The sequence below is a fragment of the Pinus tabuliformis genome, chromosome J, assembly GCF_031772625.1.
Source record: "Pinus tabuliformis cultivar Carrire ecotype Pingquan chromosome J, CPIR1, whole genome shotgun sequence".
Taxonomy (NCBI): domain Eukaryota; kingdom Viridiplantae; phylum Streptophyta; class Pinopsida; order Pinales; family Pinaceae; genus Pinus; species Pinus tabuliformis.
In genome coordinates, this window is record NC_142295.1 from 1060240791 (window position 1) to 1060529148 (window position 288358).

At 34.2% G+C, this 288358-nt stretch overlaps 1 pseudogene; it reads right to left on the reverse strand.

The window, feature by feature from the left end:
• Window positions 1-70567: 70567 nt before the first annotated feature.
• Window positions 70568-71381, reverse strand: LOC149230618 (adenosylhomocysteinase pseudogene; annotated as a pseudogene).
• Window positions 71382-288358: the final 216977 nt, after the last annotated feature.

The window sequence follows — 288358 nt, forward strand, 5'->3', positions numbered from 1 at the left end:
AAAAAGCACCGTGATGTTGAAATAATACTCCAATTATCTTAAAATTAAACTATTACCTCTTGTTCATGAATAGATTCTAAAACAAAAAATCCCTGCTTTTTATAATTGAGAAGTGGTGAGGGGAGGTAGGAGTGGAAGGTGTAGTGGTATGCTCCAATTAAATAGAGAGTTTTCAATATTCTTAGGGCATAGGACAGGAAACCAATAATCAAGTTGAATAGCTCGCATTATGGTTAAGCCTCAAATTTCTCAGAAATCATTGCAAGATGAAAGTAATTGTGGTAGGGGACTCCTTGGTAACAAGTAGAATAATACGCAAGATAAAAAAGAGGAACAATTGAAATTATCCAAATATTTGTGTGAGGCTAGAAAGTAGACAGTTTGATTCAATAGCAAGTCATGATGTGTACAAAATACTTAACTTTTTGGTTGTCAAGCTATCCAATGAGGGAATCAAGTATAATTTTGGAAACTTAAGAATAGGGGAGGAAATTTTTTTTCACTCCCCCATGATGAATCCCATTGAAGAGATTAGGGGGTCGTGCCACCTCCATATCCCCTCTAGCACAACAATGCTAGGAATCCTAAATTCAAGGCATAAAAGGAAATTACTGAGAAATTTGGCAAATTTAAGTAGGTGGATAATTGGGAAAGTGGATAGACGCACATTCAAGATGTTGTTAACATTGTAAATGAGAAGGTATATAATAAAATCTTTCAATGGGAATTTGATTGAAATGTGGAGTAGGATAAGGGTATTAGGATATGACTGGAATGTGAATATTGAAGGGATGAGATAAAATTTTGCTAGCAAAGGACAAGAACAAAATTTCTATAGGTTGCATGATATCAAGAGAGTGATGATTGATCTCACAAGGGTGCATATTATTAATGATGAAATCATAGTTCTGGGTAGTATTTGGGATATATAAGTCATTATATTGACTATAAAACCTATGGTGAATCTTTCCGATGGGATTTTGACGGAATCATGGAGTAGGAATAAGGAAATATGATCTGGTGGGTGTGTGAACTTTAAATGGAAGTGATGGCATTATAATATATAAGGGCGGAAAAAATATTTATACATTATATGGAATCAAGAGATCATGGAGTGATTTTAGTAGATGATCATTTTTTGAGGCTGCAATTATGATGCCGCGTGATGCCAACATGGCATGTTGCCCAGTTACCATTTCATTATTGAGCTAACCTTAGTGGTAAAATTCTTTGTAAATTATTATAGTATATTCACCATATATCTCCATCTCAACTAGGTAAAGGAAGAAGAGGTTAATACTTGATCAGAACACATATCTATATTCCTAAATATAGAGGATTAGGGTCTTAGATTGTTTTCAATTTTTTGAACACTAGGGAAATGGTTGAAGTAACCCTTATGCGTAATACCACTATTTCCTTAGCGATTACTTCATTGACCAATAGAGCTATAGCCTAAGAAACTGAAGAAATTGTGATAGGAATAAAAATGAAATCCTAGATGTGTACACTTAAACAAAAGATGTCAGAATTGAGGACAAGGGTAGGACCTCTACAAGGTATTCTTGACTCAGTCCAGTAGTTGATTGAGAAGAATATATAAATCTAAAATGAGATTCAAGTAATTTGTAGAAGGATTTGTATTACTATGCACAATGCTTCGAAGGGAAAAAAATTCAAGGTTGACTACTTCACCTGAAAGTCTCAATAGTTTATGCACTGATTGAGCTTGCCAAAAAGATACCGAATTGTCAAAAAAATCCTTAAACCAAAAAAATTTATTCCTTAATAATCATGCCAAATTTAGCTTGAGCTTGTTATGATTTAGATTTATGTTAGCCTTCAGTGAAAGTACACAGATTTTCAAAGAGTCAAATGAGAAATTTAGATACAAGCGAAAAGACAAAGGAAGATATTTGACTCTTGCAAATCAAGAGGGACAATAATATATTCCTATTGAATAGTTGGAGTCATCAAGCTACGAGGCATAGAAAATTATCATTCAGCGTAACCTTCAGAAAGGTGATGAAGCTAACAAGATGACATAAAATATTCTAAGCATACACTAATACTCACCATGACTTAATAACACTCGGGGCTCTCATATTCAACTACTTTTAAAAGTAGAAGAATGCATGCAAAAATAATTGACATGAGCTTATCATTCCCAACTATTTATAATGGTTTCCCTCTATAAGGAAAGAGGATTGAAACACATTCCTTTGATTAAAAATTAGTAATCCACAAAAATAATAGAGTCCATTTTTGCTCTCGGTGATAGGGTCCATAATAGTTGGAATCATGGCATGAACTACAATAATTTTATCGTCTGCAAAATGGTCATTAGTAAAAAGAGTGTCTATTGAAAAGGATAAACCTTTCAAGTCAATGCAGACTCCCCAAGCCACAAAGAGAACATAGGTGCCTAATAAGTATGGCAATGCTTTCGATCCCTGAGCTTCACCGACTGAAGTCAAAATTTTGTATGGCAATGTTTTAACATCTAACTGTTCTAACTCAAGGTTAAGTAATGTAGTTAGTGCCAACACAGTATGAATAGTAACAAGCTTTACAACTGGTGAAAAATCTCATGAAAGTCGATACCTTCAACCTGAGAATACCCTTTTGCTACCAGTCTCGCCTTATACCTTTCGATATTTCCATCAACGTTTTGTCTCAGTTTGAAGACCCATTTTCATACAGCAACACTTCTCCCTTCAGGAATTTCTACAAGATGCCAGGTATTGTTCTTGGCTAAGGAATCCATTTCTTCTTCCATAGCCATTTTACATTTTTCGCTATCCGTATCATCTACTACTTCCTAACAACAAGAAGGTTCCTCATCTTCAGTAATCAAAGAAAAAGATGAAGCAAAATCTTCATACCTTTTGGGAGTTTTTCTTTCCCTTGTAGACCTTCTTAGAGTGATTGGTTGTTGAACTAGTTCATAAACTTCAATAGTTTCCTTTGTATCTTCAACACTCTTTTCTCTAGAAGTCTCTTCTTCCTTTTGACTGTCACTGAAAGGTCTAGCCTCCAACTAAATTTGTTGATTTGGTAATACCTGTTCATGTTCAATTCTTTCAACATTTGATTTTAATAAAGAAGATTCAAAAAATGTTACGTCCCTACTAATGACTATCTTCCGCGATGTAGGATCCCACAACCTGTATCCTTTCACCGCATATTCATACCCAACAAAGACATAACATTTTGATTTTGGATCTAATTTTGAACGCTGATTTTTATGAATAAGAGCATAAGCATCACAGTTAAATATCCTTAAATTTGAATAATCACAAGACTGACCTAACCAAAATTCTTCAGGAATTTTACATTTAATTGCTACTGAAGGTGATCTATTAACTAAATAAAAAGTAGTGGATACTTCTTCTACCCACAACTCCTTTTGGAAATTAGCATTGTTGATCATGCTTCTGGCTCTTTCCATAAGAGTTCGATTCATACGTTCAACAACACCATTATTTTGAGTACTATAAACAACAGTTTTGTGTCTAACAATTCCTTCATCCTTATAGTATTGTTCAAATTCTATTGAAGTGAATTCACCACCATTTTCAGTTCTTAAACATTCAATTGATTTTCCTGTTCTCTTCTCTGCCATTGTTTTAAATTGTTTAAAGATATTGAATACATCAGCTTTCTTTCTCAGCTTAAAGACCCAAACTTTACGGGAGAAATGAACAATAAATGTTAAAAAATATAGAGCACCTCCATATGATACAACAGGAGATGGTCCCCATAGGTCAGAATGAATATAGTCTAAAATACCTTTAATATTATGATTTCCAATTTTAAATATTTGTTTACAGTGTTTTCCATACACACAATGTTTATAGAAATACAACTTCAAAGATTTCATATCAAGAAGAGATTTATGTTTCATCAGTATCTGAATACCTTTCTCACTCATGTGACCTAATCATTGATGCCATAGGTGAGTACCTTCTTCTTCTTTTTCTGACGCAATCGCTGATGCCATAGGTGAGTACCTTCCTCTTCTTTTTCTGACACAATTGTTGCTTCACTGACCTGAGTACGTCCTTTGAGTCTCTAAAGATTTTCGACCTTTTCTGCTTTCATAACAACTAGGGTGCCTTTAGAGACTTTCAGCACTCCCTTCTGACTTGTACACCTATAACCATCCGAATCCAACACTCCCAAAGAAATCAATTTTTTCTTCAATTCAGGTACATTTCTAACACTAGTTAATGTTACAACTGTGTTAGCGTACATTTTAATCCTGATATTTCCCATCCCAATAGTCTGACATGATACATTGTTACCCATAAACACATAACTACCATTTACATCTTCATATAAAGTAAACCAATTTCTGTGTGGACACATGTGATGAGAAGCACCAGAGCCTAGCAAGCAACTTTCAAAACCCTGAGAGACATTACATACAGGTGAAGTCTCATCTATCATAAATAATTCTTTAGTAGATAAAACTTCATCTATCACACCTGAATCAACCTGATTTTCTTCCTTCTTTGGGTTATCAGACTCTTTTCGTTTCCAACAATCTTTCTTCAGGTGTCCAATTTTATTGCAATGCCAACATTTTGCCTTATATGTCTTTCCCTTTGATTTAGATCTGGAAGACCCCATTGTTTTTTCTTCTTTTTCCTTTGGCCATCCTCTAGCTATCATGGCTTTTGATGCAGCTGTTTCAATACTGGATTCCCTTCATACTTCTTCAGACAAGAGAGCTCCCACGACTGATTCAAATTTCAAAGAATCAATAGTGCTCAAACTGATTGAAGTTACGAAGTGGTCCCATGACTCGGGAAGAGAACACAAAAAGGCTATAGCTTTGTCTTCTTCCTGAATTTTAACTTCCTTATCCAATAATTGGCATATAAGTGTATTAAAAACATTTAAATTCTCTACAATTTTTGAACCCTCCTTCATTCGAAGACTATACAATTGTCTTTTCAAATAAATTCTATTGGTTAACGACTTTGTGATATATATTTTTTCTAGTTTTTACCATAAGCTTGAAGTTGTACTCTCTTCAACAATATTGAAGAGAGCTTCATCCGCTAAGCATAACCTGATGGTACTGAGAGCTCAGGCACTAATTCCTCCCAGTCTGAATCTTTCATGCTTGCAAGTTTCTTATTTGCCTTCTCTAATGCTTTGTGCAACCCTTGTTGCACCAGCAAATCCCTAACTTTTAGTTTCCATAGAGCAAAGTTTCTCTTGCCAATGAATTTCTCCACCTCGAACTTTGCATTCAACATCTTGGCCATTTTCTTTCTTACAAATCCTTCTTTTAACTAAGTTTCTTAAAAAAAAAAACAAGGAGTTAGGGTTTCTCCAAATTATGGTTTCCTCTTCAGAAGTCTGAGTTTTTTTTTAAATAAAGAAACTCTTTTCTACAATTTTGAGTTTTTTTATTTTTTTTAAACAAAAAAATCCCTATTCATATTTTTCTTGTAACTCTTCCAGAAAGAACACTTGCCTTTTTTTTTATATAAACCAAAAACCCCTTCAACAGATTTGCAAAAAAAATGACACCTGTTGTTCTAGTTTGTTCAATTTTCAGATTGCTTTCAGCTTCAACGAACTTCCCCAACTCGACACATCATTGCCCAACTCAGCATAGGCTCAAACTGCACTTACATTTCCAGATAAGGCTCCTTGTTCTGGTTCTAGACAGGGGCACACAGAGGTGACCAACAATCAGAGGGCCAACAATAGCTCTTCCTCGACAGATTAGATAGGACTAGTCATCCACGTTGGTTACCAATAGCTCCTCGATGTTTTGCAATAGACAGAAAATGGAAATGGGCTTGGGCCAACATGCAAAAGCTCCTCGCAGTAGTGGTATTTTCATGGAGGCTTGCAGCTTTGTCGACAAATGGCAACAGGGATGGCAGGAGCTTCCTCGACCATGCAGAGGCACACACAGTCAACCTCTTATAGCAACGACATAGGCTTGACAGCTTTGGTCCATGTAAAGAATGGGTCACACAGGGCTTCCTCACTCTGGTTCTGCTCGACAAGCAATGGGTCTCCACGGATCAGCCTCTTTTAGCAACAACGTAGGCTTGAAGGTTGTGGTCCATGCAGAGAACAGGCCACACAAGGATTCCTCACTCTAGTTCTGCTCGATAAGCAACGGGCCTTCACGATTTTAAGCTCTGGTCCACACACACAGATTGCCTTACAAAAAAAAATATAATTTTCAAACACCTTCAAGACCTCCAACTCAACTCAACTCATTTTCTCTGATACCAATTGTTGTTATAAAATAGGTTACTAATCAAGAAAGAAGGTTAATTTAACCAAGAAAGGGAATGCAACTGAAGACAACCACACATGTAAAACTCAAGATTTACATGGTGTAAACCCTGACAATGTGTCAAGGAAACATCCATGGGGTAAGGGATTTGAATCTCTATTCAATCAATAAATGATTCTCCTTACAATAATTCGGGCATTCATCAGTTTTATTATATGAGCCTCCTCAGTTACATAACTACTGATTCGGTATGAAACTAACTTGTCAATAACTAATACAATTTACCCAAATTTACATTAATTAGTTGTCAATTACCAACATCATGCAATATAAAGATGATATAAAATTAAGGTAAAAATTGAAGTATTTTATTTATGATCCGCATTAACTTTTTTTTATTACTATTTTTCAATATGTATATTACTTTATTATTTTTTAATATAATGTTTTGCGAGAACATCTCCCTTATACTAAGTTATAGAGCACACATAATAAAATTTTATTAACTAGGAATAATATTACGTTAAACACAATTTCTCAATTTCAATGGGGTATAAGCTAGCTACGATCAAGAGGATAGGATAGGGGATATTTCCATTAATCTCAAGGTTGTATATTATAAATTTCTTTTAAATCATCTCGATATTCCTCCATGAATCAATGGATATACTGCAACCCTACACCTCACATACATATAAAATAACAGTGGTGACAAGAATCTCAAAGAGGAGCTTTTTTTACTCCAAATCCAGATATAATAAGCTTTTCGTCCTCCAATAATCCTTTTCTCAATTATGCGCTAATGATGGGTGTAAAATTATGTTATTTTATATGGACACTAAAAAGTTTTATTTATAGTTAACACACACACACACACCACATATCAAACTAAACATAGAATGAATTACACATCATGCAATATAAAGATGATATGAAATTAAGGTAAAAATTGAAGTATTTTATTTATGATCCACATTAACTTTTTTTTTATTTCATTACTATTTTTCAATTTGTTAATATATTTATTACTTTATTATTTTTGAATATAATGTTTTGTGACAACATCTCCCATATACTAAATTATAGAGCACACTTAATAAAAATTTGTTAACTAGGAATAATATTATGTTAAACACATTTTATCAATTTCAATGGGGTAAAAACTAGCTTCGATCAAGAGGATAGGATAGAGAATGTTTCTTTTAATCATGAGGTTGTAGATTATAAATTTCTTTTAAATCATCTCGATATTCCTCCATGAATCTATGGATATACTGCAACCCTACACCTCACATACATAAACAATAACACCTCACATACATATAAAATAACAATGGTGACGAGAGTCTCAAAGAGGAACTTTTTTTATTCCAAATCTAGAGAGAATAAGCTTTCCATCCTCCAATAATCCTTTTGTCAATTATGAGCTGATGATGAGTGTAAAATTATGTTATTTAATATGGACATTGAAATATTTTTTTTATAGTTCACACACACAACATACATATCAAACTAAACATAGAATGAATTACACATCATGCAATATAAGGATGATATAAAATTAAGGTAAAAATTGAAGTATTTTATTTATGATCGTCATTAACTCTTTTTTTATTACCATTTTTCAATTTGTAATTACATTTATTACATCATTATTTTTTAATATAATTTTTTTGTGACAACATATCCCTTATATTAAATTATAGAGCACACTTAATACAATTTTTTTTTGCTAAAGCAAAAATCAAAACTTCTATTCACTTGTAGCTAACAAATAGGTTACAAAAAATACAACAAACCTAGAGTCAAGTGCTTGAGCTCTTGGCCACAGGCGCACAACACGAAACAACCTCCTAAATCATTCGAACTCTATAATAGATGAGGATCTAAATCTGAATGAAAACAAGAAAACTCAAGAAGTATTTACATGGACTCGATGAGGAAATAGAGATTGCGGTGAAAATATTTCAAGTCCACTAGGGTGATAACCCTCGAGCAAGTGTTCCACCCTAAATTCACTGATCCCGACTCTGAGGAGAAACATGTAAGGAAGATAACTTACTCCCATCAACTTGCACAACAAACCTTAGCCGTAGATCTGTTAATCCTAGATCCAATGGCTGTAAAGGATATCAGGCTGGAAAGAAGAGCGAGGAATACCCGCCCGATGAAGGCGGTATTCTCTCTCCTCCTTGAGCCACATGTTGAACGATAAGTGGCATTGGGAGATTTTCTATTAAACCACTTATGGGCTTGAGGGCACCCGGAAACCACTTTAACTGTAGAAAACTACCATGTACTATATAAAAACTCTTGGTTCCGTGGTTTAGCTTCACGCTTTCCCCCCACTGCCATCCATCCAATTGCGAGACCCAAATGTGTCAATTCTTTGGTCCTCTATTTGTCGAACCCTTTTCATACATCTGCGTGATTTTCAACTGGTGACTTCTCCTTCATACACTGATAATTCTCCCTATCTATGCAAGCCAAAGTGTGGTAGTCCTCACGCAGTTTCCCTGCGGGTACCGACTCCCACTGCCAAATATTGTTGTATCTTGTACAGATAACCCCTTCGTTAGCCAGTCGGTCCGCCATTCTATTGGCATTTCTGTGCACATGAACAAATCTAAGTGTTCTTAGTGTTCTTAGGTGAGATTGAATTTGGTGATAGACCTACAAAAGTCTCCAGTGGTTCGAAACTTTGTCTGGTGCAGTGCCAGTGCCTATCTTTTTGACTGAATTAATTGTTAATTTCGAGTCAGCTTTAATGATTGTATTGTGTAAATTGTATTCAATTAAAATTTCTAAGCATTGCTCGATGGCCATGAGTTCCGCCATATTGTTAGTGGCATTTCCCAAATGACTGTGCAAGATGTTTTTTATATTGCCCTCTTCATCTCTTATGACTCCTTCGTAACCAACATCCCCAGGGTTTCCTTTTGAGGCTCCATCTATATTGAATTTTAAAAAGCCATGGGGAGGGGGTTGCTAGAAAGCCTTTCCTTTTGCTATGTGCCTTGCAATCTTGTTTATGCCCTGAGGGACAGGCAGCTGGAACCCTAATAGTCATAGAATGTGAGCATCCTAGTGACAAGGGGGTTTCTCAGGGGGATGCTTCAGAAGGGAATTAACCGTTTCTTTGAGCTATTTTAAGGTCTGAGCTATGATGCTTTGGGTTGAGCCAGATTTGTCCTTGAAAATCCTGTTGTTGCGTTCTTTCCAAACATCCCAAATCAAAAACCCTGGAATCAGAGTCCAGGCTATGTTGACTATCTCATCATATAAGTAGTCTTTCCTCCAATTCTTTAAGTTTCAATGATGTCATTTTTGTTCCTATCTATTTGATTGAAGATTGAGGCCACCCAGTTCCATAAGGTGGATGTGAATGAGTAGAGGTTGAGAAGGTGATCCATAGTTTCTTCCTGTAGACCACATAACTCGCATCTTGATGGACCGGAAAAACCTTTGTTTCTAAGATTTTCCCAAGTCAGAATCTTTTTATGCTGTACCAGCCACATGAACAGTTTGATCTTCATCCAGTGTGGGTTGTGCCATAGGTCCTTCCATATCTTATCAGGGCTTGGATAGTTAAGTCCAGTGGCTATTCTTTTGGCTTCTTTAAGGTTGAAGATGCCCTCATTGCTTCTCCCCCATCTTAGTTGGTCATTCGAGGTTAAAGTTAGAATTTTTCTCTTTTCCAAAATCGCTTCAAGAACTTCAGCTTCACCCTTCAAAGGGGTCTCTTCATTGTAAACTAGTACCTTCCATCTTCTCCATTTACCATTGTCCCCTGTCTGATTCTAAAAGTCACTTACCCTTTTCATTCCTTTATTTATGCTATCATTTTTGATAATATCCAGTTCTTCTCTGCATAAGTTAGGTTCCTGCTACCATTATCCTCCTAAAACCATGCAAGATTCCCATTTCTTATCTCCAAGAAACTATGTTTCTGAACTAAGGCTCTGTTCTCCCAAGCATTGTTCCAAATATGGGAACCCTTGATGTGTCTTGTCATTCGAATGTGGTCCCTTTCTTGCCATTCCATTGCATATTTCTCTTTCTAGAGCATAGCCCAAGTGTTTCTCATTTCCTTTAGCCATCTCCACCAGGGTTTTGCCCCAAAAATTTGCTTAGAGTGTCTGGGTCATGGAGACCCAAACCACCATGGGTTTTGGGTTTGCATAGCTTGTCCCAAGCTACTAGAGCCCATTTCTTTTTCTCTTCCCCTTTACCCCAAAGAAAATCTCTTTGGATATTCCTGATTTGTTGTGAAACTCCCATTGGGACAGGAAGAGCTGAAAACATGAAACTTGGAATGGTTTGTAAGACAACCTTTGTAAGAACTAGCCTGCCTGCTATTTTCAAAGATTTGCTTGTCCAATTACTGAATTTGTCCTTTAGTTTATTAGTTACTGGGTCCCAAACTTCTTTTCTAAGAGGTTTGTAAATGAGAGGCATTCCCCAATATTTAGAGGGAAGATGATCTCTTTGAAAGCCACGAATTCTGGAGAGATTTCTTTGAATGGTAATATCAGTATTGAAAATGAAAACTTTTGATTTTGTGAGGCTTACCTCTATTCCAGTCGCCATCGAGGAATCAAGTAGGATTTGTTTGAAAGCTTTGGCTTACTTGACTATGGGTGTGCCCTCCAACATAGTGTCATCCGCAAATTGCTGATGAGTCAATGCATCCCCATTCTGAGTAAGTTTGAGTCCCTAGATTATTCCTTCCACCTTGGCTTAAGTGATCGCTTTGCCTAGTCCTTCCATCATGGGAATGAAGAGGATGGGGAAGTGCGGATCTCCTTGCCTGAGACCTCTCGATGGCCTGAAGGTTCTAGATGGAGATCCATTAAGAAGGATTGAACAACTGGCTGTGGTAACCAGGGCCATGACCCATCTTATCCAGTTGTGGTCAAAGCCATATGCTTTAAGAACTTCCCTGATGTATAACCAGCTTAGCTTATCATAAGCTTTCACTATGTCAAGCTATATTATCATACCTACTTGCTTATTAGTCTTGAGGGAATGAACCACTTCGTGAGCTTGAACGATATTATTGAGAATTTTTCTACCTTCCACATATCCAGTCTGTGACTTTGACATGTGCGTTAGGAGAAGGGGTTTGAGTCTGTTAGCAATAACTTTTGAAATGATTTTATACACCACATTGCATAAAGCTATGGGTCCAAGTCTCTTTGGTGTCATGGTTTTTTCCTGTTTAGGGATTAACGCTATGAAGGAAGCATTAAGTGCTTTTAGAACTGTTCTTTATTTTCTTGAATCCTCAACCACATCAAGAATATCATGTTTGACTATTTCCCAGCATGTTTTAAAGAAGCCTACATCGAAACCATCTGGGTCTGGAGCCTTCCTATTGTGCATCTCTTTGATTACTTCTTCGACCTCTTCTTCCATCACTAGCCTATTGAGATTATAATTATCTTCCCTGGTTACTAGTTTTGGAATATGCTGAGTGAAGCTTTTAATAATTGGAGATCTGTCTGCAATGGTCTCCTCTGCTATGCTTTTAAAATTTTGTACCAGAATAGATTCCATTTCCTTGTGAGTATTTAGCTCTTTCCCTTGAAGATCTCTGAGTTTTTTGATCCGATTATGTACCCGGTGTTCCATGGTAGACTTGTGAAAGAACCTGGTATTTCTTTCCCTTTCTTTAATCCATTGCACTCTTGATTTCTATCTCCAGAGGATTTCCTCCTGCTGGCATTTGTTGTCCAATTCTTGTTGAAGAGAGTCTGCTTGCATTTTCCTTTCCTCTATGAAGCCTTCTATGATGAGAATTTGGTTAATTTCATGTAATTTTTTTTCCACTTCTCTTTTGGCTTTAAAAATATTTCCAAACTCATTTTTGTTCCATTCTTTAAGCCTTAGCTTGATGTGTTTGAGTCTCTGTTGCAGCAGGAATATTTTTGTGCCTTGAGTGGGCATGTCTTCCACCCACCATTTTCCAATATTAGTGATGAATTCAGGGTGAGTGAGCTAGACATTTTCAAACCTAAAAGGTCTTCTCCTTGGAGTGCCAATGAATGATGCTTCTACCTGAATGGGCCAGTGGCCTGACCCTCCCAACGGGAGGATCAAAATTATCATGATACGGCCAGTGAGAAGAAGGTCCTCTGAGATTATGAATCTGTATAGTTTCAAGGAAACTTGAGAAGCTCCTCCTCTTTTGTTATTCCATGTGAAGGTACCATTTATTATTTCCATATCGACCAGTCTCATGTTGTTTAGGAAGTTCTGGAATGCGATTGAGTCTCTTCCAAGTGTTCTGGTCCCTCGTTTTTTCTTTGTGAGAGATCTGATCATGTTGAAGTCCCCTCCTAGAATCCAGGGCATTACTGGGTGTCTCTCTCTCAGTTCCTACATTGAGATTAGGAGCTTGAGATTGTCTTGAAGATGTTGGGGACCATAGACATTTGTGATCATGTAACATTCCTTGTCCCCCAAATGTTAGATAACCATTAAAAGGTGGTTTCTGGATGCCTTAGCATCCAGGATTCCAAATTTCTGAGGGTTCCAAAGAGTGAGAATTCCTGCCACTATATTATTTGCTTTGACTTCTAGGTACTCATATTTTATAAGCCATTTGCTGTGTATTTCTCTGATTTTGTCTACTGAGCATTTCGTTTCTTGTATGAACACCATATCTAGTTTTTCTTCTTTTAATCTGTTGCTAAGATTTCTTTGTTTTCTTTTACTTCCCAGACCTCTAATTTTCGAGGTTGTAAGCTTCATAATGATGGGTTTATAAAAGAGTAACTGGTGAGATATTTCATCTTACCTCAATTAATCATGAGTTTCCCACACTCTGCCAGTAATTCATTCTATCTTTTCCTTCCTCTTTTCTTGCCTGGTTTTTTGGTGGAGTGTCCTAGTTTTATCTCCATTGATTTAACCCCTCTATTCTCATGGCTGTCATGGTTCCTTTTGACTCCTGCAGCCTTTGTTTGAGACCTTAATAGGAATATTTGTTGTACTCTATTGAATTCCTCTTATGGTAGAGAGTTAATCCTTTTGTTGGTTCCCTGCTCTAAAAACTTTTCTAGATCAAGATTCTCCCTCTCAAGAATCTCTTGTAGGTCGTGGTCCTTTGTACCGCCTTCACCTGGGGTCATCTCATGGTCCCTGCCAAGTTCCACAATGGTTGGTAGGTCCTCATTTTGTTCATTGTTTTTTTCGTATATGATTACCATGCTATCCTCCTTTTCCTTCTCTACATGACTGTCCTCTGGTTCTTTGTTCATTCCATTCTTTCCCCCTTCTTCTAAAATCTCGAAACTGTTATGACTTGGTAGCTTGTTCTCGCTAGGTTTCTTTTGGTACTTTTCCCCCTCCTTTCCCTCTGCCTCCCACTTTGGTGAAACCTTCATGGTCTTTTCCTATGTTGGTTTTCAAGTTGTCCTCCTTTTTGTTAAGTGGGCAATCTCTAAAGAGGTGCCCATGTTCATGAAATTTATGGCATCTAAATGGGATGTGTTCATAGTCGACTACCTATACCCATTCCTCATCATATACTTCCAGGATGACTTCATCCAGGAGTGCTCCCAATAAGTCCATTTCTACACATATGCAGGCGAAGGTGGTATATTTACCTCACAGAGTCACCTCTGATATCTTTATAAAATGGCCTAATTTATTACCTAGAGCTTTTAATGATTTAGGAAGCCAATAATCTAAAGGTAAGGAGTATAATCTAATCCATACCGGGACCGATGTGAACGTTTCTCACTCCGAGACAAAGTTCATCACCCAAGGTCGCATGTAAAGGCCTACGACAACATAGAAGTAGGGTCCTCCTTTAAATACTCTATCTTTGTCCTCTAGGTTAGTGAACACCACTGTGAAAAAAACCCTTGGACCCAAGATTTAGATTTATTTCTCCCTTCAGTTTCCTGTTGTTTCTTATCCATGTGTACAACACTTTCTCTATGGGCCATATACCCATAAACTTACATATGACCACGTAAGTCGCCATGTGATCTCTGTGCACCTGTAGTGCAGGATCATCTAAGACCACCCAGGGGTTTAATATTTGTCTTAGGCTTGTAGGGACCTATTGTAGATATGTTTTCGGTTCTATGATTGTTGTCTCCTGATTTCGTTTCCCTCCTAACTTCCTCGTGGATCCCTTCCTTTTCAAGGGATTTGCTGCTTTCAGGCTTTTGAGTGCCAATTGTCTTTATCTCTACCTCCGTTGGTTTTCGGAAATTGTTCAGACTCATCTCCTTCTTTCTGTTTGAAACCACATTACTGTAGGAGGGAGTGGAGCTCGCCCCTCCATGCTCCTCCATAGTTACTAGCTCTCTTGTGTCGCCCCCTGTTCAAAACCCTAGTCCTTTTTCAAGCTCTCTCTCCAATTCACACTTAATACAATTTTATTAACTAGGAATAATATTAATTTAAACATATTTTCTCAATTCCAATGGGGTATTCAGAAATTTCACCTATATAACAAACTGATATATGCAATGTCCTAAAGCATAATACTTGTTCTACTTCTAAAAAACATTAAGCAGAAGCATAATCAAATTCATGAGCAACATCAAGTAGAAACATGTATAACTAATCAAGAGAAATAATCACACATAAAACAAGATATATCCAAGGGAAAGCACCAGCATAAAACCGCAACCATGTATTATCAATCAAGTGGAAATCCTCTTCACAATACAAAAAAAATTAGCTCTCAAGCCATTCAGTTCTCAATGAACTACGAAGATATGAAGATATGTCTCATGAACCAACCAAGCCCTGTTTATATAGGCTTTACCTATGGTCCTTGCATAGTTTTCTTAGGAAATAATAGCAAAAGAATATGCTATTAATTCCAACATACCAAAATTAACCAATGGTCCAACTATGCAATCCTTGAGGACACTAGTTCCTCAGCCATGCAAAAACTACTTACTAGAGATAGTCAAGCATCTGATAGTACACTTTTCTACATCTAATCTCAACTAGGTCTCTAACAGAACTAACATGCAACAGTTATCCATGAGTGAATCCTCAGTTATCTAATATAATATTTGTCACATGCATGCAAGCATTAACAAACTATATTTTATTATTTTAACAACTTGTTAAAATAATATAACTAGACTTGACTAGTTAGAACTAAGTCAATTGATTCTCTCATTATAGAACTCATACTTATTCCCTCAATCAGTTAAGGAAATTAAGGATAAATTCCTCAATCAGTGGGACAACTCATGTGCATGCTCACAAAGACATCAAATTCAAATTTCCTTAACTAATTAACTCAACTGAATTAATTAATTAATATTTCCAACTGTTGTTAAGACCAAAATTAACTTTGTTTCCTATAGATAGACTAGGGACTGTTATAAATAGGAAGGGACCCAGAAATGCTATTTTTAGAACTTTCTATTTTTAGCAGTTTCACCTCTCACCTAATGTGGCCAATGACCTCATTGGCCAAACTGTTATTTTTATACATGCTACTTTTAGCATGTCTATTTTTAGAACATTCTAAATTTAACATTTCTTGTTGCACAATTTTAAACATGGTAAAAGCTAGCTTCGATCAAGAGCATAGGATAGGGGATATTTCCTTTTAATCTTGAGGTTGTTGATTATAAATTTCTTTTAAATCATCTTGATATTCCTCCATGAATCTATGCATATACATATGCAATAACACCTCACATACATATAAAATAATAGTGGTGACGAGAGTCTCACAGAGGAGCTTTTTTTTACTCCAAATCTAGAGATAATAAACTTTCCATCCTCCAATAATCCTTTTCTTAGTTATGAGCTGATGATGATTGTAAGATTATGTTATTTAATATGGACATTGAAACACTTTATTTATAGTTCACACACACAAAAAAAGCATATCAAACTAAACCTATAATGAATTACACATCATCCAATATAAAGATGATCTAAAATTAAGGTAGAAATTGAAGTATTTTATTTAATATGGCAATCAATTTTTTTTTTTTTATTACTATTTTCAATTTGTTAATATATTTATTACTCTATTATTTTCTAATATAATTTTTTGTGATAACATCCCCTTATACTAAATTATAGAGCACACTTAACACAATTTTATTAACTAGGAATAATATTATGTTAAACACATTTTCGCAATTTCAATGGGGTAAAAGCTAGCTCCAATCATGAGGATAGGATAGGGAATATTTCCTTTAATCTTGAGGTTGTAGACTAAAAATTTCTTTTAAATCATCTCAATATTCCTCCATGAATCTATGGATATATTGAAACCCTACACCTCAAATTCATATACAATAACACTTCACATACATATAAAATAACAGTGGTGATGAGAATCTCAAAGATGAGATTGTTTTTACTCCAAATCCAGAGATAATGAGCTTTCCATCATCCAATAATCCTTTTCTCAATTATGAGCTAATGATGAGTGTAAAATTATGTTATTAATATGGAAATTGAAACATTTTATTTATAGTTCACACACACAACGCACATATCAAACTAAACATAGAATGAATTACACATCATGCAATATAAAGACGATATAAAATTAATGTACAAATTGAAGTATTTTATTTATGATCCGCATCAACTTTTTTTTATTACTATTTTTCAATTTGTTAATATATTTATTAATTTATTATTTCTTTTATATAATTTTTTGTGACAACATCTCCCTTATACTAAATTATAGAGCAAACTTAACACAATTTTATTAACTAGGAATAATATTAAGTTAAACACATTTTCTCATGTTCAATGGGGTAAAATCTAGCTTCGATGAAGAGGATAGGATAGGGAATATTTACTTTAATCTTGAGGTTGTAGATTATAAATTTATTTTAAATCATGTCGATATTCCTCCATGAATCTATGGATATACTGCGACCCTACACCTCACATGCATATACAATAACACCTCACATACATATAAAATAGCGGTGGTGAAGGGAGTCCCAATGAGGAGCCTCTTTTACTCCAAATCCAGAGATAATAAGCTTTCCATCCTCCAATAATATTTTTCTCAATTATGAGTTGATGATGAGTGTAAAATTATGTTATTTAATATGGACATTGAAATATTTTTTTTTATAGTTCACACACACAACACACATATCAAACTAAACATAGAATGAATTACACATCATGCAATATAAAGATGATATAAAATTAAGGTAGAAATTGAAGCATTTTATCAAACTAAACATGGAATGAATTACACATCATGCAATATAAAGATGATATAAAATTAAGGTAGAAACTGAAGCATTTTATTTAGGATCAGCATCAATTTGTTTTTCATTACTATTTTTCAATTTGCTAAAATATTTACTACTTTATTAGTTTTTAATATAATGTTTTGCGATAACATCTCCCTTATAGTAAATTATAGAGCACAATTAATACAATTTTGATTAACTAGAAATAATATTACATGAAACACATTTTCTCAATTTCTTTAATTTTAATATTTTAATACAAATTTTCTTTAATTTTAATTTTTAATCATACAAATTTTAGCCATTCTTAATGTCTCTTTTCTTTTAACTTTTAATCTCTCTTGGTGATGGTGGAGCGTAATAAATTTCATACATTATGCACAATATTTAAAAAAAAAGGATTAACACAATCTTCATACATTATACCATATTTAAAAAAAAAAAAATTAACAACAACATAATCTTCTACTGTGAATATCTGAATACTCATATTTATTTTTAATTAAATTATTTTATAAGATCAATATATAGATATAAAATTCAAAATATAATAGACAATTTATAATCAAATCATTACTTTATGCAAATATTAAAGTGAATAATAATTTACGATAATATGCAAATATTAAAGTGAATAATAATTTACGATAATAAGAAAAATTATTTCAAAATTTTATTTTTAACAAATCACTTAAAATTTATGTTTAATAACATGTAATCATTGGTTAAAAAACCCTTAATAATTTGTTTAAAAAACTATTGCTAAAAGTAAAATATATTTTATAAATTTAAAATCATATTTAAAATTTATCTTTACAATAATTCAAAACCCATTACCATAAATACTAAAATTTGATTTACCATATTTAAATCGAAATTTGTATTTAACATTAATAAAATCATTTACGCATCATCACCCAATAATTCAAAACCTATTAAAATAATACTAAAATTTGAATTACTATATTTAAATGAAAACCTTTATTTATCTTTAATAAATTGAAATCATTTACTCAAAAGAAATATTATTCCTAAAAGGTAAAATATATCTTTACAAGTTTGGAAACATATTAAACATTATAATTACCCAATAATTCAACACCTATTAATAGAATACTAAAAATATTAGTTACCATATTTAAAAAAGTATTATTACCTTGTCATGATGTTTAATCATGAACCAAAAACCCATTTAAAATATTGAATTACTTATTTAATGACGTAGGAGGTTGACGAAATGGGGTGGTAGTCTTGAATTTGACTAGTGCTTAGATTTAGAGCCAATCAACTGTGGACTAACAGATTCTATACATGGATTTTCCCCTTGAGGGTCTCACTTATCTGACTAATCACTGTTGGTCCCTCATTGACTTCTCCTTTTATCAAGCACTTGAATCTGCGCTGTTGATCTCACTTCTCCAGATCCAATGGATATCGCATCGTCCTTTCACCAACTAACCTGGACGATCTCCACCATCGGTGTGGCCCGTCCAATCGAAAATCTATCATGCAATCTAGCACCAATTCTTGCACGACTGAAATTTAATCAAGAGCATGCGAGAAAAGTAGTTTTCTCATGCTACGTGTCACCCACTTAGGCTAATCGCGTGAAATTTAGGAATACGGCTAACCACCTTAGGGCGCGCAAGATACCACTTCCCACTTATCGAATACTATCACGTGCTTAATTCACAATTTTAATAAGGACACTTAAGGAAAGTTTAACGCTTAAGCTCAATATTAATCATTAATATTAATCGACTGTGATATTCAATAAAATGTATGAATAGAGAAAAATACATTATTAAGATCCAGAATGCCGATACACGGTCATAAGAGAATTTTCGCACCAGAACAATGCATCACACCACACTTCAATCAATTATTCAACAAAATTGAAGTTACAGAGTGTTGGCCCTCTCAGTTCGATTACAATAGTTTGTCTGACCTCTGTTTCAATATCAAACCCTATCTCTCACTCAAACTCTCACTTACTCACTCTATTCTCGATCATCTCATCTCTCTCTCATTATATCTTTCATCTTTTATGGATCAAATCCTATCTTAACAACATTAACAACTCAATCTCTATTTTTATCAATTTCAACCATTAAATCCCTATTCTCAAGCTTTGATACAAATGTATACTAACAACTTGTCTCTTGTTCTAAAAATAATTCTAATTATTATAATAATTGCAGTAAATATAATTTCGAGAGATCTAACCCTCTCCACTAAAACAGATTCTGACCACTCATGTCAATGAAATTCATCTCTTGTTAGCTACAACATGTGAACATACAATCACATTGTTGGCTAAGTCTAGATGCTCCTACATCAGAATCCCAGGTAAGAAAAGAATCCTTCATCAAACTTTCAGGGTTTACTCCATACTTCTGTAATTTTGTTGTTGTAATCCAACTAGCATCCTCCACTAGGTGTCCATTCCATTTGACTAGATACTAAAAATAAACATGTCCTCTGGTTCTTTTAGATACTCTTTTCTCCAAAACAGCTTCCACCTCTTTCTTGACTGTCTTTGGCATTTGTTCTTCCGAATTTAAAGTTTTAACTTCATCTCCTACAGGTTCCTTCTGTAGCTCTAACATTGTCTCTTTGTATGGATACAAATCTACAACATCGAAGATAGGTGATATTTCAATCCCTTCTGGCAATTCAATTCCATAAGCATTAGTTGAAAACTTCCTCACAATTTTGCATGGCCCTATATTTTTCATCTTTAGTTTATTGTAAGTCCAACACAAAATCTTTCTTTTCTCAAGTATACCATCACTAGATATCCCACTTGGAATTCTTTTTCTCTCCTCCTCATGTCAACTCTCTTTTTGTATTTGCCACTACTTTCCTGCAATCTATCTTTGACATCTTCTTGTAGTCTCTGCATCTTCTCTGCAAACTCTTCAGCTTTTGCACTTCTTGTCTCCTGTTTACCCAAATTTTTGAGTTCATACACACCTCTTGGATTCATTCAAAAAACAATCTAAAATGGACTCATCCCATTACATCGGTTTGTTGCATCATTAGGAGAAAACTCAGCTTGAGCAATTTCTAAATCCCACTGCTTAGGATTGTTATACACTAAACTTCTCAATATGTTTCCCAATATTTTGTTTACCACTTCGATCCGTCCATCTTTTTGGGGATGGTATGCCGAACTGAAACTGAGATTGGCACATAGATTCTTCCAAAGAGTTCTCCATAAATTCTAAACAAACTTTATCCCTATCAGACACAATACTTACAGGCAATCCATGTAAACTTACAACCTCTAAAATAAAAAAATTAGCAATATGTGTTGCATCACTAGTCTTTTTACATGCAATGAAATGCGCCATTTTTAAAAATATATCTACCACAACATAAATGGAATCATTCCCTCTTTGAGTTCTAGGTAACCCTAGAATAAAGTCCATACTAATTGCATCCCATGGTTGGTCTGGTATTAGCAATGGTTGGTACAATCCTGTATTTTGGGTTCTCCCTTTAGCATGCTAACATATTATGCATTTCTCAACAAATTTCTTAACATCAGTTTGCATCTTTGGCCAATAGTAAAAAACATTTACATGAGAAAAGGTTTTTTCTTATCCAAAGTGACTAGATAATCCTCCAATGTGTTTCTCCTCGATTATGATTTCCCTCATAGAACATTTGGGAATGCCTAATTTGTTACCTTTAAAAAGTAAACCTCCTTGGATAAGATAATCTAACCACTGACTTCTCTTATGAACTATTGGATCTTGTGCAACTGCATAAATATCTTTGAATTCTGCATCATCTTTACACATATCATCCATTTCTTCAAATCCTACAACACCAATTCTTAATTCTTGTACAATGAAATTTACCCTGCTTAAAGCATCAACAATTTTGTTCACCTTACCACCTATGTGTTTTATCATAAAAGTAAAACTATGTAAGAACTCTACCCACTTGGCATGTTTCTGGTTGAATTTTGGCTGGTAGTTTATGAACTGTAATGCATGATTGTCAAAATATAATAAAAACTCCTTTGTTAGCAAATATTGTCTCCATTTTTTTAAAGCTTGCACAATAGCATAAAATTCTTTATCATAAGAAGGATACTTCTTCTTAGCTTGATTTAGTTTCTCACTAAAGTAGGCTATTGGTCTCTGTTCATGACTCAAAACTTTTCAAATTGCAATTCCACTAGCATCAGTTTCAACTTGGAAAACTTTCCCAAAATCAGGTAAAGCTAAAACTAGTTTCTCTGTAATTTTCTTCTTCAGAAACTTAAAATTTCAGTCTGCTGCTTCTGTACACTTGAATGGCAGATTAGTTTCTCTGATTGTTTCAATAATTGGTGCACAAATCTGACTAAAACTTCTGAAAAATTTTCTATAAAAACTTGCAAGCTCATGAAAGCTTCTTACCTCAAATATGTTTCTTGGAGTAGGCTAGTTCCAATTTGCTTCGACTTTCCTCTCAATACATTTTCAAACCTTCTTTAGAAACTACAAATCCCAAATAGATTAATTCTTCTTTAATGAAACTACATTTCTTCAGATTTATCAGTAGTTTCTCTTTCTACAGAGTTCTTAAAACCAACTTAATATGCTCCAGATGTTCTTCTTTGCTTCTACTAAAAACTAGAATATCATCAAGATAAACAATGACAAAATTGCCTACATATTCCTTCAAGACTTCATTGATTAATCTCATGAATGTTCTAGGTGCATTAGTGAGTCCAAAATGCATCACTAACCATTCATACAAACCACTATTTGTTTTAAATGCAGTCTTCCATTCATATCCTTCTCTAATCCTTATTTAATTATATCCACTCTGCATATCCATTTTAGAAAAATACTTTGACCCACTTAAACAATCCATCAAATCATCCATGCGTGGTAAAGGGAATCTATACCTGGTAGTAATCTTGTTTATGGCTCTGGAATCTGTACACATACGCCATTCACAACCTTTCTTTGGACTGAGTACTCTTGGTACAACACATGGACTAAGACTCTCTCTGATTAATCCCTTAGCCATTAGTTCTTGTACTTGTCCTCCAACTTCTGCATTTTCTTGGGGAGTTAACCTGTATGCTGCTTTGTTGGGAAAACTTGCTCTTGATGACTAATACTCCTGATGACTAATACTCATGATGACTAATACTCCTGATGGGTAGTAATGCATTTGGCAACTTGTCCACAATAATATCAACAAAATCATTCAATAGAGTTTTGATTTCTTCAGATAAATCGTCTAAGTTTGTGGAAGCTAAAATTACCTTAGATCTCCTTATGATAGAAAAATGCATCTGTTCATCCTTCTTGACTTCTTGCAGCAATTCTTTCTCACTCATCAGCATAACACTGTTTCCAGGCACTTCTTTGCATGCTTCATCCTTCAATGGTAGCAAAGTGTATTAATTTCCATCCTTCTCCAGAGTGTAAGTATTTCTTCTTCCATCATAAATATCTTTCCGATCAAACTGCCAAGGTCTTCCTAGCAACACATGGCATACATCCATTGGAATTACATCACACAATATCACATCTTTATGAGCACCAATCTGTATCTCTACCTTGCATTGTTATGTCACAATGAGCTGATGTCCTTTTTGCATCCATAATATTTTGTAAGGAGTAGGGTGTACTATTTTCACTAGTCCTAACTTGTCAACCGTTTCTATAGAAACAATGTTATTAGTGCTTCCACTATCAATTATCACTTTACAACATTTTCCTTTGGACTTATATGTAGTTCTGAATAAACTCTTTCTCTGAGCTAGTTCTCCTATCTCTTTCTCCGCCTTAAGAAATACCCTTTTCAACAACAAGGATTCTCCTACTTCAGGTGATTCTTCCTTGTTTTCAATTTGAGGTTTCTCTTCCCTTGCCTCAACCACATTCACATTCCTCTAATTTGTTACTTTATTATGAGGAAAGTCCCATTATCCATGTCCCCATTCTCCACATGTGTAACGCCGAATTTATCTTCCTCGGCTTCTTCCTTTGGATGCAAATCTTCCTCTACTAAATTCTCATCTATGTGGTGGTCTACTATTTGAACCTCCTGCTTCACCCTGAGGGTGCTGAAATCTTGATATGGTAGTTTTTCTACCTCTTGCTGAACTTTTTCCTCTATTCCTCTCATTTTTCTTCCTCAACATCTTCTCTTCTGCTTTCAAAGCTGCTTGATAGGCATATTCAATTGTTTTCAAACTTAGCAAGCTGATTTCATCTTGTATGTCATATCTCAACCCATTTATGTATCTGTCTACCTTTTCTACGTCATCCTTTACATGTCATGCTCTAATATTTAGCTTACAAAACTATTATGTGTATTCTTTGATAGTCATTCTTTTTTGCCTCAAATTTTGTAATTGTTTGAAAAGATTTAACTGATACTATTTTGGCATAAATTTGGCTTTCAATCTACTTACCATTTTATCCCATTGTTTGATCTTGGAGTTCCCTTTTCTTGCTCTAGATGTTTGTAGTTCATCCCACTAGATAGCTGCATGACCCTTCAATCTGGTAACTTCAAATTTCACCTTCTTTTTGTCATCAACCTCCTCATAGTCAGAATACTTGTCTAATGAACTAATCTAGTCCATCAGCTATTCTACATTGATATTCCTACCATACAAAGGTATTTCCACCTTTGGTATTCCACTTGCTTTGGCCAATATCTTGAGAACTTTGGCAGCTTCACCTTCATCTCTTCTTCTTCCTTAGAAGATTCTTCTGCAACACTTGCATCTCCTTCATCAGGTGCTCTCATCTAAGCAGTCTCCATTGTCTCCATCCTTGTACACAGATTTCAAATCTCATCTAGCAAAATTGCATTCGCTATAGGTCTCCCCCGACCTATGCCTCCTTCTGTCCTTGGTGGCATGTTTACTGTAGCAAAACTTAATCTTTGTGCTCTGATACTAAAAATAACGTAGGAGGTTGACAAAATGGGGTGGTAGTCTGGAATTCGACTACTGGTTACTTTAGAGCCAATCATCCGCATGCTAATAGATTCTATACGTGGACTTTCCCCCTGAGGGTCTCGCTTATTTGACCAATCATTGTCGGTCCTTTGTTGACTTCTCCTTTTATCAAGCACTTCAATTCGTGTCATTTATCTCACTTCTCCAGATCCAACAGATATCGCACCGTCCACTCACCAACTAACCCAGGTGATCTCCATTGTCAATGTGACCCATCCAATTGAATGGCTATCATGCAATCTCGTGCATATTCTTGCACAACCAATATCAAGTCGAGAGCATGTGAGAAAAGTATTTTTCTTGTGCTACGTGTCACCCACTTAGGCTAATCACGTGAAATTTAGGAATACCGCTTACCACCTTTAAGGTGCGCGAGGTACCACTTCCCACTTATCGAATACTACCACGTGCTTAATTCACAATTTTAATAAAGAGGCTTAAGGAAATTTTAATGCTTAAGATCAATATTAATCATTAATATTAATAAACTATGATATTCAATAATATATATGAATAAAGAAACATACCTGATTAGGGTCTAGAATGCTGATACACAGTCATAAGAGAATTTTTGCACCAGAACAATGCGTCACACCACACTTCAACCAATTATTCAACAAAATGGAAATTACAGAGCCTGGGCCCTCTCAGCTCGATTACAATAGTTTGTGTGACCTCTATTTCAATCTCGAACCCTATCTCTCCCTCAAGATCTCACTTAATCACTCTGTTCTCGATCATCTCATCTCTCTATCATTACATTATTTCCTCTTTTATGAATCAAATCCTATCCTAACTGCATTGACAACTCAGTCTCTATTTTTATCAATTTCAATCATTAAATCCCTATTCTCAAACTCTGATACACACCTATACTAACAAATTATCTCTTATTCTAAAAATAATACAATATTCTAATTATTACAATAATTTGAGTAAAGATAATTTCAAGAGATCCAACCCTCTCCACTAAAACTGATTTTGACCACTCAAGTCAATGAAATTCATCTCTTTTTAACTACAACATATGAACATACAATCACATGCTGGCTAAGTCTAGATGCTCCTCTATCTTTTATGTTAAGCCCCTATACTACTAGTGTAACCCCTTATTGTTATTAGTATAACCCACTTATTATATTGATGTACCCATGTAGTGTCCATATTGTTACTATTGTGCCCCATAGAAGCCCACTATTGTTATTATTGTGCCCTTACATTATTATTGTTATGTCGGATCTGATTATGTTATAACCCGTTAGACTCCTATATATAGAAAGGAGGTCTTTTCATTTGTATCATCCAGGAATTGTTCATTTATGTAATGTAAAGGAGGTTGCCCCCTCGAAGAGGCTAAATTCTAAGGCGTTGATCTATCTTTTCTATCTTTTCTTGAGCTGGTTTCATAACATTTGGTATCAGAGCTTTGGATTCTAGGGTTTCGCTTCTCCAAATAGGTCATCGTGGCATTTTCGCTATAACTTTTGTTTTTTGATGTTTCAGAAGTCGAAAAAAAACTCAGTTGAGAAGAAATCACACTGAACCTTGGGTCCGAATTTTAGAGCTTTTTGCGCGATATTTGTGGAGATATGATCTGAGGAAGTTGATCTTTTTGCAGACTCCTGAATTACATTCAAAATAGGCGACCTGGGGAAAATCGTCATAACTTTCTCTCTAGGGATCGGATTGAAATTTTGTAAGAAGGTACCGAAAGAGGACTGACTGTAGTTTCTTGTATGCATTTTTCAGATCCAAAGGTTGAAACAGTGACACGTGGCACTTCATACAATTTCGCTCTTCTAGAAAGTTCTATAATAAGGTCATCTTGGGAGATTGTGCATAACTCTTTCTTAGAGAATCCAATTTGGATCAGACTGGTGGCATTGGAAAGAGGACACAGAGGGCTACTATAGTTCACAATTTCAGAAATTAAAGATCTAAAATTATAGAGTTACAGTTGTTTCAAGATTGAGCTCCGAAAATCAAGAAAAAGCAAGATGAGGAAGTTTGATGGCAAGGATCCGGTAAATTGGATACTTCAGATGGAGCAATATTTTGATCTACATGGTGTACAACTGTTACAAAATGTATGTATTTCATCTTCATATTTAGAACCAGATCAATTTTTATAGTATGAGAGGCTTTGTTCTCGTAAAAAACTTATTACGTGGTCAATTTTCACGGAGGAAATGATAGCACATTATGAGGATACAAAGAGAAACACCTTCTTTAGAGCAACACCACAACAATTGGAAAGAGTAAAAGGGCTTTGTGACATAATGGAAAGCAAAATTATGGAAACCAGGAAGCATACCCCTCACAACTATAAAGATGGAAGTGTTGTTTCTCCCAGCCTTCCACAACCTACAAGGGTTTCACCACAACAATTGGAAGAAAAAAGATAAAAAGGGATTTGTTACAATTGTGATAGCAAATGCACTAAAGGTCATAGGTGTGCTGAGAAGAAATTATTTTACAGAGAATATGAAGAGGAGGAAGAAAAGGATCAAGAAACATCAAAAAAAGAGGATATATGCCAGGACACCACCACAGAGAAAGAAGAAATGAATCAGACCATATCTTGTAAAGCATTGGCAAGAATTACCACTCCTCAAACTCTCAAGATAGAAAGACATATCAAGAAGAAAAAGGTGCAAGAAGTGAAAGATCACATCGAGAAAGAAGAAATGAATCCAACCATATCTTGTAATTCAATGGACGAAATTACCACTTCTCAAACTATCAAGATAGAAGGACACATCAAGAAGAAAATGTTCAAGAAGTGAAAGATCACATCGAGCATCAAGAAATGAATCGGACCATATCTTGTAAAGGACTGGAAGAAATTACCACTCCTCAAAAGATAGAAGGACATATCAAGAAGAAAAAGGTTCAAGAAGAGAAAGATCACATCGAGCATCAACAGCAAGTTCTCCAAATTTTAAAGGATAACGCCACTTCGGTGCAAAATCAAACGAAACAACAGGTAGATCAACATCGTAGTGAAATTTTTTTTGATGTAGGTGATTGGGTATTTTTATTGCTACATCTCAAGCAAGCTATTTATGAGAAGGAAATGCTGGCAATAGTACATACTCTTAAAAAATGGCGACCTTACCGAATGGGAAGACTCTTCAAGGATGAGAATGTGGAAGCATTGTTTTGTGCTATTTATATTATCCAACCAGATTGGATAAACGAAGCAAGGGATGAATGGAAGAAGGACGAAGAAGTATGGCCACTTATTCAAAAGTTGCAAAAGATCCCAATTCAAGCAATATTGCCAGAAATTGAAGAGGAAAGAAAAATCATATTGGAACCTGGAGCAGTCACAGAAACAAGAACACGACAGCTACGAAATCGATCAATTTCATAGTATCTCATCAAGTGGAAGAACTTACCCGTTGAATATTCCACATGGGAGGACAAGAATTTTATACAGAAGCATCAAGAACTACTTAAGCATTGAGGACAACGTTTTTTGAAGGAGAGGGGCATGTTAAGCCCCTATACTACTAGCGTAACCCCTTATTGTTATTAGTATAACCCACTTATTATATTGATGTACCCATGTAGTGCCCATATTGTTACTATTGTGCCCCATAGAAGCCCACTATTGTTATTATTGTGCCCTTACATTATTATTGTTATGTCAGCTCTGATTATGTTATAACCCCTTAGATTCCTATATATAGAAAGGTCTTTTCATTTGTATCATCCAAGAATTGTTCATTTATGTAATGTAAAGGAGGTTGCCCCCTCGAAGAGGCTGAATTCTAAGGCGTTGATCTATCTTTTCTAACTTTTCTTGAGCTGGTTTCATAACATTTTAACAATTATAAAACAATTGCATCAAACTCAATGTATAGTTCATAGTTCATAGTCAATTGCATTAAACCATGAAAATATGATGGTTTTAAATATTCTCCTGTTACTTAAAAGGCCACAATCAAATTAGTTAGAGTGGAAGATCATGAATAAAAATAAATTAAGAAAAACTAATGGACCCATTAGTCATCAAACCTTTGTATCATTCATTAATAGTATAAACTAAAATTAGTTATTTCAAACATAAAAAATTATGTAAATAGAAAGACATGCATTCCATGGCCTCTGATTTCTGCAAAAGGTGACGGTGTACTACACAGGCTTAGAAGGATTGAACCCCTCACATTTACCAACACATGATAGCTGCGCGGAGCCATTAGTGGGCAATGCAACCTCGTTTCTACCCTCTCTCATCACCTGTAAGAGCTGTTTTTATCATTCAATTGTACACGAATATCTTCAATCCAATCCAATACACATTTACATAATAGATTGTGTAAATGTTAATATCAAAGACTAAAGAAAAACATTGATTTAGAAACGAAATATTACAAAGAAAGCAGGGCCACCACGTTCCGACGAAGACGTGGTTTGTTTATAACTAATTTCTCTCCCAGCAATCTCTGCATTATCAAAAGGGTTACTGTATCATATTACTGTTTTTGCAAGCATGTGAGAAAATATTTTGTGCAAGAAAAATTGAATACCCAATCAATAACTTATGTAAATTATGCACCCCTCAAGCTCAATAATATTAAATAGAAACGAGGATATTCATTCTGGCACAACCTGAAAATCCAGCTTCCATAACCGCGTGTTTCTCTATATCTCAGCAGAAACCTCTTTGAACAACGTCTCCCCCGAGCAGAAATCTCTTTGAATAACGTAATCTCCCCCAGTAGAAATCTCTTTGAGTAACGTACTCTGCCCAGCAGAATCTCTTTGTATAAAGTATTCTGCCTTCTTGTAAGCATAAAAACAAAAATAACGTATAAAGCTTATAGCCAAGTCATATTGAACCTTTAGAGCTACGACCCAAATGGAAAGAAAAATAAAGCAAAATGTAAATAAAAGAAAAAAGAAAAACAACATAGAAACCGTTTCTATAACCCAAATCAGTATGGATAATTTCTATTATTTTGGGAAAAAAGGTTATTAATATTTTTACGATAATTTATTATTATTTTTGAAAAAACGTTATTAATATTTCTAGTTTTTTTTAATCTCTTTTTTAAAGAATAAAAAGAAAATTAAGAACTATTTTTCCAATAGAAAAAAATAAAATAAAACATAAAGCAAATTAAAAAAATAATAATACATAAACATATAACCCAAATTAGTAATGAACATTTACTAAAAAACAAGTTATCAAATGACATTTCTTTCTTCAAAGAACTCTTATGAATGCTTTTAAACACTTTCAATTCATCCCCATAGTATCCCCATTTTGGATACTAAGAGAATATTGACATTTATTAGATTATCACCCATGGAATACATACAATAGCTAAAACTAGCTCAAATTAGAGTACTCATAGATATACATTTTAAGCCTCTTTCACTCATAAAAGACCCTCCCCAAATTCAACAACTGATCTAGTTGATCATGCTCAAGTTACAAATTTTTACTTTTCCTTTTGGGTCAAGTGAAGGACAAAGTTTAGTTTCACCTCTTACTTTTGGAATTTTTACATCTACCACCTATGATATTAGTTCTATCCTATCTTCTTCAATCCTATCTTCATATTTAGGTTGAAAACTATGCTCATATAGAATAACAATAAGTTATACTATTTATTTGAGAATATATTCTTGATGTTGATGTGCATAATATTTCTCCCTCTCAAAGATCAACTCTTATCCATAGGTATGTCAATGCTCAAACAAAACCATATATGCCATCAATCCCTTTGACTAACAAATTGATATGAACTTTATTGATTTAATGTCCAGCTTTGTACCATTCACCTCAAGAACATACATGTATCCTTCACACCTAGAAACCCTATAATGTGCAACAAAGGAATGCTTTACACTTTATTCCTCCTCTTTATTCTTTTCACACTTGAAATCCATGGCCTATTAATAAAATAATTGGTTGTAAGAACTATGTTATCCTTAAGCTAGAATATGTTCTTACACTACATGATTTCTTTATGAAAGTTTGACCCATCCTCATAGTAAGGTTAGGAGCTAATTAAACAAGTGATAAATCTAATATGAATAAGTATATAAAAAATACAAAATAGTACCTGAAAACTCACTCAAATACAATAATAAATTATTACCTTTGATTCTCAAGGGTGAGAAAAAATATGCACCTTAAGTGAGATGAATTTCCTTCGATTCCCACTTGAATTTTTAGTCTAATTTTCTATAATATTTCCACTTGTATCACACTTCCATATTTGTAAAATAACAAAAAAACATAGATTTGGAGTGCCTTACAAGCAACGTGGAAGTATTGAAACGCACTAGGATGAAAGATCCTTCGGGGTGTTTGCTTGGGTACTAAATTATGAGTGAAATTATAGCCCACCAATAAAAAAATATGCAATAGAAAAAAATATACAACAATATAATCTAAACATGCATAGAAAATAGGGATACATTCCTAGGGTAAAAAATAAAAAAATCCCCTAGTTAAGATAAAAAAAAAATTCAATATTTTGGGAATCCTAAATCACTTCAAAATATTAATTATATGCATTTGAAACAATTAAAAAATTAAGCTAGGGTTTGAGGGGGCTAGAGGCAACCTTTATTTACGATCCCATAGACTTAGGGTCTTACCAATCCTTACACCGATATTACTATCAAAAAATTCCAGAATCGAGTAGACAACTTAAAAGCATCAAAATAATGTTATATCAGCCTTGAAAGCATAAATAAGATGTCCCTTTTACATCTTGTCTTTTAGATCAATAATTTAGCTACAAATCCTAACAAAAATGGTTAGATTAAAAGAACAACCATGAAATTTGTTCTAGATGATAAATAAATCATTTCTAATGGTTTTTTTCTTCTTCTGTTCTTTAGGGTGTTTTTTGTCAAATTTTTTTCTATGATATTTGTATTTCTGGATTTATATAAAGTAAAATATGATAATTTAATTTTTGAAAGAATCTTTTGGTTATTAGGACTAGGGCTTAAGTAATTTACTTACACTAGTAAAATTTGGTTCAAGATGAATTCTCCTCTTAACTTTTGTTATCTAACGCTCATGGATTAGGGAAGGAGGCTAGAACATTAGAATTTAAATCAACCTCTTGTCTAATCATAGCAAGTTATGAAATCAAAGTCCTATAATAAGGGATCCCTCGAAAGGGAAAATCCTTCAACCATAAGATCAATTATGAAATCAAATATAACTAGCCTATATCCAACTTAACCCTAGATATATCGAGCACTAAGGCCGATCAAATATCTCAAGGTGTAGATCTTTTTTTTGAGTGCAAAAATTGATGAGAACTTCAAGAGATTTGATCCCTTTCAACAATGATAGATCTTGGATTAACATTGATCTAGGCTAGCTTCATTCATGTGTAGTCAAACAAACTTTTTTGAATATCTAATTAATGTCATCATTTTAAATATGCTAAATATCTCTAAGATTAATCTAGTCATTTTAATTTTAAATTTTCTCAGTTAATTTAGTTTGTTGGGATACTATTAATAAATTGAGTGATGAAAAATGATGAAATAAAAATTTTGATTTCAAAGTGACAATGTCACAGTGTTGAATGATAAATGTGAATAGTAAGAATGTAGTCAGTTACAAATGGTCTTCATTGTAATCAATCTAAAACTATTTTCTTCTATTTTTCTTATTGTCACACATGTTAGTATTGCCATATTTTCATATCAATCATACAAAAATATGAAAAGGTAGGCTGAAATTGTAGACCATTCAAATATTTAGCTCGATCTATTTTAGTAAACATTATACCTTGTCTCTCTTGCTCTCCAATATTAATTGTAGCTTTATCCAAAGTCAATGATTGTGACTTATGGAGTGTTAAATCCCAAGTAAGTTTTAGTGCTCTTTGGTTTCTATTACCTCATTCAAATGCAAAGTGACTAGCAATGTTGAATGATGGAAAATGGGAATAATAAGAATACAAATAGATTACAGTTCGACAAGAAAACATTTCAGGTAAGTGAACATTTTATTTAAGATGAAATTCAAGTATTTTATTTATGGATGAATTATTGTTATTATAGATTCATAGATATCACATTCCATTTATTGACTATGTTCTTTAACGACCATAAAATATATGGAATATGATAGAGGAAAAAGTTGTATATAACATATTTTCATATATTGTAGTGAACATCATACCTTGTCTCTCTTTCTCTCCAATATTAATATTAGCTTTCTCCAAAGTCTATCATTATGACTTTTGGATTGTTAAACCCCAAGAAAATTTCAATGGTAGTTTTTCTTCTATTACCGCATTTGCATGTAAAGTGACTAACAATGTTGAATGATGGAATATGGGAACAATAAAGTGTATTCTATTACAAATAGTTTACAATTTCATCAAGCAAACATTTCAAGTAAGTGAACATTTTATATTCAGGGTATATACCATTTTTTTCCCTTTCCATATTCTAAATCTTTTACTGTTAAATTATAATGGACCAATGCAAACTATTAATCTAATTTCTCTCCACTAATATTTGTACTAGCATCCAAATAAAAGGGGTACTGCATCCTATTAATGATTTTGCACCCATGTGAGAAAAAATTATGTGCAAAATGAATTGAATACCGAATGAATTTCTTATGCAAATCACACACCCCTAAAGCTCAATAAGATTAAAAAACAAATGAGGATCTTCATCCTTGCCTAATGCAAAAACTCATCTTCCATAATCACATGTTTTTCTATATCACAACAAAACCTCTTTGAATAACATACTCCCCCCTGTAGAAATATCTTTGAATAATGTATTATCACCAACAAAATATCTTTGAGTAATGTATTATCTCTTGTCGTGTCTCCAAATATTATATATATTGAATCTGAAGAGCTATGATGCTAATAAAAGTAAAAATAAATAAATAAAAACAAAAAGGAAAATAATGTATAAAGTATATAACCAACTCATAGTGAACCTTTAGAGCTAGGATGCAAATATAAAGAAAAACATAGCATAAAATAAATAAAAGGAAAAAAAAATGAAAAAAAATCTATAAACATATCATCCAAATTAGTAATAACTATTTACTACCATTTTGGAAAAAAAAATATTAATATTTCTTTGTTTTTCTTGTCTTTTCCTTTTTTAGGATTAAGGAAAATTAAGATTTGTTTATGGAAGCAAACCAAATTTTTCTTATAGAGTATAAGGTTATTATAATGAATTATTAAAAATTAATAGTTCTTTTTAATTGGATCCACACCTCATCCTTACATTAAAGAAATTACCAATTACTCTTGAGTTAAAACAATTGCATCATTTTCCAATGCCTTAAACTTGCTTCACAAAACTCCACTAGTCTAAAATGGGATTTGATTTTTTTGTAAAGAAATTGCATGTCATATATGCATGCGTCTCTCGAGATCAAATATCTATGTACACTTGCTACAACAAAACCAATTCATTGGATGGTTTAACATTGCAATATATTCTATTTCAATACTTTGATTTAAAAATTATTTGTTACCTTTTACCTCCCAAACTCATGACAATATTTTCACATATATGAATAAATAGGTACTAATAAAGATCCCATTTTTCACATTATCTAACAAGTCAACAAAAAAAAAAAAATCTAGAGAGACACACACAAATATAAATCTTTTTTCTTCCATCTTACTCACAGAAAAGATTATAGTAGTTGATGTATTGCATGTTTTGTCTCCTATGAACCATTGCATAAAAGAGGCCATCTCCTTTTCATTTTGGTTTCACAAACAATTTTCCAATTGAGTTAATGTAGTTGAAACTAGATTACACTTCCTCCATATTAACGTAAATCAAGTATGTTTTTAACATATTATGGTGAACAATATTCTACTTTAGTAATCTCCCTTTACCTCAATTCATAAGAAATAATGCAACTCACTTAAATCCCTCCTTTGAAACTCATGTGGAAATTAAGACTTGGTCTCCTTAATTAGTTGTTTATTGTCACTAATCAAAACAATGTTAAAAATATAGAAGACAAAAATAATGAAGTGGTCACCTTCTTTCTTGATTTAAATTCAATGCTCCACATGACTTCTTATGGACACACTCTCACAACATCTTTATCAAGTCACTACAATCATTGTTGTAGGGAATATTTCAATCCATGAAATGATCTCTTTAGCCAATGTACCATGTCATCTCTCCATTTTACTATAAACCCTTATTCTTGGTTTATGATGATTTCTTCATTGACCTCACCATAAATACATGCCATCTTCACATTTATCTTATTAAATTCCAAATCATAAGCCACCATTTGTGTCAACATTAGCCTAATAAAGGTCATTTTGGTTGTTGAAGCGATAGTATTTTAATAAACAATATCCCAATCCACTTTAGAGTATCACTTTGGAACAAAATGAGCTTTGTATTTCTCAATGTAACCTTTTTCATTATGCTTCTTTTCTTAGAGCCATTTCGATCAATTGATATTCCTTCCTTCAAGAAACCTCTATAAATGCTTTCAAAAGGCTTAAATTCATCCCCTATAATATCCTCATTTTGGATAATAAGGGAATATTGACATTTCTTAGATTATTACTCTTAAGAAATATCCTCCCCAAATTTAATCTTTGATCTATTTTATCATGCTCAAGTTACATAATCACTTTTCCTTTGGGTAAAATGGAGGAAGAAGTTTGTTTTCACCTTCTACCTTTCAAAATTTTCATCCAACACCTATGATAATGGTTTTCTCCTATATTCATCTTTAGGTTGAAATATATTCTCATAGAATAATGATACATTGTAATATTTATTTTGGAATAGATTCTGTTAGCACTCCTCAGTGTCCCAATGCTAAGAAAGGAGATCGATAGAGGTAAACTCAAACCAATATTTAAATTTGGTAGCTAGCCCTATCAAACAAGAGAGGGCTCTCTCAATAATCTCACAGCCAATAAAATGAATGGCAAGGAAAATAGATCTTAGGCTTAATATTCAAAGCTCAGTAGGTCTGAATTTAGGATTTGCTGCAGCAGGGTCAATAGGTCTAGGAAACTAGGCCAGGGTTTCAAAAGACCAGTTGGAGACATATAATGGGTCAAGGTAGGTATATTCAATGAAATTTTTGAGTTTTCATGGTGGTGTAGGGTTGAAAAAGTGAAGGATGAAAATGACCATATGAGCTATGAATTCATTTGTGAGAGGAAATTAAACATAAATATGGAAATATCATCAAAATGGAGCATAAACATATGAATTTTGCTTGAAGACTACTTAGATGATCACATGAAAGCATTAAGATGGAAATAAGGAGACATAAAATTCATACTGCTGATAAAAAAAAGAAGAAACACTGTCACAAAATCATACCAAAGGAATCCCAAGATAATAGCTGCAAACTGCCTCTATTACTCCTACAAAAGTGATGGTGTACACTAGCTTCAAAGCCTTTGACTCCCAAGAATTCAAGCCTCTCAGATCAGGATACATATACACCAAAAAACACATTCCCCCCTCTGAGGGGTTGAATCCATGATGACATGAGTTGTTTACATCAATCTCTCTAACCTAACCTTAAACTAGGGAGGTTAGAAACCAACTCCCTGTTTAGACTTAATTGACTTTGTTGACTTTCAAAGCATTAATGACAATGTATTTGACATGAAATGACTCTCACCATCACTATGACACTTAATTAAATCATTTAAACTCATTAAAAAATAAATTACATTGACAAAAGTTGACATTGAACAAGAAAAACGTGAAAATTGGCTTTCTTCCATAGAGGCACACTGTGCATTGGAGAATCGTAGCGAAAAAATAGGGTTCAAAGATGAATTAATATCATCTTAACCATAACACATTTTACAAAACTTGGAGACTTTTCTTTATATAAGATTCTTGTGAAGAAAAAATTCTCTTAGTTTTGTGAAATTAATTCCCATATTCTTGGAATCTGTGCCACAAAAAAATGACTAAAACATGCAATTAAATTGGAGAATTTGATTTTCTAAAATAGACCTCCAAGAAATTTTGAATATCTCGCAAGGCATGAAACCTATGTACAAACTAAAGGAGGCTATTGTGATTGGTTCTATCATTAACAAAAAAATCCTTTGGTTTCTCAAAATTAATCCTCATTTGGTCAAAAACCACTTTTTAAAATGATGACTAAAAGTAGAGTCAAAAGCACAACGTGAGGGATAGAAGCGCAACGTGAAGCTTTGAGGGCACTTTTGAGGGTTTTTCCTTAATCATTTTTCTGAATTGAGGGTTGTTGAAGATAGCTTAGGATGTCTACTTTCCCTCTGAACCTTCAAACCTGCAAAAATCCTTCTCCAAGGCACGTAAAAATCAATTTTCCCAAGGTTAATCTAGAAACAAAATGAGGGGTCCAAAAAGGTGGTAGAAACATGTATTTTAGGTGATTTTTGAGCTTTTCCTTGCAGTTGTGAAGTGACATGCAAAACCAAGTCCATATCTCAGATGTACTACTCACTATCTATCCATCCATGGAAAAATTTCATTATTTGGTGGCTCTGATAAATGTACGTTAGAAAACTCTTTGAACACTTTTTCCCTAATTACTACTCCCATGATGATGATTATGGTGATGGCACGACTCCTATATGACTCATTGATGATATGACCTAATGATGACACCTAATGGATATCCATGACCATGATTAAAGATCTTTGAAACATTGCAATATGCATTACAATAATATGATGACCTTTAATGATGACCAAGATACTCTCTTGGTGACCTAGCACAGTGAGTAATCACAAGAACATGACATCATTTTATGACCATGAGCATGGAGGGGAGTAATAATGACCTAGAACTGACTAATGATCAAATTTTATTGGAAATTTTATTTGAAAATATAACAATTTGACCTAATGACCCTATCAACCACATGGAAAGAGTACATTTGATCACTGGTGACTCATTGACACTAACATCAACTCCAATTGGGGATGGAAGCTCCTTTAGAAGGTGCCAAGAACACTGTAGACTAGGTAGCCTCATCCATTGGGTGATGGAGTCAAAATAGAATAATTGACACTCAAAACACTAACTAACTAAACTTAAGAAAAATTGAAATTGACTTGACTTGACTTGATTGAAAAACTTAACTACTAACTGAATTTACTTACACATGGCAGCAGACTTTATGGATATACTGCAACCCTACACCTCACGTGCATATAAAATAACATGGGTGACTAGAGACTCAAAGAGGAACCTTTTGTTACTCCAAATGCAAAGATAATAAACTTTCCATCCTCCAAAAATAATTTTCTCAATGCTATAATTAGAGTTGAGCCGATGATGAGTATAAAATTATGTTATTTTAAATGGACATTGAAACGTTTTATTTATAGTTCTCTCACACACACAAACATATAGAACTAAGCATAGAATGAATTACACATCATGCAATATAAACATGATATAAAATTAAGATTGAAGTTGAAGTATTCTATCTATGATTGGCATTAACTTTTTTTGTTATTACTATTTTTAGATTTGTTAATTTAATTATTATTGTATTATTTTTAAATATAATGTTATGTGACAATATCTTCATTATACTAAATTATAATATATAATAAATACATTTTTATTAAGTAAAAATAATATTACATTAAACATTTTTTTCTGCTTTTCTTCAATTTTAATTCTTAATAATGCAAAATTTCTTTTCTTTTAATCTGTCTTGATGATGCACAGAATCTAGAAAATTTCATACATTATACCTAGTATTTAAAAAAAATTAACAACAACGTAATCTTCCTACATTTTATATGGTATTAAAAAAAAATTAACGATGTAATCTTCTACTATGAATATTTGAATACACATAGTTTTTTTAATTATATTATTTTATAAGATAAATATAGATATAAATTTCAAAGTATAATAGGCCATTTATAATAGGAGTGACGGCCCACTGCATAGGCTTATAAGGGTCACACCCGTCGCATTTAGCAACGCATGATGGCGGCGCAGAGCCAATATGCACCCCTCGCAATGCAACCTCGCTTCTAACCTCTCCCATCACCTGTTACATCCATTTTTATCATTCAATTGTACACCAATATCTTCAATCCAATCCAATACACATTTACATAATAGATTGCGTATTTAATATTGAAGACTATAGAGAAAACATGGATTTCAGAAACAAAACATTACAGGGAAAGCAGCGCCATGGCGTTCCAACGAAGACGTGGTTTGTTACGAAGAAGATGTGGTTTGTTACGAGGAAGACGCTACATAATTCCTCTCCCAGCAATCTCTGCATTATCGAAAGCGTTATTGTATCATATTGAAAACCCAGCGATCTCTGCAGGCATGCGAGAAAACATTCTGTGCAAAATAAATTGAAAACCCAATGAATATTTTATGTATTTTGAATAAATTGAAAACTCCAAATTGAGATATAATAAGCTTTCCATATTCCAATAATCTTTTTCTCAATTATGAGTTGATGATGAGTGTAAAATTTTGTTATTTAATATGGACATTGAAATATTTTATTTATAGTTCACACATACACAAAACACACATATCAAACTAAACATAGAATTAATTACACATCATGCAATATATGTTAAATAATCCTTCGGGATCTTTATTGTATATTATATAATATGTAATTAATTTTACATTCCATTTTTACGGTTAATAAGTTAACAAGACACAACTATCTCTTACCTAGATTGCATATGTATAAATAGGTAATTTTATCAATAATATGACATTGTGTTATTTCATTATTAAGTTTATTTGGGCTTGTACAATGGTATCAGAGGCCTGGTTGTGTTGTTTCTAAACTCCATGTATTTGAAGTCTACGGTGTAAAGGAGATGGGAGCGTGAAGATTGTGAAGATAGAATGTAGCATAAAGTTAATTTAGTTGAGTAATGATGTCCAAACTATTGACTCTCTATAAGTTTCATATCTTTTAGTCATAATGAGATACGATTGGAGAAATTGAGTGAAATAAGTTTTTTTAGTAATTACATTTACTGCAGTAAACATGGGTTTAATCACAGTATTTGCATTTACCATGGTAAAAATGAGTTTAATGATAGTAAAATTTATGAAGGATAACAAGATACATTTACTAAAAATGGGAGATGTTTGAAGGATACAAAGTTTAAATGATACAAGTTTTTTACAGAAACAATTTTGAAGAATACAAAATTTTTTAGTAAAATTTTTTTATTGAAGTATTTTTGTGAAGGATACTTAAAATGAAGTATATATATTTTGGTGGCTTGAAAAAAACTTTTAATTGAAGAGTGGTCAATTTTTTTGGCGAAGATATATATTTTTTGGTGGCTGAAATTTTAATTAAAGAGTGGTCAATTTTCTGGTGATTTGAAATACATATTTTTTGGTGGCTGCAATTTTAATTAAAATGTGGTCAATTTTTTGGTGATTTGAAATAAATATTTTTTTAAGAGGCCATTGGTAAAATAAAATTTATTTTTGGAGGCTAATAAGATTTGAACCTAGCTCTTTGCTAGGCTATTTTTGGAACTTACCACTAAACCACAAAGCCAACTTTGCTAAAACAAGAGGAGAAACAAATTTATATCTTTTCAGAAGTATTGCATATATTTTGAATTTGAAAGGATTTGAAGAATATTTGGCTACATAACAATTATGACTTCAATAGTTTCCATAGTTGGAGTTTTTCTTAATGGAATGGAAAATTATCAAGAGTGGTTTTGGAAAGCTTAAAAGTGCCCATTGTTTTTAACAATTTGTAGTAAGCTTTTCAAGGCAAGAAGGATAGTGATGGAAAAGAAATTGCACCAGAGCCGCCTGACAATGAGAAGTAGCATGCAATTTGGGAGACAAAAGACAACAAGGTATATGCATTAATAATTGCATGGGTGACAGAAGAGGTAAGAAGATATATCATTTCTTGTGGTACTGCATTCGAAGCACTAAAGAAGTTGAAAGAATTGTATTATTCACACTCAGAAATCGAAATTATTCAGTTATTGTTAAAGTTGTTTAATTTGGAGATGAAGCATAATGATCCTTTAAAGAGTTTCTCTTAAATAAAAGCCATTTTTCATGATATAGAAGCGACTAGAATTAAAGTAGATTTACAATTTACAACTTTTATAAAATTCCTTCACCCTATCTACTCAAACAATTTGGAATCTCTCAAAGCTAGTGGGTAGCTAAACTAGTAAGCAAAATAACTGAGAGAGAGAAATCCTTTGGGAAGAAAGTGGCTCCACCTAACTCTAATGTGGAAACTTTGTGCCTTGTACAGAAGGGTCAGAAGTCTCATGCTAAAACTTCTAGAGGTGATAAAAGTAGTAGAGGTCATGGTAGGAGAAATTATAGAGGCAGGGGGGGCAAAAATAATTAGGGAGATAGACAACAAAATGATAGACAACAAAGGAATTTTAATGATAGACCAGCTATCAAATGTTTTAGATGTGGTAAAATTGGTCATACTTCTACTAACTGTAAAATCCCTTGGGAGAAAGTCGGTGAAAGGAGAAAACAGTTGAATGAAAAGAAGGATCAACCACCACTAGATAAGGGAAAATCGTCAGAGTCTACACATTACATTGTTGCTCACTATAATTTTAAAATGAATGATGTTTTCAACACTGCATTTTCTTCATGGCGAGATACTTGGATTTTGGATTCAGGAGCCACTTGTCACATGACATTTAGGCAAGATTTTTTTGAAACTTTTAGTGACGATAATGATGGTGTTATTTACTTTGCTGACAAGTCTCAAATTAAAGCATATGGAATTGGGTCTATTCATTTGAAGATACCAAACTTTTCAGATTATGTTCTATAGGATGTACTTTATATTCCATAGTTTTAGCGAAATTTGATGTCTCTTATCCATATTTGGCAATAGGGTCATTCTATTCATTTGTTTGATGGCATCATCAAGATAAGGAGAGCATCTGATCATGCAATTGTTATGATTGGTGTGGAAGAAGGTACGATTTTAAAATTAAATGGTACTCATCCACTAAATCTCGTGAATGTTTTGTTCTTTTGGCATAGCAAAGTGATATCCTATCTCCCAACTTGTTATGTCATGCTCGATTTAGTCACATCAATTATGGTAGCATCAAAAATATGAAAAAGCAAGGTATTAAAGATCTTCTGATAGTTCCAAGAAATATTACACCTTGTGATGCTTGTATTATAGGAAAGCATTGTAAACAACCTTTTCATAGTTCTTCTTTCAAATCTTCACGAAAATTAAGTCTCATCCATTTAGATTTATGTGGACCTATGCCTGTTGCAACTACAAACAGAAATAAATATGTGTTGACATTTATTGATGATTACTCGAGAATGTGTTGGGTGTATTTGTTGAAGAATAAGTCACAAGTGTTGGATGTTTTTAAAATTTTCATTTGATGATTAAAAATTAAACTCAACATAATATAGGCATTCTCGGAACTGATAATGGTGGCGAGTACACTTCTCATGCTTTTGAACAATACTTGAAGGACAATGGAATCAAAAATCAGACTACCATACCTTACAATCCACAACAGAATGGCGTCACAGAACACATGAATAGAACTTTGCTTAATATGGTTATATCTATGATGTTATTTAAGAATGTTAAGTTGATGTTTTGGGGAGAAGCAGTGCTTTGTGTAGCTTATATTCGCAATCATTATCCTTCTTCTGTGATCAATAATAAATCTCCTTATGAAATGTGGTATAATCATCTTCCCGCTGTTCAAAATTTTAGAGTCTTTGGTTCTCTATGTTTTGCATTAATTCCTAAACATCAACTCAACAAGTTGGGTGCTAGGAGTCGTAAATGTATTTTCTTGGGATATTCTGCTACTTCCAAAGCTTATAGATTGTATGATGAGGAGAACAAGAAGTTCATTCCTTCCAGAGATGTAATTTTCCTTGAATTGGATAAAAGTAATTCTACTGTTGATAAGCAACTGGCTCATTTGGAGAAATTTGCATCAAAGAAGTTCTATTTTGAATCTGATAATGTTGTTCCACACACTGAAGGAGGGGTTCCCATTCTGGATCAGTGCATGGTTCTCCCATTTTTGACACATGAGAATGTTATTGTTGAAGAAAATTTGGATGATAGTGATGTTTCTGCGGGACCAGAAATTGCTCTTGAAGAGCCTATTCTTGAACCTATTTTTCAAGATGAGCAACCACTTCAACAACCTTTACGAAGATCTACACGTGATAAAAAATTTCCAAGAAATTATGACAATTTTGAAAGAAGAATGTATTCTAAAGGTTATTCGGGTAATGTTTCTCATGACTGTGAATTCAATCATTTTAAAATTAGTGAACCTAATTGTTTTCAATAATCTGTTAATTGTGATGAACAAAAGGATGCTATGAAAAAGGAATATGATGCACTTATTAAGAATGGAACTTGGATGTTAGTGGATCCTCCTTCAGATGTCAAGCCTATCGGTTGTCAATGGGTGTATAAGGTCGAATACAAAGCAGGTGGTTGGCTTGATAAATACAAGGCAAGACTTGTAGCAAAAGGCTACACTCAGAAGGAAGGTGTTGACTACACAGAGACATTTTATCCTACAACAAAATGGGGCACAATTAGAACTCTGTTTTCTCTTATAGCTCAGAATAGCTGGAAGATACACCATATGGATGTTAAAAAAAAAAATTGAAAGGTGATTTGAAAGAGGATGTTTATATGTTTCAACCTGATGCTTTTGTTGTTAAAGGGAAAGAGAAAAAGGTATCCAAATTGGTTAAGTCTTTGTATGGACTGAAACAAGCATCTCGTGCATGGTATGAAAAGTTAACTGAACACCTTCTCAAGTTGAATTATAAGTTATTTGGTCCAGATGATACGACTCTTTTTTTAAGAAAATTGGAAAGTTAGTTGTATATTTGGTTGTGTATGTAGAGGGCTTGATGATCACAGGAAACAATGATGACTATATAGCATCTATTAAAAGAGAATTATTGAAAGTTTTTGGCATGACAGATTTTGGTTTATTACATTATTATTTAAGGATTGAATTTGATCAGAAACCAAAATATATTTTCATTTCTATGAAAAAAAGTATATTGGACAACTATTGGATAGATTTGGGATGCAGGATTGTAATCCTGTCACTACTCCTGTGGTGCAGAATTTGAAGCTTACTTCCAATGAAGGAAGTATATTTGAAGATCCAACAACGTACATGCAACTTGTTCAAAGTATGAATTTTCAAACTACTACTCGACCTCACATAGCTTTTGTTGTAGGGATACATTCCAAGTTCATGCATAAGCCATGTGAAACTCATTGGAATGCAGTAAAGCGAGTGCTCAAGTATTTGAAAGGCACCGGAACATATGGCATCAAATATTCTAAAGTTGTAGATTTCCAGCTCATCGGCTATTCAGATTCTGATTTTGATGGAGACAAGGAGAATGGAGTCTCTAGTTCTATTTATTTGATGAGTCTTGGATCAACAACCATCAATTGGAGATCATGCACGCAATCTGTTCCTCCTGATTCTACCACTGAAGTTGAATATGTTGCAGTAGCTCAAGCTGCAAAAGAAATCATTTGGCTTCGCAAAATACTTGAAGACTCACATGAGAAACAAAAGGCTTCAACTCCACCACTCGTCGACAACTCTTTTGCAATTCAGTTGGCCAATAATCTCAAGTTTCATGATCGAAGAAAGCATATTAACACAAAATATCACTTGATTGGAAATTATGTAGAGGCTAAATTTATTCATTTGACACATTTTCATACTTCAGAGAAGATCGCAGACATATTTACAAAGCCACTAGGATGTGAAAAGTTTGAAAAGTTTAGAATGTTACTCACCATGTGAGATGTCCCTTCGGATTAAGAGGGAATGTTAATTAATCCTTCGAGATTTTTATTGTATATTGTATAATATGTAATTATTTTTACATTCCTTTTTTATGGTTAATGAGTTATCGAGACACAACTGTCTCGTACCTAAATTGTATATGTATAAATAAGTAATTTTATCAATAATATGATGCTCTTTGCTTGTGCTCTTTCATTGTGCTATTTCATTGTGGAGTTTATTTCGGCTTGTACATTGGTATCAGAGGCTTGGTTGAGTTGTTTCTAAACTCCATGTATTTGAAGTCTATGTTGTAAAGCAGACGTGGATCGTGATGACTGTGAAGATAGAGTGTATTATTTTATTTGTCACGGAACTATGTTCACTAGCATTTTTTGGCATTGTTATTATTTTATCACAAAAAAAGTATTTGTGATCATATCTTTTACATATAGAAGTTAACTTTCTATAATAATTACATTCAAAGACTCCCAACATTAATAATCTTACTAAGTTTCAATTCAATTCCTTTTATTCTAGCATCAAACCTAATCTCATGTCCATATTTACAATACTTAGATTTCTTCAAGCATCATGACATCCTTATGTAGAATAAGGGGTTATTCTGAAACACATCCTATGACGACGTAATTAACCATCCTAGTTGTGGCTTTGGTCCTAAGTTAACATGGTGATCATATTTAATTATAGATTCAATACAGAGGGTCGTTACACCTTTACCTTTGGTAACAATGCAATTTCTCCATGATAATACCCGTGGTCCCTCTCCTGAAAACTCTAGAGGCTACCAGCTGGAATACATGGTGGTAGTCATGTCATCAAGTTTCGCACTACTAAGGTGTCATTAGATCAATGATTTGCAGGACTAAGGGAAGGAATCGATGGTAGCTAGCATCACCAGGGAGTTATGGAGAGCTACCCCTCCCTGTTGTGTCGTATCACCCTCATTCTCACTTCCCCACCTTCCAAGCGAGATTTGCAACCTTATCCACTACAACCCTGCATCATTCTTTGTTTGATAACTAAATTATATGCCACAACAGAGGAATAATGATTCTCCACACTCGTTCATTTTATTTCCCAGGCTGTGGCTAGTGAATTCTACCACAGGTTCCCTTCATTCTTTACACAGCCAATATTTTATAAGAAATTCTTTTAACCTTTTCAGTTTTGGTCACTTTCATTTTAATCCTATTCTCTTTGAACTTTGGCACCTAGGTAAGCTCGACCAGGGTTTAGACGAGTCAATATCCCATGGTAGTTCTCCTCGGCTTCAGCTGGAGCACCTTCAATTTTCTGCCAGCAAACTAGGTAACACACTATTTATATTCATTAGTTTCTATAGAATAATAATTTTTCTCTTCGTTATTTTTATTCACTATTCTAGTTATAGGGACAAAGTTTGAACCTAGTATTTTGTTGACTAGGTGAGTCTTCTCTTCCCACAAAATCTTAATATATACATTTTTTTACTTCGCTAACTAATGAACATTCCTTGGCTGCTGCCAGATAGCTTTTCCTACATTTGGGCTAGGGTTTTCTATTTCCAGCTTGGAGTGGATACACACTCCAGATTCTTGCTGAAATTTTAGTTGTTCTAATTGCAGGGTTGGACCGCAAGGCCTCAACCCGACTTACAGTTTCTCACATTAGGGTTATAAGTCTTTTACCAGGTTCTTGCCAAGATCAAATTTCCAATGTACACATCACTAAACCAATGTTGTGGACTTAAGAGATTATTTTTCCGAGACTGGACTTCAAAATTCCTCTTTAGTATTGTAAATGGTTAACGAACAGTCATTGATGAGGATGATTGCCGAAATTTCTTTTAGGCCTATCATCTCCTCAAGAGTTATATATGTGTTGTTTTATTAAAATTTGTTAACGTGCATGTAAATATGTACTCTGGTGTCATTGAGTTCATTTCCTGCAAAGGTTTTCCTCTTCCGAGATTTTGATTACATTTTTGTTTGTATCACATTGTTTATGTGACCCTATTAAGAAATAGTATTTCTTTGAGTCTATCAGGTGAATATATATCTTTACGTACTTTTGTACCATTTTCCTCTTTTAAAAAAACAAAGACTGGTAAAGTTCGATTCTCAAATATTTCTTGAACCCAACATTCGTGCATTTTTTTCTGTTATTAATGAATTTATATTTCCCTTTTTTTACTTCCAATAACTATATAATGATTTAGACTTCCCATAACTATCAAATGACTTAGTGATGGGTCTCGGTTGTTGAGTATGTCAGCTGGACCCAAAATCTAACCCAATCTCAAGAAAAGTCCTCCCTAACTTCTCTGTTACTATTTCCTTTTTTTATTTAAGGACCTGAGATTAACAAACAATAATCTAAATTCAGTAAATATATGTAATTCATTTCTTCTAGTTTGTACAACAGATTTTATCTCTGAAGACTTATCTAGCACCACACAATTTGTACAGTTTCTTGGAATCTTTCATAATTACAAACAGCTGATCAACATAGGTAAATTAAACTTCTACAATACTTACTGATTTCCCTTTTTTTTTACATTCTCAAGTCAGCCACAAGTCATAAACTCTTCTACATGACAAACATGTCCTCCGTATGTTGTTCACCTTATTAAAAAGTAGGTTTCATTTTAGTTAATAGCAGTTTATTTTAATATGTTTTACCTATTAGTTCCAGTGGGATTGTTAATGACCACAATTTTGTCCCATTAGAAGAATTGTCATGTATACCACACTGCAATAATTATATCTTTTATCATTATCCACTTCTCTACTTCCTCAGAAGATTTCCTTGTTTTCCCCATTTTAGCTTACCACCAATGATTCGTCCTTTAAGAAACATAAAAATCCATAATATAAATAATGTTGCATCCCAACATTACCAAGGTTCGAAGACAATTACTACTATCATTGTCCTTACTCGAGTGGACCAAGAGGTCCACATCACTCGTCTATTAGTTGTTTAACACAAAGATCTTGGATCACGATTTTATAGTTCATTTGGTTCCCTTGTTTTATTCTTCTCCTTACCTTTCTTAGTAGACCATTCAAGTCAAACACATAAGGCAATATTGAAAGAAACCATTACAACAATCCTAAGCACAACTTGAAATAGTACGACATGCTTAAACTAATAAAAGAATCAAGAAAATTGTCACCAAGTCTTGTAACCATGCTTTCCAACACACCTCACTTATGAGTTTCTCATAGTTCTCTTCTTAAGATTGCGTCCCATTCTATTTTGCAAATTATCGATTAACATGTCTGAGGATTACATGTGTCCCTTCTTTTGTATTAGATACATTAGCTATGGGGTTCCTTTCCCTTTACATTTTCGTACTTGTTAGCTTCCTCATCACATCTCGTTAGTGTGGTTATCTTGACATAGTGATTTGTAAAAATATGCTAATTTTGTGACTTCACTTATGCCTATAGAAGTCATGTTAAGTTCCTTAAGGTACTCGTCTGGTGACATGCTGCATCATTCATGTTAGAACATCACCTAACAAGTATAGGTAGCACTTGTGTCAGTACAATAACAATAGTTTCTTTATCACAATTTTTTTTTTCGTAAAATTGTGTGCCACATTTTCTTTGGTTACCTTATTTGGCCACCTACTAATTTCCTAGCACCTTCTATCTGTATCCATATCCATTCTTCAAGCCATGTTAAAGAAATGGCTCTAAGAAGTATACACGTTCATTGTTGAGTGTATTTAACTCATATATATATATATATATATATATGTATATATATATATATATATATATATATATATATATATATATATATATATATATATATATATATATATATATATATATATATATATATATATATATATATATATAGATATATATATATATATATATATATATATATATATATATATATATATTCTTTTATGTTATTCTTTTCAGATTACATTGTTGGCCAAAATCTTTAAAGAAAATTATTAGATCAAAGGATCTGGTTAAGAGTTTCCTTGTAGTAGTTTTCAACTGTATCATTTAGTTTATTAGGCTCGTGGTTGATAACCTAATAGTGGTCCCTTAGATCCACCTCGTGTTAAGTTGTGGTCCCTCAGATCCACCTCATGTTAAGTAGTGGTCACTCAGAGCCCTCCTCGTGTTAAGTAGTGGTCCATCCCTCAGATCCTCCTTGTGTTAAGTAGTGGTCCCTCATATCCCTCCTCGTGTTAAGTAGTGGTCCCATATAGTGGTGGAGTATTTTCTGACACCATAACAAAACAATGACGTGTCATTACCATCTCAATTGGAGGGAAAGTAAATTTGAGATTTTTCTACAGTGGCTTCACATATTCATTCTTTGCCTAAAACGTGTTCTGTTAGATGTTAGATTAAAAGTGCTTTGTTAGATGTTTTATTCTGCAAATTTATTTATTTTTTAAAAGGTATTTTCATGATTTTTTTAGTGAATAATTTATTTTAATTTTTTTAAGATAATTTTAAGAATATTTGTTAGAATCATATTTTATTTGGAATTCATTAAAATTGTGATTGAGTGCTTTAAATATTTCCATGCCAGGGGAATCACAACGCCCATGACAGGGGAATCACAAATAAAAGATGATTCTTCAACGTAGTAAATAAAAATTATATGGTCGATCGTTTAGAGGAGAAATAACCGTTTAGGCTTCGTGACATGAGTTTTACTACGATCACAAAAGCTAGCTAGGCATTTTATCTCCCATATAGTTTGTTTATCAATAGTAAATGCGAGATGTTGTGTATTTAAGGGACCATGAGAGGAGATAGATAAAAAGAGTTTTGTATTCACACAATAAATAGTCAAGTGAAACGAAATACTTAAGAGTACTTCTCCTAAGATGTCATCAATTCCTATATATTTGTGAGACACCATATTTAATTTTTTCACTTAAAACCAATCTTGACACAATAACCTTTCTAATTTTCAGAGTGGAGTGCGCGACGACAGATGAAAAAAACGTAGATGGCATCCTGTGAAGTTAATACGAAAAAAATCAATTGACAATATGCTCCAATGAGCAATGAGCATAGCACGGTTTATTTTATGTTTTTAGGTTTTCGTGTTACTATAATTTGAAAAGATATGGTGTATATTTATTCAAGATCAAAATCAATATATTTATGGTAAAATGTCCTAGGTAATACTAGGTCAACCAACTAGTATCCTTACTCTAAATTTTACACAACAATATTTATAGGTAATCAACCTCACAACCATATTTATCAAGGCATTATAGTTGTTATAAATGGAAGAAAACAAACATATATTCAAGAAACTGTTCAGCTCACAGGAACACTCTACACTTCATCATTAATAATCAACGAGATATATACTTTGCATGCAAGTAGGAGAGTTAGAGAAACCACCTAGAATGTAAGAACTAATTCCTAAACTAAGTCTCACACACAACTAATGAAGAAACTCTCTCTAATAATACATTCTCCATTAATTTCAACACTCCCCTTTAATGGAGAAAGGGTTCACTAGTACTCCTAAAATCTCCCTAAATAACTCAAATTTAATTCTTCCAATGGGCTTAGTAAAAATGTCTGCAGCATTATCACAAGTATTGATGTAGGAGCATCCAATTAGGGAGACGACAGCTGGACAAGCTGTTAAAATTAAATTCACTTTTAGTTTAATTTTATTTTATGTTTAAAAGAAGGTTGTCACAGTCAATGTTTTCCTTTAATTTGAACAATAGTTAGATTAGAAATTAGTTTCAAATAAGTTAGGGAACAAATTTCCAGAAACTGGAATGTAACTACATTGTAACTGTAGGTAGTTCCTCAAGAGAATGAGGCTACCAGCAACTTAAATAGGCAACCCAAAGACAAAGGTGGGGTTTCTACCATCCAGAAGAAAAGATACCAAAGAGCGTAGCTCTGAAATATATTTTTAAAAAGTAAATTGAAGCTTATAGGTATCTATTATTGTTTTCCATAAAGGACAAGAATTATGTAATATGCATAGAAATTAATGACAAAATTGAATGATTTTTAATCAAATTGCGCATCAAACTTAAGGAGCCAAACACAGCAGAAGAAACCATCCAGGTATTTCACAAAAGCATGCTATTGATTTAACAGTGAAAATTTAAAATGTATACATATGTGTATAAACATTTGTCAAAGTCCATGGTAGCACAAAAAGATAGCATTCTGTAACCCCACGCAAGTCCGAGGCATAGAGCCTTAGAAAACCATCCATAATATTCTTGATACAATCATCACAGGCCAAGGAGGGTTCCACACAACCCGGAACAAACCAAACTGAGCAGAGACCGAAGCATTATCAACAGCCAAAGACGAGATACATAGACGTTTTCCCAAATTCATAAACAAAAGTTACAGCAGAGGACACGGTGCACAGGAGGCCACCTATCGACAGACCAACTAAGACCAAGAATAGACAAAGGCATAGCCTAACTGCTACCAACAAATATATATATAATCACATAGCATAAACAAGAAGGACCCTACCTAGTTTGCATAAAGTCGGACCAGAAGGATGAAGACCCCAGCATTTTCCCCAAAGACCAAACCCTTGAAACCACTATGACGAGGGCCGAGTACCTGCACAAAAAAAAAAAGAGAAATGTTGAGGCAACATAACCATAAACCCATGATAAAGAATAGAGAGAGGGAAGGATGAATACCCATAGCAGATACCTGAAGAGGAGATCAAGCTCCATAACTGAGCCACAAAATTGAGACCAACAGAGCATAGCCAATGGCACTAGAGCCAAGGAAAGCTGAGACACAACAGAGCGCAACCAATGGCCAAAGGGCCAGCAAATACTGAGGCCCAACAGAGCATAAACCACAGCCATAAGACCACCGTCTACTCACCAGGAGCAAAGTTGTTAGCGAAAGTGAAAGGAAACGGAGAATTGAAACTGGAGCAAAGGAATTACCTCGAGTAGAAGCCGTCAAGCCATCACCGGGAGAGTCTGGCAGCGGGCCTGGTAAAACAATGCAACCACTAAAATAGTTAAAAATAGTGTCATCAACCTGGTAAAATCAAATATCTGTGAACAAATATAGAGAAGCCAAGCCATACCTAGGGCGACCATAGGGCCCAAAACCTCCTCGAAAAACCATGCAAGAAACAACCACTAGGTCCAACGAAACACCATCACACAGTTAACAAATGGGAGAGGACTAGAGCCAAAGGAGGACCCAGAAGACTGCAGAAGGAAAATCGCCATCCTTTCCTCACAGAACAAACCAGGTAAGAATGCAAGGGAGCAGAACCAAAACTGGTAGAAACATAACCAATTCAACCACAACAGACCGAGCCATAGAGCCATGTCACACATATTGAGGCCACCTCGAGATGGAAGAGAATTAATTTCCCATTAAAAAATTACCTAAAACCCCAAGCAAATACGAGCACGGGAAAAGTTGAACGCAGGCCAATCGCCACATAGGCTTGCCACCTCGGCGTCTTGGGGATTGTCACCAAATTTTGGTAGCAGAGAAAGTTCTTTCCTTAAGGAAGAAAAAGTATGGAAGTAGGAAGAAGAGGTCGAGGTAGAGCTATTTGGAGAGTAGCCAATGAAGTTTGCGTGAGGAAATCAGGATCCTAAGTGGCAGATTGGTAGCAGTAGAAGCAGGGAGGTGTAGGGATCCAGAAGGTGGTGATGACAATGAAGAGGAAGTTGCAGCTACGATGGATGGATCCAACGAGGAAGGGCCAGAGATAAAACTATTGAGGTGTGTTTTGTTAGCAAGAAACAAACTAGAGCCAGAGATTTCGAACTATGATGGCAGTTTATCTACAGAAGTATTGTTGGACTGGATTAGCGAGTTGGATAAATAATTCGAATGTGAAGAAATCAATGAGGATAAGAAGGTTAGTTTGTAGCCACCAAAACGAAGGGACATGCAGCACTGTGGTGGGACAGTGTGCAGGTAGAAAGGAGAAGGTCAAATAAGCCACTAATTAAAAAATGGAACAGGATGGTTGATAAGTGAAAACTAAGTTTGTAGCCAAAGACTATCACATTGCTCTATATAGATAGGTACAGAACCTGAAACAAAGGGAAATGACCATGAAGTAATACACAAAAGAATTCTAAAGAGTGAATCTGTGAGTGGGTTATGTTGAAGATACCCTAGAAAAGATAGCAAGGTTTGTGAATAGATTACGAATGGAGATATTGGATGAGATTAGTATTTTCTCCCCCAAGTCCATAGAGGAAGCCTATCAAAGTGCTTTAACAGCAGAAGAGAAGATTACTTGGAAGCAGAATGTTGGAAGAGGACGTGGATTTGGCCAAAGAAGAGGACAGTATTTTGGTAGAGGTAGAACTGCTAACAGCAATGAAGAAGGCAGCAGCTGAAAAACGGCAGGACCAAATGATAAAGAAGGTAACACTAGAGGAGGAAGGCCTTACCAGCGAGGAAGAGGTAATGACGGAGGCAGAGGAAATTCCTATCAGTGTTACAAGTGTCACAAGTGGGGACACCAGTCTTTTGAATGTCTTCAAAGTGATTAAGTAGGACAAAGAGGAAAATATGTTGATCAACCGGAGGAAGCTGAGGCACCACCTCAAGAAGTGGAGAACATGCCTAAGACAGGAGAGGCCTTGGTGTTGAACAAGGTATTATTGAAACCAACTAAAGAATTAGCTGAGCAGACACAATGGAAAGCACTGTTCCGAACTATGTGTAAATCACATGGGAAATGCTGTAAATTGATTATTGATAGCAAAAGCATTGACAACCTGGTAGCCACTAAAATGGTATAGAAACTGGGTTTAAAAATATTGAAGCATGCAACCCCATACTGGGTGTCTTGTTTACAAAAATGACATCAACTGCTAGTTGATGAGCAATGCGAAGTGGAGTGTCATATTCGTAGGTATAAGGATAAGGTAACTTGTGATATTATGCAGATGGATGTTTGCCATATACTACTAGGTAGACCATGGCAGTATGACAGGAAAGTACTCCACGATGGGAAGACAAACTATTATAAGTTTGCGAAAGATGGGATCAAGCATACGCTAGTACCCATGAAAGAGGAGGATACAACAGAAAAAAGTGGAACAAAAGCATTATTGTTAGGAGGAAAAGAGCTCCTATAGCAGATTGGAGATGATGAAATAAAGTTTGCAATTGTGCAAAGGCCAAGAGCAATGTTAATCCACACTGAGATTGCTGATTTTCCTAAGAAGATACAAGATATGCTAGAAGAGTTTAGCAACATTGTAATGGATGATTTACTAGATAAATTACCACCAAGGAGTATCAATCGCGATATTGATTTCATTCCAGGAGCTAGTTTACCAAACAAAGCTACTTACCGAATGAGTCCAAAGGAAAATGAGGAGATCAGGAAGCAGGTACAGGATTTGTTGGACAAATTGTTGATTCAAGAGAGTTTAAGTCATTGTGCGGTTCCAACAGTCTTAGCTCCCAAGAAAGGAGGAGAGTGGCGGATGTGTACTAATTCTCAAGTGATAAATAAGATTACCATCAGGTACAGGTTTCCCTTACCACAGGTGGTTGATATAATGGATTTTTTGAGTGGAGCAACGTATTTTTCGAAGATTGATTTAAAAAGTGGATATCATCAGATTCGAATTTGAGAAGGAGGCGAGTGGAAGACCACTTTCAGGACCAGTGAAGGCCTGTATGAATGGCTGGTCATGCCATTTGGATTGAGCAACGCACCCAACACATTCATGCACTTGATGAACAAGATGCTAAAGGAATATATTGGAAAGTTCGTGATCGTGTATTTAGATGATATCCTTATTTTTAGTAAGACAAGGGAAGAACATTTCCGACACGTCAGGTGTGCCTTGGAAAAATTGCAGCAGAATAAGTTGCTATTAAATTTGAAAAAGTGCACATTTTTTAAGGAGTTAATTTATTTGGGGTTCGTTATTTCAGAAAAAGAATTAAAGATAGATCTGCAAAAGGTTGCAGTCATAGTTAGCTAGCCATCCCATGGTGGATACCATTAAAAAAGAAAATCAACCTTTTCATTGGATTGATTCGGCTGAAAAGAGTTTTCAACTGTTGTAAAAGAAGATCATCGAAGGACCCATTTTGAGGTTACAAGATTTCAAATAACTTTTTCAAGTTTGTTGTGATGCCAGTGGGACAACCATTGGAGCAGTACTCAGTGAAGAGGACAAACTAGTGGCCTATTTTAGTGAGAAGTTGAATGAGAGTAGACAGAAATATACGTCCTACGACAAGGAGTTTTATGCAGTGTTACAAGCGCTGAAACATTGGAGACATTACTTAATGGGAAATGAATTTGTTCTATTTTCGAACAATTCCACTTTGCAATATGTCACGCAACAACATAAGTTGAACCATAAACATGCAAAGTGGGTGGAATAGCTCCATAGTTTTACATTTGTGATGAAACACATCAGTGGACAAGCCAACAAAGTGGTAGATGTGTTAAGCAAGATGAGTTTGATTTACAAGAAAGCAGAGTGCAAGTGTTAGGCTTTTAGCATCTCAAGGATCTGCATGAAACACATGCAGACATTAAGGAAGCATAGGAAGCCTGCATGAATCCGTTGTTTAGGGGAAATAGTTCATGGATAGACTATAATATACAGGAAGGATTGTTGTTCAGGGGAGGATAGTTGTGTATCCCAGAATGTTCAATGAGGGAAAACTTAATTCAGGAGAAACATAGTGGGGGTCTAGCTAGACATTTTAGAATAGACAAGACTTTGGACCAAGTAAGTCACTTCTATTATTAGCCAAAGATGTGGTAAGACGTACAGAGATATGTGGCTAGATGTAAGATGTGTCAACTGGAAAAGGGACAAAGTCAAAATACGTGATTGCATATGCCCCTACCTATTTCGGATAGACCATGGAACTCAGTCAATTTATACTTTGTCTTAGGCTTTCCAAAGACACGGAAGGGGTACGATTCAATCATGGTAGTAGTGGATCACTTTACTAAGATGGCGCATTTCATTCCCTCTAAAAAGACTAGTGATGCCATGCATGTAGCCCACTTGTTCTTCACAGAAATTGTCAGACTACATGGCTTACCAAAGTCTATTATTTTAGATAGGGACGTGAAGTTCACGTGTGATTTTTGGCAGACTTTGTGAAAGAAGTTAGATACTAAATTAAATTTCAGCTCAACTTATCATCCACAGACTGATGGGCAGATCGAGGTAGTGAACCGAAGTCTAGGGAATCTATTACATAGTCTAGTTTGTCAAAATTCATGATAGTGGGATCGCGTACTTGCACAAGCAGAGTTCGCTTATTGTGATTCACCCAGCAATAGTATGGGCAGAAGTCTTTTCTAGATCCTATATAGAATGCACCCCCGTGGTGTGCACTAGTTGCGAGATTTAGGTCGATTGGAACGAGGAAGTGCTGATGGTGAAGATTTTGCAAAGGTGATCAATGAACTTCATGAACAGGTGAAAACCAAATCGCAGGATAGCAGCCAAAGATATAAACAGAAGGTAGACTTAAAATGATGGGAAGTGCGATTCAATGTAAGAGACCTGGTATTGGCACGTCTACAAAAAGAGAGGTTTCCTAAAGGGGAATATAACAAGCTCAAACTGAAAAATAAGGGCCTCTCCGGATATTGCGAAAGTTCTTTGCCAATGCATATGAACTGCAACTACCCCCAGGTTTGGGATCTCGCCCATTTTCAATGTGGCAGACCTATACCCTTACATTACTGCTAATTTGGAGGACAGTTCAACACAATACACATGGGACACCTAGGGAGAAGGAGAGATAAAAACATGGGTTAGACAGATGCCCCCAGCCAAGCCTCCAGAGATCAAACAAATATTGGATACTCAGGTAGCTACGCGGACACGACGGAAGGAGTACTTATATTACCTAGTTAAATGGAAGAACCATCCAATTGAGGACAGTTCCTGGTTGGATGTCAGATAGATTAAAAGCACTGGGTATTCGATTGAAGAGTTCATGGACAGGAGCCATGAGATTCATTCACCCCGTGAGCCTGATGCAGGAGCATCCAATTAGGGAGGCAATAGCTGGACAAGTTGTTAAAATTAAATTCACCTTTATTTTAATTTTATTTTATGTTTAAAGGAATGTTGTCACAGCCAATGTTTTCCTTTAATTTGAACAACAGTTATATTATAAATTAGTTTTAAATAAGTTACGAAACAAAATGCCAGCAACTAGAATGTAACTACATTGTAACTGTAGGTAGTTCCTCAACAGAATGAAGCTACCAACAACTTAAATAGGCAACCCAAAGACAAAGGTGGGGTTACTGCCATCCAAAAGAAAAGAGACCAGAGAGCGTAGCTCTGAAATATATTTTTAAAAAGGAAATTGAAGGTTACGAGGATCCATTATTGTTTTCCATAAATGACAAGAATTATGTACTGTGCATAGAAGTTAATGACAGAATTGAATGATTGTTAATCAAATTGCACATCAAACTGAAGGAGCCAAACATAGCTGAAGAAACTATCCAGGTATTACACAAAAGCATGTTATTGATTTAACAGTGAAAATTTACAATATATATATATATATATATATATATATAATACATTTTTCAAAGTCCACGGTAGCACACAAAAATAGCATTCTATAACCCCACGCAGGTTCGAGGCACAGAGCCTTAAAAAAGCATCCATAACTGTCCTCATACAATCGACACAGGCCAATGAGGGTTCCACACAACCCAAAACAAACCAAACTGAGCAGAGACTGAATTACCAACAACCAAAGATGGGATACGTAAACATTTTCCCTAATTCATAAATAAAAGTTACAACAGAGGACACGGTGCATAGGAGGCCACCTATCGACATACCAACTAAGATCGAGAACAGATAAAGGCATAGCCTAACTACTACCAACAAAATATATATGACTGCATAGCGTAAACAGGAAGGACCCTACCTAGTTTGCGTAAAGGCAGACCAGAAGGACGAAGACCCCAACATTTTCCTGAAAGACCAAACCATTGCAACCACCGTGACGAGGGCCGAGTACCTGCACAGACAAACAGAGAATTAGTGTGGCAGCATAACCATAAACCCATGATAAAGAACAGAGAGAGGGAAGGATGAATACCCACAGTGGATACCTGAAGAGAATGCTAGGCTCCATAGCCAAGCCATAAACCTGTGACCAACAGAGCATAGCCAACGGAAACAGAACCAAGTAAAGTTGAGACACAACAGAGCACAACCAATGGTTAGAGGGCCAGCAAAGACCAAGACCCAACAGAGCATAAATCACGGCCACAACAAGACCATCATCTGCTCACCAGGAGAAAAGCTGTCAGTGAAAGTAAAAGGAAATAGATAATTGAAACTAGAGCAGAGGAATTACCACGAGTAGAAGCCATCAAGCCATCGCCGGGAGAGTCGAGCATAGGGCCTGGTAAAATAATGCAACCACTGAAATAGTTAAAAACAATGTCGTCAGCCTAGTAAAATCAAATATCCATGAACAAACATAGAGAAACCAAGGCATACCTAGGGCAACCATAGAGCTGAAAACCTCCTCAAAAAACCATGCAAGAAACAACCACAAGGTCCAACGAAACACGATCACATAGTTAACAAATGACAGAGGACCAGAGCCATGTCACACGGACTGAGACCACCTTGGGATAGAGGAGAATTAATTGCCCATTAAAACCTTACTTAAAACCCCAAGCAAATACGAGCACGAGAAAAGTTGAATGCAAGCCAACTGCCACGTAGGCTTGCCACCTCGGCATCTCGGGGATTGTCACCAAGTATTACAATATTCAATATAAAACTATTTTCACTGATCCTTCTCTCTAACAAAGTGAAACTGCATATCAATATGTTTTGTGTTTTTATGAAACACCGGATTGTTTGCAAGTTTGATTGAGCTTTGTTTGTCACATATGATAATTGTTTCATCTTTTTGTTCTTCTCTGGCATCATGGAGAAGTACCCTAAACCAAACTAATTCAAAGGTAGCTGCAGACATTGCATGATAATCGACTTCCGCTAAAGACAAGGATACAATGTTCTGATTCTTATTGCTCCATGCAATGACCTTAGAGCCAATGTTGAATACATAACCTTTTGTGGATCATTGGTCATCTAGATTTCTGGCCCAGTATGAATCTGAAAAACATGCCAATTTAGCATCAAATGAATCATTATATCTAATACCAAAGTCTAAGGTTCATTGAAGATACCTTAAGACACCTTTTGTTGCAACCGAATGACTCTCAAGAGGCTTTGACATGAATTGACTCAAGACACTAACTGCAAAACCCAAATCTTACCTAGTTGTAATTAATTAAATTAGACTCCCATCCAACTATCTATACAGTGTTGCATCTACCTCCTTAGAACCATCATCCTTTTGAATTTTTACATTCTACTCTAAAGGCATTGAAGCATATTTGCACTGATCCATTATGAACTTTTTCAATAATCTCCTGAAATACTTTCCTTGAGACATAAAAGTCTAGCTAGAATCCCTCCACACTTCAAGACACAAACAATAGTGTAACTCTCCAAAGTCCTTAATCTCAAAAACCTGTGACATCCTCTCTTTGATTTCTTTAATGAGTTCACAAACATTTCCTATAATAATAAGATCATCTACATATAAAGAAATCAAAATAATTTGACCCTTTTTGTCAAACATGGTATACAGATTAGGGTCATTCTTTCTCCTTTTATAACTATGACATAAGAAAAATGAATCAATTTTATCATAGCATGATTTGGGTGCCTATTTTAATCCATACGTTTCTTTTTTTAATCTACAAACTAAATGCTCCTCCCCCTGTTTAACAAACCCTTCAGGTTGCATTAAATACACTTATTTTTTTAATTTATCATTTCGGAATGTGTATTTCCCATCTAGCTTGTGTATCATCCAATGATGTTTAGTAGCTAAAGCAACTAACATTCTAATGGTGTTTAATTTAGCTACAAGGGCGAATGTTTCTTCATAATGTATGCCTTCTTTCTCCGAGTACCCCTTTTCCACCAGCCTAGCTTTATATTTGTCTATAGTACCATCTACTTTAAATTTAGGCTTGCATAACCGTTTCCAACCTATGGGTTGTTTTCCTTTAGGTAGTTCAAATATATCACAAGTTACATTCTTATGCAATATGAGCTTCAGTAGATGCAATTCACTCCATAATGCATAATGCATAGCATAGATAACCTGAACCTTAGGCTATATAGTTTCAAGAATTAGAACATACATACATACATACATACATACATACATACATACAAACATACATACATACATACATACATACATACATACATATATATATCATGCATATTTATTCACCATCTTGAAAACCAAGATAGCACATAAGTTTAAAGATGTGGCAACATAAAAATTATTGCACAAAAGCCCACATATTATGTTCCTTCACTGAATTTAACTTGGATTACATTTATGTGCCATAATTATCACTTGCATCCATATATAATCATCTCATAAATTCCATTAACATAGGAAAAACTACTCATGCATAGTGGTCACACTACTACACCAAGGGCACTTTTAAGACATTTTTTTATGACAAAAGAAATATTTTGTCTCAAAAAATTACTTTTTTATTTCAGTTATTTTAAATTAAAATATAATATCAATTGAATTGTCTTAAATACAAACTTTAAGACAAAAACAGTTTGAGACAAAAATATTTTAAGACAAATCTTTATATTTAAGACAAAAATAGTTTAAGAGAAAAATATTTTAAGACAAAAGTAGTTTTAGACAAAACTATTTTAAGACAAAACTTTATGTTTAAGAAAAAAATAATCTAAGATGAAAATATTTTGAGACAAAACTTTATATTTAAGAAAAAAGTAGTTTGAGATAAACATTTAAAGACAAAACATTATATTTAAGACAATGGCCACTTTAGATGAAACCTATTTAATACAATTAACAATTATCTAACAACTATGAAATTGACTCTCACAGTGCACCCTAAGTCCGCCAGCCTACAGGAAACTATTGTCTTGTGCCTATACCGAGGTTATTCTTTTACTTACCATTCACGTTATCTTATATAAAGAAAATGATTTTTTGGGCTCTTTTTTTTCTGGGGGTAGTCGACTAAGAAGAAGGTGACAACTTTTTTTGACAAGATTTCTCAAACGCCAATTCCTCTTTTGTCCCTTTCGTATCTGTTGATACGGTCAGAGACAAATTTTCTATCATTGCATTGGACACTGCTACACAGAGGGGGATTTTAAGACAATTTTTAAGATAAAATAAATCTTTTGTCTTCAAATTTTCAATATGAGGCATTAGTAAAAAGGGTAAAGGTAAAGGATTAGGGGTCCTTCTACTAGCATTCAAAAAGGGGTTGGTTTAACATGGTTGTGAAGTGATATTCAACGAAGGAAAAGCATTCTTGAGACACATAGCCACGGGATAGGTGAAGAAGATCAGGGTTTGTGTGAAGAACCTGTATAAGCTAGATTTGGAACACTGTGCTGCGTTAAGCACTAAGGTGGAGAAAGTGCAGGTCACGATGTTGATGAATTTTGGCACAAAATACTTGGTCATTTGCAACATGGTACCTCAAATATTATACAACAAATAACCACTGGCCTCCCTAAAGGAAAGCTTAAGAAGTAGGATGTATGCAAAGGATGTACATTGTGGAAGTACATAAAATCTACAAATTTACATGATCGGGACAACAAATCACATGCAGTCCTAGAAAGGATCCACCATGATGTTTATGGACATTTCTCAACAACCTACACTATCGGACACAAATATTTTGTCGTTTTTTTATTGATTACTTCTCACAGAAGTGTTGGATCTTCTTCATGTGGAAGAAAGATGGGACATTCTCCAAGTTCGTAGAATTCAAGACACTAGTTGAAAAAAAAGCTAGAAAGAAGGTGAAGGCTCTGTTGTATTCGCTGCAACACCCTCCAAAATTTTGGCCTGAACTTAGATTTAGGAGCCTACTATGGATATTGTGAGCGATCGTTCCTTAATCACTTATTGGTATGTTGATGATATCATGCTCCCCTTTTCGATCTTAAGATTCATTCATGCTTTTATCTTTACGTAGAATGTGTCATCTTTAGGCATGGGGGTTATCCATTGTCATACAAAGGGAGGTTTGTTTTGCTTCAAGGGGAAATATTTATGAGAATGGGTTGTCCTCGACACATAGATATGTTTCACACTCATTTCACACACTCTTACACAAATGTCTCCTTTATCCTCCCAATGTCTATCATTAGAACAACACCTGTCGTAAGTTGCCACAAAGGTTGTTGCATTAAGAGAAGTATGTGTTATATCTTATACATGGTCTATGTTGTATTGATAAGTTTTCAAGTGTGTGATCATAGTCAATTTTTATCACTGTTCACATCAGTTCCACTGATCCCATACATATCCAAATTTGAGAGTTTCCTTATCAACCTAGCCTCATCCATTCCTGAACTGCACACTTCACATATGTAACCCTCAATATTTTCCTTTGCATATTGGAACTATGCAATGCACAAAAATCCCAACCTCCCTTAGCATTCAAAAATGTGCAGTGGTTTCCTCCAATGTGCTTCACTCAGCTGAAACCCACTATCTCCAGAAACTGTGTAGTTTTGTCCCTTAACTACCGTGTCTGCCTTGCATCGTAAAAATGTGTAAATGTGTATTCCCAGGGCCTCATCCCACAACAGTCACTGCCCACTGAAACTACATAATTATCTCTCTTTGGGGCCACAAAGAAAGATGACATGATAGATGACTCTCAAGGAGTTGAGGAGAAAAATAGGAAGACCAAGGAACCCAAGGTATGATAGAATATCGGTACCGCATGAAGACTCCATCTGATGCATAACTCTTTGGAGGCTAGAATTGGAAAACAAAGCACATATTTTGGAATACACTTCTTATTGTAGCTTAAAAGTTTGCTTATCGTTGTCATATCATTCTATCTTTAATGGAATGCATGGTTGCAAGAACTAAAAGTCATTCCATGTGTTTCCTCTACATGTCTTTCTCCTTTTCACTTGTTTATTGCATAGCTTAGAAGATGAAGAGTATTACCACTTGTTTATTTAAGCTACGGAGGTTGTGACCAACATGATCTTATGACTAACCAAGCACGATGCAAGGCATCCTAAGTGGTATGAAAGATGTTTGATGATATGTATATAGTCAATACACTCATTTTCGTTACTCCTTTGCATTAATCGTTGCTTTGTATCTTGCATGTACCCTCATTACTTGTTAGATTTGGCTACCTGCTGCCAGTAGTCTCTTAGCTCTTTCCTCACAAAGCAAGGGAAGGAATTTCCTTAAACTTGATTTCTTCAAGGATCTTCATAGAAAGTATATAACTAAGAGAAGGAGATGTGGAATCTCATTATCAAACTCTTGAAAGTACTTTGGATGTTTGAATATATCCAAACAATTAAGCTTCCACTCAACAACATTGTCAATCTTGGAAGACTCAATAAAGATCACATCTCTAGATATTATAAAATTCTTATTCACTTCATCATAGAGATGGTATGATTTGGAGGTATGAGTACCCAAAGAAGATACATTTGTGACTCCTTGCACTGAGTTTTTTTAACTTCTCCTTAAGTATGAAGGCATAACAGGAGGAACCAAAAACCCTGAGATGCCTCACCGAAGGAATGTGGCCATACCACATTTCATAGGGAGTCCTGCTTCTAATAGCAAGAGATGGACACGTGTTATTTATATACACAACACATAGAACCACATCAACCCAAAGTCTTATGAGCTTAACATGTGAACTATGCCAAGTTCATAGCGAAAGTAATATATTTCAGTGAACTATGTGTTGAAAAATGTAGCAAGAAATTCTCAATTTGATTTTTCCTTGGTTAGATTGAAAAAAATTGAAATTCCATATTAACAAACAACTTCGGTGATCTTAAATTGTGTGACATGGCTTGTGTCATCTATTTTACTCAATAAATTTTATTCGGAGGAGTTAGAGTTCAGTTATGCATATGCGATTGCTAATATGTAGCAATAGAGGTCAATTATCTCAGGTTGTTGTCAATTAAACTAGTTGTAACTTTTGGACGAGCTAGTGGAAGGTCATTTAAGAAGTGGGACTTCAGTCAAACTCAGTGATCATCTAGCTAACTAATCAAACAACCCAAAATAGTTGGGGCATGTAGAGAAGTCAAGTTCTATAAGATTGGTGGAGAGTCGAAGGAAGTTTTAGTTTCTTGTAGCTCACACAATTGCAAGAACTTACTATAACCATAGTGGAGGAGGTAGATTTAGTTGGAGCTTCCTATGAAATTGGAGGGGGAATGATTGTTAGTAGCGTTAATAGCTTACCAAAAATTTGTTTTGCACCACACTTCAATGTTTTGGGTAGGGTTTTTGAGGGTGGATAATTTTTTCTGATGCTTTTTTGTGATGCACATCCTCACTGAATATATTGGGAGGTATGTAATAGTTCCTTGCATGCACATCTTCACTAAATATGTTTTGGATATTTGTACTAGTTCCTTGCAAACTTCTATTTGTCAAGGCTTAACTACTTATGATCTTAGGTGCTTACAACAGTTTGATAGTTTATGGCACTCTCCAAATCACCGTTCCTAAAAGGATCCAACAAAACGACTTCAGAGGAAGATGATAAGGGCACACTCTTATTGGAAATAGCCTAGAACTAGTGGAATTGGTTGTTGTGAATGGATTTAGAGTTGTACTACTCTAGTTTGATGGTTCATATTGGCTAAGGTTGGTCTTGTATTGAACTGGCCTTAAAACACCAAAGTGATTAGTTCTCTACTAAATTGACCAATTTTGAAGAATGCAGTGCAAACAAAGCTAATGGTGACAAAATATTAATTTTTTAATAAAAAATACCTAAAAGGAAAAAAAAAATATTAACCCTAGGCCCCTACAAAACCTAACCCTAGTGATTAATAGTAATATTCAATTTTTAAAGTTAAAAAGTTGGCATTCTCCTTGCCTTTCCTTTTTGAGGAGGAAAGATAAGGTAATGTCAAACTTTACTTAAATTTTTAATATTAACATTAATTGTTTTGGTTTGTTTCAGAGTGGTTCCAACTTCATTCAATTTTGTGAAAGTCAGAGTTTAGATCCCATTCAAAACTTAGTGGTGACTGTTTGAACCGCTTCTTTGTAATGAGTCCTAGACATTGACTTCCAATTTTTCAAGTGCATTTATTGCATAATCATATTCCTCGTGAGACTTTGTAGTAGAATTTGATATTTAAACCATTTCAATCACTTGACCTAGCATAGGGAACCATCAACTACCCCTCCCAAGCTGCTCGTCAACATTGAAATTTTCTTTGGAAGCAAGCATTCATTTTATCCATTAGATCATGTTTCCACTATGACAGTCCAAAAACACCCCACCAGCATATGCTTGAAAATCCATCTCATCTTTATTGCTACCTTATAAACACTCTTAAATCTTGTGTCTCCAATATAAAAGAGGAAGAAGCAAAAAGGGCCTTCTTGGACCTCTTCTCATTCCACAATATGTTTAGCTTCTCTCTTGTGCTTACACTCTAGTCTTCTCGTAGCTTCAGAATGGAAAATCTTAAACACAGTCTCATGATTTGCATTTAGGGAGGTATAATTCACCCTTTCTTTGCATAAAATTACCCCCCTAGCATTCCCTTTACCTTTACATGCAAGCATATATTTTCCTTGTGGAGGACTATTAAGCTTCCCATCCCTATTGCACCTCCCTCTCCTACCCTCATGAACCTGATAAGATGAATTTAACCAATCTCATTGTATCTGAGATAAACAACCCATCCAACTGGGTAGATTGAGTTGAGACCCTTTTAGAAACTAAATCCATCCCTCCACAATGATATGTCCCTCTCCAAAAACATCAACATGTTGTCTTTGAGATCTATCATTCGCATGATCACCATAAATTTCCCATTCCTTCACTTACATCTTTGGTAACATCATCATTCAGATCACTTATACTTTGTTGTACTGTTTCTCTTGTTATGATTTAATTTAATGGAAATATCTCCCTAGTAGGCAGGAGTAACCAAATTCAATTTCTTATTGAACTCTTGTGTTAACATAGTTAATTTTCATTTTGACCTATTCGATTTCAAATTATAGTGTGCTTGGTTTACTGGTTGACTACTAGCATTCACCAAGTGGTCATAGATGATCATAGTTAGTTTAGAGTGAATGTTGGACTTTGCCTTGAAAACCAAGCCCCAAGAATATACAATCATCATGGAACATTTTAGAGCTCATACTTTTCTACAAAGGAGTACACTATTTTCATTCGTCAAGAAAAGTTATATGAGGAAGAGCCAAGTGGTTATGCTTTTAAGCATTTTCACCTACATTTCCTATCTATCATTTTCTTATTGAATGGGAAAGTTGGGTTTTTTGTATTTTCAAATTAAAGTTCTATGTTGGTGGTGTTCATCTCGTATTTTGGTCTCCTTCTAAAATCTTGTTTGGTATGTGAAAAACGAGCATTGTTGTAGGTATTAGTAGTGCAATTTTTAATTATATGAAAATTCTATATTGATTTAAGACATGCAATGTTCAATATATACATGATACCTTTTCTTGACATTCCATTCATAAATTTGAAATTTGTAAAAAATATAAATTTTACTAATTAATTATTATATTGATTATTACAAAATTGAAGACAAAGTAAGAATAATATATAATGTAGGTTTATGTGAATGGAAAATGTTAAGACAAAGGAATAATTATATAATGATAGGTGGACCATAGGGGTTGGGTTCCTTACCATCGATGTATTCTATATAAGGAGGTAGAAAAAGGAGAAGATGGCTTCACTTCTGCTTATGTAATTGAGGACAAGGCTAAAGAGAGACAACATAGTAATGGATTGATTGTTCATGCGTGACTTGTTTTTGAAATATATGGAGCAATAAAGTCTATGGCTAGGTGAAGAGTGGAACTCCAAATATTTTTTTCTAATCAATCTTCAGTGAATAGAATGTCATATCTATATAGACCTTTGCGAGAGTACTCTATTCTAGGTGACAATAGAGTACATCATTTCCTTACTGGAGATAATTTAACTTTTATCATGGTAGAATTTAATTATAAATATTTAAAATACTAGATGTTTACAATAAATTTTATAAAGGGTTATGGGCTTCTTAACTTTTTTGCTTGAATTTTAAATATTGATATAGAAATTTGTAACGAGAATATAATGACCTCAATTCCTTGTGAATGCTATAAGTATATACTATGCATATTTTTTTCAAATCGAATAGAAATATGATCAACTTTTTTTTTTGTTAACGAAAAAACACACAAATATATTCTATTAAATAAGATTTTTTGGTATTGTTAACAAAATTATTATCAACCATGGTTTATTTAGAAAATAACATATATTAAATTGTATAATGAATTATTAAATTGATAACTATTTAATATGGGTTGAGTTTTAGTGATGTTTCTATGGATCATGTAATGATGTTGTGGACTATTTAGAGGTCATGTCACTAGTAAGTCAAGTTTTCATGTCTCCTCATGTTTATACAAAATAAAGTAGAGAATGGATGGGAATATTTAATTCATGATTCTAAAAATGGGATAACAAATTATCTTATGTTTACACACAATATATTGACAACGTATCCATGTGAGAAGTACTAGAGTAGAGGGATTTGATAAACCAAGCCTTTTCAATATATGAAAATATTAGGCTTCAAGAGTTCATGTGTTGTAGTGATGGATGCATTAAAGGACAATAAAATTAACTCAAACTACTAGAATGGGATATTGATGGGTGGAGGTTAAGTTGTACCTATTATGGGAGCCTCATCTTTAGTATCTCCTTCGTCTATATGTTCTCCTTATGTGATGAAAAATTTTCACAAAACTATTTTGAGCATTAACATTTGTTGATTACATAGTCATCTTGTTTCATTAGTAGAATTATATTTCTTGATAAAACAAGTAGAAAATGTCCTATTGGTGTGTTAAGATTCAAAGTAATTTTTTCTTCCCCTAATATTATTTTTTAACTTGATGAGGTGGAGGATTTTGAAGATGGCATATTATGTTCTTCTAAGCAATGTGAGCAGGCCTCGACAAAATTTAGGGCCTCAATAGAGAAACCTAGTGAATGAGATAGTTGTTCCGTAAAATTTGTTGATATTGTTGTCAAGATCTCAAATGGCACCTCGTACCTAACCTAGTCACACCTATCCTAGTCACAGTAAAACAAATCAAACTTTGAAGTTCCACTTTAATTCTTCTCGCTAAGTTTTTACCACAATATTAAGGGACCTTGGTAAATAAGTCCACTGATGATTAGTCGTGTCATTCTGGTGGAATAATAATTGTACATACCATAGAGTACATAACTCCGTATCAATAACTAACCTTTTATATCTATGTGGATGATATTTTTCTTATGGATCACATAGTATCTTGGTGGAAAGATGTTTGGGTCCATATGACCATGGTGATAATATTTAACAAAATCCTCATGTATATTCATCAATTTCATGTGTGATTAGTCAAGACCGAACATGCACATTGTACCTAGGATATAAGATTATGTAATCCTTTCTTGGATGACTTCATTGTCAACATTGAAGGAAACATTTATACTTGATAGTTGGGTTTTTGGATGAATTTCTTGGATGACTTCATTCTCAATGTAGAGTGTAGTACTTGTACATGGGACATTGGTTTATGGATGATCCCTTTACGGACACACTTCTTGGACTACTTCACTCTTAGGGTTGGGGGAAATGCCCATAAACAGGAAGTTGGATTATGGAGATACATCATAGATAAAAAATTTGAGAGTAATGCGTTTCAAAGGGGATGAAATGGTGGGACCCCCATAGTGATGTAATGGGTCAATAATGGTTAATAATATTATAAGTATGGTGGTCATTTAATGTAATGTATACAAAGTCTATTATGTTAGTTATTATTAAACAATTCATACTAGGTAGTTTTCATGCGATAAATGTAATATGGCCTATTCATTAGCATAGGCACCAATAGTGGTTAAAAGTTAGATTTTATAAATGAATAATATTTGAGTCCTCCTTATTGGATTTGTTAAGTATAGTGATTGTATTTGAGCATTAGTTCATTGGGATGTTTCCCTTGAAGAGGAAAATGAACAAGAGTTTATCTTTCCATAAAATGATTACCACAGTTCACTTACCTTACCTTGATGGTTTTGGATTTAATGAAGTAAAATGATTTTTATCATATTCTTAGAGACATTACCACGTAATGAATTCATGCACTAAGAACTTATGGATACCTTTTATAATCCTTACACGTGTCTTTATCTTGGGATTTTGATCTCAACAACGGTCCAAGACACAAGTGCCCATCCTACGGTGAAGGTTTTCTTGAGCTTGGTCATGGTAACTACCCGTTGATCCATGCTGGCTGAGGTTCATTTGCGTTGTTTTCTGTAGGGTTTCCAAACAGCTTCTTCCCTCACAGGTTCCAGAGGTTTGGCAAGGTAACCTATGCGCCCTTCCCTACGAAATTTTACAATTGGTTTCCATAATGACGATGTAAGGTTTTCTAACGAACCTAATACAGTTTCTATGCTAAGTTTCCAGCTTTCATTTTTTTTACTTGGGGTTTTGATACTAATATGAAACCAAAAAAAATGGCTTGGTTCCAGTTGACGTGGTTGATGGCTCCAGTATAAAGAGGTAGAAATCAGGTATTCATTATTAACCCTCACTGGGTTACCCAAGACTCCGTTATGGCTTAGTATTATCTACGAAATTGATGGAATGGTTACGATATGTTACCTATAGTAACAACTTTCCTTAGCGCATGTGTTCTACGTCTCATTTTTCTTATGGCCGACGAATTTCCAGTATTCATGCTCAAGATTATATTACTTTGTGGTTTGCAAGTATTTCATAGACTTATGGTGACATGAAGAGTCAGGGTTTGTCTGTCTTGTTTCATTAAAAGTGTAAATGGTGGTAATGGCCACCTGAACCTGAGAGGCTATTCCAGTTTGTGGTCTCCATTGATTCATATATTAGACTTGGTTATTAATTTTGGGTCTGTAATGTAATTTCCTTAACTTTCACTCCTTCTCAACTAGTTAGGGTTTTAGAAGAAAAATTAACTCAGGTCAAAACCTTTTTTCTAACATAGTTATGCCAGACTCTGGCGTTATGGTTTCAACACAATTAGAGTGACTCTATATGGTTAATAGTACTACAATCCTAATTGCTTAATGATTATAGTAGTTTCTATATTTTCAATGGTGCTACCACGTCAATCGTTAGAGGAGTTGAAACTGAGAATTCGATTGACTTTCTTTTTCTAAGATTATGAATGTGGTTCTCATTACTATTTGTTACTTCCTGCAATTGTCTCATTATTTACAATATTGCAAAATTTTTCCTCTTGAATTTCTGGGCCATATCACCTCTCCAATCGCGAAGACTCTTCAGCCATATTTCTAGTTCATTTTGGTTCCCATTTGTCATCTAATTTCCTTTTTATCTCTAATAACATGGGCAACTCCAACATTTCTCTTTTATGTAGTGGGAATGACCTACATCTTAATGTGAACATAACCTTTCATTTTACCCAAATAGATGGCATGAAACTCCATATTCTGAAGATAAAGTATACTATGATATGCTGAGAGCAGACTCCATTTACACTCTATATTTGTCGTTTAAGACAACCATTAGAGAACGTGGTCATGTTAATTGTGTTCAAAATTGGTTACATCTATTTGTAGCTTTGCAAGCACAAAATGATGCTCATATGAAGGGAAAGGAATCCATCTCGCTTTTGTCATAAGCTATATGGACTTGTTTTAGAGATGCCATGGCACTCCCATGTTGTATGGAAACTGGATATTATAGATATTATAATTAAGCCATAGGTGTGGTTTATAGGACGGTGAGGAATTTTGATTTTTTAATAATTGAATGGATAAAACTTGATTCCACAACAAAATCTAATCAATATTCCACACCTCGAACACCCTAAGAAGATCTAAACAACAACAAACCCACTAGAAAAGTGTGAGTTCAAAAGAAATGAGAACAGATTTCAAATCCAAACCATAACACCTAGACAAGATCCTACTTCAAAGCACCCTGACCAAATCTCAAAATTCATGTATCTACCTGAAAACATCTATTAAAAAACAACAAGCGAAAAATAAATGAGGTAAGAATACAAATCCAAATCACAACATATAAGCAAGATCCCATTTCAAAAACTCTAGAGGAGATCTCAACATCCCCACCACGCCCACCTGAAAACATCTATTAAAAACAACAAAATGTTTATGAAAAAGCACAAAGAGCATGGCTATGACATTAATTATTGAAATTGGACACTACTATGACATGCATGACCCACTTGACCATATGTTGCATGAGTTTTAATGTAACGGGGCCAGGTACAAGGAATGGGGATTTCTAGAAAATAGAAATGGATCATACACAACAATATAATCAAGGGATTGGTATGCTGAGAAGTCTAGTATCTACAAGCAATGGTTGTAGGGCATTAGAAATATTTACTTGGTTTATAAAGGAGAAAGACATGACAAAACTTGGGTGGCCAGTTTCACAACCCAAGTTCATCAGACATCCCTCTACATGAACAATGATGTTACTGTTGGTGTCAGGGAATACTCGCATCTCAGTCTGAGGTTTGATGGTAATCTTCTTAACATTGGGGAAAGTTTCAAGGCCTTGCATATCAATCTCGTTGTCAAAGTGACCAATGTTACAAACAATGGTATCATTCTTCATTTTCCTCATGTGATCTACCATGATGATGTCCTTGTTACCAGTGGTTGCCACAAAGATATTCGCAGTGCTAACTACATCCTCAAGGGTGAGAACAGGAAGGCCTTCCATAAGCACTTGTAGGTCACATATAGGATCAATCTCTATAACAATGACTATAGCTCCAACGAATTTCAAGGCTGTAAAACAACCCTTGCCAACATCTCCAAACCCACAAACAACAGCAACCTTACTAGCAATCATGGCATGTGTGGCTATCATAAGACCATCTCAGAGAGAGTGCCTACATCCATACAAGTTTCCAAACTAAAAAAGAAGAAAGAGAATCAGAATCAACAAAAACTACATCTCAAATAGAAAAAATTTGAAAAAAAAAAAGATCTGAGAAATCTAGCCCTGGATCTATAATTCACAATAATTAGAAACTCCGATACAAGTCCAATCAGCTTTCAAAACCTTAGCTAATAGTAACCCATCATAAACAGATAATTGAATATATATAAAGGTCCTTGATTAAATATGAAGATGCTTCTACACCCACCATGAACTCACATTGATTCAACACCCTGAAAATTGAATTTTTTTTTTAATGTAGTGGAGACTAGTGAATCCTAAAATGTAATGAAATGCAAGCTAACTATACCAAAAGCAACATGATGTGATCTCAATGACACCAAATAATCAAGGCATCTAACAAGAGCAGTGAATCTCATAACATCATGAATGAGACCAAAATTCCCCCAAGGCCATATCAGATCTAACATCAGGATGCTGGTATTACACGATTAAGATTAGGATTAATATTAAGATACTTTCTCATGCTCTAAACATATATAAGATAATATTGTAGAAACTAATAAATAGCGTCTAGAATTTACCATACTATACTATAAATCTGTATAATAGTTTGATGATGATATCCTAACTACTTTAAAACAACCACAAAACTCATTCTTAGAACCAAAAACACAACAACTAATCAAGATTCCACATCTCAAACACCCTTACAAGATCTAAACAACAACAAATCCACCAGAAATGTGTGAGTTCAAAAGAAATGAGAACAAATTTCAAATCCAAGCCAAAACACCTAGACAAGATCCTACTTCAAAGCACCCTGACTAGATCTCAAAAAACACACGTCTACCTAAAAAAATCTATTAAAAAACAACAAGCGACAAAGAAATGAGGCAAGAATCTAAATCCAGATCACAACATATAAGCAAGATCCAATTTTAAAAACTCTAGACAAGATCTCAACCTCCCCACCATGCCCACCTGAAACATCTATTAAAAAATAGCAGAATGTTTATGAAAAAGCATAGAGAGCATGGCTATGATATTAATTGGTGAAATTGCACACTGCTATGACATTCATGGCCCACTCTACCATATGTTGCATCAGTTTTAATGTAACGGGGCTAGGTACAGGGAATGGGGATTTCTCACAACTAGTAATGGATCATACACAACAATATAATCAAGGGATTGGTATGCCTAAGAAATCTAGTATGTACAAGAAATGGTTGAGCATTAGAAATATTTACCTGGTTTGTAAAGGAGCAAGTCATGACAAAACTTGGGTGGCCAGTTGCACAACCCAAGTTCATCAGACGTCCCTCTACAAGAACAATGTGTCACTGTTGGTGTCAGGGAACGCCCACCTATCAGTCTGAGGCTTGTTATTAAGAATAAATAATAATTTTAAGGAAAAATAATGTTAGCTCAAAAATAAATAAATTTCTAAAATGTAAATAAAACCCACATTTGTTTAGGGGCTGAACAAATAAAGGAGGTTGCATCAATAGAGTGGTGACCGACCACCTAAGTGAGTTGAGCATGAAGATGTGTGCAATTGAACATGGCTTGATGGGAGCCACGTGTAACCTAAAAAGAACTTTCTTTTGTCAAGAATTTACTGATATTATAAGTATTACGATAACTCATAGCGATGTCTCTTACCATTTCACATAAATATACATATATCACTTACCATTTAACATAAATATACAAATATCACACAATATTTTGTTTTAAAGTCATGGTTCAAAATATTATTTGCATCATGACAAAGTTCATAATATTGTTGCCTTATGATCTAACCCTCACCTAGCCAACCTTGGGTTTCTGTAACCTAGGCTCCGTGAATGTACGAGGCTCCCCGAGTGCTATCCACGTGGCTTGCTCTCCTCCGAAGGATTAACAACAAACCAATGCCATCTGATCACCTTGGAATTACCCTCCAATCAACGATTGCAATGTTTTGGGTCTCCATCATTGGCTAAGGAGGTTTGTAGGTCGGTAGAGAGTAAATATCCTCGATGAGTGTGTGAACCAAACGTTCATTCTACCAATTCACATCTTGCTCCACCCTCCTCTGCAACTCTGAGGGGGTTTGTGGGTTAGTAGAGAGTAATCACCCTCAACGGCTGTACGAACCAAACCCTCATTCTACGAATTCGCATCTTGCTCCACCCCGCTCTACAACTCTGGTTAGTTTGTTGTTTGTCTGATGGTTTGATAGGTAGAGTGTATCATTGCTACCTTCTAGCATCCACAACATGCTAGGCAATGCCCAGATTCACACTCCCCATCCAGAAATGCCTTGGTACAACCTTGTTCTTTGAATTATTAGTTAGCGTAACAACCTTTAGGCTTATTTTAATTACTATACATATTTTATTAACTTATTTTGTGTACATATGCAAGTTAATTCCATTGTGGAGGTATTTGCTAAAAACCCTCGGACTCAGGGTACCCATTTTCCCCTTTCAGAAATCAATCAATGGCATGGCTTGCAATCTTTCTCTCCCTATTTCAAGATAACTATCATGATTTTTTTTCTTTCCTGCATCACTGCTAATTCCCTATTTTTGTTTATTACCCATTTCTCTCTCATGCTCCAGGGAACCCGTTGCGCATTTCAACCCTTCATGGGAGCCATTTGAGGTTCCTTCGAATGTGCTTTGCTCTAGTTTCCAAGTTTCGGTTCTATTAAAAAATTAAACTCCACAAGGGTAATGTTAAACCTCTATTAGCATGGGGAGGAGGTATTGCTGCAAGTTGAGGGTTTCTCCTCCAAGTTGAATCCCTTGAAGTTTTGTATAGTTTATGGGCAAAAAAAACTTTTACTTATATCGCTATGGGAGGGTACATGTTAAGTTATGGTTTGAAGCTATTTGTTTTTCCAGAATTGTGTTTACTGATGCGAGTGTGGTTTTAACCCTCCTCCTTGATTTTACTGTTAAAGGCTTGAGATGTGAGAATTTTGGTGTTCCGCTGTGATGATGGCTTAACTTATTTTCTTTCTATTGAAATTTTTCAACCTATGGGGTGTATCTTGTACAATGATTTAGTGAAGTACACAATTTGTGTTGATTTCTGTAGGTTTTGATGATGATACTCTAATACTAATGAAATGAAAATTCCTTGCTTTTTTGTCAACGGTTATGTTTCTAGTGTTTTCTTTTAGTTCTCTTGACTGTTCTTTTTATTAAAGAAACTACCGATGGAATTCCTGGGTTATATATGGCTAGAGTCTTTTTTTATAGGATGAACTTGAGACTGTTCGTGGAGTATTTAAACTTCAGGTAAATCAACGTAACTCTTAACTATGATGGACAAAATAGTTTAACATGTACAAGGGTAGCAATTCAGGGCTTCTTTAATGAGTTGAACTAATCATCTTATCATTTCTGTTTTTTCTTAATCCCATCAAGAAAAGTTAATTTCTATGCAAGGTTACATGACTTGTGGGTGTGTTAGCCCCGTCTTGAATTTAGGAATCAGGGTAATTTTGGAAATTTGGTAAAAAATTAAGGAAACTGAGAATTGTACATTTTTGCTAGATATGTTTAAATGATGTCACATTCTAAAAGAAATAAAATTTTAGTTATTGGAAGTTAGAAACTATTCAAGTAATATATATATATATATATATATATATATATATATATATATATATATATATATGTTGGAGTATTCTTCATGTTAACAACTTCAAAATGACTTTCTTTTGCTCTAAATATATTTTTCTTTTGATCATCTCTATTAGCAACAATTAATATTTTCTTGTGGTTTCATTACGAAGAGGTTTTATTGCTTTCATGTTTGAGAAGGTATGTATTAAAAATAATTTACAAGTACCATTTCCAATGTATTCTATTTTATTTTTTTTGCTTAGAACATGGCATCCATCTCTGACAATGACAATGACATCTGTATATATCAAAAATAATTTCCAAGTATTTTTCTTTTGATCATTTCTATTAGCATCAATTAATTATTTTGTTGTGGTTTCATTACCAAGAGGCTTTATAGTTTTCCTGTTTGAGAAGGTATGTATCAAAAATAGTTTACAAGTAACATTTCCAATATATTCTATTTTCTTTTATTCTTTTGCATAGAACATGGCATCCATCTCTGACAATGGTAGAACATCTGTATGTATGAAAAATAATTTCCAAGTACCATTTTTGGTGTATGTGTTATTTTGGTTAGAAGTGATTCTCTCAAATATATTACCTTAAGGCAAATTTGTGTTCTCAACATGCATATAAGCTTTGGCAATGTGATTCTATGTCTGTTTTTATGCCTATAAATTCGTTGAGGGCATTCATTAGTTGGCCTAGGGAACTAACTCAGCTTTCCTGTATTAGTATACAAATTAGAATTTGTTAATTAAATAGGAAATTCCTATGCCAGTTTCACAACTAGTTCCTCTTTCTAAATGGGTCTAAATTCTGTTCAATTTGTTCTGTAGAGAATATATTATTATAGAGACATTTTGAGTATATACTTTTCCAGTTTGTAATCCTGGGTTGCAATATTGTTTCCTTGTGAATGCACAGATTATAATGCTACTTATATTGATGTAGTGTAGAGTCTTCTATATGGAATGGGCAGAATTGAAAAGAAAGATAAGGTATGTGTGTTTGTTTAATTATTTTTACATTTAGATCTTAAATATTCAAGAGCCTTCTATATGGAATGGGTAGAATTGGAAAGAAAGATATAGTATGTATGCTTGTTTAATTATTTTTACATTTAGATGTTAAATATCCATGTTTAGTAAAACTTATTACATTTAGATCTTAAATATTCAAGTTTAGTACAATTTGTTTTAGAAATGAAGCCAATGAATTTTTGTCATATTCTTTTCATAATTTTAGTCATAATATTTTTATAATTTTAATGTTTGCATTGGAGCTACCTTGTCAAAATAACACGTTTTTAGAAAATCTCTATAGGAGAAGCTTAATTTTCCAAACCATGTAAAAGTAGTTTAAATCAACCATTCTGTCAATACTTATGTTGTGAATACTTATGTTGTGTTATACTCTACGAAAAAATTAAAATTCTCTCCATATGCATCTTCAAAGTTCTGAAATTGTATTTACACCAAAAAGAAAAAGGTAATGTAATTTTCATTTCTAAACTGTAAGATTGTCATATATGAACATGACATTTATTAATCAACCATTCTGTGAATAGTTATGGTGTTTTATCCTCTATAGAAAAATTTAAACTCCTTGTGTCATCATCTTCAGAGTTATGAATTGTATTTACCAAAAAAGAAAAAGACAAAGAAAATAATGTAATTGTCATTTCAAAACTGACTGTAATATACCAGCATGGCATGTGGTCATATACTCCCATTACATGTTTCATATCTCATTGATGTCACCCATGAATTTGTAAGTTTGATATATCTAGAAACCCCCTTCTTGTCTGTTGACATAATATGCGGGTTGGCCATATCCAAACCCCCTTCGTGTCTGTTGACGTAATCTATGGGTTTGTAAGTTGGCTATATCAAGAAAGCCCCTTCCTCTTTGTTGACATAATCTACGGGTTGGCCATATCCAAAAAGTCATTTCCTCTTTGTTGACATAATATGGGGTTTACAACAATGTTGGGACTACCTGCAAATCCAAAACAAGCACTTTGTTGATTTTGGGGGGTTTAGAGAATTTATAGAAGCATTTTGTTGATTTTGAAACTGGTAAATCGATTCAAGCACCAAAACTTAGAGACATTTAGTTGATTTTAGGGTTTAGAACATTTAGTTGATTTTCCTAGGCTGAGTAAATTTGTTAGACACAGTTGTCCAATTTTCACCACCAAGTTGCAGCCATCTACTATCCCCAATACTCTTCGTAGACTCAGTCGAATCCATTAAACCGCCCTGCAAGACTTTTAAGGGTCATGAATTTCTACTGATATTATGCCATTTTTCACCTTCTATGGCTGGGATTTAACCTTCTCCACTTTTTTTTTATTTTTGGGGATTTAACCTTAACCACCTTTTTTTATGGTTGGCATTTAACTTTAACCAATTATTCTATTCGGTTCTTTTTTGTGCTTTTTCAATTAAATAATATTAGTTTCTCTTCCTTGGATCATGTGTGCTTCTTCATGTGTTTATTTTTAAGTACATTCTAATATATATATATATATATATATATATATATATATATATGGGGTTTAATTATAAAAAAATGGAGATTAAATTATATAAAAAAGATGTTAAATTAACTGAATACCTTTTTATGGTTGGGATTTAACTTAAACCAAATATTTTCTCTTTTTATTTTTCTTTAATTTTTCATTTTTCATGTTTTTAATTTTTAAATTTTCACTTTTTCATTTTTTACCATAAAAATTTTACCTTTTTATGGTGGCTTGTGTTGAAAAGATTCTGCCAATTTCCTTCCATAATAAGAAGATATGGAATGATCCAAGAAGTGCCCCACAAGTTATGAAGATATGGAATGATCCAAGAACTGCTGCACAAGTAGATCTCCTTCCTTGGTTAGTATCATTCCACCTTGCAAGATTTTTGACAATCGTGAATTTCTACTGATATTATGCCATTTTTCACCTTTTAAGGTTGGTATTTAACCTTATCCACTTTTTTTTTATTCTTCGGGATTTAACCTTAACCACTTTTTTCTTTTATTGTTAGGATTTACTTCAACCGAATATTTTATTTGGTTAATTTGTTGTGCTTTTTCAATTAAATAATATTAGTTTCTTATGCTCTTCCTGGGAGCACTTCCTTGGAGCATGTGTGCTTCTTCATGTGTTTATTTTTAAGCATATATATATATATATATATATATATATATATATATATATATATATATAGATTAAATTATATAAAAAAAATGTTAAATTAACCGAATACCTTTTTATGGTGGCTTGCGTTGAAAAGATTCTGCCAATTTCCTTCCATAATTAGAAGATATGGAATGATCAGAGAACTGAACTGTTGCTACACAAGTTGATCTCCTTCCTTGCTTCCATTCCACCATAGAAAGAGGGAGGTCAAGTAGATCTCCTTCCTTGCTTACTGCCATTCCACTAGATAAAGAGGGAGGTGAGGAATTTAACTTCAACTATATATATATATATATATATATATATATATATATATATATATATATATATATATATATATATATATATATATATATCTCTTATTTTTCTTATTTTTATTTTTCAATTAAATTAGTTTCTTATTCTCTTCCTGAAAAAACATGTGTGCTTCTTCTCACAATGTTGTATGTTTTTTATTTTTCAATTAAATTAGTCTCTTATGCTCTACGTGAAAATTAGTCTCTTATTCTCTTCCTGAAAAAACATGTGTGCTTCTTCTCACAACATGTATGCTTTTTTTACTAGCCCCATTTTCTATTCTTTTTTTTACTAGCCACATTTTCTATTCCCTAACCACATTTTTTTTAGTAGCTCCATTTTCATGATTGTTGGTAATGTAATGTTGTTATTGTTTGTGGGTTTGGAGATGTTGGCAAGGATTGTGCTGCAGCCTTGAAAGTCATTGGAGCTAGGGTCATTGATACAAAAATTGATCTGATATGTGTCCTACAAGTGCTTATGGAAGGCGTTCCTGTTCTCACCCTTGAGGATGTAGTTAGCACTACTAATATCTTTGTGACAACCAGTGGCAACAAGAGAATCATCATGGTAGATCACATGAGGAAAATGAAAAATGCCATTGTTTGTAACGTCAGTCACTTTAACAACGCTATTGATATGCAGGGCTGGCCTTGAAAATTTGCCAGGTGTTAAGAAGATTACCATTCAAGACTCAGACTGATAGGTGGGTATTGATTACTATCAAGCCTCAGATTGATAGGTGGGTGTTCCTTGACACCAACAATGGCATCATTGTTCTTGCAGAGGGGCGTTTGATGAACTTGGGTTGTGCAACTAAGCACTCAAGTTTTTTCATGTCTTTCTCCTTTACAAACCAGATAAATATTTCTAATTTCTTACAACCATTCCTTGTACATAGTAGATTTCTAAGGCATACCAATCCCTTGATTATATTGTTGTGTATGATCCATTTCTACATAGGTGGATGTTCCATAGATGGTGCATAATCTCTACTTTTTGTTGCAGTCATTACCTAGTTAGAGTTCTGGAATGAGAAGAAATCAGGGAAGTATGAGAAGAAGGTCTATGTGCTGCCTAAGAATCTAGATGAGAAGGTGGCTTCTCTTCACTTTCCCAAGTTGGGTGCCAAGCTAACAAAGCTTTCTCCCGATCAGGCCAAGTATATCAATGTGCTTGTTGAGGGACCTTACAAGCCAACTCACTACTGATACTGAAAAGATTTGACATTTGGGATGGCTTGTTGTACGAGTAGCAAATGTCCTCTTTTTTTGCAAATAAAATAAACTCTAGCATTTATTTTTGGTAGCTCCCTATTTTTAAGGGATGTTACAAGCCTCTTGACTACATACTGAAGAGACATTTTGGGTGAGACCTAGTCTATGAGTATCAAGTAGCAATGCTCCTCGACATATAAAGATCTGGCACATCTTTGTTGGCATTTCCATTATTCGGGTATAATTATAATAAAATTTTGTCATAACTCTTCATTTAATACTTTAAATTGTGCTAACTCAATGGAAGAGCACCCACCTTACAAGCAGGAGGTTGGTGGTTCGATTCCACTATGCGCTAACATGAATTAATCAACTATTTTTGTAGTTTATTTTTAATTAAATGTTTTTTATATTGATTTATTTCAATGGTGAGAATTAATCAACTATTTTTGTAGTTTATTTTTAATTAAATATTTTTTAGATTGATTTATTTCAATGGTGAGATATTTCTGTATTCATTGTTTTATATTGTCTCTAGAGAGACAAAAGTGATCTTTAAATAAAAAATTTAGTGTCTCTAGAGAGACAATATCTAATATTAAATACATATTCTCTCTAATCAGACTGTTGTCTCAAGAGAGACAAAAATGAAATTGTCTCCTAAGAGACAATAATGCTTGTTTTATATATTGTCTTTATAGAGACAATTCTTTGAGAAAAACAATCTTTAGTACAATAACTTTTGAGACACTCGCTTAAAGAAAATATTTAAGACAATACACAAGTTTTTTTCTTGTCTCAAGTTAAGACAATTTACCCTAAAATTGTCTCAAATACTGTCTTAAAACCCCCCTTCATGTAGTAGTGTCACATGAAATTCATGCAATCATCTCATACCAAGGAGAACTGAAGAAAATTCTCTCATATGCTAAATGAATTTACAACATAGAGGGTAAGGAACCAACAAAAAACAGCCCATGCAAACCACACTATCTAAAAGAATGTCACTTGGAAAACCGAGCACCACTGCCAAACCTAGAACTGACTTTGTCTAGTTCAGCCCAAAGCTGAGACTTCTTCGATGGATCAACTACCTCTTGTTGATCTCTTCAATGGGTATTAAATACCCTCTTTCATGATATGGTTTCCATTAGCGTCGTCCCTCTTTTATGGATCTTTTTATCAATTTTCCTAGGATTTTCTTAAAAAATCTCACCTTTCTCTTCCATGAGGTGTTTCCTCATAAAATATTGCCTTTCTCTCCTACAAGGTTTTTATGTTTTTCTTAAACTTAGCATCTTTCTCCAGCTAAGTAACTTAATGGATATTTATTTCCAAATCCAATAAGCTTATCTAGAATTGGATCTAGAAGTGTTATCATGAAAGAATTATCCATTCCCATTCACCAATGGGATTTTATTTGGCAAGAACCTCATCTATTGGTGTCCTGTTTTCCAAGCATTTTGTATTATCTTTATTTATTTAAACATAAAGTATTTACTTTCATTATTTCACATTGGACCTAGCTTTTCTTAGCTTAGGTTATCATAGTTTTACATACAATGGATGGGTGTTATATACTCTCGCCCTTAAATTTACACCATCCTCGGTGTATTACTGCATCTTACAATATTATTTCCCTCGTTCACACGTAGCTGTTTTTGAATTTATAGGTTCCCATGGACTTTCCATTTGACAAATGTCTTTCAATATATATCAGTTACAAAGGAGTTCTACCCACACATCTCCTTCAATCACTACCTATAACATTTGTTTCAATGAATTTTGCGAGATATTTTAGACATAGAAACTCAACTTTATTTACCACAGTTAATATCATAACTTGATATACAATACTACTATTTGAGAAACTATGGGTTATGTTTCCCACCATTTAAAAAAATATTCCTCATGTTCATTGTGTTTGAAGAAATTCATGTTGTTTCCTTGCATTCTTCTAATGCCTTTGTGTGCCTGTTGAAAACTTGCTTCCTGCAGTTCCCCTGCATTAGTGACAAGAAGTCAAACTAGCACATTTGATTAATCAACATGTATAGCATATCATATCATATTATCTCAAACTAAGTCTCACACACAACTAATGAATGAACTCTCTCAAATAATACATTCTCCATTAATTTCAACACTCCATTAATTTAATTCTTCCAATGGGCTTAGTAAAAATGTTCGCAGCATTATCACAAGTATTACAATATTCAATATAAAACTCATTTGACTCACCCTTCTCTCTAAAAAAGTGAAACTGCATATCAATATGCCTTTTTTTTTTATGGAACACTAGATTGTTTTCAAGTTTGATTGAGCTCTGGTTGTCACATATGATAATTGTTGCATCTTTTTGTTCTTCTCTGGCATCATGGAGAAGTCTCCTCAACTAAACTACTTCACAGGTAGTTGCACACATTGCATGATACTCGACTTCCGCTGAAGACAAGGATACAATGTTCTGCTTCTTGCTACTCCATGCAATGACCCCAGACCCAATGTTGAATACATAACCTGTTGTGGATCGTCGGTCATCCAGATTTTTTGCCCAATATGAATCTAAAAAAACATGTCAATCTAACATCAAATGAATCAGTATATTTAATACCAAAGTCTAACGTTCATTGAAGATACATTAAGACACCTTTCGCTGCAACCAAATCACTCTCAAGAGGCTTTGACATGAATTTACTCAAGACATTGATTGCAAAACCCAAATTTGACCTACTTGTAGTCAATTAAATTAGACTCCCGACCAACTGTCTATACAGCGTTGCATCTGCCTCCTTAGAACCATTGTCATTTTAATGTTTTACAGTCTGCTCTAAAGGCACTGAAGCATATTTTCACTGATCCATTTTGAACTTTTTCAATAATCTCCTGACATACTTTCCTTGAGATAGAAAAGTCTAGCCAGAATCCCTCCACACTTCAAGACACAAAAAAATAGTGTAACTCTCCAAGCTCTTTAATCTCAAAAACCTGTGACATCCTCTCTTTGATTTCTTTAATGAGTTCACCAATATTTACTGTAATAATAAGATCGTATACATATAATGAAATAAAAAAAATTTGCACCTTTTTATCAAACATGGTATACAAATTACGATCATTCTTTCTCCTTTTATAACTATGATATAAGAAAAATGAATCAATTTTATCATACCATGATCTGGGTGCCTGTTTTAATTCATATATTATTTTTCTCAATCTGCAAACAAAACTTTCCTCCCCTTGTTTAACAAATCCTTCAGGTTGCATTAAATACACTTCTTCTTTTAATTTATCATTTAAGAATGTGTATCTCCCATGTAAATCGTGTATCATCCAATGATGTTTAGTAGCTAAAGAAACTAACATTCTAATGGTGTTTAATTTAGTTACAAGGGCGAAGGTTTCCCCATAACCTATGCCTTCTTTCTCTAAGTACCCCTTTGCCACCAACCTAGCTTTATATTTGTCTATAGTACCATCTTCTTTAAATTTAGGCTTGTATAACCATTTCTAACCTATGGGTTGTTTTCCTCTAGGTAGTTCAACTAGATCACAAGTTACATTCTTATGCAATATGAGCCTCAGTAGATGCAATTCACTCCATAATGCATAATGCACAACATAGATAATGTGAACCCTAGGCTATACAATTTCAAGCGTTAGAACACACACACACACACGTGTTTATATATATATAGGTAAAATATCTCATGCATATTTATTCACCATCTTGAAAACCAAGATAGCACATAAATTTAAAGATGTGGCAACATAACAATTGTTGCATAAAAACCCACATATATGTTCCTTCACTGAATTTAACTTGGATTACATTTATGTGCCATAATTATCACATGCATCCATATATAATCATCTCATAAATTTCATTAACATAGGCAAAACTACTCATGCATAGTGGTCACATGAAATTCACTCAATCATCTCATAGCAGGGAAAACTAAAGAAAATTCTCTCATATGCTAAATGAATTTACAACATAGAGGGTAAGGAACCAACACAAAAAATCCTATGCAAACCAGACTATCTAAAAGAATGTCACTTGGAAAACCGAGCACCGCCAGCAAACCTAAAACTGGCAGTGTCTAGTTCACCCCAAGCTGAGACTTCTTCCCATGGATCAACTACCTCTTGTTGATCCCTTCAATTGGTATTCAATACCCTCTTTCATGATATGGTTTCCATTAGCATCATCCATCTTTTATCGGTATTTTTATCCATTTTCCTAGGATTTTCTTAGAAAGTTTGATCTTTCTCTTCCGAGAGGCATTTCCTCATAAAATCTTTCCTTTCTCTCCCACAAGGATTTTATATTTTTCTTAAACTTAGCATCTTTCTCCAGCTAAGTAACTTAATGGATATTTATCTCCAAATCTAATAATCTTATCTAGAATTGGATCTAGAAGTGTTATCATGAAAGAATTATCCATTCCCATTCGCCAATGGGATTTTATTTGGCAAGAATCTCATCTATTGGTGTCTTGTTTTCCAAACGTTTTATATTATCTTTATTTATTTAATCATAAAGTATTTACTTTCATTGTTTCACCTTGAACCTAGCTTTTCTTAGCTTAGGTTATAATAGCTTTACATACAATGGATGGCTGTTATATACTCCCGCCCTTAAATTTACACCATCCTCAGTGTATTATTGCATCTTACAATATTATTTCCCTTGTTCAAACATAGTTGTTTATGAATTTATAGGTTCCCATGGAATTTCCATCTGATGAAGATATTTTGATATTTATCAGTTACAAAGGAGTTCTACGCACACAGCTCCTTCTATCGCTACCTGTAACATTTGTTTCAATGACTTTTTGCGAGAGATTTTAGACATAAATACTCAAATTTGTTTACCACAATTAATATCATAACTTGATATACAATATTACTATTTCAGAAACTACGGGTTATGTTTCCCACCATTTAAATATGATTCCTCGTGTTCACTGTGATTTAAGAAATTCATTTTCTTTCCCTGCATTCTTCTAATGCCTTTGTGTGCTTGTCGAACACTTGCTTCTTGCAGTTCCCCTAAATTAGTCACAACAAGTCAAACTAGCACATTTGACTAATCAACATGTATAACATATCATATCAGATTAGCTCAAACATAACCATCAAAATCTTATGTACCGATCAATTATAGATAACTTGTAATCCAAATAGATCATAATCATAATCACATGCATACACAACTGAAATAAAACACTGATACTTATCCTTGAATCACTTCTTAGCTTCTTTCTTCTGTATGCACTCTGGGTGGATTTCCATACCAGACAATCACACGGTGGCTTTTCGTCTATCATGTGCACCTACACATAGTGTGCATTGCACACACAAAACTGTACATGTAATATATCATCATGCAATACGTTCATCCATACCAGTATCATATGTACCATTTGTACAGATTACCACATGTACATGAGTACCTAATATCAATTTCCATAGCATGACATATCCTTCATCCACATGTTTTCAACCATGTTAGTATGATGCCAAATATTTCTTCAATTTTTCAGATTACCTTTAGGCAAGTTTGACCAAACCATGTTCGGTTTGTCGATTGGAAATTAAGGAATTTCATGGTCATGGTCAATTTATAAAATCCAAGCATATGTAAATAATTTTTTTATGTCAAAGTATTCAGGTTCTTTTATTTATCTAATCATTTTCATTTGTTTTGTGGTTGCAGAATAATTTCAGCAAACTCATTCATACTACAACTTTATCATACCAATAACTTTGAGTTTTGAAATTTACTCGGTCACTAAACTGGGTCTTAATGACCTGTGCCCAATCATAAAGTAATATTTTAATCTGGTACAACTTTTAGTATTATACTTGAGGTTTAATAGCAAGCTTTAGCCTTCTCTTTAGGAAAATAATTATTTGCTACTCAAAAGTACTCTACACATAAACTAATCATGTCATATGATTTACTGTTGTTCTTTTTACACTTCTTCCAACACCTTGTTGGCCATGAATAATTCAGTGTTTGTTCAAAACCAATTGAACAATAAGTATGAAAATACATACATCTCCCATACATGAGCTATAAATGAAGGTTACCATACTCTCAATTCCACACCCTTCAAGTTTTCTAGGTACTATGTCTACCAAGGTGTGAACGTAAGTTATTCACATGTTTACACTTCTTCTTAAACATTAAATCACTTATAGAAACAAAATAATATAACTCATTTATCAATTATCAAATGAATTCCTGGATAGTTTAGGCATTACTTGTTATGTTGTCCTATTTAGAACCAACAACACTATTAAGGCAATCTGACCGGTAGACTTTCTCAATATTTTTTGATAGTGGTACAAAACATATATTTCATATTATACGGTTTCCCAATATGTTTGAGTATAACCATCCTGATTACATTCCAACCTAACCATCCAATATGGTCAAAGCATCCTATTGATTGAACAACGAGTTGTTGCATGGTCTATCATTCTTCCTTATAAAACCTTTTTAGTATGTCACTCCTTTGGTGCATGTATTATTTTATTAGCATAAGATCCTTAGATCCTCATGATTGTTTTAATGTGAAACATTTTGGGTTTATCAATAATTTGTTAATTAATTATAATTGTCATGCTCTGAATCTAGTGTACTCCTTACTAGTCATGAGACTACAATTGAATTTCTCTATTTTTAATTCAAGTGCATAAGCTCCACCATATCCAATCTATTTTTCATATAAAGTTTATATATACATACAAATTATTTTAATCTTATCACTTCCCATATGAAGTACCTTTGCAAGATCTAGAATCGTTTTCTTGTTGTAGCTTCAAAATTTTTCTATTGTAAGGTATCAATGGAACTCCATCCATATCTCAATGGGTATGAAAATAAAGATTGTGAAGTTTTTGGTTGCATTCTTTGAGATGACACATTGGATTTTGAGTAGACTCAATAATGTGACCTTGAAATCATATTTAATATTGTCTTACTAATATTAATCGTGAGCCTTAGGAGCTTCTTTTACACTTCCATTGCATATTATTACTTTTGGGTGACACTCCCATTGACCTACTTATGAAGGTCATACCATTATTAATGTATGATATCTTCATGCATACAATAAGTTGTATTGCATGTGTGCATTCTCTTCACAACTCTGACCCTAGTTTCATCTAGATTTGAACATATAATTTGTGCTTCTTATTTATATTAGTTACAATTATTTAGATATTGTTTTACTAAAAGACACTTGTAGGTCCAAACTATGCATGTCCAACGAAATATGCATATGTTACTGAATATAATAACCTGGTAAAGTTAAGTTCCCTTCAATAGAATTTTCCCCAACAGGAAAAATTACATTCCAAAATGGATTGAATCATTACATGTAGACTCACCAATCAAGTATTAAGTTGAAAGACATTTTTCTTGCAAATACATAGTCTGATACAATGACCTGTCCTTCATGAGCTTAACAGTTTTTCATGGGAACCTTTATGAATAGATATCCTTAAAAAATGACTTTAGAATTTATTCTAGGATGGAACCCACTTAATTAACCATCAACTTCTGTTAATGTTGATAGTATGTCATGGACTTCTTACCTAATGATTTATGTAGTTTCCATTTATATAATTTTATTTCTCCTAAGCTAGTTAGATGCTTTACTCCTCTTATGTGGAGGCATTTAGTATTTGAACCTCCTCACTCCTAAATGATATATATATTCTTCTTAGAATTGTACTACCTAATATCAAATTGAATATATCATTACTACTATGAGTATAACATCCCACTTTCAATGCAATAACCATACTTTACAAATATTACAAAATTGTTTATTCCTCCTACTCTAAATTTATGGTTTCAAGTAGTTGTGCCCTCATAAGAGAATTCAAACATAACTTATGTTTTGGGGAATTTCCATAATATAACATAGAAATTTAATCTTCACATCACTCGATAAGTAGGCACCATAAAAAGTAACCAATTGATGGTTTTTCATTTCTACTTATTAAAAATAAACAATTGATTATTCAAGAAACAACTAGCATAATGATTATTTATTTGCATTAATTTTTTACTCCAATGAATGGAAGAGTTGTTGCCCTCCTCCTAGGGCCCAAAACCACCAAGGAAGACAAATATAACACCCCATAAAGGGTTCAATGAATCATAATCAGCTAGATCTTGGTGAGCCCAACAAAAAGTGTGCTATATTAACACACATCCAAAACACCCATGTGTAGAACCTTGGTGCTGGCAGATAAAACCCAGCCAACATAGTAAATACAAAGGAGACTAGGTAAATAGATTAACTCGGCCTTCCTCCATGTTGAAAAGGAAAAAAGAAATTAATAATGTCACTCCCCCATACCTCGTATACCTATGAGAGGGTATGTTGCCTGCAAACCCCAAGCACTTAATACGTTTTCCATTTTCGCACACCTAAAAACCCTAGACTAGAGCCCTCGATCATAAAGGAAATAGATAAAATATTTCATTAATGTGTTTCTTAAAAAGATAAATTTGTGTAATTCCTTCAATTCTTACAATGGAGTTGACACATATTCATGCAAGTATACAACATTTTGGTCCCTTTCCTAGTTCTAAAATGTCTAAAAGATACAAGAGATATAAAGAACCTATCCTCTATCCCTAAAATTATAAAGTGAGGTATAGCCAACATAGGATGGCCACAAAGGATTCTTTATCGTAGATATTATTTTCATTTTCTACATCACTTAAGCTAAAATGAAATGTTAAAAAAGGATTTCAAATGTTTGTAGTAGTAAGCAAGTATATTGCGGTATATAAAGTGTAGCCTAGAACCATAATAAAAGGATAAAAGTAGATATAAAGGGAGAGGGATGATATCTAAATGTTTCAACAATATATCCCTACACCCTTGCATTTGTACCCAAGGAAAAGGTGGGTTAATGTTTTTTACTTTGGTTATTTTTCCAAATTCGTATTTTTCTCATTAAATGGTTTTTATAGTGCTTATTTTTTTCTTTCTTAAATAAACAAATTATCATATATATATATATATACAATGTCTTTAGTTATTTATTTTTAATTTTTTTCCACTAAATTATACTTAAAAGAATATATATTTTTTCCCTTAAATCTAAAAAAGAAAAAAAAAATTATAGGTTTATTTTGTTAAAAAAAATAATTAATATTAAAGAATTAAAAAGTGACATCTTACATTGTATTTAAAACATATCTCATCCTAAATTAATTAATAATATGCAATTATAATTTTAGAACTTTGAAATTTGTAAACTATATAAAACAATTTTAGTAATATTAAAGATGTTGTATTTCAATTTTTGCATTTTTTTAATGAAAATTGGTAAAAGGAAATAAAAATTATTTTTACAAGGTATAGGAAATTGAAAGAAAATTGTGGAAAGGACATATGAAAAAAATATCAAAACTTTATATCTAACAAAATTCAAAATGTCAAAAAATTACCTTAGAAAAAATAATTGGTTTGAAGGACCTCCATTTCAAATCAGATTAAAAACCATCGAGAAAAGAAAAATTTAATAGGGCCATTATTAAATAGATAATTGTGCTAAATACTAAAATGATAATTGACATTACTATTGGTCTCTCAATCAAGAAAATACTCTTAAGATGAGAATATTTTCATTACTTGGGAATTTGAAGGGAAAATTAGGGAGATAATAGTTAAAAGCCACAATGGTCAAGGACAAAGGATTCTAGACTTTGAAGTTTGTTGCCATAGTGAACACCTCTTCATGAACATGGATGTGATAAATACACACCTAAAACCTTGTAGACAATTTTGTAACATGTAGTATAACAAAAAAAAATTAATGGGAAATTCCCTTGTTTGAATCAAAATATGTCTTCCCAAATTATTTTTCCTTTAAATTTATGTCTTTCACTTTAAATATCATAATCGTCTCACATGGAAACTACACCAAATGGTTGTGTCCTAGTTGGATGCAAGCTAATAATGGTCTCTCATTGTGCATTAGTAGAAATAAAAACTTGGAAAAACAGCAATATAATGACTTGCAAAAGCCACCTCCTCTTCCTCTATCCCCACTTTTTCTTCCTTCCATTCAAAAAAAAAAACTTTTTTCCATTTTCTTTAGGTAGAACCTCTTCCTTATTCGGTGGATTGATGATTTATGTCTCCACTTGATATGGATACGACCTCTTAGGTAATTTATTCTTTTTCTTCTTTTAAGCTTGTTTTAATGATCATTTCGCATGATTATTTTGAGAAAATGGAGTTGGGATAGAAGGAAGCTAAGAACAATGTAAACTTTGAAATGGGAACTATAAACTCGAAATGGAAACTCTTGCCAAAAAACACCAAAAAAACTTCAAAAATAGTGCTAAAAACGAAAAGTGTGTATATTGGAACGATGGTTTTTTTTTTAGGGACAATTTTGAACATGTTTTAAAAATGGCACTGAAAACAAAATTTTTGTGCAAAATATAGCTTGAAAATGAAAAGGTGATTAAACTGGAACGATGATTTTTTTCTAGGGCCAATCTTCAAAATTTTCAAAAATGTTAGTAAAATGATCCAACAGCATAAAAATGACTCATAACTTCTCATTTAAAACCATATGGAAATCAGAAATTTTATTTCAAGATACGATGCATACATCAATTAGATAAACTGTCTTAAACAATTATTCAAAATCACTCATATTTTCTTTTACACCATCAAAATTCACATCTTCAGATGAGTGACTAGATGCTGACGAAGATGTTCCATATTCTTCTCTTTCATCAACTAGTGTCCCATCTTAGTCCACAAGCATGCCCATAATTTCAGGTTTCAAAATTCTTCTAGATCTACAACTAGTTTCAGCAGACTCCGATCTCAACATTGTTCCTTCTGGTAACAACCTTTTCAGAATATCTATCGTCTTGAAGTGAAGAGTTCCTCTCTTTGTTAAATTGAAGTCATAAACAAGTATGTCAACATCCTCCAATTTCAATCTGTCTGTGCAGCGACGATTTATATTCATACCATTTCTTTTTCTCTTTCCACAATTTTTTTTGTCAACTACCATCTCTGGCTTATACACACCATTGAATGGGTGCGTATTTGTGGCATATCAATGTACTTCAACACTTGTAACATCCTCATTTTTTGTAAAGACCTTTATAACTTTAGAAACCCAGAATGGATAGCGATTGGGATCTCCATTTGCTAGCACTGCGATCATGCAACCCTCCTTAATATCATGTACTGAACCCCTGTAAAGTTCTTCCATGGCTTCACATTGTGCACGAGATCTTTTGGAACCAATATACATCTCTCTTTCCTTTGCCTGTGGAGAATTAATAATACCTTGAGATTGTTGTTGTTTAACAATTTTTATTTCCTCATCTACATTCAACACATTTTGTGGCCAAATAAATAGATTTTTCAAATGTATATCTTCATTTGTTGTTGTTGAAATGATATCACTTTGATTATTGAAAAATGACACCCACCAAACTGAATCAGCAATGTCAAGGTACTCATATGTATATCTAATACATTTTTTAATTTCTTCTAGGCAATCAGAATAATTTATATCTCTATTATGTTTGTGTGAATTATGAACTTCACCAAATGATTGTAATAACAATATTTTTGATTCAAATATTGGATGATCTGGAATGAACTTCAAAAATTGCAAACCTGATGACGATGCCCATTCTGCAGTAGTTGAATATTTCTTGCCCCGTATTAGTGTTTTCCCATCAATTTTTTTGATATGAAATTGATGTCCAAAGCTAATGCCATTAAGTTGTTCAATGCATTTCCCCTCACCATATGATCCCATAATAAACCTTCGCATGTCAATAGTTTCTTCCAACACATAAACTGTAGGCTCTGGCATGTATGATTTCTTAATACATTCAATTAATGATTGCAAGATCCCAACTTCCTTCCTCCTCAATGTGACTGAAAAACGACTAAACATCTGATCAATATGGTCATGAGTGTGCCCAACAAGAAGGAAACCAACCTTTACCTTTTGGAAAATTCTCAATTCAATAAGCATGTTTAGATATCAAAAAACAACCTGATTTTTGTTTTGACGGCAAGTATTGTCCAATTGTAGATACAAAACTTCAGCAAGATTACCAAACCAATAAGAAAGCACATCATGAATTATGGTTATGATTAGATTTGCATCATTATGAATATTTGGCGATGTGAAGTACACCTTTGGCAACATTTTCCCATTGAATACCATACAACCGACAAAGTGATATTGAAAAAAGATTTCCTCCTATAAATTTTTGGGTGTGTGAACAAAATGTGGTAAAAGTGTCTTCTTCTGGTCCATACCATCAATTATCAAACCCAAATCTTTATTTGGATTATCATAACACTTTCTATGATTGTACAATGTTTTCCTTTCATTTGTTTGTTGTTCGCGATGCTCCTGAAGTTCTTTGATAATTGAATCTACACAACATAAAAAAAGCCATTAAGAAATATTTTTTCATACTAGATGAATATACAATTTTAAAAGTTAAAGTTATGAATGCCTATCTCTTTCTGACCCTTCACATTTGTCCCTTTTTTATTTAAGAGAAGCACATGTATTGCAAATCCCCATCCTTGTCATCTTAGGAATATGGACATTGTTGAATTCTTTCTTCCATACCTTCACAAAATATTGATATGTAATAAACTGGCCATGTCCCTCAGCACCTTCTGCATGTTCTTTGTATAAGTTGTAGATTTCGCGTCTTGAAAGATTATCCGGAATATGTATTGTCTCTCTATTTGGCATACACTCTCCATGCTTTGAAAATAAATCTTTCATCCATGACATTGTAGTATTTGATAATGGCCCAAACTATCTTTTATGATGTACTTCAGAATAAAATGTGAGATCCTTTTCCAAATTTTCTTGAATTCTCGAGAGACGAAAATTCCCAATCAAATGAAATATTTTGAAAGCTTTTCTACAGATAAATAAATTCCTAATATGATAATCATAACCTGACAATTTAGATTGCATGCACCAAACTAAATATGAATTTTGCATTCTTCTATTCATTGACAAATATCTCTTCCTGCTCTCTAATGCAAATTTGAAATCCATATGTTTCAAGTAATATTTTTGGCAACATTCACTTGAAATGAGTGCGCTGATAGAACTTCTTCTCATCATATATTCTGCTCTACCCCTTGTATAACTAGAACATCTTGCACTGATACGAAAAGGTCTACTCCTACTCCATGATGGTAACATCTCCATCATTGGATCATCATTTGTATAAGGATTTTCATCATCATTAAGAGGAATGTTATCCACACTGTGATCAACTGTGCTTTTCAAATACTGACTTGGAGGATATTCTTCATCTTTCCCTTCTTCAGTGCTACTGTCATAGTCCTTAGAATTTGGACTCAATGGAAAATTTGACTCGATGTTTATTGGATATTCTTCCTCATGTGCATTTTAAGTGTTTCTCTCACAATCCATAGAATTAGGACTAAGTGCATCATCCTATCCTTCATCACTGCTACTCTCATATTCCTTAGAATTAGGACTAAGAGGACATTGCAACACTCCATTCTTTTGAAATTCATCATCCCGCTCTTCATCAAAGCTGCCCTCATAGTCCTTAGAATGAAGACTAACTGGACACCTTGACACTCCATACTTTTGAAATTCATCATCATGCACTTCATCGCTGGTGCTCTCATAGTCCTTAGAATTAGGACTAAGTGGACACTTTGACACTCCATTCTTTTCAAATTCGTTATCACGCTCTTCATCACTACTGGTCTCATAATCCTTAGAATTAGGACTAAGTGGACACCGTGGCAATCCATTCTTTTGAAATTCGTCATCATGCTTTTCAACACTTTCTCTCATAGTCCTTAGAATTAGGACTAAGTGGACACCGTGACACCCCATTCTTTTGAACTTCACCATCATGCTTTTCAACACTGTTGCTCTCATAGTCCTGAGAATTAGGACTAAGTGGACACTGTGACACTCCAATTCTTTTAAACTTCACCATCATGCTCTTCATCACTGCTACTTTCATAGTCCTTAGAAATATGACTCAGTGCACAATGTGAGACTCCATTCTTTTGAAATTTGTCATCAAGCTCATCATCGCTACTGCTTTCATAGTCCTTCGAATGCGGACTAAGTGGAATCTGTGACTCTTTATTTATTTGAAATTCTCCATCCCCTCTTTCATCAGTGCTACTCTCATAGTCGTTAGGATCAGGACTAAGTGGAAGAATTGACTTTCTATTCATAGTGGAAGAATTTGTGCTATATTCATCCATATGAATAGAGTTGTTATGCGACGAAGATGTTGATGATGTATAAATCGAAACTTCACTATCAGGACAATCCCTCCCTTTCAAATAGAAGATGTTGAATGATACAAGTGGAGAGTCTCCTAAAGATGTTATATAGCTTAGAGAATGAAATTTTCCCTCCAAAACATTCCCCCCAAAAAATTTCACGAAAATATTTCCCTCTAGAAAGTTTCCTCCCAAAAAATTTCACGAAAATATTTCCCTTCTAAAAGTTTGTGAGATTTATTTCTCTTCATTATTTTATTCTACAATTTACTGAAAAATATAAACTAATTTTTTTTACGAAATAAATCATTAAAGTTAAAATTGTAAACTAAAACTTCTACCTAAATGATTTTAATAGTCAATGTATATAATATTTACTAAACAACTGAATGTTTTTTTTAATTTTTATAATATATTCCGAAACAAATTAATCCCACATTCACCACGTTGTAAAACAATTCCATAATATTTGCTTTATCATATTTTCCTTCATCGCCATAAAAAAATTAACATGTTAAAATTTATTAAAACTGATTAATCCTGCATTCACTGTACGGTAAAACATCTCCGTAATTTCACCTATATATTCCATTATCACTATTACTCACATTACATCAAGGTTTTCTGAGGTTCGTTGAAATACTTGGAGCAAATTTGTGGAGCAGCTACATTGGTATCAACAACATTTTCAATGAAGTATTCTCGCAATTGAAAGGTCAGTTAAATTTTTCCTTGAAAATTCTCATATTAAATTAGTTTAACAAAGTAGTTTTTTTTTTTTTAACTTAATATTTTTTGTCACCCAAATTAACCAATGTTTCTGTCGTGAGAATGGTGGGCCCAGGGCACCCCCATCCTGTGATCGGCTGGCCACCCACTCCCTCGGCACACCCTTCCAGCCCCCTCCCCAAACCAAGGAAAATTTTAAGGATGGAAAATTTTCTTGAAGTTTAAAACATTGGCGAATCTCACTAATCCCTAATATGCAAATTATAAATGTTTATTGATATATTTGTAAAATTAATCAAATTTATAATTATTTTATATATAGTCTCTATATAATGTTGGCGATTTTTAAGGTAAAATAATTTTATATTCTAAAATTTGGGCGAATCGTCTTTTATAAAATTGGAAATTGGCGAATCTTTTTTGTGGAAAAATCATGGAAAATTAGCCCACTGGGCGAACATTAGCCCCTAAAATTTTCCATGCCCCAAACTCATCCACCCCTTCCCCACTACCCCCTGCCCCCCACGTCCTACCCCTTACCCCCCTTTCCCCCCACAGCCACCCTCCAACCTGATGCCTACCCCCCTCCCCACCTTTTTCCCCTCTACCCCCCTCACCCTCCACGGCCCAACCCCTACCCTCCACGACCTCCCCTCCCCCCTCACCCATCAACCCAAATCCCACTCCACCCTCTCTATTTACCCCCCCTCTCCCCTACCCCCTCAATCGCCCTGCCCGTAAACCTCCCCCTAGGGGGTGGGCGAGATGTAAGGGGGTGCGGTGGGGGTGGGCGAGGTGTAAGGGGGTGCGATGGGGGGCTGGGTAGGGGTGCCCAGGGGGGGTAAGGGGAAGGATGGGGGCTTAGTAGGGGGGTTGGGTGGGGGTGCCCAAGGAGGGGGAAGGTATGGGGCGAGTGGGGGTCGGGTAGGGTGAAGTGTGGGGGAGCCGAGGAGGGAGGGGGAATAGGGGGGTAGGGAGGGGGAGTCGAAGGGGGAGGGGGTCGGGTGGGGGTGTCGAGGGGGGTAAAGGGGGCCGGGTAGGGGGGTGGAGTGGAGGGTCGACTAAGGGGTAGGGGGGGTGCCGAGGGGGGTAAGGGGGTGGGTTGGGGGACCGCGTAGGTGGGTAAGGGGGGGTGCAGAGGGGGTAAGGGGGTCAGGTGGGTGGCCCATGTAGGAAGGTAAGGGGGCAGGTGGGGACTGAGGATGGGGGTCTGGTGGGGGTACCGAGGGGCTTAAGGGGGCCCAGGTAGGGGGGTCGAGTGAGGGTGCCGAGGGGGTAAGCATGTGGGGTGGAGGATCGGCTATGGGGGTAGGGTGAGGGTGCTTAGGGGGATAAACGGGTAGAGTGGTGGGGCCGAGTAGGGGGCTAGGGGTGGTGTCGAGGGAGGTAAGGGGACGGGGTGGGGGGGCCGCGTAGGGGGGTAGAGGGGGTGTCGAGGGGGGTAAGGGGGTCAGGTGGGTGGGCCGGGTAGAGGGGTGAGGGGTGAGGGGTGGAGAGGGTAGGATAGGGGTGACGAGGGGTAGGGGTTTGGGTGGGGGGGGTTAGGGGTTTGGGTGGGGGGAGGTTTAGGGGGGTAGGGAAGGGAGGTAGGAGGGAGGACCGACGGAGAGGGGGAGAGGGGGTGGGTTAGCGGGGTAGGGGGTAGGGAGTGGAAGGGAACAACAGGGGAGAAGGGAGGGATAAGAGGTGGTTAAAGGGTGTAGGAGGGAGGGTCGAGGGAGAGGGGTTAGGGGCAGGGCAATTGAGGCGGTAGGGGAGAGGGGGGGTAGGAGGCGGGTAGGAGAGAGCGCTGTGGGGCGTTGGGGGAAGGGGGGGGTAATGGTAAGGGTAAGGGTGGGGTTGGGTGGGCATCCGATTGCGGGGAGGGGTGGGTCGGTTGGGGGGGATGGCGAGGGGGGTAGGGGGAATGGGTGTAAGGGGGCTAAGGGTGGGCTAGGGTAGCCGTCCGATTACGGGGTAGGGTGGCTCAGTTGGGGGGGGGGGGGAGGAGGGTAGGCTATAGGGGGTTAGGGGATGCGAGGGAAGTGGGTGGAGTGGCGTGGGGGTTGGGGGGTGCAGGGTAGTGGGTGGAGGGGGTTGTGGGGGGGGAGTGGTTGGGGGGTGGGGTGGCGTGGGGGTAGGGCGGAGGGGTGGAAGGGGGTAAGGGTGGGATTGGATGGTCGTCTGATTAAGGGTTGGGTGGCTTGGCATGGTGTGAGTCAGTTGGGGGGGAAGAGGGGTAGGGGGAGCATGGGGTGTAGGGGTGGGGAAATCGTCCGCCACTCCATGGAGTGATGGGGTGGTGTCAGTGGGCTTCTGCCATTTCTTAGTGTTAATATTTTTTAATTTCAATTATCTGATTATACAAATTAAAGATTTATGATATATTTTCGTTGTGGATTTAAGTTAATATAATTTCACTATTTACTGATTTATGTGTTTCTACATTTCAGAAAAATTTCATCAAGGAAGATTTTTGTGAATATGTCTAAACCGAAGACTCTTAAAGGTGCATCTTCAAAAAACATTAGTGAACGAACTCCGCCTAAGCTCATGGCTACAAGTCTTCCAAGCGCCTCAAATGATAAGAAGATATTTTCAAACTGGAAAAATTCAAAAGAGTTGAAATTTCCATCTAGAATTTGGTATGTGAAAGAAAGAAAAAGCCAAAATGTGAACATATATCTATATATTGATCTACCAAATGAAAATGGAATTTTTGAGCTGGTGGAAGAGTCATAGATATGTGTTTGGTATCGGACACTGAAGTTGTTTACATACTTATGAAAGCTCCCAAGTCACATGAAAGGATTAAATATCGACTAACATATTCATTTTATGACATGAGAGAGGTATCTACAAAGTTGTGTAAACAAATTGTAAATGAGATGAAACAAAACATCATAAGTATTGTTATTTATATTTGTATTTTGCTTTCTTGAAAGTGTCTCGCTATATTTTTTTAATTTTGTTTTTATTGACATATGATATTTTGTTTGGCAGAATTTTGTTGAAAGTTGTTCAATTAGGTTGGGAGGCATTCATTTCATAGAGCATGATATCATGAAAGTTTTCAGGAGTTTTTACTCAACGTTAGAAGAAGATATGGAAAGCAATCAAAACGTAGTAGTTGATGATGCTACAAAACTACATCGAAAGGATCAGAAAAAAAGGCCTCTAGTGGATAAATCTAGCAAGGGTAGACAAGTTACTTTTGAGGACGATGAAGTTGAAACTGACAGTAAAGCATATGTTGTCATTACGGAAGATGACATTGGAATTGAGAAGAGCCTTAAAAGACCAAAAGTAACAATGCCCAAGAATAAATCTGTTGAGAATGTTATGACGAAGAAAAGTAAAGTTGAAGATTTTGAAGTAGTTAATACCAGTAGTCAAGAACCTAGTGAAACTTCAAAAGAAAGCAAAGAAATTATTACACCAGGAGCTGATTTAGAGGATGGAATTATCAAAACAAAACAAAATGCCATTCGATAGAATTTGACAAAGAAAACTTAATTGATGGTGGTCGTACATTTCATCTTAATGTCAGACAAACCTATAAGGCAAGTGAAGGAGAATGTCAATATCAAGTCAAAAAGCCACACCAACTGCATATTCACAACTTGAAGACATTGATGAGGTACAATCCATATGCTCATGTGGTTAATTATGTGCTTCTTGTTGATCCAGTTCAAGCTCCCAACAAAGAAGCATTTGATAAGTCAAAATGTTTTGAATACAATTATTATGTGCTTGGGGGGAACCATTCTGTAGAAGCTCAAAGACAACTCATGGAGGAATATCTCAATAACCCATGTTTTGAAACAATGAAATGTATCATTTATTCTGGTTTATCGGATATAGAAGCAAAGTTAGTGGCATGGGATCATAATTCAAATAATGAATATAGGATGTCTATGACTTTTATCCAAAGGATTAGATTTATTCATTGTGAATTTCAAGAAAAATGTGGTGGGGATAGGATAAATGTTACTGTAGATTTCCGAAGAGAATGTTGCATGGAAATAGGCTATCAAATTGAAGATAAACCCAATTCAAAAAGTGGAAAATGCAACCTTCCTAATGATATATTCAAAGGTGTTGATAACATTTTCCAATTGGCATTTAGAACTGGAGATGTTTGGAAGTTGATTGATGAGACTTTTAGCATGTGGGAAAACATTGGCATTAAAAACGAGAAGGTCAAAAAGTATAAGCCATTGATATGTGGCGGTATTAAATTATGTCTTGAATTGAAGCAGCTTCCAAAAGATATGACTATCGCACCTTGGAGAGCAATGCAAGTAGTGCAAGATGAAAAAATTGTCAAAACAATAATATCTCATGTGAAGTCAGGGGAATTATCATTGGAGGAAATGTTTGAGGAATTTCAAAAGTAAATTTGTTGAATTATTTTTATTTATTTCTAGATTATAATTTTCTTTTAAATAAAACATGTTGTTCTTGGTAGTATTTGCTATACATATCACTATATTGACTTTTTGTTACTTTATCTATGCAGTCACAAAGTTTACATGAAAATTCAACGACAAATGGTTAGATTGTTGAATGAAGATAGTTGGGATGATGTTGTACACAACTATCTAGATTCAATTTCTACATCAACATTAAAATATTTTTATCTTGCATTTAAAAAGGTATCTTGATTTACACATTCATTTTTATTCATCTGTGTACTATTTTTAATTTATAACTTACACATATATTTGTTTATTTTATAAAAGATGAAGAAGAATGATAGTGGAGTGCCAACTAGCTTCAGAACCTTTATTGAAAAGAATAAAGACCGAAAGACTGAGGAAGAAACGTGTTAAGAATGTTGAACTTGATCCAACTCTTACTCATTTCATTTGGAATGAGCTAGACACTGTTCAATATCAAGTAATACAAGGCGACTGTGAAAACATTGCTAAACTGATACCTAAAAGGGAGTATGCCCTAGTTATTGCAGATATTCCCCACGGTTTCAATATTCCAAACATTGACTATGATAGTGACCCTTATACTTATTAAGCTCTTAGTAAAGTGGTTGCGGGATTTGTAGAAGTCACGTCATCACCATTATGGAGATTTGTGATATTTCATTCAGACACACAATTGACGATGATATTGTCAAGCTTCAAAGGGAAAACAAATGCAAGGATTCAGCTTACAGGGTTAGACGTTTAAAATGTATATTTAATTAATGTTGAAAAATTCATTTATGTATAAGTTGATTGAACTTTTACTATTTCATGTTACAGGCAAAAGTCAAATCTTCTTAACTATGATGATCAAGTATTTATAAATGATTGTGAGTTCATTCATATTGATAGTTGGACAAAAGATGACAACTATATGTCTATGATTTTTAATCGGGTGGACGGAAAGGGTCATAGCCAAATACTGACTTATGATGTTGTTGTGAGAAAACTAACATATGAAGACAAAGAAGCAAAAGGAGAGATAGTTAACATTTATCAAAAACCATAATTATTGATTAACTATCTTATAGACATATGTTCAAATGAAGGAGATTGGGTTCTAGATTTATTTTCTGGCTCAGGTAAGTTTTATTATATAGAATTGAATTTCAATATGTTGTTTTTGTACTTAATATTTCATTGTACTAATTTACTTCATTATTTCTTTTGTGCTTGATAATTAGGTACAACACTAGCATGTTGCCTTCAAAAAGGAAAAAATTGCCTTGCAATTGAAAAAGATCCATTACAGTGCAATTTCATTCAACAAAGAATTAATGTTCTTCAATTTCTTCCAAAAGTAATGCAAGAAATTGGGTTGAAGAGAGGGGACTTTAGTGAATCATGTGTGGCAAAAAAGGCAAAGAAACCTCAACCACCATTACATGGGATGTTTGGAAATACATACATTGGGAGATTCGCAGACATCAAAGATCCATTAGAAGACAAAAATGAACAAAAGGAAGCAGAAAATATTGTGGAAGAAGACAATGATGAAACTCTAGAGGATGAAGAGTTTGGGTTACATGACATTGTTGATTAAATTTAAGTTATGCTTGGAAATCAAGCTCATTTTTTGTAACTTAAGTAGTTATACTTGCAATGTTTTGACTTTGACATTTTATGAGAAGAATATATACTCAATTAAGGTTGTTATGCGTTCAATATTTGTAATATGTGATTTTTGCATTAATTTATAAGTTAATCATTATTTTTTGAAAAAAAAGGTGATTATTATTTTTTTTTTACATGAAATTCATAAAAAAAGAAATATTATTTAACTATTTTTACTTAAAATTTTCATATAAAAATTGTGATTTTCGCATGTCAATTGTAGCAAAAAATTATCAAAACATGTAGTTTTTTAATTATATTTATGTTAAAAATGGCTATTTTTATGTCAACTATTAAGAAATATTGTTTTTTAGAAACAATTATTTCATGTGGATTGAAAAATTAATTAACGATGTATAAATATGTAGAATATCGAAAATTCAAAATATCGACCTTCTTCTTTAAATATGCAAAACAAATTATCACGTTTTTAAATCAGCATAAAAAACATTACCATTATAAAACACAATGTACATAAAAAAAATTTATAGTGCCAAAAACTAAGCTCTAAAAAACACTTGTGTTCTCCATCACCCCTTTTCAAAATCGGGCCATTTTTTTGCTATCTCTACAAAACGGGTAACAATATGGGTTCCCATTGCAAAGTTTACATTGCTTAAGATGCTAGAATGTTGGGACAAATTTTTTCAAAGTTCCCATAGTCTTGGAAAAAATTGCATTTAAAATGAAATTCCCCATAAGCGAAGTCCTAAATATGGCTACAACCCTCTAAGTGAAGGTGAATTACCTGAGGGAGTCCTTTTGCAAAGCCTATTTAAACACAAGTTTTTTGTGTTGAAATGGGATACACAAAAAACTCAAAACCCACTAAGGTTGTGTGCTTTCTGTGTATCCCATTTTGCTTTTTAATTTGTGTGTTTTGGATTTTATCTGAATGATAAAGGTGTGGAAAACAAAGAAAATATAAAGCATACTGGTGGCCATTAAATTGATGGATGAAATTGGAAATTGGAGTTACAATGGTAACAAAGCAATAAAACATTTATTAGTATTAGATTATTGTTTGTGTATTTTTAGTGTACCCATTTTGGTTTTACACCTCTGTTTTCGGTTCCATGTTAATGATGAACATATGGAAAGAAAATAAATACTTCTATCTCTATTTTGTATTCCATGTTAATGATCCACGTGCGACTAGAAAAACAAAATGTAAGGAATATTTCAGAGCATTATATTCATGCACAAAATAATTGGGGATCGGTAATAGACACAATAAAAATGTTTACTGATTTCATCTTATTATTTATGAGAGTATTCTCACCTCTATTTTCTTTGTATTTTAGGTTAATGTTCAATGTGTGACTTGAAAATATGATCTAAAGCATCTTGAAAGGAATTAGGCAGATTCAGGAACTTAAACCAAGTATAAACTGGCAATCAAAGTCGTAAATGGTTTACAAGTTTCAGTGACACATATATGCTAGAAATTAATTTCTTATATTAGTTTTATAGGTTCCAATATTGAACCATATCATGAGTACAATATTTTATAATTAAATTATTGAACCATATCATAAGTACAATATTTTATAATTAATTAGAATTTAGTTTAATTGGGTATTCTTGAATTTTTAACATTTATTTCATACTTTTAAAATATTCTTTGCGTTTTTTATTTATTAATTTGTTTATTAATTTGAAGGGCGATCATGTCAATTCCTTTATACAACAAAATTACTTTGGTGCTCCTGACTTTAAAAAGAGTAAATAAAAAAATCCTACAGCTGTTCTTTGAAACCACCCACCTATTTTCTAACATAAAACCCAATGGCCAATCTGTTCAAAGAATAAAAGTTCGTCTCTTTAATTTGTAATGAGATAATAGAGTTTGTTTTTGTCCCTTCATTTATTTTTTAAATGATGCATGCTTTACAATAGACATAGCTTGTTTTAATGACGTGAAATTATATATTATAATAATATTTTGTAAACATCAAATTTTAAATATAGATTTATTATTTATTTTAGACTGGTGTGCATAGACGACGTTTGTGTGACATAGTTTTTTTTGCACAATGTGATGGGAAGAATATAAAGAAACAAAAGTATTTTTTATTTTGATATATTTTCTTCCTCTTTCACGTCCATGTAGATATGAAATAATAATATAATCATTAAAATTTGATTACATATTTCGAAGGCTACAAGGCTATTTAATTTTTTTACTATCTGATGATTATAATAAGAAATTGGAAATTTTCACTATATTTCTGGTTCAAAAATAGCATATAAATAGTGAAAATGTCTTAGATAATGATTATTGAAGGAAATGCACTATTGAATTATGTCTATCTCTTTTCTATGGCCTCAACACATATCAATCTTTGTCCCTTTTGATCTTGTCTTACGTGGTGATTGGTTCCATTTTGTTTTATTTTTTGTAATAGAAAAACAATTGAATATGGCATTTCATGTGATCATTATAATCTCAAGCTAGATAAAAATAAAAGGAATGAATGCAAACATATATTTTATGCACATTGTTACTGGGATGGTTTGAGCTATGATGTACTTAGGGTCATTTAATTCACCATCTCATTTACATTTTTCTTAATTTATTGCTATTAACATGTTTTGAATAACACTTCACATGCTTTTTGGAATTTTCACAAATTTTCTAAAAAATAAAAAAATAATAAAAGAATTAATTAATATCAATATGACAATAAGTATATTAAAAGAATAAATTTTGTAATATTTTAAACAAGTAGATACTCTAGCCCTTTACTTTTAATGTGACTTCATGAAGTGTAGATAAATGTTTTCATGGATACATCTAACATATTTAGTGAAAAATATTCCATGTTTATTTTCGAAACAAGATAATTTTGTGATAATCCCAAATCCTTGAAATTTTCGAAACAAGATAATTTTGTGATAATCCCAAATCCTCAATAAATCTTCAAGGATTGATAAGTAAATTCAAATTTCTACATTAGTGGTAAAAATTTGCAATGTTGAAATATCTAATATAATTGTAGTTGTCATGAAATCCAACCATATTTCAAATATAACCTAAAATAGGTTGTTTTTTAATATTTACTACAAAAATAGGTTAGAATACTAAAATAAATGCTTTGGAAAATATTGATTGTAATTCCACATATAAACATAAGTAAAACAAACTGATGGAAAAGTGGAAAATGATAAATGTATAGGAAAATATTATTATAATATAATAAAAAATATGTAAAAGAATGGTCATTTTCATTACTCAATATTCACCATATTAAAGATTTGCATGTCGTCATCAGAGATTGCATGTGATCCTTCTAGCTTGTGATGGATCCTTTCTTTTAAAAGTATTTTGGTGGAGAATGAATTTCTTGATTGGTCCCTCAACATGCCTCATCAATATGCACATGTTCACAAAGGAGAAATTTACTACTATGAATGGGCTTCTAGGAGGAAGTTGTGTATGCACCACCACCTTGAGGAAAATACTTCAAACTTTTGTGAGCTCACCCACATGAAGAGAGAATAGTCCACCTACAAGCATCATCTCTTCAACAGATAGGTTCCCCCAGAGCTCTTAGATTGGTTAATGGATATTGGGAACATGCATGGTAAATTTGATCAATAAATTTACATTACTCACTTATATTACCACTTCAAATTCCTCCTCAAAATAATTGTGATGCACTTCATTGAGTAACCAACATACCTCCTACACATTATAGATCACTTGCATTGTAATATGAAGAAAGTGGACCAGTGAATGGAATATAGAGAGAATTTCCTTGATATCCCACCCCCACCAACAAATAAGACCCCATCAAGATCATAGTTATGGATTATGATCCCTTTGCTTAGCTTTACATATTATCCTTAGGTCTTTATTTTTTTTTGGGTATTACAATACATTTCCATGGTTAACCAGGTCTGCATTTCAGTAAATGTATAATATTATTTGTTTTTTTGAACACTATGTTATCCTATGCCTCTATACAAAGACTCAAATTTTCGTTATGGTCTAGTCTCTTGAGTAAAATGGAAATAATCTAGAGTATCCATGCGCGCTATTTTTAAGAAGATAATAAAATATTTATCTCGCAAAAAGAGATATTATAATATTATATATAATATAAAAAAGTTCTTAAAATATTATAAATAAACTAAAACTAAAAGCCCTATTTGTGTGTAAAAATCCCAGAGAGATCAAAGGGGATCTTAGGTGTTAGGAGGATAAGGAATTTTCCATATTGATCAAATAACCCGCGACTTGGATGGTGGTGGAAATAGAGAGCTAGTTGGTGACCCCATATTCAATATTTCTATCCTTCCATTCAAATCCAACATACTTCCTTTATCTTCTCCATCTTGTGGATACAATTAACCCATGACTAACGTCGATCTACCAACACAAATAAATTCCTTAAAATGGAAGTGGAGGTCTACTTTATGGACATAATTATTCTAGAATCCATGTGAATTTCCCACTTTTGCTACACTTGGAGCTACTCTTACCATGAAATATAAATCCAAGCCTTCTTTCTTTCAATGGAAAATTTCCTCCAACATATGAATCTCTTCCTAGATATCGAGAGTGGTGTTCTCATAAAAACCATACATTGAGGACTCATCCTAAAACCTCACCCAATAGACACCCTTTATTTCCCTTACTATCCCTGCCTTGTAATATTATGCACAATGATTCTTCACAGTAACTGGAGGCAACAAAAAAAAATTCTCAACTCTTATAAGTTAGAGAGTTGTAGGAGGACTTGATAGAGGAAGTTGAGTAGGAAATAATTCTATCAAGGTAGAATATTTTTTGATATATGGTATAGTGCATAATCTTATGAAAAAAATTCAAAATGAATATGGAAAACCAAAGGATAAGGAGAAGCACCCTAAGCCTTAGACATTATGTTGTAGAAAAATTTCATGGTCGGTGATGGAAGGAGCATGAGGTCTAGATGAAAGAATAGGATCATATTAAAAAAATATTCGACAAGGAAGAGTGTCATGTAGGTTTGTATCGACCTCAAATTATTTCCATTTATATCTTTCTTGAGTCTCTTCTAGCCTCATTGGAAGGCATGGCCCCATTAAACCTAAAAATAATTTCCAATCAACGGCTTGGAGAACAAGATTCACATTCTTTTGTCCTTTCCCTATACAAGTTCAATGTGTAGCGTGTTTCCTTAATATTTTTTCCTCATGTCTGTAAGGAAAATTCTCATTTAGATGTTAGATTCTTTTAGTAGTTCTTTCACGGGTTCTAGTTTGAATAACACCCCATGTGTAGTCTTTGTTTCCTCATTCAAGTTACCTACGAGTATTTCCTTCCATAATATTCTCGAATGAAACTCTCCTTGCTACACTTAAATCTATTTAGAGCTTAAGCACCCTACCTATAGCTTCTTCCCTGTCATATCATCATTCATTTTCTTGTATTTTTAGTTGGCCTAGTGTCTCTGTCCTTGCTCCATCCTGAGTTCGTACATGCATTTCCTTGACTAATTTTGTACCCTTCCTTACTAGATCCTCGCCTCCTTTACTGCTCCACCACTGTGATATGATCCTTATACATGTGGTTCTTATCTTCTTCGCTATTGCTTGCACCCCATTTATGAAATTTTTTTGTTCTATCATTATTAGGTCCTTCACCATGCCCCACCAGTGTGCATGTGTTTGTAGAGGAGAAACTTACTACCAGGAATGGGCTTCTTTAGGGAATTCACTTATCCATCGACTTGTAGGGGAAAATACTACCTACTTTTGTTAGCTCATCCTGAGCCCCATCCAAGATGATCTCATCAATATGGAAATACAAGGAACTTTTCATATGCATCACCTCTAAGAAATAAAGGTTATTGTAAAGTTGGTAGATTGGTTTCCAAATATTGGGCACACATGTAGATGTTTCAAGCAATACATGTACACTATTGACATACATTAACACTTGATATTTTTCCTTGGTAGATTCTTTATGGACTAGTTCAAAAATTGAGCATACCTCCTACACGCTATGAAGCTCTTCCATCACCATATAAATGATTTGGACAAACAACTAAACTACATAGAGAAACACCACAATCTCCCACCATTCCAAATAATAAGAGCCCCATCTAGTGAAAAACAATGGATTTTGATACCTCTCCTTAGTGTTATGTTATTATTAATCTTGTATTGCAATCTAGCATTACTATATATTCTCATGCCCAACCTAACCTGATTTTTAGTTTATGTATATTTTTGTTTTTTGTTTTTGAAAACTATGTTATGTTATGCCTCTCTATGGATACTAAACTTTTGGTTATGGTATGGTCGTCATAATGAAAGACTTATGTATAAAGCATCTATCACATCTATGTAGACTCTTTCTTAAAATGTAATACGATATTTAATTGACAAAAAGAAAGATTACAATATTATATATATAAATATAATTAATAACAAACTATAAATTATTTAAAAATGTTTTTAATATCCTTTTTTGTAACTTGATCCTTTCATTATAATTTTAATTTTTTTACAGCATCTCTACTTGACTCCCTATCTTTAGCTTGACATTGGGGAAACTAGACCACAAGATAGGTATGGAGTCTAAAATAACAAAATTCAACTAAACATAGAAATATATGTTTAGAGGGCTAACTAAAACTTCATTGCGCAGGATCTAAGATAGAAATATAAAATAGTAAAATTAAAAGCTATGATGGGGTGTAGACACCCTAGATAAATAAAATAGAAACCCAAAAACTAAATAGTGTCATCAAGGGGGAACCTAGGTCATACGAGGTGAAGAAAGGGTCCATATTAAAAATATTCCCCTTGATCTTGAATGCCAGTAGAATTCAGGATCGAGGTCATGAGACCAAATCTAACATTGTTAGCCTTCCTTCAATATCCAATATAGTGTCCTTTAGGTTATATAATGTATGGATAATATTAACATATGACCAATATTGATCTACCATAACCATTCTTAGCAATTTCTTGACATGCTAAAAGAGGTCCACTTTATGGCAGTAATTCTTATAGCAACCACATTAATTATTTGTGTCTACTACCCATGAAACTACTCCTACCATTACATATGAATCGAAGGCTTATTTCTTTGGTTGAAAAATTTTCTCCTCCACTACTACCATTTCAAAATAATTTTTTAAATTTTAGTTAGATAAAAATGCATCAATAATATTATGCATATTTTCATATATTTAAATTGTAAGATGAATTTTTTCAAAATTCATCTTAAAAAAATGTGTGATTCCATAATAATTTTTAATATTTTTATTCTTTCAATTTTAAATATTTTTTTCATTTCTTTATATATTAGGTAAGGATGTGCCTTAATTTTTGCATGTTTCCATATTAATTTAACTTTTATTCTTATATGATTTGAGGCAGAAACCTATCACAAGAGGGATTTGAATCTTGATGGAAATGGTTTCTACTTCTCAACTTAACCACTCAATTTAGATTGAATTCACATTAAATAAAACAAATATGTAGATTTTAATTAATTTTAGCTACTTTTCATATTTTTTCTTTATTTGGAACATGACCAAATGATCTAATGTCTAATTAGATCATTTAAAATTAGTTAGACACAAACATAAAGAATCTCATTGCATAAAGTGTCAGCACATCAGACATGGGATTTGGAACTAAATGGAGAGAGTTGGTTTCTATTCTCCACCACCCAAACTGGAACTAATTGATAGAAAATTTATTTAAAAACATTATGTCCCACTCATAATTTAAAACTAACTATATACACTCGAGCAACATCTCATCACACAAATAATAAACACATCATAAGTGGGAATTGAACCTAAATGGGGCAGGTCATTTTCCCTTCTAGTAACATTGAACAAGAACTGATTGACATGAAAATGATTTGAAAACATCTTGTCCCACCCTTGAGCACTTAAATGCCAGTGATATGGTTTTTTCCTTACCAACCCTAGTTAAATGGGAAAGGAAATAATGTCATAAGTTTGATATCAACCTAGATCAAGAGGATAATGACTTATCCTCTTAATGATGCAAGCTAAACTAGACTCATCACACCATATTCTTCCACCCTCAAGCACCTATGCAGATGTAAGGTTATCGATATTTTTATAAAATTAAGTGATCAACTAGGGGAAAACATGTCGTGTGAGATATTTGATACTTAATAAAAAAGATACCAACTTATATTCACCATAAAAACAAGATATAATAATCTGAATAAAAGAAATTATGTAGAGTTTAATTAAATTTAGCCATATTTTCATATTGTTACATTTATTACAAAAATTCTTATTGCGGTGATATATGAAGGTAAAAAAAAATTACTTATAATGAACCATAAATTGTGTTATCTGGAGGAATAAGTAGTTCATAACTTGTACCATGAAGTGAAAAATGTAGTGTGGCCTAAACATTGCCTCATATACATAAGTTGAAACATTGCACTTAAATATCATACATTTAAACTATTATGTCCAATCATGTTATATATATATATATATATATATATATATATATATATAATAAATAAATAAAATATATTTTAATTAAAATGTAGTTATCGCTTTATTTCTATGTAAATTGTGATGAATATGTGTGTTCTCTCACACTTCCCTCTTTTTCATGGAAATAATGTGCAATTGCGTAGAATACATTATGTTTTGCATCGTAGAATAGTTTTTGCAGTTTTAATATTTTCTATCTTCTTACATGTTATCCCACATATAATGTTTAATCTTTGTGTGATATTTATCATGAACTATTTGGTCTAGTCCACATGACTCCAAATCTAGCAAGCCTACTACAAATCTTCACTAGGAAAATTAAAAGATCAAAACAAGAGATTTCCTAGAGATTTCACCTTAGTAGTCACTCTCCACCTACTTAGTTGTAATTAAACTATAAAGGAGGTTACCCACATACAAATTGACATAAGGATATTCAACAAGAACAATTCAAGGTGATGAAGAAGTCTTTAAACTATAAATGAGGTTTACCCATATACAAATCACCTTAAGGATATTCAACAAGAAAAATTCAAGGTGATGAATAATTCTAATGACAGTGATAGGGTACTTGTAGATCTAGCATGGATAGGATATTAATTACCAAAGTTAAAGCACTCATCATTAGGCCAATTAAGTAAATTATAAAGGTTTAATAAGATAGTTTTTGGTAGATTTTCATTAGTGTGGAATTCAATACCATATAACAATTGGAACAAATAACATTATAATGATAAATAAGGAAATATTGGGACTCTCAATTAGATATGCAAAAAATAAGATTTGAAATTATGTTTTTATGGACATAAACACACACACAAAAAGGGTGTTGACATTTTCCCTACAATTAGGGTTATATAACGAAATAAATGTTAGTTTTGATTTTTATTCACTATTTTATGCAATATATAATAAAAATAAACTAACACATTAATAAAAGTTTCTTTTTAGAAACATTTCAAAGAACCCTAACCCTAACTATCAATAATTTTGGAGAGAAGAGAGAGAAAACATTTATACAAGAGAGATTGATGACCACCATCTATAAAAGTTCCTGATATAAATGATGAATGCAGATTGTCATCCCAAAGAGAGGTAGCCATGCCACCTCACTCAACTAGCAATTATGTTACTTGATATAAAACCAGGAGATAGATACCCATCACCATAATTTTTAGAAAATGACATGATAAAGAAATGTTTAAATTTTGTGAGCACAACACTGAGTTTATTCATTCAAAAAAGGCCCACTACACTTCAATTTTTTTAGAAAAATCAAGCCTTTATTGGTAACCAGTTAATTTATTCTGATAACATCACTTTTCAAGGGAAAATTCTTGAACATAACATTTATTGATGGAAAGTATAAGGACCCAAAACGTAAAAAAAAAAATGTATGATGGGTGAAAAAAATCCAAATTCCAACCGTGTTCGTCATATAGAATAGGGTAAGTTTTTAATTTTTTTAAAATATGTGGAATCTCTATAGTCCAGTTTTTCCAAATCAAAATGCCATATATTTTAAACCTTGGTTTCTTGGGATTGAACCCAATTTTAAAATTGATTTAAATGTTCAAAAAATAAGCTAGGATTATAATAAAAAGAGATTTTTTAATTTGTTTTTAAATGAGTGAAATCTTTGTACTTTCAGGACCAAAATTCCAATAAGTGGAATCTTCTTACTTTGGGATTTTCGGTATCAAAATTCTTTGTATTTAAATTTTATTTTTTGAGATTTTAATTTATGTTTAAAAAATAGGCTACGATTACAGTAAAAAGAGTTTTTTTTAATTTGGTTAAATAAGTGAAATCTCTGTATTTTCAAGACCAAAATTCCAATAAGTGGAATCTTCTTACTGTAACACACATCTATATAAATCAATAAAATCAACTCCTAATTTATTTTTTAACTCTAACCTAGCTATATATCTATTTGCATTAATATATAAATCTCACATCCTACCTTGTTGGTAATTTCATAGTTATTATTTACATGCGGCATCTGATATAAAATTAAGTCACATCTGACTAACGGTTTCAGGGTACTAAAACCACAATGGTTTTTACCAACCCTCGTGATCCATGCGATCCTTCACATGGTGTTTAGGTTATAGCTTACCTTCAAATTTATGGCTGGTTATATGCGACCTCCTATCGACTGTTTCGAGGCATTAATTCGATTGGCCGTCACTCCACTTATCGCTTTTGCTATGGCAGGTGTTAGCCATCTTGTCTGTCGATTTAGATTGCACAGTCGGAGGGTGGTGTTCACTTTAGGATTATCCACTTACCAACACTTGGGTTCCCGCCAGTGTTCCTGCTCATTTTCTCTTCGAGGTGGAGAGTCCTAGTGTTCTGCATCTCGCTTGTTAGTAATTTTGATGTGGTTTTTATCATCCGGTCTCCATGTTTTGTGGCAAGGTGCAAAGAGATAATATTGAGTCACCTTTACCCATAAAAATGGTGTGTGATGGGAGCTACTCTCTGTTTGAGCCATGGGTTGTCTCGATGCATGATATTATGCCTTTCCATGATAGACAGGTGGGGCATTCGACTCTTTAACCACTGGACTATGGAGCCATTATTATCCTCGGCATGAACCGAGTATTGTTTTATTTAAGTTACTGCATATAGACTGTTGATTCATTCATTTTTCATAGGTTGACTCTAGGTATCTCTAACCCCAGGGTCTTATCTTGTACAGGTGTGAGATCCATGTGCACAACTTGTAAAACTCAGGTAAGGGTTATACCTCTGAATTTCTCTCACTATTGTTCCTGAGGTTGATTTATTAGCCAGGTCATAACACTTGTTTATGGTGGTTGTAGGTATGGCGCATTTCCAAATTGAAAGGGCTAGCCATTCTATAAAATGGACTAATGACAAAGCTTACTCACAACTCTAAAACTAGTACAGGTTGGAGCTTACTCTCATGGACTTTGCTGGTTGATTGATTGATGCGGTCTTAGGACATTTCTTGTGGATTTCTTATAATTTAGGATTTAATTAGAAAATAGTTGAAGTCTTATGTAGCGATGCCAATAGGACTCGCAGACAGTGAAGTTGGTTCCTTATGTAATTAAATCTTTCCTATTTGGAATGTTTTGTAGAGACCAAGAAGGGTCTACTCCTAAATTATTTGTTGGGTTTACTGTATTGACTTACTTCACTATTATCCGGAATTGAACCATCACAGAACTGGGTTGTAATTTTTTTGGAAATACTTCTATGTTTGAACTGAGCTCGTCAGATTGTAATTATGTTGAAACTTTTCATTAATTTATATGGCATTTGTATATGTAAATGCATTGCAGTACGAGAAGCTGTTGAGCTTGGGTGTTTTGACTGAGTATCGAGGGTATATATGGAGTGCATGATTTTTTTCCTTTAGATATTATATCCGTTATGTCACTATGTTTCTCTTGCTTAAATTGATGTCAGTATATATATTCATGTTTAGTGTAATGAGAGTCCATGGATTAATTTTAAAAGCTAGGGTACAAGCGTGTGGAGGATTTCTTTGCGAACTCATCCGCGGCTACAAACCCTAGGTTTATGAAGACTTCGTACAGATAAATTATATACTCCATCAAGACTATATAGAGTAGTTTACTAAGTTATTTTCTTTCTTTGGTTACAAGAATTCTTGCGTATGACAAAGGTCTAGTATTTAGACCTATGTGTTGTTGCATTACATGTTTATCTCATATCATTTACCTGTTTATTTTTAGTAGAAAGCTTATAAGTATTTATCTATTAGGAAAACATGCATTGTGTGCTTGCTCTACCGTTCTACTCAGAAACTAGTAGGTTGTAAATCATAATTTAAACTAATTCATCTCCAAACTACCTACTTATAGTAAGAAGATTATTCACTAGAACTATATTGTTTCAGTTTGTTTCCAAACTACCTACTTACAATAAACATATCATTCACTATAACAATGTTATTTCAATTCACAATAAACAATCAATTGTTCTACTGATAATAATTATCATGATGTTAATAATCATAATATCCCACCACCCAGCCTCAGAACTGGGAATTATGTCCAAGCTCCCCCTTCAAGCCCTTCCATTTCTCCCAGTAAGGAACAACTAGGTACCTTAGGCATCAGGACTCTGTGGAGCCTCAAGTCCTATACCCCACAGTGTGCTCCTCAACTTTACTTCCCACTCGTTATATATGTTAGCTCAAGGAAGAGTGTAGCATAGTTCTATGCCTTTTCCCAAACCCCTCGAGGCTTCTATCCTCCTTTTCCTTTAAGGAAAATAAAACCAAATGAAGGAGCAGTTGTAATTGTACTCATAATTTGGTTAAATTGATTCTTTTGTTTCTTTTAACAATCTAGTCCAAAGTCTTTTAAATAATACTTAAAAATATTTGTTATGGCTATTTTAAGCTCAATAGCTTTAGTACTTAAATAACATAAATGAAATTAAACTTGGTAAAAAAAGAACAACTCATGAAATCTCGCTCTATGTTACAGCTCCCTCCCCTCAAGAGGAACACCATCCCTAGTGTTCTTTCTCTATGCAAATAATGCAAGATAAGATTTTTTCATGGCCTCCTCTTCTTCCTAGGTAGCCTCATCTGGGCCAAAGTGCTTCTAATGCACTTTAACTTGGATGATGGCTCGCCTCCGCAAGGTTTTTTCTCTCCCGTCAAGGATACGAAGAGGCTCTATTAGAAATTCTCCCTCGAGTTCTGCTTGTACATTCATATTATGTTGTCATAATTTTTTTTCAAAACATTAATCTTTTAATCTTGTTTTTTCCTCTTTGTACTCGGATGTGGCCCAATCTGTTCCAAAATTTGGAAAGGCCCACAATACCATGGTGCCAATTTTGCACAACCTTTCCACTGCAAGGTTCTCTTCCGAAGTTTCACCTTTGGGTACACGTGGTCACCTAGCTCGAATTATTTATGGGTCCTCTTCCTATCTGCATAAACTTTTTTCCTATCTTATGTCGCCTTTAATTTCTAGAAAACTTTCTTAATGGTAGCTTCCATTTCTGCTAGCATGTCGGGACCTAAGGGTAATTTATTTTCTAGACTATTCTAATCTATGGGGACCCAACACTTCCTCCCGTAAAGTACCTCAAAGGAACTCATCCCCAAAGATTCGTGATGCCCATTGTTGTAGGGGAATTCCACCAAGTGGAGGTAATCCTCCCATTTCTGTGGTTGTTGCATTACAAATGTGCGAAGCATATCCTCCAGAACTTAATTTACTCGTTTTGTCTGGTCATTTGTCTGTGGATGATAAGCAGTACTAAAATGGATTTGGGTTCCCAATCCTGTGAAGAGAGTTTTCAAGAAGGCAGATGTAAATTTTACATCCCTATCAGAGATCACTACTGGGGGTATCTCGTGTAGGTGGAAGATTTCTCTCATAAATATGCTCGCGATCTCCACTCTTTTTTAAGTGGATTTTACAGGGATGAAATGAGAAGTCTTACTCAGATTGTCTACAACCACCATGATTGGGTGATGCTTCTTTCTAGTATGAGGTAATCCTGTAATAAAGACTAGAGTTATGGTCTCCTTTCTACTCCAAAATGGGTAGTGGTTGCAGCAGACCCGCAGGATGCTGATGTTCTGCTTTCACCAATTGACACTCTAAACACTTAGATAAATATTCAACCACATCCTTTCATAAACCAGGCCAAAAATAAATTTTCTTAATGGAAGAATACAATTTCTAGTATCTTGGATGGGCAGCATAAGGTTTCCTATGAAACTCATCTAGTAACAATTGCTTAAGAGAAATCTGTTTAGGAATGTAGATTCGATTTCTGAATGTTAACATGTGATCAGAATTGATTGCATACTCACATTTTTTTCCTCCTACTTGGGCTTCTGAAGCTTTCTGCCATAAGAATGTATATTCTGGATCCTTAAGGGAAGCTTCTCGGATAACTCCTGGTAGGTTAGATTGTGCATGACTGAAATGGACCTCATAGATGCAATGCAATTTTCTACTTAAAGTGTCAGCTACCCATTTCTCCTTTCCTTTGATGTGTTTCAAGTCAAAATCAAATTCACTTAAGAATTTTTTCCATCTGGTCTGGTGTGCATTTAAATTAGATTGATTAAAGAAATTTGTCAAACTGCTATGGTCAGTTAACAACAAAGATTTCTTTCCCAGAAGGTAGTTCCGCCACATCTTTAGTGCTTGCACTACCGTGGTCAGTTCCAAATCATAGGCTGAGTAATGTTGTAGATAATCCTTTAGCTTTCATGACTCATAAGCAATGACTTTTCCTTCCTGAATTAGTACTCCACGGGTGCACTCTTTACTTGCATCAATACATACTAGAAAGGATTTTTCCGGATCTACTACCCTCAGCACCAGGGCGATTGTGAGAAATTGTTTTAACTGCTCAAAGCTTTGTTGGCATTCTGTTGTCCAATGGAAGGCTCGTCCTTTTTTTTGAAGTAAGTTAATTGGGAAGACAATCTTCGAAAAGTCCTTTATAAATAGGAGGTAATACCCTGCCAAGCCTAAGAATGATCTTACGTCGGCCACGTTTTTCGGTGTAGCCCATTCCATGATAGTTTTGATTTTCTTTATCTTTAAAACTATCCCTTCTATTGATATAACATGGCCTAGGTATTGAGTTTGATCTTTGTAAAAATCGCATTTGCTAAACTTTACATACAACTAGTTTTCTCATTAAATTTTCATTACCATCCTCAAGTGTTGTTCGTGTTCTACTTGATTTTTAGAGTATATTACTATATCATCGATGAAAATCAATACAAACTTATCTAGAAATGGCTGCAAAATACCGTGCATTAGGCTCATGAACATCATTGGTGCATTAGTAAGGACGAAAGGTAGTACCACAAACTCATAACATCTGTAACGAGTTCAGAATGTGAATTTACAGATGTCTTCATCCCTTATTCTGATTTGATGGTACTCGGATCTTAAGTCAATTTTTGAGAACACGCTAGCTCCCTATACTTTGTCAAATAAGCCATCGATGTGAGGTAGTGGGTATTTTTTCTTTACGGTCAACTTTTTCAGTTGACGATAATCGATGCATAATCGTAGGGTCCCATCCTTTTTACGTGTAAATAGTATTGGGGCTCCTCAAGGAGACACACTTGGGAGTATGTATCCTTTATCTAATAGCTCTTGTAGCTACATCTTAAGTTCAATCAATTCTGAAACACTCATACGATAAGGGGTTTTTGAAACAGGGGCTACTCCAGGGATTAATTCAATTGTAAAATCAATGTCTCACCTTGGTGGAAATCCTGGAATAGATTCAGGAAATACATCTAAGAAATCTTGGATTATAGAAATATTCTTGAGAGAGGTCAATTTATTTTTATCATCATTGTACCCTACCTAAACAGCATAAATCTGGTACCCTTTTCTTATAAACTTTTCGAGTTGGTTGGCTGTGATAGGGCGCAACTTGATATTCTTCTTAATTCCTTGAATTTCCTTCTATTGTCCTGACTCGGTAAGATAACTTATGAACTTCTTTTTGCAATCTACTAGGGACCAATGACCTTCTAACCAGTCCATCCCTATTAATACATCATATTAGCCTAGGGAAAGAATATTCAGATTGACTTGAATAAGCTATCCTGAAATTATTATAGGACAATTTTCTGTTTGGCCGACACCTTCCTTTTGGTACCAGTAGCTAGTTGAACCAGCCACAATTGTTTGTATTTAGTTCTTTGCAGTTGAAATATTTATACCACCTTAGGACTAATATAACTCAGGCTAGCACCTGGATCAAATAAAACAGAAACATATTGGCCATCAATCGTACCTTCTCATTCGATCATAGTAGGCTGATACTCCACCTGATGATCGTCAAAAGTCGCATTACTCTTGAGCATGCTCCTTGTGATATCCCCTATCGTAGAGGCTTCATTTTAAAAAGTTTCTCACTCCGATATTTCTGCGGGCAACTTTTCTAATAATGTGCCTCCCCGCATCCCGAGCATTGTAGTGGGGGTTTTGCTGGTTTTTTAGAAACAATTCTATTAATTCCTTCAGGTTGTCTTTTCTCAATGAAGGTCTGAGTTCTGGGTGGGTTCCTTACAAACTTTCCAAATGTTTTTTGTGGATTATTCCTGCCATGCATGTTTTTCTGATGTCTGTTTGGTGGCAAATTCCTCATTTTCTTGGCAACAACTCCTTTAGATCCTTCATTTTTCTGCTTCATCTACTTATAACAGATGTGAGCCTTCCATACCACATCATCCATGTTTTTAGGGTAGTCTAATTCTATTATCTCCTTCATAAAGTTAGGAAAAATACTAATAAACCATTGGATCTTAGCTTTTTCTTCTTGCATATAGGGGACGTAATGCAATAGAGAAGTAAAGTGTGCTACATACTCATCATGGTTAAGGTCCTCAATCTTAATTCATGGAACTCTTTTTCTTTTTTGTCATAATAACATTCTATTAAGTATTTGTCTTTAAAGTGTTTTTGGAATTCTTGCCATGTTACTTGTTCTTCATCAATCTTCCTTACGGTTTTAATTTCTTCCAACTAGAAGGTGGCTTTTCCTCGTAATTGGTAAACTACCAGTCTTGCTTTAGGTTTTTTGGTGTATTCATAGACATGGAAGTATTTACCCATGTCTATTAGCCAAGATTCTACCACTTCTTCTGAATCCCCTTCGAATAGTGAGGATCTGATTTCTTTTGGGCTCACCTTGTAATTCTATTTTTGTTCTTTTTGGTTTTCTTTGGTCGAAAACATTATTTGAACACCCTTCATCTTCTTCTTTGTGGCCCTCTATGGATTCTACATGATCTTCCTCATTATGATCTGTTGGGGTCTTTTCCCTATTTTCTGTATTGAGATCTAGTCCTCTCTGATTTTTCTGATCTGACAAAATTATAAGAATCTTTCCCGACTCCTGTCTCAATTGCTCATTGTCTGTTTTGAGGTTCATCATTTATGCTCGAAGTTGTTGTACTGTCTCGAGTAAGGCAGCGTTATTCTGTCTTGATTCTTCTCCAAACTGCACCCATAATTCTGTGTTGGCCTCTACATAAGGCACCTCTGGCTAGCTCAACGATTTGAGGCTACTATGCATTGTACCCTTGATGCTAATTCACCTTCTCTATGTTCACAAGTAGTCACAACTCAGTTTATTTGCTTCATACATATATAGGATCATCAGAAATTTATTAAATGTTAGAACAACCCAGAGGTATCAGTACGTGAGCCTGGGCTCTGATACCATTTGTAACACACATCTATATAAATCAATAAAATCAATGCATAATTTTTTTAACTCTAACCTACCTATATATCTATTTGCATTAATGTATAAATCTCACATCCTACCTTGCTGGTAATTTCATAGTTGTTATTTAGATGTCGCATCTGATATAAAATTAAGTCACATCTAACTGACGGTTTCGAGGTACTAAAACCACAGTGGAATTTACCAGCCCCCGCGATCTGTACGATCCTTCACATGGTGTTTGGGTTACAACTTACCTTGGAATCTATTGCTGGTTGTGTGGTACCTCCTATCTACTATTTTCGGGCCTTAATTTGATTGGTCGTTACTCCACTTATCACTTTGGCTACGACAGGTGTTATCCATCTTGTACGTCGATTTAGATTGCACAATCCGACAATGGTGTTCACTTTGGGATTATCCACTTACCAACACTTGGGTTCCCCCCAATGTTCCTGCTCATTTTCTCTTCGAGGTGGAGAGTCGTGGTGCTCTTCTTCTCGCTTGTTACTAATTTTGCTGTGGTTTTTATCATCTAATCTCCATGCTTTGTGGCAAGTTCCAGAGAGATAATCTCGAGTGTCCTTTACCCACAGAAATGGTGTGTGATGGGAGCTATTCTCTATTTGAGCCGAGGGATATCTCGATGCATGACATTTTTCCTTTCCACGATCGACGGGTGGGACATTTAGCTCTTCGACCATTGGACTATGGAGCCATTATTATCCTCGGCACGAACCATGTATTGTTTTATTTAAGTTACTGCATATACATTGTTCATTCATTTTTCATGGGCTTACTCTAAGTATCTATAACCCTATGGTCTTATCTCATGTAGGTGTGAGATCCATGTGCATGGCTTGCAAAACTCAGGTAAGGGTTATACCTTTGAATTTCTCTCACTATTGTTCCTGAGGTTGATTTATTAGCCAGTTCATAACACTTGCTTATGGTGGTTGCAGGTATGGCACATTTCTAAATTGAAAGGGCTAGTCGTTCTATAAAATGGCCTAATGACGAAGCTTACTCACAAATCTGCAACTGGTATAGGTTGGAGCTTACTCTCATGCACTTTGATAGTTGCTTGATTGATTTGTTCTTAGGAGATTTCCTGTGGATTTCTTATAATTTAGGATTTAATTAAAAAATAGTTGAAATTTTATGCAGCGATGTTGATAGGACTCACAGACGGTGAAGTTGGTTCCTTATGTAATTAAATCCTTCCTATTTGGACAGTTTGGAAGATACTGAGAAGGGTCTACTCCTAAATCATTACTCTGCATAAGATTTGGCTTATCTAATGGATCACTAAAGTCAGTTACCAAAAAAAGAATTCAAGCAAGAAGACATATCAAGGCCTTCTGTAAGCATAGGCATCTTCAATGGAGTATCCATGTTAGAAGGTTCCTGGTTGCTGGCCACTGTGTCTACTTTCACAAGTTGTATATTTTCTCCAACTTTGAATTCTTGTGTCTCTTCAGCTCCATTCTGTACAGATTGTTCTTCCTGGTCATCCTTACTACCATACTTGAAACAAGTCATTCATACTACTGAAATGGAGCAACCCTGCTGCTAGATAAAGCTCAAACTTGATGAAGATCTTCTTACTGTTATTCAAAACTTTTTGCAGGGTTATGATTTGAAACCCTGCTTCGACTGAAACCCCAAGTGTAGAAGATAGTTTTGATTTTGAAATGCTAATAGTATAGACAGTGGATGTCAACAATATCACTGACTGCCAGAACAATCTGCCCATGCATATGCTCTTCCTTGCTTATGATATTGAAGATAGGCAAAGGAAATTATACCAATGAGATAGATCAATGCTTCAGAGAATGAAGATCGGTGGATACCCCTAGACTTATTATGGAGATTGAAGACACAGCAAAAGTTTGACATTCCTTAGAAGTGAAGTCAGATGATCTTTGGTATCATAGAGATTTGTTCCTTTCACTTCTTCATAGGCACCTTACTAGCTAGTGCCAGTGAGAAGTATCAGTGAGTTCTGAGGGAGCAACATATCTTTTCTTACTATGCCAACTATATGCCCTAGACTTGAATCTAAACAGCGAATTGTCAACAATGTTGTCTTGTCACTTACAAAAAAAAAAAACTCAACAGTGTCTTGTGGATCTTAAATTCAACAAGTTTATTTATGCTGGTCTCTGTAAGATTACAGTCTTCATTAGGAGTTCTTTCCATGGTCATATAAGATGATGTCATTTGATGGTATTGGTTAGATTACATATAAACATCGAATTCTCAACAATGGTGTCTTGTCACTTAAAAAATACTCAACAGTGCCTTATGGATCTTAAATTCAACATGTTTATTTATGCTGGTCTCTGTAAGATTACAGTCTTCATTAGGAGTTACTTCCATGGTCATATAAGATGATGCCATTTGATGCTATTGGTTGGATTATATATATATGGAGTATCGATAACATATTAACTATGCATCAGTGCCAAAATATGTCGCAGAGAAGCAATGTAGGTTGATGCCATTCATTCAAACTGACTTTGTTGTAGAGGAACGTGTCAGTCATCCTGTGTGTTAATGTTATACATAATGCAGAGGAACAAAGTCTTATACATCGTGAGCCATATGAATTGTGTAGATCCAAGAGCCATCGGTAATAGAATTGGCAGTAACAACATACCAAGAAGCTCTGCTATTGCTGTTCAATGAAGCTACGAAGCTGAGCTGTGTAGAAATTAAATCTCAACTAAATTTGGAAGGTGAAGATCTTATTCAACTTCTGTATTTAGTTTCATGTGGCAAGAACAAGATTCTTCTAAAGGAACCTAGCACTAAAACAATATCTACAAGTGATAATTTTGAATTCAATCCTCCCTTTTCGCACAAGTTGAAAAAGATTAAGATTCCACTTACGGATATGAATGCAAATGAGGGGAATAGAGTGATTGAAAATGTAAAAGAAGACAGACATTTCTAAATACATTCAACAATAGTTCTCATCACGAAGGTTAGAAAAATCTTACCTCAGCAACAACTATTGAGTGAGTGTGTTGAACAGCTCCAAAGCACATTCAAGCCTGAACTTAAAGCAATAAAATCCAGAATTCAGGACTTGATCTCAAAGGAGTACCTGGAACGTGACAATGAAAACAATAATTTATTGAGATATATAGCCTAATATCGTTGTTTGAGATGCAAGTCGAAAACAAATCTGTAATGCAACTTATGGTTAATTTTGTTTTATTTTAGAGAAATAAAACATATCACAGATTGGATTTTCCATGTGAGTTCGATTGACTAACATAGAAATACTCTGTTTTGTGATAGAGGATGAAGAAGATTTCTAGGTCACTTGCAAATCACTCACCCAGTTCTACCTTCAAGAGGAGGGACTTTAGATAATGCATGGTTTTTGTGCCACAACTCATCACAGGAGAGAACACGGCTCAACTCATGCTACTGTTCCTTAAATTTTGTTTTATGTTTCAGACAGGGAGTTCCATCCCTTCGTCTACAAGGAAATAACATAAAGTGGCGATGGAATGATATAGAAGTTGAAACTATTAGGATCTAAAGGAGTGGTGGTTTTATCCACTACTCTAGCTAGTGCCTAAAAAATATAAAATTTGGGTTTGGTGGTCGTGAATTCCATTGTCACTGAAGGTAGGTATAGCCTAATTTTGTGTCCACCAGAAACCTATCAATTATTTTCGCTATACCCTCCTTACCCTTCCTTTCATTACACCGATCTTACAAATAGCATGCACTTTCAGAACCTAGTCAAAGAGCCCCCAACTCCAATGGTTTTTCAGACTGGTTATGATTTGAAACCCTGCTTCGTCTGAAACCCCAAGTGTAGAAGATAGTTTTGATTTTGAAATGCTAATAGTATTGACAGTGGATGTCAACAATATCGTTGACTGCTAGAACAATCTGCCCATGCATATGCTCTTCCTTGATTATGATATCGAAGATAGGCAAAGGAAATTATACCAATGAGATAGATCAATGCTTCAGAGAATGAAGATTGGTGGATACTCCTAGACTTATTATGGAGATTGAAGACACAGCAAAAGTCTGACATTCCTTAGAAGTGAAGTGAGATGATCTTTGGTATCATAGAGATTTGTTCCTTTCACTTCTTCATAGTCACCTTACTAGCTAGTGCCAGTGAGAAGTATGAGTGAGTTCTGAGGGAGCAACATATCTTTTCTTTCTATGCCAACTATATGCCCTAGACTTGAATCTAAACAGCGAATTGTCAACAATGGTGTCTCGTCACTTAAAAAAAAAACTCAACAGTGCCTTGTGGATCTTAAATTCAACAAGTTTATTTATGCTGGTCTCTGTAAGATTACAGTCTTCATTAGGAGTTCTTTCCATGGTCATATAAGATGATTCCATTTGATGCTATTGGTTAGATTACATATAAACATCGAATTCTCAACAATGGTGTCTTGTCACCTAAAAAATACTCAACGATGTCTTATGGATCTTAAATTCAACATGTTTATTTATGTTGGTCTCTGTAAGATTATAGTCTTCATTAGGAGTTATTTCAATGGTCATATAAGATGATGCCATTTTGACACTATTGGTTAGATTACATATATATGGAGTATCAATTCCATATTAACTATGCATCAGTGCCAAAATATGTCGCAGAGAAGCAATGCAGATTGATGCCCTTCATTCAAACTGACTTTGTTGTAGAGGAACGTGTCAGTTGACCTGTGTGTTAATGTTATACATAATGCAGAGGAACAAAGTCTTATACATTGTGAGTCATATGAACTGTGTAGAGCCAAGAGCCATCGATAATAGAAGTGGCAGTAACAACCAACCAAGAAGCTCTGCTATTGCTGTTCAATGAAGCTACGAAGATGAGCTGTGTAGAAATTAAATCTCAACTAAATTTGGAAGATGAAGATCTTATTTGACTTCTGTATTTAGTTTCATGTGGCAAGAATAAGATTCTTCTAAAGGAACCTAGCACTGCAACAATATCTAGAAGTGATAATTTTGAATTCAATCCTCCCTTTTCGAACAAGTTGAAAAAAAATTAAGATTCCACTTACAAATATGAATGCAAATGAGATGAATAGAGTGATTGAAAATGTAAAAGAAGACAGACATTTCTAAATAGATTCAACAATAGTTCTCATCATGAAGGCTAGAAAAATCGTACCTCAACAACAACTACTGAGTGAGTGTGTTGAACAGCTCCAAAGCACATTCAAGCCCGAACTTAAAGCAATAAAATCCAGAATTCAGGACTTGATCACAAAGGAGTACCTGGAACGTGACAATGAAAACATTAATTTATTGAGATATATAGCCTAATATCGCTGATTGAGATGCAAGTCAAAAACAAATCTGTAATGCAACTTATGATTAATTTTGTTTTATTTTAGAGAAATAAAACATATCAAAGATTGGATTTTCCATGTGAGTTCGACTAACTAGCATAGAAATACTCTGTTTTGCGATAGAGGATGAAGAAGATTTCCAGGTCACTTGCAAATCACTCACCCAGTTCTACCTTCAAGAGGAGGGACTTTAGATAATGCATGGTTTCTGTGCCACAACTCATCACAGGAGAGAACACTGCTCCACTCATGCTACTATTCCTTAAATTTTGTTTTATGTTTCAGACAGGGAGTTCCATCCCTTCGTCTACAAGGAAATAACATAAAGTGGTGATGGATCAATATAGAAGTTGAAACTATTAGGATCTAAAGGAGTGGTGGTTTTATCCACTACTCTAGCTAGTGCCTAAAAAATATAAAATTTGAGTTTGGTGGTTGTGAATTCCATTGTCGCTGAAGGTAGGTATAGCCTAATTTTGTGTCCACCAGAAACCTATCAATTATTTTGGCTATACTCTCCTTACCCTTCCTTTCATTACACCAATCTTACAAATAGCATGCACTTTCAGAACCTAACCACATTTTTCCATTGTAAGTGAACACCTAGGATCAATTTCTCAATCCCTTCTTTAGCTTTAATGGGCTTCTTCCCCTTACCTTTGTTGGTAGCAATGTTTTTGATGTCGACCAATCAAACTGTAGTCAAAGAGCCCCCAACTCCAATGGTTTTTCAGACTGGTTATGATTTGAAACCCTGCTTCGACTGAAACCCCAATTGTAGAAGATAGTTTTGATTTTGAAATGCTAATAGTATAGACAGTGGATGTCAACAATATCACTGACTGCCAGAACAATCTGCCCATGCATATGCTCTTCCTTGATTATGATATTGAAGATAGGCAAAGGAAATTATACCAATGAGATAGATCAATGCTTCAGAGAATGAAGATCAGTGGATACTCCTGGACTTATTATGGAGATTGAAGACACAGCAAAAGTATGACATTCCTTAGAAGTGAAGTCAGATGATCTTTGGTATCATAGAGATTTGTTCCTTTCACTTTTTCATAGTCACCTTACTAGCTAGTGCCAGTGAGAAGTATTAGTTAGTTTTGAGGGAGCAACATATCTTTTCTTACTATGCCAACTATATGCCCTAGACTTGAATCTAAACGGCGAATTGTCAACAATGGTGTCTTGTCACTTAAAAAAAACTCAACAGTGCCTTGTGGATCTTAAATTCAACGAGTTTATTTATGCTGGTCTCTGTAAGATTACAGTCTTCATTAGGAGTTCTTTCCATGGTCATATAAGATGATGCCATTTGATGCTATTGGTTAGATTACATATAAACATCGAATTCTCAACAATGGTGTCTTGTCACTTAAAAAATACTCAACAGTGCCTTATGGATCTTAAATTCAACATGTTTATTTATGCTGGTCTCTGTAAGATTACAGTCTTCATTAGGAGTTATTTCCATGGTCATATAAGATGATGCCATTTGATGCTATTGGTTAGATTACATATATATGGAGTATCGATTCCATATTAACTATGCATCAGTGCCAACATATGTCGCAGAGAAGCAATGTAGATTCATTCAAACTGACTTTGTTATAGAGGAACGTGTTAGTCAACCTGTGTGTTAATTTTATACATAATGCAGAGGAACAAAGTCTTATACATCGTGAGCCATATGAACTGTGTAGAGCCAAAGACACATCTATATATATACAGAGGACAGTGAGACACATATGTCCAGTGAAGCCTACTATGTCGGAGAGGAACAATGTCTCTATGTCAATGTGATCATTGATGAATGGATGAACAGTGTACAATGTAGCATACAAGAGATGGGAGATTGTAACGGAGAGCAATAACAAGGTCCCTTAAGAACAATAAAGATTTAGAGTGAGAGACTTCCTGTGGCAAGAGTCATGTAAAAAAACCTACAAACTTTGTAACCAGTCATTACATCAGAGGGAACAACACATCAATACTATCATTACTGAGACAATCCATCTTTTATCTGGAACAAAATCATACATATCTTGATGAGAGAACACATTCTTATGGTCTACAAAATCGATTGAAATGTCTGCTTCTGTTTCAAGAATAGAATTAGTTATACCTGAACAAGGGAACATATCATTATTATCTGGAAGCTTTGCTCATTTAATTTGTTCTAGAATTATTGCAGCAAATCATTAGTAGCTGGGTTGTGTCTCTTCAACTCCGTACTATATAGATTGTTCTTCCTCGTCATCCTCTTTTCCCTCAATTTTGTCAGGGGCAATGAATCCCTCATGTTTTCCATGGTTGTCCATATCAAACAATTCTTTTTTAATTGGACTTGCATTAGTTATGCCATCAACAATACTAATTCTTTCTTGATATGCTTCATCTTCAACTTCATTCTTTTCCAGAGCTACATTGTAAGATCCACGTTCTACTTTATCACCATCTGTTAAGGGAATTTGAACATTCTTGGTGATCTGCTCAATTATATCTTCCTCCTTTTGAGGAGTTGAACCATACAACTCATTGAGGTTATAAAACTCATTTCCATTGTCTGAAAAGTTGTCTTGATGCACTTCATCCTCTGAAGCTTGAATGTTCTCATATGTTCCTTGAAGTTCGTTGGACATATCTACCTATTCAGGATTTCTCACTTTCATGCAAACTGCATCAGGAGAGCCATCATTTTGCTTGTGAAATATAGTTTCTTCAACATCCTGAGTTTCAGCCATTGAAGCAAGTTCATAATGATCCTTTCTTTGATATACAGAGTCATGAAATCCTTCGCTAGTTTTGGGATCACTCAATTCATCTTCTTGAGCTTCACCATTAACCAGTGAGATGTGATTTTGCTGAACATCATTTAGAACTAAGCTTCTCTTCACTGCATTCCCCAGGTGCTTGACCTTCACTATATGATGCCAGCTGTGACAGATTTTCTAGAGACAAAGCCTAAAGAACCAACCAGTAACTATGTCTAATGGGAGGCAAAAGGTTCCAAGGTATTTTCCAATGTTAAAGGATACAATAACTGTCTCAGATAATCACAAATTTCTTCTGTTAGAAGTGGCTAGCTAATAGAATGTCCACAATTCCTCTGCCCTAGGATAAAATAATGTTAATCTAGCAATAGAGAGTTAGGGCTTATAATAATCAATTCATTAACAATACTGAAAAATAACTCTAAGCACAGAAAGTTTAGGGGATTCCATCAGTTGTTCACATAATGTGTATAAACAGCGTGGACAATGTCAAAGTTGCTGAGGGTAAGTTCAAATGGATCAACTAACCTTTGTGCTGCGTCTTTATAAGCCACACAGATTTGTCCCACTGCCTCCCTGACCCGTGCACTTTCCTTCTCTCCTACCACCAATAGCTTCAATAGCTTCAATCTACCGATGATCTGGTATTGCTGGCCCTTTTTCATTCCCACCACGTATTTTTCTATTTTTGGTAATCCTCCCAAGTCCCCTCCTTCCACCTTTTTTCCTATTCCAAATCGGGGTTTTCCCAGAGCGAATGTTCTATGGTCAGCATATTGAAGATGGAGGAGATCCATAGGTTCCAGCGCTAGCCCTTTTTCGTTCCCACCGCGTTTTTTCTGGTTATCCTCCCAATTCCCCTCCTTCCACCTTTTTTCCTATTAGAAATCGAGGTTTTCTGGAGCGAATCGGGGTTTCCTGGTGCGAATAATCTACGAGGTTTTCTGGAGTGAATCGGGGTTTTCTGGTGCAAATGATCTATGATCAGCACATCAAACATGGGAGTGAGATCCATAGGTTCCAGCACTGGCCTTTTTTTCGTTCCCACCGCCTCTTTTTCAGGTTATCCTCCCAATTCCCCTCCTTCCGCCTTCTTTCCTATTCTAAATCGGGGTTTTGTGGAGTGAACGGTCTATGGTCAGCCCATTGAACATGGAAATGAGGGCCATAGGTTCAGGTTCCAGTTTAGTTAGGGCAAGCCAAAAAACAATAATCTATTTATTGGCCATTTATATTTATTTTTTGAAATTACAATAATATGTCATAAATACATGAATAAATATATATACATATTCATCGTCTCCAATTAACAACTACACATGAAATAAATAAATTAAATAATTAAATAAATAAATAAATATATATATATATATATATATATATATATATATATATATATATATATATATATATATATATATATATATATATATATCATCATCTCTAATTTTTTTAAAGAACTATTAACTTAACAACTAATTTTAAAATTCTTTTATATTTATTTTTTTAAAGAACTATTAACTTAACAACCAATTTTAAAATTCTTTTTATATTTATATATATACATATAATTTATATATATATATATATTTATAATTAGTTAGTTATACTTCTATAACTAGTTAATTATACGATTTTTCTAATATTTATATTTTCTATGTATTTATTAAATAGTTAATACTTTTAACTATCTATTAACTCAACAACCAATTAAATTAAAATTACTTTATACATATAATTTATATATTTATTTAAAGGTAAGGTCCATTATTAAAACTAACTTCCATTTAATTTATTAAATAATTTTTTTTTATTTTTTTTTATCTTGGTCCCAAGTCAAATTTAACTGTTGGTCTAGTTAGCTGTTGGAGGCTCTGCTCAAACTATTTAACATGCAAAGTTGGATCTGATTCTTCAACTTGTCCTGACGATGAACCACACTGGTTGGTTCGAAACGCCTAAACAAATGATATATCTTGTGATTTACGCTGGAAAATTTTCTCGTAAACTACACATTAAGAAAGTTCGTGCACCCCTATATGGATAAGCATGCTTATTATCTTTCATGAGTTTCATCAAATATTTAACATATTATTCATCAACTTTAGATATTCATCATCTCCAATTAACAAATATACATTAAGCAAGTTCATGCACTCTTATATCGATAACATGCTTATTATTTTTCATGAGTTTCATTAAAGATTTAACATATTATTCATCAACTTTGGATTTGGCGAGGATGAATTCTAGTATATTACCAAGTGTGTTTTTTTCTCAATTGTAGTTTTTACTTTCATGATTAATTTGGTTGTAATTTTTACTTCCACAATTAATTTAGTCTAAGTTCTCTAGGTAGTCATTAATGATCTATTCAATGCTATGTGGGGGTTTTACTTTTCAACAAATCTGAAGTATCTATGTTACATTGGGATCTAGTGACCTTGTTGAAAAACCCTAGCAAACATCTTTGAAACCATTTACTAGCACTAGTTGAACTTGAGATTTCTCAAAAACTAAAAGGAACAAATAAGGGTTGCTTTGCCAATCCACTCATAACCTAATCCACTTTGGTGATGAAGGGAAACCAACTATAAGATATCAAACACCTTCCCTCATGCACAGTGCATAGAGGCTCTACCCCTATAAAGGTTTGAACGTGTGTTGTTTACATTGTAGTGCCCATAGTTGTACCATTTATACTTTACTCCTGTCTCTTTGGGAGGAATAGATCACTTAGGCATCATTTTAGGATTTATTTATTTATGCAATAATTCTTTTAGTCATTATTGACTTAGGTTGGAAATGCCATAGTGTTTTTTTTCCAATAAGAAAAAAATATCATTTGTGTATTAATATTAATGCAAAGGTGTAATTTAGATCATCTAACATATATTAAATATGCTTCACATGTATGACATGGTAGTATAATATGTTCAACATCTAATGTTCGATAAATATTAAAATCTCCATAGGATTCAAACAACGCTATGTTCCTAATGTACATTCAAACTAGATAAGCAACTTGATATCCATGTTAAAAACTAGTATCCAAAATTCAATAGATATGACCCTAATAATCAGAAGTGTAGATCTGCATGAAAAGTTAAGACTTCAACTCGGGTTCAATCATTATCATAAGAGTGTCACAACAATGGTGGAGAATTTCATAATTGAAAATGCAAATAGCTAACATGAAAAATAGAATGGTTAAAACAATGGAATAAGAAATAAGACTATAACAATTCCATAGATGACTTTAATAAAAATTGTTATCATTGTTGTGTATTGCAGGTGCTAGGAGAGGCCATGGAAACAAATGAATTTATTTCCAATGAAGACACACAACATGATTTAGGGCATCAGGTACTTGAATATTGCATTAATTTATGAAATATAATAAAATGAAATTTAGTTCCTGATCCTTGTTTTCCTAAACCTAGTAATTTATATAGTTTATTATTCAAACTTAAAAAAAAATAATGCATGTCGTTGATTCTTTTAGGTGGAAAATGTGTTTTCAACAAATACAAAGTTGAACCCTTTTACTGTAAAGCAACCAAAATATGTACACAAGGGTGGACACCATACTGTTAAAGCACATCGCATGAGAAAGTGGGTGGAAGAAGATATGACAATTGAGTCTACAAATACAATAGAAATTGGTGGCAATGAACAAGAGGTTAGTCATGATGATAATACATGGAATGAATACTTTGATACAATTGTTATACTTTGTGGGTGTTATAAATAAGTTCAGTTATAAATTAATGGACAATATAAGTACATCATATAGTCTAATCTCTAACCTTGGAAAAAATAATGCATGTATCAATTATTTTAGGTTGGCAATGGAATCAGAACAAATGAGAAGTTTAATCATTTTGATAGACCAATACAAATACCTGCATATGGACGTGGCCTACGCCGTACAATTAAATCACGCAAAAAGAAATGGGTGGAAGAGGATATGACAATGGAGTTTGTAAATGAAATAGAAAATCAACACAATGAACAAGAGGTTGGTCATGATGATACTACATGCATGGATGAATAATTTGAGACAATTGTTGTTTTTGGATGCTCCTAAGGTAGAAAATCTAAGAATATGAAATTAATGTGGCTTGTTTTTAAAATAATGTGTTCAAAAATAATGTTTTTAATTTATTGTATATATGTATAATGTTGTTTTGTTGAGTAATTTATTGCGTATATCTTTGAAATGGATTCATGTTCTATACAGTAATTGCTATCTAACATTAAATAATGTTTGCATTTAATTATAGGTAAACGATGTTGATGATACACCTATTAATGATCAAGATCCAAATAGACCATTAAGAATTCAACGATATGATCCAATTCATCCTTTAAACCATACTAGGAGAAGAAGAGAAGCATTGAAGAGAGCACTACCACGTGAAAAATTTGAGGAATTGATGAAATTAGCATACACTGATGACATGCCATCCACTACTCAGGGTAGAGATGTCGATGGAAATGTAATGCATGAAGAAGGATTGAACGAAATGCTCACAAGTTTCTTTGGGGATGGAAACAATGATGAGGGTGATGATCCTATGCATAATAATGATGATGCTGATATAGAGGGAAACCACCGCCAACATAATTATGATGATATCAACATCAATGCATCAATTAAGCAAGCAACAAAGACAGTGGTGTTAAAATCGGGTGCAAGTAGAACATCCAAGCTTTCATGCACATTAATATTATTGGAAATCAAGTCATTATTTGGTTGGTCAAACAAGAGCTTCACTACCTTACTAAAGTAATTATTTGAATTATTTTTCTAGTTTTGCACTGTCAATTTGTGTCCTCAATTAGAATATAAGTACTAACTTCATTTAATTTAATTTGAGGTGGATTTTACATTGTGGTATATAAACAACGTTATAAATGACATTTCTAACGTGTAGGTTTGAAAAAAAAACTTGCAGGGCTCTAAAGGATAAAATATTCCCTGAAGATAATGTGTTGCCATCAACTTGTAAAGAAGCGCGTCAATTGTTAGTCAAGTTGGGGGTTGAATATAAGAAAATTCATGCATGTAAAAATGATTGCATCTTATATAGAGATGAATATAAAGACAATGAAGAATGCCCTGTTTGCAAAGAGAAAAGATATCGTACGGATGTACAAGGTTCTACAGTTCCAAATAAGGTTTTACAACACATGCCAATTATTCCTAGACTACAACGGATGTTTCGTTGTAAATCTCTTGCACAATTGATGGATTGGCATGCAAAGAATAGGAGTAAAGATGGATTCATGCGAATTCCTATGGACTCCAAAGCAATGAAACATATAGAGGAAAAATGGCCAAGAAAATTCAAGGATGAACCTCGCAGTATTAGGTTAGGACATGCAATGGATGGAGTGTGCCCTCTCTCTTTCCTAAGCTCAAATTATAGTGTTTGGCCAGTTGGACTGATAGTATACAATATTCCCCCATGGATGAGTGTTAGAATGGAACACCTTATGCTAACTCTCATCGTTCCAGGAAAACATCAAGTGAAAAAAATGGATGTTTACATTGCACCTTTTATTGATGAGATGCAATTGTTATGGAAAGGCATAAGAATGTATGACATATCACGTCCTCCATCAAATAGGTCTTTCATGTTTTATGGCATACTATGTTGCACAATTCATGATTTCCCAGGACTTGGTGTTTGTTCTGGTAAGAGATCAAATAATTTGCATATTCGTAGTACATCATAATTTATTTTCAATTCAAGTTGTATATAAGTATTACATTATTATTGTTTTCTTATGTAAGCTAGTTATTGATTATAGGGCTACAAAAAAAAGGGATTTTTGCATGTCCAAGATGTGCAGAACAATTTGAGGGGCGATATTCTAAAGATCTACACAAAGTTATATATGCAAACAACAGGGTTTTTCTACCACCTGACCATAAGTTCAGAAGCCGCCTAAAGAATCAATTTGATGGAAAAATTGAAAATAAACCTCCTCCCAAGGTTATGGGTCCAGCCGATTGGCTTAAAATGTATGGAGATGCTGAATCAAAAGCTTGGAACCATTTTTTTCGTCATGATCATTCAATTGAGGAACCAGAACAAGTTATGGTTGAAATGCCAAAAGGAATGAAAAGGAAATCCATATTTTATGATCTCCCTTACTGGAAGGATCTATTAATATCTCATTTACTAGATCCTATGCATGTTTTCAAAAATGTCCCTGATTCTATTTTTCGACATATATCTAGCAAAGATAAAGACACTTTATCATCAAGGAGGGATATTGCTCTTTCACGTACCAAATTTGATAGAAGACATTTGTGGCCAAGTAAGGAAAATGAATCATATGCAGAAGCTCCATGGATACTAAAAAGGAAAGAGTTAGATCAACTAAAAAATGTGATTCGTTCAATAAGAACACCCACTGGATATGGATCATCATTGAATAAAGCTTTTACAGTAGAGGGACATATCACAAGATTCAAAACACATGATTATCACAATTTTATGAAGGTATTAACATCAATTAATTGTTATTCTTATCATTTACTTACTAAAACTTATTTTGATATATTATGATAAATCAATACTAATGAACTATAATAATTTGGTTTGATAGCATATCATGCCACTAGCAATAAGAGGGGATTCATGCCTTACAACTGACTTAAGGAATGCCATATGTCGATTGTCAGCCTTTACGAGGTATGTGGTCGCTTGATATTTACAAGGTTTTACATGGTATGAAATGTTCCTCTATATGATACAATGATATATTATATCTCATTCTAAATGTCACTAAAAATTCATACTAACTTAATGACAATATCTAATTAGGTGGGTGACCTCTAAAGAGATCCATGAGTCTGAAGTGCCAAGATGGAAGAAAGAAATCACAGAAAGTGTATGTGTATTTGAAACGGAGCTCCCTACAAGTTTCGTGGACCTACAAGTCCATTTACTTATACATCTAGTTGATGACATTGAAATGGCAGGTATCATTTCAAAAAGATGGATGTTTTTCTTTGAGAGATACATGAAAACCCTAAAAAGATATGTCCGATAGAAGGCACATCCAGAGGGTTGCATGGCTGAAGGGTATGTACTAAATGAAGCATTTTTCTTCCTATGTGAATTCCTTGGTAAATATTTTGAAGATGGTGCACAATTTTGGGATCAAGAACGTGCATCTGATATTATAGATGGAGAAAAGCCTCAAACTAATGGTGTTCAAGAAGTAATTGGTATGTAAAATATTCATTATTATAGTTATTTTACAATCATTTACTATATCATTTTGGGCTTCCTGAATTGAAAGAATAATATTTTTAGTTTGAATTATACATGTTGATTTTTAATAGGTGTTGATGAAAGTGTTGTGCTCAACAAATTTGTCCTCTACCAAATGGAATTCATGAATAAATGGATTGATATGTATGATATAAAAAGGAAAGAAGTGTTAGAAGCAAGGAAACAATTTAAGATATCAAACCCAAGGAATACCCCACTTCCCACTAATATTTTCGGTCAATGGGGAAAAGAATGCACAATAGAATGGGTTTCTAAACAAATTCAAAACCAAATATATGAGGAAGGAATAGATGCAAACATAATAGAAGATGAGATCAACATGTGCAGAGGATGTGAAAAAAAGGTAAACTTTCAATTATTACAAAATGTTGCTTGAATACATTAATCACATTGTTAACTATTTAACTATGCACAATCATATTTAATTTCACTCAAGTAAATGGCTTGTCACAGGTGAGGAAGTATCCTGCAATGTGGGCATACGGTCATCATTATCGTGTAGAAAGAGTAGATGCAAAAAGACGATCCTTCGATTGTGGGGTCATGGTTGATTTCAAGCAATCAAGTCGAGCAAGTTCAAAAGATAAAAATGTTATTGAAGGGAATCTTCAATACGTTGGAAAAATACAATAAATTATTGAGTTAGATTACCACTCTTTCAAATGTAGTATTTTTAAATGTAAATGGTATGAAGCATTTAACAGGACACGGAGACATGATATCCATAGTGGATTTTTTTCTATAGATTCATCAAAATACCTACCATCGGATAAGGAGCCCTATGTTCTACCAATTCATTGTGAGCAGGTATTTTTTCACTAAAACAATATAAGAAATATAAGAAATAATGGTCTTATGTAATTTTCTAATTCATTTTTTATTGTGGATATATACATTCTCATTGATAATAAAATTTGATACCACTGGAGATCTAATATATTTATCTTCTTCACATGTAGGTTTTTTTCTATGAAGATATTTTGGATCCAAAATGGATATTTGTCATTCATTATGATCCAAGATTAAGGCATATATTCGAAGATGCCTCAATCAATACAGAGAAAAGTAATGATGACCAACCAAATATAGTTCAAGAATCGGGGAACATAGAACAAATTGGCATCAATGATGATGTTCAAGATGATGATGTTCAACCAGAGGACTGTGAACTAGATGATGGTGACAACATTCCTTTAGCAGTATGGAGAAGCGGGGCTAGAGGTGTATTTTCACAAAATGATAAATTAGATGAGGCAATTCACCATGACAACCAACAATTTCCAAAGGCAAATGATCTTATAGAAGAAGGCAATATTGATGATATATAATATGAAGATCAAATTAATAGATCTGGTAACATTGATATTTTTTATCTAGAAACAACTTTTATTGATACAGAATATGACGAAGGTGAAGATGAGGATGATCACAATATGACTTTAGTAGAATGGTTTAGGAAGAGTAATATTAATTTCTTGCAAGAACATATGAACATTGACAAGGAAGCATTGGAAGACATAGATGCAGATGATAACATAAATGAAGACTTCTAGATAATTTACAGGGTATGTAATTCATGTTTAAATAAGGACAATTATTTTGTCCCATTTTGAAATGATTCATTGTTATTTGGTTGTAATAGTCATTTAATTACCATTTTTAGAACTCATAATCTAAATTGGTGTTTTGAATATTCTTATAGGTATACTCATTACTTGATGCAATTAATGTCATTAAAATGTATGTTAGTTAATATGGTTTGTTGGTTGGAAATAACAAGCTCAGTTAGTTAGATAAGAGTTACTATGGTTAGTTTCATCTATTAGTTGAAAATGGTTAGAAATGATATGAATTTATGACTGAGACAAAATGAAAATAATTTATGTGTGTATAAATTGTCACATATTGTGCATATAGAAAAATATAGCTTAACACACAAATATAACTTGTTAAGTTGAATTTATGGAATTAATTAACACAAATATATTAAACTACACTACAATAAAAATTCGAATTATTAAGGATATTTGGATGGGTAATGAAGGTGATTCAAACTGTCTACTGAGTTTATTCATTTTTGTGATCAATAATAACTTTCCCACACGCAGGTAATATTTTCCCCATATAGGGAATCCCTAATGGCATAGGGTCCCTATCATTGTATTGTTGTCATCGTTATCATCATTTAATCATCATCCTCATTGCCATTGTCATCGTCATCATATTCACCATCGCCACCACTATCATAGGTCATTTTTTGATGAGGATTATCATCATATCTTCCTTGGTTTCTAATATATATATGTATATGATGATGATGAGAAAAAAAAATAAAATCATTGGTCATAAAAGGTTACCATACTAGACTATCTTTAAAGGTAGATCAAATTATTTTTTTGCACACTTCCAAAACATATGGTTTCTATTCCAAGGTAGACCTTGAACACATTGATGAAGGCAACTTTGTCTTGGATGTATCATCCAAGCATTCTGTATATTTACAAGTTCACTTGTCATTTTCATTGTTTTTTAAAATGTTAAATATTTTCATGCATGATATACTGAATAGTTAATGGACACTACAAATAGTTTCCACGGTTGATATTATTCTACTTATATGCTCTTTGTAACTGAACAAAATTATTAATTTTGTCTTGAGAATTAGACTTGTAGCACAAAGAAAATGGTTGGGAATTATTTAATGGCTATATCAATTCACAACTACTAACAATTGTTTTTGCTTTCTCCTTAAGTTTTGCAACCCAATTTGACTTAAACTTGCTTAACAGTGAAAAACCATTTGTCAATACTTCAGGTTTTACAAAATTCCTATAAACAACTATATCTACTTGGTAATCTAAAAAATATCAACAAATTCACAATATCATATATTGGTCAGAAGAGGCCATCGTCAAAGTGAATCGAATACCAAGAATGATCTACGTCTGCTAAAACCTATAATCACATTGTTTCCCTAATAGCAACTAAAAACTTCTATACCCAGTTGTTGAACTTTTGCAACCAATTATAAACCTTCAACAAGAAGTAGTTTTCTAACGAGAATTATTGCCATATCTTCCTTGGTTTTATGAGGAAAAAGAAATAAAATTTCATTTGTTATCAAAGGTAAACCAAATTCATTATTTGCATACTTCCAAACCTAGGGTTTCGTATCCAAAGTAGATCCTAACCACATCAATGAAACAACTTTGTTTTTATGTATCATCCAAACATTATGTACAATTACAGACTCACCTCTAATCCATTGTTTATAAAAATGTTGAATATTTTCATACATGATATCCTGAACAGTTGGACAATGCAAATAGTTGTCATCGCTATTCTTCCATTTATATAATTTTTGCAACTTATTTGAAAGAGCAATTTTGTCCCAACAATTAGACTTGTAGCATAAAGAACATGGTTAATACATATGATTCGACCAAAAACTAGTTACTACCAAAATTCAACCAAAAAAAATATTACTGCATAAAAATAGAATTAAAAACAAAAAAAATAAAAACAAAAATTTCCCAAATTAAAAATAAATAAATGATAAACGTTTTTTTACCAAAATTTAGTGATTTTTTTAGTGCTAATACTAACATCACCATTACAACAAGATATCTTTCTAGTGCTAATATTGCCATTACAACAAGATATAAGAGGGATATAATGCAAAAAATTTAATAATAATATGTATGTAGAAGATGGTCTTCAGACTGGTGAATTCATGATAATCAATGGGACTACAGTCAAAATAATTGGATGTTATTTACTTTTTTACATACATTGTCAAAATAATTGCATAAATCGATTTTTTTTAACCAAAATTTAACAAAAACTTTGCTAGTGCTAACATTAGAACCACCATTACAACAAGATATCTTTCTAGTGTTGACAACACCATTATAGTAAGATACCTCAAGAGAGACAGAAAATTTAAAAAGTATGATAGTAATACATATCCAGAAGATGGTATTGAAACTAGTAATTGTTCACGAATCCATAAGATTGTAAGGTCATTCTCATTATCATAATCATTGTCATCATCATCACCATCATCCTTGTCATCGTTATTGCCATCATTACATTATCATCATAATCACCATTCATGCCATCATCATCAGCTCCATCATCATCATCATTATGGACATTGTTTGCAATTGTTCATAATTATAGATGTTGTAAGAAATATCATCAACCCAAAAAATGTGATCAGTGCTAGAAAAGGGTTGTTTAGGACACATTGATATACGTAAGAGAAATAACAACTCTATTTTTGAGAGATGATCGATGATGATCATCATCACCACCATTATCATCGTCATTGTCATTTTTATCATCCCCATCATCATCATTAATGTAATTTCTATCAACATTGTTGTAATCATCATCATCATTCATGCCATTATTGTTTTTGATGATGACCTAGATGAAAATGATGATGATGACACCAAAGATAATGCTTATGATTATGACAATGACAACATCTAAAATTGGGAAGATTCGCCAAGGTCATTAGCATCGTCATCATCATAATCATTGCCATCATCATCATTGTCATTGTAACCACTATCGTCTTTATCATCATAATCACAATTCATGTCATCGCCATCATCTTCATTTTCATCATTGTCAATATTATTGATGCCATAAGGAATATCATCAATGCAGAAAATATGATGAGTGTTGGAAAAGGGATGCAAAAGCGAACATAGAAATCGGGGCAACAATAGAAGTAAAATTGGATGAAAAGTGGATACAACATAAGTAGATGCACAACAACATGAAAAACCTGACACAAAAGTGGATGCAAAAGTAGATGCAGTTGTCAATGAAAACTTGGATGCAAACATGAAGGCAAAAGTGGAAGCAAACATGGGTCCAATGGTAGGTGTAAAACTTGGCACAAATTGTGGTGAAACAAATGTGGATGCAACAACGGACACAAAAGTAGATGCAAAAATGGATGAAACAAAAGTGGATGCAATAGGGGATGCAAAAACATACACAATATCCGATGCAAACTTGAACACAAAAGAGGATGCAAATGTGGATGCAAACGTGGAAGCAAATGTGGTTGCAATGGTAGGCGCAAGATATGGTGCAACAAAAGTGGATGTAACAATAGACAAAAAATATGAAAAATAAGATGCAAAAATGGATGTAAAAGTGGAAGCAAACATTGATGCAACAGGTAAAACAAAATTGGATGCAAAAAAAGGATACAATGGAAGTAGATGCAAAAGTAGATACAAAACGAGATGCAAAACCCAATGCATAAACCTGACACAAAAGTGGATGCAAAAATAGATGCAATATTTGATGCAAAGAGGATGTGAACATGGATGCAAAATTGGAAGCAAACGTGGATACAATAGTGAGTGCAAAACATGGTGCAAATTGTGGCATAACAAAAGTGGATGTAATGATAGATGCAAAAAAAGAATCAAAGTATAATGCAAATGAAGATGTAAAAGGGGATGCAAAAAGTGAAATTTAAAATGGGTGCAACAGTGGATGCGAAATTGTGTGCAAAAGTGGATGCAATAGAATTTGATGCAAAAGTAGATGCAAAACGAGACACAAAACCCGATGCAAATCCTGGTCCAAAATTGGATAGAAAAAGGGATGCAAAAATAGATGTAGTAGTTGATGAAAACCTAGACGCAAATGAGGATGCAAACGTGGATGCAAAATTATAATCAAAAGTGGGTGCAAAAGGAGGTGCCAAACTAGGCGCCAATTGTGGCACAAAAATATTAGATGCAATAGTGGGTACAATAATAGATGCAAAAGAGGATGTAAATATGGATGCCAAACAAGATGGAAAAGTGGATGCAACAAAAGTAGATGCAAAATTATATGCAAAACTAGACACAACACTCGATGTAAAACTTGGCGCAAAAGGGATGCACAAATGGATGAAAAAATGGATGCAAAAAATGATTTAAAAAGGGATGCAAAAAAGGATGCAAAAGTCGATGCAAAAGTTGATGCAAGTGTAGGTGCAAAAAGTGGATGCAAATGAGGATGCAAAAGTATGTCAAACAAAATTAGGTGCCAAACTTGATGCAAAACCTGGAACAAAACCTGGTGCAAAGGATGACACAAAACATGGCATAAAATTTGGTGCAAAACGTGGTGCAAAACCTATTGCAATACCTGGTGCTAAACTTGGTGTAAGATTTGGTGCAAAACTTGATGCAAATTTTGTGTCAAGTTTTGCACCATATTTGATAAATGGATGCAAATAGCACCAAAAATGGGCTCTAGATGCAAAAAGAGAAGTAAAAAGGGACGCTAATCGCTGGTTTTGTTGTAGTGATATTTACAAGATTGTGTGTATGATGATCAATATTTGATATGCAATGTTTGTAGTATTTATAAATTTATGTGTGTAATAAGAAGATTTTGATGGGATGTTTGTATTCTTGTGTATTTGAAATGATTTTGACCTTTGAATGTTTGTGTAATTGTAATGCTTCTTATGTTTGTGTTATTTTTGTAGATACGATCTTGTTTGTAATGATTAAAACTTGAATTCTACTCTTGATTGTGTGTTTCCACTGTAAATTGTATGTGTATTTGTACTCTTGATTGTATGCATTTTCCAGGATGTATTTGTATACTTGATTGTATATATTTTTTATTGTGTGTTTGTATTATTGATCACATTTGTTTGTGTATTTACAATCTGTGCGTAATAAATTCTAGATCAATGTTTATATGTTTCTGTATTTACAATGCTTTTGAATGTAATGGTGATTAAAACTTGAATTGTACTCTTGATTGTGGGTTTGTACTATTAATTCTATGTGTATTTGTACTCTTGATTGTATGCATTTTTCAATATGTGTTTGTATACTTGATTGTATGCATTTCTCGTTGTGTGTTTTTATTCTTGATCACATTTGTTTGTGTATTTACAATATTGTGTGTAATAAATTCTAAAGGAATGTTTATATGTTTCTGTATTCACAATGTTTTTGAATGTAATGGTGATTAAAACTTGAACTGTACTCTTCATTGTCTGTTTGTACTATTAATTGTATGTGTATTTGTACTCTTGATTGTATGCATTTTTCAGTATGTGTTTGTATGCATTTCTGATTCTGTGTTTGTATCCTTGATCAAATTTGTTTGTGTATTTACAATCTTGTGTGTAATAAATTCTAAAGGAATGTTTATATGTTTCTCTATTTACAATGTTTTTGAATGTAATGGTGAAAATCCGATATGGTGTTTGAGTAATTGCGTATCGATATATTTTTTAATGGAATGATGAAAATTAATGTGATGCTTGTATATCTATAATATTTTTTAATGTAATCATGGTTGTTGTTTGATTGGGTTGTTTGTTTATTTGTAATTTTTTCATTGTGATTGTGTATATGCTTGGAATGTGAAAATTTGTGTGAGAATGAGAAAAATTTGAGATGACATATTTTTGTATTTGCAATAATATTTATGTAATGATCAAAATTTGATGTCTATTTTCAATTTAAATTTATTGCACAAGAAATTAAATCGGGGGATTGGAAGTGTTGAGTGAAATAGTAATATTATATAAACTCTGAGTGAGGGGGTAGTAGAAATGAATTTTAATCTATTATATAGGAAAATGACATAGGAGGTGGGGTTGGGGGAGTGATGAGTGAAATAGTAGTATAATCATAAATTAGGAGAGGCCAAATGAACTTCCACCTTCACGTGGTTGGCCTTGTTAGTAGAGAATTTATATCACTTTATATCACAAAATTCTCAAAGCGAAGTGAAGTTCCTTTTAAATATAAGTAAAATATTATTTTTGAATTTTTATTTATCAAATTAATTTTTATATATATAAACTTAATGAATATTAAAAATATATCTAATTTTTTTCATAACTTTAATTCACACACATCAAATATTTATATATATATATATATATATATATATATATATATATATAGATGATTATGGTTAAATAATAATAATAATTTTATTATTATTAAATAAGATTGTAAATTATTATTCTAAAAACTATTTAATTAATATCATTATAAATATTCATTTATATATTATAAAAAATATTTAACATATATATATTTATATTAATTAATTCATATGATGCAGTTTAATACCTAATTCAAATTTAAGTTTTAAAATAAATTCTCATATTTTATTAAAATACTCTATTAACATTTAATATATTAGAATTTATTTATAATTCTTATTATATGTAAAATAATTTATGTTTATGATGATGATGATGATGATGGTTAATGTCCGCTGAGACCAAAAAATGGTCTATCGGACCTAAAGAAACAAATTATTTATCTCGATTTAAGATTTTATTCCTATGCTCAAAAAGCTTGGAGAGAATCCTCTCGAGCTCACTATAATTTTGACATTGTAAAAGGCTAGGAAGGTCAGTATTGTAACAAAGATTGTGAAACTGAGATCTAATGTGGTTGTATGTGGGGCACTCTAAGAGGAAGTGGTTTTCATCCTCGATGTTCCTATTCTCACATATATGGCAGATCCTTTCCATCCATGGCGTTTTAGGAACTGCCCAACAACCTGTTTCACTATGCAGCTCATGAGAATTCATTCTAATGTTTGCTATATTAATTTTCTTCTTTGAGCTAGTTAAAATAGAGAGATACTTTTGATCTTCTAGTGTGGGGTTGATGACCTTATTATAATAACTTAATTTTCTTTTAGTCACCAAATCTTTCTCACACCACATTTTTTCTTTGAACTTAGAAGTAACAATATCTTTAATGTTATTTATGTTTTGCAATGCATCATTTTCATTGATCTCCCAATAGTTTGACCAGGCCCTTGTGTCTTTATGCCACCCTCGATTGAGCCTTAGGTGGTTTTGGCTGGAATTTAAAGCTAGCTTAGGAAGTCTATGATCGTCTATGTTATTAAGTTTGTGCTTGTACAACAGAAACCTAAGCATAGCTAGGCTCTCAATAGGGGAAAGACCTGCTTCTATAAGGAGAATAGGATAGGGTGTATTACTTTTAATTTTTAGGTTATAAGTTATAAAACGCTTCTAGATTTTCTCAATCTTTCTCCATGATTCTCTAGAGATGCTGCAACTCCAAACCTCACAGCCATATAAGATAACAGGAGTGACTAAAGTTTCAAAGAGGAACTTCTTTTCATCCCACATTACGAGGTTTGCTATTTTACAATTATTTTCAAGACCAAAATAAGGTTTCCAACCCCCATTAATCCTTTTATAAATGCTATGGTTCCAGTTGAGCTTGTGATGAATATCAATTCCTAGATACTTGTAAGAATAAACTTCCTCCAAGTTATTATTATCATACATAAAATTAGCGTAAGTGTCCTTCTTGGATTTGATAATCATATATATATTTCGTTTTAAAAAATTCAAAAAATCTTTAATTAATTTAAATTTCAGTAATTTGAATTTAATCTTTATTTAATATGAATAATAAAATTATAAATATTTATTTACGAATATTAATATTATTATTTATTTAATCAAAATAAAAAAATAATATATATATATATATATATATATATATATATATATATATATATATATATATAAATAATTAATATTGTTATTTAATAAATTAGAAATTTTTAATTTCATGATTTAGAAAATAATAAGATGCATCATACGTTTAGAATTTTATTTATATTATTTACTATGTATATTAATTATTTTTATTTTAATGTTATGTTATGTTTAATATTAAATTTAATTTTAAATTTTTTAAATAAATTTATGTATTTTATTAATACTTTATTTAAATTTAAATTTAATTTTTTTCAATAAATTTATGTATTTTTATGAATATATTATATTAAAATTTAAATTAATTAATAATAAAAAAAATATTTCATATAATTTTTTTATTAATTATTTTTAATTAGTTCTATAATGTATTAAAATATATAGTCGTAATTATTCTTTTACATCTAATTTAAATTTAATTTTTATATTTCCATATTAATATGTTTGTTATATATATACATATATATATATATATATATATATATATATATATATCATTTAATTTTAATTTTATAATTTATTAACTATTAAAAAATTATTCATTTTACTAATATATAATAATCTTAATTTTTGTTTTGATGGTTAATTTAGTTTGTCAAGTCTCTATGATTAAAATAAATCTACTGTAGTGGGTTTGATTCTCTAGACACTTTTGGGGTCAAGTTCCATCGTTGAGTCAATAGGAAGTTATCCTTTTAGGTAGATCAACTTGATAGAAAATTTTGTGAATGTAGCAGTGAGTCATTTCCGGGGGCATGAACCACATAGGGGAAATAATTTAATAATCTCAATTGGGGTCGTGAACCACGTAGGGAAAAAAATATGTATTTTGAAATGTGTGAGTATTTTCTTTATTAATGCATGGTGACTATATTATGTTTGTGCATTCAACACCTTTTTTGTGTGTGATGATCAAAATTTGATATGTAGTACTCAATGTATCTTTGTATATTTACAATTCTTTTTGTGATGTTAATTATTTGATGTATATTTCTGATTTTGTATGAGAATGGTTGTTGTTTGGGCTTTATTTACATAGTTGTGCATTTAAAATGAATGTGGATGACATGTTTGATATGTTCTTTGAAATGTGTGTGGATTTTCTTTAGCATATGGCTTGATTTAGTATGTACATTAATTTTGTGTATTTGGATATTTACAATCTTGTGTGTATGATGATCAAAATTTGATATGAAATTTTTGAAGTATTTATAATTTTGTGTGTGTAATAAGGACATTCGATGGGATGTTTATATTGCTTGTGTATTTGCAATGCTTTTGATGTTTTAATGTTTGTGTATTTATTGTGCATTTGTATTGTTTCTATACTTACAATCTTGTTTGTAATGATTGAAACTTGAGTTGTGCTCTTGATTATTTGTTTGTACTCCTGATTTTATGCATTTTTCATTGTGTGTTTGTACTCTTCATTGTATGCATTTTTTTATTATGCATTTACGTACTTGATTGTATGCGTTTTTTAGCATGCATTTACATACTTGATTGTATGCATTTATGATTGTGTTTGTATTTTTTATCACATTTGTTTGTGTATTTAAAATTTTTTTTGTAATAAAATCCGAAGGAATATTTATATGCTTGTGTCTTTACAATGTTTTTGAATGTAATGATAAAAACTTGATATGATATTTGAGTACTTGTGTATTTATATGGTTTTTAATGGAAAGATGAAAATTTAGTGTGATGCTTGTATATCTATAATATTTTTTAATTTAATTATGGTTGTTGTTTGATAGGGTTGTTTGTTTATTTGTCATTTTTTCATTGTGACTGTGTATGTGCTTGGAGTGTGAGAGTTTGTGTGAGAATGAGAAAAATTTGATATGACATCTTTTTGTATTTGTAATAATATTTATGTAATGATCGATTTTGATGTCTATTTTGAATTTAAATTTATTGCACAAGAATTAAATGGGGAGATTGTGAGTGTTAGTGAAATAGTAATATTATATAAACTATAAGTGAGGGGGTAGCTCAAATGAACTTTAATGTATTGCATAGGGAGATCACACAAGAGGTGAGGTTCTGGGAGTGATGAGTAAAATGGTAGTACTATAACCATAAATTATGAGTGAGGGCGAGGGGCAAAATAAGCTTCCACCTTTACATGGTTGACCTAGTTAATATAGTATTTGTAACACAAAACTTCTCGAAGCCAAGTGAAGTTGTTAAGTATAAATAAGATATTAATTTTATATTTTTTATCGAGTTTTAAATAATAATAAATCACCAATTTTAAATAATCAATATAAATTTCCCTTACATCTATAATTAACTTTGTCATTTATTTAAAAATAACTGAATTATTTATAGTTTCTTAGCATATCAATATATAAAATATTTTTATAATATAATAAAATTATATGTATATAAAGATAATAAATATTAAAAATATATCTTTTTTTTTCATAACTTTATATATATATATATATCTATATATCTATATATATATATATATATATATATATAGATATAGATATATATATATATATAGATATAGATATATATATATATATATATACATATATATATATAATTGATACAGATAAAATATTAATATGAATATTCATTTATATTTATATATATATATATATATATAGACGACGAATACTTTGTATTCAAAATCTGGATTTCAAAGTGAGAACCATTTTACATCACGGTAAAAAAGCTTGCTTCAAACTTAGCATATGCTTCCATGTCTTAGTATACCCTTGAAGCAAATTTTTTTCTCCTAGTAGCTTTATATACATTTAAGAAACACTAAAATCGACCATAGATCCTAAATTACAATCCTAATAACAAAATACATCTACAAAGCATCAAGAAACATTATCGAAGATTGAGTTGCCCCTCGTCCTCACCAACAGAATTGCCTCGGTTGCGCAGTCCTGCACTTGAGTTGCCAACACCTCCATCGCTCTGAAGTTTTGCTACAAACACCTTCAACAACCCTAAAATTATCTCTTTGACCTCGATGAACACTATCACTAACTAGCTCTGAATTGGCAATGAGGAGGTATGTCTCCATATTTACAATTTTTCACTCCAAGGTCACCTCCATAGCCTCAAACTTTGCATTGATTCTCTTGGTGTTAGCAATTCATTCATTTTTCAACAACTCCACTTGCTGAGTGATGAGGTTGAGGCTCCCCATGATTAGCTTGAATAGGAATTTGGTAGTCTACTTCCAGCGCGCGAGCTCCTCCTTAGAAGGGTCCCCACTGTGATCTCCCGGTACACTCATTTTGACACTCAACCAACTCTCACTATAATCACCATCGCACACCAAATCATTAACTACGGGCAACAGTACTGGGGGTGTTGGTGACTTATATAATCCTCGTTCTCCTGTCACTCCAAACGTTGTTGCTTGTGTGATTAACCATTGGAGGTCCTCAAGCTGAAGTCCCATTAAATATACATTTTTCCTCAGAGATATGGAAAATCATGTCTGCAAGCAATTTGCAACATAATTCCTCCTCCCCATTAATTCTCTCCTATTGTGAAAAATCCTGCAAATTCACTAAAATGATGGGATCCTTGCATCCTCCCCACTCCATGTTAACACCCTCTTGAAACAATACCCTATGTTTCCCTAGGGATCTAGGAAATAGCCATGCATCTTTCCCATGTTCCACATGTCCATTCATCTGTAGCCTCGCCTCCACATTGCTCCACCAACATCTGGAGTCCTGCTTTGAGTTATTGACAGTCTTTCTTGCATTAAATCAAGAGATAGGGAAGTAGCCGTCGGTTCTCCCATCTAACCTATATCTCCCAACTCCCAATATAAGGCCTCAATTTTCCATTTTATCAACAACTGAATTCAATCGACAGAGAACATGAAAAATGGAATGTTTCTCCAATGTTTCTAATTAGAGGTTTACTCGTTTAACGATGGGTGAGTTGTTGTCCATAGAATGTCCATTTGAGAACATTTGTATGACCAACGTTGAGTCTCCCACTATGTTTATTGTCTTTATTCCTAGGGCTATAGTGAGATCCACACCTTTCCACAAGATGAAGAACTTCACCTTATTATTGGTGGCCACTCCCAATCCCCACACATATTTCATCTCCAAATGTTCTTGAGAACTTGTAATATCCCCAGGATTTTGTAAATATTTTATTTACTACGGTTAAAAGGAAAAGAAACAAATTGATGGATGATGGTACCTTATGGTGTTTAAATTGACATTTTATTATTAATGAATAAAAAGAAATGAGTTCCTGGTTATGAGGAATATCACGTAAACTTCTGAGGAAGGAAGTTATGTTGTTTCTTTTAAAAAATATATAAAAAAAATGCAATAGTTGACAACCCTAACTACCTCCCTCTCCACCGTGGGTGACTTCCGACGAAAGGAAGGAAAGGGGGACTACTGTGTGGTAGAGGACCGACAGAGGGTAGGAGAAATGAAGCTTGCCAAGTCTGGTGATGAGCAGATGGTAAGGGTGCAAAGAGCAGAGAATTATCAAGGATTGTTTGTCCTTGAGTAAGCCAGGGGGGATATTGGTCGCGAAAGACAATCTCGTGGTCAGGTGGTTGGCTAACTGCAGAAAGCAGTGGTGATTTATTCTTGAATGACTGATTGGATAGAAAACTAGGTACGAAGTGTTAACCTGAATCTCATTAGTATCTGCAATGAACAGAAGAATTTCTTTCTGCAAACTAGTCTTATTAGGAGACTTCAATCAATAGTTGAATTTTACAATATGTGCAGCGAATCTGAAGGATTTTCTTTTTGTAAATCAGTCTTATTATTTTACTAGAGGACTTCGAGTAATGGTTGTATTAAACTGGAAGTTAAAATTCTACGAATTAGTCTCATCAGAGGTCATTAATTAGAATTAGCGTGAACCCAAGCATTTAAACCTTGGGGGGTCATTAGATGATAGTGGGATGGTAATGGGTACAGAGTTTTATTTAGCACAGAATTGTAATAATCGTCCTCTGTCTCTTGTCTAACTTAAAGGTGGTACACGGGTTTGAATTAGCTAGGCTGCAACTCTGTGGTAAAGAATGTACACCGAAATCTAGAACAGTGCCATGCAACAGGAATCAATTAAGAAAAGAGAAATTGTCCACATTAACAATTACGCTTAAAAGAATAGCAAGAAACTGTGCATGACATAAAAGATTAGAGAGGTTGGTAAGCATTTCATTCTAACTAATTTAAATGTAACTTTGAAACATAATTGACGTCTTTCAGAACCAAAAACAATTCTTAAATGATAAAACAAAGACCTTCTGTGAGATAGAGCCACGAGGCACTGTAGCCAGGGTTGAGTTACAGAGCCGTGAAGCAGCCACTCAAGAGCGGCATCTGAGCTTGAGTAGGCCAGACAACATTCTCAAGCATGGCCAGAATTAAACCCTATTATACCAAAACCTTTGAGTAGGGTACTTCAATCAGCAAAAACTTAATGAGCCAAAAAGGAACCTAGCAGAGTGTTTTTAAGTCAGTGGCTGAAGCAGTTTTGAAACCGAAAATCAAACATAAGATGCATTCGCGAAACTATGCTTAGTATCCAAATAATAAATAGAAGATATCAGCCAACAATTGGTCGAACCAGGTTATCCATAAAAAAAGAAGCCTCATATTTCATTTAACGCAAATACACCCTTAGAACATGTACTATAGAGATAGTAAAAGGCAAAGGTCAACATTTGAGTTCAATACCAGCATAGTAACTTACAGTACAATAACAAGAGAGAAGCATGCCGTAGCATGAATATGTACAAACATGCCATATTCCAAGGGCCTCGTGAGGAACTAGAGACCATGGCCAAATGCCAAAACCCTTATATCAAAGAAGTAAAACTATACACGTGAAACCGAGCTTGCTCTCAGGAGCTTTCATACAATGTGGCAGAGACATAGTCACAGAATACCTTACCTAACTTTCCATCGATTAATAAATGGAAACTTTCCATTCGAGGGCAGCCGAAGGAGATGAGCATACATGGAACCCTGAACCTGACTCAAGGAGGGATTCTTTAAAGTAGAGTAGGCATCCAACCTGTATCCAACAACCAAGGCATGGAAGAAATAAAAGACTGTGTTAGCTTGATGAATTAGGACAGAAATTCTGACAGTCTAGAAGTAGGAACACAGCAGCCATGAGTTTGGAGTTTACCTGAGTTGGATGGAGCCATCATGAGCCCGACCACCCCTCAGAGTTGCAACGGACGTCACATTCGGGACCCAAACTCTGCAACCAAAAGAGTGCAGGATGAGGTCACGAATATCACAAAACCAAGGTGTAGCTAACGAGGGGAAATCTCATTAAAACAACTTCACTGTGAGTTTGCTTACCTGAAGGAAGTAGGGGGTCTGCAATCACTAGCAGTGGAACCAAAACTGAGAAGTTGGCAACCCCAGCAACATGGGTTCAGTCTACCAGAGATGGTTCTGCGGGGAGCAACCTTCCAAATGAACTCCATCTCTCTGAACCGAGGCATAGGGTGAAACCGCGAGTTGGCGATAGCCGTTTGATAACAAGGTGTATTCACCACCATCGATGATGGAGGGACTACCCACGGTGTTGACTCAAACTTCCAGCCTCGTACAAGATGAACCGCCTGAGTTAATGGCACCTTACCTCAGCCATGTGAAGGCGGGTGACCTACCAGACATCCTGATGCCACGTGGACAGTGATCACATGTCATCCAAGCAGCAAGTAATGAGTCATAAAGTCCATTCATTGGGACTAGGGAAAAACCCATGAATGCATACAAACATGTGCCAATAATTAAACATTAGGAATTTAACTTAAGGTGAAAGATATGTCAACAAGTCATGTGGGCTAGTGAGATTAATTCTTACCATAAACAATTTTATTTATTTATTTATTTATTTATTTATCGGGTAGGAATCATTACAATTGGTATCAGAGCCTAGTTTCAAAAACTGTGGCCTTTGGGAAGCATATCTTCATATTAGAATAAACAGGGATAGATAACACTAATAACATTTGTTCCAGTTTAATTTTACAAGTTACGATGTTTAAAAAAAATAGTTAAAGCATTAATCATCCTTTTGTCACTTTCCTTAGGTTGAGTACAGAGAAACAACAGACTACCAAGATGAGAAGAACAGACCATGTCTCCCACAGGTTGCCGATGGGTCAGGGGCCTGTAACAGGTCCTGAAAATAACCCAGAATTATGGGTACAACTTGGCGAAGAGGCCCGCAGTACGAACCGTGCCATACTTGAGACTGTGCAGGAGTTGAAAAATGAAATGGCTCGTCTGCGTGAAGATAACGCAAGGTTAACTTTAGAACAGGAAAGGATTATAAAAAGCCTATCTGACAGACAGAACCAGCAACCACTGAATCCAAGTGCTGAGCAGCAAAGGGGGTTTGAGGAGCGGGGTCACCATACAGGACCCGAAGGGACAGAAGGAAGGGAAGAGGAACAAGAGGAATGGTCTGATAATGTTTCCGAGCAGCACACCTCCAAAAGGCAGTGGATAGAGTTGCAAGGGGAATTCCGCAAGATTAAACCGCCGCATTTTGATGGAGAATTGGAGGAAGCTGCGGAAGCATGGTTGATTAATATGAATAAATATTTCCAGTTATATGAGTATGACCACAACCTCAAGGCACGGTTGGCTATTTTTCAATTGTAGGGCAAAGCCACTCTGTGGTGGGAAGAAGTGAAAATTGTAAAAGGAGTAAGCAAGTAGGATATTACCTGGGAAAAATTTCAGAGGTACTTTAAAGAAAGATACTTCACTGAGTGTTCCTATGACGAGAAAGCTAGGTAATTCCATGACTTGCGATTGGGATGGCAAACCACGGATGAATTTATTACTCGCTTTACTTCCTTACTGCGTTATGTGCCTTATATTCGGGAGGAAAAGGCAAAAGTGCAGAGGTTTGTCAGTAGTTTACCCCTGAGCATGAGAGAAAGAATCGAGTTTGACAATCCGAAGACCATGGATGAAGTAATACGTAAAGCCAGGATCTGTTACCAGCAGAGTAAACAGAAGGGGGAGATTCCAGGTAAGAAATGGAATGATAAGAGAAACAGCAAAATGATTGTAAGCAGTAAAGGGAGTCGTGGTAGTAGTAACAGGAGTTTCGGCAAGGGACAGAACAACAGGAATTTACAGAAGAATTTGCTCAGATCCAAACCTGCTAATGAGTCCAGAATCAGCGAACAGCCAGGGAAGATGGATAGTGATGGGACAGCAAGGCCTCCGGTGCAATGTTGGGGCTGCGGTGGGCCTCACTACGTTAAAAACTGCCCACAGCGAAAGGGGACCGAACAGGTTTCTCAAATCCATGAAGCATCTACAGTTGGTGATGTAGGACACAGCCTACCAAGAATTAATGCGGCTCTGGAAGATCGTCAGGTGGAGTACCAGCCGACTATGGTGGAATTCGAAGGTAAAATCTCAGACCTTACTGTAACTGTTTTAATTGACCCCGGAGCCACATTAAGTTACATTAGTCCTAAGATTGTGGAGTATTGTAAATTGCAAACTGTTAAATTTAGGAACCTATGGTTAGTACAGCTTGCAACAGGGGCCAAGTGAAGAGTACTAGTTAAGGTCAATAACTTCCCCTTATAGATAGCAGGACAGTCAATAAAGGCAGAATTGAATGTACTTCCCCTTGGTTCTTATGATGTCCTTATTGGCATGGATTGGCTGGAAAAACACTGGTCCCTAGTCAACTGCAAAACAAAAACTATCTATTACAGGAATGAACTTGGTGAGAAACAGGAGCTACAGGATATTAAGCGATCAGTGCAGATAAGGCCAATAACTGCCTCTCAATTGGCAAAATGCATTAGAAAAGGGTTTCAGATGTATGCCATCCAAGTAGGCTACGCTAACACGAAAGATAAAACAACCACTTTGGATAACATCCCTGTGATACAAGAATTTTTTGATGTGTTTCTAGAGGAGATTCCCGAACTACCACCTAAGAGGGATATAGATTTTACTATCGAACTAGTACCAGGGGCAGCACCGGTATCCCGAGCACCCTACAGAATGAGTACACCTGAGTTGACTGAGTTAAAAATGCAGTTACAGGAAATGCTAGACAAAAATTACATTCGCCCCAGTGTATCTCCTTGGGGGGCTCTGGTGTTGTTTGTTAGGAAAAAGGACGGGACCCTTCACATGTGCATAGATTACCGTCAGTTGAATAAATTGACCATCAAAAACAAGTATCCCTTACCCCGGATCGATGAACTCTTTGATCAAGTGAAAGGAGCAACAATATTTTCCAAGATCGATTTGCGATCGGGTTATCATCAAATCCGGATTAAGGAGGAAGACATTGCTAAGATTGCCTTTAGAACAAGGTACGGGCATTACGAGTTTGTGGTTCTACCCTTTGGGTTAACCAATGCCCCAGCAACTTTTATGTGTTTAATGAATAGCATTTTTCATCAATACTTGGACAGGTTTGTGCTAATATTTATTGACGATATACTAATATATTCCCATACCATGGAAGAACACAGGGAGCACCTCAGATTAGTGCTGCAAACCCTCCGGGAACATCAGTTATACGCCACAGCAAGTGCGACTTTTTCAAGGAAGAAATACAGTACTTCGGCCATATAATCACAAAGGAAGGGATCACAGTAGATCCTGAAAAGATAAGGACTATAATGGAATGGCTAGTACCAAAGGACGTGGTAGACATCAGATCCTTCATGGGATTAGCTAGTTATTACAGACAATTTGTGGAGGGATTATCAAGAGTAGCGTATCCTATCACCTCCTTACAGAAAAAAGGGAGAACCTTCAAATGGACACCGGAATATCAAAGAAGCTTTGAGCAGTTGAAGCACCTGCTCACCACTGCTCCCATATTAAGCATAGCTGACCCTAACAAAGAGTATGTGGTGTGCACTGACGCAAGAAAAGAAGGTGTAGGAGGTGTGTTGCTGCAGGAAGGGAAGGTAATTGCCTACAAATCTAGGAAGCTGAAAGAACATGAGCAGAAATATTCTGCATATGATTTAGAATTGGTAGCAGTTATTCACACCCTGAAGATGTGGTGACATTATTTCATGGGCAGAAAATTCTTATTATTAACAGACCACCATAGTCTAACCAATTACTTCATTCAACCCACCCTAAATGCTAGGCAAGCATGGTGGGTGTATTTCCTGGGCGGGTTTGATTTCGAGATCAAACATTTGAAGGGAAAACAAAACTGGGTGGCAGATGCCTTGAGTCAGAAATTACACAGCTTATATGAAATTTCATCCAGCAAGTGGACAAGCCCCTTTGCAGAGATGATTCAAAGGGCAGTAGAGCAGGATATGGTGTATCAGCAAATAAGACAGCAAGTACAACATTCTACTAGCAAAGAAAAATAGCATGAATACACTGTGGATGCTGCTAGAATGTTGTATTACAAGGAAAGGCTATATGTGCCTAATCAAAACAGCATTCAGAATTTAATTTTGGATGAATTTCATAGAAGTCATTACGTCGGGCACCTGGGATATCAGAAAATGATCACAGCACTGCGGAAGGAATACTACTAGCCAGGTATGAAGAGGAATGTGGTTGAGTATTTGGCACGATGTTTGGAGTGCCAACAAATTAAGCCAGAACATCAACACCCGACAGGGTTATTGCAACCATTACCCATTTCGGAATGGAAGTGGGAAACCATTTCCATGGACTTTATAACAGGGCTGCCTAAGACAAGGAAGAATAACGATTCTATTATGGTGGTGGTAGACAAATTGAGTAAAGCAATGCATTTTATACCTGTGCAGTCCACCTACAAGGCGGTACAGATTGCCCATATTTTCATGCAAAACATATTTAGATTGCATGGGCTACCAAAGACAATAATATCAGACCGTGATGTGAAATTCACATCAGTTTTCTGGAAAACATTGTTTACGGAATTAGGAACATAGTTGAATTTCAGTACAGCATACCACCCCCAGACCGATGGAAAAACGGAGCGGGTAAACCAGGTGTTGGAAGACATGTTAAGGGCATATGTGATGCAACAACCCACTAAGTGGGAGGAGTATTTGCACCTGGTTGAATTTGCATACAATAACGGCTATCATGCCTCACTACAAATGAGCCCCTTTGAGGTTCTATACAGGCGGAAGTGTCGCACGCCCTCAAGTTGGGGTGGACCAGAAGAAAAAGTAATGCTAGGGCTAGAAATGCTCAAGGAAATGGAGGTTATGGTCAAAATGGTATAGTCTAATTTGGAAGCTACTCAGGATAGGCAAAAGAACTTTGCTGACCGAAAGAGAAGATTTAAAGAATACCAAGTCGGCGATCATGTGTATGTGAGGATTCAGGCAAAAAAGAGTACATTGCAATGGAGCAGGAATGCCAAGTTGGCACACCGATATTGTGGGCCATTCCAGGTCTTACCAAGAATTGGGCCGATGGATTACCAGCTCACCTTGCCAAGTCACATACCAGTCCACAATGTCTTCCATGTCTCCGTATTGAAAAAATATGTGTATGATCCTAAACATGTAATCAAGTGGCAGGATATACATGTGAGAATTATTTTTGATAGACCAGCCTAAAGATTTTCTTTTAAAAGAAACTAATTAGGATGGTGCATGTTGCAGGTCGAACCGGAAGGAGAAATCCTGGTTGAGCCATTGAACATTCTCGACCGGAGAGAAGTGCTGCTGCGGAAGCGAGCTATTACCCAAGTTAAAGTGCAGTGGCAACACTTTGGGCCTGATGAGGCCACTTGGGAGGATGAAGAATTCATGAAGTAGGCTTACCCCGAGCTGTTTATAACTGAAGGACATCGGGATGATGTCCAACTTCAGGGGGGGGATATGTAATATCCCCAGGATTTTGTAAGTATTTTATTTACTACAGTTAAAAGGAAAAGAAACAAACTGATGGATGATGGTACCTTATGCTATTTAAATTGACATTTTATTATTAATGAATAAAAAGAAATGAGTTCCTAGTTACGAGGAATATCACGTAACTTCTAAGGAAGGAAGTTATGTTCTTTTTCTTATAAGATATATAAAAAAAAAAAGAAACAGTTGACAACCCTAACTGCCTCCCTCTCCACCGTGGGTGACTTCCGAGGAAAGGAAGGAAAGGGGGACTACTGTGTGGTAGAGGACCGACAGAGGGCAGGAGAAAGGAAGCTTGCCAAGTCTGGTGATGACCAGATGGTAAGGGCACAAAGCGCAGACAAATGTCAAGGACTGTTTGTCCTTGAGTAAGCCAGGGGGGAGATTGGTCGCGAAAGACAATCTCGCAGTCGGGTGGTTGGCTAACTGCAGAAAGCAGTGGTGATTTATTCTTGAATGACTGATTGGATAGAAAAACAAGTATGAAGTGTTAACCTTAATCTCATTAATATCTACAATGAATAGAAGAATTTATTTCTGTAAACTAGTCTTATTAGGAGACTTCAATTAATAGTTGAATTTAACAATATGTGCAGAGAATCTGAAGGATTTTCTTTCTATAAATCAATCTTATTGTTTTACTAGAGGACTTCGAGTAATGGTTGTATTAAACTGAAAGTTAAAATTCTGCGAATTAGCCTCATCAGAGGTCATTAATTAGAATTAGCGTGAACCCGAGGGTTTAAACCTTGGGGGTCATGAGATGATAGTGGGATGGTAATGGGTACAGAGTTTTATTTAGCACAGAATCGTAATAACCGTCCTCTGTTTCTTGTCTAACTTAAAGGTGGTACACAGGTTTGAATTAGCTAGGCTAGAACTCTATGGTAAAGAATGTACACCGAAATCTAGAACAGTGCCATGCAACAGGAATCAATTAAGAAAAGAGAAACTGTCCACATTAACAATTACGCTTAAAAGTATAGCAAGAAACTGTGCATGACATAGAAGATTAGAGAGGTTGGTAAGCATTTCATTCTAACTAATTTACATGTAACGTTGAAACATAATTGACGTCTTTCAGAACCAAAAACAATTCTTAAATGATAAAACAAAGGTCCCTTATGTGAGACAGAGCCACGAGGCGCTGTAGCCAGGGTTGAGTTACAGAGCCGTGAAGCAGCCACTCAAGAGCGGCATCTGAACCTGAGTAGGCCAGACAACATTCTCAAGCATGGCCAGAATTAAACCCTGGTATACCAAAACCCTTGAGTAGGGTACTTCAATCAGAAAAACCTTAATGAGCCAAAAAGGAACCTAGCAGAGTGTTATTAAGTCAATGGCTGAAGTGGGTTTGAAATCGAAAATCAAACACAAGATGCATTCACGAAACTGTGCATAGTAGCCAAATAATAAATAGCAGATATCAGCCAATAGTTGGTCGAACTAGGTTATCCATAAAAAAAGAAGCCTCATATTTCATTTAACACAAATACACCCTTAGAACATGCAGTATAGAGACAGTAAAAGGTAAAGGTCAACATTTGAGTTCAATACCAGCATAGTAACTTACAGTACAATAACAAGAGAGAATGACTATGTACAAACGTGCCATAGTCCAAGGGCCTGGTCAAGAACTAGAGCCCATGGCCAAATGCAAATCCCTTATAGCAAAGAAGTAAAAATATACACGTGAAACCGAGCTTGCTCTCAGGAGCTTTCATACAACGCGGCAGAGACACAGTCGCAGAATACCTTAGCTAACTTTCCATCGATTAATAAATGGAAACATTCCATTTGAGGGTAGCCGAAGCAGATGAGCATACCTGGAACCCTGAACCTGACTCAAGGAGGGACTCTTTAAAGTAGAGTAGGCGTCCAACTTGTATCCAACAACCAAGGCATGGAAAAAATAAAAGACGGTGTTAGCTTGATGAATTAGGATAGAAATTCTGACAGTCTATAAGAAGGAACACAGCGGCCATGAGTTGGGAGTTTAACTGAGTCGAATGGAGCCATCATGAGCCTGACCAGCCCTTAGAGTTGCAACGGACATCACATTCGAGACCCAAACACTGCAACCAAAAGAGTGCAGGACGAGGTCACGAATATCACAAAACCGAGGTGTAGCTAACAAGGGGAAATCTCATTAAAACAACTTCACTGCGATTTTTCTTACCTGAAGGAAGCAGGGGGTCTGGAATCACCAGCGGTGGAACCATAACTAAGAAGTTGGCAACCCAGGCAGCACGGGTTCAGTCTACCAGAGCTGGTTCTGCGGGGAGCAACCTTCCAAATGAACTCCATCTCCCTGAACCGAGGCATAGGGTGAAACCGCGAGTTGGTGACAGCCATTGGATAGCAAGGTGTATTCACCACCGTCGATGATGGCGGGACTACCCACGGTGCTGACTCAAACTTCCAGCCTCATACAGGATGAACCGCCCGAGTTAATGGCACCTTACCTCAGCCATGTGAAGGCGGGTGACCTACCAAACATCCTGATGCCGTGTGGACAGCGATCACATGTCATCCAAGCAGCAATTAATGAGTCATAAAGTCCATTCAATGGGACTGGGGAAAAACCCATGAATGAATACAAACATATGCCAACAGTTAAACATAAGGAATTTAACTTAAGGTGAATGATATGTCAATGAGTCATGTGGGCTGGTGAGAGTAATTCTTACCATAAACAATTTTATTTATTTATTTATCATGTAGGAGTCATTACAGGACTATATAGGACCCTTCTAGCTCCCTTTATTATTAAGTAAATTAATTTATTATTGTTAAAAAAAATTATGAATTATTATTATTATTATTATTAAATAAAATCGTAAAATATTATTATAAAAATCTATTTATTTATTACTATTATAAATATTTTTTTAAATATAATTATTATTATTATTTTCTCCATTTTAATACCTAATTTGAATTTATCATTTGTTTTAAAAAAATCAAATCACACTTAATTATTTTAATAAAATTTAGTAATTTTAATTTAATCTATTAATTATTATGGTTATCTATTTAATTAATATTAAAAATAATGTTTGCTTTACTATTATTATTATTTAACAAAATTTTTAACTTTTAATTTTATAATTTAGAAAATAATAATCACATTAGATTTTATAATTTTATATATATTATTTATTATGTGTATTCATTATTTTTATTTTAACGATGATATCTTTTGATATCTAATTAAAATATTTTAAATAAATTTTGTGTTTTGTTAATATATTATACTAAGTTTTGATATATTAAAATTGAAAATAGTTAATTTTAATTTTGTGAGAATTTTTTTCGGCGTAAATCACATGATCTTACATTTTTTGACGCGTTTCGAACCAACTAGTGTGGTTCATCGTCAGGACAAGTTGAAGAATTAGATCTAGGCTGCAAGTTAAATAGTTAGAGTAGGACCTTCGACTACTATATTTGACCGAGCACTGGCTAAATTGACCTACTAACGGCTATTCTTGACTTGGAAATGGCTAGCAGGATAGGAACACCTTAATTAAAATTTAAACTTTAAAAATTAAGCATTTTACTAATATGTAATAATCTTAATTTTTTGTCTTTATGACTAGTCCAGTTGGTCGAGTCCCTCTCATTAAAACAACTCTACTATTGAAAGGTTGTGGGTTTGATTCTCTAGACACTTCTAGGGTCAAGCCAATATGAAGGGATCCTTTCATGCATATCTACCTAGTATAATATTATGTAAATGTAGTAGTCATTATCTCTAGAGGACATAAACCACATAGGGAAAAAAATCTATTAATCTCAATTTAATATGTATTTCACATTTAACTGATAACTATGAATCAAAAACAAAATAAAAGGTCTATTAATTTTAATTTAATAATTATTTGACATAAATGATAATATATATATCTCTCTATATATGTATATATAATTTAAATTTAATTTGAAACTACAAATTTTTAATTTCATAATACAATATTTGTTTATTTTTTATTTATTATGAAATTAATTTGGGAAATTGAAAAAATGTAAGTGGTGACAAGAGACGAGGGATGCTCTATGGCCTTGAGGGAGTTAAAGTTGTAGAGTATTCATGGGGCTTAGGATGTATGACAAACAACCAAGATTAAGCTTATGCCTTTTATGAGGGTATTCAATTAGATGAAGAAAATCAAATAGCTTCTCTCATTGTTTTGAGACACTCCTCGCAAATTTAACATTTGGTGGAGGGCTCCTCTCTAAGGGAAAAAACATTATAGAGTCTTATGAAAAGAATTAGGAAGGGTTCTCTTCTATAGCATATTTCCATGTTCTTTGTTATCTCAATAAAGATGCAGGCTTACATGAAAATTAAGAGTGTAAATTAAAATTGAGATATTTAAAAATCAATGGTCGAATCAAACCCTCTCATATTCCTTAAAGATAAATGAATTAGCATTACACAATTGGGAAGGATTGTATTATCAATTAGTTATAGTATGACCCGAATTTTTTTTTATGGGTTAGTTTTGTAAGGTATATATATCTAAAAAACCCCATTTTTTGTTGTCTAATTTGGAGTCCATTTCGAAAAAATTATACTTATGTTTTATAAGATGTCTCAAAAAAAGTTTTAAAGATATAGCTATGTACTATCTAGTGTATTTCTTGCTATTTAAGCGCATAATTGCATATAAATTTTTCCTTTAAAAAATATATATATTTTATAATAATATTGATGATGATGACGATGATGTAATTTTTGTATGAGATCCCTCTGTTTGTGAGACAATGGACTTGACCCATTCTATGGAGGCATATATCTTCTACCCCTTTTGATGTGACCTTATAATATTTTCTAAAGAGACAACTTGAACAGTGGATATCCCACAATGGAATGCTTTTACAACCAATATAAGAACCCTACGCAAGTTACAAACTCGGTTTACCTATCTAGTGAGGCTTATGGGTAGTTGTGTCGGGCTCAGAAGTATAGTGACAGTCCAACTAACTCAATCCCAACCCTCTCAAGTTAATTTATAACTAAATAAAAATATTTTTCCAAAAACACATAAACTATTATTATATTATTTTTATTTTTTTAAGTACCATAAAATTATCAAAATTAACATTTTAAATTACTCAATATTATATTATATAGATATCAGTCTTTTAGATTAATCACATCATTAAGGTTGGGTCGACATTTCGAACCAACTAATGTGGTTCATCCTCAGGACAAGGTGAGAAATCAATCGATCTAAAAGAATAAATAACATGGATGCATCATTGCCTAGAGTTAGTCGTTGGTTAATTTGTTACTGAGGAAACATTGCTTAATATCAAGTTAAAAACTAGTTGTTATGTGATAATTAAATATTTTATTTCGATATTATAAATAGATTATTTAATAATATCAAGTTTCATAATAATAATTTTATCTAAAAGAAATTAATTTTAATAATATAATTTGTTAGGGTTTGACTTATTCAAGATAAATTTGATAATATTTCAAGTTAAAATATTATTAATTTCTATAATAAGAATATTATCTATTAAATTGTTTAATATTTAGTTAGGAAGTCGTTGTTATCTAATAATGAATAAATATTTTATTTCAATATTATAAATTGATTATTTAATAATATTAATTTTTATAATCATGTTATCTAAAAATAATTAATTTATATAATGTAATCTATTAGGGTTTGATTAATCCAAGATAAATTAGGTTTAGGAATAATTCAAATTAAAGTATTTAGATTTCATTAAAAGTTAATATTATTAAGAATATTATTAATATGACCATAATTTGTTAGAGGAAAACTTATCTTGTTTATATAGGAGGATGGCTGAGATAATTTTGAAGGTTTACAAGATGAATATTAAAAATTTAGGATAAGTTAGGTCAACCATTTAGATTAGAAATTTACTCCTCATGTTAATCAAATGAAGCAAAAGAAAATTAATACAGAAACAAGGGGGGATAAAGCCTGAAGACGAAAAGGGAGAATCAGAAAAAAGAACAAGAGAAAGGAGAGGGAGGGAAGGAACAAGAGAGAGGAGAGAGATGGAATCCAACTTTTACTTAATTTCCAGCCATCATCCCTATTAAGGTTTCTGGCATGCCTGTCAATTTCAATCGCTTCCCTGAGTTTCCTGTGGTGGAAATGATCAACCCTAGCAATGACTTTGGATTCTTCAATGCAGACATGGTGTTTCGATTTCTCTGCATGTTTGACAAGGGCTGATGTGCGGGATCGATTGTGTCTAATGTCAGCAACATGCTCGATGATTCTCTGCTTAATAGACCTTCCTGTTTCCCCAATGTAGGGGATACCATAGGAGCATGGAACAAGGTAGACTCATTTCGTGTCTTTAGGGTCAATAGGGTCCTTTACGGATCTAAGGGAATTTTTAATGGTTTTGAGAGGTTTGAAAGAGGATGTCATGCATCCACATATTAAAGTAAACTATGTAAAAAATAAATTCTTTTACTATCTATTACTGTTTAGATATGCAAGGTACTTATATATATATATATATATATATATATATATATATATATATATATATATATATATATATATATATATATATATATATATATATATATATATTTAAACTATAATAATTAAACCTTTTCATTCTGCTAATACATAAATGAACTACAACGTAGCCTTAGCCTTTATTATAATATCATTACCCTTTAAATGATTATTGTGTTGGATTTGATGGTTCTCAATATTCATCAGGATTTATAAGCACTAAGGTTATACTGCCACATTGATGCCGCTTTAGTACTGTCCTATCCTATTCGACTAAGTCTGGAATATACATGTTATTTTTTAGTTTATAATGCAAAGTTATATTACTGTGTTGTCACTCCACTTGGCCTCCATTAATGCTGAGTTATTTTTGGCTGTTGTGGTGGCCTAGGTATTAGGGCTGGCCCTTTGGAAACTTCAATGCAGAGTGGTGCCATTGTCATGCTTGGGATTCTGGTCCCCATCTATGGTCTCCAACCTATGGAACTGATCCGACGGTGGGTAAAATCTTTGGGTTATTTTGCCTTAGATGGCATAGCATTCTTTGCTCATTGTTTCTCTCCTCCAAAGGAGGTCTTCGGTCTTCTCTACAAGAGGGTTTCCCTGTACAATCATCTTCAATCTTCAGCCTGTGGTTGGTGTCGCTGGGTGACCAAGGCTACCTCTCCATACCATGATAGACCTTGCTATTGTCTTATGGTTGTTCTGACGGTCAAACATGTTTCTATGCTTCAGCAGTTTGACAAGGTTGGGAAATTTCAATTTATACATGTATTATGAAATTTGATTTCCATTGCGAGATGCAAACTCCCGGTTTATACTTATATATTGTTTTAAAATGAAAACTTCTAATTGTTTACTTCTCCCAGTTCAGTGGAGGTTTCTGTAGACGACGCAGACTCTTGGATGAAGAGTTGAAGGAACCATTGCTCAATTCGTCAAGTATCGTGCTGTAATTTTAGCCCCTTTATCGAGTACGTGAATTAGTCTAGGGTTTTTCTATCATGGTTTTATTTGCAGTCTTAATTCCTTATTTGAATGTAAAGTTTGCCAACTCATAATGGTGGTATGTATTTGAGTTAGGAAAGACATTGTGAGGTTGAGGCCTGCTCGTCTTTGTCGTTTTTAATGGACTCAGAGTGATCTCTCTCAGCCTTCGCGGATATGCTCTAGAGGCCAGTCTTTAGGCTTCAATATTGACTCTTAGCCACTATTTGAAATATTCAGATGTTTTAACCATAATTATTTTTTTTATAACCCCATCGAGGATTTCTAAATGAGAAAATAGTGTTTTTCGTTTTATATTGCAACTGTAACTCTCTGTTCATTCTTAGGATTGTAATATTATTCGTTTCCGACCTTGTGGAAATGCCTACTTAGACTTCTGATATTAGTGTTTGCCATTGTAGTTGTTCCGGTATTCAGAATTTGTTTAGAGCATTTTTATTCAATAGTTTCCTAGTTTGTTCCTTCCCATTACCCAGAATGATTAAACAAAAGGAATTTCTGAAGATTGTTTGTCTTGTTTTGTTTCCCCTAAACTCAGGGTTTCATTTAGGAAATACTTGTTTCACACACACTGACACATTCAGGAATAAACCTCTGTATATATATATAAACAAATGATTACATCCGAGACTCTATGTCTCGCACAGGCCTGAACTTCAATTATCAGTGGCCTCCTCTTGCACTCTGCCCGTAGGCTTACATTTATACCAGAAAGGTTCATTGAACTAATCCTAGTTCGACTCCTAACTCTACTGAACTATCTCCTAAATCCTCTATCCTCTACGTACACTCCTAATCTTCATTTAATTCCTAAGAGCTCTCCTTAGTTCCTCGAATCATGGAACTGCTTAAAGAGTTCTAATTGACTTTAGACTCTTTTGTCATTATTTCCCACTCATGTTCTCATTTATTTGAGAGCATTTACAAACATCTCACATTATCTAATTAAATAACTTACAAGCCTAAATATTACATTAACTTGAGACTTAGGAAACTAATTTCCCTAAAACACATTAACCCCCTATGTCTACTTAATTAGAATGATTTTCTCTTGGGTTGAATGCTCCTGCATAATTTTCATCCTCCTTGGTAGTGAGATTATAGAATTCCATTCCATTGCATATCTGCGCAGCCAAATAAGGCAACATAACCATTTTTTGGTTTTAGGGGGCTTGACCCAGGTACAAAGTGTGTTGTGCACCGAAAAAACCCTCAACCACTAGCTCTTTTAGAAACGACCTGCAAGCAGATCGCAGTGTCACCCAAAGCAGTTGTGGGAGGCTATAGAACCAGGTCTCCGCAACCAGAGGGATATGCATGCTGTTGCATCCGTGTATTTACTTATGTTTTCTATCTTCCTATAACTTCGTGTACATGAATAAATCTGCATTTATTATTAACTTTACAAAATTACTCTTGTCGCATCAAATAACAAAAAACAATATAACTTATATTCTTTTACACAATTCAGTAAAAAGCATGCATAACAATAATAACAACATAGAAACATACACAATATTTCACCAAACTTATTCTATATTATTATAGATATTCAATACATATACTTCTTCGACCAGTGCACCCAGCTGCAGGTGGTCTGTGCACTTAGCTATGGACTCTTCCAGGCCTCCATGCACTCATCTGTGGAGCCTTCCCAAAATATAGAGTCAAGAAACAGAATATAATTCACTTCTGATCTTCTATCACTACATGATTGATACTCTTTACAAAGTATTACATCTTCTTTAAATAGGCTTCCTTACTACAAGACCATGGTCCACATACCATGGATCCAACAAAACAATGACTAAAACCCAATACCCGTTACAAAATAAGGGGCTTTGACCCGCCGTAAAGCCCCTAAAACATCGCACAATGACTATAACTTCGTCGAATCCACATCTCAAAATGCGGAGTCTTTGACCCAAAACTTGAACCAAGTTGGGTTGTGCCCAAAAATTATCCTAAGACGAGAATTTATGTTTTCAATTTTTACAACACTAAAAGTTAATTGAGAATTCCATTAGAAATATGGTGTACCTAGACATTTAAAACATGACTAGATTTCTCAACAAATCCATGATATAATGCCATGAAGGATGGCATCCTTATTGTCCACATCCTCTACGTACTTCATCAAGATGCTCTTTGTTTTTTGGAACATTTGCGAGAGCTTCAAATCATAGGCAACAAGAGAAGCCAATCTAGTTAAATCTCCTATTCAGCAGACCATATTCATTGGTTGCATTTACTCAAAGGACCTTTTTGTACCATAGCTCTTTTCCATAAGATGCTTAATGGTATTATAAATTCAAACCAAGTTTTTCTACCTTCCTTGATCCCAATTAATTTCTCTTCACCTAATCTAATCCAAAGATAAGCGTAGGTGCTCTAATTCCTCTCAAGGGAAAAGGAATCCCCACAAATGGGGGCAACCATATAAAAAATTATAGCAGCTCTAGGATATGTTTTGTATGAAGTGTCCATTAGTTTATTGAATTCTACCAAACATCTCTATCATATAAAGTGTTTATTGTGCCAAATTTGTTTACTTGTAAGTGAATAGGGTAAATTAACTCATAGTACCATACATGTTCTCCCCATTATGTACCTAAGCACCAACAATGTAAACGTTGTCCATCATGAAAATAGTTCTAGGCTTCAAATTATACCAAATGAGTGAAATCATGCATAAACATACTTACTAAAGCCATTATATATTAATAGTTTGAGTAAATATCAATTTGTATTGGGCATAATAATGTCTAGACAACACATAGGATTAAGTGGTCTTTGCAATATGTTCACTTATTCAAGTTAGCTTTGTGTCAATGTGAGAAAGAAAACCTAAAATATACTTTATGCAAAAGCGCTTGCTTTTGATGTTTGGTTGTAAAAGGTGGCTACATCCTCCATTGGTCAGGGCATCTTTCAGCATACTGCAATCCCAACCCTCTCCTCTGAATTGGTAATCTATGATAGCAACATCTAAGAGATAACTCATAGTCCTTATCAAAGGAGAAAACTAACATAGAATAACTCATAGTGCATATCAAAGGAGAAAACTGACATAGTATGAGGGCTCTCTGATTTTTTTTTAATTCGGTCCAATTATTTAATTCCTAAGATAACATATGAAAATATCGTCATGATGACATGAAAAGGGGCTTTATCCCTTCTTCTATATCTGCATGCTTCTATTTAAAAAAAATAACCAACACTATAGTGGATTCTATTTTTTCTTCAATGACATGGATTGTGCTTTGGTTGTCTAGTCGTAGCTTTTGTTGTCTATCTATAAACATTGGAGCATCATTCCACATTGTGCAATCCAAGCCCTCCTTTTCAAACATAACTGGCATCAACATCTAAGAGATGAAGAGAACTAGCGCAGTCATCCCAACCCTCCGCGATTAATAAAATTGGCAGTTTGTGATAGAAAAGTGCGAGAGATAATTGACACTACTTATCAAATAGGTTATTTCAATAGTCAAGGATCTTGATTGCTTTAATTCGATTCAATTTTTGACTTCATATTGGCATTAGCAATAGCATTGCAGTGCCTATCCTCCTCCTCCTCTTAGAGTTTCCTACGTTGTGTTTCTTTATTAATTCATCAACATATAGGTGTTGAGATATCAAAGATTACATTTGGGAATATGGGCTTTTGGCATTAAGAAACTAGTAAACGACATTTTGAGAAAATGTGGCAAAGGAAAGAACCAATTATAGAAGCCCACAAAAAACATTAAAAGTGGAGTAGGAAGATGATCATTGTTATTGCGAACTAATTTCGTAGCAAAAGTAGTAGATATCTTTGTGAAAAAAAGATAGGAACATGAGAAGAAAATTTTGGTAGCTGAGCAAAGGGGTAAAGGAAACAATTTGTTCTTTTGAGACATGGTGTGTAGGTATTCGTCCACCGGTGTTAACACAAGCTGATCTGAACATGCTTCAAATTGTTACGAACTAACTAGTTGTTTCGTAGATTATAAAAATGTGAGCAGTTTAACAAATAGTAGGTTACGAATTGACCATTAGCAGCACTGGAAGGTGGGAAACATTAGTTCCCAACTAATCCTATGTTAAGGAAGACAAGTACACAATGGTGTTCACAGTAAGTGTTGAGATCTTACAACTTATAGTTGTGGAAGGTTTAAAGCCATAATATGGATGCAATGTAGAGCACATGCAAAATCCTTGGTAGACCTTATGTGCAAGATAACAAAGCCATCTATAATAGATACTACATCACTCACAAACTTCAAAAGATGGAAGGGTTTGTCAATTTGGATTTTCCTTCTACATTTTCCTCTATTTCCATTTGATATGAGTATAGTTACGCTACATTGTACATATTTACAGAAGAAAGAAGAATGAAATTACCAAAAGGAGAACATCAAATCATACATGGTGTACACTATTGTTTTATGTGGTTATATTTGTGAAAAAATGGTGGGGAGTGATCATACTTGACCAGGTCTCCAAGGGTTACAATATCTGATACAAAGTTAGGTGAGTGAGCATGTTTGACTGAGTCACCAATGAAATATTCACAAGGTAGATAAACTAAAAGACATAAAGTACAAAATAAATAACACACAAATATATCCCATTTTGGACTAAATCCAATAGGAACTATGGACAAAGTATGATGCGTTTTGGCATGATGAAAATAAATTGTCCCTAATTATTATTGATTGTACACTCTTACTAGTGAAAGACATCATCATTTGTAGGAATAGCGCTGACATGAATAACCTTATTGGATACTAGAAGAATGGATGTTGAAATGAGAGTGGATGGAATAGTTGTAGGGGCATGATGTTCAGTTATATAATTTCCTCCTAATAAGATGAATCTAATCATTTGTTGCGGAAACACTTGTGCAAAAAATATGACCTTCATATCGATAGCAGGAGGTGAACCCTGAAGAAGATGCTAATTACGGCATGGTATGAAGTAATTTGAGGATTGGAGTTGGACTGCTCAGAAAGACATCTCCATGCAAAAGTGTGAGCACTATAAAGCAAGTAGATGAAGGCTCACAGTGATAAGCATTGGAACATGTCAAACATTTTGAACTTGTGAGTATTGCTTCAATTTATTTTAAAAATTAGATTCTATTTTTGATTAGATAATTTTATTACTAATTTTATTTGAATGACATAAATTGTGCTTTTATTACTATTTTTACTTAGATGAAATGGATTGTGCTTTTATTACTATTTTTGCTTCAATGACATGGATTGTGCTTTTGTTATGCAGCTGTGAAAAAAGCTGCAGCATCTTTCCACATCTAACGGGTAATCTGAGCGGTCTGTTGCAAACAAAATTGACATCAACATGTAATAGATAATCCGAGCGTCTGTTGCAAACAGAATTGGCATCAACATGTAAGAAATAACCAACCCCAGCCCTCCGCTATGCTAAAATTGGTGATAGCAAAGTGCGAGAGATAAGTGGCCCTACTTATCGAACAAGTTATCGCAACGGTCAAGGATGTTGATTACTTTAATTCCACTCAATTTTTGGAATTCATCTTGGCATTGGCATTGGCATTGCAGACCCTCTCCTCCTCCTGCTCTCAGAGTTTCCTGCATTGTGTGGTCTAGTCTTGTGCGTCTCGTGCGTTTGTAGCTCCATAGGTTGTGTGTGCATGAATGTGGTCTGGTCTCTATTGTTATATCTGTTTTTGTCATTTGTTTGGTGTGTCTCTCTGTCTGGGTGGTGTGGCATTCTCTGAGAGGTGGTGTGGCATTCTCTGAGAGGTGGAGGCAGAGGCATGTTTGTGTTCCCTCCTCCACATGCATGCTTGTGTTCCCTGAGAGGCAGAGGTAACACATCAATTATTATTGAATCAAGACAATTCTGCCAAGGGATCACAGTTAAATGTGGCATCCGACTCCATGACAGGTAAAAGAGGCATTCCTGTAAATTTATTTTCAAACTCTCTGTATGGATCGATCACTCTGATTATGGGTTGTGGGTTGCAAAAAAGATTAGTTAAATGAGAGCGGAATCAATTTGATTTTAGAAATTTCATTGGCATAGATCGATTCCTGTAAATAAACTGAGATGTTCAGTGTTATTTGGTTTTTTAAATTAGATCTTCAGCATCCTTGGCGAGAGGCGGCAATATAGATCCCTATTTTGCGCCTAAATGGAGAGAAACAGAGCATGCCCATATCATGGTTGGATCTGGGCGGTGGCCATCGTCGAATGATGGCCACTGGTAGCGTTTTATTATGCAGATCCTGCAGTTTCTTGGTTTTTTAAATTAAATCCTCTGCATCCATGGTGAGGCAGTTTCTTAGTTTTTTAAATTAAATCCTCTGCATCAATGGTGAGGCAGTTTCTTGGTTTTTTAAATTAAATCCTCTGCATCCATGTTTCTTGGTTTTTAAAATTAAATTCTGTGCAGCCATGGTGAGGCGGTTTCTTGGTTTTTTAAATTAGATCATCTTAATCCATGTTACTTGGTTGTTTAACCACAGAAAGCCAGAGAAACCGGGCATGCCTTTTGAATATGGCTGGCGTCGAAGCATTTTTCTGGAGGAGAATTTCCCTTACCCTGTGAAGCTGTTAAAAGATGGAGGACCCTTCCCTTAGCGAGGGCGTAATTAAACCTTCGTATACGGTGCACAGGCTAGGTTTCTATGTTGCGGTATCGAGGGGTGGACTAACGCTAGGTTTCTCGGCCACATCATTCATTTTAAGCATCGTCTCCCAATGCAGCGGCCATTCTCCTAGACATTGAATCTAAGGGCCGTAACCATTGCAAATATCATGACTATCAATGTGAATTCATCCTTCGGAGGTAAGTACATCATTTTCTTGACCGACTCTGTTTTAAAGTCATTGTCGATTGCATTAGCTATCTGTTTTGTAAACAATACAAGGGATTATTTCTGCATTAGCTATCTCAGGTTTTGCACCGAATTACTGATACAATTTGCATTAGCTATTCTAAGTTAAGCATATTACATCCAAGGGCCCCAGCAACGCTCTGCAAGTGATTCATTATTTTATCATTAGATGAAGCCTGAAACCTACCTGTTATCCAAAAATCCATATCGGTTATTTCGTTACCATTTTCGTTCCCTGTTCAGGAGGTGGGGTTGGATTCGGGAGGGTATTCCTTCCAGATGTTCGGGAATCGATTACTCAAACTTCACCGGGCCTGCTGCCTATCCTCTGGCTCTCTAACTATAGCTTAGATCCCTCTGCTTGCAGGTCTCCAGGTGCCCTTCCATATTTTCTCTATACCATATATACTCAGATTGAATTTCCGGGTTTATATTTGGATTCAATATATTTGGTTTATATTGAATTTCTTGGTTATGTTGGATTGGAGATGTAATTTAATTGCTCAAATTTTCTCTACATTCACATGTGGACTTGTAACTTAATGGCTCAAATTTTCTCTAGAGTCACATCCAGTGGACAAAATATTATGTAGGATTTTTTAACAATAGATTTGTTAAGGCCATCAAAATATGAGCCCAGAGAGATTCGACCCCTAGAGGCATGGTGGAAGGTAAGACTGATACGCGCGCGATACATGGAGCGTGGGGTTGAGTCTGCTGGAGTATTTAATTTTATTGGGCATTTCCCATTTCTGGCGGCCGGGCAGAAAACATACTGATAGTGCGCAATTTGTTACGGGGACCCATCAGCTCCTCCTCCAACGACGTTTGCTGCTTCAGGGTCACCCCTCCCCCGAGACACCCTCCATACTGATGCAGAGGCTGCTCAGCTGTTGGGTCACCCCTTCATCCTCTTCAGCTCCCTCCAGAGACCTTCCATACTGATGCAGAGGCTGCTCAGCTGTTGGGTCACCCCTTCATCCTCTTCAGCTCCCTCCAGAGACCTTCCATACTGATGCAGAGGCTCAGTATATAATCCAATCTCACCCACCCCCAAATTAGCCTGTACATAAAGCCCCATAACTATTTTTTTGATTCATAATTTGGTAAATTTTCTCAAATACTCGGCTCTCTCTGTATTTAATCATTCTTAAATTTTTATTTTATGATATATTTTGCTGGCATTAAAATTTGTTAAGGTCATCAAAATATGTACATAAAATTTGTTAATGATCATAAATTGTTCACATCCTTTCGCTTTTCAAACAGTAAAAATAGTTGTTCACATGATTTGGGACTGTATGCTTGGCTTTCCGTGTTATTGTTGCAAGGACGTGGGCCATTTTGAAATGTTTCACTGCTTCCTGTGAACCTGCCAATAATACTCACAAATTTCATTGTCACGACTCACAACTACTCAGATTGATTTTCTAGGTTTATATTTGGATTCTTCTCTCCAATCACTTTCGACTTCTCGTAACTTTTTATTTCGTCTCCCTCACTTTCGACTTCTTGTTACTTTTTATTTCATCTCCCTCACTTTGACTTGGTTAATCATTTGTGAAGGAAAGACTTGTTTAATCATTTGGGAAGGAAATGAATAGGAACGTAGGGATCCCAGAGGCTTTGAGTGGTCACTCTCACTCTCATTCAGTGTTTGTCATTATTATTATGATATTCATATAAATTTCTATTTCTCCCCCTCATTATTGATGGGTATTTTTCCGGTAAAGAAAATGGTGGATATATCTGTGATTTCATAATAATTACATGTGTGGTGGAGAACTTGCACACCGTTTATACCTTTACATGTGTGGTGGAGACACAGCATAAATACATATATATGCATGCAAACTTAATTTATTATATTATATTACACAGCATAAATACAGAGTAGTGTGCTTACGGTTGGTTGGTTGCCTGGTCTTATAGTGAGAGTTGCGATGATTTCGATAGGATTGCTGTGATAATTATTATTATAATAAATAGAATTATAGTGATAGTTGCGATGAATTTGATAATAAATCTATTTATGGTTGTATTTTCATTTCTTTTTTATCAGTGAGAAAAAATAATTTTGATAATAAATTTCTGTGTTTTTATTTCTTTTTATTGGTGAGGAAAATAATTATTTTTTTATTCTCAGTTTCTAAAACAGTCAAATTCAATGTTGCAATTTCCATTTAATTGATTGTATCTTTTAATTTGATGAATATGTGGAAATGGGTTGTAAGCTATATGGGAGTATGATGTCTTGTGTTCCATGGGCATATCATGGTTGCAGAAAAAGAGCTTAGAGTAAATGGTGCAAAGGTAAATTCAAAGCCTAATATGAGCTTTCAATGTATTCATTCCCTTTCAATTATCAAATTAGGTCTGTCACTTTGCCTAAAATATTGAATTTGATTCATAAAGCTTTTGCTACTTTAAAGATAAGGCATAGATGACCACTAAATTTTGATAATTGTTGGTTTTTTTGGCAGATGATAAAAAATACATGAAGAATATACAAGCATGTTAGGATAGATGAAATATCTACATGTCATTATGAATTCATGACATGAATTCATTATGTTATCATGACCCAAAATAAACTAGCATTCATTTATTTTTCATCTTTATTATGTAATTACTCTAAAAACACCATAATAATAAAAAGTATTATTTTGTTTGAAAGGGCTAAAAGCCCTTTCTCATTGTTCTTGAGGATGGACCATGGCTATCCCCAAAGGTTTGTGTCCCTCTCTCTACCTTACTTTTTCATTTACATTTATTTCTTTATTTTAGAACTAGATAGTTTTAGTTTAATAGATTGTAAATTAAAAGTATCAAATAATGCATCAATATAGATAATTATAACATCTTAATTGAAAATTTAAAATCTTAAATCAACAGTTATGTATATGCATTTGATTTAATCAATATAGTATTTTTCCAACCATGGGTTTTGTGATAATTGCACAATTTTTGGATGCTTCTTTAGTGGTTGGATTTGTGTATGATCAAGTTGTATGTACACTGATTGGATGGTCTGTGGTAGTTGCAAGAAAAATTGTATGCCTATTGAGTGATTGAATTTTTGTATGATCAAGTTGTATGTTTTTATTGTATACATTGATTGATGTGTTTTGCTATTACTTTGTGATGATGAATTTACACACATAATTTCATGTATTAATGATTGTTGTTTGAGTTTCATTTATATGATTGTGTTTTACAATGAATGTGTGACATGTGAATATGTATTTTGAAATGTATGAGAATTTTCTTTATTGATGCTTGGTCCTTGGTTTCTATATTATGTTTCTGCATTCAAAACCTTTTTTGTGTGTGATGATCGAAATTTGATATGTAATGTTCGATGTATCTTTTTGCAATGCTTTTTGTGATGTTCATTAATTGATGTATATTTGTGATTGTGTATGAGAATGGTTGTTGTTTGGGAATTATTTACATAGTTGTGCATTTATAATGAATGTGGATGACATGTTTGATATGTACTTTGAAATGTGTGTGGATTTTATTTAGCACATGGCTTGATTTAATGTCTACAATAATTTTGTATGTTTGGATATTTACAAGCTTGTGTGTATGATGATCAATATTTGATATGCAATGTTTGTAGTATTTATAAATTTGTGTGTAATAAGAAGATTTTGATGATGTTTGTATGCTTGTGTATTTGCAATGCTTTTGACGTTTGAATGTTTGTGTATTTGTAATGCTTCTTATGTTTGTGTTATTTTTGTACCTGAAGCCGAGGCAAAAAGATTCTGAATCCTTTTGTAGTTAGAAGCTTCTTGGACTGTCGGTAGTCCCTGAAGCATGGTATCATCTACAAATTGTTGGTGTGTCAGAGCTTGCCCATTATCAGTAAGCTTCAGGGCTTTAATCTTACCTGAAGATTGTGCCTACTTAATAGCTCTCCCCAGCCCTTCCATCAAGATAATAAAAAGAAAGTGGCATAGTGGGTCTCCCTGTCTGAGGCCTCTAGAAGGACTAAAAATCTCTAAGGGGGAGCCATTGACCAAAATAGAAAAGCTGGAGGAGGTTACCAGAGCCATTACCCATCTAACCCAGATATGATCAAATCCAAAAGAGATCAACATTTTCTTAAGGTAGACCCAGTTTACCTTGTCATAAGCCTTGGCAATATCTAATTGCATGATCATACCCACCTGCTTCTTGCTAGTTAAAGAGTGCACCACTTCTTGTGCTTGAATGATGTTATCCAGAATTTATCTGTCTTCCACATAACCTGATTGCTCCCCAGAAACTAGGACTGGAAGCAAAGGTTTGAGTCTATTAGCCACAATCTTTGATATAATCTTGTAGATTACGTTGCATAGGGCTATGGGTCTGTATTTATCTGGAGTAAGAGCAATCTCCTGTTTAGGGATCAGGGCTATGAAGGAAGTGTTGAGGGCTTTCAGAATGGTTTTATTTGACCTCGAATCCTCCACCACATTCAATATGTCCTGCTTAACAATGTTCCAACAAGCTTTGAAAAGGTCCACATTGAAATCGTCCAGGCCCAGTGCTTTTCCATTCTGCATGTCTTTGATTACATCTTTTAACTCCCCTTCCGTTACTGATCTATTGAGGTTGAAGTTGTCCTCCCTGGAAACCAGTTTCGGTATGTTTCTAGTAATCTCCCTAATAGCATGCTCTCTGTCTGAAATATTTTCCTATTTTATACTTTGGATGTGGTGGATTAACACAGCTTCTATAGCTTTATGGGATATCTGAAGTTCCCCTGCTTCATTCTTGATTGAAGAGATATTATTGTGAACTCTATTGGCCATGATGGTTTTATGAAAGAACTTATTGTTGCGCTCTCCTTCTTTTAACCATTGAACTCTGGATTTTTGTCTCCAAAATAATTCCTCTTGTTTACATAGATCCTCCCATTTTTGATAATGTTTATCCGCTTGTTCACTGATGTTTTTATCAAAGCCTTCCTTGATTAGAGTCTGGTTAAGAGCCTGCATTTTGTTTTCCACTACTCTCTTTTCTTCAAAAATATTACCAAAATCCTTCCTATTCCATTCCTTAAGTCGACATTTTATATGCTTTAGTCTCTTGTGGAGAAGATACATTCTGGTTCCCTGAACCTACAAGTCCTCTGACCACCATTTCTCAATGTTGTTGTGAAGTCTGGGTGTGACAGCCAGATGTTTTCAAATCTGAAGGGTTTATTTCTAGGAGTACCTATACCCTTGATTTCCAATTGGATGGACCAATGATCTGAGCCTCCAAAGGGAAGAACTCATGTTGTTACCTCTTTCCCATCTAGCATAAGATTTTCAGAGATGAAGAATTTGTCTAGCTTTGAGGCGACTAGGGCATCTCCTCCTCTCCTGTTATTCCAAGTAAATAGGCCAGTATTCCAATTAGTATCAACAAGTTTTATGTTGTCAGAAAAAGTTTAGAAGGCCATGGAGTCTTTACTTAGAGATCTTGTTCCTCCTTTTTTCTCTAAAAGGGACTTAATCATGTTAAAATCCCCTCCCATGATCTAGGGTATATCTGCATGTCTACTCCTGAGATCCACCAGGGTATCCAGAAACTTAAGTTTCTCATCTATTCTCTGAGGACCATAAACATTTGTGACCAGAAAGGTATCCCTTTCTCCTACTGGTTGAATGACAATCGACAAGTAATTTCTAGATGTCTCAGCATCCAAAATGCCAATTTTGTGGGGATTCCAAAGGGTAAGTAAACCCCCTGCTGTATTCTCTACTTTTACTTCAAGAAACTCATAGCTGCTAAGCCATTTACTGTGGATATGTCTTACCTTTTGAATGGAACATTTCGTTTCTTTGATAAAAATTATATCCAATGTTTCTTCTTTCATTCTATTGCTGAGCATTCTCTACTTTCTCTTACTCCCTAGACCTCTAATATTCCAAGATGTCAACTTCATTATAAAAGATTTTTAAAGGAGTAGCTGGCTAGATATTTCATCTTACCTGAATCAATCATCAGCTTTCCACACTCCATCAAGAGTTCATTCTGCTTTTTCCTTCCTCTTTTCTTGCCTAGGTTTCTATTAACTGGTCCCAGTATAGTTTTCATCATTTTCACGCCTCTGTTGTCCTGCTTGTCTATGTTGTTACATCTCTCTGACTTCCTAGTCTACGATCTCCATAGAAACAATTGTTGTATTCTGCTGAGTTCCTCTTGAGGTAGCAAATCCACTCCCCTCGTAGTACCCTGCCTCAAGAAGCCTTCTAGGTCTAGGTTTACTTTGTCAAGAATTTCTAGTAGTTCATGGTCCCCTGGGTCCATATCATTCTGGGTCATTTCCTGATCTATTTCCTGTTCCACATCGCTCATAGTGGCTTCTTTCTGGTTCCCATCATTTTGTGTTTGTTCTAGGTTTTTCCTTTCCTCATTTTCTGTAGAACTCCCTTCCATAGCTTGATCTTCTTTAGTAATCTCTTCCTCTTCTTGAAGCACCTAAAAATTGTTCTTCCTAAATTGCTTTCCTTTGCGCTGCTGATTTTTCGGCCCTCTTTTACTTCCTTTACTTCGGTTAACCACTTTCTGAAAGCCATCTGATTCTTTCATTGTATTACTTCTGCTTTTATTTATTTCTTTGTTGAGTGAACAGTCTCTGAAGAGATGTCCATGTTCATGGCATTTGCGACATCTAAATGGAATGTGCTCATAATCTACTGTTTACACCCATTCTTCATCAAAAACTTCCAGGATTATCTCCTCTGGCAAAGCTCCTGATAGATCCATTTCCACACATATTCTAGCAAAGTAAGTATATTTTCCTCTTCTAGTGGCTTTATAGGCTTTAACGTAGCGACCTAAATTATTCCCTATGGTAGCTAACAATTCATTTTGCCAGTAATCAAGAGGTAGAGAGTAGAGCCTTACCCAGACTGGAACTGAGGTGAAAGTCTCCTTTTCTGTGACAAAGTTCATTATCCATGGTCTCATGTAGAGCCCTGCAGTAGTAAAGAAGTAGGGCCCTCCTTCAAATATTTTGTCCTTCTCTTCAATATTTGTGAACACCACCGTGAAGAAACCCTTGGACCCAAGATGAAGCTATATGCCTCCTTTAGGTTTCCAGTGGTATTTGATCCACGACTGTAGGGCTTTTTCAATGGGCCATAGTCCCATGAACTTACAGATGATGGCTTATGTCCCCATGTGTTCCTTGTATGCCTGCAGCTCTGGATTATTTAAAATCACCCTGGGAGTTATATCTGTTTTGGGTTTGTAGGGTCCCTTGTGTTTTTTGTCTTTAGTCTCTTGTTCTTTGTCTTCTACCTCCTTGTCTTTTGTGCCATATTGTTCCTTTTCTATGGGTTCTGCTGTTCCCTCTTCCATGATTTTTTTCCTTACACCCTTGTTTCCTTAACATTTTCTAGAGGCTTCTTTCCCCTGCTGGCCAAGGCCTCCTCATAGGAGGGAGTGGAGCCCCCTCCTCTGCCACCCTTCATAGGGTTCTTTGCCTGCCCCTGCATGAGCAATAAATACTGAAATTAAATAAATTTTGATTCATACAATTTCTAAGAGATAATTAGTCTCCATGAATCTAGATATAATTGATCCCCAAGGACCAAAAACTATTAAACAACTCAACTACCCTTCTCTTGTCTCAATTCCACTCCAACCTCCTCCTCTAGATGTGACTGACTATAACTTGACCAAAACACAATCTCGACCTAAATAGTCAAACTTGACCCAGACACAAACTCAACCTAAATGCAAAATACCCAAAATCAAATGACACATCCTCAAGCAATCAAACACAAGCATACCAATTTGGGTATAAAGGGAGAAGGAAAATGCTTGAAAAATAATAAGAAGTGATGTATATATTGTGATTCCCTTACTCCATTTAACCGTTATAGATATTTATTGCCTCTACATCCTCTCAATCCATACACCAAAGTATCGATAAACAAAATTCCTACTCTCTTTTCAGATTTCATGTTTTTTCATATGCCAATTCCTGCATTTTTTTGGAAAGGTTGCGTTGAGTATTTTGGTTGCGAGTTCATGCTTTTTCAAATTTAAATTCATGCTTTCTTTTATGCTCTTTTGGTCCAGGTTCCGCTAACACTTTTTTGGTGTGTTTTGCATGCATGAAGTTTCTTTCTCTTTCAATTCACATTTTTCGAAGAGAAATGCCAAACACATAGTATACGAATAATAGAGCTTCAATTTTTACTTTTACTGGTTTTTTATTTATTCATTTTTTCTTGGAAGATTAAATGTATTTTTAGTTGAGTTATTTTTTATTTATTCCCTTTTCTTGGGAAGACTAAATGGATTTTCAATTGAATTCATTATCGATTTAATTTTCATTATAAAATTTTATTTATTTTGTGGATGTTTGAAATAGGGCATTCCAAGGCTTGAGGATTCCACTATTTGAGAAGACACTAAGGTTTTTTTTTTTTTTTTTGGTAGGTAAGCACCCACGGGGGATTTGAATCAGTGACCTATCACAAGGAGTGCCTTAGCAATGCACCCATTCACCGTCAATCCAAAGCCCCATGGACTAAGCTATTGATTTTTAGTTTTATAAACCTATATGAAATTTACTAGATATTAATATTATTTTTTATTTTAAATTAACATCTCCACAAATTTCCAAAATAATTTTTAATAAGTCTCAAAAAATTGGCGAAATTATGTATGTGTGTATTACCAAATCTTTACAATGAATGACAGAGTACTTGGTATTTGTAAGAACCAGTGTAGACATATAAATGAAATGGCTAGTAAACTAAAATATACATCAAAACAAGTATCTCTAAGGATATGTCTCACATTTCCAAGTTTTAAAAAAATCATAAAAATTAACAAAATTATAGCTATTTTTAAATTATTATTATTAATAATTTTAATAATAATAAAAATTTAATATATGATTTAAATATTTGTAACCTTTAAATATGATTTTTTACAATACCATGGTTTACTAATATCACATGCAAAAAGTACCATAATTCATTTTCATATAACAATTTTTTTCTTTTTTTAATTAATCAATTTAATTAAAGGGGTAGAAAAGGCATAACTACTTTTGAGATAAGTCTTAGCCCTCAATGTGTTACCACTGCTAAGAATATTCTGGAAAATTCCCTCGAGGTCACATTATTTCCATCCACCTAATAATTATTGATAATTAAATCAAAATAGAAATGCTTATCAATGCAATTACTTGTTATGACAGTAGGCATGTCTATTTTCAAATAGGAATTTTTTAATTTTAATTTAATTATCAACAATTATTAGGTGAAGGGTAGGGGTTTAATGTCCATAGAATATTCTTATTAGTATACAATAATTAAAGGTCAAGATTTATTTCCAAAGTAATTATGAAATTTTTTCCCTTTTAACTAAATTCATTAATTAAAAAAATGCCATATGAACTAGTGTCACATGAAATGAGTTATGTTTTTTTGGGCATGTGGTATTCATAAGCAATGCCATTAACAAATCCTATTTACACATTAAATATTTTCATGATAAAGTTATGGTGAATCTCCATGGTTAAGAATCTTGTTACATGCTTTTTTAAAATGCATATATGTTTAACATTTGTATTAATTATTTTTATCATTACCAATAGTAATTTTTATTTTAAGTAAAGTTATAATTTAGTTCCCCAAATCTGCATGACAGAATGAGAGAGGGGGGCACATTTCCACCATCCACCTGGCCAATAAGCAGGTGGACATGGCAACACACTCCTGTACACATGCGATAAATTTACCATGATATATTTCCTAGCATTGACACTAATGACAAGGAGAGGAACGATATTGGACAGGGATTGAAATGACATGAGTTGGGCAGCTGAATCATGAGGGAAGCATGCAAGATAGTTCACGTTAAACATGGAGAATAATAGCTTTCTCCTCAGGCAATAAACTCCAACAAAGAAAAAAATTATTGTTGATAGAAATTCTTCATTGGAGGTGGTCTAAATGTTGACTTCAAATGAATGTCAGCATGACAAAGGAGGGTTATTTATTTTCCAGAATAATTGTAACTATGATTTTTGTATATGCAGTAGCCTTCAGCAAGGTAATGAAGGAGATTGAGCATGACTAGATAGAGTTTAGGAGTTTGAATGATCGAGGTGGCACCGGAGACGCTCAAAAGTCAAAGGGGACTCAGAATAGCTCAAACATCAAAGTCCTCAGATTGAAATTTGACCAAGACCATATCATAGTGCCCATCACCTTGATTCCAATGGTCCAAATGAAACTCAAATACGATTTTGTATGCTCTAGATATTCACGGTCAAAGTTCTGGTCAAACTTAGCAAATTGGCAGGCTTAACCATGCAACAAATTCGCCGAGACCCAGCGCATGGAATCCAGCCACTCAAATGGGTGAATTTTTGGAATGGTTAAAATTCTGAATCACCCTTATTTACAAAAAATTTGGAAATGGTTGAGTGGTTGTTAAACAAACAAACAAAAATAAAGAAAATAGGAGCGGGTCAAGCCTGCTAGACCCGCCTACCCCACTAGATGTATGTTAAATAAAACATATATTATAATTGGGGTGGAAAGAGGTTAAACCCTACCACCCCTGGTTGTGTATCATATATACAAACAAGGGGTCCTGACCCCGAACATTGCCACACATGTCAAAAGCTGAGGGCAGTGAGGCTCGAACTAGCTTGCCTCCTAGCTGCCCTCACCAACTATAACCAAAAATATAATGCCAACCCCACTAGTTGCAACCGCATACCCAAACTGCCAGGCAATTTAATTAACCACCAACCATACAAAAAATGCGCCACTATATATGGGAGGGCATTGGTGTTTGAACTTCCTGACTTACATGCCCCCATTGTCGAGATTTACCAACGAGCCAATGACCTATGTTGGTGAATCTGCCCAGAATTTTATATAATAACTCATTTTCATCATTTGATCAGTGGTCGATGTTGTACAGTGCAAGGGAAGCATGAGCAAACTTGGGCAGTGGAACCATGAGCCAGGGAATATTAAGATGAAGAAAATACTCCATTAGAGGGCCAGAGATGCCAGTGAAAGAATTTCACAAGTGGATTGTCATTTTTAGGCATTTTCTGGCCAATATTCCAACTATGCAGTCAGAATCTCCATTTGAGAAGTAGAAATTTAGGAGTCCAATAGCACGAATCTTTGGAGGATCTTGTGGAATCTAAAAGATTCCCTTGGACGCTAATTTTTTCTAGTGTCAGAATGATGCTGAATTTATAGTCATTTTTCACAAAAAAATTTAGGGAGTGCAGTGGTGTGCTCAGAATCTTCATCCGAGGAGTGGGTTTTTTTATCATCTTCAAGAAGGAATCTTTGGGCGAATCTTCAAGATGCCTGAAGGTCCAGAATTTGATAGTGTCCAATGCTACGAACGACAATAAAATCTAACTTCATATGCTCCAGATATTCATGGTAAAATTTGTGGTCAAACTTGACCAAGTGGGACAGTTAACGGGGCAACAAATTGACCAAGACCCAACGTAAGGAACCTGACCACTAGAATGCGTGAATTTTACCGAATGGTTAAAATTCCCAATAACCCTTATTTAAGGAAAAATTGGAAATGACTAAGTTGTTGTTAAACAAACAAAAAAAAATATTAAGGAAAATAGGGGCGGGTTGGGCCCACTAGACCCACCCACCCCACCGTATGTATGTTACATAAAACATATATTATAATTGGTGTAGCAAGAAGTCAAACCATGTTGTCCCTGGTCATGTATCATATATATAAATGGGCAGGCCACTTGTTGCGGACCCAGCCCCCACCGTTGCCACATATGTCATATCCTGATGGCAGCGAAGCTCAAACCTGCACGGCCACTCAGGCCAGCCCACCTTCTGGGCACCCTCACCAATCATAACCAAAAATATAACGACAACTGCAGCTGGTTGCAACTGCATACCAAAGTTTTCAATGAATTTAATTAACCACTAGCCAAACAAAATACATGACACTATATATGGGAGGTTGGTGGGGTTTGAACCCCCAACCTACCCGCCTCCATTGATGAGATTTACCAACGGGCCAATGACCTATGTTAGTGAATCCGCCCAGAATTTTATATAATAACTCATACTTACGATTCTAATGGAGGTCGACGGTGGAGATCGGAGCGGAACCATGAGTGAATCTAAGTGGTAGAACCATGAGTGAGGGAATATTAAGATGTTGAAAACATTCCTTTAGAGGGCCAGAGATGCCAGTGACAGAATTTCACAAGTGGACAGTCATTTTCACATGTTTTCATGCCAGGAGTCCAACCGTGCAGTTAGAATATCCATTTGAGTAGCAAAAGCTTAGGTGTCAAGTAGCACAAAATCTTTGGAGAATCTTATGGAATCTAAAAGATTCCCTTGGAGCCTGATTTTTGCAAGCGGACAAATGATTCCAACTTTATAGTCATTTTTCAAAGAATTTTGTAGGGAGTTTAGTGGTGTGCTCAGAACCTTCATAAGAGTAGTGGATTTTTCGGTCATCTATAGGAAGGAATCTTTGGGGGAGTCTTCAAGATGCTCGAAGGTCAAAAATTTGAAGGCTTCAAAAAGTGGAAATTTTTATAGTCGTTTGACATGATTCATGCCACTAATTTAGCGGTGATGTCTATTTCAGGAGCTGAGCTTGGCATTTTTCGGCCATCCCTTAGAGTGGAGGTATATGATGCAGTTATGTCATGTTTTTATTCTGATATTCTCAGATGATGTTTTCGTTGTTGAGATCCCTAATTACTATTATATTTAGGGATACTTGTATGTCACATTTTGTGATATTTTATTAGCCCATTTGAGTGAGAGTTCTTATAGGGAGAATGTCTCATGGATTGTGTTATCTCAAAATCAGACCCTGATAGGCTGCTGGTCAGGTTGACTCTAAGTAACTATTTCAAACCTACTTTTGGCTGAGGCTTAGCCTCCTCAACCTGAGAGGGCTCTCTCAAAGGTTAATGATTTTGATAAAGATTAGATGGCTAACTCTATGAAACAAGTGAAAAATATGAATGGTTGAACATGATCAGTAAACATCCATTGGGCTTATGGAGTCAACAACACCTCAATATAACAATGAACTCAACCTTACATGGAAGTCAGGGCATTCAACATTTAAACATTCAGAACATAAACTCATATGGGACCACACAGTTCATAAATGTATACAGGAAGTCAGAGCACATTCTGTGAATTCTGAGTGATTATACATCCATACCACTGTAAGAATTAAGAAAAGGACAACATCACATATTCTAAACATAAAAAATCCTTCATGAATCCTGAGAAGTAAAGTCAAGCATGTATTACTGAAAATGAGTCTTTACATAGGCCAAATACAAGCTTTTCATAAAATTTCCAACCCTTTGTACATCAGATGTTCTGCTATATATAGAGCTCTTTACATGCTTGGATTCCATCTTCCCTCATCAAGAGAATTCTAATTTGCCATCAGTGACACCTATTCTAACCATAAAACAAACCATTAATTAGAACTAGTTGTTAACTAGGAGTGCTAGTGACCTAATACAACTAGGAGTGTAACTCCTTATTATGATTACAACAACCTTATCTAAACATTTAAAACATTATTTGACACCTAAAACTCCATGAAGTCGAATTTGATGAAGCCTCCCACGTGGTCACCCAACTGCTGATGACAAACCCTAGAAATTAGGGAACATGTTTCCCTGTTTTTAGGTTTAGATCCTTGAAAATTGGCACGTGGGACAGAGCCTTTATCTCTTCATCCATGACACATTTTACGAAACTGAAGGAGGTTTTTGTAGCCCATGTTGTCCAGAAAAAAAACCTCTCCTGGTTTTTTAAAACTTTTCTCCAGCTGTCCAGAAACTGTCCTTGAAAAACACGTGGCAAACAGGAAAAATCCGTTTTCTGAAAGTAGGGTCTCAATGAAAGCTTAGTATCTCCCAACTGAAAACACTTATGAATAAATTGAGATAGGTTATTGTATCTGGAGAGTTTATGAAGAGAAACCTCCCTCAGAATTCTAAAATAAATCTTCTTGTAACCGGAAACGGATCTTGAAAAAGACTGCTAAAACCAGAAGACAAAGCTTGACTTTCAGCAGTTTCGTAGCGCAACTTTAACCATAAATTTCTCCCACCTCAAAATGGAATTGAAGAAACTGAAAGAGGTTTATGTATTGCAGCATGTTAGGAAGAAAAACCTCTTTCAGTTTGCAAAATTAAGTTCTCGGCTGCTCAGGAAAGCTTTTGGAAGTTAACTAGTAAAAACAGTTTTTCTGCTAAAACAGGCTGCTACAGGGGTTTTTAAAACAAGCTGCTACAGGGGTTTCGTAGCGCGCTACGAAAACTCCTAGTTCAGTGATTTCGTAGCTACTTTCAAAATTTCTCCAAAATGATGTGAGATATGACTTATAAACACCTGGTAAGACTTCTAAACATGGAATGAGGCTGTCAAACATTATTTGGAAAAGAGATATGATCTTAAAAGACTTCTAACCTTATGACCTAACCCTTAAAGCATGAAATGACCTAGAGACCCTTTAACACCATGACTAGAAGAAGGGTTTGTAAATGAGAATGACATTAATTGTGATGAGATGACTCAAAAATTATAAGACTATGACTAGAAACAAGGCAACTTTCCAAAGCTTAGAGACAAAGATTTTAGGGTGATAACAGATTGACATGCCACTCTTGTTGAGGGGATTTTCCCGTATGAGTGACATTTGTAGAGAACGTCTCGTGGAGAGACCCACCATTCTGGTTGAGGATATTCATCCCTATAATGGCAAGGAATATACCATGTACATCATCATCTTGCAACATTAATGAAGTGGCCTCTCCACTATTGACACGAGGGCTCAGAGACGTAACTCACACTGGCTGAACTATGTTATCAATGTGTTTGTGTTCTTTATTTGATTGATGTTCGTTAGGTTTCATCTTCTTCACAATATGCGCATGTCGCTTTTCATGCTCTTTTGAATGAAATTATGCTAACATCACAGAAGTAAAATATTTTGGTTAATTACAGTAGCTGAAGACATTCAGATCATTGAAACAATCAATATGTGAGGAGCATTCAACCTACAAGGACGTTTATCCTCTGTGAAGGCTGAGAAAATGAATGCAGGACTCAGATCAGTCCGAAAGAATGTCTAGATAGCTAATCTCTCCTCCTGAGAAGGAATGATTTTTGTGGGAGACAAGGTGAAGATTTGAAACGTTTCCATCCATAGAGATATATGGGATAGGAAAAACAATCAAGGCATGAGAATGGGGAGGCATGGAAGCAGATCCTTCAACAATCTTATGATCTCTTCAGTTATTAGTTACTTGGTATTCTGGTTGGTACTTTACACGTGATAATATGTGTTATTATTTATTGATGATCAATGAGAATAATTGCTAATTTACTGATTTTTACATGACAAGCTTTTCATGGATTTATTATTGGTTAAGTATATGCTACATGCATGGTGTATTTTCTAATTGTAGTAACTAAGGACATGGTTGGTTATGGACGGTGTTTGTGTCCTCATTATAATACGTTTCTTTTTCAATGCTTCAACATTAGCTTAACATGCTTCTTATTCAATTTTTTTCCTCAATTTTTGTTCTTTGTCAAACCATTATTATATTAGTAATGAGGTGTTATTCATTTAAATAGAAAATTGGGAAGTGAACAATCATTGTTTCAAATATGAATCCCATAATTTCAAATGACATATACAACACTCATCTGTCAAGGGGATTGTGCTACACTTGTTTTAAGTTGAAACACTTTCACTGCTCAAACTCAGGTTCAAAATCCATTAAAGACATGTTGTCATGTTGAGGCGACTAGCCTAGTTAACTATAGACTAGGTGGAAGGCATGATAGTTGAGAAGTCCCATGGATGCCTTTTATCTCAGTAGGAAAGGCTAGGCTAAGTGAATCTTGGGTGGATTTTGGAAGAATAGATATTGGTCATCAATGATTGCTAATCACATCAAATGATCAAGTTTTGACTAAGCACTTTGGCTACATTTGGATTTGCAATAAAGAATTAGGTAGAATAGAGGAATATCAATGATCATACAAACTACAAGGCATTTTTGATGCATATATTCCTCAATTTAAATTTTGAAATGACACAAAAATTGTACATCCTATACAATTGATTTGCATATTGAAATCCTCTAGACCGGGAAAATTAAAATGTCAATTAGACCTCTATATATTCAACATGAAGGGAATAGTATAGAACCAATTCTCTTGAGGCTTTACCTATAGTTTATGTAAGTCCGCATGGTCAAAAAATATTTCTATAGGTAGATTATAGGTTTGGTGAGCAGATCTTGATGTATGGTTAAACATTAGAAAGCAACTCAGGCTCTACAAAAGTAGCCTACAAAGTTTCTAATCTTCTAAGCTGCTTGATATTGTTAATATTTTATAAGAAGTAAACTCTTGAAGCAGAATCCTTCCATGGTTTACAGCTCTTCCATGAAAACTGAGTATGTAGGCAGAGGAAACAAATATTTTTATGAGGTTTATTGAAGTATTCAAAACTCAATCCTTCCTCTAGTTATTAGTAGGTGTGGCTAACCAAATTTTTACTTCAGTGAGTTAAGCTAAGGGCTCAAATGCATTTCCATACTTATCGGGCACCCATGTTCTCTTTGTGACTTGAGGTGTCTGCACCGACTTGAAAGGTTTACCCTTTTCCATAGACACTCTTATTAGTAATGACTATTTTGCAGACGATAACATGCTTGCAGTTCATGCCATGATTTCAACTATTATGGACCCTATCACCGAGAACATAAATGGATTTTATTATTTCTATCGATTTGTATAGAGGGGAAGCCATTAGAAATAGTTGGGAATGATAAGCTGAGGTCAAGTATTTTTGCATGCATTCTGATCCTTTTAAAATTTATCGAATATGAGAGCCCCCATTTTTATTAAGTCATGGTGAGTATTAGTGTCTTCTTAGAATATTTTATTTCATCTTCTGAGCTTCATCACCTTTCTAAAGGTTATGTTGAATGATAATTTTATATGCCTCGTAACTTGATCACTCTAAATATTCAATAAGAACATAGTATTGTCTCCTCTTTATTTCAAAGAGTCAAATATCTTCCTTTTCCTTTTCTCTTGCATCGAAATTTCTCATTTGACTCTGTGAAAATATTTGTGCTTTCACCTAGGGCTAACAAAACTCTGAATCATAACAAGCTCAAGCTAAATTTTGCAAGATTATAAGGAATACAATTGTTTGGTTAAAGGATTTCTCTAACAATTCAATATCTTGTTGGCAAGCTCAATCAGCACATAAACTATTTAGCCTTTCTAGTGAAGTATTCAAGCTTGATTTTTTTCCCTTTGATCCATTGTGCATATTAATGCAAATCCTTCTACACATTGCTTGAGTCTCATCTTAGATTTATAGATTCTACTCAATCAACTCATGGTCTAGGTTGAAAGCATACCTTGTAGAGGTTCCCCCTTGTCCTCAATTCTGAGGTCTTTTATTTAAGCGTACTCATCTAGGATTTCCTTTTTATGCCTATCACAATTTCTTCAGTGGCTTAGGCCATAACGCTTTTGGCCGATGAAATAATCACTAGGGAAATAATGGTATTATGCAGAAGGGTTACTTAAACTATCTTCCTAGTGTCTGCAAAATGCACAACAATCTAAGATCCCTAATCCTCTCTATTTAGGAATACAAATATGTGATCTGACCAAGTATTCCCCTCTTGTTCCTTTACCTAGTTTAGATGGAACTATATGGTGAATATAATATAATAATTTACGAAGAAGAAGTGGACCACTAAGGTTATCTCAATAACGAAATGGTAACTGGGCAGCGTGCCATGTTGGCACCACACAGCATCATAATTGCAGCCTCAGCAAACCATCCTTTCCTAAAATCACTCCATGATCTGTTGATGCCATATAATCTTTATATATTTTGTTCCCGCCCTTATATATTATAATTCCATCACTTCCCTTTATATTTGAGACACCCACCAGCTCCTATTTCTTTTTTCCTACTCCACGATGCAGTCAAAATCCCATCAGAAAGATTCACCTTATGTTTGTTCGTCAATATAATGACTTATGTATCCCAAATACTTCCCAGAACCTTGATTTCATCATTAATAATATGCACCCTTGTGAGAGAACTCCTCAATCTCTTGACGTTGTGCAGCATACACAAATTTTATTTCTATCCCGTGTTAATAAAATTTTATCACGTCCCTTCAATATTCACATTCTAGCAATATCCTAATACCCTTATCCTAACAAAAATTGCAATCAAATTCCTATTGACATGATTTATTCTAGACCTTCTCATTAACAATGTTAACATCATCCTGCATGTGCCTCTATCCACTTTCCCTCTTGTCCAGCTACTTAAATGTGCCAAGCTTCTCACCAATTTCTTTTTATGCCTTTAATTTAGGATTCCTAGCATCCTCGTGCTAGAGGAGATATGGAGGTGGCAGAACCCCCTAATTTTTTCAATGGGATTCGTCATAGGGGAGGGAAAAAAATGCATCCTCCCCTATTCTTAAGTTTCCAAAATTCTACTTAACTCCCTCATTGGATAGCTTGTTAGCCAAAGGGTTAAGTATTTTGTACACATGATGACTTGTTATTGAATCAAACTATCTACTTTCTTGCCTGACGTAAAGATTTAGATAATTTCAATCTTACATGTTTTTTATCTTGCGTATTAGACTAATTGTTACCTAGGAGATCCCTACCACAATTACTTTTGTCTTACAATTTTTTTTGAGCAATTTGAGGCCTAACCATAATGTGATCTATTCGGCTTGATTACTGGTTTCCCATTCTATGTCCCAAGAATATTGAAAAAACTCTTTTTAATTGGGGCATACCACCACCCCTCCCGCTCCTGCCTCCCCTGGCCACTTCTCAGTTATAACAAGCAAGGATTTTTGGTTTTAGCCAATATTGCAAATAATTTATAGGTTTCAAATCTATTCTTACATATGAGGTAATATTTTAATTTTAAGATAACTGGAGTATTACTTCAACATCACAGTGCTTTTTAAGCATCTTGGTATGTTTTAAATAGGCCATATGAATAAGATATTTTTGTAGAATATTCTTGAATAACTTTTGGTGTACATTTTGTGGTCATCCATATTAGGGATTTGATTTGAGTGTATTTTGGTAGTTTGTAGACTTCCAAACCTTTATTCTAGCTTCAAATCGAAGTTTGGCATTCAAAATGATTTATTTTTTTTTGTTTTAAGGAGAGAGAAGCAAAATTTGTCCTATTTATCTTAATTCTTCTATTGCAAAGGTTATTGATTTCATCATACACTTATTGTGTATATGTTAGGCCATTTTTGTATCATTAGTTATCAAATGGATATATTTGTGAGGTCACTCACTAGAAACTTGAAATATTTAGGGAAGACATTGACTATAGAGACTATAACTTTGGAGGTGTAGAGTTTTGGCACAATTGATAATGTGAAAGCAAAGATAACACAAGGAAGGCATTCCTCATGACCAAGAAAAAATGATATTTGGTAGAAATCATTTGGAGGATGGATATGCCCTCACTAATTAAAATATTCAAAAGGGTTATGCTTCATCAGTTGCTTACTCTATCAGGTGGATTGCAAATATCTCATAAGGCTTTGATTAGAAGAAACCATTACTCTTGAGGTGGATTCGATTCTCTTCAACTCAATGCCAAATTGGATGGTGAAATGATTAAAAAAATAACACGCAAAGGATATACCATAGTATGCAACCGTTGTTGAGACAACACGAAAGAATATTTTATCATAATGCTTCAATGCAACACATATAACTATTGAAGATGAAAAGATAACAAAAATCCACAAGAATGATTCCAGGTTATGCCATCTAAGGGAAATATGTAGTCATGGCATAGAAATTTTTGTTGCAATTAATCAATGAGAAAAGATAAATTTTGAACCAACTTATAACACTATGTAGAAAATTGTGTGAAACTACCAAACATTGTACGTTATCTACATAGTAAAAGGTTTGAAATTATTTGTACCCTATCATGCCTCAATCTTGCAAAGTATCAAGCTAATAGAATTGTATGCAACAATTTTTTTTACCATGACTTCTTATAAATTATAAGGGAAATCATTAATTATTGATAAATGTCTCCTCGGGCTCATAATGTATCTTAGTTATTGATTTTAATTCAGAATTAGATACTCCAACTATCATTTTGAATAGAGTCCCATTGGAAAGATTCATCTCAAGCCTCCTCATCAATATCATGACTTGTGTAAAACAAATACTACCTGGAACCATGATTTCATCATTAATAATATATACTGTTATTAGATCACTACTCAATCTCTTGATATAGTACTTTCTAGCAAATATCAATCTTTGATGATCTCAAGAAAATGTTTCCTTGTGCTGAATTTTGGCCTCCACATTGTTAATGGTATCTATCCTATCAACGTCAAGAGTAATTGTCTTCCTAATTATAGTTTCGACCAAGATATGGATTTTATCTCTCAAAGACAAAAGCAAGTGAAGAGTTGATTTATTTTAGATGTTATAATCACCAACGCAACAACCATCCTCTAGTTTCTTTCTAGAAACATTAAGCATCATTCAGAAATATTTATGTCCTAATGTGAAATATTTTCCTTAACATTTTCAATAATGTCCAAGATCTCCACCTCAAAACTATGGTTTTTCTACTTAAAGAATCAATAAATATTTGTATCCCACCTCTAAGATGAGGTAGAAAATGAGAAATATAATGATTTTCTATATTTAATCAATTAAATCCCATCCACCGTCCATTTTATTTCCAGCAAATTTATTTGTTGAATCTTAACTTTCAAAGTGTCAATCATGCTAGAACTATCTACATTTAGAGTTTATAGTATTTCTAGTGAATTGATTACCTAACTCTTTCCAAAAATTGTTTTCACAAATATACAGTCATTAGCAACTAATGATAACAAACAAATGTAACCTAAACAAAAAAAAATAGTATATGAAAGTCAAACAATGGTTGCAAAAAGAAATCAGACAAGTATTAGATAACTTTTCCTTCTCTATCCATAGAACTACAAATAAAATTTGGTTCCAATACCATGTTTCAAGGTAAACCAGGAAAAAAAGATGTGAAAATCTACGAAGTTCCAAAAGATATTAAATTCATGGAAAATAATTCAGGGATACTTTACTAAAAACTCCTTCTCCTCAAGGCTATTTCAAACACAATGAAAATTAAAATTGATACCATCCACTAAGGAATACTAAGATATCTCTTCTTCTTAGCTTTGCTTAGGTTTTAATTTTCCATCATGCGTAGCCAAACTGCTAAATCTATAACCATTTCATGTACTACAAAATTTTCGTTTAAAATAATTTAGGGATATTTTTCCAAAAATTCCTACTCTTTGGGCAATTTCAAAAAATAAAAAATAAAATAAGTACCATATACTAAGGTGGAATTTTTCTTGTTTTGAATTTCCCATTGGGCATAACTAGAGGGTTAAACATTTAATCATTTCCTCTATTTTCAGAAGAAAAAAAATATTTTGTTGCTTTTTTTAGGAAAGAGCATAGACTTGTAAGGAAAAAAACTCAATAATAATAAATAAATAAACCTAAAAAGAAGAAAATAAAAGATTCATCTTTTTTTCTGTAAGTTTGGTAGTACTTTCTCTATTAATATTATTATACCATAGTAATGTATTTAACAAAAATTACAGGTGGCCTCAACCTACCCGTAGGAAACCAGGTCGATCACCTGTCTGCGTTAAACGTTGTCCATGTTAGGATATTCCGACACATAGGAAATAGTTAAGTATAACTTGGTCTAGTATAGAGTTAGGTAAAGTGTGTTTCTTTACTATGTACATTTTGTAACTTACAATCCGACGATCACAATATGTAGTGATCGGACGGTTCATTCTCTCCTCGGTATTACCGACACTTGATCCGTGTCTTAACACCCGATTGGTCCATGATCTCTATTTAAAGAGCATGGAGGGTTATTTGTAGGGTAACCATTCATGAGAGAAGCTTATGTAAATTGTCATTCTTTTTATTAATATATTTCCTGAAGTGGTCGCATTGGTTCAGGCCGTCGACTATTTCCCTCTTTGAGGGTTTTAACCACGTCAAAAATACTAGTGTATTGATCTGTGATTTGTTTGTGAGCGGTGTCCTTTGGTGTTCTATCTAAGGAACTTACCCTGTAAATTCCTACATGGTATCAGAGCTATTTGAGGGCCGCGTCCTTTGGTGATCCAAATCTGAAGCCGGTAGAACAGCATCTGACTGTCGTTTCCTAGATCTACTGTTTCTGACTACTTTCGGGCCGAGAGGACCATGCTATTGTGTTAGGAGCATCTGTTCCAGTGAGGAACTGCTTTCGTTTCATGCGAAAAGGTTTCTGGTAGCCCTAGCTACGTCATTTTTAAGATCTGGAGGTATACAATGTTTATTTGCAGTTTACAGTTATTTTCTCTCTATTTATTTCGGTTTCGGTTTATTTAGCTTTTTGTTTTTTTATTACCGGATCTATACCTTTCATTTCTGTGTACGCTCTTTGCTACACGACTCTGTGCGATCTGGGCAAATCAGAAACAGAAAGGAAGGATTTTTCTCATGTGTATGCTCTTTTCCACCGCACCTTAGTGTGATCTCGGAAAATCAAAAACATTGAGAAAAATATTTAGTTTCCGGCTAAAGCTAACTTCGAGCCGTAAGGTTCATTTTTTTGTATGTCTGTGTTGGGTTTTGTGTTTTTTGTTTTGTAGGGAAAAAGAGCTTTCTCAAAGTAAGCATGCAGCCCAAAGCTCCAGCGACTAAAAAAAAAAAAAAAACCCCTTCCTCTTTTCCAAAAATTACTAAAATTTTAGTTTAGCTCACTTGGTCCAAAGCTACTTTATGAGAGTTGAGGTCTTGAGTTCAAGTCTTCTTTTTGTTGAGCTAATTAGATTAAGTTTGGAAAGGGGGTGGATTTCTTTTAACATTATCACTCATTTCCGCACATTCCCGCACTTCATCGGCATCTTCATCAAATTTTCTTCAAAATTCATCCGGAAGCCGTTTTCAGAGCCATTTTTTTGAACCAGCCTAATTTTTCGAGATCTTTCCATTGGAACACTTAGTTTCAGCATCTATAGCTTTAGTTTCTGTTAAAATGGAAAGTCCATGCCAAGTTATTCTTGACATCACCAACTACTTCCAATGGTGGTCCTACATTGTGGATTTACTTAGAAGTAAAGGTCTCTACAGAATAGCCTCAGGCCAAGAAACCAAACTGAAAGATGAAGATAAGGCAGCTAAATGAAAAATGGGCAAGATCAAGCACGAGGGTTGATAGGGATGTCTATTTCTCCAGATCTTAGATTCCATATTGCAGAACTTGATACTCCTAAGGAAGCAATGAAACATATCACTAAAGTTTTTAGAATTAAAAATGAACTTAAAGCCCATCAACTCGAAAATGAGTTGCTTACTTTGGACCCCAATAATTTTTCTTGCATTGAAGATTTTTTGTCCAAGTTCAAGACCCTTAGACTTCTCTTGGAAGGTGTTAAGGTTAAGAAAGAAGATAGTAGCCTTATCTATTCCATTCTTACTAAGTTGGGACCAACCTATTCTATGTTTGTTTCCACCTTCCATTCTACAAGAGAAGCCTTCATTTCTCAAGGAAAAGCCTACAAGTCCCCTTCCTTTGATTCCTTTTGTGATTCTTTAATAAGAGAACAAGAAAAACTCTTACACCTTGGTCTTCTTCATCTTGGAAACTCTTCTAAGAAAGCGTTAGCCACCCAGCAGCAACCAAATTCAAAGAATACTAAGAAGTTGTATCCTAAAAGGAATGGTACTAAACCAAACAAGGGTCCTAAGCAATTTCAGCCTCAAAATGAAAAATCATTTCAACAAAATGATAAGACAAATAAAAACAAAGGGAAGAAGACTGATAGACATTGCAACTTTTGTAATCGAGATGGCCACTTAGAATCCAAATGCTTTAAGAAGATGGAAGCCTTGGAAGCAGCAATGAAGAAGCATAACATCCATTTGGAGCACTCTTCAACTTCAACTTCATCTTCAGGGATAGCACTTTCTGCATGTGGTTGTCAAGCATCTCAGTTTGGCTATGCACTAAATGTATCTTCTTCTTCTCATTCTCATGAGTGGCTCATTGATTCTGGAGCTTCTTATCACATGGCCAAAAACAAAGCCATGTTTTCTTCTTTAAATGATTGTAACACCAAAAATATATATGTTGGTGATGATAGATCTCTTAGTGTTGTAGGGACTGGAACTGTTCATATAGACAATGGTCAATTTAATGATGTATTATGTGTTCCAACCTTATCCTGCAACCTTCTATCTGTATATCAGATAACTCATTCAGATGAAGGTAAAATCGTTGAATTTTCAACTCACGATGTTGTAATTAAGGACCTAAGAGATCCTAGACAGATTTTAGCTACTGGCATTGCTGATGATTCTACAAGGTTGTATAAGTTTCACAACTTTGGGTCATCAAATCTTCCCTCGGTATTTGTTGCTCATAATGATGAAGTGAGAAAACTTTGGCATGAGCGATTTGGTCACTTAAACTATCGCTCCCTTCTAAATATATGTAAAGAAAATATGGTGACAGGTCTTCCAATGGTATCTTGCAGAGATGACCTGTTTGTTCCGGATGTGTACTCGGAAAACATCATCGGGATAGTTTTGAAAAACGTGCCTCTTGGCATGCCTCATCCCCTTTATAGCTTGTGCATAGTGATTTATGTGGTCCACTTCCAATTGTTTCATTCTCTGGCTACAAGTATTTCTTAACTTTCATTGATGATTTTTCCAGACGCACTTGGGTATACTTCTTAAAACTCAAGAGTGAATTATTTAACATGTTCTTGGCCTTTAAGGCCTTTGTTGAAAAACAATCTGGACATCAAATTCTTAAGCTAAGATCTGATAATGGCGGAGAATATGTCAACAACAAATTCATCAACTTTTGCACTGAGAATGGAATTCAAATGCAACATACTGTTCCATATACTCCACAACAAAATGGTGTAGCTGAAAGGAAGAATCGCACCTTAAAGGAAATGGCTAATTGTGTGCTTCAATCTAAAGGACTTGGTCTTAATTTTTGGGCAGAAGCAATTAACTGTGCAAATTACATAATAAATCGCACTCCTACTAAGGTTTTAAGAATATCACTCCAAAAGAAGCATGGAGCTCAATTAAACCAGATGTAAGTCACTTTCGTGTTTTTGGAAGTGAAGCATGGGCCCATATTCCAGATGAGAAACATAAAGCTTTAGAACCTAAGAGTGAAAAATGTATTTTTGTTGGATATTCTAAAGATGTCAAAGGATATAGACTTATTCCACTTAAGTCCAAAAATGTTATCATTAGAAGAGATGTAAAGTTTGCTGAAAATATATCAGCCTACGAGCCTAGTTCGTCGGATGTACCACCTCTCCCTATCTCTTCTATTTATGAAAATATTTCTTCTTCAGATGATGAAAGCAAGGATGAAAATCCTCCCCCACCTTCTCAGGATCCTCCTTCAGCTCCTCAGCTTCCAAAATGGGTCCGTGCTAATCGGGATGCAGCAGGTGATCTTGTCGGTGATCCTATAGATCAACGATGTACACATTCTCAGTTTGATAGAGCCTCCCCTTTACTGGCTCAAGCTTCAGTGAATTATGATCCTGACACCTTTGCAGAAGCTTCAGGCCATCCAGATTGGGAAGCAGCTATGAATGAAGAATATCATTCATTATTGGCAAATGATACATGGGATCTTGTTCCTCTACCAAAGGGATGAAAACTTGTTAGATGCAAATGGGTTTACAGAACCAAGTATGGACTAGATGGGAAAGTTGATAAACATAAAGCTCGTCTTGTTGCTAAGGGTTTTTCACAAGTTGAAGGCATTGACTACACTGAAACCTTCTCCCCTGTTGCCAAAATGAACTATATATGCCTTGTTCTTTCCCTTGCTACCTCTTTCAAATGGGAAGTCCATCAGATGGATGTTAAATCTGCCTTCTTGCATGGGGACTTCCATGAAGAAATCTATATGGAGCAACCTGTTGGCTTTATACAAACAGACTCCATCCTTGTATGTCAGCTTAAGAAATCCCTTTATGGTCTCAAGCAAGCTCCTCGGCTTGGTATGCCAAAATGGATAGCTTTCTTTTAGAATTTGGCTTTTCTAGGTGTCATTCTGACAACACTGTCTACACCAAGAAAGTGGGCAAGTCTCTTATTATTCTTGTTCTTTATGTTGATGATCTTATACTCACTGGTAGTGATCCCAACCTTATCAACCATGTGAAGTCCAGCCTTAAAAAGAAGTTCGAAATGACAGACTTAGGACACTTACATTATTTTCTTGGTCTTCAAGTCTTGCAATCCAAGGAAGGTATTTCCCTTTCCCAGTCCAAGTATGCCTATGATATTCTATGCCATTTTCACATGGAAGACTGTAAGCCAGCCCCTTCTCCCTTTCAGTCTGGAGTCAAACTTTCAGTCACTTGTACTTCTCTTGAAGTTGATGCTACCTTATACCGTCAAATTGTAGGAAAACTTTTGTATCTAACCCATACTCGTCCCGAACTTTCCTTTGCTGTTGGCCTTGTTGCTCGGTTTATGCAAAACCCACATGAAAGTCATTGGAAAGCAGCTAAAAGAAGACTTCATTATGTTCGAGTTATAGTTTAGTTTGGGATTCATTACAGTGCCGAAGCAGCTCCTCTATTGGTTGGTTTCACTGATTCCGATTGGGCTGGTGAGCCTGATGATCGGAAGTCTACTGCAAGTTATGTGTTCACTCTTGGTTCAGGACCTATTACATGGGCTTGCAAGAAACAAGGTGCCATTTCTCTTTCTTCAGTAGAAGCAGAGTATCGTGGTGCCGTAGAAGCTAGTAAGGAAGCCTTGTGGCTTCGTTAGATCCTGTCAGAGTTTGGCTTTCAGCAGCAACATCTGACTACACTTTGGTGTGATAATCAAAGTTCCATTCAACTATGCAAAGATCCAGTCCAACGTCAGCGCAACAAACACATTGAATTGCACATGCACTTCATCAGAAATCTCATTCACGACCATGTTCTTGAAGTGCAATATTGTTCAGCAGATGATCAAGTTGCAGACATCTTTACAAAGGCTCTCATAGAGGTGAAGTTCACTAAACTTCGATTTATGGTTGGAGTTCAGGAAGTTGTCACTAAGGGGGGATAGGCTTTAGTGCCTCCTTCCTTCTCCTATTGTGTCATATTTGTAAATCCTTCAATCCTATCCCAAGTTGTTCTTAAGGGGGGATGTTAGGATATTCCGACACATAGGAAATAGTTAAGTAAAACTTGGTCTAGTATAGAGTTAGGTAAAGTGTGTTTCTTTACTATGTACAGTTTGTAACTTACAAGCCGACGGTCATGATATGTAGTGATCCGACGGTTCATTCTCTCCTCGGTATTACCAACACTTGATCCGTGGCTTAACACCCGATTGGTCCATGATCTCTATTTAAAGAGCATGGACGGTCATTTGTAGGGTAACCATTCATGAGAGAAGCTTATGTAAATTTTCATTCTTTTTATTAATATATTTCCTGAAGTGGCTACGTTGGCTCAGGCCGTGCACTATTCCCTCTTTGAGGGTTTTAACCACGTCAAAAATACTGTTGTATTGATCTGTGATCTGTTTGTGAGCGGTGTCCTTTGGTGTTCTGTCTGAGGAACTTACCCTGTAAATTCCTACAATCCAAAATTTGGATAAGTTTTTCAACACCATTCAGGCAACATTAGCCATTATATCTACTATTAAATTCAACTTAGAAAAGTAAAGGCTAACTAACATATAAAAAAGTTATGATTAGAGACCTGTTTCACTCATTAGATGAGTCCACTGGGGTTGAGGCTTTCGCACTGGACCCCAGGATTTCGCTCCTCTTCATATCTTGTATGATTTGCTCAATCCTCTTCAGTACAAGATTGTTTTTGTTCACTTGTATCTGGACTACAGCAATTTCTCTATGAAGATCCTTCATGTTGGGCTTCGTTATTCAGGCCTCCTCTTGTACCTCTTGTTCCTTGTATAGTGTCATTACTCCGGCTAATATGTTCTTCATTACCCACTATTTCTAGATTGTTTGCCGAAATAACGTGTGTCATCCTCTATTGTTCCCCACATCTTTCACCATATCTTCCCATTCCTTTGTCTCTATGTCCTGATTGGTTATGCTTTCCTTAAGTTCCCTCTCCCACTCTGCAATTTGAGTTCTTACCGCTATCAGATTGCCAGCCATATACGCATTTATGAGTGTCTGCATGTGCTCCTTCCCAGTCCTTCTACCTTTTTTGTTAGTATCTCTACTAGAGGTTACTCCCCCCCCTTGTTCTTTTCCATGGCTTCCCTGTTCCTCTTTTACCCACCCCTTTTCCCACTTTTACCATATTGTCTTTGTTACTGCATTGTTTTTCTTTTCTCACGAAGCTCGCTAGTACTAGCTTTCCTGTTGGAGCACAATATAGGATCCAGACCCCCAGATGGTGTTGCACCCTGGTTTTTTTAATACCTAAAACATTAACAAAAGAAATTTCTTTATCAGTCAAAATTCGTTTACACAGAGTGGTCTTAATTTTCTCTACCCTTGTCTTGTCCACTTGCTCTAGGCCTGGAGACTTGAGGTTTCCCTCCTTCTCCCCCTGTTTCTACCCTACCTTCTCTGGGACTAATAGGATTTAGCCTCCCGAATTCTCTCCTCTACTTATTCCCTCCCCAACAAACATGTACATGCAGGTCAGCATTTGTAGATCTACAAGAGTCCCAATTTTGGGTTTACTTATCAGCATTCAAGGTCGTGTTTGAGGTTCTAGTCCAAGACTCTCTCCTCTTAGGTGCCCTCGCCTCACTTTTACCCCTGGTTTCCCATGAGGCTCACAGCCGCCGGCCGGGTTTGGGCTCAGATGGAGCCAAGCTAACCATAACCTTGCTGCATTGACTATGATGGTTTCGGGCTCCCTACATGTGATGATTCTTTCTTCCTTCCCATGCCTCAAGTACCACCTAGCCAGAGCGACAGGCTTGCTATGCTATCCATTATAGAATTCCCAATGGACATCCCATCTAGCCTCATTCCCTCAATTCCCATCTACCTAGAGATACACTATATATTTCATGAGCCCCCTCACTCCAGCAGCATTACAGGCATAAACTCTCCATTCGGCCGAGTTAGAATCCCAGAAAACTCAGGTATCGACTTGTTATGAGCCTTGACTTCTCTCAACCCACTCCCCGAATTCCTCTATATAATTCATTTCTGTAAAGCAAGAAAGAAGGGAAACCATATTAACATACCAATGCTTTGCGAAGAAGCCCGTTATCCTCTCGACGTCTTACAGCCCGTGTCCACCACCTTCCATTGTTCTTTCTCCTTATCCATTTGCATGTAGCTACATTCTTCTCTCGTCTACCTTTGCCTCTTGTTGCCTCCTGTTGCTTCATCCTTACAACCCCCCACATGCCCTCTTCCTCTTCCTGCCACCCAATCTTTCATTCAATTTCCTCAGAATGAGGTTCTCCCAACCCTTCCATTACTTCACTCATTTCGCCAACTTCTCTTGCCATGGGTTTCTTCCTAACACCGTGCCACTGGTCTTTGTTTGTCTACCCACCCTCTCCCTTAACCCCAAGCCTCCGCCGCTCTCTTCCATCCTTGGCCACACCTGTACTAGCTCGGTGCCCTCCTCTACCCTGCCCTGTCCTGCGTGCTGCACCACTTTCGGTAGCATCCTCACACATCCCAATACCTCATCTATCCTTGGGCCCAGGTGGTTGGCCTTTGGCGCCTCTACCTCTCATCCCCTCTATTGCACCTCGTCTATTGTCTCCCTTTCTCCCCTACCACACACTGATCGGGGATTTTCTCCCTTCTCCTTATTGTTTTCTAGAATCTCCTCTAGCCTTCTCATCCCTTTGATTTGTTTGAACTCTTGTCCCATTATATACAGGTTTTGACCTGCCTGCCCACACACCCAATTGGCGAGATTATCTGCTACGACGTTACCCATCTTGCGGACATGTGTCAGGATAATGTAGAAAATCTGTCGAATTAGCTTGCCAACCTCTTCGACGAGCCATGCCATCCTTGAGCTTTGGCTGATTTTCTCCCATGACATTCCTTGCTAGAGTTTTTTCATCATGTATATTTCCAATTTTGAGTCTCCTTCCACCTCTAGCCTCTTAAACCTTTCCCATGTTGCGATTTCCAATCCCTAATTTAGTGCCTAGAGCTCTGCTTAATTGTTTCTTACAATGCCACAATCCATGGAAAACAGATGAATTGTATTACCTTTGTCATCTCTGAACACTCCTCCAGTCCTCACCGCCCCCGGATTCCATTTTGCAGCTCCATCGAAGTTGAGTTTAATGAAATCTTTCTGAGGCTGTGTGAAACTCTTCGCAGTCTCAGAATGGGGGGGATGCTTTTTCCACGCAGTGGGGCTCAGCATGCTTGACTTCAAGCTTAGTCCCATCATTATTCATTTTTCATGTGAATTTGTTTTCCAGTCCTCTACATACCATTTCTCGGCAAGGATCATTTCTCTTATGTTCTACAGTATCATTTTCCATCGTTTTACTTCTGATATTTTTTCTTCTTTGAAGATCCTTCTATTTCTTTCCTTCCAAATTGTTGATAATATGAACCCTAATGATATTCTCCAGGCATGATTCATAATGGGGTTTTGGCAAGGCTTTCTTCACCAATTATCCATTGTTGTTTTCACTATATTGTTTCCTGTCATTGACTCCAAAGAATTGTTCATGGTTTCTCCACAGGTTTTCACTGTATCTACATGCATTGGTCAGGTGTTCCATTGTTTCTGCTTGTTCAACATAGATACTACAGATCGATAGTCCCTGTAGACCTTTTTTCTGGAGTTGGTCCCAAGTAAATGCTCGACCATGTTGGAATATCTACATGAAGAAAGCGATTTTTGCCCATGACTTTTCTTGCCAGATTTTGTCCCATATTTGTGTCCCCTATTGTAGGCGGTGTGCTGCATGCAGATGATAGCCCTCTTTAATTGTAAACATCCCTTTGATTTTATACCCCTATCTTATTATGTCCAACCCTTCCACTATTGAAATTTTCCAGGTTTCCATCTATTTATCATAAACCTCCCATTGGGTGATTTCTGGGGCATCTGGCCAATCTCGTTTTTGTTTCCATTTTCTCCAGTATTCTCCTGGGTCAAAGCTCCAAAAATCCTTTTATTGTATGGTCTACAAGGTTATCAGTATATTGACATACTACTCCTAGCTCAGGTCTACTGTTGAGTTTTTCTCTATGTTGTCACGCAGCTTCCCTGAATTTTTCTTTGTCTCCTCCCCTTATTTCCCAGAAGATATGTGCTCTTATCATATCTCTATTTTCTGTGGCTAAGTTCCGTATGTCTGATCCCTTAATATTACCTTGGACTCTCAGCCTTCCTTCAATCGAGCTTGGAATTCCATATTTTCGCCCCCTTATTTCCCAGAAGCTATGCGCTCTTATCGGATCTCTATTTTCTAAGGCTAAGTTCCATATGTCCGATCCCTTAATATTACCTTCGACTCTCATCCTTCCTTCAATCGAGCTTGGCACTCCATATTTTCTCCCCAATATTTCCTTCCACAGATATGCTCCTCCCTGGCTCCATCTCCACTAGAGATTTCCCCCTATGACCTGATTGAGAATGTACGGGTCTTTGATACCTAACCCACCATCTTTTAGGGGTTTTCTGAGCCAATTTTATGATAGCAGGGCCCATTTTTTTCTTTCTCGGCCCTTGCCATAAGAACTTTTTGAAAATTTCAGTCATCCTTTAGCAAATTGTTTTAGGCATCGCTTGGATAGATAATTGGTAAATCGGGATCAAATGGAACACTTCTCTCAGTAGTATAACATGACTCGGCATATTCAATTATCTGAATGTCCAATTTTGCATTCTCCCTTGGATCTTTGCCAGCAATGGCTTCTAGCTTTCCACTTCACTTTGTTGATTATTAACTATATTCCTAGCTATTTCAAGGGGAGATTACCAATGTGGAATCCCATTATTCTTGTTAGAAAAACTTGTGACAGAGTTTTCGTATTAAAGAAAAAGATATCAGAATTTTCCTTATTTATCTACGTCCCCGAGGCACTTGTAAGGTCAGTTAGGATCTCCATCAACCCTCTGGCTTCCCTAAGGTTTTCTTGTCAGTACATCATGATGTCATCTATGAAATGTTGGTGAGTTAACGGTAAATCATTCCCCCACATTCTGAAGCATTTATACTATTCACTTTGCACATTCTCTTTTACATACCTTCCTAGTCATTCTACAGCCAGTATGAACAGGAATGGGGATATCAGGTCACCTTGCCTGAGCCGACGGGTTTCATTGAAAGCCTTTATGGGTGTTCCATTGATGAGGATTGAACAAAATGTGGTCGATATCATCGACATTATTCAACTTCTCCATCTTGCATCAAATCCAAATGCCTTCAAAATTCCCTCTAGGTATTTCCAGTTCGGGCGGTCATAGGCTTTTGTGAAGTCAAATTTCAACATTATCCCTTTGGTTTTTTTGGTCATTAATGAGTGTATTTCCTCTTGTGTCATCATAATACCATCCACTATTTGTATCCTTTAACAAAACCTATCCGTTCTTCATATATTAGACCAAGTAGGATAGGTTTGAGGCGGTTCACCATGATTGTAGCCATGCTTTTGTAAATTACATTATAGAGCGCTATAGGTCTGAAACCTTGCGGTTCTTTCGAGTTTTCCATTTTGGGAATGAGGGCCAAAAAGGTGGAATTCAAGGCTGGATGCATTCTTTTATTGCATCGGGACTCCTCCACTAGTTTCACAATATCATCCCCCATGAATGACCACGTAGCTTGAAAGAATTCAGCTGTGAACCCATTTGGGCCTAGTGCTTTGTTTTTCACCAGACTTTTGATGACTTCTTCTACATTTGACTTAAAGATTTCCCTTAGAAGAGCCATGTTCTGGTCCCTGCTTACCAGGTGGGGAATGTACTGAGTGATTCTGTTTATATTCTCCTCCCTGTCTAGATTGGGTTTCATCAGTAGCCTTTGAAAATGTTGAACTAACAGGTTCTCCATGTCGACCATTTGAGTAAGCCAATTTCCTTGTTCATCGACTAGGGAGAATATCCTATTTTGCTTCTTTTTTGGGATCATGGATTTATGAAAAAGCCTAGAATTCCTTAACCCTTCCCTTGACCATTGGATTATTGATTTCTGCTTCCACAGTATTTCTTCTCGTTGTCTCCTTTCCTCTAATTTATTTATCAATTGTCCTTCCTCCACTAGAGAATCAATTATACCTTCATTGATGATATGATGTTGTACATTCCTCATCTTAGCCTGGATCAATTTCTGCTCCTGTTGAATGTTTCTGAACTCTTCCTTGTTCCATTTTTTAATTTTACCCTTTAGATCTTTGAGACAGAGTTGGAAAGTATGCATTAGATTTCTACCTTCTTTTTCGCCCCTATTCCACCATCCCTTCATTTTCTCTATGAAGGCCGATTCTCTTAGCCAGAAGGCTTCGAACCTAAAGGGTCTATTTGTATGTCCTTGTTTTATTTCTACTTCTACTTTAATAGGCCAATGATCTGAACCTAGACAAGGTAGGATAGATGCCTCATAGTAAACATCTTTTCTTAGGAGATTTTCTGTTGCCAAGAATATGTCAAGGGGAGATGTTATTTTCCTCTTTCCTCCCCGTCCGTTGTTCCACGTATATTTACCATTAATTGTTGGGATATCCACTAGGTGGAGTTCTTCTTGGATATCCCTAAATTTCTCCATTTCTAGCTCATCCCTTTGTATTCCTCCTTTTTTCTCCTCCAATGATGTTATCAAGTTGAAATCACCTGCTAATAACCATATATTTTCCTCATGCATTTGGTTAAAAATATTTATCCTCTTAAGAAATTTTTCATTTTCTACTGGGATGTGTGGCCCATAAACTGCAAAGAGCAAGAACCAGTCTTTATTTCCTATGAGGTGGAACATCCCTGTGAGGATACATTGCATGCCTATCTAGTAGTTGACAGTTACCTCTGTTGGATTCCACAAAATTTCTATCCCTCCTACGTTTCCTCTTGCGAATATTGTAATAACCTCATACCTCGGTTTCATCTTACTTAGGATTTCATCTAGTTTTCCTCCTATGATATTAGTTTCTTGAAGAAGCATTAATTGGCGTTTCTCTTTTCTTAGTCTCTCTGCTAAGCATCTCTCTTTTCCTCAGTTGTTTAGGCCTCTTGAGTTCCATAATGTTACTATCATTGGGTAAGTTTATTTAATTGTTGGTATACCACTGATAGCACTACCACCCTCCCTGTGTTCACCAACATTTCTCCCATGATTTGTATGGATTCCTCTAGGTTTCTTTGACCCCCTTTTTTCCCCCTTTTTCTTTGTTTTGATACTCATGGGATTTTTCCTAGTGCGTCCCTAGTTGTTCTGTAGTCTCGACCTGTCCCTGTCCTTACTTAGCTTGATACTATTTGAAAGTCTCTTTGTACAATCTTTTTTGGCCTTCTGGAATAAATCTTTCATCTCGGTGTCTCCATTCATTCAACAATTTCTTTAATAATTCTTCTTCTATGCTAAGTTCCTCTCCCTTGGGTCAATTTCCATTGTGGTGGTTTCCATCCCAAGTCATTCTTCTTTGTCCTATTTGTTTGCAAGATCTCCTTGGGATTTCTGCTTAGGTGTTGGTTTGACTTGACTTGAGCTGCTCTCTTGTCCTTTATCCTGATAATCCATGGGTTGGATCTTGCTTTCTTTGTCTTCTTCCACCTGTGATGCTTCAAATCTATTTTTACCACTCGACTGGGCTTGGTATTCTTTTCCTAGGTTATGGGGTTCCTGTGGTTGCCTCCTCTTGGTTTTAACTTCTTGGAACCCTTCCCTATCATCTTGGGGTTTGTTCTATTGCGTGTCCTTATTCTCCATCTCCTCCATGTTTAGTGGGCATTCCTTAAATAAATGGCCATATTCATGGCACCTTCGACATCTGAACAGGATATGTTCATAGTCTAACGTCTGTTGCCAAACCTCTTTATGGTATTGTAACTCCACAGATTCAGGTATGGTTTCGGCTATGTTCACATATACACAAATTCTTGCATAGGATGTATATCTGCTTCTTTTGTCGTTTCCGTTATTTTGATGAATTTTCCTATCGTATTCCCAATACCCTCTAATATTTCTGGGTCCCAAAAGTCCATTGTGAGTCCAAACAATCTTACCCATACTGGGGCTGCCAGGAATTTCTCCTTGTCTAGGTCATAACATTCTTCCCAATATCTCATGAACAAACTAGCATTATAATGGAAATAAGGGCCATTTTCAAATACTCTTTCTTTATCTGTAGGTTTGAGAATATTACCATAAAGAAGCCTCTAGCTCGCAGCTTGAGTTAGATATGGCCCTTGGGTTGCCATTTCTATCATATCCACTTGATAAGGTCTTTCTCTGTTGGCCACACTCCTATGAACTTGCAGATCAACATGTGGTCCTTCATGAAGCTTCTGTGTCTCTCCAATTTGTTCATCGAAATGATGAATCTCAGTTTCTCTGCAGCACAAGGCAGGCATTTTCCCCTGCTACAAGCCTACCACCACGCCGCAAGGACATGTCCTATCGTTTGGTTCATCTACTGTGCTTGCAACTAGTTTGTTAGATTCTCGCGAGAGTCCCCTGCCGCAGCATCCCAGTAGGAGGGGATCTCCCCCCACCCCCCCAACATCTTCCTCTATCATCCCAACCTGGTGGGCGTCTCCCTATTGTGCAGCATTGTTGTTACCATCATAGGTTTAAGTTCATGACTCATCTTAGTTTATAGCAGTCACAGATCTGCTAGGGTTGCATAATAGTGTTTGAACAAAAATATTATCACCGAAAATAAAATATTCATTTAAATATGCTAACAATTAACTAATTGTGAACCCAACACAGGTACCTTGTAGGTAAAAGTAGTTGTGAAAAATTAGAATAGATTATCTTCAACTCAGTGTTAAACTAGGTGGCGAAATGATTAAAGAAATAAAACACAAAGGAAAATATGAAACTCTTATTTTCACATAATGAGAGAACATTTTATCATCATGCTTCAATGCAACAAATTAACTATTGAAGATGGAAACATAATAAAATTCCACAAGAATGATTCCAAGTTGCCATGTAAGGGAAATATTTTGTCATGGAACAGAAATTCGTGTTACAAGTAAGCAACGATCAAAAATAAAAGTTCAACTAGCTTATAATAGTATCTAGCAAATTGTGTGAAATTATTAGACATTATACTCTACCTACATAGTAAAAGGTTTGAAATTATTTGTAATCTATCAATCCTCAATCTTATAGAGTATCAACGTGATAGCATTGCATGCAATGTTATTTGTTACCATGACTTTTTATAAGGGATATCATTAATTATAAGGGAAATCATTTTTTTAGTCATGGTAATGTGAAATATATCATGAGGTAAGCGTTTTGATATTCATCTATCATGAGGTGGTAATATGAAATATATCATGAGGTAAGCATTTTGATATTCATCTATCATGAGGTAAGTGTTTTGATGTTCATCTAGGTTTACTACACATTTCGTTTATATGACTACACTAATACCTATCAAGATCGAAGACCTTGTCCTTCATTGTAAGATCTAAAATGGAAACATAAATTTTCACTTGCCTTATTAAAAACTTTTGTCAAGATACTAGCCTACATATTACTTTGCAATTATTAATATCCAATAAATTTCACATAACTATTAAATAAAATTAAAAATAAATAACATAATATGATATTTCAAGCCTTTCAACACCCAGTTTCAAACATCTTCAAAAATAAATAAAATATTAAAATTAAAATTAAATCCACGCTGAATTCTAAACCGCAAATCCATAATAATGTGACTAACCAAATGACATAAATAAAAAATTATAAAAGCATGAATGGAAGCCAATTCTAAACCGCAAATCCATAATAATGTGACTCCAAATGAAATAAATAAAAAATTGTAAAAACATGTATCGAAGCCAATTCTTAACCACAAATCCATAATAATGTGACTAACCAATTAGAATAAATAAAAAATTGTATAAACCTGAATTGAAGCCCTATTCACAGGATGCGTTTGAAAGGAAAACACGCCAGCATGAATGGAAAGAAACAGCAAAAAAAAAAAAAGAGACAACAAACAAAAGCATCCGCGCAACGTAGACCAAAAAAACATCAACCCAATCTATTTTCAAATTAAATTTAATTTAAAAAACCATGAACTCTCAATTGAAGAGAGAGAAGGGATTGCAGAGGAAGGAAGAGGCGGTAAAACTCTTGTAGTTGTTGAAGAGAGCGGGGTAATCCATCATTAAGTCTTATCATTTGTCCAGCATCTTCCTCCTCCTCTCTCCATATCACGTCTTTGAGTTTGGGTCGTTGTGTGCGTTTGGCAGTTGAGTTGCTTAACACTTTTTTTGAGTTCATAAAGATCAATTATCTCTATTTAATTTCAGTGTTTCTATTCATCTCTGCGCTGTGGTGTGAGAACTAATTCCATTTCATACCTTGTATTTTTTTCCAGAGAAATGAATGAAAGAAGGAAAGAGGGGTTGACCTTGCTGATCCCAACTACCTGGCACAAGAAATGAAATCGAATTCCCTTTATTTGTATATCTCCTTTTGATTAGTTTAAACATGGTGCTTTAGCCCTTTTTATTGAAGGTAAGGCTCTGCTTCCTACTCAATAATTTCTATTAGATTTAAATTTTCCTTCATTGCCTCAATCGGCCTCCTCAATAATTTCTATTACATTAAATTTTCCGTTCTATCCTCACCAATTTATCCCCTGCGAATTCAAGCATGACTGGGTTTTTGAATCACTTCTCATAGCTCGGTATTTGAGTTTAATCTGCTGTGTATTAGTTTAGTTTGTGGTTTAATCTTTTCTCCACGAAATTTTACCATAATGGGCTCCGTTTCGTCCTCAATAATTTTTATCATGTAACTAAATAAAACCTTGAAACAATTTTAACATGTCAATTAAACCCACAAGTGAATTTATTGGCTCAAGCTCAACCTCAATAATGGAAGCAACTTCGTTACCCTTCCTTGTCACCGGTTTATTAATAATATACATTTTCAAATTATTAATACAGCCCTATAAGTTACTCTTTCTTATCATTGGTTTATTCAAACTTTTAAAAACTATATTCACAATCAATTGGGAATTCTCTGTTATATGGCCCTCTTACTCTTCAATCCTCCTGTATCAATTACAGCCTTCTTTGGGTATTCAACGCCCCATCAAGTCTGGATCCGGTCTTAGCCAGTCCGCTATGGCCCTCTACAATATAGTTAAAGCGAAATAAAATAAAATGGGTCCTCTACGTTGTTTTTATTTTTATTTTTCCTAGAGTGGAAACACCTATCCCAAGTTTTAAAAATCAAATTTAATTATATCATTAATTACAATATATAATCATAATTCATAACATATATTTTATTTAAATTATGTTTATTATTTTTTTGACGAGGAAAAAAATAAAAAATCTTTATCTCATATTTTATTAACAATATATTTATTTTATTAATAATAATTTTTTATGTACATTTTAATATATTTATATGTCATAATGCATACTTGTTTTTACAAATAACTTATAAATAATTTTTTTACATATACCTTTAAAAAAGTGTGAAGTAAGGTAAATTAGTATTACATTTAACCTAAACCAAACTTATATTTAAAATATTTTGCACAAATATAAATTATACAATTTTCTACAATGCACTAGAAAACATTAAATATATTTTTAATTAAAAACAATACATATTAGTTTTTTTTTTTCTTTTCTTTGATTTTTAAAGCTTTTTGTATTGTAATATTATAATTATAATTATATAATTTATATATATATATAGATATAGATATCACTCTTTCATGCTGGTTTTCGTTGGATTATTGACATCAGATCTTTTTAAAACCGATTTTTCCGCAATCCCCTTTTCTTTGCGGCTGGGCTCTAGAGCCGCAGCCCTGCTGCTTCGGTTCTCGCTAGTTTTCGTATGGTCTTTGTTGGTTTTCGTTGGATTATTGACATCGAATCTCTTCCGGTTCACCGCCTAGATCTCTTTTGCAAATCTCTTTCGGTTCTCTTCCTCAGATCTATTCCGCATATCTCTTTTCTCTGCGACTGGGCTCTAAGGCCGCAACACTTCGGTGGGTCATCGCGGTCACTGGTGTTTTAGTTGCCGCCCTCGGTGCCGCTTCTGTTGTGAAGGGAGTTAGGGGCTGGGGTGCAGTAGCTCCATTGTTTCTTTTTTTCCAGTTTTAGTGGGAGTAAGGTGCATTCTTAGTTGTCTTGTTCTCGAGTTGTTTCTGCTACGGTTTGTGGTCGCAGATCTAATATTCTGCGTTATTTCTCTGCGGCTAGGTTCTAATCATCTATAGCTAGATCTAGATCTAACTCTAGGGCAGCGTTCTAGATCTATATCTAATATTTTCCGACTAGATCTAGATCTAATCTTCTACCTTATTCCTCTACGGCTCGGTTCTACAGGCAAGTAAAATATGGCTCCCAGCTTCGCGAAAATAGCAGTTGGCTCAATGCCGTCTACTTCTGGAGGGCAAGCTCCTGCCCATATTGTCAGTGAAGCCCCAGCGCCCACTGTCCAGGTGGTCCAGGCCTCACTCGATGAGGCTTTGAAGTTTTCTGAAAGTGCCCTAATTTGTCGGTTCAATGGTTTTTGGCCGCGACTAACAGCTCTCCACAATTGGATCTCAGAGGTATGGAAGCCTGTCATTTCTGATGAAATTAATATCTACCCTTGTGCTAGGGGTTTCTTTATAGTAGATTTTGGAAATCCTGAAAGGAGACAATGTATTCTAGATTCCGGCCCTTGGTTTTGGGAAAAACCAGGCCTATTCATGAAGCCATGGAACCCATCATTCGATCCCTCAACAGCAGTGATAACCTCAGCACCAGTTTAGGTGAGATTGCCAAGCATACCCTTGCATCTCTGGAATCTCTCCTCGCTAAAAGCCATTGGAAATGCAATTGGGAAATTTTACTACAGGTGCCCAGAAACAGAGGAATATGCGAGAACCACCTATGCACGCATTTGTGTGGAAATGGACTTCAGTGCCGGATTCCCAGCGGAAATAAAACTAACAAGTAAAGATTATGTGTGGAACCAGAAACTCAATTATGAAAGTGTCATCTTCCGATGTCAATCCTGCTTTGAGACAGGCCATCTAGCCAGAAATTGCCCAAAAGCCTCCCAAAAAAATCCTGGTAGAAAAAACCACCACAGATCTACTTGGTGGGAAGGAGCACAAAAAGAACACTACTCTCTCATCAAAGAAGAATACTCTAGAGAAAAATCTGAATCACAAGAAATTGGGCAAGACAGAAACAACTCTCAAGACAAGCATGGAGAAAGCCCTGCCCAACAACAAAAAAGTGCACTCGACAACCCCTCAAGCATCAACAGTTATGAAGATTCAAATACCGTACAAAATAAATCTTCATTTAACAGCCAAGCAGATCTCCTAGACCAAACTTCTTCTCCGACTATCTTCAAAAGGATGAACACAATAGATCGTGAAGCTAAGACACCAATGTCCCAAGAACCAGAAGAGATGAAGGAGATGCAAGATAAAGGAAGTTGGAAGACCGTAGAGAAAAAAAAGAAAGCTACAACACCAATCTCGCCAAGAAAGACGAGGAGCCAAACAATTAAAAACTAAAAATATTATAGGTCTGATAGACCAATTTGGTCTCAGTGGACGGTAACCACTATCATCATCATCATCAGATATAGATAAGTTTCTTATATATTTATTTATTTGAAATGGTATATATATGTTTTTTATTTTGAAAATGTTTTATGTATTTAGGTTGATATTTTTAATTGAAATTGTACAGTTTATGTTTCTTTATTGGAATTTGTATATATATATATATGTGTGTGTGTGTGTTGTGTGTGAGTGATTGTGTGGATGTTTATCTAAGAATATTTGTAGTGTATGTGGCTTGAAATTGCAATTGTGTGTTTGTTGTATTGAATTTGTATATAAAATGTATGTTTTACTTTGTATAATGTGTGTTTTCTTATTTAATATTGCATTTGCATATTTGAGTGCATGATTTTGCATTGACTTGAAATTGTATGATGTGAGTTTTCTTATTTGGAATTATAAAATATCAGTCTTTCTATTTGAATTTGTATTTTGTATTTCATATTTAAAAATTTAAAATTGTATATTTTCTTATTTAAATTTGTATTCTGTGCGTTGTTGGGAGAATTGTTTTGTCAATGTTTGTTTGTTAATGCATGTGTTTAAATTTTATATTCCATTGCATTTGAAATTGTATTTATTTGAAATTGCTCAAGTATGTTTAGTAAGTGTTTTGTCAATAAATGCTTCTGTTTGTTATGTTGATTTGTATTAGCCATGAATTCTATTATAAACTTGAATGTATGTATTTTATATAGATTTTCCTAAGTTTTATCTTTTTATTGTATTATAATTTAATGTTTATTTATTATATTGAATTTCACTTATAATTCAAGATTCCCAATTTTTCTACCTGGTTCTTAAAATATAAGTTGTTAAGATATATTTCTATATTTATATAATTGTTAAATTGTATAAATATAATTAAAAGTCACAACATAAATATTAGTATTCTTTTATAAAAAATGTTATATATCCTTTATATCTAGAATTTTGTTTTTTTTGCATTTTCTATTTAAAAATTAATAAGTTAATTGGAAAATTTACAACAAATCATAAACATTTTGATAACATACCATTTTGTAAAATATATTAATTTACTAATATTATTGGAAATAAATTATGATAAAATTGTGTATTAATCATATTATTATTGTAGTAGCAATAATATTTATTAAATATAATTACTAATTATGTTTATTTTAGATATAAAGGATATATAAAAAATTTTAAGCACATTTTTATAAATGATATATAACTATTTTTCGGCATATTTTTAACATTTGTGTTTTTTGCATTTGCCAGTTAAAAATTAATAAGTTAATTGGAACATTTACAACCAATCATAAGCATTTTGATAACAAAACATTTAAAAAAAAACATAATTACTGGTTATTTTTAATAAATATTACTGCTACAACAATAATAATATGATTAATGCATACATCTATCATAACTTATTTCCATTAATGTTAATAAATTAATATATTTTACAAAAATGTGCATTAACATCATTAGTCATTTAACATATTAAATTATTAAAACTAAATCATTTCTGCATGTTGATAGGTTAAAAAGCCCATATCAACAATGCAAATTTTTTGGATCATATAACCTTCCACCTTCACGTGGTTGACCCTGTTAGAGATTATAATATCGAAGTGAAGAGGATCTTCTCTAATTGTTATCATAACAAATAGTCACCAAACACAACAAGACATATTATTTTCTCTCCCTATCCTCATCAAGATGTATTCCCTCATGTCAAATAGTTTCCTTTACATTATCAATGGTGTTTGAGCTCTCCATCTCGAAATTATTGTTTTTCTTTTAAAATTTTCAATAAATATTTGTACCCCACCTCTAAGAAGAGGTAGGAAATGATGCATATAATTATCTTTTATATTTATTCAATTAAGGCCCATCCACCCTCTAATTGATTTCCAACGAATTTTAGTGTTGAATCTTAACTTTTACATTGTCAATCATGCTAGAACTCGCTACATTTAGAGTTATAGTATTTCTAGTGAATTAATTCCCTAACTCATTCTGGAAAAAGTCTTCTCAAAATCTAGTCATTAGAAACTAATGATAAGAAATAAATTTAACCTAAACAAAAAAAAAATGGCATATGAAAGTCAAACAATGGTTGCAATAAAGAAATCTAGACAACTAAGAGATATATTTTCCTTCTCTATTCCTAGAACTACAAATAAAATACGGTTCTGATACCATGTTTGAAAGTAAATTCAGAAAAAAAGGTGTGACAATCGACAAAGTTCCAAAAGATATTAATTTCATGGAAACTAATCAACTATATTTTACTAAAAACGCATCCTCCTTGAGGTTATTTCAAACACAATGAGAATTAAAACTGGTACCAACGAGTAAGGCATAATAAGATATATCTTTTTATTAATTTTTCCTAGGTTTCAATTTTCCATTACGCATAACAAAAGTGCTAAATCTATAACCATTTCATGTATTGGAAAATTTTCATCAAACCTAGTTTAGGGATAATTTAACGAAAATTCCTGCTCTTCAAGCTATTTTAAACAACTAAAAAATAAAATAAGTACCATTAGGGAAGAAATATTAAGGTGGTTGTTTTTATTATTTTATTATTTTTTTTAATTTCCCATTGTTTAACTAAAGGGATAAACATGTAATCATTTCTTCTATTTTCAGAAAAGAAAAAAAAATAATAAATATATAATAAATAATAATAATAATAATTATAATAATTAAATAAGTAAATAAAAATAAATAAATAAAAAAATAAAAAATATAAAAATTAAGAATAATAATTAGATTTTTAGAAAACAATTAAAAAAAAAACCATTTCATGTATTGGAAAATTTTCATCAAACCTAGTTTAGGGATATTTTACTAAAAATTCAAACTAAAAAGTAAAATAAGTACCATTAGGGAAGAAATATTAAGGTGGTTGTTTTTATTATTTTGTAATTTCCCATCGGGAATAACTAAAGAGCTAAACATGTAATCATTTCTTTTATTTAAAAAAAAAAACAAAACAAAACAAGACAAAAAAACAAAAAACAAAAAACAAAATAATAATAATAATAATAACAAAAAAATTAATAATTAAAATTAAAAAAAAAATTATATATATATATATATATATATATAGAGAGAGAGAGAGAGAGAGAGAGAGAGAGAGAGAGAGAGTAACTTGTTCATGTTTTGAAGAAAGAGAATAGACTTGTAAGGAAAACAACTCAATAACAAAAAAGAAACTCAAATAAGAAAAGAAAGGATGCATTTAAAGATACCAAAAACTAGTTGTGAAGAAAACACCAAAATATACATATGATTACCATACCTTGTAAGTAAAAGTAGTTGTGATAAATTGGAATAGATTCACTTCAAATCAATGTTAAATTGGGTGGTGAAATAATTAAAAAAATAAAATGCAAAGGATATGCCAAGTATGCAATTGTTGTTGAGACAACACGGAAGAACATTTTATCATAATGCTTCAATGCAACAAATTAACTATCGAATACGATAACATAACAAAATTCCACAAGAATGATTTCAAGTTATGCCATGTAAGGGAAATATGTCGTCACGACATAGAAATTTATGCTAGAAGTAATCAATGAGCAAAGATAAAAGTTGAACCAACTTAAGAGGCTATGTAGGAAATTGTGTGAAATTTCCAAGCATTTTACTTTATAGACATGGTAAAAGGATTGAAATTATTTGTAATATATCATCCCTCAATATTACAAGGTGTCAAGCTAAAAGGATTGTATCCAACGATATTTGTTCCCATGAAATTTCACAAATTATAAGGGAGATTATTAATTATTGAAAGACGTTGCCTCAGGGTAATAGTGTAGCATAATTTCTCATTTTAATACAAAATTAGATACTCCAACTATAATTTTGAATAAAGTCCCATTAGAAAGCTTCATCTAGGGTCTGTCAATCAATATAATGACTTTCATATCCCAAATACTAACAAGAACCGTGATTTCATCATTAACAATCTGTACTTGGTCTCAATCTATTCAGCTATCAGAATTATCCAAGATCTTTTACTTCTGTGATGTTAACATAATTTCACTTAAAAGATCATGATATACCACTTATGTATAATGTAAAGAAGATGAAACATAAGAACAATCATCATATCAATGAACAAAAAGACATTGATAATGGAGTTCACCAGTGTGAGTTACGTCTGTGGGCCCGATGTCAAGATAGCAAAGGTCGCTTCATTAATACTGAAATATGATGATGAGCACATAGTACATTGATTGTCATTACAAGGAAAAATACCCTCAACCCTGAGTAGTGTGTCTCTCGACAAGACGTTTTCCCTATAGGAACTCTCGCTGAAATGGGTCCTACTGCACGATGACAGGCAAAACAAATCTCACATGATGTGTAAAAAGGTATCCCTCAACATAATGGTAATCAGGGATCTCAACAATAAAGACATAAACTGAGAAAATCAAGAAGAAAAACATGGCATAACTGCATCATATACCTCCACTTTTGAATATGGATGAAAAACGAAAAGATCAACTACTTAAATGGAATGCACCACTCAATTCCTAGTGACGAGTGGTATATAATGGACTGTAAAGTTGTCCAATTATGACACCGTCAAATTTTGGACCCTTGGGAATCTTCAATATTGCCCAAAATATTCCTTCATGTAGATGGTCAGGAAATATGCTTCTCGGCTAAATATTTTGAGCACACCACTACGCTCATTGTGAAATTCTATGAAGAGTGACTATAAACTTGACAACATTCTGTCTCAGTAAAAAATCAGTGTCCAAGGGAATCTCTAAGATTCAACAAGATTATCCAAAGATTGCTCGTTGCTCGACACCTACATTTCTGCTTCTTAGATGGATATTATGATTGCACAGTTAGTCTCCTGGCAAGAAAATGTACAAAGATGATTGTCCACTTGTCAAATTTTGTCAGTGGCACCTCTAGCCCTCAAGGGAATCTTTTTAGCATCTTAGGACTCTCCACATTTAAGGTTCCACACCCTCTATTCACTCATGGTTTCGTAGTTCGTTCTTCCATGGCCACCATCAAATGGAAAATTCAAGTTTATATGTAAGTTTGTGGGTAGATTAAACAAAGTATGTCATTTGGCCTAATGGTGGCAAAGTCATTAATGGCAGGAGCGGTTGAGGATTCAAACCCCACCACAGCCCACATAGTATATACAGTTTTGCAGTCGTGTTTTTTATGGTAGTTGGTTGGATTCGTTGGAGTTGTCGGCATATATTTTGAAATGTGGAGGTGCCTCAAAGGCAGGCTGGCCAGACCAACCAGGTCATTCAACCCCTACCACCTCCAAACTACACCATGTTTTGTTTTTATGGAGGTGGGATTGGGTCTGCCAGCGGGTGGCTTGCCCAATACATAGAATATGTGTTTATTTCATGGGATTCGGTGGGGGTGGTGACCTGCCGACACTTTTTGGGTTTTTTAAAATATAACAGTGTTGCCCGGTGGGGTGGGTGGGTTCAGCGGGCCTCGACCACGCCCTATTTTTAATATTTTTTATTTAAAAAAAAACCTGGTCACTTTTGAATTTGTCGAAAATAAGGGTAATTAGACAAATTAAGTATCCTACAAATTTTCCCATCCCGGTGTGACATTAAGAAATAAGGTGTGACCATCTACAAAATTCCAAAAGACATTAAGTTCATGGAAACCAATTCACGAATATTTTACTAAGAACTCCTCCTCGAGGCGCTTTCAAACATAGTGAAAATTAATATTGGTACCATCAAGTAAGGCATAATAATATATGTATTTTTCTTTGTTTTTCATAGGTTTTAATTTTCCATCACGCATAGCCAAAGCGCTAAAATTGTAACCATTTCATGTATCACAAAATTTTTGTGAAAACTAATTTAGGTATATTTTACCAAAAAAATGTGACTCTTTGGGCTATTTCAAACAACTAAAAATTAAAATAACTACCTAAGACATACTAAGGTGGATTTTTTATTACTTTTTTCTTGTTTTTAATTTCCCATCAGGCATACCTAAAGGGTTAAACATGTAATCATTTCTTCTATTTTCAGAGAAAAATTATTTTGTTCATGTTTTGAAGAAAAAGCATAGACTTGTAAGGAAAACAACTCAAAAGTTAAAAAGAGCCTAAAAGAAGGAAATAAGGGATGAAACTAAGATAAATGGTAAGAACTAATTGTGAGGACAACACAAATAGCTTGTAAGTAAAATTAGTTGTGACAAATTAGAATAGATTAACTTCAACTCGCTGTCAAATTGGATGGTGAAATGATTGAAGAAATAATATGCAAAGGATATACCAAGTATGAAACTCTTATTTTCACAAAACGAGATAACAATTTATCATTATGCTTCAATGCAACACATCAACTATTGAACATGACAACAAAATAAAATTCCACAAGAATGATTCCAGGTTGGCATGGAAGGGAAATATGTAGTCATGGCATAGAAATTTTCATTACAAGTAACCAAAAATAAAATACAAAAGTTGAACCAACTTATATCATTATCTAGAAAATTGTGTGAAATTATTAGACATTATACTCTATCTACATAGTAAGAGGTTTGAAATTATTTGTAATCTATCATGCCTCAATCTTGTAGAGTATCAACCTAAGAGCATTGCATGCAACTCTATTTGTTACCATGATACTTTATAATGTAGATCATCAATTATTGAAAGATGATGCCTCAAGCTAATAATGTAGCATTGTTGTTCGTTTTCATTCAAAATTGCATACTCCAACTAGAATTTTCAATAAATGAATCCCCCCAAAAAAGGGAAAATACTAACAAACAAGACATGTTCACCACCATCCAACATGTTCACACATACATAGGCCTTTCCAGTACCAAAATTATATCATATCCACAATATATGCCAAAAAAAACAATCTTCCTATAACCAATTGAGCTCCTTTCCTTAACATCAACTCCTATAGTTGTATCACAACAATTCTCATGAATCATAAATAGGAAAATGCAATCAAGCTAAATCAATATGATGTTAATTTAAGGACTTGTAATGTTGATGGTGAAATACATACTTTGAGAAAACTATTAAGCACATACTTGAGATCAAATGAAATTGTTTGTAGGGAAAAAAATCACAAGTTTCAAGAAGCCATATCAAATTGGGACATTGAGAATAGTAGCCATGTGAAAGAGGAAAAGAACTGAAAGATTGGCTATTAAAAATGTGTTCAAGTCTTCTACAGTGTGCACATGTTGTTAGGAAATGAAGAAAAAGAAAATGTTTCTCATTGGGATAACTATAAAAATGGAAGAGTAGTGATAGTTGAGAAATGTAAATACTACATAATAATTCACTGAAAATATATAGACTTGTTGTTGACATAAATTGGTTAAAAGAATTCCAACTACCCAAGTGCCTCATATGCCACCAAATCTACATTAGGGTTCATAAACAACATTCAATTACATTTCTAAAAGCACTTAGGAAGTTTCTTTCCTAGAGAAGTAAATTGGACAACAATCCTATTCCAATAATAGATAGAAAAAGTTTATGGCAGACACAAAAGGAAAAAAGGTCTCCAAATAATTACGACAACTAGGCAACTTCATATGATGAGTATATAAGTGGAGATACAAGAGGAGCACAATAACTGATTCATATGAGAAAATATTTGAAGTGGAGAAGGAAAAGGATCAATAAACGAAATTTAATAGTGGAAGTTTTAAAATAACTATAAAACGAAAATGGAAAAAAAATTAAACCAACTTCTATATCACATGCATTAATAAGATGCTTATTCTTGTCCAAAAGATCTTTTCTTCTACTATTTGTTACAATGGTGACAACCTCATTAAATGTAGTTTTTACACCATTTTTAAGGCTAATAACCTTACCCTTACTTATAGGAGTTGCCTTTACTTATCAATAAAGAACAATCGATGATTAATTTTCTCTGGAACATGTTTTCTTCCACTATTTGTGGCATTGGTTCCAACCTCATTAAATGTAGTTTTTACACCATTGTTAAGGCCAATAATCTTTCACTTACTTATACGAGTTCCACTTACTTATCAAGAAAGATCAACATGTACTGATATGGGGGAATTACATCCTTATCTAAAATATTTTCCTTATCATTGCCAATTATTTATAACTCTCAAGTTCAACTGATTGAGAAAATTTTGCATACCACCACCCAAAAAAAGAACTAATGGGGGAGTCAATTCCTTTAGACTAAACCTATAAAAGTCATATCTCAAGGTTTCTTATCCCAACAAAGATCAACCTTTGATGATCTAGAGGAATTCCTTCCTTATCTTGAATTTTAACGTTCACATGAGAGCTCTTAACATCAACTATAATAGTCTTACAAGTCAAAAACTTCACAAAGATCTACATATTGCTAGGGATATGAAGGAAACTACAAAGGGTACGTTCATTTGAATATTAAGATTAACTAGTACATTTCTACCATATTCAAGCTCGTGTCTAGTGAACATCAACCTTTGATAATTTGGAGAAATTCTTTGTATTGAATTTTAGCATTGGAATTATTGAAAATATTTGAGCTATCAACTTCAGAAGTAATTTTCATCCGAGGTACATTTTTTAGATCTGCATTCCACCTCTCAAATAGAGAACCAATTAGATTTAATTATGAGTTTTTAGATCTTCATGATTTCTTTTAGTCCTAGTAATGTGAAATATATCACGGGGTAAGTGTTCTGATGTTCATTTGAGTTTAATAGCCATTTTTTATATGGTCAAATGAATTCCTATCAAGATCCAATACCTTACCCATTTTGTTTATGTAGCTACACTAATGCTCATCTGAATTTACTAGCCATTTTGTTTATATGGGAAATCTAATTCCTATCAAGATCCAAGACCTTTCCCATTTTTTTTATCTGGCTACACTAATTCCTATCAAGATCGAACACCATGTCCTTTATTGTAAATATTGGTTAATACCTTGCCCTTCATTGTAAAGATTCGTTAATACATAGGCACACACATTTTCACCTGCCTTATTTAAAACTTATTAAAAATTGTTTTGCAAATTTGTCAAGATGTTATCCTACATACATATTTCTTTACAATTTAAAATAATAATAATAAAAATATTAATATCCAACAAAATTCATATAGTGATTAGATAAAATTAAAAATAAATAACATAATATGGTATGACAACCAAAGATGCTATCCTACATACATATTTCTTTAGAATTTAAAATAATAATAAAATAATATTAATATCCAATAAATTTCATATAGTGATTAGATAAAATTAAAAATAAATAACATAATATGATATGTTGAGTAAAGTAAGTCTCGATATTGAGTCACACCATCCCTTAACATAGATGGATTTTTTTCTAGATGGGTGACCTTCACATCATAGAGTGCCTTAAAAAAACATTGTATCACCGTCTATTATACACCTAGTTGGTAAAAGAATTAATATATTAATTAAACATATATACATTTAGAAAAAAGAAAATTAAATAAATTCTTAATTGGGAAAAAATATTACTATCTTCAATTTCACCCATTTCACAACCACTCCAATCACGGTGAGAAGAATGGGAAAAAGTGAAGTCTCATTTTATCATGGAAATTCTTAATTTGTAAATAAAATATTACTATTTTGAAAATGAATCTTAATCTTTGATCTAATTTTTTAAATACTAATAAGAATATAATAGAATATCTATTGACAATTAAATGATAACTCTCAATTTGTTAATAATTTCTTTTACAATACATGGTTTGTCAATATTACATGCCAAAAAAACTATAAGCTCATTTCATACCATACTAATCCATATAACTTGTCGTTTTTTAATTAATCAAAATGGAAAAAATGTGACAATTATTCTAAAAATAAATTTTTTGATTATTTATATATTTTTTTAACTACAATTTAACTAAAATTTTAAAAATAACATAATTATTTTGAAAATAAGTCTTATTCTTTGATTTGTAAATACCATTAAAAATATGCTAGAATAAATATGTATAAAATATTGTGTGGAGGTCCAAATTTTCTCATTCACCTATTAAATTTAAATTAATATTCTGAAAAATATATTTCACCCTTTTTATTTTAATTCTATATTTTGTGTTTAAATTTCATGATAACGAGATTATTATAATAATATTTAGATATGTCAAATCACCACTAAACATGTGTTTATACACCCTAACAAATTCATTGTAATTATCAATCATATATATTATTCAATATGTAATTATATAGACATGAATGTTATCCCAATTATATTATATATTATGTTTATACACCCTCGCAAATTCATTGTAATTATCAATCATATATATTTCAATATTATTCAAAATTTCATTGTAATTATTGAGCATATATATTATTCAATATTTGATTATACACTGACATGAATGTTATCCGGATTGTGTTATATATTCCATAATACACTACAGTCAAATTATCAATAATAACTTATTAATAATAACTAAATTATATAAATATATAAGATAATATTTTAATTTTTATTATTAATTTAAAAATCATTATAAACATTATAAAATGTTAAGGTATTATGTGTACTAAAAAAATAAAGAAAATACATGATGCTTTTTAAGATACCACTTTAAGGATATCTAAGCCATATAAGATATATGCTAAACCTTTAATATGTTTCGCTTCACTTTTATATGTATATTTATCTTTTTAAATATTAATGATGTAATTAATACTGTTTTAATTATTTTTTATACATTAATTTAAATAAGATTTAATTTTTGTAATATATATTAATAATAATTTTTTCGAATTAAATTATTATTTTCTTTATATTTAATATACAAACTTTATCTTTAAATATTAAATGATGAAATTAAAAAAAAAATATTTAATCTATTTAATCGGATCAATATTATTTTTTTTAGTCATAGAATTATTAAAAGACTAATTAAAGTTTTTTCATCATATAAATATAAAGTTCTATTTAATGGATTAAGTTTTACTTAATGGATTTTGTATTTAGGGTTTTGCATTAATAAATTAGCTTAACAAATTAACTTATTAAATAGGTGAAGTTTAAAATTTGTAAAGTTAAAATAACATTAATTTTACCAATTAATTTTGAATAAGATTGGTTTAATTGAATTATTATGAACTAGATTAGATCCATCTTAACTTTGGATTTAAGAGATCAAAATTTTTTCACTCTAAAAGAAGTTTATACTTTCAAAGATTCGATCCCTAAAAGATTTTCTTCCTGTCAAAACTTGGTAGATGGTATATTTGAGTTAAGATAGATTACCACTGATTATTAATAATTATAATTGCAGTTTTCTTTTATTTTTATTTTATGTAAGTTGGGAGAGTCAATAGAATATAACATAATAACACATTTATTAATAATTATAGTTACAATTTTCTTTTATTTTTATTTTACCTAAGTTGTGAGAGTCAATATAATATAACATAATAGCACATTACAACATTTTTTTTGGGCACAACTATTATGTTTAAGGATAAGTATATAATATTTATTAATGATTAGTGCAACTCTATCACCCCCTAGTAATTATTTTCAAAGATAAGTAGATAATGTTTATTAATGTTTAGTGCAACTCTAACACCCCCTAGTAATGTAAATATTTGTTATTTACTTTTACGATTCAAGACTTGGTAAATTCTAGACTAGGGGAATGTCTATAAAAGAAACTTTAGTAAAGAAACTTTAGATATTTAAAGTTTATTTTATTTTATTTTAAAACAACTTGTGGCATGTCAGGCAATGGGCAGAAAAGACTCTAAAAATAAAATCATTAATTTCCAAAGTAGTTTATATAGTGGCTTCCTCTTCCTTCCTCCTATAGAGATTAAAAATGTATTCGTTTTGAGGGAATAAATGAAGGAACAAGAAGATAATGTTTAATTTATAAGTAGTTGGGATAGTTACTTCATCCTCTTATAGAGATTAAAAACATTTCATTTTTTACGGAAGAAAGGAAGGAAAGAGAAGACAGGAGGCCTGAGGCAACTGAAGGAGAGAGGAAACCTTGAGCAAGACAATGAATCTTGAGCAGGAAAATGCCAACGTTAAGGAGCATGTTGTCGCATCGTGTTATTGAGTTGGACAAGAGGAAATATTGAGCAGGATAATGCCAAGGTTCAGGAGGATGTTGTTGCATGCTGTTGTTGAGTTCAACAAGAGCCTGAAGTTTCTAATTTTTGGGATGGACGATGAGTACTTAGGACTAAGAACAGACAACTATGAGCTAACTACTATGGAAATTAAAGAGGCCAGAGCGAGATCTAGATGTAATTTCCAATCTCATTTTAGGTGGAGGAGCCTTTGTCCCAGTTTAATTCATTGTGGGTTGAAGTTATACAAATAAGTATAATTGAAACGTAAACTATCAGTGGTTACGTTTTGAAATATATGGTATATATGGTATATATATGTAACCTTCTGAGTTGAAATTATGAAATAAATAATAAATTTTTGAAGCAATGACGAAATATTTTTTTGTTTCCTCTATAAGAAGAATTAACAATAAATAGATAAATATTTTGATATGTAATTATCTTTTTTCGCATCAACTATTGTCAGAATCGAGACTATCTAAATATATATGTACAAGACAATAATCTAAACATATATCATGTGAACGACCTTCCATGAAATATGAATAACATATAACAATCATTATTATTGTTCCTCCGAGAGACACAAAGTGCCATCTGCACAAAATTCTTTTGGGTTAACACAATCGCCTTAGTACTCAGGAGGAACGAACTGGGAGACCTCGAAAGAGAGGTTATAGCTACTCAAAATATTTTAAGAAAGAGAAAAACTTCTTTGTAAATTGTAATTGTATTATAACAAGGATATTATAAATAAGTATCTATCAAATGGAGGTAAAAACCTATAGTGGTGAAACTTTGCCATGAAACTAAATAATAGAAACATGAAGACCCGGGTTAGTGGTATGGCCCAGCTAGAAAAACCCGGCAACCTAACAACCATTATTGGGGTCTTGAGTAAACAATGCTACACTAGAGGGATACTATGAGACAAAGAACCTTGTAGCTAGGCGTTGAAACTACTTTTACAAAAGAAAACTAATACAAGAGGTACAATCAAGAGCAATGATCAAGGTGCATAACGGAAAATTAAAGAAGTTTTCGTAATAGTAATACCTTGTTTTTATTTTATTTTTAGTTAAGCAAGAGACGTGCTTTCTCATTCAATAAATCAAGCAATGTTACAATATTTACACCAAGCCACTATGTAGTGTGGACAGAAACTAAGCCTACCCCCACAAAAATTCCCTCCCAAACCACAGAAGTATATACCAAAGTAAACCCATGGGAATCCAAGACCCCACAAAGCCCCAGAAGCCTCTATGACCCCACTGTCCAACTTCAAAAGTGAATCAAAGTCTAAGATCCATCGCACCCTAAGAAGACCCCCTTAAATCACATGAATGATCTCGATCGTTGATCTGGCATCTCCCATCGAACGGCGGAGCAGCAGATCGCGTAACCGAACAGATCAGACTAAAGTGTACAAAACCTCAAGAATAATACTGACCGTTGATTTACAAGAATCCATCGGATGGTTGAAACATAATATTGCACAGCTAAAGTGATCCATTTTTAGCGTGCGATGAGGGTGGTTTTCCAACCCTGTCCTCATCCATGTGTCAAGAGTTAATAGGAATCACTGCCGGAAGATTAAGACCACCTTCCGAAGGAAAGCGGTGCGATCGCACCAAAACCGCTTTGGAGGTGGTTTAGTGATCTGCGCCCGAAACTTATGAAAAAATTCTCGTTGACTATTAATCCAACCTTCCTCTCTGTTGAAAGTGAAAACCCTGCTTTTGATTTTGAGGCTGTGCAGGGAAGAAATTCCCCCACCGCGAAATCCAACGGTTGTCCAGAAAATCACCTCGCCCGAGTTGACCATACTGTAATGCGCAAAAAGGGTGTTTTTCCTATCCTCCCTCTACCACTTATGGGAAGTTGTATGGGATCGTTGCATCTTCTCTAAAACCACTTTCCCTTTCCAAGTTGTGTGATCATCAAAAAATCGCTCAGGAAGCGGTTTTTCTCTCCAAGACCCTAGAAAACGCTGATTCCGGCTATCGATGGCATTCCTACCAAGGTTGTTTGTCTTTTTGGCCTGCTCATGCATTCCCTATAGATCAGTGCTAACACTCTTACTCCTACTCAAGAATCTATCACTCTTCAGTGATCGACCCTTCTTCAAGGACCTATAAGCTTGATGCTAAAAACACATGCGAAGGCCTCAAAATTAAGGGCTTGCTTCCAGGGCTCTCTGTTTGAAGACTCTAATGTCTTCCTCCTCTTGTTCACTGCAAATAGTTTTTAATATGCTTTGTCTCAACTCCTGCCATCATATCAAAACATTTACCTCTGTATTGTTGACCCCGTGATTGGCTAACAGGTCAGCGAGCTTGTTGGCCTTTCTATGAACATGTTGGAAGCTGACCGTGTGCAAGTTCTGTAGATGATTCTGAATTCTCTGGAAAACCCTGATTAACTTCTAGTGTTTGGAGACTTTCTCCGGCGCTGATCCATTATTAATTCTTTTCACTGAGTTAATAACTATCTCTAAATCTTCTTCCACTATCACATTGCAACAATCCTCCTGACTTAGAAAATCTAGGCATTGCTCCTAAGCCATGAGTTTAGCCATGTTATTGGTAGCTGTACCATGATGACAATGGAAAATGAAGATAATAATTCCTTTGGAATCCCTTAGTACTCCCCCATACCCAGCCATTCCTGTATTTCCTTTAGCCGCCCCATCAATGTTGAATTTTAAATATCGAACTAGGGGAGGATGCTAGAACTCCTGCTCCCTGCCCCTTACTGTAACATTTTTGTTGAGATCTTGAGGAGAAAGATCATGCATCCCTAAAAGTTTGAGAATATTACTTTCCAGATCCAAGGGAGGATTACTATGGTGGTTGCAAACTGTGGAGCCTACAGTCTCCTTAAGTTGTTTCAAAATCTTCTCAAACAGTACCTGTGGGGGATTTTTCTCCTCCTTGAATATTCTTTTATTCCTTTCCTTCCATACGTTCCATTTAATAAAGGTTGGTGTAAGCATCCATGTTGCGTTGAGAATTTCATGCTCTGAGAAATTACCCCTCCAACTAATGAGGGTCTTGAAGATGCTTCTTCTATCCCTATTAGTTTGTTGAAAAATTTTAGCAAAAATGTCCCATAGCCAGGAGGTGAAATGGCAGTTGTTAAGAAGATTTTCCATCGTTTCTTCTTGCTCTCCACAAAGAGGGCATCTGGAAGGCCCTAAAACACCTCTCTTCCTAATGTTGTCCCAAGTCAGAATTTTCCTATGGTAAACCAACCACATGAAGAGTTTGATTTTCATCCATCCCTGGTGCCTCCAAAGTTTCTACCAGATTTTATCCAGAACCTGGGGATTCAGCCCCAGGAGAATGCCTTTGGCTTCTTTGAGATTAAAGGTGCCCTCTTGATTCTTGCCCCATCTTAGTTGGTCTTTCCCTTCAGAAACTAAGATCCTCCTTTGTTCCACCATTTCTTTTAGTTCCTCTGCTTTACTTTTCAAGAGGATATTATTTTTGTATTCAATATCCTTCGAGATTCTCCATTTCCCTATTGGCTGAGTGTTATCCCAGAAGTCCATGACTTTAATTAAGACTTGTGAATCTGTCTCCTATTTAAGCTCAAGGAAGTTCTCTTTTAATAGTATTGGCTCCTGTTTCCATTTATCTTCCCAAAAGAAGGCTTGATTCCCCTCTTTGATTTCCCAGAAACTGTTTTCTTGAAATAATTTTCTATTTTCCCAGGCTTTGTTCCAGATGTGTGATCCCTTAATGTTCCCTGACATTCTTATGAGATCATTAGTTTGCCAGGATATTTCATATTTTTCCTTTCCAGATGTTAGCCCATAAAGTCTCTGGATTATGAACCCAGCGCCACCAAAGTTTGGCCCCTAAAGCCTTGTTGAGTATTTCCTGATCGTCCAAACCAAGCCCTCCATGGTCTTTGAACCTACAGAGTTTCTCCCAAGACACTAAAGCCCATTTCTTCTTATTCTCCTCCTTTACCCAAATGAAGTTTCTTTGTATATTTCTCAGTTGCTGAAGGACACCTTTCGGAGCTAGGAGGGCAGATAGCATAAAAATAGGGATGGCTTGCAGAACAGCTTTAGTGAGAACCAACCTGCTTGCAAGATTTAGAGATCTGAAGGTCCATTTGTTGACTTTGTCCTGCAACTTATTCATCAAGGGTTACCAAATGCTTTTGAGCAATGGTTTATCTGTTAGAGGGATCCCCAAATATTTTGAGGGAAGGGCATCCCTTTGAAAACCCAGAATTCTAGAAATATTCCTTTGGATTGCCAAATTGGTGTTAAAGAAAAATATTTTTGATTTAGAAAGGTTTACTTCCATACCTGTGGCCATGGCAAAAGCATTCAGAATTTTTTTATAATTTGTTGCTTCTTTGACAGTAGGGATTCCTTGAAGCATTGTGTCATCTACAAATTGTTGATGAGTAAGAGCTTGACCATTCTCATAAAGTAGAAGGCCTTTAATCCTGCCTGCAACTTTAGCTTGCTTGATGGCCCTGCCAAGTCCTTCCATCATAAGAATGAAAAGAAAAGGAGAGAGTGGGTATCCCTGCCTGAGGCCTTTGGAAGGACTGAAAATCTCAGAGGGAGAGCCATTTACCAAAATAGAGAAATTGGAGGAGGTGACAAGGGCCATTACCCATCTGACCCATTTATGATCAAAACCAAAAGCACCAAGCACACTTCTCATATATATCCAGTTAACTTTGTCATAAGCTTTGGCTATATCTAATTGCATGATCATACCAGCCTTCTTTTCGCTTTTTAGCGAGTGAAATACCTCATGAGCTTGTATGATGTTGTCTAATATTTGCCTGCCTTCCACATATCCTAATTTTCCCCCTAACACTAGGGTAGGAAGCAGAGGATTAAATCTATTTGCCACTACTTTGGATATGATTTTGTAGACCACATTGCACAGAGCAATGGGTCTGAACTTATCCGGAGTTTGAGCATCCTCCTACTTAGGGATAAGGGAGATAAAGGAGGTATTCAACACTTTCAAGATGGTACTATTCACTCTGGAGTCCTCCACCACCTTCAAGATATCCTGTTTAACAATATTCCAGCATGCTTTGAAAAAATTCACATTGAACCCATCTGGGCCTGGTGCTTTTCCATTCTGCATTTCTTTGAGGATATCGTCTACCTCTTTTTCAGAAACTGGTCTATTTAGATTAAAATTATCCTCTCTAGATACCAACTTTGGTATCTTTCTAGTTATCTCCCGAATAAACTGTTCTCTGTACAAATTATTTTCGTGAGTAATGCTTCTGAAGTGCTGAACTAACTCCGCTTCAATATTCTCATGGGATGTGAGAATATCCCCTTCTTTGTTTTTGATAGAAGATATTCTGTTATGCACTCTATTTGCCATTGTTGACCTGTGGAAAAGCTTTGTATTCCGCTCCCCTTCCTTCAGCCATTGGACTCTAGATTTTTGTTTCTAGAAGAATTCTTCTTGCTTGCATAGATTGTCCCACTTGTGTTGGTATTTATCCACTTGATTGCTTTTTTCTTTATCAAATCCTTCCCTGTTTAGAGCTTGATTGAGTTCCTTCATTTTATTTTCAATTAATTTTTTCTCTACAAAAATATTACCAAATTCATTTCTGTTCCAATCTTTTAGTTTGATTTTGATATGCTTTAATCTCTTATGCAGAAGAAACATTCTTGTTCCTTGAATCTATAAGTCTTCTGTCCACCAATTTTTGATATTGTTGAAGAAATCTAGGTGGGAGAGCTAGATATTTTCAAACCTGAATGGTCTGTTTCTGAGAATGTCCATACCTTTGATTTCCATTTGGATCGGCCAATGATCTTAACCTCCAAAGGGGAGAACTTCAGTTATTATTTCCTTATTTGCCAACATCAGATTCTCTGAGATCAGGAATCTGTCTAACTTAGAGCTACTTGGGCTTCGCCACCTCTTTTATTATTCCAAGTAAAGAGGCCAGTGTTCATTTCAGCTTCTACTAGGTTCATCTTGTCTATAAAGGTTTGAAATTCTAATGAGTCTTTACTGAGGATTCTCATTCCTCCTTTTTTCTCAGAAAGAGATTTGATCATATTGAAGTCCCCTCCCATGATCCAAGGTATTCCTATATGTTTGCCCCTGAGATCCTCCAGTGAGTATAGGAACTTGAGTTTATCATCTATTCTTTGAGGACCATAAACATTGGTTACTAGATAGTAGTACCTGTCTCCTTCCGGTTGAATGATAATTGATAGATAATTCCTGGTAGCCTTGGCATCTATAACACTTAATTTGTGAGGGTTCCAAAGAGTGAGGATTCCTCCCGCAGTATCCCCTGCTTTGACTTCTAGAAACTCATACCTACTGAGCCATTTACTGTGGATTTGTCTGATTTTTTGAATGGAACTTTTTGTTTCATGGATAAAGATAATGTCCAACATTTCTTGTTTCATTCTATTACTAAGAATTCTTTTCTTTCTTTTACTCCCTAGACCTCTAATATTCCAAGAAATAAACTTCATAATTAAAGATTTATGAAGGAGTAGCTGGTAAGATCTTTCATCTTACCTGAATCTATCATCAACTTTCCACACTCCAGCAAGAGTTTATTCTGCTTCTTCCTGCCTTTTTTATTACCTGGGTTTCTTGTCGCTAGTCCCGGGGTTTCTTTTAGCGCCTTCACCCCTTTGTTTTCCTATTTATCTGTATTTTTTCCTTTTCCCAACGCATTGGATTGTGTTTTCCATAAAAACAACTATTGTATTTTATTAAGTTATTCTTGGGGTACCGAATCCACTCCTCCCGTGGTACTTTGGAACAAGAACCCTTCCAGATCTAGGTTTTCTTTGTCCAGTATCTCCTATAACTCATGGTCTTCCAGGTCCATCTCACTTGGGGTCATATCCTGATCCATCTCAAGTTCTGCTTCACTCATAATGGTTTCTGTCTGGTACCCCATTTTCTGATTTTGGTCACATTCATCTTCTGTTCTCTTTTCTCCAGCCTTTCCTTCTGTTTCTTGATCTTCCTTTAAGGTTTCTTCATCTTCCTCTAGAACTTGGAACTTGTTTTGGCTACCTTTAAGTCCTTCATCTTGATGTTGCTTTGTTCCTTTCTTGCTTCCTTTTCCTCGATAGACCACTTTCCGAAACTTGTCCATTTCCTTCATTGTATTTGTTTTGGTATTGTTTCCTGCTTTCCCTTATGGACAGTCTTTAAATAGATGTCCATGCTCATGAAATCTACGGCATCTGAAGGGAATATGCTCGTAGTCTACCGTTTGCACCCAATCTTCATCAAAGGCTTCCAGGATCACTTAATCTAGTAAGGCTCCTGATAGATCCATTTCCACGCATATTCTAGCAAATGATGTGTATTTCCCTCTTCTTGTGGCTTCAGAAATTTTAACAAAAGCGACCTAATTTATTGCCTATGGCTATTAACAATTCATTTTTCCAGTAATCAAGTGGTAAGGAATAAAGTCTTACCCAGACCAGTACAAAGGTAAAAGTTTCATGTTCCGGGACAAAATTCATAATCCATGGTCTCATGTAGAGTCCAGCTGCCGCAAAGAAGTAGGGTCCACCTTCGAAGACTTTGTCCTTATCTTCAATATTCGTGAACACCACCGTAAAGAAACCCTTGGACCCAAGATGAAGGTCTATGCTCCCTTTAGTTTTCCAATGATATTTGATCCAAGTCTGTAAAGCTTTTTCAGTGGGCCATAGTCCCATGAACTTACATATAATAGCATATGTCCACATGTGATCCCTGCATGCCTGCAGGGCCGGATCATTTAAAACAACTCTTGGAGTGATCTCAGCTTTGGGTTTGCAGGGTCCCTGTTGTTTCTTGTCTTTAGTGTCCTATTTTTTGTCTTCTCCCTCCTTGTCATTTGTGTCGTTGATTCCCTCGATGTTGCCTCCTGCTATCTCCTCTTCCATGGTTTTTTTCCTTCTCCCAAAGTTCCTTTAGTACTTTCTAGAGGTTTCTTACCTCTGCTAGCCAGGACTTCCTTGAAGGAGGGAGATGCTCTCCCTCCTCTGCGACCCTCCATGGGTAGCACTGCCTGCAACTCACGAAAACCCTAGATGTTCGCAATCCGCGCTCCGCTTGAGATAGGTGGCCTCTCCCTGTGGAACTGTTTTAATTAAAAACATAACAAAAGTGCCAGTAATAACTTGTTTTTAATTCGACAACAATAATCCATTTCTTTTTCACAAACTATTGTATCATAAAAGAAACCCTTGCATTAAATAAATAACGCAAAATGACAAATAACAAGTATGTGAAAATTTGCTACTTGCAGTATAGCCATGGTCATACATTTCCATTAACTTTGGAACAAAGATACAAAATTCCTTTGTAATCGAGTTCCTTAGTTATGTGTTGCACCGTCTATTTAGCATGCCTCTGTGGAATTGACAAGAAAATTTAAAAAAACACATATCCTATAAAGGAGGGTATTTCCCCAAACCCTGGGATTTGTCACATAATTGCTAACTAACATAGAATAATGGTAATGATTAAAGAAACACATGTAGAATCCAAGAGAAACATGTCATGAATTATCCAATAAGCTTGTAGCAAGTGCTACACTTGTGAGGTTTTCTCGCTGCAGAAACCCTCAACGGAATGCATGGAAAACCCAAAAGGAACAATTAGTTCCTAACTAAATTGAAGAGAAAAGTGCACAAAACAAAGAGAAGTATTCTCATAACCAAAGGCATTGGGTTAACTTTCTTATAGAACTCTCTCAACAGAAACCAAGAACTTGCGAACTACACCATGAAGGAAAATGAGTAAGGATAATTTATGTAAAAACATATAATGATAAACTCAAAATTAAAGATTTAATTTCGGATAATTGCTAATGGAAACTTTGAGTGCGTAGCCATTACAAAAAGGAAGCGGATGGGGCTAGTTGTTATTGTTGGTGCACAATAATCTTGGCTTTATGATTAAAATCTTGTAGTTAGTACAAAAGGCAAGTTAGACAACCCATACCTAAATGTGACATAACTTTCTATTGCATGTCACTCGAGGAAAAATACAAATTTAACACAGAAAGCACACGAGTTTCGGATCTTCTATTGATGACACAAAACTTGATTGCAAAACCCATATTTAACACGCAAAACTTGATTAATTCAACACTCAGTTAATTGGGTCTCTAATTCTAGACTCTGCAAGTAATTGACTCTCTAATTTTAGATTATGCAAGAGTTAACTAGTTATTTTAGCACTAAAGAACAAAAACAACCTTGTAACTTGACGGCAAGGGTACCCGGTTTTGAGAAAATGGAGTGATTGAAACAAAATGAAGATTAAGGTTGCGTTGTGCTACAAAGTTGTTCCACACAAACATGGGTTCGAATGAGCCCGAGATCTATCGAGGGTGCAGGGTGATTACCCCAAAACTACCCTCAACACCCCTTTGCCATCAGATCTTGTGGATTGACTCTAACGTTGTAGCTATGGCCATTTGTTGGCGAAATGAATTACCTCCTACCCTATAACTCTAGAGAACCTCACCCTTGCTAAGGTTGAGAGCGCCAACTCCAATGTTTAGTTTACCCTTGGCCGGGCCATAAGTTCCATCATAGTGAAAAATAAAGTTTGATACGCACACCATATTGTAAAATAAAATTTAAGATATTCATCGCAACAAAAATCGAACTTTATTTAAAAAAATAAAAAAACATAGCTTAATAATCATATTTCTCATTGTAGAGTTGAGGCTTCTGTGATCCATAACAAGTTTATGATAGATTTTTCGGCGAAAATCACATGAGAAATCATTTGTCGACGCGTTTCGAACCAACCAGTGTGGTTCATCGTCAGGACAAGTTGAAGAGCAGATCCAGCTTAGCCTGTTTAAATAGCCAGAGCAGAGATACCAACGGTTACCTGGGCAAAAGGTTGACTTAAGGAGCAAGGTAAAAATTAGTTATATTAGGTAAATGATAAATTATAATATAATAATAAATAAATAAAGATAAATAAATTTATATATAAAAATATAAATTTAGTTATATTAGGTGTAAGATGAATAAATAAATATATAAATATAAAAATGAAGAATTATAAAGTATTAATAAATAAAAATGAAATAATAATAAATTTATTTATTTATTATAAATATATGAATAAATAAATAAATATAATAGTAAAAATAAGATAAAAATAAATGGTACAAATTTAGTTATATAAGGTGTAATACAAGTAAACAAGTGAAGAATTATAAAAAAATAATAATGATAAATTATTCATTTATTAAATAAATAAAAATATAAATGAATAATAATAATAAATTATTTATTTATTTATGAAAAAATATAAATTCATAAATATAATAGTAAATTTATTTACTATTATATTTATGAATTTATATTTTTTCATAAATAAATAAATAATTTATTATTATTATTCATTTATATTTTTATTTATTTAATAAATGAATAATTTATCATTATTATTTTTTTATAATTCTTCACTTGTTTACTTGTATTACACCTTATATAACTAAATTTGTACCATTTATTTTTATCTTATTTTTACTATTATATTTATTTATTTATTCATATATTTATAATAAATAAATAAATTTATTATTATTTCATTTTTATTTATTAATACTTTATAATTCTTCATTTTTATATTTATATATTTATTTATTCATCTTACACCTAATATAACTAAATTTATATTTTTATATATAAATTTATTTATCTTTATTTATTTATTATTATATTATAATTTATCATTTAACTAATATAACTAATTTTTACCTTGCTCCTTAAGTCAACCTTTTGCCCAGGTAACCGTTGGTATTAAACAGGCTAAGCTGGATCTGCTCTTCAACTTGTCCTGACGATGAACCACACTGGTTGGTTCGAAACGCGTCGACAAATGATTTCTCATGTGATTTTCGCCGAAAAATCTATCATAAACATATTTCTCATTATTAATCAATTCATTATAGTAATATATATCATTATTGTAAAAAATTTACGTGTTAATTCCGCTTATTAAAATTTACACAAAAAGGCTTGGGAATTTCCAATTTATATTACGGAGGGTAGACCAGTGAACGGATTGTTAGATTATTCTGCCGCATGCTTCACACATAAGCCCTCTATGTTCAAAAATATAATAATAAATAATAAATTGTAATGATGTTGTTAAATATTTTTTTTTTATATATAAAAAGCATAATTTATAATACAATATTGATCTGAAATAGTCCATTGACCAACCGTTATTCTGCGGAAAGTTTAAAAGAAATATCAAAACTTGAGAGCTAAGTGTTGCTTCAAATATCGGGCTCCATCTGTATAAATAAATACTAATCTCATTGAAAAGCAAACGTTTAAGCTACATGCTACTGGTCAGGATTTCAATATAGGAATAGCCGAGAAAGTCAGACGCACAGTTCCAATTAAATCAACTTAATGTAAAGCATAAGAGATGATATACCATGCTCACAGGTCTTTGGATTTCTGGAGGGATATACCATGCTCACAGGTCTTTGGATTTCTGGAGAATAAGTATACTACCAGTCTCCTCGTGCAGCATCCTTCTTCTTGATTATTCTCCAACTTGTTTGCAGCCCTGCAATGTCTGCAACACACCGAGACACATAGTCATATGTTCACATTTCTAATGTCTGCGAACTTTTAATAAAGCAAAACTCCTCTGCCTCCCGTTCTATCAATATAAATATGAATCAAGCAAAGGCCAAAATCCATGATTAAATATAGATTGTTATCACGGATCCTCTTCCGCCTCCGGATCTAGGATCCTTTGCCCCTTGTGGATCTATCAAGATGTATCGTCGACGCCATATGTACTGGATATGTTGAGTTATCTCCCGGACTCGCGAGTTCTTCGCTGTTAGGAGACTAAATTCAGCCGGCTCTGCTAGTTTATGGGCTGGATAAGTGGATTATCTCCATGGACATGCAGGTTTTGTGGTCTGGATTTGTGATTTATCATGTGTGCTATGTTATATGCTGATTATCACGGATTACCACTGTTGATGCGCGAGTTAACTCCCAAAATTTGAATTATCATCAATTTATATGCAAGTTATCACTCTATACGCGGATTATCACCGCCGACCATGCCTATTACCACTGTTGATGCGCGAGTTATCTTCAATTGATATGCGCGTTATCACTCGATAGGCCAATAATTACTTAATACGCGATGTGTCGAAGGATACGCGAGGTATCACTATCGGATATGCGATATATCACTGGATACGCTGATTATCAAGTCATAACTACTCGGATACGCTGATTATCACCGCAGGATATGTGGGTCAACCATGCCGTTTATGCGAGTCATCTGAAATGCATATGCGCTTAATGAGTACCAAAAATACCAAATATGTGCGTTATCTCTAGGTTATGCGACCTATCAACTAGAATATGCGAATTATCATAACTGAATACGCGAATTATCAGGTGATACGTGCGTTATCAAGTAATACACGAATTATCACGGAATACGCGAATTATCACGGGCTGTTTATGCGGATTATCATAGGAAAAGCCGGTTATCGCGGTAGCATATGCGAATGGATTATCACCGCAGTGCCCAGTTATCTCAGCGCGGGCCAATGGGATAACCCATGAGATCTGGAAATACCTATGTGATCTCCCTAAAATATGCTCGAATTATATGAATTTACCTCATGACACTGAATCAAAAAGTGGACAAGGAAACACCCGCCTTCGTCGTTCGGAATGCAAAGATGGAGTAAAACGACACTGGTGAAACGAAACCTTATTTGAGGCCCGCTGAGCCTTTTATTTTATTAGCTTTGTGGTTTTATATGGATATCAAATTAGTTGAAACGATATATAAATATTTTAAAAATTATTTAGTTATTGTTACTGAATTTATTATTCAAATAGTTCACAGTTAGTTGAAAATTAATTTAGAGGGATTCAAGTTATCTTGCTATAAATTGGTGAGAATTCAGTAATTAAAACATACAGTGAGTAAATAAAGATGTGTGCTCATCAGTAAATAAAATATTTGGTAAAAATAAGTTATAAATCATATGTAATTATATTTGGTAATTATATGTTTAATAAAATCATATGTAGTAAAATATTTGGTAATTATATGTTTAATAAGATCATATGTAGTAGATTATTGGATTTAAATAAACTATAAAAAGGAATAGCAGTTAAATTCTTGATATTAAAAAAAAAATTATATCTCATCTACTAGTGGTTGAGGATCCTCATCATCTTAACTATATGGTTTTTTTAAGTTTCTTTCACATGTCAAAATTAATGTACATAATAAAAATCTTTATAAAATTTTAAAGATATGGTTGTATGCTAACTTAAGAAGAAACAAGGCAATTTCTGAGGAAGATTAAAAGAAGCTGAGATACAGAAGTAGTTAAAAAAAGTTTCTAGATAAAAAAAAGTTAACACTCACAAATTTAAGTAAAACCTAAAATAAAAAGCATGAAAAGTACCAAACGATAATCAAATTTTCATCTCACGAGCAGAAAAATTTGAAATTCCAAACGTGGTTGGGTGCATCTTGTTCCGTGAAAGAGTGTTGTTGTTGTTCGAGATGGTGACGATGCTATAAAAGTGCGCGCATTTATAGTTTTCTGAATAAGTGGATACGTTTTAAACCACTTCGACTCACATATATTTTATAGTTTTATTAAGTGCTAATTAATGGAGCCTTGGTATCCATGGGAGAGAAGGAAATGGATTGCATGAATATGCAAGAATTTGTAATCAAAGTTGAAGATTATTAGAAACCTATAATTAATATTTAAGAGAATTTTCATTCATTTAATTTCAATTAAATTATAAAACAGAAAAGAAAAGATATTAATGGGAAGGAGATGAAAAGAGAAAAGATGATAGGTTATTAAAATAAGTGGAATGGAGGTAGGGTATTAAAGCTTTACACTAGTAATAGATGGGTGTGGAAATTTGAACAAGGATAAAAAAAATGAGTCTAAAGCTTGTGGAAGAAAAAAGATAAGAGAATGGTATTGGAGAAACAATAAAATATACTTAAGAATAGGGCCATATGGATATAACCACAGTGATGAAAATGCCAATTTTTTTAGTAGACGTGTAATAATGGGAACAACATGAACTCATTTTGGAAAATTAACAAAGGAAATGATAGCTCCGCAAGATGTTATCAAAGGAGTCAATTTGATGTAGGCATCCTAACGTTGTTATAATTATCTAAGTAGTATGTTTATCTAGCTCATTTACTATACTTGTAAATAAGAGAGAAAAAGAGGTTCTAAAAGAAAACTTGCAAAAAAATTTATAGATATTTTAAAAGGAGAATATGGCCACATGTCCTTCCTATATAATTCTTTTACGATGTTTTCATTTCTCAGAAAATCACTTAAACCACAGGAGATTATAACACTACTTTTATAAAATTGAATCCTAAAAAGCACACACAAACAACCTTTGAAAAAACAAAGCCAATATACAACTCCATCTATAAAATTGTCTCAAAGTTTATTGAGAAAAGAGTGAAAGGTGTTTTATCAAGGAAAATTTATGGCGAATAGTTTGAGTTTTTAGAGGGAATGGAAATTCACAAGACAATAGGGATCATGTAAGAAAATATTCACTCAATCAAGGTTAGGGATCAAAGATAAATGGTGATTAAGATGGACCTTCGAAATAATATGATATTGTAGGCTTGATTTACCCTAGACTTATTCTTATACACATATGTTTGTTATTTCAGTGATGATCTATATTACTTCACTATCTTTGGATCATAATCAATTAGGTGACACACTGAGGCCCCTGACTAGGGAGGGGTATTACATAAGGGTTCCCCTCATTGATTTTTATATTCTTTTTAATTTATAAAGTTCTAACTACGTTAATAAATGAGGCTTCAAAAAATGGTTCTTTCAAAGCGATAATAATTGGAACCACATATAACATCACAAACCTATTTTTGGTGGATGATGTCAGAATATTTTTTCAGGGGACAAGAAGAGAAATTAAAAAATTTTGAGGTATATTGAATATATTCTACAAAGAAACTCGTAATATTGTAAATCCTAAATAGTATACTCTATCACTGTGGGGTATAACTAAGAAAGAAAAGGACTATTGCGCTAACTTATTTCTCTCCCTAGTTATATAACTTCTTATTAGCGTGTTGGAAGCCACCAAGAGGGAATGAGGACTCCCCAGTGTGAATTCCTAATTAGAGCCCACATAGTTTGGAGTAGGAGCCCCAACCAGGATACAACTAGTTGCCAAAAGTGGTGGATTTAAAGGTAGGATTTGGCTGCAAAAAACACATAAGATGAAGTATCCATGAATTTGGTGATAACAAGTGTATGAATTTATCTAATATCAAGTGTAATGTATGAAATCTTCATTCACAATAAAGGGGGGGGGGGGAAATCCAAGCCCCTTAATAGAAATTGATAGTACATATCTTAAAAAAGGCACACAAGCACAATTAGTTAACCTGCAAAAAAATTCACAAGATAACAACGAGCATAATAATATATCAACACACATTCAATGAGATACATATTGAGGTTAAAAAAATAGTTCATTAACGTTGGCGTAAGTGAAACCACATATATCACAAATATATAAATAATAGTCTTACAACATTCATGACATATGCATGAAGACATGGTAGCTCTAAGAGCTTTTCTTTAGGAAACTAAAAGTCTCAAGTATACAATTACATTGATATAGCACTAGCCCTAATAGTAGAACATGAAGCCAACACTTACGTCTATTGAAGGAACAATCCTCTTCCTATGCTACAAAAGAGAAGCCAAGGCTTCATAATCTGTCTCCAAGCCTCTTTCATTCCAATCCCTTCGCTTGAGTTATGAGGACTTATTTATAACAAATGAGACAACTCTTAATCCCCCTTTCCAACCTTTGCAGTTCCCTCATGACTCTTTTACATATTTTGTATTTTATTGACTAAATACTTTTCGTATTACACATTAAATTATTTTGAATTCCATTTACATTTATTTCAAAGTAAAAAAATACAAAACCCATATGAGACAAAAATTGGTAGAGCCTAATAAGATGAAATATACATTAAGTTTGAATGTGAGGAAACTTTAGCTCAACACATTCAACTTGAATATATTTTGTTACATAGTGATTTTAAGCTTTGTATTATGCGATGATCTCCTCCAACTTTGCAATAATGTTAGGGTGAAAGAAGACTCTATCTTCCATCGTATTTGGGTAGACAGTTTTGGAATGAGTTTGAGATTCCTTCTTCAACAAGAAAAAAAAATGTTGATCTTAGCAGGGCCACTAATGTACTTTTTCATAGTATGCTTGTAAATATCTAAGTCTTCCCTAGTGGAGATATGCTTAAGCTAGTCGAAGTATTCCGCGACTTTGCCTACTTGTGTTTCCTCTTTGAATGTGCCAACTGAAGGAATCTTGTGAGTTTTCACTAGGACATTGACATTTCTTTAAAATCGTGCATAAGAGGATATGATACTAGTTATAATGCATTGATTTATTTGTTTTTATGCATGAAAATTTAAACTCCACCTTTTCCAACTAAACCTATTTCCTTATCTTCTTAATCAGTTCTGGTGTTGCACCTCTATATTTCACTCCCCTTTAATGAATCAAAATGATAACTACATGGACAACTTTTAGATCTTTTCCATTATCTAATGATTTCTTTTGCATGTCATGCTATGGAATAACTGCCTTATGGAAGGTAACCAGATCCTCATAAATATTCATCATAGTGTCTCCCAATACCTTAACCTTTCTAAATATGGGTTCATGAAATACCTTCAAATAGAATTGTGTGGAATATTTTTGACTCTCTTCTTAGAGCTTCTCTACACGTTGTCTTGCAGTTGTCAAGTACTTTTACAGTTTTTTGTTGTGTTCTATCAAATAACATGTATTGTAGAAAATCTTATAGATTGAAAAGCTCATGCAATGTACTAAAGCAAGAGACAAGAATCTACTTCTACTCTTTATAGTGGAAGCACATAAATGTCGAGAAAAACAATAACCGACAAGAGGAAGATAATCAATGGCACATAACACAATAAGTATGTGGGGAAAGCCACAACTCAAAACCCAACTATCTTTATTGCATTAATAAAAAATCTAGGATGATAAAACAATGTGTTTTATCACAAGAACAATCCAAACACTTAGTAAAATCAATCTCCAACTCACAAGAAAACTCTTGGCCAACACTTAGCCAATTCTATACCTCTCCAAGTCCCTATTTTCTTGCACAATTCCTATGGATGATTAGCCCATATTAAAGGGAAACCACTGCATCCAAAACTGCGCAATCCCTTCAAGGATTCATTCCTGATTGCATGCACCATACGTACAACTCAAAAAATTATACAACATATAGTACAATGTCCCTTCACTCTAGTCTCAATTGGGTCTTTCTCATAATCGACATGCATGAGTTTATGATGAGGTTATCTTCAGTTAACTGGAGTAGCACTAGTTAATGCATTAATGCATCAACTCGCTGTTAAATCACTATTAGTTCCTCAAATAGTTTGGAACTAATTTAACTAGACGTAACTCAATAAACTAAGTTAACCTATTACAACTCATACATAACTCATCCTAGACCCCTATAATATAGGGAGAAGATATAAACGACCTCAAAAAGACTTCCAACATGAAATTCCTAAGTTAACTAAGTCAACTCACTCTATTTAACTATTACAAGTTGTTATGAGAATAAAATTTGATTTTAATTCATAGTTTAATTCAAGGAAAAATTAAACTGGAATTTATGGATTCTATTTTTATCATTTCTTGTTTCTATTTTAAACATGTATTAGACTTTGTGTCTCCTACAAAGGCTAATTTTGTTGTTGCAATGGTTTGTGGATTCTTCCTAGTGTCTGTTACAATCACCCTCTTTGTATTGACAAAACCATTATGTGTGAGGCCATCATGGAAATGTTTCTTTCTTGCTTGCACTAACTTTCTTTGAAGCTCATTGAACGTCAAGCTACAAATATCCATGAATGGACTATCATCTAAAGGAGGACATTCCCCTTCATCAACTGGAGCTTTCCCATGTTTGGAAGGAGGCAGAGACTAAATGATGATCTGATTTGTGCTCAGAATGATATCAACATCTTGTTTATGTTGCCCCTATGTTACCTCTAACATATTGATCCTATTGTTATTTGTTTTTCTTTTCCTCTAGCTAATATTGTTTTTATTCTTCTACATGCTTAAGCATTGCTTCTTCTTTCCCTTTCCTTTTCAATCCTTCTTCGTGCATCTGCATTTCTTCTTGTTCCTCCTTTTCTTGTTTTTCCTTCTCCCTTTTCTCTTCTTCCTGCCTCTTCTACTCTTGTTCTTCTTTTCTCTTATGCTCTTCTTGTTGTCACTTCCTATTTCTCCCTATTTCCATATCCACTCCCAAGATAGATGGGCTTTCTTTAAATTTGCAGCTTCGTCCTTCTTCTAGACTATGATCAACCTTAATTTTGTATTTAATTCTCACTGGGTTGTGCTTTTTTTATTGTCTTACTTCCAGAGTGATGTTTTGCATTGAAGATTCATGCGAAAGTCATGCATGTTCACCTAGTGTGCGAGGCATAAATGCACTTTAACATTTTTTTATCTTTTCCTCCTTTGGCCTGATAATATTCTCACATGGCCAAGAAAAATGTAGCTTGGAAAAATGTTGCTTGCAAATTCCCTTGGGATCGTACTAATGGTAATATATGGTGTCGAACCTGAAGTTCTCCAATTTTGTGACTTTAGCTTATGCAACCTTTAGGTTCATGATTATGTAAGATCCAGTTGTAGATGAAAGGTGGGCCAAGGTTTTTTCTTCTTACTCTGCAGTACTAGTGACAAACATTGGAAAGATGATAAAAAGCTTCTTGCATGACAAAATCATATGTGGCATACCTCAGTAACAAATGAAAATCCCTATGACCACTGAAAAGCTAGAGGTAAGTGCCATTTGGCGAGGCGAACCAATAAACAACTTCTGATATTGAATTCATCACCTCTTGAAACATACCAGGAGGTTCGTCTTCAAAGTTGAGTTGATACAAAAGAATGAAAAAATGATCATCCAACTATCTAATAACTCCTTTATGACTGCACTCTTCTAGTAGTTTGTAATAGATATGGACAAGAGGTTCTTCAGGTGTCCAATTCCATCTCTTACCAAGAAAAGCATTACAGGAACATATACCATCTAATATATAGCCAAAGATATAGGTCCAATTTCCTTACTAACCCTTGCGAGGATTCTTCGCCATGTTCTCATTGACTCTAAGCTACTGTACCAAAAGGTCAGACCCATTAAATATATTCTCTCGGTGACAATCTGATACAACATGTACACCCATCCTTCAAGAAAGGAATCAATATCCTTTTGTACATAAATCCGACAACATAATATAATAAAATATTGGAACATTATCTTGAGAGATTTAGTTTTATAAGTATTGTTGAATGTCAGGAAAAAATTTGTTGGCTCTTTCACCCAATTCTTGATCACATCATTGGTTCTCAATTAGTTTGTGATAAAATAGAAGTGTGAATCCATATATTTCTCAGGATTAGATAAGTCATACATCCACTTAAAATCGTGATCCGTATCCCACTAACACTATTGAGTAGCACGCTCTTAGTATCCAAGCCATGTAGGATGCACTTCATAATATTTTCACAAGGAAGAATTGGGAACTTGCATTCTTCCTCATGGAAAGATGATCGTTGCATAATCATATATACCTCTCTGTCTTCTGGACCTGATTTTCATTCTTTAGCTATAAAGGAATATTTAACCATGTCCCAAGTGATCTCAAAGTCCTTTTCAATAATGAGTTGAGTATTAGAAAGAAAATGCACGGTAACTTGACGAATCTCAACCACCTAGTCAGTATTTCTCTATGTTGTCTCTTTCAAGCTTGATACCTTTGGAGGCATGATGATCACTGCTAATGGAGAAGAGATGATCTAAAAACTTGCAATACCAATAACAAGAGAGGCATTCATGGAAGATAAGTTAGATCAAGTAGATCATTCCATTAGTCAAACATAAAGCATCAAATCACTCATCAAGGAGATGGATTGTGAAGTTTTTGGGCTCAATATGGTAGACTTAGGACTGGGAGTACTTCGTGCATAATTAGGAGAGGGACTATGTAGTTCCAATAGTTAAGGGGTGATCTTGAGGCTTGAAACTGCAAAATGCGAAGTCTTAGCTAGGAAAGTGAGAGAACAGGTTACACAATCGACAATATCAGTGGCCAAGGATAAGGGCTGAGGCCTGGAACTACGTAATGTGAATGTGGGTAAGCTATTCAATTCATATTTCACATTCTCATAGGTCAAGGAGAATGCTTCAGGCCTAACGATGTGAAATGCGCAGTTGAGTGTGGGAAACAACGGGTGAGGATTATGCACTTTTTGTGAAGGAGAGAGAAAGAAAAAAAGAATTGATATCTGAGAAAGTGTAGATTAGGATTAGGATAGATTATATTAGTGAATAAGGTGTCCCAAAATCATTCATGCAAAAGGAAAAACAAGCATGAATAAAAATTCATAACAGCGGAAACTGTTGGTAGGAATCTATCAAGAAGGTGACGTGAGACTTGAAAAAAGTGAATGATGGACCAAAAAAACACTTATATAAGTTAATATTAATATAAACACCATCTACCAAGAAAATATATGGGAAAAATAACACTCATAAAAGCAAAAGCGACAAAAAAATAGTGAAAAATAAAACATGAGAAGCTTACTCGGAAGAGTGCTACAAACCAAATCAAAATCTCCTTAATCTCATGAGGAAGGCTAGAGCTCCAAATTAAAGCATGGAAATGGGTTTTACTAGCCACTCTTTTATAGGTTTCTCCCCACAGGGCTAGGCTTCGAGTTTCTGATAGACATGCCTGAAATCAAGGATGTAGTGACACATGTTGTTTAGTTCAAAATTGAAACATTATGCCACATGTCAAGCAATAATTTTTCACTTCCTATTTTCTATGGATTGACATTTTCTAACTCCGAGAAATTGCGAAGTTTTACTGGCAGAGGTGACTGCGCGATTCCTAGCAACACGAGATTACAAAGTCCACTAGCTTAGTGAAATGTATAGTTTTGACTCTAAAAGAAAGATTGTGTAGTTTACAAGCTTACTGTCTGCTAGTCTTCAAGGTTGCGCAATTTTAATCATCAAGACATTTTGTAGTTGGAAACCTCAAGGAATTGCACAGTATTCAGAGACAAATAATTTCACAGTTCTAAGTGTCAAGACCCGAAGTTCGTGTAGGATTAGGGAAAAAACTGACTTGTGTTTGGAAGATGTTTAGTTGTCATCAAATATACTTATTCATCATCAAGAAAACCTAATGAAGTCATCACAAATAGTGCATGCATGGATAAGTGATAAGAACACTAGAAAATAAAAAGGAATATTTGATGATAGTGAAAGATAACTTCTTATAAACAAAAGGTAGGCTCCAAAATAGAAGCGTAGGAATTTTTTTGGAGGGGGGTTATAGTAGCTAGAACAGTTGGTGACATACTCGTAGAACTCTAACACTTTTTATGGGTCTATCTCCGTAAGACAATTCTGTCTCTTCAAGAATTATTATTCATGTCATTGATTACCATATCTTATTTACTTAACCTGAGTTAAATACATAGTTCCTTAGCTCTCTTCATCAAAGACACACTAAAAAACTAAAGTGAAACTTAGTTGTTTTGGTTAGGGACAAGGAGTGTATAGATATGCAAGTGAAAATGATGTCAGAGTCTTAGTTTACATATATGGTATTACTCTGCTACAAATATTCCTGGAAAATACCCCGAAAGAGTCACTGCAAGAACACAAACATTTCTCCCCTGCCAGTGAGCCTGACCAATACCTTAGCAAGGTTGATTGCTTCAACTCCCTATGAATGAAACCTTTCTCTTACTTTACCCTTTATTTATTTATTTATAGAGTTGTGCTTCAACACTTATTATTTCATGGGGCAGAAGAGGGATCCCCACTTATTGAGATAAGAAGAGGTTACTCCTTCAAAGAAGGATATATATACACCTTTGAAAATACAACACACTTGTTTTAGTTTCCTCCCATATTTACTCCGCCTGAATAGGCTTACCAAATAAAATTGATCAAACATAGTAATCGATTAAAGAAGAGGGTACTAGTTAAAGATTTAAGCATCACAATTCCACTAAGGTTTTTCTCCGAGGAATAATGTATTTTACATTCAAGAATTATCGACTAAATGATACAAGGCCCATGCAAAGAGAAGGAAAAGACATAAATCTAAGAATTGACAATTGTACAATGTCATCTTGAACTCTACCATGCTCATTCGAAAATATGAACACAAATTCATGCAATTCTTATTACGATGGAAGGAAAAGAGAGTACGAAATAAAAGAAAAAGAAAAAAAAGGAAAGACCAAACAAGCTAGATCTAAACCTACTCCTCATATAACAAGGGATAGGTTAGGCTTACATAAAAGGAAATTTCTATTGTAACCGACGAAGAATTACCCAAACTATATTGGTGAGGGAACCACTTACAATAAAGATCATCAAGAGAAGCACATGACAATAAAGATGTAACGTGACATGTTCAAGAATATGAAGGTGCACAACAAAGAACAACAAGAAAGCACATTCTAAAAATTCTATTAATGCATCATGGTGTGCACACACATTGTGATAGACTCTCCCATCAAAACATGCATTCAAATATTTAGGCTTCAAAAACATAAGTAAATATAAGAACTTTTTCTTAGAATAGGGGCCTGCCAAGTATGATTCCTCCAACCATTGAGCTATCTGATCTTAATATGAAGATGAAAGATCTCAAGCTTGAAACATATGTCCATTTTCAACATTTGTGATCACGCCATGAGGATTTTCGCAAGAAATAATACCAATATGATCATGCTTGGAACAACCACCAAGAACATGAGATCTCGACATAACCATCCTCATATGCCAAAGTGTCTCAACATCTTGACACAATTCCAAGATATTTGAAGATAGATCATCAAATTTCGGTGGCTTAGAATAATTGATACATGAAGACACAAGATCACCACTAGATAAAGAAACGAACGCATCAAGAGAATCATGAACAATTTTTGTTTTTTCATTCAAAAGAAAGGAATCCTCATGATCAAATGAATCATAAAGATTGGTGGGTAAAAATCTTGAGATTATATTCTTTGTTTCCTAATTTTGATATGATGAGGAATGAGAGAGATTATGAAAAGGGAATCCTTCCTCACCTTCCTTTGATGTAGAACAACACTCCACCATTTTTAAATTCAATTAGAATTATCATCTAAGAGGATGATTGATGATTGATGAGATAGATTTGATAGGTGCATTAAACAAGTCAACAAAAATGGATTGAAGTAAAGGAGAGAGTGAGAGATCATCTTTCATATTTGAATCTTCTTCTAAATTAAAATCCCATACATAATCATCACAAAAGATATCGCAAATCACTTGGTCTCCAATAAATCCATTGCAAACTTGACCCTCTTTATAATTGGAATAAATTGTAATAACAAGTTCATGTGACATAGGAGGATCATGAGAAACAACTGATGGAGAAATAATGTCATTGACTAAATTAGATTCGAAATCTGCATTCAAATATTGAATGGGAGGAGATGGTGACAAATTAGAAGCTATATTTTCATGTTCTCCAACCTCACCCTGAGTATATGAAGCTTCTCTATTTAATGAAGAATAAAAAGAAATCAAAGAGTCACACATAATAACAATCCCTTCTTTTACCTTTTTGGTAGATCCATAACCTAGGAATGTTGGGAGACTCAAAAGAGATTCAGGATCACGTGGATCTAAAGAAATTTGAAAAAGATACTTAATTTTCACCTTCTTAAATTCCAATTAATAGCATCCTCATAAAATTCATAACAAAAGTGAATAAATTGATCGTGAAAATATTCAATATATTCACCATATTTCATTTCAAGGCAGATAATCTCCTTATAAACATCTTCATAGTTATACCTGTTGAAGGTTAGACACAACTCTTTGAAAAGTTGCTCAAAAGAATGAATAGAGGCAGTTGGAAAAGTGTAACACCACTGCTTAATGCATGCTTCAAATCTGAAAGTGAAAAACCTACAAGCAAGTCCTCACAATCAACTTTGTGAGAATCAAAAAATTCAAGAAAGTTAGAGGTGTGCTCAAGGATGTTTATTTCACCCCTTCCATCAAATTTTAAGTTTGAAAAGTCATGAATAATATCCATAGGCATTATCTACTTTACAAGCCTAGAAAAACATGTTTGCGTTAAGATATGGGAAGTAGCCATTTAGGATAAAAAGGTGCAAACAAACTTCATGACCTAGCCTTGTCATATAGCCCTCCTTCTAGTCCAAAAAACCTATTGACAGTGTTGGAAGTTGCCAACAGGGAAGGAGGACTCCCTGATGTGAAGTCCCAAATAGAACCGACAATGTTTGGAGTAGGAGCCCCAACCAGAATATGATCGATTGCCAAAAGTGGTGGTTTTAAAGGTAGTGCTTCACTGCAAAAAACACAAAAGATGAAGTATGCATGACTTCGGTGATTACAAGTGTATGAATTTACACGATATCAACTATAATATATGAAAGGTCCATTCACATAAAAGGGAGGAAAAGTTGATCCTCTTAAAATAAAGTAATATTACATATCTTAAAATATACACACAAGCACCGTTAGTTAATCTTCAAAATAGTTCAAAAGATAACAATGAGCATTATAATATAACAACACAAATTCAAGGAGATACATACAAAGGTTAAAAAAGAGTACTTTAATGCTAGCATAAGTGAAACCACATATACTACAAATATATAAATAATAGTCTTATAACATTCATGACCTATGGATGAAGACGTTTCGGCTTCGAGAGCTTCTCAATAAGAAAGTGAAATTCCAAAGTGTAAAATTACATTGATGTAGCAATAACCCCAGTAGTGGAACATGAAGGAAACACTTGCTTCTCTCCAAAGAATGATACTCTTCTTATGCTACACAAAAGATTCCAAGGCTTCAAAATCTACGTCTACAAGCCTCTTTGGTTCCAAGCCCTTTGCTTGAGTTATCAGGGCTTATTTACAACAAATAAGATGACTCCTCATCTCCCTTTGTGACCTTTAGACTTCCCTCATGACTCTTTGACTTCTTTTGTATTTTCTTGACTAATGACATTTGATATTCGACATTAGATTATTTGAAATTCTATTAACATTTATTTCAAAATACAAAAAGACAAAAATCATATAAGGGCCTCATAAAAAAAGCGTAATAAGACAAAATAGACATTGAGATTGAGTTTGAGGAAACTCTAGCTCAGCAACTTCAACTTGAATATCTTCAATTACATAGTGATGACAAGCTTTGTATTGTGTGGTGATCTCCTCAATCTCTGTGAGAACGTTAGACTAAAAGTGGACTCTAGCTTCCATTGCATCTAGGTAGGGGGTTTTCGAATGAGTTTGAGTTTCCTTCTTCAACAAGGAAAACATAGTGTTGATCTTAGTAGGGCCACCAATGTAATTTTGCAAAGTATGTCTTTCAATCCCTAAGTATTTTCTAGTGGCGATCTTCTTAAGGTGGTACAAGTATTCTGTAGCTTCTTTCCTAACCGTGTTTCTACCCTTAGCCTCTATGAATGTAGTAACAGAGGAAATCTCGTGAGTTTTTACCAAGGAATCCACATTGTTGTACAATCATTCATAAGAGGATATGGTATTGGTTATAAATGTGTCAAGTTGTTTGTTGTTCTACATGAACATTATGACCTCCACATTATCCAACTCACCATGTTGCCTCAACTTCTTAACCAGTTTCGGTGGTGCACCTCTAAATTTCAATCCTGTTCATGAATCGCGGTGATAGTTGCATAGACAATTTTTATTTTACTACTCTACAAATTATATGTGGGAATCATGCTACTCATATTTTTATTTGTTTAGAATTTTGTTCTCCATTAGTATTTAATGAATGCCAACAATTATCTGTTGTCTTTTTCCCATTCACACAGGCCTCACTGGGGGAGCATTACCATACCACGTCCATTCATATTGGGGGATATATATTGAGGGAAAAATGACATAATATAATGGGGGATATATAGGGGGAAAAGGGTTTTTATATTAGTAGGTATAAAAAATGGAGCTCAAAGTTAATGACAAAATATGAAGGGGTATGAAAAATGCTAATGCAAAAATGAATACCCACAATATCTAGTGGAAGTAGGGGTTTTTTAAATTGGGAAGGTGTATTAGATTTGTATTGGTAGGGAGTTAAATAATATGAATTTTAGAGGCATTCTCCAATATGTAGTCAAATTAGGGGTATTGTTTAGTATGCCACAAACACACATGATATGTTAGAGGTTCATTGAGTGAAGACCCTGTGTTTCCATTTCACTTCAGGATTCAATATCAATGACTATCATCTTAGAGTAGTTTCACTTGTAGCATTTGGTCTTTGCTTCAGTCATACTCCTCTCCTTGAAGAAATATATTTGTTGTTTGGTGAATTTCATGGTCAAACATGGTTGTTGAAGACATTACCTAGATCTCCTGAACTGAATATACTTCCGTGATGCCAATATCAAGACCACATGCATCACTATTTACTTCACACTTTTAATACCCATTATAGGGTTACATTATTAGTCATGCTGTTGGATTATGTTACATATTGATACCCATTATACATTGGGATTTGAACTTGTGGCATGCTCTTAACCATTAGATATACTCTAATTATATACTAGAATATCAATTTTTAAAAGCGATATATAATACTATTTTTTTGTTGGCTTGACCCACAGGGGATTTGAATCTTGAATCTCATGATTCTAGCGTATCACTTTTTAAAAGTGATATATAATACTATTTCATTGTTGGCTTACCCCATAGGGGGATTTTAACCTTGAGTCTCATGATTTGCATAATACTTCATAACAAGTAGGTCAAGATTTACATAATACTTCATCACAAGCAAGTCACCAATTGAGATCCCCTACGAGCTTGTATATAATGAATTATTACTATTTAACCTACAGGAAAAATATAAAATTTTATATTAAATTAGAAAAATTAATTAAAAAAATATATCTAATTATTTTTATTTTAGAATATAGATTTATTAAAAATTTAGTAAATTCAAAAATAAATAAATTAAAAATGTATTATATTGAGAAAACTTAATATATAAATAAAAGGAAACACAATTTAAATTTTTTAAGAGAAGATTCTTTGAGGTAAATCACATTGGGATGCTTTTGTCGACACGTTTTGAACCAACTAGTGTGGTTCATCATCAGGACAAGTTAAAGAACCAAATCCTAGCTACAAGTTAAATAGAAGAGCAGATCATCCACCAATAGCTATATTGGATTTGTCAACTAGACTAAGTCCTTATTAGTTATCCTTTTAATGAAATACCCTTATTGACTATATAATTTTTTTTTAAGTTTTAGTTTATAACTTAATGGTTTGAATTTATTTAATAGTCTCTATTAATATGCTATTAATCCATTATATTACTTAATTATTTTAGCCCTTTGGATTCATATTAATTAAATACATACTTAGATATACAATTATTTAACTATATATTTATTAATAAACTTCAATACGATATTTACATTTTATTAATATGTTATGATACTTACTATAACATAACTAACTCACAATTAACTATTTAATTAGATAATATTAGCCCCCCTTTTATTTCATATTTGATAGTTAATTACACAACTTGTTAAATTAATTATAATGTTAAATATTTAATTTATAGTTTGTGATATAAAAACTTTTTAAAACATTGCTTCTTTTACATATGATAATAGTTATGAAACTAACTTATATTATTTAATGAAAATCTTTTCGGTAATTAATTAATTCCTATTAATATATAATCTTATTTCTCCCCCCTATCCCATAGTCCTGTCTAGTTAGCCGTTTTCCAGTCAAATATAGCCGTTAGAAAGTTTAGTTGACCAGTCGAATATAGCTGTTGGTGGATGATCTACTCTTCTAGTTAACTTGTAGCCAAGATCTGGTTCTCTAACTTGTCTTGATGCTCTAACTTGTCTTGATGATGAACCACACTCTTGGTTCGAAACGCGTCGACAAAAGCATCACAATGTAATTTACGCTGAAAAATCTTCTCTTAAAAACTTGATATAGATCACAAAAGCCTAAATTCAACAATTTAAATTTTAGAAAATAACATAATTTAATTTAACAAATAATTCTTTTCTTTAAATGTAATTTAAATTTAAAAAAAAAACATAATTTAATTTAGCTCAGTGTAAACTTTTTATTTTAAAAATTTATAACTAAATTAGGTAAAAAGCCACCATTATTGACGGTGATGATCAAACCTTTACCGTTTCCGCAATGAAAGAATGATCTAATTTAATTCTCTTCACATCCACGTCATCTTGAAAAGCATCTTTCTAACATAAGGAAGGGAGGGCTAATAGGGGAAACTGATAGTGGTCCCAAACACTCGTGGTTGATAGTGGTCCCAAACAAAACAATCGCGGATAGTAGTCCCTTAGATCCTCGTCGTGCAAAGTAGTGGTCCCATATAGTGGTGGAATATTTTCTGACACCATAACAAAACAATGACGTGTCATTACCATCTCAATTGGAGGGAAAGTAAATTTGAATATGGTCGTTATCTTTTGAGCTTTTTCTACACTACGCCACGAATTTGTCCGTTGTTAAAAAGCATATGCATTCTTGGCGTTACATATTCATTCTTGGGCAATGCGGAAGTATTTTACCTTGTGAAAAGTGTTATGTTAGAGGCTTTGTTCTGCAAATTTATTTATTTTCTAAAAACTATTTTCATGACTATTTTTAGTGAATAATTGATTTTAAATTTTTAAGATAATTTTAAGAATATTTGTTGGAACCATATTTTATTTGGAGTGTATATTCACGCTGAGATAGAAATCTAAACACCCACACAGATATATGGTGGTTTGGATTACAAATAAAAGATGATTCTTTGTATCACAGGTTCAACGGAGTAAATAAAAATTATATGTTCGGTCGTTTAGAGGAGAGATGAGTTTTAATGCAATCACAAGTTTAGAGGAGAGATGAGTTTTAATGCAATCACAAAAACTAGTTAGGCAATTTTGTATGTACACAATAACTAGTCGAGTGAAACGAAATACTTATAAAGTAATTGTTCTCGAAAATCATGTTTGCTGAACTTTGTCAGATAAAAGCGTTTTGTATGTACACAATAAATAGTCGAGTAAAACGAAATACTTAACAGTACTTCTCCTAAAATGTCATCAATTTCCTATTTACGCGCAAAATAATGTTTGCTGAACTTTCCTATATATTTGCGAGACACAATACTTAATTTTGTCGCTTAAAACCGATAACTTTTCTAATTTTCAGAGTGGAGTTCACGGTGACAGATAAAAAAACCGTAGATGGCATCCCGTGAAGTTAATATGAAAAAAATTCAATTGACAATATGCTGCAATGAGCATATCACGGTTTATTTTATTTACAAATATTTTTAATTTTATAATTAGGACAAATATTGTAGTGATTATAATTATGATTTTAATTAATAATTGATATTTTTTGTTATAATAAGTATTAATTAATATATGTCATTTCGCGATAATTATTATTTTTTTTTCTCGTTAAAACTATTCTATTATTTACAGGATCAAGAAAAACAGTTACATTCACAGTGTCATTTTACCAGAGGCCAACTGTGGCACTTTGGAATAGGAGTGACCAAAAAAGAGCAGCCCTCACAGCCCTCGCAGGGGCACCACGTCTGAGCGAAACAACCCTCGCAGGGGCACTATACCACAAAAGAGCAGCCAGACCAAAACTAGACATCCCTCGCAGGGGCGCTGGACCAAAAGTGTTCATCCCTCGCAGGGGCATCAAAAGACCTTCAGCATTATCCCTTTCGGGCAGTACAGACATAGCATGAACAGACTCTAAGCCAACATGACATAAACAGTAAAACCAAAACAAGACCTGAGCAGCGATGGAGGTCATGATTCCGAGCAGATGGGCGGCTATTCGTCCGGCTCCTCCTCGACCACCCTGCACCAGCCATACTTCTCAATTTCCTCTGCAGTGGGAAAGGAGTCCATGTTGACATTGTCCCCTTTGGATGTCGACACCTCCTGAGCCTGAGGAAGGTTAGAAACATGCTCTGGAGCATCCGCAGGCTTCTCCATGACGTCCTCTGAGCTTCCACCTGGGTGCTTCCCCTTACTGTGATGAACATCGCCTCCATCCGGAGAGTCCTCAAGGAAGAGCACTGATACATGGGCATTGATACGGGGTTTGTTCAGAGAACTGCTAAAAGTGAAAATGGCAGAACCGAAGGCAGGTGTAGGTGTCGGATCAGAGTCTGGGGTGCTTGAGTCTAGAAATTGACTTGTTTGGAAGGGGTTGGCCTCAGCGATTTGTTGACAATGGTAAAGGCAACAGTGGGAATGGGACGCATCAACAGGAGGACGCGAAGACCCACCCCGGGCAGAACCTCGACGGCTGAGCAATCGCTGTCGAGGCCTCACCATATTTGCAGGAACACCAGGGGTATGGAGCAATGCGGAATAGGATAACCTTTCAGACTTGAGACGGCACCCAACAGTCAGGAAAATGGCTTTGACAGCAAGAGCTGTTGCTTGAAGAACCATAAACCAGGCAAGAGCTTGAACACCAAGAACCATAAACTGAGCGTGAACCGGTGCATGGAGAGCCGACCCACCACCTTTTTTAACCTCCCCATCACCACCTCGAATCCTGTTCGCCATAACTGCTTGCTGCAATCGCACCAGTGAACCGGACAGAGCATTGAAATGCTTCTGTTGTTCTCCCATGCTTTTATTCCTTGGCGGCGAGCGTCGTATCAACTTGCCTGCCTTAATCTTGAGGCAGCACATGGCTAGCATGTGGCTCTTCATTAACACGCGTCTTGTCACCTGTATCCGGGGAATTTCGTGATAATTATTAAGTAGATCCTAATTTATTATTATTACATTAAAAGACTTAATGAGAGGTAAATTTTTACTTTTTCCTCATTTTTTTTGGGTTTTCGTGTTAGTATAATTTGAAAAAAGATACGGTGTGTATATATATTCAAGAACAAAATCAGTGTCTTTATGGTAAAATGTCCTAGCTAATATTAGGTCAGCCAACTAGTATCTTACTCTAAAGTTTAGAAGGATCCAAGTCAACACAACAATATTTATAAGCAATCAACCTCACAACCATATTTATCAAGATATTATAACTGTTAAAAATGGAAGAAAACAACATATATTCAAGAAACTAAAACAGTTCCACTACAATTCATCATTAATAATCAAGAATATATATAGTTTACATGAAAGTAGGAGAGTTAGAGAAACTACCTAGAATGTAAGAACTAATTCCTAAACTAAGTCTCATACACAACTAATGAATGAACTCTCTCCAATAATACATTCTCCATTAATTTTAACACTCCCCTTTAATGGAGAAAGGGTTCACTAGCACTCCTAAGATCTCCCTAAATAACTGAAAGTTAATTCTTCCAAGGGGCTTAGTAAAAATGTCTACAACATTATCACAAGTATTACAATATTCAATATAAAACTCTTTCGACTCACCCTTCTCTCTAACAAAGTGAAACTGCATATCAATATGCTTTGTGTTTTTATGAAACACTGGATTGTTTTCAAGTTTGAATGAGCTCTGTTTGTCACAAATGATAATTGTTGCATATTTTTGTTCTTCTCTGGCATCATGGATAAGTCTCCTCAACCAAAATACTTCCCAAGTAGTTGCACACATAGCATGATACTCGACTTCCACTGAAGAAAGGGATACAATGTTCTGCTTCTTGCTTCTCCATGCAATGACCCTAGACCCAATGTTGAATACATAACTTGTTATGGATTGTTGGTCATCCATATTTCTGGCCTAGTATGAATCTGAAAAACATGTCAATCTAACAACAAACAAATTAGTATATTTAATACCAAAGTCTAAGGCTCGTTGAAGATACCTTAAGACGCCTTTCATTGCAAATCAAATGACTCTTAAGAGGCTTTGACACGAGTTGACTCAAGAAACTGACTACAAAACCCAAATCTGACCTAGTTGTAGTCAATTAAATTAGACTCCCAACCAACTGTCTATACAGTGTTGCATCCACCTCCTTAGAACCATCATCATTTTGAATTTGTACATTATGCTCTAAAGGCACTGAAGCATATTTGCACTGATCCATTCTGAACATTTTCAATAATCTCCTGACATACTTTCCTCTAGAAAGAAAAGTCTAGCCATAGTCCCTCCACACTTCAAGACACAAACAATAGTGTAACTCTCCAAGGTCTTTAATCTCAAAAACCTATGACATCCTCTCTTTTATTTCTTTAGTGATTTCACCAACATTTCCTGTAATAATAAGATCATCTACATAGAAAGAAATCAAAACAATTTGCCCCTTTTATGAAACATGGTATACAAATTAGGGTCATTCTTTCTCCTTCTATAACTATTATATAATAAAAGTGAATCTATTTTATCATACGATGACCTGGGTGTATGTTTTAATCCATACATTTCTTTTCTCAATCTGGAAGCTAAATGTTCCTCCCCCTGTTTAACAAACCCTTCAGGCTACATTAAATACACTTCTTCTTTTAATTTATCATTTAAGAATGTGTATTTCCCATCTAGCTCGTGTATCATCTAATGATGTTTAGTAGCTAAAGCAACTAACATTCTAATGGTGTTTAATTTAGCTACAGGGGCTAAGGTTTCCTTAGAATCTATGCCTTCTTTCTACAAGTACCCTTTTGTCACCAGCCTAGATGTATATTTGTGTATAGTACCCTCTGCTTTAAATCTAGGCCTGTATAACTATTTCCAACCTATGGGTTATTTTCCTTTAGGTAGTTCAACTAGATCACAAGTTACAATCTTATGCAATATGAGCCTCAGTAGATGCAATTCACTCCATAATGGATAATGCATAACATAGATAACCTGAACCTTAGGCTATACAATTTCAAGCGTTAGAACATATATAGACATATATATATATATATATATATATATATATATATATATATATATATATATATATATATCATTCATATTTATTCACCATCTTGAAAACCAAGATAGCACATAAGTTTAAAGATGTTGCAACATAAAAATTATTGCATAAAAAACCACATATTATGTTCCTTCACTGAATTTAACTTGGATTACATTTATGTGCCATAATTATCACATGCATCCATATATAATCATCTCATAAATGCCATTAACATAGACAACACTACTCATGCATAGATGTCACATGAAATTCATTCAATCATCTAATAGCAAGGAAAACAGAAGAAAATTCTCTCATATGCTAAATGAATTTACAACATAGAGGGTAAGAAACCAACACAAAACATCCCATGCAAACCCAACTATCTGAAAGAATGTCACTTGGAAAACCAAGCACTGCCTCCAAGCCTATAACTGGCTTTGTCTAGTTCACCCCTAAGCCAAGAGTTCTTCCCATGGATCAACTACCTCTTGTTGATCTCTTCAATGGGTAATCAATAACCTCTTTCAAGATATGGTTTCCATTAGCATCAACCGTCTTTTATGGATCTTTTTATTCATTTTCCTAGGATTTTCTTAGAGAATCTCACCTTTCTTTTCTGAGAGGCTTTTCCTCATAAAAGGTTTCCTTTCTCTCCCGCAAGGCTTTTATGTTTTTCTTAAACTTAGAATCTTTCTCTAGCTAGGTAACTTAATGGATATTTATCTCCAATTACAATAGGCTTATCTAGAATTGAATCTAGAAGTGATATCACGAAAGAATTATCCATTCCCATTCACCAATGGGATTTTATTTGGCAAGAACCTAATCTCTTGTTGTCTTGTTTTCCAAGCATTTTATATTATCTTTATTTATTTAAACATAAAGTATTTTCTTTCATTGTTACACCTTGGACCTAGCTTTTCTTAGCTTAGGTTATCATAGTTTTACATACAATTGATGGGTGTTATATACTCCCGCCCTTAAATTTACACCATCCTCGTTGTATTACTGCATCTTACAATATTATTTCCCTTGTTCACATGTATCTATTTCTGAATTTATATGTTCCCATGGACTTTCCATCTGATGAATATTTTTCGATATATATTAGTTCTACCCACACATCTCCTTCCATCACTACCTGTAACATTTGTTTTAATGAATTTTGTGAGAGATTTTAGACGTAGAAACTCAACTTTGTTTACCACAGTTAATATCATAACTTTATATAAAGTACTGCTATTTGAGCAACTACGGGTTATGTTTCAAACCATTTAAATATGATTTCTTGTGTTCATTGTTTTTGAAGAAATTCATGTTCTTTAGGCATTACTTATTATGTTGTCTTATTTAGAACCAACAACACTATTAAGGCAATCTCACCGATAGACTTCTTCAAGATTGTTTGATAGTGGTACAAAGTATATATTTCATATTATACGGTTGCCCAATATGTTTGAGTACAACCATCCTGATTACCAGTCCCACCTAACCATCCAATATGGTCAAAGCATCCTATTGATTCAACAACGCGTTGTTGCATGGTTTATCATTCTTCCTTGTAGAACCTTTTTTATATGTCACTCCTTTGGTGCATGTATTATTTTATTAGCATAATATCCTTAGATCCTCATGACTCTTTTAATGCAAAATTTTTTGGGTTTATCAAGAATTTGTTAATTAATTCGGATTGTCATGCTTTGAATCTAGCGTACTTCTTACCAGTCATTAGACTACAATTGAATTGCTCTATTTTTAATTCAAGTGCATAAGCACCACCATATCCAATCTATTTGTCATATAAGGTTTATATATACATAAAAATTATTTTAATCTTATCACTTCTCATATGAAGTACCTTTGCAAGATCTAGCATCTTTTTCTTGTTGCAACTTTGTTATGTGGAATTTTGCATCTACGGATAAACACAATTTCCCTAGGTGGGTAGCTACATCTAGAATAATAGGATTACATTATTAGTTGTGTTGTCGGATTATGTTACATATTGATACCCATTATACATTGGGATTTGAACTTGTGGCATGCTCTTAACCATTAGATCTGCGCGAACTATATACTAGAATATCACTTTTTAAAAGCGATATATAATACTATTTTTTTGATGACTGGACCCACTGGGGGATTTGAATCTTGAATCTCATGATTCTAGTGTATCACTTTTTAAAAGTGATATATAATATTATTTCATTATTGGCTTAACCCATAGGGGGATTTTAACCTTGAGTCTCATGATTTACATAATACTTCATAACAAGTAGGTCAGGATTTACATAATACTTCATCACAAGTAAGTCACTAATTGAGTTGCCCTACGAGCTTGTATATAATGAATTATTACTATTTAATATTTAATTGAAAAAAGCTAAAATTTTATATTAAATTAGAGAAATTATTTAAAAAATATATATCTAATTAGTTTTATTTTAAAATATAGATTTATTAAAAAAAATTGAATTAAAAATTTAGTAAATTCAAAAATAAATAAATTAAAAATGTATTATATTGAGAAAACCTAATAAATAAATAAAAAACACAATTTAAATTTTAGAAAGTAAAATAATTTAATTTAATTTAACAAATAATTTTTTTTTAATATAATTTAAATCTTAAAAAAAATAAAAAAATTAATTTAGCCTAATGTAAATCTTTTATTTTAAAAATTTATAACTAAATTATATAAGCAGCCACCATTAATATAATTATGCAGGAAGGAGTTGTCTATAATGCGACTTTTTGAAGATTCCGGTGACGGAATCCGGCGAAGAAATTGAGGTCAAATCTTGATTTCTTGCAGTTAAAATGGTTTTTTAACTGCATATTTGGATTCAGCACCCTGAAAAACCCCTGGGACGCTTTCATTGTGCAGAAACTAGCTATCAAACTTGCGATTCCAATAATTCCTGCCGGATTTCGACCGGAAAAATCCGCCGGAAAGACTTTCAAAAAGTCGCGTTATAGACAACTCCATGCATGAAGCCACCGTTATTCACGGTAATAATCAAACCTTCACCGTTTCTGCCATGAAAGAAAGATATGATTTATTTCTCTTCAGTTTCTGCTATGAAAAAAAGATATGATTTAATCCTCTTCACATCCACGTCATCTTGAAAAGCATCTTTCTGACATAAGGAAGAAGCGCTAATAGGGAATCTGATGGTGGTCCCAAAGACTCGTGGTTGATAGTGGTCCCATAGGCGGTTGGAATATTTTCTAACATCATAACGGATAGTGGCCCCTCAGATCCTCCTTGTGTTAAGTAGTGGTCCCATATAGTGGTGGAATATTTTTTTGACACCATAACAAAACAATGAAGTGTCATTACCATCTCAATTGGAGGGAAAGTAAATATGCATTAAACTAGGAAGTGACTTTACATATTCATTCTTTGCCCACACTGAAGTGTTTTACCTTGTGAAAAGTGTGTATTAGATGTTTTGTTCTGCAAATTTATTTATTTTCTAAAAAGTATTTTCGTGATTTTTTTTAAGTGAATAATTGATTTTAATTTTTTAAGATAATTTTAAGAATATTTGAAGTGGTATGATCCGGATTATCACAGTTTTGTGTTTATTCTGTTGACGTTTCAAACCCCAAAGAGGGTCCATCATCAGGACTAATAGAATATGAATGAAAGCTTATTTTATTAGTCCTGATGATGGACCCTCTTTGGGGTTTGAAACTTCGACAGAATGAACACAAAACTGTAGATAATCCCGATCATGCCACTGCAAAAAAATTCCACGGAAGCCTAAAATTTAAGAATATTGGTTAGAATCATATCTTATTTGGAATTAATTAAAATTGTGATTGAGTACTTTAAATATTTCCATACTCTGGATTGTATATTCACGCTGAGATAGAAATCTAAACACCCTAGAATCATATCTTATTTGGAATTAATTAAAATTGTGATTGAGTACTTTAAATATTTCCATACTCTGGATTGTATATTCACGCTGAGATAGAAATCTAAACACCCACACCAGGGGATTATAAATAAAAGATGAGTCTTAGTATCACAGGTTCAACGGAGTGAATAAAAATTATACGGTCGGTCGTTTAGAGGAGAAATAATTGTTTAGGCTTCGTTGTGTATTTAAGGGACCATGTGAGGTTATAGATAAAAGCGTTTTGTATGTACACAATAAATAGTCGAGTGAAACGAAGTACTTAACGGTACTTCTCCTAAATAGTCGAGTGAAACGAAATACTTAACGGTACTTCTCCTAAATAGTCGAGTGAGACACAATATTTAATTTTTTCTCTTAAAACCTATCCTGACATGATAACTTTTCTAATTTTCAGAGTGGAGTGGGCGGCCACAAATAAAAAAAATGTGGATGGCATCCCGTGAAGTTAATACAAAAAAAAAAATCAATTGACAATATGCTGCAATGAGCATAGCACGGTTTATTTTATTTACAAATATTTTTAATTTTATAATTAGGAAAAATATTGTAATGATTATAATTATGATTTTAATTAATAATTAATATTTTTTTTTACAATAAGTATTAATTAATATATGTCATTTCATGATAATTATTAAGTAGATGCTAATTTTTTATTATTATTTTAAAAAATCTAATGAGAGGTAAATTTTTATTTTTTCCCATATGTTTTTAGGTTTTAGTGTTATTATAATTTGAAAAGATATATATATATATATATATATATATATATATATATATATATAAAAGAATAAAATGAGTGTCTTTATGGTAAAATGTCTTAGCTAATACTAGTTCAGCCACCTAGTATCCTTACTCTAAAGCTTACAAGACTCCAAGTCAGCACAACAATATTTCTAGGCAACCAACCTCACAACCATATTTATCAAGGTATTATAACTGTTAAAAATGGGAGAAAACAAACATATATTCAAAAAACCATTGAGCTCACACGAACGATATACACTTCATCATTAATAATAAAGAACATATATAGTTTACATGCAAGTAGGAGAGTTAGAGAAACCACCTAGAATGTAAGAACTAATTCCTAAACTAAGTCTCACACACAACTAATGAACGAACTCTCTCCAATAATACATTCTCCATTAATTTCAACACTCCCCTTTAATGGAGAAAGGGTTCACTAGTACTCCTAACATCTCCCTAAATAACTCAAATTTAATTCTTCCAAGGGGCTTAGTAAAAATGTATGCAACATTATCACAAGCATTACAATATTCAATATAAAACTCTTTTGACCGACCCTTCTCTTTAACAAAGTGAAACTGCATATTAATATGCTTTGTGCTTTTATGAAACACTGGATTGTTTGCAAGTTTGATTGAGCTATGTTTGTCACATATGATAATTGTTGCATCTTTTTGTTCTTCTCTAGCATCATGGAGAAGTCTCCTCAACCAAACTACTTCATAGATAGCTGCACACATTGCATGATACTCAGCTTCCGTTGAAGACAAGGATACAATGTTTTTCTTCTTGCTGCTCCATGCAGCGACCCCAGACCCAATGTTGAATACATAACCTGTTGTGGATCGTCGGTCATCCAGATTTATGTCCCGGTATGAATCTAAAAAACCTGTCAATCTAGCATAAAATGAATTAGTATATTTAATACCAAAGTCTAAGGCTCATTGAAGATACCTTAAGACACCTTTCGTTGCAACCAAATGACTCTCAAGAGGCTTTGACATGAATTGACTCAAGACACTGACTGCAAAACCCAAATATGACCTAGTTATAGTCAACTAAATTATACTCCCAACCAACTATCTACACTACGTTGCATCCACCTCCTTAGAACCACCATCATTTTGAAGTTTTACATTTTTCTCTAAAGGCACTGAAGTATATTTGCATTGATCCATTTTGAACTTTTTCAATAATCTCCTGACATATTTTCCTTCAGACAAAAAAGTCTAGCCAGAATCCCTCCACACTTCAAGGCACAAACAATAGTGTAACTCTCCAAGGTCTTTAATCTCAAAAATTTGTGACATCGTCTCTTTGATTTCTTTAATGAGTTCACCAACGTTTCCTTTAATAATAAGATCATCTACATATAAAGAAATAAAAACAATTTTCCCTTTTTTAATCAAACATGGTATACAGATTAGGGTCATTCTTTCCCCTTTTGTAACTATGATATAAGAAAAATGAATCAGTTTTATCATACCATGACCTAAGTGCCTGTTTTAATCCATACATTTCTTTTCTCAATTTGTAAACTAAATGTTCCTCCCCTGTTTAACAAACCTTTCACGTTGCATTAAATACACTTCTTGTTTTAATTTATCATTTAAGAATGTGTATTTCCCATCTAGCTCGTGTATCATCCAATTATGTTTAGTAGCTAAAGCGACTAACATTTTAATGGTGTTTAATTTAGCTACAGGGGCAAGGGTTTCCTCATAATCTATGCCTTCTTTCTACGAGTACCCCTTTGCCACCAGCCTAGCTTTATATTTGGCTATACTACCATTTGCTTCAAATTTTGGCTTGGATAACCATTTCCAACCTATGGGTTGTTTTCCTTCAGGTAGTTCAACTAGATCACAAGTTACGTTCTTATGCAATATGAGCCTCAGTAGATGCAATTCACTCCATAATGCATAATGCATAACATAGATAACTTGAACCTTAGGCTATACAATTACAATCATTAGAACATATATATATATATATATAGCATTCATATTTATTCACCATCTTGAAAACCAAGATAGCACATAAGTTTAAAGATGTGGCAATTTAACGATTATTGCATAAAACCCACATATTATGTTCCTTCACTGAATTTAACTTGGATTACATTTATGTGCCATAATTGTCACATGCATCCATATATAATCATCTCATAAATGCCATTAACATAGGCAAAACTACTCATGCATAGTGGTCACATGAAATTCATTCAACCATCTCATAGCAATAAAAACTGAAGAAAATTCTCTCATTTGCTAAATGAATTTACAACATAGAGGGTAAGGAACCAACACAAAACATCCCATGCAAACCAGACTATCTGAGAGAATGTCACTTAGAAAATCGAGCACCGCCACCAAACCTAGAACTGGCTTTGTTTAGTTCACCCCCAAGCCGAGAGTTCTTCCCAAGGATCAACTACGTCTTGTTGATCTCTTCAATGGGAATTTAATACCCTCTTTCATGATATGGTTTCCATTAGTGTCGTCCCTCTTTTATGCATATTTATATCCATTCTCCTAGGATTTTCTTAGAAAATCTCACCTTCCTCTACCGAGAGGTTTTTCCTCATAAAAGCTTTCCTTTCTGTCCCGCATGGCTTTTATGTTTTTCTTAAACTTAGAATCTTTCTCCAGCTAAGTAACTTAATGGATATTTATCTCAAAATCCAATAAGCTTATCTATAATTGGATCTAGAAGTGTTATCACGAAAGAATTATCCATTCCCATTCACCAATGGGATTTTATTTGGCAAGAAGCTGACCTCTTGGTGTCTTGTTTTCCAAGCGTTTTATATTATCTTTATTTATTTAAAGATAAAGTATTTAATTTCATTGTTGCACCTTGGACCTAGCTTTTCTTAGCTTAGGTCATCATAGTTTTACATGCAATGGATGGGTGTTATATACTCCCACCCTTAAATTTACACCATCCTCGGTGTATTACTGTATCTTACAATATTATTTCCCTTGTTCATAAGTAGCTGTTTCTGAATTTATAGGTTCCCATCAAATTTCCATATGATGAATATCTTTTGATATATATCGGTTACAAAGGAGTTCTATTCACACATATCCTTCGATCGCTACCTATAACATTTGTTTCAATGAATTTTGTGAGAGATTTTAGACGTAGAAACTCAACTTTGTTTACCACAGTTAATATCATAACTTGATATACATTACTACTATTTGAGAAACTACGAGTTATGTTTCCCACCATTTAAATATGATTCCTTGTGTTCATTTTGTTTGAAGAAATTCATGTTCTTTCCTTGCATTCTTCTAATGTCTTTGTGTGCTTGTCGAACACTTGCTTGCTATAGTTCCCCTGCATTAGTCACAACAAGTCAAACTAGCACATTTGACTAATCAACATGTATAAAATATCATATCAAATTAGCTCAAACATAACCATCAAAATCATATGTACCCATCAATTATAGATAACTTGTAATCCACATAGATCATAACCATAATCACATGCATACACAACTGAAATAAAACACTCATACATATCCTTGAATCACTTCTTAGCTTCTTTCTTCTGTATGCACTCCGTGTGGATTTCCATACCAGATAATCACCTGATGGCTTTTCTTCTATCATGTGCACCTGAACATAGTGTGCATTACACACACAAAAGTATCCATGTAATATATCATCATCCAATACATGCATCCATACCAGTACCATATGTACCATTTGTACATTTGTACAGATTAGCACATGTACATGTGTACCTAATATCAATGTCCATAGCATGACATATCCTTCATCCACATGTTTTCAACCATGTTAGTATGATGCCAAATATTTCTTCAATTTTTCATATTACCTTTAGGCAAGCTTGACCAAACCATGTTCGGTTTGTCTATTGTAAATTAAGGAATTTCATGGTCATGTTCAATTTCTACTTTCCGAGCATATGTAAATAATTTTTTATGTCAAAGTATTCAGGTGTTTTTATTTAGCTAATCCTTTTCATGTGTTTTGTGGTTGCAAAATAATTTCAGCAAACTCATTCATACTACAACTTTATCATACCAATAACTTTGAGTTTTGGAATTTACTCGGTCACTAAACCGGGTCTTAATGACCTCCGCCCAATCATAAAGCAATATTTTAATCTAGTATGACTTTCAATATTATACTTGAGGTTTAATAGCAACTTTTAGCCTTGTCTTTAGGAAAATAATTATTTGGTACTCAAAAGTACTCTACACATAAATTAATTATGTCATATGATTTACTATTGGCCTTTTTACACTTCTTCAAACACCTTGTTGGACATGAATACTTCAGTGTATGTTCAAACCCAATTGAACAATAAGTATGAAAATACATACATCTCCCATACATGAGTTATAAATGAAGGTTACCATACTCTCAATTCCACATCTCCAAGTTTTCTAGGTATTATGTCTACCAAGTTGTGAACCTAAGTTATTCACATGTTTACACTTCTTCTTAAACATTAAATCACTTATAGAAACAAAATAATATAACTCATTTATCAATTATCAAATGAATTCCTGTGTCATTTACGCATTACTTGTTATGTTGTCTTATTTAGAACCAACAACACTATTAAGGCAATCTCACCAGCAAACTTCTTCAAGATTGTTTGATAGTGGTACAAAATATATATTTCATATTATACGGTTGTCCAATATGTTTGAGTACAACCATCCTGATTACCAGTCCCACCTAACCATCCAATATGGTTAAAGCATCCTATTGATTCAACAACAAGTTGTTGCATGGTTTATCATTCTTCCTTGTAGAACCTTTTTTATATGTCACTCCTTTGGTGCATGTATTATTTTATTAGCATAAGATCCTTAGATCCTCATGACTGTTTTAACGCAAAACCTTTTGGGTTATCAAGAATTTTTTTATTAATTCGGATTTTCATGCTCTGAATCTAGTGTACTTCTTACTAGTCATTAGACTACAATTGAATTGCTCTATTTTTAATTCAAGTGCATAAGCACCACCATATCCAATCTGTTTGTCATATAAAGTTTATATATACATACAAATTATTTTAATCTTATCACTTCCCATATGAAGTACCTTTGCAAGATCCAACATATTTTTCTTGTTGCAGCTTGGAAATATTTCTATTGTAAGGTATTAACGGAACACCATCCATATCTCAATGGGTATTAAAATCAAGATTGTGAAGTTTGTGGTTGCATTATTTGAGTTGACAAATTGGAGTTTGAGTAGACTCAAGAATGTGGCCTTGAACTCATATTTAATATTATCTTACTAATATTAATCGTGAGCCTTAAGAGCTTCTTTTACACTTCCATTGCATATTGCTACTTTTGTGTGACACTCCCATTGACCTAGTTATGAAGGTCATACCATTATTAATTGTATGATGTCTTCATGCATACAATAAGTTGTATTGCATGTGTGCATACTCTTCACAAATCTGACCCTGGTTCCATCTAGATTTGAACATATAATTTGTGCTTCTTATTTATGTTAGCTACAATTATTTAGATATTGTTTTACTCAAAGACACCTGTAGGTCCAAACTATGCATGTACAATGAAATATGCATATGTTACTTAATATAATAACCTAGTAAGGTTAAGTTCACTTCCATAGCATCTTCCCCAACAGGAAAAATTACATTCAAAAATGGATTGAATCATTACATGTAGATGCACTAATCAAATATTAAGTTGAAAGACATTTTTTTTATCAAATACATAGTCTCATACAATGACCTGTCCTTCATGAGCTTAACAGTTTTTCATGGGAACTTTATGGATAGATATCCTTAAACAAGGCCTTTATAATTTATTCTAGGATGGAAACCACTTAATCAACCATCAAATTTTGTTAATATTGATAGTATGTCATGGACTTCTTACCTGATGATTTATATAGTTTCCATTTATATAATTTTATTTTTCCTAAGCTGGTTATATGCTTTACTCCTCTTATGTGGAGGCATTTAGTATTTGAACCTTCTCACTCCTCAATGATATATATATTCTTCTTACATATGTACTACCTGATATCAAATTGAATATATCATTACTACTGTGAGTATAACATCCCACTTTCGATGCAATAACCATACTTTACAACTATTACAAAATTGTTTATTCCTCCTGCTCTAAATTTATGGTTTCGAGTAGTTGTGCCCTCACAAGAGCATTCAACCATAACTTAAGTTTTGGGGAATTTCCGCAATATAACATAGAAATTTAATCTTCACATCACTCAATAAGTAGGCACCATAAAAAGTAACCAATTGATGGTTTCCCATTTCTACTTATTAAAAATAAACAATTGATTACTCAAACAACAACTAACATGATGATTATTTATTTGCATTAATTCTTTACTCCAACAAATGGAAGTGTTGGTGCCCTCCTCCTAGGGCCCAAAACCACTAAGGAAGACAAATATAACACCCCATAAAGGTTTCAACAAATCATAATCAACTAGATCTTGGTGAGCCATGCCCCCAACAAAAAGTGTGCTATATTAACACACATCCAAAACACCCATGAGTATAACCTTGGTGCTGGCAGATAAAACCCAACCAACAGAGTAGATACAAAGCATACCAGGTAAATACATTAACTTGCCCTTCCTCCATGTATAAAAGGAAAAAAGAAATTAATAATGTCACTCCCTCATACCTTGTAGACCTATGAGAGGGTATGTTTCTTGCAGACCCCAAGCACTCAATACGTTTTCCATTTTTGCACACCTCAAAACCCTAGATAAGAGCCCTCGATCATAAAGGAAATAGATAAAAACATTTTGTTAACGTGTCTCTTAGAAAGATAAATTTGTGTAATTCCTTCCATTCTTATAATGGATTTGACACATATTCATGCAATTATACAATAATTTGGTCCCTTTCCTAGTTCTAAAAAGTCTAATAAATACAAGAGATATAAATAACCTATCCTCTATCCCTAAAATTATAAAGTGAGGTATAGCCAACATAGGATGACCACAAAGGATTCTTTATCATAGATATTATTTTCATTTTCTATATCACTTAAGCTAAAATGAAATGTTAAAAAAGGATTTCAAATGTTTGTAGTAGTGATAAAATATCTTGTCATATATCAAGTGTAGCCTAGAACAATAATAAAAGGATAAAAGTAGATATAAAGGGAGAGGGATGGTATCTAAACGTTTCAACAATATATCCCTACACCCTTGCATGTGTACCCAAGGAAAAAGTGGGTTAATGTTTTCTACTTTTGTTATTTTTCCAAATTCATATTTTTCTCATTAAATGGTTTTTACAATGCTTATTTTTTTCTTTCTTAGATAAACAAATTCTCATATATATACAATGTCTTTAGTTATTTATTTTTAAATCTTTTCCACTAAATTATACTTAAAACAATATGTTTTCTTCCCTTAAATCTTAAAAAAAAATTATAGGTTTATTTTGTTAAAAAAAAATAAAAAAATATTAAAGAATTAAAAAGTGACATCTTACATTGTATTTAAAACATATCTCATCCTAAACTAATTAATAATATGCAATTATAATTTTAGAACTTTGAAATCTGTAAACTACAAAAAAAACATTTTTAACCATATTAAAGATGCTAAATTTCAATTTTTGCTTTTTTTTTTTTTATGAAAATTGGTAAAAGGAAATCAAAATTATTTTTAAAAGGTATAGGAAATTGAAAGAAAATTGAGAAAAGGGCATATGAGAAAAATATTGAAACTTTATATCTAACAAAATTCAAAATGCCAAAAAATTACCTTAGAAAAATTAGTTGGTTTGAAGGACTTCCTTTTCAAATCAGATTAAAAGCTATTGAAAAAAGCAAAATTTTATAGGACCCTTATTAAATATATTATTGTGCTAAATACTAAAGCGATAATTAGCATTACTATTGGACTAACTTGATGAAAATACTCTTGAGATGAGAATATTTTAATTACTTGGGAATTTGAAGGGAAAATTAGGGAGATAATAGTTAAAAGCCACAATGGTCAAGGACAAACAATTCTAGACTTTGAAGTTTGTTGCCACAATGAACACTTCCTCATGAGCATGGATGTGATAAATACGTCCCAAAAACCTTATAGACAATTTTGTAACATGTGGTATAACAAAAAAAAAATTAATGGGAAATTCCCTTGTTTGAATCAAAATATGTCTTCCCAAATTATTTTTCCTTTAAATTTATGTCTTTCGCTTTTAAATATCATCATTGTCTCACATGGAAACTGCACCAAATGGCTATGTCCTAGGTGGATGCAAGCTAATAATGGTCTCTCATTGTGCATTAGTAGAAATGAAAACTTGGAAAAAAACAATATAATGACTTGAAAAAACCACCTCCTCTTCCTCTATTCCCACTTTTTCTTCCTTCCATTCAAAAACAATTTTTTTTCCATTTTCCTTAGATAGAACCTCTTCCTTATTGGGTGGATTGATGATTTATGTTTCCACTTGATATGGATGAGACCTCTTAGGAAATTTATTCTTTTGCTTCATTTAAGCTTGTTTTAATGCTCATTTCACATGATTATTTTGAGAAGATGGAGTTGGGATAGAAGGAAGCTAAGATGCTAGAATGTCGGGACAAATTTTTTCAAAGTTCCCATAGTCTTGGAAAAAATTACATTTAAAATGAAATTCGTCATAAGCGAAGTCCTAAATATGGCTACAACCTTCTAAGTGAAGGTGAATTACCTAATGGAGTCCTTTTGCAAAGCCTATTTCAACACAATTTTTTTGTGTTGAAATGGGATATATAGAAAACTTAAAACCCACTAAGGTTTTGTCTTTTCTGTGTATCCCATTTCTCTTTTCAATTTGTTTGTTTTCTATTCTATTTGAATGATCAAGGTGTGGATTAAAAATAAAATATAAAGAATATTGGAGGCCATTAAATTGATGGATGAAATTAGAAATTGGAGTTCATATGGTAACAAAGCAGTAAATAATTTATTAGTATTAGATTATTGTTTTTTTTTTCTTTTTTTTTCAATGTACCGATTTTAGTTTTACACCTCTGTTTTCAATTCCATGTTAATGATGAACATATGGAAAGAAAATAAATACCTCTATCTCTGTTTTGCATTCCATGTTAATGATCAACATGAGACTAGAAAAAGAAAATGTAAGGTATATTCCAAAGCATTATATTGATGGACAAAATTGGGGATCAGTAATAGACACAATAAAAATATTTATTGATTTCATATTATTGTTTATGAGTGTCTTGTCACCTCTATTTTTTTTGTATTTTATGTTAATGTTCAATGTGTGGCTTGAAAAGATGATCTAAAGCATCTTGGAAGGAATTAAGCAGAGTTAGGAAGTTAAACCAAATATAAACTAAGCCATAAATGGTTTACAAGTTTCAGTAAGACATGTATGCTAGAAATTCATTTCTTATATTAATTTCATAGGTTCTAATATTGAACCACATCACGAATATAATATTCTATAATTAATTAGAGTTTAATCAATTTAATTGAGTATTCTTGAATTTCTAATATTTATTTCATACTTTTGAAATATTCTTTGCATTTTTTTATTAATTAATTTGTTTATTAATTTAAATGGCAATCATGTCAATTCCTTTATACAACAAAATTACTTTGGTGCTCCTGACTTTAAAAAACTAAATAAATAAATCCTACATCTGTTCTTTGAAACCACCCACCTATGTGATAACATAAAAGCCAATGGCCAATCTATTCAAAGAATAAAAGTTCATCTCTTTAAATGATTCATGCTTTACAATAGACAGAGCTTGTTTTAATGACGTGAAATTATATATTTATTAATTATTTGTAAACATCACACTTTAAATATAGATTTATTATTTATTTTAGATTGGTGTGCGTAGATGACGTTTGTGTGGTATAGTTTTTTTTGTTGTTTTTTTTTCCTTCTGTTTTTTTGCAAAATGTGATGAGAAGAATATAAAGAAATAACATGTTTCGTAAAGTATTTTTGATTCTGATATATTTTCTTTCTCTTTCATGCAAATATGAAATAAAAATATAACCATTAAAATTTAATTATATATTTCAAAGGCTACAAGGTTATTTAATTTTTTACTATTTGATGATTATAATAAGAAATTGGAAATTTTCACTATATTTCTTATTCAAAAATAGCATATAAATAGTGAAAATATTTTAGATAATTATTATCAAAGGCTAAGCACTATTGAATTATGTCTATCTCCTTTCTATGCCCTATAGATATATCAATCTTTCTCATATATCAATCCTTCTCCCTTTTGATCTTGTCTTAACTGATGATTGGGTTCTATTTTGTTTTATTTTTTTGTAATAGAAAAACAATTGAATATAACATTTCATGTGATCATTATACTCTCAAGCTACCTAAAAATAAAAGGAATGAATTCAAACATATATTTGATGCACATTCTTGTTGGGATGGTTCCAGCTATGATGTAGTTATGGTCATTTAATTCACCATCTCATTTACATTTTTCTTAATTTATTCCTATCAACATGTTTTGAATATCACCTCATGTGCCTTTTGGAATTTTAACAATCTTCCTAGAAAATGAAAAAAACAATAAAATAATTAATTAATATCAATATGACAATAAATATATTGAAAGAATAAATTTTGTAATATTTTAAACAAGTATATACTCTAGCCTCTTACTTTTAATGTGACTTCATGAAGTGTAGATAATTGTTGTCATGAATACATCCAAGATATTTAGTAAAAAATATTCCATGTTTATTTTCCGAACAAGATAATTTTGTGATAATTCCAAATCCTCAATAAATATTCAAGGATTGAAGAGTAAATTCAAATGTTGACCTTAGTTGTAAAAATTTGCAATGCTGAAATATCTAAATATAACTGTAGTTGTTATGAAATTCAACCAACTTTCAAATATAACCTAAAATAGCTTGTTTTTTAATATTTACTACTAAAGTCGATTAGAATACTAAAATAAATGATTTGGAAAATATTGATTATAATTCCACATATAAACATAAGTAAAACAGACCAAACGAAAAGTGGAAAATCATAAATGTCTAGGAAAATATTATTATAATATAATAAAAAATATGTAAAAGAATGGTCCTTTTCATGACTCAATATTCACCACACTAAAGATTTGCATGTCGTCATATAATCTTGCATGTGATCCTTCTAACTTGTGATGGATGCTTTCCTTTAAAAGTATTTGGGTGGAACATGAATTTCTTGATTGGTCCCTCAACATGCCCCATCGATATGCAAATGTTCACAAAGGAGAAATTTACTACTATGAATGGGCTTCTAGGAGGAAGTTGTGTATGCACCACCACCTTGAGGAAAATACTTCAAACTTTTGTGAGCTCACCCACATGAAGAGAGAATAAACCACCCAGAGGCATCATCTCTTCAACAGAGAGGTTCTCCCAGAGTTCCTAGATTGGTTAACAGATATTGGGAACACACATGACCAATTTGATCAGTAAATTTACATTACTGACTTATATTGGCACTTCAAATTCCTCCTCAAAATAATTGTGATGCACTTCTTTGAGTAACCAGCATACCTCCTACACTTTATAGATCCCTTGCATTGTAATATGAAGAAAGTGGACCAATGAATGGAATACAGAAAGAATCACCTTGATATCCCACACCCACCAGCAAATAGGACCCCATCAAGATCATAGATATGGATTATGATCCCTTTTCTTAGTTTTACATATTATCCTTAGGTTTTTATTGTTTTTTGGTATTAAAATAAATTTCCATGGTTAACCGGGTCTGCCTTTCAAAATGTATAATATTATTTATTTTTTTGAACACTATGTTATCTTATGCCTCCGTACAAAGACTCAACTTTTCGTTATGGTCTAGTCTCTTGAGTAGAAAGGAAATCATCTAGAGTATCCATGCGCACTCTTATTAATAAGATAATAAAATATTTATCTCACAAAAAAGATATTATAATATTATATAAAATATAAAAAAGTTCATAAAATACTATAAATAAACTAAAATTGAAAGCCCTCTTTGTGTGTAAAAATCCCCAGAGAGATCAAAGGGGATCTTGGGTCTTAGGAGGATAAGGAATTGTCCATATTGATCAAATTCCCCTCTGGCTTAGATGGTGGTGGAAACAGAGAGTTGGGTGGTCACCTCATATCCAATATTTCTAGCCTTCCTTTTACATCCAACATATTTCCTTTAGCTTCTCCATATTATGGATACAATTAACCTATAACTAACGTCGATCTACCAAAACAAAGCAATTCCTTAAAATGGAAGTAGAGGTCTACTTTATGGAGGTAATTATTCTTGCATCCATGTGAATTTTCTACTTCTGCTACCCTTGGAGCTACTCCTACCATTAAATATGAATCCAAGCCTTTTTTCTTTCCTTAGAAAATTTCCTCCTCCACCATATGAATCTCTTCCTAGATATCAAGAGGGGTGTTGTCATAAAAACCATAAATTGAGGACTCATCCTAAAACCTCACCCCATATAAACCCTTTATTACCCTTCCTCTCCATGCCTTGTAATAATGTGCACAATGATGCTTCACAGTAACTAGGGGCAACAAAAAACGAATAAGTATTAACTCTTATAAGTTAGAGAGTTGTAGGATGACCTGATAGAGGAAGTTGAGTAGGAAATAATACTATCATGGTAGAATATTTTTTGATATATGGTGTAGTGCATCATCTTATGAAAGACCTTCAAAAGGAATATGGAAAACTAAAGGATAAGGAGAAGCACCCCATGCTTGAGACATTATGTTGTAGAAAAATTTCATGGTCAGTGATGGAAGGAGCATGAGGTCTCGATGAAAGAATACGATCATAGTAAAAACATATTCAACAAGAAAGAGTGTCATATAGGTTTATATCGACATCAAATTATTTCCATATATATTTCTTGAGTCTCTTCCGCCCTCATTGGAAGGCATGGCCCCATTAAACTTGAAAACAATTTCCAATGAACAGCTTGGAGAACATGATTCAGATTGTTGTTTCCTTCCCCAATACAAGTTCAATGTGTATGGTGTTTCCTTCATATTTTTTCCTCCTGTATGCAAAGAAAATTCTCATTTAGATGTTAGATTCTTTCAGTAGAAGTGATTTCATGGGTTCTAGTTTGAATAACACCCCGTGTATAGTCTTTGTTTCCTCATTCAAATTATCTATGAGTATTTCCTTCCATAATATTCTTGAATGGAACTCTCCTTGCTATACTTGGTTTTCTTCATAGGTTAAGCACCCTCTCTCTAGCTTCTTCCCCTATCATATCATCATTCCTTTGCTTGTATTTTTAGTTGGCCTAGTGTCTCTCTCCTTGCTCCATCATGAGTTTGCTCACACATTTCCTCGACAAATTTTTGTACTCTTCCTTACTAGATCCTTGCCTCATTTACTGCTCCACCACCTTGATATGATCCTTATACATGTGGTTCTTATCTTCTTCACTACTTCTCGCACCCCATTTATGAAATTTTGTTGTTCTATCATGATTAGGTCCTCCATCATGCCCCATCAGTGTGCATGTGTTTGTAGAGGAGAAACTTACTACCAGGAATGGGCTTCTTCAGGGAATTCACTTATCCATCGACTTCCAGGGGAAAATACTGCCTAATTTTGTTAGCTCAACCTGAGACCCATCCAAGATGATCTCACCAATATGGAAAGACAAGGAACTTGTCATATGCATCACCTCTAAGAAATAAAGGTTCTTGTAAAGTTGGTAGATTTCTTTCCAAATGCTGGGCACACATGTAGATGTTTCAAGCAATACATGTACACTATTGACATACATTAACACTTGATATTTTTCCTTGGTAGATTCTTTATGGACCAGTTCAAAAATTGAGCATACTTCCTACATGCTATGAAGCCCTTTCATCACCATATAAATGACTTGGAGAAACAAATGGATTGCATAGAGCAACACCACAATCTCCTACCCTTCCAAATAATAAGAGCCCCATCTAGTGAAAAACAATGGATTTTGATACCTCTCCTTAGTGTTATGTTATTATTAATCTTCTATTTTAATCTAGCATTACTATCTATTCTCATGCCCAACCTAACTTGATTTTCAATTTATGTATATTTTTGTTTTTTGTTTTTGAAAACTATGTTATGTTATGCCTCTCCATGGAGACTGAACTTTTGGTTATGGTATGGTCGTCATAGTGAAAGACTTATGTATAAAGCATCTATCACATCTATGTACACTCTTGCTTAAAATGTAATACAATATTTAATTGACAAAAAGAAAGATTTTTTTACAAAAGATTTTTCGGTGAAGATCACATGAAACATCATTTGTCGACGCGTTTCGAACCAACCAGTGTGGTTCATCATCAGGACAAGTTGAAGAAACAGATCCAGCTTAGCAAGTTAAATAGATAGAGCAGAGCCTCCAACAGCTAAAAAGACCAACAGTTACTTTGGTCTTTTTAGCCGTTGGAGGCTCTGCTCTGTCTATTTAACTTGCTAAGCTGGATCTGTTTCTTCAACTTGTCCTGACGATGAACCACACTGGTTGGTTCGAAACGCGTCGACAAATGATGTTTCATGTGATCTTCACCAAAAAATCTTTTGTAAACTTGATATGGATCACAGAAGCCTGAACTCTACTAAAAAGAAAGATTATAATATTATATATAAATATAATTAATTTATTAACAAACTATAAATTATTTCATAATGCTTTTAATATCCTTTTTTGTAACTTGATCCTTTCATTATAATTTTAATTTTTTTACAACATCTCTACTTGACTCCCTATCTTTAGCTTGCCACTAGGGAAACTAGACTACAGGAAAGGCATGGAGTCTAAAATAATAAAATTCCACTAAAGATAGAAATATATGTTTAGAGGGCTAACTAAAAACTTCATTGCATGGGATCTAAGATAAAAATCTAAAATAGTAAAATTAAAAGCTATGATGGGGTGTAGACACCCTAGATAAACGAAACAGAAACCCAAAAACTAAACAACATCATCAAAGGGGAACTTAGGTCTTACAAGGAGAAGAAAGGGTCCATATTAACCATATTCCCCTTGATCTTGAATGGCAATGGAAATGGGGAGCAAGGTCGTGAGCCCAAATCTAAAATTTTTAGCCTTCCTTCAATATCCAATACAGTGTCCTTTAAGTTATCTAATGTATGGATCATATTAACCTATGACTAATATGGATCTACCATAACCATTCTTAGCCATTGCTTGACATGCTAAAAGAGGCCCACTTTATGGAAGTAATTCTTCTAGAAACCACATGAATTATTTGTGTCTACTACCCATGAAACTACTCCTACCATTACATATGAATTAAAGGCTTATTTCTTTGGTTGACAAATTTTCTCCTCCACTAGTACCATTTCATAATATTTTTTTAAATTTTAGTTAGGTAAAAATGCATCAATAATATTATGCATATTTTCATATATTTAGATTGTAAGATGAATTTTTCAAAAAATCATCTTACAAAAAATTGTGATTCCATGATATTTTTTAATAATTTTATTCTTTCAATTTTAAATATTTTTTTCATTTCTTTATATATTAGGTAAGGATGTTCCTTAATTTTTGCATGTTTCCATATTAATTCAATTTTTACTCTTATATGATTTGAGGCGGAAACCTGTCACAAGAGGGATTTGAAACTTGATGGAGATGGTTTCTACTTCTCCACTTAACCACTCAATTTAGATTGAATTCACATTAAATATAACAAATATGTAGAGTTTAATTAATTTTAGCTACTTTTTCAATTTTTTTCTTTATTTGGAAAATGACCAAATGATCTAATATCTAATTAGATCATTTAAAATTAGTTAAACGCAAACATAAAGAATCTCATTGCATAAAGTGTCAGCACATCAGACATGGGATTTGAAACTAAATGGAGAGAAATGGTTTCTCTTATCCACCACCCAAAGTGGAACTAATTGATAGAAAATTTATTTAAAAACATCATGTCCAACTTAGAATTTAAAATTGACTATGTACACTCGAGCAACATCCCATCACACAAATAATAAACACATCATAAGTAGGAATTGAACCTAAATGGGGTGGGTCATTTTCCATTCTAGTAACATTGAACAAGAACTAATTGACATGAAAATGATTTGAAAACATCTTCTCCCAGCCTTGAGCACTTAAATGAGAGTGATATGTCTTTTTCCTTACCAACCCTAGTTAAATGGGAAAGGAAATAATGTCATAAGTTTGATATCAACCTAGATCAAGAAGATAATGAATTATACTCTTAATGATGCAAGCTAAACCAAACTCATCACACCATATTCTTCCATCCTCAAGCACCTATGCATATGTAAGGTTATCAATATTTTTATAAAATTAATTGATCAACTAGGGGAAAACATGTCGTGTGAGATATTTGATACTTAATAAACAGGATACCAAGTTATCTTCACCATAAAAACAAGATATAAATTATGTAGACTTTAATTAAATTTAGCCTTCTTTCCATATTGTTGCATCTTGTTGACACCTAATCATCAGGATTGGGTGAATGTAATTAATGCAAATAAATAATAATAAATATGAACAATCATCGGGAGATGAAGTGAACAGTCTCTCCCTCATGTATATAATAAAGACCAACCTGAAGGAATAATATACGAATTGATTTGGTGGAGTTACTGCCTGGCCTGACATGGTATCAGAGCCAGCTCCCGAAATTAGTTGTAACTCCTTGTATCAGTTTTCTCTGCCATAATTATTGCCTGCGCCCTCTGCGCTCCCTGAGCTGTTCATAATTGTTCTCTCTGTACTCTCTGGGCTCTCCGCCATAATCATTGCTGGCATGGTTTTTCTGTATGGGTGTAACATTTCCTTTACCCACTTCTGTCTCTCAGTTTTCTAGAAGAGGAGCATTGAATCTCTACATCTTTGTGCATTGAAACTCCTGGTCAGTTTCTCTGTGCAATGAGTTTTGATGTTCATGCACTAGAATATGTTGAATGCTGGTGCGTTGGTCGTTGCTGCATTTTCGATTTAAAGATTTGAAGGTTGAAGGATAACATTGATTTGAATGCACGCTGATTGTGAAAGCCGACTTGTGAAAGTTGTGGAAAATTGTTGAGAATTGCGTGAAGTTGAAGCCCAAGAAATGCATTGAAGCATGAAGTCTATATGTGCACAGTCTCCATGTGGAATTCCTGGTATGAGCGTTGAGCTTTTTGAAGTCTTTTCTGCATAGATTAAAGGTTGGTATTGGCATATGCGTTGATGCCTGACATTGCCTCCCTTCACTGCACGCGGTATCATGCATAATAATCCCACCACTACATAAAACAGAACATTACTTTGTCCAGATGCCATATGCTGATAGAAATGGTACTTGTGCCTTTTTGAATCTGTGAGGAGTTCCTCTGTTTGGTGTTCATCATCCCGCATACATTATTCATATGGTTGCTTACCTATACTGCCATCACCATACCCTGCATACTTTAACGCTGCCCGATTACATTAAAGTTGTCCAGTTTGAATACACAGTTCCTGTCTTCACCGGTTTCTTTGTTGTTTTCGGGAGTTTGGAGATTTGGTGTCAGAGCGTTGTGGTATGGAGCATTGTGAACGCTATCTTGCATCAGAAATCTGTATGGTATAATGCTGTATGGTATATACCTCTATTGGAGCGCTATATATACCTCTGTTGGAGCGTTGTATTATGTTGATACACATTTTGATACACAGTTTTTGTGTATTACCTTAATACACAGTTACACTGCCATATATTTACACTGCTGCCCCACCCATATATATTCTATACTTTAATGTTGTCCAGTTGAATTGAATTTGTTGTCCTGTCATATCAGAATTTTATTTTTTTCCCATTAGGAGTAAAATTTTGCAGTAGAAGTTTTTGTTACAGTATGCATTCAATCATATCCATTGTGGGAATAGTTCTCACTGGCAAAGACAACTATCTTGAGTGGTCTCGGATGATAAAACACACCCTCATTTTCAATGAGTTGTGGAAAGGAGTGTGCATTGGAGACGGAGACAAAGAGCCAGAACAACCTAACTCAGACAAGGAGCTTATCATTTGGGAAAATAAGAATGGAAAAGCTTATGCATTAATCACAGCATCTGTAAATGAAGAGGTGAGTCGCCATATTTCACCATTTTCAATTGCTTTCGAAGCCTTACAAAAGCTAAAAGAACTCTATGACTCACATTCTGCACTTGAAGTTGTTCAACTCATGATTAAACTCTTCACTCTTGAATTGCAAAATAATGATCCTCTTGCTCTTGCATCCAAAGTAAAATCTATAATGCATTATATCAAATCCACTAAGGTTGAATTGGATATTCCTCTTATCGCTTTTCTCAAGGCACTTTATCCTACTTACTCCAATTATCTTGAGTCATTGCAAGCAAATAGAAATCTCAAAGATATTACCTTTGACTCTTGTGAAAAAATTTGCTGAAAGAGAGAAAGCTTTTGGAAAGAAGACAACCCCTGAATCTTCTGAAGAGGCTATGTGCCTTGCTCATAAAGAAAATATTCCTGCTCAATATTCTTCCAGAGCAAGAGGTGGTCGAAGAGGAAGAGGAAGATATTTCAGAGGTAGGGGGGGCAGACAATCTCAAGGAGAAAAGGTAGATTTGCATTGCATACACTGCAAAAGAAATGGATCACATGATGCCTCTACATACAAAATACCTTGGGACAAAATTGAGCAGCAAAGAAATCAACCCAAAGGTAAAACTAATGACACAGAAAAAGGTAAGGCACCTGAATCTACCCATTATGTGGTGGCACAATGTAATATTGGAGTAAATGAAGATTTATTTAATGCTTCACTTACTTCTTGGAAAAATGATTGGTTGCTTGATTCAGGAGCAACTTGCCACATGACTCACAATTTTTTCTTTTTTGAATAATTTACTGACAATGTTGATGGAGCAGTATACTTTGTAGACCAATCAAAAATCAATCCATCAGGGCTTGGCACAATCAGGCTTAAATTGCCTGGTCTTCCAGACTTTCTTCTACATCATGTTCTATATCTCCCATAGCTGAAGAGAAACTTGTTGTCCTTGGTCCACATCCGTCAGCAAGGTCACTCCATTCATATGTTTGATGGCAAACTTGAGGTGAGAAAAGCATCTGACCACTCACTTGTCATGAGGGGAATAGAAGCATAAATACTTCTCAAGCTGCAAGGTACTTCTGCTCGTGCACAACATTTCTCATACAATTCTCATTATGAAGAAGGTACACTTCCATCAAGTTTATTATGGCATGCTAGATTTGGACATTTGAACTATGACAGCCTCCACTTGTTGAAGAAAAATGGTGTTGCTAGTTTGCCTACAATTCCTAGGAAATTTAAGCAATTTGATGCTTGCATTCTAGGAAAGCATAGCAAAGAGTCTTTTCATGATTCACATTCAAGAGCACATAGAACTCATTCATTCAGATTTATGCGGTCCAATGCCTATTCCTTCTGCAAATGAAAATAAATATATGATGACATTTATTGATGACTACACCAGAATGTGTTGGGTTTATTTATTGAAGAACAAATCTGATGCTTTTCAAACATTCAAGAACTTTCATAAATGGATTGAAAATGATGCACAATCTCATATTGGGTTTATTCGCACTGATAATGGAAAAGAGTACACATCAAATGAATTTGAAAACTATCTTCGCCAACATGGGATCAAACATCAAACAACTGTGCCTTATAATCCCCAACAGAATGGTGTAGCTGAAAGAATGAATAGGACAATCTTAAATATGGTACACTCCATGCTCTTCTTCAAAAATGTAAAAATAATGTTTTGGGCTGATGCTGTTCTATTTGCTGCATATATAAAGAATAGATGTCCATCTAATTCTATTAGAAACAAGACTCCATATGAAATGTGGTATGGGCACATTCCTTCGGTAAAGCATCTCAGGGTTTTTGGTTCCACATGTTATGCCTTGATACCAAAGGTACATAGAAATAAACTTGGTGCAAGAAGTCGTAAGTGTATCTTCCTGGGGTATTCAAACACCTCCAAAGCATACCGTCTCTATGATGAAGTCAATAAAAGTTTGTTGTATCTAGAGATGTAATTTTTCTTGAATCATCCAAAACTGACAATGTTGTTGAGCGGCAACTTGATCGCTTGGATAGATTCGCAAATGCAAAATGATTTCAAGAACTTGATAATCAGATTCCACATCTTGAAGGGGGGATTCCTATACTAGATCAACATATGGAATCTTCTTCTCAAGAACCCTCTCCCCCGCATGAAACTCTAACAACGGATGATGCTTTAAGTGATGCGATTGATAGAATTGGGAGACTCAATCTTGATTCAGTCCCAACCCAATCAACAGAGCAGCCTGGACCATCTCAGAAAGGTCCTCCAAAGTGGCTAATAAAGACACTTGAAAGTGTTCATCCTGATGAGGTTGGAAAGACAGGAACTAGAAATTCAAACCGGCAAAATGGAGGTGATGTAGATGACTCTAATTCACTTGTTGATATGGATGTGTCTTATGATTGTGAATTGAATTTGTCTACAGATTGAACCAACTTCCTTCAAAGAAGCTACTTCTCATGATGAATGGAAAGAAGCAATGAAAAATGAGTATGATTCCCTCATAAAGAATGGCACTTGGAAGCTGGTTGATCCTCCATTAGGAACCAAACCAATTGGCTGCAAGTGGGTCTACAAGAACAAGTATAAAGCTGATGGCTCACTTGACAAGCACAAAGCTAGACTTGTGGCAAAAGATTTTTCATAGAAGGAAGGGGTCAATTATGAGGATACTTTTGCCCCCACAGCAAAATGGGCTACCATCCAGACACTCTTTGCCCTAACAGCTCAGAATGGTTGGAAAGTCCATCAAATGGATGTAAAAACTACTTTCTTGAATGGAGATCTAAAAGAGAATGTTTTTATGTCCTGGCCTGAAGGATTTGCTATGAAAGGACATGAACATAAAGTATGCAAACTTGTGAAGTACTTGTATGGCCTCAAACAAGCACCACGAGCCTGGTATGAAAAACTAACTGAGCATCTTCTAAAACCCGATTTCAAACATTATGATCTTGATGATGCAGCTTTATTTGTCAAGAAAGTTGGCAAAACAGTTGTATATCTTTTGGTATATGTAGATGATCTTTTGATGACAAGGAACAATGAAAGCTACATTACATCCATAAATAAGGAATTGGGGGAAAGTTTTGAAATGATTGATTTGGGCTATGTTCATTACTATCTTGGTATTGAAGTAACTCAACATCCAAAGTCCATATTTATTTCTCAAATGAAGTAAATTGGAGATCTGTTGAATAGATTTGGCATGATAGAATGCAATCCTCTTACTACTCCAATGGAACAAAACTTAAAGTTCACATCTATTGAAGGAAAAGAATTTGAGGATGCAACAAAGTATAGACAACTTGTAGGAAGTCTCAACTACCTAACTACTACCAAACCAAACATTTTGTTTGTTGTTGGAATCCTCTCTAGGTTTATGCAAAAGCTTTGTGAGGGACATCGGTCTGCTGCAAAAAGAGTTCTAAGGTACTTGAAGGGAACTCAAGACTTTGGAATCAAGTATACACAGGTGGATGACTTCAGCTTGATTGGATACTCTGATTCAGACTTCGATGGAGACAAAGAAATCGGGGTATCTACTTCTTGATATGTTATGATTCTTGGATCAGGAGCTGTCTCCTGGAGGTCACACAAACAATCAGTTCCAACAGATTCCACAACAGAAGCAGAATACATGGCAGCAACTGAAGCAACAAAAGAAATTGTGTGGCTCAAGAAAATTCTTGAAGATTTGCAGGTAAAACAAGTACAATCAACTCCACTCATCATTGATAATATCTCTACAATAAAGTTGGCCAAGAACCCAAAGTCCCATGATCGAACGAAGCACATCAATACTAAATATCATCTGATTTGACATCATGTTGAGGCCAAAACAATCCATCTCCATCATTGTTCCACTAATGAGCAAATTGCAGACATCTCCACCAAAGCGCTTGGACGAGAAAAGCTTGAACTATTCAGAATGATGCTTGGACTCACCAACATCCCTTCAGATTAAGGGGGGGAATGTTGACACCTAATCATCAGGATTGGGTGAATGTAATTAATGTAAATAAATAATAAGTAATATGAACAGTCATTGGGAGATGAAGTGAACAGTCTCTCCCTCATGTATATAATAAAGACCAACCCGAAGGAATAATATACGAATTGATTTGGTGGAGTTACTACCTAGCCTGACACATCTATTACAAAAATTCTTATTGCGGTGATATATAAAGGTCAAAACAAATTACTTATGATGAACCATAAATTGTGTTATGCGGAGGAATAAGTAGTTCATAAATTGTACCATGAAGTGAAAAATGTAGTGTGGCCTGAACATAGGCTCATATACATAAGTTTAAACATTGCACTTAAAAATCATACATTTAAAGTATTATGTCCATTCATGTTTTATATATATATATATATATATATATATATATATATATATATATATACTTTAAGTAAAATAAATAAAGTATATTTTAATTAAAATGTATTTATCTCTTTATTTTTATGTAAATTGTGATGAATATGTGTGTTCTCTCACACTTCCCTTTTTTTCATGGAAACAATGTGCAATTGTGTAGAATACATTATGTTTGCATCTTAGAATAGTTTTTGCAGTTTTAATATTTTCTATCTTCTTACGTGTTATCCCACATATAATGTTTAATCTTTGTGTGATATTTATCATGAACTATTTGGTCTAGTCCACATGACTCCAAATCTAGCAAGCCTACTACAAATCTTCACTAGGAAAATTAAAGGATAAATACAAGAGATTTCCTAGAGATTTCACCTTAGTAGTCATTCTCCATCTACTTAGTTGTAATTAAACTATAAAGGAGGTTACCCATATACAAATTTACTTAAGGATATTCAATAAGAACAATTCAAGGTGATGAAGAAGTATTTAAACTATAAATGAGGTTTACCCATATACAAATCACCTTAAGGATATTCAACAAGAACAATTCAAGGTGATGAATAATTCTAATGATAGTGATAGGGTACTTGTAGATCTAGCATGGATAGGATATTAATTACCAAAGTTAAAGCACTCAATCATTAGGCCAATTAAGTAAATTATAAAGGTTTAATAAGTTAGTTTTTGGTAGATTTTCAATAATGTGGCATGCAATACCATATAAAAATCGGAACAAATAACATTATAATGATAAATAAGGAAATATTAGGACTCTCAATTATATATGCAAAAACTAAGATTTGCAATTAAGTTTTTATGGGTGAAAGCACACACAAAAAAAAGGTGTTGACATTTGCCCTAGAATTAGGGTTATATAACGAAATAAATGTTAGGTTTTGATTTTTATTCACTATTTTATGCAATATCTAATAAAAACAAAATAACACATTAATAAAAGTTTCTTTTTAGAAACATTTCAAAGAACCCTAACCCTAATTATCCATAATTTTGGAGAGAAGAGAGAGAAAACATTTATGCAAGAGAGATTGATTACGACCATGTATAAAAGTTCTTGATATAAATGATGAATGGATATTGTCATCCCAAAGAGAGGTAGCCACGCCACCTCACTCAACTAGCAATTATGTCAGTTTATATAAAACGAGGAGACAATACCCATCACCATCATTTTCAGAAAATGACATGATAAAGCAACGTTTAAATCTTTTTCAGAAAATTACATGATAAAGAAACATTTAAATCTTGTGAGCACAATACTAAGTTTATTCTTTCAAAAAAGGCCAGCTACACTTCAATTTTTTTAGAAAAATCAAGCCTTTATTGGTAACCAATTAATTTATTATGATAACGTCACTTTTGAAGGGAAAATTTTTGAACACAACGTTTCTTGATGGAAAGTATAAGGACCCAAAACGTTAAAAAAAAAAAATTGTATGATGGGTAAAAAAAATCAAAATTCCAACTGTGTTAGGCATATAGAAAGGGTAAGTTTTTAATTTTTTTGAAATATGTTGAATCTCTATAGTCTTGTTTTTCAGGATCAAAATTCCATATATTTTAAACCTTGGTTTCTTGGGATTTCACCCAATTTTAAAATTGATTTAAATGTTCAAAAAATAAGCTAGGATTATAATAAAAAGAGATTTTTTAATTTGTTTAAATGAGTGAAATCTTTGTACTTTCAAGACCAAAATTCCAATAAGTGGAATCTTCTTACTTTGAGATTTTCGGTATCAAAATTCTTTGTATTTAATTTTTTTTTTTTTTTGAGATTTTAATTTATGTTTAAAAAATAGGCTATGATTATAATAAAAAGTGTTTTTTTAATTTGGTTAAATAAGTGAAATCTTTGTATTTTCAGGACCAAAATTCCAATAAGTGGAATCTTCTTACTTGTGTTTTTTGGTATCAAAATTCTTTCTATTTTAAATATATTTTTTTGATATTTTAATTTATTTTAAAATTGATTTAAATATTAAAAAAATATTTGGTCAATAAATTTGTAGATGAATAGAGAATTCAATAATTGAAAGAAAGCTAAATTATTATGGAAACACTTGAGCAGCTGCCAAGTCCACTTCAGATTAGTTTAAAAAAGACCCACCCTATCCATGTCTCTTTTCAAAAACTAGGCCAGATAGGCCACTCCGTCCATCCTAACACAATGATGAGATTATGATCGTTTTCAGATTCATTTAGAAAAACACCCACTCCATCCATCCATCCATCCTCACACAATGATGAGATTCGGTTTTAGATTCTTTTAAAAAACACCCACTCCATTCCTCCATTGCTATCACATCATTATCCATCAATATCACAAAATAAAGCAACGTGTAAATACCATAAGTGTTCTTAAAAATGACGAGAGACAATACTGAGATTATTATTGTCTAAAAAGCACCCACTCCATCCATTCAATGCCATCACACCGATATCCATCACTATCACAATAAAGAAACATGAAAATACCATAAGTGTTCTAAAAAATATTAGACAATGGGCACCGTTGCACCGAGAGGGTATTTCTCTATGAAACGTTTGTTGAAGATAGGAGACTTACATCCCTTCAAAACTTTTGATAGATTGGAGATTTCTCTTTGAAACGGTTGTTCAATATATCTGTGGTAAGAAACCATATATATCCATTAAGGCATATATGCTTAGCAGAAAGGAGGTTGATGCATATCTTTTATTGCTGATCCATATATTTTATTATTGGATGACATATTTCCTTTTTCCATGATTTTGGGTTTGATATCGGATGGTGCAACCAATGGAAATCAGTTGGTGAACACAGGTTAATTATTTATCCCACACAGCTTTGGTCACTTTTGCACTTGGCAGTTTTTATTCCTCTTTAGGTTTGGTTTAAATTCCTATTTCATAGTTTATTGAATTTCACAGGGGTTGAGATTTTTTGTTTTATTAAATTTGGGAAAAATCTTATGTATGTGACAACAATAGGATTAGTTGCTATATTAGCTCCAGTATTTTTTGAGGAGTTAATGCATCCTATATTCATTGCGAGGGAATTTATGATTCAGTTTCATGCTCTAGCTATATAGAAATGTAATCCCGTAGAGGATTGTAAGAGTGTGTAGAGAAAATAGGGAGAGCTGAGAGTATGTGTGAAGAATTAGAATTGTTGTAATCTCCTTTGAATAATAAGATTGTCGATGCCTCTGTTCTGGTGGACGTAGCCCAGATTGGTTGGGTGAACCACATTAAATCTCTGTGTTATGGTTTTGTGAGGTTTTTTGTATGTGCTGTGTATGTTTATTTTTATTTCAGCTATGCTTTGTTTAGTCTAACAAGTGGTATCAGAGCGGCGCAGCGGAGAGTGGAGGGCCCATAACCTACAAGTCTCTGGTTGTGGAGTTGGTGTGTGTGACAGATCGGCTGAAGGTGGAGTTTCGGTGATTGGCACGGTTTTAGCAGAGACAATCGCGCCAATTTCTGGCAGTGAACGAATTGGCACGTTTTATTTTTGAACAGAAGCGCCAATTGGCATGGATCCAAGTCTGATACTCGCGCCAGAGCTCCAATATCCCGATTGGCGCGGAATCGATGGGATTAAGAGCGCTAATTTTTCGTCACTTATACGGATTTTTCTCTGGCGCGAAGCATCTACTGTCAAGGGAGAGCCAGGAAGTGGATTGTGTTTTAGGCGCGGGTTTTCCGCTATCAAGGAGCACCCGGCAAATTTTTTTTCTTTCTGGTAAAGCTGCAATTTTTTGTTTTTTCTTTTCAAATTGCGTTTACATGGTACGATAGAGGCATTTTTTATTTGGAATTGGAGATTTTTTGATTCAACATGGCAAAAATGCAAAGTGCTCATTTTGAGATCGAGAAGTTCAATGGCAAAAATAACTTCGAGATCTGGAAAGTGAAGATGCATGATTTGCTTGTGCAACAAGGCGTGGCGAAGGTGCTGTTGGGAAAATCCAAACAGCCTTACCCCATGACAGACGATGAATGGAATGAATTGGATGAAAGAGCTCTGAGCGGTATTCGACTGTGTTTGGCAGATGATGTTTTGTTTAACATCGTGTCAGAGAAAACTGCTGCTGGTTTGTGGACAAATCTTGAGAAGTTGTACATGACAAAATCCTTAACCAATAGGATTCTTCTGAAGCGACAATTGTACAGTCTGCGCATGAAGGAAGGTACAACTATTACTGATCATTTGAATGTCTTTAATACTGTCATGGTGCAATTAGAAAGTATAGAAGTAAAATTTGAATTAGAAGATAAAGCTATAACTTTATTGTGCTCGTTGCCCGAGTCATGGGATCATTTTGTTACTTCTATAAGTCTAAGTATATCAGAAACCATTGAATTTGATGATATTGTTGGAGCTTTGTTGTCCGAAGAGACAAGGAAGAGGTCGAATTCTGAAACCTCTACATCAGAAGCAATTATGGCTAGAGGTCATTCTAGAGAAAGACGCTCTGGTAAGCACAGCGACTCACGATCAAAATCGAAAGGGAAGAAGAGTAAGGTAAAGTGCTGGTTTTGTGGCAAATCGGGACATTTGAAGAAGGACTGTTGGAAGAGATAGCAAGCATCCAAAGAAGACTCTTCACCAACGAGGCAAGAAGCAAACACGACAAATACAGGTTCGGCATCCAAGATAGGTATGAGTGATGAAGTGTTATCAGTTGATTTTTCTAGTCATGATCAACATTGGCTGTTAGATTCTGGTGCATCAAATCACATGTGTATTCATAGGGAATGGTTTAAAACTTATAAACCAATCAATGATGGAGTAGTTTACATGGGAAATGATGTCACATGCAACATTATGGGAATTGGAACTGTTCAGCTTAAAATGTTTGATGGGACAAATAAAATTTTAACTGATGTGCGACATGTACCTGAACTAAGGAAAAATCTCATTTCATTAGGAGTACTGGATACAAATGGATATAAAACCTTTATTCAAGGTGGAGTAATGAAAATTTATAAAGGAATTTTACTAGTAATGAAAGCAAAGAAGGTTGGAAATCTTTTTCAGTTAGAAGGAAGAACAAAGTCA